Source organism: Corythoichthys intestinalis, chromosome 7 (assembly GCF_030265065.1).
Source record: "Corythoichthys intestinalis isolate RoL2023-P3 chromosome 7, ASM3026506v1, whole genome shotgun sequence".
NCBI lineage: Eukaryota > Metazoa > Chordata > Actinopteri > Syngnathiformes > Syngnathidae > Corythoichthys > Corythoichthys intestinalis.
Genome location: NC_080401.1, coordinates 18,077,197 through 18,365,554, shown reverse-complemented (window position 1 = coordinate 18,365,554; position 288,358 = coordinate 18,077,197). Strand labels below are relative to the sequence as shown.

Below are 288,358 nucleotides of genomic sequence, written 5' to 3'. Positions count from 1 at the left end.
CAGAGTTGATGCAAATGACCCCTACAGGACCCTTTAGGGTACGATTCTTTGGTGCAGATATGTTGTATGTCTGCCAATTTATGACTGTTCAGAATTTGTGGCGAGACGAAATGGCGACGGTCATTTCACTTTCCTGTTTGAACCCCTCCGCTTTAACGAAACCTCAATATTTTTCATCAGGCACCTGAACACATGTCTTAAGGCTCCCTTGAAAGAGGTTTGAGGTCAATAGATTTTTTTCCTTTGGAGGGGGAGTCTGTCTCATAAAAAATGGCATTTCCTGTTCCCACTAGGGGGCGCCAGGCCTAATGGGTAATATTTCAATGCAGTCGTGTTCAGGCTGAGATACCTCACATACATGCCAGATGAAAAAGATTTAACGTTGTATGAGGGAGTTATTAGTCATTTTCTGAATTTGGTGTTTTGCCAAAAAATGGCCGACTTTGGCACCCCACCCAGGTCAGGCCCGTGAATGAAAACTCACAGTTTTGAGAACCCAAGATCTCAAACGTTTCAGTAACATTCTCACCAATATTGAGGAGGATCCAACTAACACTCTAGGCACCAAGGTCTCAAATGTTCACCCTGTTAATCGATAAAAATTTCACATTCCATCCAAAACACCCGATTTCCTGTTGGGTTTGGACTATGGGTACAGGGGACTTTTTGGAGCAGTTTAGCACAATGTATGGACTCCCCAAATTTCATTGCTCTAAGTTGAAAAAACCTAAACGGAAAGGCCTTTTTTTAATAATTCAAGGGGGCGCTGAGCCATTTTGTTACATTTTTTCGCAACTTTTCAAAATATTCGAAATTTACTGGAAGCCGCACGTATGTTCTAAATTTTGGTGAGTTTTCAAGCATGTTCAGGCCTCCAAATTGTCCATTTTCAATTGCCGAGGAGAAGAAATAATAATAAGAATCCTTTGCATTCCAATAGGGCTCTCGCACACTTTGTGCTCGGGCCCTAATTAAACATAGCAAAACACAAAAATTATTAATTGAAATTGGAATAATAATTCTCGTAATGATGTAACGAATCGGGTTCTACTGTGGTGGACGTTTTTTGCTGTACCTGAACGCACTACGTGGCTGACGTGGCAGAGAGAGGGAGCGGTGCGGTTGAGAGTTTACGTTCACTTTCAATGTTTTCTTGAGAACACCGTTAAATGCAAATTGTGTTGCACAAGTTCTGAAATAAATCGCGCGAAAGTGCCGTGGTTCGCGGGGACGGGCCTCCTCGCTCCCGGCGCGGCCGCCGATCGGAGCGGACTGGGGCTTCTTCCCCACAGGTTTTCAGGCAGGCTCCCCACTGCTCCCTCACCTTCATTGCGCCTTTCGTTGCTGGGAGGACCCTCCAGGTAAGCGTCACCTTTTTCCCTTCACCACCTGCACTAACCTTCTTGGAACTTTTGTTGATTTCTCTCACAAGAAAATCCGAAGTACACCCGTATGCGGCGCTGACATGTCATCGTATTTCGAGCATGTCGTCGGATGTAGAAACAAATGGCGAGTCAAATTTTACGTCGGATATCGAAAAGATCATGTGTCAAAGCAATCGTATGTCGAGGTACAACTTTATAACAAATAAAAGACTGTTGACAGGCCCTGTATTTTCATAATGTGTGTAATGTATGAAATGATTTTCTGAAACGTTTTTAAAACTCATGGATTTATTATAAAACGGCTGTAAATAACTCACAGCAGAGGACGCCTATCAAAGGTGGACTATGAGCCTGTGAACTAATGCGCTGCCTTTAACGAAGACAAAAGAAAGAAGAAAAGATCTCACTTGCTCTTTTCGAGTTGTACATGCGAAAAAATTCACTGCGTGGATATCCAAGAAACCGCCTTTGGCTGCTGCTTCCCGTCTTGTTTTCAACGAGTGGCAGCGTCTCAACACAAAATGGATATTGCGATATGAAGGATTTGCAAGGAAACCAAAATAAGCACGAATAATCAGCCACTCACATTAAAAGTCAGCGGTGAAAACTTTGTCCTGTTTGTAAATCTGACTTGAAGTCAGTGCCTCACTCGTCATGAACTTCACCTCACATCACTGAAATCGATGATAAATTACAGCAGAGACTTCTGACACATTTACGGTCATTCTGATTCATTTGTTGTTAAGCACTTGTGCAACGTGAACTGATGCGCCTTTAAGAGAAATGCTGCCGATTCATTTCTGATATGAATATTATGATGAAATCCTCATGATTATCAGTCACATTTGGACCTTTTCTTCATTTAAAAAAGATACAGTAATTGAAACCTTTTTCCCTCCAAAATTTAGAACAGATCCAAGATTTGCAGTCGAAGTTCTACACCCTATTTTGTATCTTGCTCAAATCAATTGGGTGCCTCTGTCTCATGCGAGTGCTGCTTGGCAGAGGTTAGCAATGTTACCTAATGCCAATGACATCCCCTAATGTCAGTCCAGCTCTTCTTATTGTACTGTTTTGTGCTTCCATTCCCTGCAAAACCATGGTGCTTTGCTCTTGTATTCATGTAAAAAGCCATTTTACCACTGTTTGGAGTACTCTTCATGTGGGGATCCTACAATATGTCATGTATGAAAGTTCTCTGCCTTCAACTAAATGTAGAGTACTGAACATGTTAAAAATTTCATACAGTTTTGCCAAAGACTACATTAGGTAGTATTTGATGAACGTTAGAACAGGTGGTAGCAGACAGATTATGTAAGAAAGAAAACTGCCAAATTTGATGAGAGTTAGCCTTTTTGGGTGGTTACTATTAAATATATTACATAATGGACTGATTTATGAAGCATTCTTCTGTGTCAAACAATTCTGTTTCATATTTGGCAGCAAACATGTGACATGTACTTCCTCAAATATGAGCGGTAAAACAGTCTTCTCTCCAAACCAACCAACTTTGAAGTACCAGGAAAACCCTAATATAAACGCTTTACACTAGAATGAAACTTTTAACAGTGCGCCGCTTTTTTCCCCCCACTTTTTTTCTTGTCAAGCTGTTACTATTTCTTGGTTGCCAAGAAACAGATGTCCACTATCCACCCCCAAAAAATAGAAGCAGAGAGAAACAACACACAGCACATGAATTTTAGACTATGCATGTTAATTTATACATTTATTAACTGTTTTTATGAAACAGAGATTCTTCGGTCCACTTCAGGGTTGAGAGTTGGTCGGAAAAGGCCTGAACACAGTTCCGGCAAGAAATTCGACACCAGAACAGTGCTTTGATATATGATGAAGAAACATGATGGTAACTGTCAAAACCCATGCTAAAAACAACCTGCCTGGCTGCCACACAGGTATCTACAAGAGAAAAACAATTTACTAACATCAGATTTACATACACAAGTGTTAACAACAAGCATAATAAAGTGCTTGTGTAGCGTCATCCATTTCCACCGATATTTATCATTTAATTATTCCACGGACAGCACGGAGTTCTCACAGAGTGTGTCTGATGTGTGGTGTCGATGTGTGCATGCGCTCAGCTAACCACCCTCCCTGGCCGGGACTCCAGTTGCCGGTTCAATTGGCTGACATACTGACATGTGATCCGTATGGATAGTTAGCTCTGATTGGTAAAAATGCACACGTTTTCTGGGACGTAAAAAGAACAAGCTTGTTGAATTAATGATTTTTTTTTTTTTTTTTTTTTTTTTTTTTAAAGCTTTATGTGGTCCTTAAATGTAATTAAAAAATTTGAACATTTAAAAAATAAATGTATATACAATATATATATGTTCTCTAATTCATTTATTTTGTATCAAAATTGATACATTAAGCATTGTATGCAGTTTTCTTGGTAAAACAAATATAACTAAAGTGAGATTGAACACAATAAAGTGAGATTGAACACAGTAATGTTTTAAACATTTTTTCTCCACTGGAATGAGGTCCAGAAATGCTTGCCTCAAATGTGATAAATTTGGCAGTATAGTTTTTGTGCACTTTGCCCTTATTTTTGTTCATGTGAGGCTACTTATTTCCCTATAATATATTTAAAAAAGTCAATGTTTGTGTTATAATAATAATAATACATTTTATTTGTAGAGTGCTTTTAGCAATGCTCAAAGACGCTTTACAGTAGGAACAGAAACAGCAAACAACGTGAACAGAACGAAACAAAGAAAATAATTATTATAATTATAAGTTAAAAGCTAGTTTAAAAAGGTGAGTTTTTAACAGTTTTTTGAATGTGGGAAGGTCTGAACAGGAACTAATGGGTTTTGGGAGTGAGTTCCAAAGGGAGGGGGCAGCAGCGGAGAAGGCTCTGTCCCCCCTAGTTCGGTGTGTTCTTTGTTTGGGCGGTGTGAGGATGTTTCCATTAGAAGAGCGGAGGTGACGGGAAGGGGTGTGGGGACAGAGAAGGTCTGTGAGGTAGGGCGGGGCCAAGTTATTGAGTGCTTTGTAAGTGAGAAGGATGATTTTGAACTGAATTCTGTATGAAAAAGGAAGCCAGTGCAGTTTGTGGAGGACGGGGGGTAATGTGGTTCCTATAGGGGGTCCGGGTGAGAAGGCGTGCAGCGGAGTTTTGGATATATTGTAGTTTATTGTTATCTTCAAGATATTTTCAAAATGTATTCCATTTTACTAGGCGTAATGTTTTAATGTTGTCAATTGTACTTATTTTGTTCGTGTATGTTACTCTTAAATACAATTTTGAATGGAATTCAGTTTCTCATGTATGCCTTATTACATGTAAGCTTAATGCAATAGCCTAATGCATGTGTAAAACCTTTATTTATTTTATATTGTTTTCCCATTTCTGTGGTTTTAGGAGGTTTGAAGGTCAAGGTCACTTCCTGTTCATATAAAAAAAACCTGTTAATTTGGGGACATTTCAGGGTCACTTCCTGTTGATTTTGGGAAATTTCAGGGTCACTTCCTGTTGATTTTGGGAAATTTCTGGGTCACTACCAATGTTCCCTCTAATTTTTCTAATTTTTTTTAAAGCTTCTTGAGCACACTGCGGACCACGGTGAGCAACATCAGATGTGTACCCTTGGGCCACACATTAGTATCACGCATGTTCAAAACCCTGGATCATAGCAAGTTACATGGCTTATTAAAAGAATTGAAACTGCAGCAGCAATTTTCATTAGTTTTCATTACTTTTAATATAATTGATTTGGCCCACATAAAAAGAAAATGACAAAAATCTCCTTGTTCATGAGATATTTACCATGTTATATGTGAGGGTCCTGCTTTAACCATAGGAAGAATCCTGCTTTGGCCTGGGTAAGGTCCAGTTTTGGCATAGATGAGTTAATAAATAAATAAATAAATAAATAAATAAATAAATAAATAAATAAATAAATATATATATATATTAGGGCTGTCAAAATTATCGCGTTAACTGGCGTTAATTAATTTTTTTAATTAATCACGTTAAAATATTTGACGCAATTAACGCACTTGCCCAGCTCAGACATATTTAAATGTCACTAGAGTGAAAGGCCCACCTGTTAATTGTGTTTTGCGGAGTTTTGCTGCCCTCTGCTGGCGTTTGGGTGCGACTGATTTTATAGTGTAAGTAATTATTGCCATCAACAATGGCGGGCTACTAGTTTATTTTTTGATTGAAAATTTACCAAATTTTATTAAAACGAAAACATTAAGAGGGGTTTTAATATAAAATTTCTATAACTGATTTAGAACTGATTTATTGTTATAATAAACAAATACAGTCCTTATGTACCGCATGTTGAAAATATATATCCATCTTGCGTCTTATCTTTCCATTCCAACAATAATTTAGAGAAAAATATGGCATATTATATAGATGGTTTGAATTGCGATTAATTACGATTAATTAATTTTTAAGCTGTAATTAACTCGATTAAAAATTTTAATCGTTTGACAGCCCTAATATATATATATATATATATATATATAATATATATATATATATATATATATATATATATATATAATATATATATATATATATATATTAGGGCTGTCAAAATTATCGCGTTAACGCGCGGTAATTAATTTTTTTAATTAATCACGTTAAAATATTTGACGCAATTAACGCACATGTCCCGCTGAGACAGTATTCTGCCTTTTGGTAAGTTTTACAGCAAGGTTTTTTGTGCTGTCTAACAGCGAACTCTTGTGGTCACTTTGCAACATGGTTTATTGCTTTCTTGTAATGTTATGCTTATATGATCCTTGGACAAGATTTGTCCGTAAGTATGGTTGTTGTAAAGAATGTACATATTATGTTCGTAAGCGAAATGTTATATTTTTTGTATGAGACGCTTTTTGTTTATGTTTAGTGAACCTATATAGCGTGCTAAGCTAACGTTTTTGCTAATGCAATGCTTGTGTACTTTTTTTTGTAGTTTCACTACGGTCTAAAGAGGACAGTGGTTTGAGGCCATTTTATTAATAAATCAGATGAAAAAGGAAGAAGTCTGATTATTAAGGCGTCGTTCACAAGCTGTCTAGCTTTGGAAAAAGTAGACGCTTCGGAGTGAGGACAGCATAGACAGATTTAAATGACAGTAGAGTGAAATGCCCACTACAGTCCTTATGTACCGTATGTTGAATGTATATATCCATGTTGTGTCTTATCTTTCCATTCCAACAAATAATTTTACAGAATATATATATAATTTACAGAAAAATATGGCATATTTTATAGATGGTTTGAATTGCGATTAATTGCGATTAATTATGATTAATTAATTTTTAAGCTGTAATTAACTCGATTAAAAATTTTAATCGTTTGACAGCCCTAATATATATATATATATATATATATATATATATATATATATATATATATATATATATATACATATACATATACAGGGGTGCACATAATTGTTTTTGCCTAGGTTCTCAGAGGAGGACCTGGAGATGTGACTTGGTCCTCATTGAGCTTGAGAGCCGACCCGCCTGATGCTATAAATTTATGACAAGCTTTACTTAGAGCCAATTAACTTTAATTATATTAACAATTAATGCTTGATTAACATCAACTGGCACAACAAAATTGCCATTACTTTGAAGTGAAATGTAAAGAAATAAATGTTAGGTCCTCTTCCCCTTCCTTCTGAGACATGCCCACCTCCAGCAGGTGTGCATGTTTTTTAGTTGATTACAGGTCAGACCAGTGGAGCGGCCACACCTGAGGGCAATGAACATCAGCTAGCTTTAAAAGCCAAGCAGACGCTCCACCTCGTCGCCCGATCAACTCGTCTGTTTCCTACGTCAGTTGTATCTCGCATTCCTATATGATATCTTTGCTCACTGGCTTACGACTTCCTTGCTCTCGTCCCAGGTCCTGTTTTCTGCGCGCCCCTCGTCGGATTCCACGCCTGCCTTCCTTCCGAGCCTCCTCGTCTTACGCCAGCTCATCTACCACGAGCCAAGTCATCCACCCCGGCCACATTCTCGTGATCGCCAATAAACGATTAGTCCTCTCACCCCTGTGTGTCTGCTTTGGGATCCCCTCTTGCTCACGCAACCTTAACAGTTTTGATCGGGCCATAATGGATCTCACAGACAAACCCGCCGACTCGCCCACGTCGCTCCGAGACCACCACCAAGCCATAGAATTCCTCTTCAATAAGGTAACGGACCTTTCCCATTCACTCCAAGCCATACAAGAGCAGCTCACACCACTTCCACAAGCCCGCTTAGCCCAGTCAGCCCCACGTCACGCCGCTACCCCTCCGTGCCACGTAGCCGCAAGTCACCCGGCGTCATCGGCTACGGGCCGAGAGCCTCACGTCCCCGCACCGGCACCTTACGACGGCAACCTCGACGCTTGTCGCGCCTTTCTGGTGCAATGTAGCCTAGTTTTTGAGCAACAGCCACACACATATCATGAAGACAGAACAAAAATCGCCTACCTCATTGGCTGTTTGCGGGGGCCCGCGCTCCATTGGGCATCCTCAGTATGGGAGAGTGATTCCTCCGTATGTGCTACGTACTCCCGTTTCACGGAGGAAATGAGGAAAATCTTCGACCACCCAGTCCGTGGAAAAGAAGCAGCCAAGCGGCTCATGTCTATTTGCCAGGGGACTCGGAGCGTCGCAGAGTTCGCGATAGAATTCCGGACGTTAGCGGCTGAAAGCCGCTTTAACGACGAGGCGCTGCAGGAGGTGTTCATCCGCGCTCTTAATGAGCGCCTTAAAGACGAATTAGCCACCCGCGATGAACAATCTTCCTTGGACAGTCATAAAACTTTCTATAAATATTGACAATCGTTTACGTGAACGTCAGAGACAGCATAGTGAACAGCTAGCCACCGTGCCTCCTCGCTCCACTGTCTTCCAGCGGCCCGCTCCACGTCCACTTCCTCTCCAGTCCACTGAGGTTGCACCCGCGATACCTCCCCCTGCTGTCGGCGCCGAGCAACTGCAATTGGAGCGCACCAGGTTGTCTCAGGAAGAGCGCACACGCAGGTATGACGCACGTTTGTGTATTTATTGTGGGAAAAGTGGCCATTTTCTACGCAACTGCCCAGTACGTCCAGGCTCATCAGCAGAGGCGCTACTGGTAAGCCATATGTCACACAACTCCTCAGGTCGGCTCCAGCTCACAGCTACCCTCTCTTTGAGGGGCCTGTCGCGCTCAATAACTGCCCTAGTTGATTGCGGTTCAGACGAGAACTTTATTGATCACGAGCTCGTGGCACAACTAGGGCTGACGACACACCCGCTTCCTGTGCCGTTGAGGACCACTGCACTTGACGGGCAGCTCCTCTTCAGTGTGGACCGGAGAACTGAGCCCATCCAGCTGCGTCTGTCAGGCAACCACCAAGAGGTGAGCACCTTTCTCGTCTTCGTGAGCCCTCGCACACCCTTGGTCCTTGGTTTACCATGGCTCAAGACACACAATCCCTCCATTGACTGGACCCACCCCAAAGTAACTGCTTGGAGTCCTTTTTGCCACAGTAACTGTCTCAGGTCTGCTCTGGTGCCGTCCTGCTCTCCCCAGAGCCTGGAGCGACCCGACATGTCCGCTGTCCCAGAATGCTATCATGACCTCTGGCAGGTGTTTAGTAAGGAGCATGCCATTGCGCTCCCTCCTCATCGTCCTTACGACTGCGCCATTGACCTCCTTCCTGGAGCTACCCTGCCCAGGGGTCGGTTGTTCAACATCTCAACACCAGAGAGGGAGGCAATGGAAAAGTACATCACCGAATCCCTGGCCACTGGCACCATCCGTCCCTCTTCCTCTCCTGTCGGAGCAGGCTTCTTCTTCGTGGGCAAGAAGGACGGCGGCCTGCGGCCCTGTATTGACTATCGAGCCCTGAATGACATCACGATCAAGAATAAGTACCCCCTTCCACTCATGGACTCCGCGTTCACCCCCCTCCACAGCGCCACTATTTTCACTAAGCTCGATTTGCGCAACGCTTACCACCTCGTCCGAATCAGGGAGGGGGATGAGTGGAAGACTGCGTTTAATACGCCCCTGGGGCATTACGAATATTTAGTAATGCCTTTTGGTCTCACAAACGCCCCTGCAGTCTTTCAGAACCTGGTTAACGATGTCCTACGAGACTTCATCGACCGATCCGTGGTGGTGTACCTGGACGACATACTGGTATTCTCACGCACCCCCTCCGAACACGAAGTTCATGTCCGACAGGTCCTCCAACGTCTCCTCGAAAACAAACTTTTCGTGAAAGCCGAGAAATGTGAGTTTCACGTCAATGAAACCACGTTTCTCGGCTACATCGTTGGCGACGGTAAATTGCGCATGGACCCGGCAAAGGTTAAGGCAGTCCTGGAATGGTCTCGTCCCTCTGACAGAAAGCAGCTCCAGCGCTTCCTTGGGTTCGCCAACTATTACCGGAGGTTCATCCGAAATTACAGCAGGATTGCAGCTCCCCTCACAGCTCTCACCTCCACCACGACACAATTCCGTTGGTCTGATGCTGCCGGCTCCGCCTTCAATGACCTCAAGACCCGTTTCACTTCGGCACCTATACTGGCCCCTCCGAACCCGTCGCTTCAATTCATTGTGGAGGTTGACGCTTCAGAGACCGGTGTGGGTGCAGTGCTGTCCCAACGGCGGCCTGCCGATGGTAAGGTGCACCCATGTGCTTTCTACTCCCGCAAACTGTCTCCAGCAGAGCGTAATTACAGCATCGGAGACAGAGAACTCTTGGCAGTCAAGCTGGCTTTGGAGGAATGGCGCCACCATCTGGAGGGAACGTCGCAGCCCTTCCTCGTGTTGACCGATCACAAGAACCTAGAGTACCTCAAGTCAGCCAAGAGACTCAACCCACGGCAGGCAAGGTGGGCCATGTTTTTCTCCCGCTTCAACTTCACTCTTTCTTACATCCCAGGTTCAAAAAACACAAAGTCAGACGCCCTCTCACGTCAGTTCCAAGCTAGTGCATCAAAGGAAGAGCCCGCACCCATCCTCCCACAGACCTGCTTCCTTGCCTCAATGGAGTGGGAGATCGAGGGAAAGGTGAAGGCAGCACACGGTGAGCACCCGGACCCCCGTGAGGGCCCTCAATCTAACCTTTTTGTTCCAGAGTCCCTACGTTCCCAGGTGCTGGAGTGGGCGCATTCGTCCCGCCTCTTCTGCCACCCCGGCATCAGAAGGACACTCGCCGTGCTGCGCCAGCGGTTTTGGTGGCCGTCCATGTCAGAAGACGCAAGGTCATTTGTCCTCGCCTGTACCGTTTGCGCTCGTAGCAAGACTTCCACCAAGCCCAGCTCTGGTCTCCTCCGCCCCTTACACATTCCCAGCCGTCCTTGGTCACACATTGCTCTAGATTTCGTCACCGGTCTCCCTCCTTCCAGAGGTAACACAGTCATTCTCACCGTGGTTGATAGATTCTCCAAAGCAGCCCATTTCATTCCCCTTCGCAAGCTTCCCTCAGCCAAAGAAACTTCAGATTTGCTCACTAACCATGCATTCCGCTTACACGGCATCCCAGCGGACATAGTCTCTGACCGAGGACCGCAATTCACCTCTCAGGTCTGGAAGGCTTTTTGCTCTGCACTGGGTATCGGAGTGAGTCTGTCTTCGTGGTACCACCCTCAAACAAATGGGCAATGCGAGCGCACGAACCAGCAGCTCGAAGCGGCCCTCTGGTGTACCACACAGGCCCGTCCTAACACCTGGAGTGACCAGCTGCCGTGGATAGAATACGCGCACAACTCCCTGCCAAACGCCTCCTCCGGTATGTCCCCATTCCTTTGCTCCTTAGGCTACCAACCCCCATTGTTCCCCTCACAGGAAAGTGACATCGCCGTCCCGTCTGTCCAAGGCCACATCGACCGTTGCTCCAGGGTCTGGGAACAAGCGCGCTCCGCACTCCTCCGCGCCTCCGACAGGTCCCGTGCCCAGGCTGACCGTCATCGCTCACCCGCTCCGGTTTACGCCGTCGGCCAAAAGGTTTGGCTCTCTTCAAAGTCCTTGCCTTTAAAAACAGTCTGTGAAGCTCTCCCCCCGGTTCGTTGGGCCCTTCGAGATCTCGAAAATAGTGAACCCCACCGCCGTGCGTCTCCGGCTCCCTGCGCATTACAGAGTCCATCCCACGTTCCATGTCTCCCTTGTCAAACTGGTTTCCACTAGTCCCTTGGCCCCCCCGTTCCGCCCCCTCCGCAGCCTCTGTCGGTTGATGGGGGTCCGGCCTACCGGGTGGAGCGGCTTCTGGATGTCCGCCGCCGTGGGCTCCAGTACCTTGTGGACTGGGAGGGCTATGGCCCGGAGGAGCGCTCCTGGGTCCCTGCCCGGTGGGTGCTGTCGCGGGCGCTCATCCGGGACTTCCACCACGCCCATCCTGGGCGTCTCTGTAGGGCGCCTGGTGTCGCCCGTAGGGGGGGGGGGTCCTGTTAGGTCCTCTTCCCCTTCCTACTGAGACATGCCCACCTCCAGCAGGTGTGCATGTTTTTTAGTTGATTACAGGTCAGACGAGTGGAGCGGCCACACCTGAGGGCAATGAACATCAGCCAGCTTTAAAAGCCAAGCAGACGCTCCACCTCGTCGCCCGATCAACTCGTCTGTTTCCTACGTCAGTTGTATCTCTCATTCCTATATGATATCTTTGCTCACTGGCTTACGACTTCCTTGCTCTCGTCCCAGGTCCTGTTTTCTGCGCGCCCCTCGTCGGATTCCACGCCTGCCTTCCTTCCGAGCCTCCTCGTCTTACGCCAGCTCATCTACCACGAGCCAAGTCATCCACCCCGGCCACATTCTCGTGATCGCCAATAAACGATTAGTCCTCTCACCCCTGTGTGTCTGCTTTGGGATCCCCTCTTGCTCACGCAACCTTAACAATAAAAAGCACCAATTCAAAATAAAGGGCATTATGCGGCTCCCACATTAACTCCAAGCCTTTTTAAAAGTGGGATGTCCTCCTCATAAGACCTCATTGAACGTGCATGTTTAGCTTTGTAAAATGCGAGCAAAAACACGTTTGTCAGTGTATGTCGCTGTTCATTACCTTTATTCTGCCCTATTCCGCCACTTGTCCATAGGGCGAGTGGGGTCCTGTTTGACATCGATAGTTTGCTTAATTGCCACATGCTGTTTTTTTCGTGCTTTTCAAAGTTTGGATGGCTGAAATTCTTTGACCCTACATAAAATGCGCTGCTCTTATCGGCGACATTGGGATTCTCACGGCACATTTTGTACCGCATTTCCGTGCAACCATCATTTGCTTCTAGCCATGGCACCTCCTGTAGCCACTTTTCAGCAAAAGTCCTTTTTTTCGGTAGCTCCGGTGACGTCTCTGTCATCTGTCTGTCTTTTGACGGGGGTGGGGGAACACGGAAGTAATTACTCAGTGTGGCCTGCCTCTTCGACATTTTGAGAAGTTATTTTCTCGTGTCCGCCGCAAATACAGTGGTCAGCCATCGGTACGCAAAAGCATATGGAAGCCGTTGAGGGCCAGCGCGTTTGTCTACGTCCAGTACGCATGCGCGCATGCGGACCACTTATGTGCACCCCTGTATACAGTATAACAAAGTCACATATTAAAAACTGTTCAGACAACAAGGATAATTAAGATTCCTATTCTCAGTGTTTGAGCAGCTACACTACAAAAACACACCTCCTTAAAACTAGTTAAATTCCCTTGTTTTCAGTGTAAATGTACTAAAAATAAATGAAATTATCAGCCAAATTTTACTGAGTTAGATATCCCGAAATAAGTCTATTTTCAGCTAGCTATTTTTCTTAACAGACTTATTTTGAGCAAAAAGTTAGAATATATAATCTAAAAATAAGATTGTTTGTCAGAAATTCAAGAATATGTTTTGTTCAAAACATTATTTGAAGGAAAACTTTCAACGGCAAGGATGGACTTGTACAGAAAGTGAAAATATCATTTAGTGATAAAAGATTGAATTACAAAGGGCAACGCACTAGTAAGCCTTCTGTTGTAGAGCGTCCTGTACAAAAGCTTATTCTTGTGTTGGAATGTTCAAAAGCTTACTGAATTGTGGTTATTTCATTGTTGAAAATTATTCATTTGTTTGTTGTTACTAGTATGCATAATTTTGGTGGGAGTGTAAACAACCAAAACCTAATTTCTGCCTCCCGAACGTATTTTATTTTGTAATTCACCATAACCTCCTGTTACGCTTTTATTTTGGTGTAAATCCTGTTCCGTGTGTTTTGCAATGTTTGTAACTTGAACGCGGGCCAAAAGGAGTGGGCGGCAAACTGTGAGAATTTTGATCTAGTCTAGCGGCCCCTCTGGAAGAAGCAAAGCTCTAACGGTGATCCTGGTGATCCTTTTATTTTCTCAGGTGATCGATTGGTCTAATTAACTACATTATATCAGTTCTAAAATTTGATATTATTTAATGCTGTAGCGCTTGCAAAGATTGGCAGCGGAATGTTGCTTCAGTAAATTAGCACAGGAGTCTAGTTCTCTTTTCACTACCAATGGGAGCGTCACGTTGCGTTGTCGTATCGAACACACCAATAGGAGGGTCGCACTGCCGTATCGAAAGCAACAATAGGAGTGCCCTATTGTTAACCCTAACCGCGGCACTGACAGTAGTAGTAGTGACGCTACAATACGTTTATGTTGAATTTTATTTTGTGCGCTGCATAGACTTTCTTGTGCGCTGAGCATATTCAGGAAGTGCGCGATTGCGCACGTGCCCAGCCGAGAGGTAATCTGTTGATATCAGGTCACTTCCTGTTGATTTGGGGACATTTCAGGGTCACTTCCTGTTGATATCAGGTCACTTCCTTTTGATATTTTGACGTTCGTGGTCGTCAATGGCATCGACTTATATGTGCATCTATGGAATCCAAGTGCATTGACAATAGAATCGACATACATGGCTGTCAATGGCATGGATGTACATGGCTGTCAATAGCATGGACTTATATGGGCACCAGTTGAAGGTCAATGGGCTGTAATGGTAAGTTTTTGGTCAAAATCACAACCGCACAGGTTTTTCTGCCATTGAAAATGAATGGGAAATTTGGAGGTACATGGCTGTCAATGGCATCAACTTACTTGGACGCCATTTGAATGTCAATAGGCTGTAATGGTAAGTGGTCAAAAATCACAACCAACTGTTTTCTTGCCATTGAAAATGAGGCTGCAATTTTGGCCATTAGAAATGAATGAAACAACGTACATACTAGTCCTTCTAAAAAATAATTGGCATATTGTGATAAAGTTCATTATTTTCTGTAATGTACTGATAAACATTAGACTTTCATATATTTTCGATTCATTACACACAACTGAAGTAGTTCAAGCCTTTTATTGTTTTAATATTGATGATTTTGGCAAAAAAGTCAAGAAAAAACAAAAATCCCTATCTCAAAAAATTTGCATATTTCATCCGACCAATACAAAAAAGTATTTTTCGATACAAAAAAAAAGTCAACCTTCAATTAAATATATCAGCTATGCACTCAATACTTGGTCGGGAATCTTTTTGAGAAATGACTGCTTCAATGCGGCGTGGCATGGAGGCAATCAGCCTATGGCACTGTTGAGGTGTTATGGAGGCCCAGGATGCTTCGATAACGGGCTTTAGCTCAGCCACAGTGTTGGGTCTGGTGTCTCTCAACTTCCTCTTCACAATATCCCACAGATTCTCTATTGGGTTCAGGTCAGGAAAGTTAGCAGGCCAATTGAGCATAGTAATGCCATGGTCAGTAAACCATGCCAGGTCGTGCTGAAAAATGAAATCTTCATCTCCATAAAGCTTTTCAGCAGATGGACTCATGAAGTGCTCCAAAATCTCCTGATAGCTAGCTGCATTGACCCTGCCCTTGATAAAACACAGTAGACCAACACCAGCAGCTGACATGGCACCGCAGACCATCACTGACTGTGGGTACTTGACACTGGACTTCAGGCATTTTGGCATTTCCTTCTCCCAGTCTTCCTCCAAACTCTGGCACCTTGATTTCCGAATGACATGCAAAATTTGCTTTCATCTGAAAAAAGTACTTTGGACCACTGAACAACAGTCCAGTGCTGCGTCTCTGTAGCCCAGGTCAGGCGCTTCTGCCATTGTTACAGGTTCAAAAGTGACTTGACCTGGGGAATGCGGCACCTGTAGCCCATTTCCAGGTTTCTGCAGGTCCCCCAAGGTCTGGAATCGGCCCTTCTCCAAAATCTTTCTCAGGATGCGGTCACCTCTTCTGGTCGTACAGCGTTTCCTGCCACACTTTTTCCTTCCCACAGACTTCCCACTGAGGTGCCTTGATACAGCACTCTGGGAACACCCTATTCACTCAGAAATGTCTTTCTATGTCTTAGCCTTTTGCTTGAGAGTGTCAATGATGGCCTTTTGGACAGCAGTCAGGTCGGCAGTCTTGCCCATGATTGCGGTTCTGAGTAATGAACCAGGCTGGGAGTTTTTAAATGCCTCAGGAATCTTTCGCAGGGGTTTTGAGTTAATTCGTTGATTCAGATGATTAGGTTAGTAGCTTCTTTAGAGTAGCTTTTCATGATATGCTAATTTTTTTTAGATTTTTCGTTTTTCTTGACTTTTTTGCCAAAATCATCAGTATTAAAACAATAAAAGCTTTGAAGTACTTCAGTTGTGTGTAATGAATCTAAAATATATGAAAGTCTAATGTTTATCAGTACATTACAGAAAATAATTAACTTTATCATAATATGCTAATTTTTTTAGAAGGACTAGTACATGGCCGTCAATGGCATCTAATTCGAAATGAATGGGAATGTTTTTGACGAATTTGGGAGAACCATAGGTTTTTGGAAAATTCGGTGTTAAACATTAATGCCCGTTATTTTTTGATGTCTAAATAATGTGATTTGCTCAAAAATTGTAGGACTAGACACATTTTGAAACCTTTACGCACAAACGGAAAGTTTTTTGGGGGGGTCATCAAAAAAATTCCCTGCGTCGTGCGAGACTTCTGGTTATTTAGATATTTGATCTGTCAAACCGTTTGGGCTGTGCGGCGTGATGAAAAAAGACGTGGAGAATAAGATGTTGAAAGAAAGAAGAATAAAGTTGAGGAATTCTATTAGATGGGCACTTTGCCTTGCAAAGCTCCCATCAATGATGGAATACTGTAAGTGAATGAAACCAGTTTAAGCTTTAATTCACGTGTGTTTCTTGACGGTAATGGCATTCAAACAGGGTAGTATCATTGCGTGTTAGGTTTGAGGAAATGATGGTTGCAATGAGCCGGAAAATTGTATAAGCTAGCTTTAATGGATTGGTACAGCACTCAGCTCAATGGTGTGCCGTAACTCTCTTCAAATGGACACTTTGCAGGGTGCTACCCATGAATTGATCTTTCTTAAGTAACAAATTATAACTGTGATCAAAAGGAACCTACTTACTAGAGCGGAAAAACATGACGTGACAGAGCACGTGTGATGACACGTTACATGGATGACAACCTGAAAAAAAAAAGAATTATCGAACACATACAGGGGTGAACAAGATGATGAGAAACTGATGGGTGACACAATACGCAGCTGATTGGTAGACACAAAAGGAGCAGGAAAAAACAGGTGACATGACTTGGTAATCACAAGGATGAGACACACTGAGGAACCAACCCTTTGTGGTGTATTACACAAAAGTAGGATAAAGACATCCAGGATAACTTCAAAGATGCAGCTTAACTCATCCTGACTGGTGCTTGCGTGAATGAACTGGTTCTGTGTTTGCCAAGCTAGGATGAAGAAACACAGTTTAATCATGCCAGGTGAGAACGGTTAGGACAAATGTGTGGGCACACCAATCTCAACAAGTCTACAAAATCTATTACTGAATTACCGATGGAACAATGGACAATGCATGCTCGTATTCATTACATTCATGGCATAGCAACTGTCAATAAACAAGGATGCGGGGCTGATGACTTTTCCACGGGTCCAATAGGTGTTTTTGCTATAATGTGGTTCATAGAGGTGCTGTTATGCCAGGTCAAGAATAATTGAGACACATCTAATCAAATCTCTGACAACAATTCCACAATCTTTATTTGTCTACAACAAAATGCTAGGATAAAACCAAATTAATGATTTGAAAGATTGTTGAAGTTAAAAGCAAAGTTGAAATATAATAACATTTTTCTCCTATTTCATTATCATGTAGGATGTGTTTATTTTTTGTTTTTTAAATATTTATATTGTCTCATACCTATTTGATTAGGGTCACATTATAACATACCTTTTTGAATCCATGGAAAGCATTCCAAATAAACTCACTGGCTACTTTTATTGCTCAAATATTAACTTTTAATATGTCATTTGGGCAATAAAATATGAATGAATATATGTAATACTAAACCTAAAACGACAAATGAAATGACTGTAGTTATAATACTTGGATGATGTTAAACGTGTAGAAAAAACTTCTGTCCGTCCATCCATCCGTCCGTCCGTCCGTCCATCCATTCATCCATCCGTCATCTACCGCTTAATCCGGGTTTGGGTCGTGGGAGCGGCAGCAGCTTTAGTTGGGAAGCCCAGACTTTCGTCTTCCCCAGCCCTTCAACCAGCTCCTCCAGCGGGATCCCAAGGCGTTCCCTGGCCAGCCTCTCCAGCCTGTCCTGGATCGTCTCCGGGGCCTCCGGCTGGTGGGACATGCCCGGAACACCTCTCCAGGGAGGCGTCCAATAGGCATCCGAACTAGATACCCAAGTCACCTCAACTGGATCCTCTCAACACGGAGGAGTAGCGGCTTGACACCGAGTCCCTCCTGGATGACGGAGCTTCTCACCCTATCACTAAGGGAGAGCCCGGACACCCTGCGGAGGAAACTCATTTCAGCCAGTTGTAGCCGTGATCTTGTTCTTTCAGTCAAGACCCACAGCTCATGATAATAGGTGAGAGTAGTAACGTAGATCGACTGGTAGATCGAGAGTTTCACCTTTTGGCTCAGCTCCTTCTTCACCACTACGGACAGGTGCAGAGTCCGCATCACTGCAGACACTGTACCGATCCGCCTGTCCATCTCCCGCTCCCTCCTACTCTCACTCGTGACCCAGACCCCAAGATACTCGAACACATCCACTTTTTTCCTTTATTCCACCTTTTTCATCCTAACTGCTTCACACTCGACTGCGAACCGCTCCGGTGAGAGTTGGAGGTCACAGCTTGATGAAGCCAACACCACCACCACATCATCTGCAAAAAGCAGGATTCCAATGCTGAGGCCACCAAATCGGACACACTCAACGCTTCGGCTGCGCCTAGAAATTCTGTCCATAAAACAGAATGGGAGACAAAAGGCAACCTTGGCATAGTCCAACCCTAACTGGGAACGGATTCGACTTCCTGTTGGCAATGCGAACCAAACTCTGACACCGGTCGTACAAGGACCGAACAGCGCTTCCCAAGAAAAAAAATGGGAATTCTAAATTAAACAAATTAATTTCTGAAAGTACCGACATTGTGTACGATATTTTTCTGAGCGATAAGATCTTCCTGTCGATTGCGGACCAGGTGAGGAGGCTGACTTTTGCTGACGTACAAGCTGACAAAAGTGCCTCTCAGCGGTCTAGACCACGAACGGCGGGGCAGGGATAAAGAGTGTCAGACAGGACCTAATCGTGTTACCAAAGAATTGTACTAAACCACAACTAATGCACGTATGTATATAATTTTAATTAATTCTTTTTTTATATACTGTTTCTCCAATATTCTCCCTCTGGCCTTGCAGGTGTCCCAGAAAAGACATGCAGGTGCTGCTATATATTTTAGGAGACAAGGATGCTCAGGATTAAGCAACCTGTCACAACAGTCCTGCGGAAGAGCACAGTGTGCTGCACAGTGTCACTGTGATCTGGAGTCGTAACAACGTGGCTGCTGGCCATGCTCTGCTAAACCAGACAGTTACATAACACACACAAACACACACGTTGAAAACTATTGCAAGTTTGTCATCCCAACACAAATTCAATACAAAAATATGAATCAGAGGGATTTGAATGAGGTCGCATATCCACGCGTGCCAACAAAGATAACAGAGGCATAGACTTCATAATGTATTGACAGGACACGGGGCGCGGGGCCGATTGATAGAGGGCCTATCTCCGTCAAAGCTGACCGAGTGGAAACACAGACATAGAACTTTTTACGTTCAAAATTCTTGTGAATAAATGCTTAAATCCCTGAATTCTTTATACTAGATATGGATGTAAAACACTCTCGATTCTTGGTTAAAAGCAAAAAAAAATGGGCAGGTAGCTTTTATTTTACGTAAATATGTCGAATGTGCTGCTAGTCTTTAAGCCACTGTGGTGCTGCCACATCACCACAAAAATATTTTTATGTTGAAAATTCTTGTGACTAAATGCTTAAATACCTGAATTCTTTATAGATATGGACGTAAAACAGTCTTGGATCTTGGTTAAAAGCAAAAAAAAAAAAAAAAAAAAAACGGGCAGTTAGCCACTGTGGCGCCGCGTTATCGCCACAAAGAGCTTTTTACGTTGAAAATTCTTGTGAATAAATGGCTAAATACCTGAATTCTTTATAGATATGGACGTAAAACAGTCTTGATTCTTGGTTAAAAGCGAAAAACCGGACAGTTAGCATTTATTTTACGTAAATATTGCGCATTATAATGCCAATGCTGAAGCAGCTAATTTCTACCATTGATTTTTTTTTTTTCACAATGTTTCAAAATGCATGCATAATACAAAAAATATAATAATTACCTTGAATCCTCAAACAAATCACTCCAGAGACAATCCTTACTGTTTGTATGCGGTACAGCTTTCGTACTTTTTCAACTTAAATCCGGCGTTGGATCACTGCGTGTGTTTGAGAACAACTCCTCTTGATGCTGGATGTGGGCAGGCCCCCTACACGAAGGCGTGGTGCAGTGTCTGAGGGAGTGACCCGTCAATATAATTATGAAGTCTATGACAGAGGAAACTCAAAAATGAAATGCAATAACAATGATTTATTTCAAAAAATATATTTTAAAAGTTTAATATTACAATGACTAACCCTATTACAATTTTAGTTTACAACCTTCTTCTCCACAAAAAAGCATACACAGTGAGTACCAATTGCATCAAACTGCAGTTCCTCCAGTTCATGTTGTGAAAGAAAGAAACATTCTTGATGTGTGCTGATGTTTTAGATTTTGACCAAACAGAAATTTCCTATAAAGTATAAATATTTACCGATAATCATCGTCTCATTTTAGTCACAATTTCAAATTACTTGTTGGGAAATCTAGGCTTTTTTGATTGAACCCCCCCAAAAATACAGTACAGTACAGTACTTGCAGAAAGCACAATTTATTCTGTCATAAGAATGGCAACATGGGACAATTCAGTTGTTGTGACTATATATTGACATGCCTGGACAGAAGCATTTTTTTTTTTAATGGATAATTATCCTGTAGTACCACTGACTATTGCTTATGGCATGCACTCCTACTACAACACCCTTGTTACACCAAGTCAACCATAAACCGAACTACAATGCCATAGCCAGTGTGGTTATTAACGGCTTTAAAGTATAATGTTGTTATTTTTGTTTTCGTAGTGAGTAATCTACTGAATTACTCCTCCCATCTTTGCAACGCCGTTACCGTTACTGAGGACGTAAAGGGGGGCGTTCCTACAATTTGGTTGAATGAAGTGCCAGATGTCTGATTTTGTCACAGGTGCCTTGCAAAGACACAAAGAGCGGGAGGGGGAGGAGGGCAAGGGATGGTGACGCCGTTGCAAACACGATGATGATTGGCAAGGTGGCCCGAAATGTTAGTCCGTGGGTACAATTAATTGAAAATAATGTACTGTTTTTCTGGTGGATGTGCATTATCATCACCAAGTTGGCGTTGTCCTTGTAGACGCTACAAGATAATACAGTGGTACCTCGACATACGATCGCTTCGACACACGATCTTTTTGACATCCGATATTAAATTTGACTCGCCGTTTGTTTCGACATCCGACGACAGGCTCGAAATACGGCGATTTATGACAGCGTCGCAGTTTGTTTTCCCGCAAGATGGAAGCAAGGCGGATTTTCTTGTGAGAGAAATCAACATGGGTTCCAAGAATGTTAGTGCAGGTGGCAAAAAAAGGAAAAAGGTGAGGGTTACCATAGAAATAATACATAAAATGAGCATGGTGGGTGGGTCCGTGAACTGACTTGACAATACTGCCATAGAATGTCTAGAATCTCGACGGTCCTCCTCCGACCTCTGTTCGCGAGTCTTTATAAGTTAAGGTTACAATTATTATTGTGGTAACATCGCCAAAAAGGCCCCAGCTTCATCAGGTTTTTACTCATTTATTCCAGAACTTGTGCAACAAAATATGCCCGCAGCAGCTGGACAAAGTGAAAGCAGAAGTCCTCCCTCCCTCATTCTGTCGTCAGCCACGTGGTGTGTTCAGGTACACCACGCAAAACACATTCACCACATTAGAACCCCATTCATTACATTATTAAAGTTTTTATGATTATTTCTATTATTATATTATTATTCTGATTTTTTTCATTATCTGTGTTTCATTTGTTTAGCCCTGCGTAATTGCTTTTTGCAGTGGTACCAGCAGCATTTATTAGGAATTTAGAGTAGGTTTTCAGGCTGTGGAACAAATTAATGGGATTATAATGTATTCTTATTGGAAAATCCTGCTCGACATACGACCATTTCGACTTACAAGCAAGGTCCTGGAACAAATTAACTTCATATGTAGAGGTACCACTGAAATATAAATACCGTAATTTTAAGACTATAAGCCACTACTTTTTTCCTTCATTTTGAATCGTGCGTTTTATAGTCCAGTGCAGCTTATATACTGATTTATTTTGGTTAATAGGCAACACATCCCTCATTGCAGGCATTGCAGCACTACAGATGTAAATAGCAATCAAAAGTCATGTTCTGTGCTGATTATATCTGTAGTAACTGTTCCAGTTTTTTCATTCATTGCTTGTTATGGTATTCAGTAACAGTTTATTTGACAGCGGCGTCATAAGACTGTCATAAGACCATCATAAGTATGACATGACACTATCATGGGCATTGCTGAAAGCTTATGACAGATGTCATTAAGTGTCATCGGCAAATTATGTTACTAACTCCATTTATGTTCAGGTCGGATCTTTTACATCTATTCAAAAGTGAGATAATTTTCTGGATGGCACAAAATGACATCTGTCTTAAGCATTCATTAATGCTCACGGCAGTGTCATGTCGAAAGTATGGTGGTCTTATGAGTCTTATAGTGCCACTGTCAAATAAAGTGTTACCAAATACCATAACTAGCAATTAATGAAACAACTGGAACAGTAACTGAAGAAATAATTAGCACAGAACATGAATTTTGATTGTTATTTACATCTGTAGCGCTGCAATCTGTAGCGCTGCAATGCATGCCAGGACGCATGTTGGACAACAACGTTGACAGCAGGTGGGAGCAGAGGTTGACTGTCTCTCCTAAGGGAGCAGTGATGGCCAAACGAAGCTTCTTGAAGCAATGAAGCTTTAATCCAATTGGTTCAAAGCTTCATTTGGTCTTATAACAGTCATATGATGCCGCTGTTATATAAAGAGTTACCGGTGAACATCTTTTGGTGTAAACATCCCGTGATACAGTGAGGACAGATGTGGCTTATAGTCCGATGCGGCTTCTCCATGAACAAATGCTGTCTTCGTGTCACATTTGGTGAGTGGCAGCTTATAGTCAGGTGCACTTTATAGTTTGAAAGGTATATACAGTGCCTTGCAAAAGTATTCGGCCCCCTTGAATCTTGCAACCTTTCGCCACATTTCAGGCTTCAAACATAAAGATATGAAATGTAATTTTTTTCAATTCAATTCAATTCAATTCAATTTTATTTGTATAGCCCACAATCACAACAGAGGTCTCAAAGGGCTTTACAGAGGCAATATGATGCACAATTAGAAATGAAGCAACAAAGATTAATAGATACAGTTCAAGTCCTGGGTATCCCCTATCCTAAGACCCTCCATGCCGGCAAGGAAAAACTCCAAAAACTCCAGAGTCAATTGGGAGAAAAATGAGAAACCTTGGGGAGTACCACAGTCAGGAGAGATCCACTCCCAGGACGGATAGACAGGAACCCCAGAACGGCTAATGGGAATTAGCAAGCGAAATTGTAGTCCGTAAAAATACAGTGGAGTAAAGGAGCAAAAAGAGGTCCCTCTGGTCAGATGAGACGGGGGTAGCAGCGAGGACGTCAATCCAGCCAGGGGTCCGGATAGTCAGGAGGCTGCAGCTGAAAAATAGCCCCTCCCCAGAGGGGAGGGGGGAAAGGGGACACCGGGTGACTAGTGATGAAGAGACTAGACAACTAGATATTAACATTGGAAAATAGAAATAAAGTAAGACAAGTGGTAGGTAGAGTAAGAAAAGGAGATAGAACTCAGCGGCTGTACTGCCCCCAGCATTATAGCTTCTAGTGCAGCTTAAACTAAACTGTGAGTCTACCCCGACTTCAACTAGCCTAACCATAAGCTTTGTCGAATAGGAACGTTTTTAATCTAATCTTAAATGTGCAGACTGTCTCGGCTTCTTTAATACTAGCTGGAAGCTGATTCCATAAAACAGGGGCTTGGTGGCTAAAGGCTCTAGCTCCGACAGTACTTTTATAAACCGTGGGAACTACCAGTAGACCTGCATTCTGAGATCGGAGTGTTCTGTTGGGGCGGTATGGAACGAGAGCATCGGTGAGATAAGATGGCCCCAACCCATTAATGGTCTTAAATGTAAGAAGGAGTATTTTAAATTTAATTCTAAACTCGACTGGAAGCCAGTGAAGTGCCTGGAGCACAGGGGTGATGTGCTCTCTTCTATTGGTTCCTGTTAAAAGTCTTGCTGCTGCGTTTTGGACTAGCTGAAGACCTTTTAGAGAGTTTTTAGGACAAGCTGCAAGTAGGGAGTTACAGTAATCCAATCTCGATGTAACGAACGCGTGAATTAATTTTTCTGCATCACTTTTAGATAAAATATTTCTAATTTTGGCAATGTTGCGCAGGTGAAAGAAAGCCGTTCTACAGGTTTGTTTAATGTGTGCTTTAAACGATAAGTCAGGGTCAAATAAAACTCCTAGGTTTTTAACTGTGGAGCTGGAGGCTACACTTACATTGTCCAGAGTGACTATCTGGGCAGATAAAGAGTCTCTAACACTTTTCGGGCCTATTATAAGGACTTCTGTCTTTTCAGGGTTAAGTAGAAGATAGTTAGTGCTCATCCAGGTATTTATATCTCGGACGCAGGCGTTTAGTTTTTCTACTTGCCTGACCTGCTCAGGTTTAATTGATAAATACAGTTGTGTGTCGTCAGCGTAACAGTGAAAGTTAATGCTATGTTTTCTGATGATATTACCTAGAGGAAGCATATACAGCGTAAACAAGATGGGCCCGAGGACAGATCCTTGCGGCACACCATAACTAACTCTAGAGTACGATGATGATTGCTGGTTTACATTGACAAACTGGTACCTATTAGATAAATATGATTTAAACCAGCATAGGGCTGCTCCTCTAATGCCTATGTCACATTCTAATCTCTGCAATAAGATATTATGGTCGATTGTGTCAAAGGCTGCGCTCAGGTCCAGCAGAACCAGGATCGAGACTAATCCAACGTCAGCGGCAAGTAACAAGTCATTAGTTACTTTAACTAATGCGGTTTCAGTGCTATGATGAGCTCGAAAGCCAGACTGGAACTGTTCAAATAAACTATTGTCCTGTAGGTGCTGACAGAGCTGTTTAATTACCACTCTTTCAAGGACTTTGGAGAGAAATGGTAAGTTAGAAATAGGTCTATAATTGGCCAAAATATCAGGATCAAGAGTAGGTTTTTTCAAGAGCGGTTTAGTAACTGCATATTTAAAGGACTGCGGCACGTAGCCAGTAACTAATGAGGTATTTATTATATTTAAGATAGTGTCAATAGTTAGAGGCAGGGTCTCTTTAAAAAGTTTGGTTGGGATTGGGTCGAGGAGGCACGTTGATGGTTTGGAGGACATTATAATTGAAATTAAATCAATTTGGTCTACAGTGGTAAAGTTATTTAATATTTTAGAGGGTTTTATAGGAGATTCCGAATTCTTTGTCTGCACTTTATCAGACCTAATAACTGGAAGTGATTCATTAATTTTATTTCTAATAGTTGCGATTTTGTTGTTAAAAAATTTTAGGAAGTCATCACAGCTAAGGGTGGTTGGGATATAAGGTTCTATTGAGGTGTGACTGTTTGTCAGCCTTGCTACAGTGCTGAACAGAAACCTAGGATTATTTTTGTTTTCCTCTATTAAGGATGAGTAATATCTGGTTTTAGCCGTACGCAAGGCCTGCTTATATGTCACTAAGCTGCGTTTCCAGGCAGAGAGGGTGTGCTCTGTGTTGGAACGGCGCCAAAGTCTTTCTAATTTACGCGTCGATTGTTTAAGAGAGCGTGTTTCAGCATTATACCAGGGAGAGGCTCGTCTTGGCTTGACAGACTTTAATTTGGAGGGAGCGACGACATCGAGGGTGGTACGAAACGTAAACAGAACACGATCAACAAACTCGTCATTAACAGCAAGGCCGGGCATCATTCCTTCATAATTAGATGTCATGGAGGCAAATATAGGCTGAATTATCTGTTTATACTCTGAAACAGAGTGATCACCTAATGTCCTTTTCATCTGAGTTCTGGTCACTAGTGGCGGATTATCTTGAAGCACAAACTGAAAGGTAATTAGAAAATGATCAGACAGTACGGGGTTGTGGGGATGGACACTAAGATCACTAATCTCTGTACCGTATGTTAAAATCAAGTCCAGTGTGTGCTTGTGACTATGAGTTGGTTTATTTACATTTTGAATGAAGCCAGTCCCATCTAGTAGGTCATTAAAGGCCTTACCAAGGGAGTCACCTTCATCGTCAACATGTATATTAAAATCCCCTACAATTATAATTCTATCCCAGCTTAGCAAAGTACTAGATAAAAAGTCAGAGAAATCTAACAAAAACTGTGAGTAGGGACCAGGGGGACGGTAAACCACTATGAAAAGAATTGGTTTTTGGTTCTTCCAGTTAGTGTCTATAATTGATAGTGCTAGACTTTCAAAGGATTTATAAATGTGATTAGCTTTACTTTTTGGGCTCATACCTAAACAAGAGTGTGATATTACTGCCACCCCCCCTCCACGGCCCGTGCTTCTAGCTGTGTGAAAATTCACGTGACTTGGGGGTGTGGATTCATTAAGTCTAACAAAGTCATCCTGCTGAAGCCAAGTTTCAGTCAGGGCCAAAATATGAATATTATAATCCCCAATTAAGTCATTAACTAACAGAGATTTGGGCGAGATTGACCTGATGTTTAATAATCCGCATTTTTTTTGTAAAAAATTAACAACAAGTGGGACACAATCGTAAAGTGGAACAACATTTATTGGATAATTTAAACTTTTTTAACAAATAAAAAACTGAAAAGTGGGTCGTGCAATATTATTCAGCCCCTTTACTTTCAGTGCAGCAACTCACTCCAGAAGTTCAGTGAGGATCTCTGAATGATCCAATGTTTTTCTAAATGACCGATGATGATAAATAGAATCCACCTATGTGTAATCAAGTCTCCGTATAAATGCACCTGCTCTGTGATAGTCTCAGGGTTCTGTTTAAAGTGCAGAGAGCATTATGAAAACCAAGGAACACACCAGGCAGGTCCGAGATACTGTTGTGGAGAAGCTTAAAGCCGGATTTGGATACAAAAAGATTTCCCAAGCTTTAAACATCTCAAGGAGCACTGTGCAAGCCATCATATTGAAATGGAAGGAGCATCAGACCACTGCAAATCTACCAAGACCCGGCCGTCCTTCCAAACTTTCTTCTCAAACAAGGAGAAAACTGATCAGAGATGCAGCCAAGAGGCCCATGATCACTCTGGATGAACTGCAGAGATCTACAGCTGAGGTGGGAGAGTCTGTCCATAGGACAACAATCAGTCGTACACTGCACAAATCTGGCCTTTATGGAAGAGTGGCAAGAAGAAAGCCATTTCTCAAAGATATCCATAAAAAAGTCTCGTTTAAAGTTTGCCACAAGCCACCTGGGAGACACACCAAGCATGTGGAAGAAGGTGCTGTGGTCAGATGAAACCAAAATTGAACTTTTTGGCCACAATGCAAAACGATATGTTTGGCGTAAAAGCAACACACCATCCCCACTGTCAAACATGGTGGTGGCAGCATCATGGTTTGGGCCTGCTTTTCTTCAGCAGGGACAGGGAAGATGGTTAAAATTGACGGGAAGATGGATGCAGCCAAATACAGGAACATTCTGGAAGAAAACCTGTTGGTATCTGCACAAGACCTGAGACTGGGACGGAGATTTATCTTCCAACAGGACAATGATCCAAAACATAAAGCCAAATCTACAATGGAATGGTTCAAAAATAAACGTATCCAGGTGTTAGAATGGCCAAGTCAAAGTTCAGACCTGAATCCAATCGAGAATCTGTGGAAAGAGCTGAAGACTGCTGTTCACAAACACTCTCCATCCAACCTCACTGAGCTCGAGCTGTTTTGCAAGGAAGAATGGGTAAGAATGTCAGTCTCTCGATGTGCAAAACTGATGGAAACATACCCCAAGCGACTTGCAGCTGTAATTGGAGCAAAAGGTGGCGCTGCAAAGTATTAACGCAAGGGGGCCGAATAATATTGCACGCCCCACTTTTCAGTTTTTTATTTGTTAAAAAAGTTTAAATTATCCAATAAATTTTGTTCCACTTCACGATTGTGTCCCACTTGTTGTTGATTCTTGACAAAAAATAAAAATTTTATATCTTTATGTTTGAAGCCTGAAATGTGGCGAAAGGTTGCAAGGTTCAAGGGGGCCGAATACTTTTGCAAGGCACTGTAAATGTCGGAAAACACAGACAAGGCTGAAAAAGCAGTTTCTGCTCTTGCACCCCTTTTTAAAATAAACTGCTTTATTTTAAGCCAAAATAACTGTTGTGTTTAATAGAACAATATTTCTATATGCTGCCATAGCAGGTTCATGGCACAATAAGTCCCCGAACTATTTTTAATTGGTCCGTTTTACCCTGGAAACCCCCGTTTACAGACGTCACGCAACCGCTTTTGTTTCAACTTGGCCATAAAAGGAATGTAATCATATTTATTATTCGAAATGTCTGTCATTTTTAGCTTACAATCATTAATTGATGTCTAATATTTTGTTGGAAAAAAAAAAATGACTTAAAAAAAATTATATATATTTTAAACTTTTAAACAAATTACGTCACAATAAAAAAAATAGCCTCTGTAAAAAAAGTCACGGATATCTACCTTATAAGTAACTATCACTTAATTGTATTTTTTTAATCACTGTTGCACTTTCTATGAAGAATTTAGGGATTTAAGCATTTATTCACAAGAATTTTCACTGGAAAAGCTCTGTTTACAAATGGCGGCCGCCTCATTGACAAACAGACTAGCATTGTACTTTGACATATTTACGTAAAATAAATGTTAACTGCACTTTTTCTTTTAACCAAGAATCGACACAGTTTTACGTCCATATCTACGAAGAATTCAGGGATTTAAGCATTTACTCACAAGCATTTTCAACGAAAATAGCTCTTTGTCTGTGATTCCACTCAGTCAGCTTTGACGGCCACGCCAACAATGGAAGCCCCTAATAATCGGCTCCGTGCCCCGTGTCCCATCAATATCATTATGAAGTCTATGATGGGACCCATATATTTGAACATGTATGGTTCTCATCACAAAAAAATCTGCAACTGAACTGACAGCTGCTGCTAAGCATCCATATTATTAGAATTATAAAAATTCTAAGACAACTTGTTTGCTAACAAAGAAAGTTGGAATGGCTTATTATTTATTTGTGCGTGAACAAACCGTTTCCTTGATTTTGAGACTCATACAAAGCTCAGTGTTTTCACACGTGTTGGACTGCAGAGAATTCTTACGATGAGCTCTCATTGATTTGTTCACCTCCCGCTAAGTCAACACACGTGTGATAAAGAAAAAAACACTTCCCTGCACACCCTGTCTGTCTTCGCAGCATCTTGCACAAAGGTTCTGAATATAAAAAGAAATACCGTGGGGCAAATGTAATGTGTAAAAATACAGTGGATCCGGTCGATTTTCAAACTAATATGCAATCGTAACCTACTTTTTGAGTCCATCAGATCTCTTGAGTGGTAGATCGGGCACAGTTCACTTCTCTGCTATAATAATAACCAACACGACCCCGTATTCAATACAAAACGCTCCTACCACAACAAAACAAGTAGGAACTAATATTCACATAGGAACTAAAGTTATACAACATAAAATATACAACATAAATGAATACTACATCACATTTGTAAAATATAAACACATAATAAAATAAATAATGCCCCATTTAAATAAAATACATTGAAATGAGCTAAAACACCTGTAATTAAATAATAAGAATAATACACACATCCTGCTTACACAAGTAAATTTATTAATTTCTGTGTGGTGCTTTAACTTGAGAAAATCCCCCAATAAAGCTTTTGAAAACCGTTCATAAGAAAAAAAAATGTTTCATTGAGGCATTTCATTTGTAAAATACATGTTAAAATCTTTGTCATTGGGATAGCTTCTCTCTTTAGCACAGGACTTCTTTTTTCTTCTGTCTTTCAGAAAGAAGACCAATACGCGGGGTCTGAAAGGCAAATTGTTGTTGGATTATCTTTAAATATCCACTACTTTTTGAGCAGAATTCTAGCTTTGTATAGGCTAATGTTCCTATTGTCGAAAGCACAAAAGTGTGTAATGAACAACTAGCATATTTATATTTTGCATTTTGTTTTTTTACTGTACCGAAAATGAACCGAACCGTGACCTCAAAACCGAGGTACGTACCGAACCGAGATTTTTGGGTACCGTTACACCCCTATTTGTTATGTACCCTTTGTTGGCAATACCGGAGGCCAAACGTTTTCTGTAACTCTTCAGAAGCTTTCCACACACTGTTGCTGGTATTTTGGCCCATTCCTTCATGCAGATCTCCTCTAGAGCAGTGATGTCTTGGGGCTGTCGTTGGGCAATACGGACTTTCAACTCCCTCCACAGATTTTCTATGGGGTTGAGATCTGGAGACTGGCTAGGCCACTCCAGGACCTTGAAATGCTTCTTACGAAGCCACTTCTTTGTTGCCCTGGCTGTGTGTTTGGAATCACTGTCATGCTGAAAGACCCACCCACGTCTCATCTTCAATGCCCTTGCTGATGGAAGGAGATTTTCACTCAAAATCTCTCGATACATGGCCCCATTCATTCTTTCCTTTACACAGATCAGTCGTCGTGGTCCCTTTGCAGAAAAACAGCTCCAAAGGATGATGTTTCCACCCCAATGTTTCACAGTGGGTATGGTGTTCTTTGGATGCAATTCAGTATTCTTTCTCCTCCAAACACGAGAAACTGTGTTTCTATCAAAAAGTTCTATTTTGGTTTCATCTGACCATAACACATTCTTCCAGTCCTCTTCTGGATCATCCAAATGCTCTCTAGCGAACCGCAGACAGGCCTGGACGTGTACTGGCTTCAGCAGGGGGACACGTCTGGCAGTGCAGGATTTGAGTCCCTGGCGGCGCATTGTGTTACTGATAGTAGCCTTTGTCACTGTGGTCCCATTCACTAGGTCCTCCCGTGTGTTTCTGGGATTTTTGCTCACCGTTTTTGACGCCACGGGGTGAGATCTTGCATGGAGCCCCAGATCGAGGGAGATTATCAGTGGTCTTGTATGTCTTCCATTTTCAAATAATTGCTCCCACGGTTGATTTTTTTTTTACACCAAGCGTTTTACCTATTGCAGATTCAGTCTTCCCAGCCTGTTGCAGGTCTACAATTATGTCTCTGGTGTCCTTTGACGGCTCTTTGGTCTTGGCCATAGGGGAGTTTGGAGTGTGACTGACTGAGATTGGGGACAGGTGTCTTGTCTACCGATAATGAGTTACAACAGGTGCCATTAATACAGGTAATGAGTGGAGCTTCGTTAGACCTCGTTAGAAGTTAGACCTCTTTGACAGCCAGAAATTTTGCTTGTTTGTAGGTGACCAAATACTTATTTTCCCACTCTAATTTGGAAATAAATTCTTTAAAAATCAAACAATGTGATTTTCTGTTTTTTTTCCCTACATTCTGTCTCTCATGGTTGAGGTTTACCCATGTTGACAATTACAGGCCTCTCTAATCTTTTCAAGTAGGATAACTTGCACATTTGGTGGTTGACTAAATACTTATTTGCCCCACTGTATAACGCATCCCCTAGAGCGGGGGTCAGCAACCCGCGGCTCTAGAGCGGCATGCGTCTCTTTGGCGCTGCCTTTGTAACTCCCTGGAGGTTTATCAAAAAATGTTTCAAATTGGAAAAGGGTGTATGTGGGGGGAGGTATTTTGTTTTAATATGGTTTCTGTCGTAGACCAAACATGACACAAATATTCTTCTAATTCATTAATATTGTGATTAAGTTAAACTTGAAGCGGCATCGTACAACAGAGTTGTCACATGGTACGTCAATCTCCATAGGATGCACTGCATGGAAAATTTACATTTAATCATTAAGCCTCATTATATGTTTTTAGCCAGTCATTAGTCATTTTGATAGTAGGTTAAAATAGCTCATATAGATACATACAGCATGTGTTGCCTTCATTATAAAGCTTAAATAAGGCTTTTACTGTTTTGCGGCTCCAGACATATTTGTTTTTTTTGCTCCAATATAGCTCTTTCAACATTTTGGGTTGTCGACCCCTGCCTAGAGGAATGAAAGTGTAATGTGTTCGACATTTGTAAGAATGGAACATGTAAGCCGGCAAATCATGGGTGTACCTCATGATAACAGGACAGTGTGGCCTATAACAGTACTGTAATTGAGGCTTTTCCTGTCATTGTGACCACTCTTTCTTTTTACTTGTCTAATTTTTCAGTCATTTTGAGGATCAGTGGCTCATTTTCATGAGGCAAGAAAGAATAAAAAGTGCCACGTTTCTATTTAAACCAAGAGGTAGAAAATTACACTTGTCTCCATTTTCAGCGGCCCCATTTTTAAAGTCATTACTCAAACACAGTGCTTATAATTAGACTTTCTTCTCAGCGCGACAGGAGAAAAAGTGTTCATGAATACTATAAATACCCACATAGACAGGTGTATGGTATGAATTCTTTATTATAAACGTCACGAGACCTTTTGCATCTACCGCACGCACGGGAGATTTCTGAATGAGATAGTTAAGCTCAGAAAAGGGCGATATGTCCTTTGCGTCCACAGACGCATGCATACACGTTCGTTGCATGTGACTGCCAAGACTCAAGGTCTGTTTTTACAGTAACTAATGTTTTATATTATAATTAGCTGAATGTAATAAATAAACTCCAGTTTCCCTTGCCTGGACACAGGTTACCGGGGCCTGTCCCCATGGGGCCTGGCCGGACACAGCCCGAAAAGGCATGGTGGGTTCCCCTTCCCATGGGCTCACGACCTGTGGGAGGGGCCAAAGGGGTCGGGTGCGTAGTGAGTTGGGCGGCAAACAAAGGCGGGGGCCTTGGCGGTCCGAACCCCAGCTGCAGAAGCTAACTCTTGGGACATGGAATGTCATCTCTCTGGCAGGGAAGGAGCCTGAGCTGGTGTGTGAGGCAGAGAAGTTCCGACTATAGTCGGACTCTCCTCCCCACACAGCTTGGGTTCTGGTACCAATCCTCTCGAGAGGGGTTGGACTGTCTTCCACTTTGGAGTTGCCCATTGTGAGAGACGCCGAGCAGGTGTGGGCATACTTATTGCTCCCCGGTTTGGCCCCTGTATGTTCGGGTTTACCCCGGTAGACGAGAGGGTAGCCTCCCAACACCTTCGGGTGGGGGGACGGGTTCTGACTGTTGTTTGCGCTTATGCACCGAACAGCAGCTCAGAGTACCCACCCATTTTGGAGTCCTTGGAGTGTGTGCTGGAGAGCGCCCCCTCTGGGGACTCCCTCTTTCTCCTGGAGGAGTTCAACACACGTGGGCAATGATAGTGAGACCTGGAGGGGCGTGATTGGGAGGAACGGCCCCCCCGATCAGAACCCGAGTGGTTTTCTGTTATTGGACTTCTGTGCTCGTCACGGTTCGTCCATAAGGAACACCATGTTCAAACATAGTGGTGTCCTTATGTGCACTTGGCACTTGGATGATCGACTTTGTAATCATGTCATCGGACTTGCGGCCGCATGTTTTGGACACTCGGGTGAAGAGAGGGGCAGAGCTGTCAACCGATCACTACCTGGTGGTGTGTTGGCTTCGATGGCGGGGGAAGATGCTGACCAGGCCTGGCAGGCCCAAACGTATTGTGAGGGTCTGCTGGGAACGGCTGGCAGAATCCCCTGTCAGAAAGAGTTTCAACACCCACCTCCGGCAGAACTTCTCCCTTGTCCTGGGAGAGGTGGGGGACATTGAGTCCGAGTGGGCCATGTTCCGCACATCCATTGTTGAGGCGGCCGATCGGCGCTGTGGCCGTAAGGTGGTTGGTGCCTGTCGTGGCGGCATCCCCGAACCCGCTGGTGGACACCAGCGGTAAGGGATGCCGTCAAGAGGAAGAAGGAGGCCTATCGGGCCTTTTTGGCCTGTGGGACTGCGGAGGCAGCTGACGGGTACCGGCTGGCCAAGCGGACTGTGGCTTCGGCGGTCGCCGAGGCAAAAACTCGGACATGGGAGGAGTTCGGCGAGGCCATGGAAACTTACTTTACTTCCGGATGAGTTCGAGGAAATTCTGGTCCATTATCCGGCGTCTGAGGAGAGCAAAACAGTGCACCATTAACAATGTGTATAGTGAGGATGGTGGCTGCTGACCTCGACTTGGGACGTCGTGAGTCGGTGGGGAGAATACTTCGAAGCCCTCCTCAATTCCACCGACTCGCCTTCCTTTGAGGAAGCAGAGTCTGGGGACTCAGAAGTGGGCTCTTCGATCTCTGGGGTTGAAGTCACTGAGGTTGTTGGAAAGATCCTCGGTGGCAAGGCAAGATGAGATCCGCCAGGAGTTCCTAAAGGCTCTGGATGTTTTAGGGCTGTCGTGGCTGACACGTCTCTACAACATCGCATGGACATCGGGGACAGTGCCTCTGGATTGGCAGACCGGGGTGGTGGTCCCCCTTTTTAAGAAGGGGGACCGGAGGGTGTGTTCCAATTATAGAGGGATCACACTCCTCAGCCTCCCTGGTAAAGCCTATTCAGGGGTGCTGGAGAGGAGAGTCCGTCGAGAAGTCGAATCTCGGATTCAAGAGGAGAAGTGTGGTTTTCATCCTGGCCGTGGACCAGTGGACCAGCTCTGCACCCTCAGCAGGGTCCTTGAGGGTGCATGGGAGTTCGCCCAACCAGTCAACATTTGTTTTGTGGATCTGGAGAAGGCGTTCGACCGTGTGCCTCGGGGAGTCCTGTGCGGGGTGCTCCGGGAGTACGGGGTACTGACCCCCTTGGTAAGGGCTGTTCGGTCCCAGTACGACCGGTGTCAGAGTTTGGTCCGCATTGCTGGCAAGTAAGTCGAATTCGTTCCCAGTGAGGGTTGGACTCCACCAAGGCTGCCCTTTGTCACCGATTCTGTTCATAATTTTTATGGACAGAATTTCAAGGCACAGCCGAAGCGTTGAGGGGGTCCGGTTTGGTGACTTCAGCATTGAATCTCTGCTTTTTGCAGATGATGTAGTGCTGTTGGCTTCATCAAGCCATGACCTCCAACTCTCACTGGAGCGGTTTGCAGCTGAGTGTGAAGTGGTTGGGATGAAGATCAGCACCTCCAAATGGTCCTCAGTCGGAAAAGGGTGGAGTGCCGCTCCGGGTCGGGGATGAGATCCTGCCCCAAGTGAAGGAGTTCAAGTATCTTGGGGTCTTGTTCACGAGTGACGGTAGGAGGGAGCGGGAGATCGACAGGCGAATTGGTGCAGCGTCTGCAGTAATGCAGACTCTGCACCGGTCCGTAGTGGTTAAGAAGGAGCTGAGCCAAAAGGCAAAGCTCTCGATTTACCAGTCGATCTAAGTTCCTACCCTCACCTATGGTCACAAGCTGCTGGTCGTGACCGAAAGAACAAGATCCCGGATACAAGCGGCCGAAATGAGTGTCCTCCGCAGGTTGTCTGGGCTCTCCCTTAGAGATAGGGTGAGAAGCTCCGTCATCCGGGGAGGGACTCGGCGTCGAGCCGCTACTCCTCCGCGTAGAGAGGAGCCAGCTGATGTGGCTCGGGCATCTGGTTCGGATGCCTCCTGGACGCCTCCCTGGAGAGGTGTTCCAGGCATGTCCCACAGGCGGGAGGCCCCGGGGACAACCCAGGACACGCTGGAGAGACAATGTCTCTCGGCTGGCCTGGGAACGCCTTGGGATCCCGCTGGAGGAGCTGGTTGAAGTGGCAGGGGAGAGGGAAGTCTGGGCTTCCCTGTTAAAGCTGCTGCCCCCGTGACCCGACCCCGGAACAAGCGGAAGATGATGGATGGATGGATGGATGGATGGATGGATGGATGGATGGATGGATGGATGGATGGATGGATGGATGGATGGATGGATGGATGGATGGATGGATGGATGGATGGATGGATGGATGGATAGCTAAATCTAGTGAGCAAAATATACCTTTATTGTCAATGATCTGACAACATTATGCACAATTAAAGCTTTCAATACTATGAGTTATTAAAGGAAACCATCAGCAATTGAGTTCCTGCTTGTGTGTCATCACTTATCTTTTATACAAAATGAATGGGGAAGTCTTGTCTAATGTGAAAGCACAGTTTTTTGTTTTAAAAATTAAAATTATAGAGATATGAACCTGCTTAGCTATATATGGGGGAAAACACAGACAAGGCTGAAAAGCAGTTTCTGCTCTTGCACCCCTCTTTAAAACAAACTGCTGTATTTTAGGCCAAAAGAACTGTTGTGTTTGATAGAACAATATGTCTATATGCTTCCATAGCAGTTTCTTCGCGCATTAAGCCCCGAACTATTTTCAGTTTGTCCGTTTTACCCTGGAGACCCCTGTTTACAGATACAGCACAACCACTTTTGTTTCAACCCAGCCATAAAAAGGTAATTAATTATATTTATTATTCGAAATGTCTATCATTTTTAGGTTAAAATCATTAATTGATGTCTAATATTTAGTTTTTAAAAGATTAAAAGTTATTTACTCACATATTTTAAACTTTTAAACAAATTACGTCACAATGAAAAAATAGTGTCTGTAAATAGGTCACGGATATCTACCTCACTACTATCGCTTAATTGTATTTTTGTTGTTGTTGTTGTTGGTATCATATTTTCCCTGATATTTTAGATGATAAATAATCGATCCAAACAAAAAAAACAAATCTTTTAATTTAAAAGGGTAAATATTTGAAAAAGAAAATCTCGACCACTCCTTGTTGCCTGTGAATTCTGCATCGCGATCCTTGTTATATTACCGTGTTTCACTCATAAAATCCCCACAAAGTACAGCTGTGGCCATTCCCAGCTGTGTCTTGACACTTGATGAGCATGCTACACGGAGTTTTTGGATCGAAACAAGGCAAGTACACGATAACATCTCGTTAAAATTAGGGTGTCTTTAATTATGCTCTCTCAAGCTCCCACCTCGAGTTACCGGAAAGCCACAAAAAGACATGTATTGCCGTCGAATTATGGACACAGCTGGCTAACTGCCTAGCATGCTGTCTATTATCTTTTCGACCCTTGTTGCCGTTTGGAATGCTTATGGGATGATATCGATGTATTAGATACATTAGATGCTTAAATCATAAAGCCTAGGTCCTAGGCTTCAAGGCTAAATAGAATAAATAGATAGGTTATGTACTCTTATTATTTGTTCCCTTTATGCATATGGAGCCTTTTATTCTCAGTATTCATATTTAATGTTGTGTTAATTTAGGTAGATATGTTCATACCAAGGCCGTAGGTTTGCATAGGGACGGTAGGGACATAGCACTACCCACTTTTCAGGATGCTAAAATTGTTTAAATTTAATATTTATTCTACACATTTTTACAGCATTGGAAAACGTTGAGAATATTTGTGTCATATTTGTCCTGCTACAGAAACCATATCAAAACAAAAAATATATTTCCCTCAACCATTTTTTCCATTTTCAAACATTTTTGAAAATGCTCCAGGGAGCCACTAGGGCAGCGCTAAAAAGCCGCATGCGGCTCTCATAACACGGGTTGCCGACCCCCGTTTTAGTGCATGCATACTGATTATCAAAGACTTGAGTACACAAAGGGGGGTCATCCCGAAGTGTTAGTTATTTATTATGTACCAGGATGGGTGTCCAAAACCTTTTTTTTTTAAATGAGAAAATTTCAAAGGTCTCAAAAATGTCTATTTTTCACTGACCTGAATTGACCTACTTTTAACGTTTCAAAAAAATGCCCTCCTGTTAAAAAATTTTTGTCCCCCAGAAAATAGAGATTTTAAGCTTTCCAATGTTGTATCACGCACACATATAGGACAATTTTGAACATTTTGTCAAATTAGGGGTCTCAGAGTGGAACTTCAAGTCACCGGAGTGTTTTCCGCCATATGTATATATTTGGAGGGGGGCTAGGGTTTGCACACTTGAGAACAACAACAGAGAGAGGAAACATCTGTAGAGCAGCTCACTGCACATACCGGAATGTATGTATATGAATCTTACTCAAATATCTTTATTTGTATTGACTCTAGCTCAGTAGGTCTCAAACTGGTTTCGGTCCAACCCCAGGGGTGCGGTGAATAAATCTATGGGATTCATCGAATTCGTTAGGCATCTCTACTGTATACAGTGCCTTGCAAAAGTATTCGGCCCCCTTGAACCTTGCAACCTTTCGCCACATTTCAGGCTTCAAACATAAAGATAAGAAATTTAATTTTTTGTCAAGAATCAACAACAAGTGGGACACAATCGTGAAGTGGAACAACATTTATTGGATAATTTAAACTTTTTTAACAAATAAAAAACTGAAAAGTGGGGCGTGCAATATTATTTGGCCCCCTTGCGTTAATACTTTGTAGCGCCACCTTTTGCTCCAATTACAGCTGCAAGTCGCTTGGGGTATGTTTCTATCAGTTTTGCACATCAAGAGACTGACATTCTTGCCCATTCTTCCTTGCAAAACAGCTCGCGCTCAGTGAGGTTGGATGGAGAGTGTTTGTGAACAGCAGTCTTCAGCTCTTTCCACAGATTCTCGATTGGATTCAGGTCTGGACTTTGACTTGGCCATTCTAACACCTGGATACGTTTATTTTTGAACCATTCCATTGTAGATTTGGCTTTATGTTTTGGATCATTGTCCTGTTGGAAGATAAATCTCCGTCCCAGTCTCAGGTCTTGTGCAGATACCAACAGGTTTTCTTCCAGAATGTTCCTGTATTTGACTGCATCCATCTTCCCGTCAATTTTAACCATCTTCCCTGTCCCTGCTGAAGAAAAGCAGGCCCAAACCATGACCGGCCGGGTCTTGGTAGATTTGCAGTGGTCCGATGCTCCTTCCATTTCAATATGATGGCTTGCACAGTGCTCCTTGAGATGTTTAAAGCTTGGGAAATCTTTTTGTATCCAAATCCGGCTTTAAACTTCTCCACAACAGTATCTCGGACCTGCCTGGTGTGTTCCTTGGTTTTCATAATGCTCTCTGCACTTTAAACAGAACCCTGAGACTATCACAGAGCAGGTGCATTTATACGGAGACTTGATTACACACCGGTGGATTCTATTTATCATCATCGGTCATTTAGGACAACATTGGATCATTCAGAGATCCTCACTGAACTTCTGGAGTGAGTTTGCTGCACTGAAAGTAAAGGGGCCGAATAATATTGCACGCCCCACTTTTCAGTTTTTTATTTGTTAAAAAAGTTTAAATTATCCAATAAATGTTGTTCCACTTCACGATTGTGTCCCACTTGTTGTTGATTCTTGACAAAAAAAATTAAATTTCATATCTTTATGTTTGAAGCCTGAAATGTGGCGAAAGGTTGCAAGATTCAAGGGGGCCGAATACTTTTGCAAGGCACTGTACAGTGGAGCAAATAAGTATTTAGTCAACCACCAATTGTGCAAGTTATCCTACTTGAAAAGATTAGATAGGTCAGTAATTGTCAACATGGGTAAACCTAAACCACGAGAGACAGAATATGGGAAAAAAAACAGAAAATCACATTGTTTGATTTTTAAAGATTTTACTTTCAAATTAGAGTGGAAAATAAGTATTTGGTCACCTACAAACAAGCAAGATTTCTGGCTGTCAAAGAGGTCGAACTTCGTCTAACGAGGTTCCACTCGTTACCTGTATTAATGGCTCCTGTTCTAACTAATTATCGGTAAAAAAAGACACCTGTCCACAAACTCAGTCAGTCACACTCCAAACTCCACTATGGCCAAGACCAAAGAGCTGTCGAAGGACACCAGAGACAAAATTATAGACCTGTACCAGGCTGGGAAGACTGAATCTGCAATAGGTAAAACCTTCGGTGTAAAGAAATCAACTGTTGGAGCATTTATTAGAAAATGGAAGACATACAAGACCACTTATAATCTCCCTCGATCTGGGGCTCCATGCGAGATCTCACCCCGTGGCGTCAAAATGATAACAAGAACGGTGAGCAAAAATCCCAGAACCACACAGGAGGACCTAGTGAATGATTTACAGAGAGCGGGGAGCAAGCACAGTAACACAATGCGCCGCCAGGGACTCAAACCCTGCACTGCCAGACGTGTCCCCCTGCTAAAGAAAGTACATGTCCAGGCCCGTCTGCGGTTCGCTAGAGAGCATTTGGATGATCCAGAAGAGGACTGGGAGAATGTGTTATGGTCTGATGAAACCAAAATAGAAATTTTTGGTAGAAACACAGGTTCTCATGTTTGGAGGAGAAAGAATACTGAATTGCATCCGAAGAACACCGTACCCACTGTGAAGCATGGGGGTGGAAACATCATGCTTTGGGCTGTTTTTTTCTGCAGAGGGACCAGGACGACTGGTGTAAAGGAAAGAATGAATGGGCCCATGTATCGAGAGATTTTGAGTGAAAATCTCCTTCCATCAGCAAGGGCATTAAAGATAAGACGTGGCTGGGTCTTTCAGCATGACAATGATTCCAAACACACAGCCAGGGCAACAAAGGAGTGGCTTCGTAAGAAGCATTTCAAGGTCCTGGAGTGGCCTAGCCAGTCTCCAGATCTCAACCCCATAGAAAATCTGTGGAGGGAGTTGAAAGTCCGTATTGCCCAACGACAGCCCCAAAACATCACTGCTCTAGAGGAGATCTGCATGGCGAAATGGGCCAAAATACCAGCAACAGTGTGTGAAAAGTTTGTGAAGAGTTACAGAAAACATTTGGCCTCCGTTATTGCCAACAAAGGGTACATAACAAAGTATGGAGATGAACTTTTGGTATTGACCAAATACTTATTTTCCACCATGATTTACAAATAAATTCTTTAAAAATCTAGCAATGTGATTTTCTGTTTTTTTTTTCCCACATTCTGTCTTTCAAGGTTGAGGTTTACCCATGTTGACAATTACAGGCCTCGCTAATATTTTCAAGTGGGAGAAATTGCACAATTAGTGGTTGACTAAATACTTGTTTGCCCCACTGTATCCGTCAAGATAAAAACATCAAACATAAAATTTTGACCAGTTTAAAAGCTTTCCGCCAAAATGAGAAGAAATTTGAACATGAATTCACTTACAGTAAATTACAAATTTACTGAACACTGTAATTTGCCCAGAAGTTTGAATCTTAGAATGGATTATTGGCCAACATACGCTCTATGTGCCCTGCAGTTGCCTGAAGATCAGTTCAGGGGTAACCCCACCAACATAACCATGAACCTGTTGAGGACGAGCGCTGGAGAACATGGCTGCATGATGCGGTAACAGATAACAGAAAATCTCATGAGCAATGTTCAGTGCTGTTCCCATCACAACGTGTTAACCTGATTTTCTAAAGAGCACTGAAGGTAAACATGTTTAGTCTAAGTCACAGGAAAGGCATCAGTAGACAGGTTAAGTTAGGATCAGATGATGCATCTACAGAATTAAAATCGCGACGCCCCACTTTTCAAGCCCCGATTATGTCAACATCTCAACTCAACACCTCAACTATACTGCTTTAGCACCGAAATGAATTCTGTTTTAAATTCAGTTTGCAGACATTTATAACGTGTAAATCTCAGATCCAACCCGGCGCTGTGAGGACAAAAAGTGAAAGTACAGCCGATGCACGTGTCCTGGTCAGAGACACCTGAGCCTCACTGGCACACGTGCCTCATGGCCGCTCATTTCAGCCATCATTTTTCCATCATCTAGATGAATGTCACGCCAAATGTAGGTCAGCGCACACACACCTAATGCCTTTCATAAGACGCTGCATTTTATTAGGGCTACAAAAAAAAAAAGTAGATGGACCCTCTATAGAGCCTTTTCTTCACTCTTACGCAGGACACACGATGAAACTTAATAGGATACCGTTGGCTAAGAAAGAACATCTCAAACTGCTGTACTTTAATGTTGACGCTCATTTTTATTCCAACCAAAATGAAAAATGCATTTCTCTTTTTGTGTTTTAGATGCAGAGAAATATTGTAACTCACACAATTTGGACTAATTTGTTGTGCATTTTGATACCACTGAGCTATACGTAATGTAAAACAAAAATATATTATTATTATTGTGCAAACGCATAACAAAGATACAACATTGAAACACAGCTCCACAATTCCTCAACATCTTCACCCCTGTGTGAAGTTTTACTTTTTCCATCTTTAAAGTTTGTGTGCCATGTCCAGAATTTATTGCGGCTTTCACATGCCTAGATGATTAAGTTGCAAAAATACATGTTTTAAGAGGCACGTAGGTTTATGCCATTTTTCTAATATTTTGAACTGTTAAATGCATAAGCTAGGAAATTTTTTTTTAATCAGTTTATCTGATTAAATATAGACTGAACATGATTTGCAAATCATTGTATGCCGTTTATATTTATATTTAACCCAATGGCCAAACTTCATTCGAACTGGGTTTCAGTAATTATCTTAAATAAATCTCAGAGGTCACTTTACAGCAAAGGTCTTGGAGAGAAGGTCAAAAAGATAATTGCCAATGGTTTATCTTAACATACAGTATATTTAAATAATCTTGTCATTCTATCTTCATCTCGTAATTAATACACCAGCCAAATCAAATAAATTCAATACAACTCAAAAATCCTTTGGTATTTAATATAATTATCTAGTAAAAACACAACTAAACAGACGTATAATCAGACCCGGCTGCAGAAAGAAATTACATGGGGGAGGAATTACTTTTTTTTTTGGGCACACTTCTAAAACATAAATTTAGCCTGAACAGTGGCGTTATTACTAGAGGTGTGCAAAATTTCCGATTCTTAGATTATTCGCGATTCGGCCTTGAAGGATTCGAGAACGATTCACCAACATCCAAATTCCTATTATTGAAATATGCCAAGTAAAGCGGAAGTACAACACACTCAGCGCACCGAGCGGTCTTCGGGACGCAATGAGTAACGAAGCGAGAGTAGCTAAACATCATGCTTCTCATTACCCGGCCCCTCGGGTAATGCCAATGCTCAACTCACGGCTCTAGCTCAACTCATGCCACGAGATAAAAAAAACAACAACAACATACCTGACTGCTGCCGAAAAGCTGCTACAAAGTACATCCACATAATGTTACGATAGATATCATTTATATAGGACTAGATGCAATATATATTCGGTAGCGTTTGCAGCACATCTACAAAAAGCTAGATGCGGGCGTTAGTAAACAGCAGTACACTTCCCTGCAAGGCTGTTGTAGCGAACCTTCCAAGCGAACCTAATTAACTTTTTATCTAAAATACTCCTAAATCGGTAAAATATTGACCTGAATCTATCTTTAAAATAGTTTTAAAGCATTCACATGTCGAAAGTAGATAAAAGGGAAATTATGGAATAACGGGAGCAATTTTAACAACTTTAACGGTTGATTCACAACATTAAATTAATTGAATGTAGTTTAAAGCTGCTGATACAGAATGGGGACAGGAGTTTTTTATTTACTGTTATTTTTGTGTATTTGTTTACTGCTACATGTTAACTTGATACTGAAATAGTAGTTTGGTTTAGCCTGAGAGTATTTTTGAACAATTTTGGAACTAATGTACAAAACATTAAAAAAAAAAAAATAATAATAATAATAATTAATTTAAAAAAATGAAAATAAAAAAAGCAGGGGGGTGGATCAATAATCGTTTTATAATCGAATCGGAGCCTCTGAATCGTAATCGTAATCGAATCGTTAGATGCCCAAAGATTCCCAGCTCTAGTTATTACCCGTACGTTACTACATCAGTGCATTGAAATATTTTCTGTCACTGAAGTCACAAGAGCACGTCTGCCTCACATTTCTGAGATCAAGGGTTCAATCCCGGGCTTCGGCCTTCCTGTGTGGAGTTTGCATCTTCTCCCCGTGCCTGCGTGGGTTTTCTCCGGGAACTCCGGTTTCCTCCCACATCCCAAAAACATGCATGGTAGGCTGATTGAACACTTCAAATTGACCGTAGGTATGAGTGTGTGCGTGAATGGTTGTATGTCTCCTTGTGCCCTGCGATTGGCTGGCAACCAGTTCAGGGTGTACCCTGCCTACTGCCCGTAGTTAGCTGGGATAGGCTCCAGCACCTCCGCGACCCTCATGAGGAAAAGCGGCATGGAAAATGAAGTCACAAGTGGTAGTTCATCGTAAAATCTATAAGACAAACGAAAACATACCTGTCAACCCGAGGCCGTTTGCAATCTTACAAATAGTGACGTATGCCCTTACAAATTGGTGACTAATCTTACAACGTTGCATATAGCGTGCAATATGAAACAAAAATAAAACTCCATTTTTTAAAATAATATGAATTTATTAGTAATATTGTAACATATAACCTGGTGCAATCAAAAAATCAGCTACATCATGATTACTAAAATTTAACAGTGACTTTTGTTATAACTGTACGTAGCACTTTTGACAATTTCTATCATGCCTTGATGGCTGAACTTCAGCTCGCAACTGAGTTTGACTTGAAGGTAGTTCGGTAGTGTGTCCAATTATAAATTAAAAAGGTCAATTGATAAAATTAACTTACCGATGCAATCTTAGAGTCATGGAACATTTCTTTTGCTAATTCTGAGAAGTGATCAGCAATAGTTGCAGGTAAATTGTGTTCGGCAACACATTGGCAGAATGAAATCTCCGCTTTTGTCACTTTTCATTCTGCAGACTTCTTTATTTATTTTCATCTTAATTAATTAGCTACGAATTACATCTCCGAAATAGTAATTGAGTTAGTAACTCAGCTACCTGGAGGTAAGAGTAATTAGTTAATTGGCAAAGAAACTGGTGTTACCTTTCATGTTTTTTTTTTTTTCGATTTAAAAAAATAAAACATAATAACCTTTGCTATGTTTGGAAATCGTTTAATGTTGTGTATCAACTGTTAAAGTTGTTAAAATTGCTACCGTTTTTGCATTAGTTCCCTTCTGTCTACTTTGACATGTTAAAGTTTCAAAACTGTTTCATCATTTAAAGATAGATACAAGTCAAGATTTTGCCGATTTAGGAGTATTTTAGATAAAAAGTTACTTCGCTAGGAAGGTTCACTACAACAGAGCCTTTCTGAGAAGTCCACTGGTTCAAAATGGCGGCTGTTTATTAACGCCGCCGTCTGTCATTTCGAATGTAGTTCTAAAAGCATTTGATATCTAGGCGTACATTGTAGGCTGTCTGCTACAGTCAGGAAAAATTGGAGCCACCTAGCCTAGCATCACGTTTGCTACAGCGTCACAACACTCTTCTCTCTCAGTGTGTTTGACTTTTCTTGCGTCATTCAACCAACGTAGTAACGCACATTGTCAAGTTGCCGAAACGGTGACAAAATCCGAACGGAGAAAAAAAACAAAACGTAATGTACGAAAAACGTACAGATCTTGAATGTACGGCGTACACATTTAAAAATCAGTGCTCACTTGTACAAGTTATGCCGAAACCGTACAACTTGATAGATATGCGAAAAACAATGGTGCAGTTCTGTGTGCATTTATTGAACTAAAGTGCTTCAGCGTAAACATAAAATATGCACTGGTATACATGAGCACCCAATGGCCAGCTACTCAGCCCGCACCCCTTATCTGTGATTGGCTAGAAATTGCCTTCATTTGCAGCTCAGATTGGTTGAATTGAATGACGACAGATCAAGAAAGGATGAATAGAGGAATAGAGTTCGTCCTCTCCATGTGTCTGTGTTTTTGTGGAAGATTGAAAAAAAAAAAAAATATATATATATATATATATATATATATATATATATAAACCCATTGGCAGTGTATCAAATACTTGTTCTCCCCACTGTATATATATACAGTACAGTCTACCGTATTTTTCGGACTCTAAGTCGCGCCTGAGTATAAGTCGCACCAGCCATAAAATGCCCAATGAAGAGGAAAAAAACATATATAAGTCTCACTGGAGTGTTAGTCGCATTTTGGAGGGAAATTTACTTGATAAAATACAACACATAAAACAGATATGTCATCTTGAAAGTCAATTTAAAATAAAAATACGATAGAGAACAACAAGCTGAATAAGTGTACAGTATGATAATGTTACATGATGCGTGAACAACGAAATGCAAACGTGGCCGGTATGTTAACGTAATATAGTTATTAAGAGTTATTCATATAACTATAGCAAAAAGAACATGCTAACAATTTTATCAAACCATCAGTGTCACTCCAAAACACCAAAAATAACATGTAAAATGGTATAATAATGTATTAATAATTTCACACATAAGTCGCTTCAGAGTATAAGTCGCACCTACAGCCAAACTATGAAAAAAAACCAACTGCGATTTATTGTCCGAAAAATACGGTAATCGAGCTAGGGTGGGCACAGCAGTCTCTCAGGGCGGGCCCGGCCCCCCAATGCCCGCCCATGCCGTCGGGTCTGCGTATGATTGTTGTCAGTTGACCAGTTTTAGAGGTACGGTACACCTTCCTCCTCGCCTATATTGAACTGCTTAACCTTTGTCCTCAGTGATAAAATTGAGCTCATTACATAATACAAATAAGGTTGCTTAAAAGTTGGTGGGGACAATTTGAGCATCCTGAAAAATTGGTAGTGTTATTTCTTTTTACAGTACCTATGCAAACATACGCCCTTGCTTAACTCACATTCTGTTTGTTTGGTCATTACTACAAAGCCTGTTTTTGACCAATTCATAATAGAAGCGACCGATAGGTTTTGATTCGTAGCCTTTTTCTTTTGGCAGGAGGCAGGTATGGGACTGTGTTTATGTCCAGACCCCGGTTTACCATTTAGTCACCTTTGCTTTACAGAGTGTAACATTAAACTTGACTCTAACAAATTCTATTGATATATGAGATCATTAAAGTGGGAAATTATTACATTTTCCCCCAACATTTTGTATGGTAAAAGGAAGAAAACCAGTCTCTGTAGTAACACAGACCTGCAATACTCATTAAAAAGTGTTTTTGTCGTTATTTTGCGAAAGTGAGTGTTGACAAAAATGCACTTAGGTTCATACAGGAGGTCTTAATGCACAAATCCGATTTTTTAAGGTTTTTTCAACTCGAGTGAGGCATTCATTTGACAGTGGCATAAAAGTGGACCATCTCGAATCCAATCTATGTCACTTTGGTATGTGGTTAAAATCCGATCTTGGCAACATTTTTCCAGAATGTGGCTACGATCTGAACTGTCAAGTCTCCCAAATCGGAATTTATGCAGCGATTACGTCAGCAAAGAGCAAGAGGCACAGAGTATGGCACAGATGGAGCTGTACGTTAGCGTTAGCGCCTATCTTGGACTTGGCTTTTAGGGAAGAGGCGGGCTTGACAACAGTCATTAAAAAAATTAAATTGGGCCGAGGGTGGGAATAAGCCTGATAATGCTCAGTTTTCTTTCTGTGCGCCCAGGGGTCAGCAACTCAAAATGTTGAAAAAGCCATACTGGTAGCAAAAAACAAAAATGTCTGGAGCCACACAAAATTGAAAGCCTTATAATGAAGGCCAAACATTCTGTATGTATCGCTTGTATATTAGCTAAATTAGCCTAGTATCAAAACTGACTAGGTTTGCTACAAATACATAATGAGCCTTCATGATTACCGTAATTTCCACTCTATAAAGCGCACCTGAACGCCTCACTATAAGATGACAGTGCACCTTATAATCCGATATGCCGTATATAAATGGATCAATATTGGTTCCTCATTGAAAATGACATTCCATTTAGCTCAGCTCCATCTTGTGGATGAATAACACAACGCCAACCACTACTACTTCTACTACTACTACTGCGCCTTATAATGCAATGCCCCTTATTCAGGAAAACTGTTTTAAAATACGCCATTCATTGAAGGTGTGCCTTATACTCCGATGCACCTTATTGTGCGGAAAATACGGTAAATGTGTATTTTCCCTGCAGTTTAACTTCATTACAACATTAACGAAATGGAAGAACGTTTGTCTTCCTACAGAAACCATATTAAAATGAAAAATAGATTTCCCTGCCCCATCTTTTGCCATTTTCAAACATTATTGAAAATGCTCTAGGCAGCCATTAGGGCAGCCCTAAAGAGCCGAATATGGGTCTAGAACTGCGGGTTGCTGACCCCCATTTGCACCAAATGAGCAGTATTGTATTTCAATATTGCTTACGTGGCCGAGAGTGGGGGGGAAACTGACCGTATGCGTGTGCGTTATGCACACACAGTGCGTGCATGCGTTCTATAAATCCATATAAACTTGGAATATGAAACTAAACTGGGATTATTTTTGTGTCCTCTTTTTGGAAATCAAAATATGATTGCCCTAGAATGACATAGAACCAGCATGTGTAATCATTTGTTTTGATGCTTTTGCGCATGTAGGCCAGTTCTCTCAGCGCATGTTGGACTGCGAGTTAGTGCGCATGCGTACTACATTTACGGGCTCAGTGGAAAAAGGCAGTCTGAACGGGCACACCCAAAAAACGGATACGAAGAAAAATCGGATTTGTGCATTAAGATCTGCTGTATGGACCTAGCCTTAGATTCAAGATCTCAGTCCAAACATGTACTCACCCATTGATAAAATCAATCAGTCCACATCTCGCCCACTTCTGCAATCCTCCATCCTCACTTGTTGTGGCCTAAATCCCCCCACCCCCCCAACTCGGCAGCTGAGCACCACACGTGAGCTGCGAGTCACACTGCCCTGTAGGATTTTTTTTTTCAACAACAAGTCAATGTGAAAGAGACTGACGAATGAGGAAAATCACTTCGTGAGAGTGAAAAGCTTTTCAACCTTCACATATGAGTTTGCATTGTTGTCAAAGCTGTGTCAGTAAAGTCATCAGTATATAGCAAATCAAAAGAATAGAATGGTGACGTTACATGGTCACGTTTTCGATCAGGTTTTTTCATGTCTTGCATGAAAACATTGTGTTCTCTAGGTATTGCAATCATTAAGAAACATTCATCGAATGTGCCTGCTGTCGTTAAAAAATGGGTCATGAGCAAAGTGGAGAAATGAAAAATCAGGGTCACCGAATTTGCCTAGAGGAAAAGTCTTGCCTTTTTCATTCACCCGGCAGGAGGTCTCAAGTTCTCGCTTACTTTGTTCTTGTGCTTCTTGGGGAGAACACTAACTAAAATTATTACTCTTCTGCATTATTTGGAGATGGATCATAATGAAAGGTACCGTATATTCTAGAGATTCTATTGATCCTTGGAGCCCTATTTCTTAATTATTTTGTCTCAGGGCTGATTAATTTAATAAATTAATTGCGGACTTATTGTTGCCTGTAGTTACTGAGTTAGCCAGTACAGGGAATGTGCTTTTCATGTTTCTGGGTGGATGAGATGTTTACGGAGCAAGCGTTAGGGAGCATAGTTCATTTTGAACTTAATTAGAGAGATGGTGAATATGGGGAATTAGAGAGATGGTGAATATGGGGGGGGGTTTAGAAAATCACATTGTTTGATTTTTAAAGAATTTATTTCCAAATTAGAGTGGAGAAAAAAAGTATTTGGTCACCGGCAAACAAGCAAGATTTCTGGCTGTCAAAGAGGTCTAACTTCTTCTAACGAGGTTCCACTCGTTACCTGTATTAATGGCTCCTGTTCTAACTAATTATCGGTAAAAAAAGACACCTGTCCACAAACTCAGTCAGTCACACTCCAAACTCCACTATGGCCAAGACCAAAGAGTTGTCGAAGGTCACTAGAGACAAAATTGTAGACCTGCAACAGGCTGGGAAGACTGAATCTGCAATAAGTAAAACACTTGGTGTAAAGAAATTAACCGTGGGAGCAATTATTAGAAAATGGAAGACATACAAGACCACTGATAATCTCCCTCGATCTGGGGCTCCATGCAAGCTCTCACCCTGTGGCGTCAAAATGATAACAAGAACGGTGAGCAAAAATCCCACAACCACATGGAGGGACCTAGTGAATGACCTACAGGGAGCTGGAACCACAGTAACAAAGGCTACTATCAGTAACACAATGCGCCGCCAGGGACTCAAATCCTGCACTGCCAGACATGTCCCCCTGCTGAAGCCAGTACATGTCCAGGCCTGTCTGCAGTTCGCTAGAAAGCATTTGGGTGATTCAGAAGAGGACTGGGAGAATGTGTTATGGTCAGATGAAACAAAAATAATACATTTTGGTAGAAACACAGGTCCTCGTGTTTGGAAGAGAAGGAATACTGAATTGCATCCGAAGAACACCATACCCACTGTGAAGCATGGGAGTGGAAACATAATGCTTTGGGGCTGTTTTTCTGCAAAGGGACCATGACGACTGATGTGTGTAAAGGAAATAATGAATGGGGCCATGTATCGAGAGATTTTGAGTGAAAATCTCCTTCCATCAGCAAGGGCATTGGAGATGAGACGTGGCTGGGTCTTTCAGCATGACAATGATCCCAAACACACAGCCAGGGCAACAAAGCAGAGGCTTCTTAAGAAGCATTTCAAGATCCTGGAGTGGCCTGGATGTTGACATGTTGACAATTACAGGCCTCACTATTATTTTCAAGTGGGAGAACTTGCACAATTAGTGGTTGACTAAATACTTATTTGCCCCACTGTATAAGCCGCATGATTCAAAATGAGGGAAAAAGTTCAAAGATTACTGTATATACAATGTACAGCCAAAACACTGCACATGACCCGAGGAAGGTTTTGCTTCATACTATCTCTCATTATGTATCACTTGGTACAAAAAATACATTTTGGCCATACATTTTCTTACCTTATATGAAACGGCCATGACATCGCCTCGAGGCGTCATTCGGAAACAAAGTTTCCACATTCGCTTGCAGCAAGCCCCTTCACGTGGTTGTGTATTTTTTCTGGAGCATGCAGGGTTCTTTGACGCACGCCCAGTGCCCAAGTTTGAATGTGATACAGAAATGAAGGGGAGTACACAATGGTTCTGTTTGAACAAATGGATGCCTTAACCTCATGTCTGTTTATAAAAAACTGTATATCTGTAGGTAGTCTAGAGTAGAAGAGAGCATGTCCACACCCAACTTATGGTACAGTGCCTTGCAAAAGTATTCGGCCCCCTTGAATCTTGCAACCTTTCGCCACATTTCAGGCTTCAAACATAAAGATATGAAATTTAATTTTTTTGTCAAGAATCAACAACAAGTGGGACACAATCGTGAAGTGGAACAACATTTATTGGATAATTTAAACTTTTTTAACAAATAAAAAACTGAAAAGTGGGGCGTGCAATATTATTCGGCCCCTTTACTTTCAGTGCAGCAAACTCACTCCAGAAGTTCAGTGAGGATCTCTGAATGATCCAATGTTGTCCTAAATGACCGATGATGATAAATAGAATCCAAATGTGTGTAATCAAGTCTCCGTATAAATGCACCTGCTCTGTGGTAGTCTCAGGGTTCTGTTTAAAGTGCAGAGAGCATTATGAAAACCAAGGAACACACCAGGCAGGTCCGAGATACTGTTGTGGAGAAGTTTAAAGCTGGATTTGGATACAAAAAGATTTCCCAAGCTTTAAACATCTCAAGGAGCACTGTGCAAGCCATCATATTGAAATGGAAGGAGCATCAGACCACTGCAAATCTACCAAGACCCGGCCGTCCTTCCAAACTTTCTTCTCAAACAAGGAGAAAACTGATCAGAGATGCAGCCAAGAGGCCCATGATCACTCTGGATGAACTGCAGAGATCTACAGCATATGTTTGGCGTAAAAGCAACACAGCTCATCACCCTGAACACACCATCCCCACTGTCAAACATGGTGGTGGCAGTATCATGGTTTGGGCCTGCTTTTCTTCAGCAGGGACAGGGAAGATGGTTAAAATTGACGGGAAGATGGATGCAGCCAAATACAGGAACATTCTGGAAGAAAACCTGTTGGTATCTGCACAAGACCTGAGACTGGGACGGAGATTTATCTTCCAACAGGACAATGATCCAAAACATAAAGCCAAATCTACAATGGAATGGTTAAAAAATAAACGTATCCAGGTGTTAGAATGGCCAAGTCAAAGTCCAGACCTGAATCCAATCGAGAATCTGTGGAAAGAGCTGAAGACTGCTGTTCACAAACACTCTCCATCCAACCTCACTGAGCTCGAGCTGTTTTGCAAGGAAGAATGGGCAAGAATGTCAGTCTCTCGATGTGCAAAACTGATAGAAACATACCCCAAGCGACTTGCAGCTGTAATTGGAGCAAAAGGTGGCGCTACAAAGTATTAACGCAAGGGGGCCGAATAATATTGCACGCCCCACTTTTCAGTTTTTTATTTGTTAAAAAAGTTTAAATTATCCAATAAATTTTGTTCCACTTCACGGTTGTGTCCCACTTGTTGTTGATTCTTGACAAAAAATTAAAATTTTATATCTTTATGTTTGAAGCCTGAAATGTGGCGAAAGGTTGCAAGGTTCAAGGGGGCCGAATACTTTTGCAAGGCACTGTATGTTCTCTCAACATGACCACTGGAAAGAAGGGTGGACCCCACAGCCCCACAACTGGGGATCACCCTGCTGTACAGCCCCATGACACTGCTGGCTGCCTCCTACAGTGTCCTTCTGCAGTTCGTACCCCATATGTCAAAACAAATTTGTCTTCCCAGACACTTTTTCATGCCTTGGCTAATGGCAAACATCAAAGGGAACACTACGATGGAGCCAACATTAGTGTCATACAAATATAATGGTCAAGCACAACAAAAGATTAATGTGCCACAGCAGGCTTTTGTAAAATCCCTTCTTCTTACCTTACAACTTCACACATTGAGTCTTGTAATTGCAAATCATGCAATTATTTCCATACAATCTGTTAGGTCCACGAATGCGGAAAACAAGATAGGACCCAAGATCAGACAACAACCGAGGGGAAGCAAAAAACAAACAGACACGCGATCGTGGAGGAGAGGGAATAACAAAAGGGGTCCGTGACAATAGGTCAACGGGGATCAATAATGCAAAACTAAGCGGTGGGCAGAGAGCCAAAATGACAACAAAAATATACTCTATACCTGCGCAAGGTAGACTATCACAAAACATAGGCAACTGACGAACAAGATAGCAAAAACAATGCGACTCAAAAGTAGTATGTGTCGAATGGCAACCAGCAAGCTAATATCTCTGCATCGTTGTCTTGGATCACCGGCGTTTATACACTACTGTTGATTAGCTGGAATTAGCTGCATTTGCAATGTCAGGAACGCCCCCTCTGTAACAAAACAAAATCTAACCAGCAGCAGATTGTGACATAATCCATTTGTCTTGCAATATGGTTCTTAATAAATAGCACCATTAAAGCACCACCATCTGTCATCCTGCAACTCCTGTTGTCTACCGCCGGGCTAGCACAAGCGCTAGCATTGCCATCCTCCATGACTTAGGCTACGTTCATACTACAAGTCTTAATGCACGAATCCCATTTTTTGTCATATCCGTTTTTTTGGCGTGCCCGTTCAGACTGCCTTTGTCCATTCGGACCGTTCAAGTATCACGCATGCGCACTAATTCGCAGTCCGACACGCGCTGAGCAAGACGACCCGCATGCGCAGAAGCATCAAAACAAATGACCACACATGCTGGCTGTCATCCGTGATTCCAGGGATATCATATTTTGCTTTTTAAAAAGAGGACACAAATAACAGACATAAATAATCCCCGTCTAGGCTTGTATTCAAAGTATATGGATCAATAGCATGCACGCGCTGTCCGTGCGTGTCACACACACATACGGGCAGTTTTCCCCGACTCTTGGCCGTGTAAGCAATGTTGAAACATTGCTCATATAAAGCAGAGAGAAAACCGATCATTCTCAGGCTTATCCTCAACCCATTTTAAATTTTTTTATGACTGTTGTCAAGTCCGACCCTTCCCCAAAAGCCGTTTTCAAGGCAAGCTAGGCGCTAATAACACACAGCTGCACCGCTACCGTGGTGCTTCTCTCGCTTTTTGATGACGTAATTGCTGCATGAATTCCGATTTGAGAGACTGGACAGTACAGACCGCCGCAACAGTCTGGAAAAATGTGGCCCAGATCGGATTTGAACCACGTACGAAAGTGACTCAGATCGGATTTGAAATGGTCCAGTTCTATGCGACTTGTCACGTTCAGACCGTCAAGTTAATGCCCCACTCGAGTCGGAAAAACACTAAAAAATCAGATTCGTGCATTAAGACCTGTAGTATGAACGTAGCCTTATGTAATTCTGTATATGAACTGTTTTGGCATTTTCTTTTTTGTACTTTGTCGTTTTTGTTTCACCTCTCTCCGTTTTTGGTAGCCCGATTTAACTCTGACCTACAGTTCATGTTCATAATCGTCTAATCAACATCAAGTTCATGTTCGTAATCGTCTAATCAACATCAAGTCTGTAGCACAACTTTAGCTTTTTTTTTTTTTTTTTTATGAGCAACTTATGATGGAATTTACAAACAAACAAACAAAAATCAAATAAAACAAGGAAACTTAAAACTTTATCTTGGTGGGTTGGAGGGCCAATACTCCAGGATTCGGCCCAATTGCACCTGTTACTGTCCGTACAAAACCGATCCAGGATAGTCACAAGAGGACTCAGAAGAATTGATAATACTGTATAACAAAGTTGGCAGATGTCTAGCCAATGCCTCGTTGTCCTACATGTAGTAGTACTACTGGTCGTCATGGAATGCTGTTTGCATTTGAAAGAGAGCAAGGCACCTGTCAATTCACCAAAATAAGATCTATACTATGAGATCTACTCATCTTTTGCTTTCCTCACATCTTTGTAAGATTTAAAACTTACTCATTACTAATAAGATATGGTCAAGTGTATTAATATCCTCTTTAATTTCAGCATTTTCTTGCTAAGCTCTCTTCGGCTCTTGAATTTGAAAGCGACACTAAAGACATTATATCAGGCAGGACCAGACAACCTGACTTTTATAACTACAGGAAAAACTTGAGATGGCATGAACTCAAGTCAAACGATGAAAGTTTTATCCAAGTCTCTTAAGGCTTTTTCACACTAATCCAAACCACGTGTAAAAGGCCTTGCAGCAGCATGCAGAGAGGACGCGGTAGCTAGGATAATCAAATTTAAAAATTAAGGCGTACCAGCAGGAAGTAAACAGTGGAGTTTTTAGTTTTTAGTGCTTATTTCATAAGAAGTAGGTGGTAACACTGCTCGGGGCCTCTGCCCTTCCTTCCTGAGAGCTAGCCCACCTTGGGCAGGTGTGCATGTTTTCATCTGATTACAGGTTGGACATCAGATGGGTGGAGCCAAAGGTGCAGGCAATCCTGATCAGTCACCTTTAAAAGCCTGTAGACCAGGGGTCTCCAACGTATTCCACAAAGGCCTGCTGTGAGTGCAGGATTTCATTCCAACCAAACAAGATGACGACACCTTTTCACCAATCTAGTGTTTTACAAGTGCAATCAGTTGATTTGAGTCAGGTTTGGCTTATTTTAGCAGAAGCCTCATTGGTTCAACTGTCTGTGCTGGATCAACTGGAACAAAAACCAGGACCCACAGCGGGCCTTGAGGACTGGGTTGGAAAACCCTGCTGTAGACACTCCACTTCGTCGCCTGAAAAACTAGCCTCGTTTTGCCGGCACATCGAAGCTTCAAGAGTCAGACCTTCCGGAGCCTCATCTACCTTCTGCATGACCTCATACAGAGAGCTGCCAGTGCCCTTGCTGCTGTCAAGCTGCCATCAGCCTAGTGCTCTGTCACCTGTTTGCTCACACCCTCCCCTTGCCTCACAGCAAACAGATGTTTTTCTCACCACCGCCTGCCTTGTCTGTGTCTGCTGAGGAATCCCCTCAGTTCCACGAACCCTAACAAATGCAAAAAAATTAATTTTTTTCATTGTGGCACAAGAAAGCCTTTTTTTCTCCTAATTTCAAGGCTTTTTCCACTATTAATATTTCTGTCTATTTTCTGCCAAAATGGTACTAAATCACACCACCAGCTCGTTTCCTATTGAAACTCTTTTTTTGACAATACAACGGCGCCGCACTCAAACATAACATGTTTCCATTTGTGAAACGTCCTTTTCGCAAACTTAAACTTGCCAAGCCACATCACCCAGAATGCCAAGAACACTCCTTCAATGAAAAGGATAGACCCACAATTTTTCTGAAAATAGCACTTAGGTCTTGTGATGGGTGTGGCACTTGGGTTTTTGAGAGCTTGTGATTTAAGCAACGCATATTTCTTCCATCCATCCATCCATCCATCCATCCATCCATCCATCCATCCATCCATCCATCCATCCATCCATCCATCCATCCATCCATCCATCCATCCATCCATCCATCATCTACCGCTTATTCCGGGGTCGGGTCGCGGAGGCAGCACCTTTAGCAGGAAAGCCTAGACTTCTCTCCCAGCCACTTCAGCCAGCTCCTCCAGCGGGATCCCAAGGCGTTCCGAGGCCAGCTGAAAGACATAGAGCCAGGACCCAGCATGTCCTGGGTTGTCCCTGGGGCCTCCCGCCGGTTAGACATGCCTGGAAAACCTCTCCAGGGAGACGTCCAGGAGGCATCCGTACCAGATGCCCAAGCCACCTCAACTGGCTCCTCCTCTCAGCGCGGCGGAGTAGTGGCTCGACACCGAGTCCCTCCCAGATGACCGAACTTCTCACCCTATCTCTAAGGGAGAGCCCAGACACCCTGCGGAGGAAACTGATTTTGTTCTTGTATCCGAGATCTTGTCCTTTCGATCACGACCCATAGCTCGTGACCATAGGTAAGGGTAGGAACGTAGATCGACTGGTAAATCGAGAGCTTTGCCTGTTGGCTCAGCTCCTTCTTCACCACTACGGACCGGTATAGTCTGCATCGCTGCAGACGCTGCACCGATCCACCTGTCGATCTCCCACTCCCTCCTACCCTAACTCGTGAACAATATCCCAAGATACAGTACTTGAACTCCTCCACTTTGGGCAGGAGCTCATCCCCGAGCCAGAGAGGGCACGCCACCTCTTTCTGACTGAGGACCGTGGTCTCAGATTTGGAGGTGCTGATCTTCATTCCAACCGCTTCACATTCAGCTGCGAACTGCTCCAGTGAAAGTTGGAGGTCACAACTTGATGAAGCCAACAGCATCACATCATCTGCAAAAAGCAGAAATGCAATGCTGAGGCAACCAAACCGGAACTTCTCAATTCTTCGGCTGCACCTAGAAATTCTGTCCATAAAAATTACGAATAGAATCAGTGACAAAGGGTTGGTGGAGTCCAACCCTCACTGGGAACGAATTCAATTTACTGCAGGCAATGTGGACATACAGGGACCGAACAGCCCTTACCAAGGGGCTCGGTACTCCGTAATCCCGGAGCACACCCTGCAGGACTCCCCGAGGCACATGGTCAAACGGTCTCCAAATCTGCAAAACACATTTAGATTGGTTGGGCGAACTCCCATGTACCCTCGAGGACCCTGCCAAGGCTGTAGAGCTGGTCCACTGTTCCACGGCCAGGACGAAAACCACACTGCTCCTCCTGAATCCGAGATTTAACTTCCTGACAGACCATCCTCTCCAGCACCCATGCATAAACTTTACTGGGTAGGCTGAGACGTGTGATCCCTCCATAATTGGAGAACACCCTCCGATCCCCCTTCTTAAAAAGAGGGACCACCACCCCGGTCTGCCAATCCAGAGGCACTGTCCCCGATGTCCACGCAATGTTATAGAAACATGTCAGCCACGACAGCCCCACAACATCCAGATCTCATCGACCTCGGGGCCCTACCATCGAGGAGCTTTCCAACCACCTAAGTGACTTCGACCCGAGAGATTGGAGAGTCCACCTCAGAGTCCCCACTGTCGGTGGAATTGAGGAGGTCTTCGAAGTACTGTATTCTCCCCACCGACTCACGACGTCCCGGGTAGTGGTCAGCAGTAACCCGTCTCCACTATACCCAGTGTTAATGGTGCACTGCTTTCCTCTCCTCAGACGTCGGATGGCGGATCAGAATTTCCTCGAAGCTGTCCGGAAGTCGTTTTCAATGGCCTCGCCGAACTCCTCCCATGTCAGAGTTTTTGCCTCGGTGACCGCCGAAGCTGCATTCCTCTTGGCCAGCCAGTAACTCTCAACTGTCTCCGGAATCCCACAGGCCAAAAAGGCCCGGTAGGCCTCCTTCTTGGGCTTGACAGCACCTCTTCCTGCTGGTGTAAACCAGAGAGTATGAGTGGCCGTACAAGACATTTTTCATTCTGGCCCTTTCACATACATATATGTATTCACTCTCACACATACTATATTCTCCTTTTACATTCATATGTATTTTTCTCTTACATTCATATATATTGTCCGCTCACATTCATATATTTTCACTCCCACATTCCTATATTTTAGGGGTGTCAAACGATTAAAATTTTTAATCGAGTTAATTACAGCTTAAAAATTAATTAATCGTAATTAATCGCAATTAATCGCAATTCAAACCATCGATAAAATATGCCATATTTTTCTGTAAATTATTGTTGGAATGGAAAGATAAGACACAAGGCGGATATATACATACAACATACTGTACATAAGTACTGTATTTGTTTATTGTAACAATAAATCCACAAATGGCATTATTAACATTCTTTCTGTTAAAGTGATCCACGGATAGAAAGACTTGTAGTTTTTAGAAGACAAATGTTATAGTTACAAGTTATAGTAATTTTATATTAAAAACCCTCTTCATGTTTTCGTTTTAATAAAATTTGTAAAATTTTCAATCAAAAGTAGAGTTAATATAATAATAATAAGAATAAAAATAACAATGATAAGAATATAGTGACCAAAGTTTGAGTAAGTTTTACGTGTATTTTGCATAGCTATTTTGATATGGAATGCCAGTTAATTTTGCATTGTTGTTTAACTGTGAGAATAGGGCCTCATTACTATAGACTGAAGTGCTTTTCTTTTTGTGAACATTATTTTTTTTTGAGAGAGATAGGAATATTTTTTTTGTTGTGCTTATGTTTGTTGTGAAGGAGAAGCTTATGCCAATAAACGGCGCGGTCCAAAGAACGCCTTTGTCCACTCGCCTTTATAAAATACATATCTCTGTACATATCTTACCCAAAATACAACAAGAGACACATAATTGCCACTAAAAGAAAGAAAACTTACCGAAATATGTGTGGAGCACAAATAGCAATTTGCATTGCATTGTGCATACAGCATAAACATCTCACAACTACTAATTCTCCCACGTTTAGAAGAAATAACATTAGTATCGAACGGCGATGCCCCCAAGCGGCCGGTGGCATTCTCTTCACTCTTAATGTCCATAAACGGCCTCATTGTAATCTGTTTAAGGCAATGTGCGAGCTGGTCATTCAGTGCATGCGTTAATTGCGTCAAATATTTTAACGTGATTAATTTAAAAAATTAATTAACGCCCGTTAACGCGATAATTTTGACAGCCCTAATATATTTTCAATCTCACTTTCATGTTTTTACTTTCGCATTCATACATTTTCACTCTCACTTTCATACATTTATACTTTCACATTCATACATTTTCACTCTCACTTTCATACATTTATACTTTCACATTCATACATTTTCACTCTCACATTCATAAATTTTTACTTTCACGTTCATTCATTTTCACTCTCATATTCATATATTTTCACTCTCATATTCATACATTTTTACTCTGACATTCGTACATTTTCACTCTGTGTGTGTATGTATGTAGAAAGAAAATATATGTAAATGAGAGAAGAATATATCGGTATAAGAGTGAATATACACTATATCTGTGCGAGGGGAGAATATATGTATGTGTGAGTACAGTATATGTATAATTTTGACACCACGGGGTTAGATCTTGCATGGAGCCCCAGATCGAGGGAGATTATCAGTGGTCTTGTATGTCTTCTATTTTCTAATAATTGCTCCCACAGTTGATTTCTTTACACCAAGTGTTTTACCTATTGCAGATTCAGTCTTTCCAGCCTGGTGCAGGTCTACAATTTTGTCTCTGGTGTCCTTCGACAGCTCTTTGGTCTTGGCCATAGTGGAGTTTGGAGTGTGACTGACTGAGATTGTGGACAGGTGTCTTTTATACCGATAATGAGTTAAAACGGGCGCCATTAATACAAATAACGAGTGGGGCCTCGTCAGACCTCGTTAGAAGAAGTTAGACCTCTTTGACAGCCAGAAATGATGCTTGTTTGGAGGTGACCAAATACTTATTTTCCACTCTAATTTGGAAATAAATTCTTTAAAAATCAAACAATGTGATTTTCTGTTTTTTTTCCACATTCTGTCTCTCATGGTTGAGGTTTACCCATGTTGACAATTACAGGCCTCTCTAATCTTTTCAAGTAGGAGAACTTGCACAATTCGTGGTTGACTAAATACTTATTTGCCCCACTGTATAGACCCTACTCACCTACGTCACAAAATGACGTGTCGCTGTATCCGGCCACCATATTGTCCGTCATTTTTTAGCTCTATTCTCAATGGTTTCAATTAGTCGTGCAATTTATAGAGCAATTCATGGAAGCCCCAGTGTTATCTGACGCTGTAAACTCATTGGATGCGTTGCATAAAAGGCGTTATGTGGAAAAGCTTCAGTTTATCCATTCGCCAGATCCATATTTGATGCCTAAATCGATGTTTTTCGACCCGCTGTCTTCGCCCGTCTCTGCCTGACATCTGCTACCCTGATATTTACAACTATCTTGTCCACACAAAATCAGCCTATTCTCACGAAAGTTTGAAAAACTTTAAGAGCTTGGAGGCTTATAAATACTTCGTTGCTGGTTGGGTGAAACAGGTCCTCGTCCACGAAAATTCGGCAGGAATCTATCTTGTGCTCGGGAAGGTGAGTTACGAAATTTTCAATTCAAAATCTTTTGTTCTTGCTAACATCCACTGTCAAGTCTAATGTATTTCATGTCATTTGTCAATGGAGCTAGGGCTTTTAATGTTTATATGGTTTAGCGATAGCACTCTCACTACATACATATATAATATGTAATAAATATGACGTGCGATAGCACTACTCCAGATTGTCCCTAGTTGAATTTATTTTTTGGCTTTTGACCTCAATAGTGAAATTGTAAATTCATTGTATGACAACTGTCTTATTATCCCCTTATAATTATATATTTTCAGGTAGTTCATTCACAACGTCTGAGTGTATGTTGTCGGCGATTAGTCTAGCAATGATCTTAATTGTGGTTGTCAGCCCAAAACCCTCTAAATATATATTTAATGCATCTTACCAGATATAAAATGACTACTACATAATCTGTGGTAATCGTTTGGAGCCCAGTTTTCTCGTCGAATTGCAGCAGCCCATCTCGCTCTCCTCTCCGGGTCTCTCGGCATCAGGTAGAACTTCAAGTCTCTCCGTCTATCTTCTCTGTTATTGCAACCGACCGCCACACACGCCTTCACCATTTTGATTATTAATGTTAACGAGCAGAAAAACACGCCATAATAGGAGGAATTTACGTAGCGGTAATGCATCAACAGTGACGAGTTGACGGACAATATGGCGCGGGGACGTGGTTGTGATGTCATGTGAGCAGGGTCTATATGCATGTGAGAGGAGAATGTGTGGACCTGAGAGGAGAATATATGCACGAGAGAGGAGAATGTATGAATGTGAGAGTGAAAATGTATGAGTGTGAGAGTGAATCTACAGTATATCTATGTGAGAGGAGAATATATGTGTGTGAGAGTGAATATATATGTATGTGAGAGGAGCATGTATGTGTGTAAGAGGCCAGAATGAAAAATGTCTTGTACGACTCCTCATAAGCGGGTATGGGGATTGCAGCCATGACAGGCACCAACCACCTTACGATAACAGCTCCGACCAAAACGCAGATTTCTTTCTTTCTTTTAATTTCGGTATCTCCACACATGCACTGTTTATACTTGTAGAGTGAGTCATGTAGTACATAATATAAAACACTCATGGAATCCTGTTAGATGTTAACTAAGGGAATTACTCAACACAAGAAAGCCTGAGTGATGATTCAAGCCTCAGACCTCATGAATTTTTTCCCTTGCCAGATGGGGCTCATCATCAATTATTAATTTTTAATTATTCGTAATTTATTCATGTATTTGTAATTATACTTTTTATTACCTTTTTTTAAAATTATTGTTCAACTTTTCCCTCTTATTTATTTGATAAATTGTTATTATGATAATATTACATAATATCTTGATGCCAATTGTTTGCGGATAGAGACTTTCAACAAGGCTCCTGTGTTTGAGTGTTTCTGTTCCTGCTGAAGATCTTGATCATCCAATATTATTTACACTTTGATCACACTGCTAAAATATGACCACATTTCAACATGGAACTCTTGTGACTTTCCATTTGTTAGTCACTGGGAAATATTTGGAGAGCTGACATGGAAAACACTGTTCTCTATTGGTGTCTTACCACCACACTGATAAGGTAACGTCATCTCAGAGCTTTTAATTAGATTCTCGCACTAAGTCGTGCAACATGGCAGGCTCAGTAGAAATTTCACAGTTCTTCCTCTGTACAAAATACCTACAGGTGTGGAGAAAACATCCATTTATCAGCAGAGATCAGAGTAAACAGATCCTTCTGATGACGTAACTTTTAGAACACGGTGTTAAAACACTGCCCGTACTCTAAATCTGTGCTTCACCCTTCTGTACTGTCCTATACTGTGAACCTGACCTTTAATATGAACATTGCTGCACCAGCCTTTGATTATATTGCATATTACTCAAAAGTATATTGATTTTTCTAGGGGAAAGAGTGTATTTTAACCTGTTTTGTTACAACTGTGTTAAATTTGGGTTTAGGTTATTCTAACCCTGACCCCAATTCTGTGCTTGTTCAAATCCAAATGCTCATTTGAAAGTGAACGAAATGATTACGAACGCTGCTTTTATGATTGTTGTGGTATACTCAAAGTCTCAAGTACTGGTATCTGTAGGCTATGAAACCTGGCTTCTTGTGAAAATAAGCTCGGAGCCAGTGTTGTTTTTGGCAGCCATTTTAATTTTCGTCTTAGTCTTATGGACAAAAATACTTATTAGTCAGTCATATTTTAGTCATTTCAAAATGCGTTCGTCTTCTTCTAATTTTAGTCAACGAAAACTTAGACAAATTTAGTTTAGTTTTAGTAGACAATTCTCAAAATGTTTGGTCCATAAACTTCAAAGTTTTAGTCTTTGAATCAGTCAATAAATTAAAGGTTTCCAACAATTTCAAATGAATACGACAGACGAGCACATAACTAGAGTCTACGAGGACATCATTATTTTTATGATAATAATACACACTCAGCAGAAAAACAGCACGTTTTTTGCAATTAATTAAACTCACCTGGACGCCACAAATTGTATATAAAATGTTTTCCAAGAGTTTAAGAAGACACCGAGTCACCGCGATAAATGCTAATGCGAACGCTATGCTAACACTACAAGTAAAGCCTGAGTTATGCTCCTGCGTTGCAGTGACAGCGAAGTGACTACAGCGTCAATGAGCATCCGATAGTTCTGCGGTGAGTGAACGTGTTGCTCTGTAATTCACCGCCAAGCCACTAGAGGGGTGTGGCATTATGTTTGCACGGTTTCGGGGCATGCTTGCTGACTTCCTCTAGTCTACTTTAACAGAGAAAAAAAAAAAAAAAACAACGCAAGAACGCATGGATGTGGCTCTTGAGCTCATCAACATTGAATAAATGTTGATCATACAAATGTTGAGGCACAGGCGACGCAGAAGACGGTTTCGAGGCGGAATGTCCGACTTTTGATGCTGCACAGAGAGTTCTAGCCTCGGGTGGAAACCAGCAAGCTGTGGCGGCTAGCTTCAAACTGGCGTCGAGCACTGCGTCCAGCATTTTGTCAAGCATTTGTTTGCCGTACACTACAACCAGCCAGTGGGAAGCCATAGCAGATTTCTGGTGGCTATGGAACTTCCCAAACTGTGTTGGAAGCCTTGATGTTAACTTTATTATTAAAGCACCGAGGCACTCTCAATCAGTGATGATGTATTGAGTGTGAGCTGTCTGTTGTTGAAAATTAAAACATCAAAGCAATGCTTTTGACACCAAACCTGTGCTTTATTCATCATATACTTGAAGTGTGACACGTAAATAAGTCACAGAGTCACAGCAAACATATGCAAAACAATAAATGATGAAGTGCACAAACCAAAATGCGACAAAAAGTGATAAAAAGCTGGCAGTCTTTTGCCGACTGGGTCACCGGTTCGTGTGGCCGTTCGATTCTGAACAAACACATACTTGTCTTGGTGGTTTTTCCATTTTTTTTTTGTTCAATCGCTGGCTGATCTCCAGCCTCGTATTTTCAGCAATCTCCTCCTACGAATTGCTTGCCATTTGGCAATCTTCATAATGTCTTGACGAGACATTGTAGAAGTTGTCGTACTTGCTCTTCGTTGGCTTGGTCCATTTTTGCATGAAGCAAGATAATGTTTGACAATGGCGGTAATTTCACTCTGAACCGTAAACAACAGTCTGAGCGGACCAATCACAGTCCATTTGCGCCATGTCACACACGTTGACAAGACGCAAAGTCAGAAAATTGAGAAGGAGCAAGAGAGGCTACGGTGGAGGGTCGTAAATTGGGTATTCCTTGACGGCGCAGGTCTGACGTAGAAGCATATCTTGGCCGGTAGTGTGTGATGATAACTCACCACAGACCTTTAAAGGCTAAAGCAACATGGCATAGCCAAGAGAAGAAAACAAAACTTACCATGCAGCACCTGACAAATGTTTCAAAAAAAGGAGCCTGGAATAGGCACACGCTTAAGCCTGTTTGTGGGGCGGGGAGGGGGGGGTGCAGCACCTCACATAAGTGACACGACCAAACACCGCGAAATTTGTTTTAACTACACATACAATAGGAAAATATCACACATTCATGACAGAACCTACTGTATGGTGAATTTTCGTCTCGTCCTCTTGTCGTCAGGCAACAACTGGCATCCATCTCGTAATGTTTTGTCTCCAAAGACACATTTTCAGAGCGTCATTGTGACATCATCGTCATGAAAAAATTGTTCGTTAACAAAATATTTTTGTTATCGTCATCGTTAACGAAAACAACACTACAACACTGCTAGTAGCTTAGACCAGTGACAACCAAAAGCCATTTATCTAAAATACAGTCAAGTAATATTACTTTCCCAAGATTGTGACATGTGACTTTTGTGGTCCTGCTGGCAGCACCAAGAGAATAGTTAGAAGCAACCCAGAGAAAAATGAGGTATCCATTTTTCCCTTTTTACCCTTTTAAAACATGATCACACTGATGGGCAGTTTACATGATGACTCTGCGACACGAAGACGGAAGGCAAAGACAAAAAAAACCTTGGAATCCTGCCTCCAAAGTGGAAGAATTCAATTGCGGGGACTTGAGGGGGGCTTGCTCCGCATGCATATCAAAAGCTCCCGCCGTGCAGTACCGCGCCGATAACATCAACACTCGTACACGTCACATTGGGCGTGCGCAGCGGTGCTACAAAACATTAAAAACAGCAAATATGGCGGAACGTCGGCTTTAATTTACTGTTTTTAATAATATTTTTAATTTAAATATGTTGAACCTTTTTAAACAAAAGAAAATGCCATTGCTTGTAGTGGGCGTGCATGTTGTCTTCTGGGCTGAGGAGGTCAAAGTGCATCATTTGCTGTTGCCCTGTAAATCTGCACTGCCCCCTGGGACCTGGCATGAATACTACATCGTTTTTATGCAGAATTGCGACATTACTTGAATGGAGACGGAGCCATAGAAATGCAAACATGAAATTTTTCGTCTTCTCGGAGAGTCACCATGTAAACGGCCCCTGAGACCCCTAAAAATTCAATGAAGCGTTTTCAAAAAGTGCTGGTATGATGCCCACCCGTTTGCCAACACCTCGACCCCAGTGCTGAAAGCTGGCAATAGTAGTGGACAGATTATGCGGACGAGTTCCCAGTGAATGTTTATGCGCTCACAGCGTATTCATCTGACCTCTTGTCCTCCCCCAATGCATTCTTCCTCTTTTCAAACATGAATGCCTTTCTGTGTACCTCATCTCGCTCATTACGCCATTCCTTTTGTAGGTTTAAATTGTGGCCTCCTGGGATTGAAAAAAAAAAATGAATGCAAATTGTATTTCTACATATAGTCAAAAATATGTCCAAAACCTGTTTCAAATCACCTAACACATCATTCTAATACTTTAGTTGTGAGGATCATACTTGACTTTGACTCAGAGTTTGGATGCCAGGTCTTCTTCTGATAAATAGCAGCCTCACCGATCCCATGAGCAGGAGGTCCCATGCTGTTTAAAACCATTTGCTGCTGTCGTGTCAAATCTATTTATACTACATGAGCTGATCAGTCCTGTATGGAGATTAGTTTAAAAGCAGGAAAGGTGAAAGCGCCTTATTTGTCGAGCAAAATTAGGTCTCTACAGCCATCCTTGAGGAGTAGTGGTAAAATCCTCCTTATGGTTTTTCCATTTTTGAAGAATATATGAAAACATGCAAAGTCCACATAGGCTAGGTTGAGACTGCAGGTCTTAATGCACAAATCCGATTTTTTCGTGTTTTCCCAACTCGAGTGACGCATTGAGTTGACGGTCTAAACGGGACAAGTCGCATAGAAGTGGATCATTTCAAATCCGGTCTGGGTCACTTTCGTATGTGGTTTAAATCCGATCTGGGCCACATTTTTCCAGAATGTGGCGGCGGTATGAACTGTCAAGTCTCCCAAATCGGGATTCATACAGCAATTACGTCAGAAAAGAGCGAGACAAGGCAGTTTATATCAAGAGCCAAACATATTTAAAGTAATCACAAAAATATCTCTTTATTGCGGTCAATCATAGAACATCCTATTATAGCAATAAATCATCAACAACTTAAACTTGATTGTGAGCATTCATTGGTAAAAGCAAATATTTAATAAACCTTTAATGATTATCGTAACAAGCGGCAGGCAGGACGGCAGTGTTAGCTGTGCATTAGCGTTAGCGCCTAGCTTGAACTTAACTTTTATGCAGGAGATGGGCTTGACCACAGTCATAAAAAAAATAATAATAATAAAATGAAGAAAAGGATACGCCTGATAATGCTCGGTTTTCTTTCTGTGCACGAAATACGCAATATTTCAGCATTGCCTACATGACTGAGTCAGGGCAAACTGACACATACATATAAGGCAGTGCATGCATGCGTTCTATCAGTCCATACAAACTTCGAATATAAGACTAAATGGGGATTATTAATGTCTGTTATTTGAGTCCTCTTTTTGGAAATCAAAATATGATCACCTTGGAATGACGTACAGCCAGCATGTGTAGTCATTTGTTTGGATGCTTCTGCGCATGTGGGTTAGTTTGCTCAGCGCGTGTCAGACTGCGAATTAGTGCGCATGCGTAATACTTGAACAAACTGAATGGGAAAAGGCTGTCTGAACGGGCACACCAAAAAAAAAAAAAGATATAACAAATAATCGGAATTGTGCATTAAGACCTGTAGTATTAACCTAGCCTTAGAAATCATTAATTACAGTAAATGCCTCCCATGTTGGATTCGAAACAGAGAACTTTGTTAGACTATGCAGTACTAACCACTCCACCACAAAATAAAATATTTACCAAACATTACTAAAAAGAAATTAAATAAATAAATAAATAAATAAATAAAAGGACAGACATCTGGTTCCAATCAGTTTCACCTTATACTGTACATCACTTACATCCACTGAAGGCAATACATAATCTTTACATAAGTGATAAAATGTTACTAATAATTGATGAGATCGAAGTTACGTAATTTTCGAACTGTAAGCCGCTACTTTTTTCCTTCATTTTGAATCCTGCAGCTTATAGACCAGTGCGGCTTATTTGTTGATTTATTCGGGTTAATAGGTCACACTTTATTTGACAGGCGGGTATTACCAGGGGTGAAAGTGGCTAGAATTTCTTGCCGGAACTCCCCGACGTGAAGGTTGCCACGGAGTCATAACTTTTTAAAATTTATTTATTCTTTCATTTATTTTTTTTATTTTTTTTGGGGGGGGTGGGGGGACTGTCAAACCTCTTAAACTACTGAAATGCAAAGAAAACTGTTTTAGCACCGTTATTTCTATAACACATACAAAAACTGATTTTCATTCAAAATTGTATTTTTTCAATGATTTGCAAAATAAAAGTTAACAAAAACAGCAATAACCCCAACCTCCATCTCTTAATTTTTATTTTCCCTCATTTTCTCAAATACTAAATGCCAAATCTAAATTTTAACTACTTAAGAACATAGGATGTATATTTAAATTGAAGTTAATGTAAACATTAACTTTTTTTTTTTTTTTTTAATAATAAAGACATAAGTAACATACATTCAGAAAAATAAGTACAAATGACTTATATTATGCAGAATGAAATGGAATATATTTTGAAGATCGCACAAACATTGACCTTTTTAAATCATAAGGAAATGAATAAGTAGCCTAACATAAATGAACAAATATAAGTCCAAAGTGAACGTTGACAGCTAAGATGTGCATAACCTCCGCATCAGAGCAAGTAAAACTAAATATGATAAATAAGCCTCCTCAACTCTTTCGTTGCTCTTAAAAATTTGATCCATTTTATGTTGCATTGCCCTTATATTTTCGCATCAATTAAACAACGTTTTTTTTTTTTTTTTTTTTGCTGTTACAGAAAACATGCACATTTGAACCAATCAGACCTAACTATCTCTGCTGGTCACATGTCAGTATGTCAGCTAATTGAACGTATAAATGGGTCCAGGCGTTCTGCTTTGCTGCGTGTATTCGCACATTGACGTGACTCATCATTGTCAGACTCAGATAACTGCACCAGCTGGGGAAACTTCCCTGCCGTCCGTGGAAAAAAATTAATAATAAATACTGGTGGAAATGGATTACGCTACACAAGCACTTTATTATGCTTGTTGTTAACACTTGTGTATGTATATCTGATGTTGATAGATTGTTTTCTTCTTGGAGATGAAATGCAGGTGTGGCAGCCTAGCATTTTTTTACATAATCTTTTGACAGTTGCCGTCATTTTTTCTGAGTCAAAGCACCTTGTACCGGAACAGCATTCCGGCGCTGAATCTTATACATTCTGCATTCTGGCCCTGAATCTTATACCGGAACTGCGTTCCTGACCGTTCTGGCTCACTTTCACCCCTGGGTATTACTGAATGCTTATGACAGATGTCATTAAGTGTCATCCAGCAAAAATATGTCACTAACTTCATTTACGTCCAGCTCGGATATTTTACATCCATTCAAAAGTGAGATCATTTGCCGGATGCTCATTACAGTGTCATGTCATAATTATGTTTGTTTAATGAAAGTCTTATGGCGCCATTGTCAAATAAAGTGTTACCAAATACCATAACTAGCAATTAATGAAAAAACTGGATCAGTAACTGAAGAAATTGTTAGCACAGAACATGAATTTTGATTTATTTTTTTTATTTTATTTTTTTTAACCTGTCCTTTTCAGCTGCTTGACACGGAGAATGGAAGTCTAAGTGCCAGGAGAGTCTGAACAGTTTTATTGTTTCACAATGAGAGTTTGACATACTCCCTTTGTGATCGTTAAACATACCTCATTTATTATGACAAAACAGAGAACAGGAAGGGGTTATGGAGGAACAGAAGAAAAGAAACACAAGAGAAGAAAGAGAAGAAACACAAACAACAACAAGAAATACATTGAACACCTAACTACACTAACTACCAATATGTTGGTGCTATCGTCAGCTAAATGTTTTTCCGGTTGACACCATGAATTTAGATTGTTATTTACATCTGTAGTGCTGCAATGCATGCTAGGAGGCAAGTTGACAACAACAGTGTTGACAGCAGGTGGGAGCAGAGGTTGACTGTCTCCCCCAAGGGAACAGTGATGGCCAACTAAGCTTCTTGAAGCAATGAAGCTTTGCAGCCAATTGGTTCAAAGCTTCATGGTGGTTCATTTGGTCTAATGACAGTCGTATGATGCCGCTGTCAAATAAAGTGCTACTGGCAAATATCTTTTGGTGTAAACATCCCATAATACAGCGAGGACAGCTGCGGCTTATAGTCCAGTGTGGCTTATCTATGAACAAATGTCGTTTTCGTGTCAAATTTGGTGGTTGGCGGCTTATAGTCAGGTGCGCCTTATAGTGCGAAAATGAAGGTAGTCTGAGATGGTTTCTCTTGAACTGTGAGCAAATAACGAATATTACCATTTCACGGTCTTACAGCATTGTAATTAGAATAAGAAATTAAAAATATATTGTTTTAAATGTTTGGGTCCATTTATTTTCCATTAAACATGCTTTGAGGTAGCTAAATTAGTCATCAAATTAATACAATATTTTCAAAATAAAATCAAAAGAATGGGTGGGGACCATGTCAGTTTCCATGCAATGATTAGTGAAGATACCCGCAGCTCATACCACTGATGTTAACTTTCAGCCATTATGAAGCAATTCCTTTATGAACATGCCTTGAAACCAGAAAATGTTCTAAGCCTCGTCATGTCAAGCATAAAAAAAAGATCTAATGTGGTATCTGCTGAGATGGTAGAAACAATGTGATCTATTTTACTATCAGCAGCTAGAAATTTTGCAGCATAATTTTAGTGAGAGGACTTTGATTTCACAATGTTCCTGAGCTAAATATAGTGAATATTTATCTTCAGGCGTTTGAATTTATGAAAGGAAAGTGCTGAGCAGATTATACCATATCACCACCCTGAATGTTATATATTAATGGTTCAAGGAAATGTGGTTCTTTAACACCATAAAACAAAGAAAGATAAAAAAGAATTACAAATGTACTGTAAATGTTGCTTCAAAGTTGTTCATCAAAACAGTCAAGTTCCAATAATGATTTCAGCTCGAATCATCAAATTACTATGAAACTGCAAGGGTAAAAAAACCAAACAGTGGTGAAGTAATTGAAAACTGCTCTGAAAAGCAATGATGTATTCAGCAGTCTATTTGAAAAGATAATAAACATCTACATTCGTGTGCCTCTCATTCTTTATTTTAACTTGGCTGCACTCCAAGACCTTGAGACGCAATACCCCAGCAAACACAGTTCATAAGGGGGAAAAAAAAAACAAAAATCACCTCCACTCATTCTTCTTTGTCAAGACATCTCCAGAATACTCTTCCTGGTACAGAGTCGCCTTGTGTGCGATTTTTTTTGCCTCATTGTTTTGTGTGTACTGGGTTATTTTAAGCATTGAGGCTAAATTTGTCCTAATCTTATTTCTCTGACCCAGGCAAGAGAGTGATAAAGCCATTGTTTGCACACATCTCCACTTAAGAGCACCGCAGTGTTTCAACAATACTAATAAAATAGAGCTTTCTGTACGGGCTATTTTCCTGTAATACGGTAGTTACAGTAGATTTGTGTTTATTTATCTGTTTGGAAACAGATGACTGGAACAGCTTCAAACACAAGATAATGAGTGTGATGATACCTTTACAAAAAAAAAAAAAAGGTTGAATATGTGTTTGACAGGTTAGTTCTTTGTCGTAACAATGCTTGTTGTCCACAAATGGATATCATTTGAAAGACTTGATTTCTTCTTTTAATTGTGTCTGTTTTAAGCAACAAAACTTACACCATTATACAGTATACCAGTGGTTCTTAACCAGGGGTGAAAGTGGCTAGAATTTCTTGCCGGAACGCCCCGACGTGAAGGTCGCTACGGAACCAAAAATTTTATTTTATTTTCTTTTATTTTTTTGTTTTTTTTTTTTGTTTTTTTGGGGGGGGGGCAAACCTCTTAAACTACTGAAATGCAAAGAAAACTGTTTTAGCACAGTTATTTGTAAAACACATACAAAAACTGATTTTCATTCAAAATTGTATTTTTTCAATGATTTGCAAAATAAAAGTTACCAAAAACAGCTATAACCCAACCTTCATCTCCTAATTTTTATTTTCCCATATTTCCTCACATACTAAACGCCAAATCTCAATTTTAACTACTAAAGAACATAGGATATATATTATCATTTAAGTTAATGTAAACACTTTAAAAAAAAAAAAAAAAGATAAGGAATAAAGATATTAGTAACATACATTCAGAAAAATGAGTACAAATGACTTATATTATGCAGAGTGAAATGAAACATAGTTTGAACATTGACTTTTTAAATCATGAGGAAATGAATAAGTAGCCTAAAATAAATGGACAAATATAAGTCCAAAGGGCACATTGACAGCTAAGATGTTCTGAACCTCCCCATCAGAGCAAATAAAACTAAATATGATACATAAGCCTCCTCAACTCTTTTGTTGCTCTTAAAGATTTGATCCATTTTATGTTGCATTGCCCTTTTTTGTCGCATCAATTCAACGACTTTTTTTTTTTTTTTTTTGCTGTTCCAGAAAACATGCACATTTGAACCAATCAGAGCTAACTATCTCTGCTGATCACATGTCAGTATGTAAGCCAATTGGACGGATAAATGAGTACAGCTCCATGCCGTCCGTGGAATAAAATAAATTATAAATATTGGTGGAAACGGATTACGCTACACAAGCACTTTATCATGCTTGCTGTTAACACTTGTGTATGCAAATCTAATGTTGGTAGATTGTTTTCTTCTTGGCATGTGTGGCAACTTAGCATTTTTTTTTTAATATAGCGTTTTGACAGTTGCCGTCATATTTTCGGAATCAAAGCACAGTGTACCGGAACAGCATTCCGGCCCTGAATCTTATACCGGAACTGCGTTCATGACCGTTCTGGCCCACTTTCACCCGTTCTTAACCTTGCTAAAGGTACCTGTTGAGAGAAATGGTGGATGAAATGTTTTGTATTCATAAATGTGTCCTCAGTTGATATTGAAATAATGTTTCTATTGCTTGTTATTATTGACATATTATCTTTTCGCCACAAGATGGCAGGATGGGACTTAATTGTCTAAAGTGCTACTTTTATTACTTCTTTGTGTTTGACTTTGAGTACTTTGATTTTGGGGATTGCCTGTGAAGACAGCAATGAGAGAGGATGTATCCGCATGTCAGTGGAAATTAAACACCCCAAGTTTTGGCTAAAAGACAACTTATTCTCCGTCAATTCCTCCTACGAATGCAACGGTGAGCTGCAACCACCTCAACAGGTTATGGGCCCAGGAGTCATTCGAAGGTAAAGTCAGTTTCCACTGTGTAGAAGGTCGCGAAGGACAGCATGCTCACGGACTGCTGATTAGCGGAAAAAGCTAACAAGCAATATGGATCCACGAGGAACAAGTAGGTTACCTCGACTGGCATTTGACGGCGATGAAGCTAAAAATGAACTCTGGGAAACTAAAATGTTGGGACATTTTCATCTGATCGGGCTAAAGAACACAGTGCTGGTAGGACCAAACACTGAAGCCGAGAGAGAAAATGATGAAATGAAAAATGCGGACGCCTATGCAGAAATGATACAACTTCTTGATGATAAAACCCTCTCGTTAATAATGAGAGATGCGCCAAATGACGGAAGAAAAGCTCTGAAAATATTAAGAGAATACTATGCTGGGAAGGGAAAACCCAGGATTATAAATTTGTACACCATGCTAACATCTCTTCAAAAGGGAAACGAAGAAAGCACAGTGAACTACATAATAAGAGCTGAGACCGCCATCACAGCATTGCGAAATGCAGGTTAACAATGGGAGATGGTCTACTTATCGCAATGGTCTTGAAGGGGCTGCCAGAAAGTTACAAGCCATTTACAATTCATGTGGCGCATACCGATGAGAACATGACATTTGCAGAATTCAAAACCAAACTCCGAAGTTTTGAAGAACCGGAAAAATTAAATGCAGCAGAATCAAGCGACAGAGTGATGAAGACTCAAGCAAGAGCTTCAAAGCAAACCACAAAAGCAAACGCTTGTGACCGGATCAAAGACGACACAGAGTTGGTGTGCTTCAAATGTGGGATCAAAGGCCACCGTGCAAGATCATGTCGACAAAAGACATGGTGTAGTCGGTGCAAAACGGACACGCACAAAGACACCACTTGCAGACGCAAGGAAAAACCGTACGGAGCGAGAAAAATTGCTGAAGATGGAGATCCTGACTTCGCGTTCAAGGTGAGAGATGAACAGCCCGACACCAGGCGGCAGGATACACACAGCATCCGGGAATGAGGCCTGATGGTGGACACAGGAGCGACATCTCATATCAGCACTGACGTGACCAAGTTCAAAAGCTTCCAGGAAACGTTCAAACCAGAGAACCACAGCGTTGAGTTGGCAGATGGTACCAGGTGCAGTGGAGTCGCACTAAAAAGAGAGGCAGAGTGCTACCTGATTGACAACAGAGGACAGCAGCGCAAAGCAACACTCAGAAACGCACTCTTCATACCATCGTACCCACAAGACATTTTTTCGGTAAAAGCAGCAACATCGAGTGGAGTCACGGTACTTTTCAAAGAAGGTGAAGACGCACTGATAACCAAAGACGGTACGAAATTCAATATTCATGTATATGGCAAGCTGTACTTTTTGCATACAAATAGTGAGTCAGACAAGTACAATGCATGTTATGATATTCACACATGGCACCAAATATTAGGCCACTGTAATTATGAGGATGTGCTCAAATTACAGAAAGTAGTTGATGGAATGCAGATTAAGGGAAAAGAAACAAGACCTGAACAAATGGGTGAGACATGCATACAAGGAAAATTTATCCAGACTCGAAATAGAGACCCAGATACTCGAGCAGATACATCCTTAAAATTGGTACACTCAGATCTTGCGGGTCCTATAACTCAAGAATCGATTGATTGTTACAAATATGTGCAGTTATTCACAGATGATTACTCTGGTGCAATTTTCACATATTTCCTGAAAAAGAAAAGTGACACTATTCTAGCAACAGAAACATTTCTCGCAGATATAGCTCCTTATGAGAAAGTAAGGTGCATCCGATCTGATAACGGGACTGAATATACTTGCAATGAGTTCCAAACATTGTTGAGATATTTGAAATGTGTAGGTGCATGCTAGTCGAAAGTGGGCTACCAAAATACCTATGGCACTATGCAGTACAAACCGCAGCAATGGTACGCAACAGATGTTATAATAGACGTACAGGGCAAACTCCTTACCAGATGTTGACAAACAAGAAACCAAATATTTCCAGAATGCAAAAATTTGGGTCTGTTTCTTACACATACAAACAAGACAAGGGAAAATTGGATTCTAAGTGTGGCCAAGGACAGTTTGTTGGCTATGACAAAAACAGTCCAGCATATCTACAATACTATACAGGCACAAAGAAAGTACAAAAACATAGGCTGGTAAAGTTTGTGAACAAGGAAGTCATAGAAAAACAGACACAGACATGTGACATGGATCAAGATGAAGAATACAACATGATGGGGTTGCCAAGGGCTGATCGAGCAAGTGTAGAGGTGAAAACCAGAACTGAAGATCCTGTAGAACCAAGTGCACATAGTGAGAGTCCAAAGGAAGTGACACAATGTGAACTTGAGAGTAGAAGGTATCCCTCAAGAGAGAGGAGAAAACCGAGTCATTTAGAAGACTTCATAACAGAAGTCTGAGATAGTGATGGAGTTCATACCACTGTAGACTACTGCAACAGGATGGTAATTGGTATACCTCAAACATATGAGGAAGCCATGAGTTCAAATAACTCAAAAGATTGGTCAAAAGCCATGGATGAAGAAATTCAGTCACTAAACGAAAATAAAACATTTACCTTGACAACACTGCCAAAAGGCAAGAAAACAGTGGGGGGTAAATGGATTTACACACTCAAAAAGGATGAAGATGGGAGAGATAAAGGTACTTCCAAAAAGAGCCTTAGTTTCAAAAGAGACGACAATGCAAAACTTGGTATTCAGGCATATAGTGATGCTGACTGGGCAGCTGATACTAGCGACAGGCGCAGTACTTCAGGATACTGTGTTTTCTTGAGCAAGAAGAGTTCTCCAATTTCTTGGAAAACAAAGAAACAACCTACAGTCGCACTATTTACCTGTGAAGCTGAATATATGGCACTGGCTTCAACCATACAAGAATGCCTATATTTAGAGCAACTACTAGGTAGCATTGATCTTTATCAGTACACTCCAACAACTGTACACGAAGACAACCCGGGGACAATCGCTCATGCCAAAAATCCTGTTAACAGACAGAGATGCAAGCACGTAGACATAGAATATCATTTAATTAGATCTACTGTAAATCAGGGAAGAGTCACATTGACATATTGTCCAACGGATGACATGATAGCTGATATCATGACAAAACCTGTAACAAAGTTAAAATTGAAGAAGTTTGACAGTGTTATTTTTGGAATTTGAAATGTAAAATTTCATTTGGTTGTTAAAAAGGCATCAACATGAGAACAAGTGGGGTATTGAGAGAAATGGTGGATGAAATGTTTTGTTTTCATAAATGTGTCCTCAGTTGATGTTGAAATAATGTTCCTATTGCTTGTTATTATTGACATATTATCTTTTCGCCACAAGATGGCAGGATGGGACTTAATTGTCTAAAGTGCTACTTTTATTACTTCTTTGTGTTTTACTTTGATTACTTTGATTTGGGGGATTGCCTGTGAAGACAGCAATGAGAGAGGATGTATCCGCATGTCAGTGGAAATTGAACACGCCAAGTTTTGGCTAAAAGACAACTTACTCTCCGTCAATTCCTCCTACGAATGCAACGTTGAGCTGCAACCACCTCAACAGTACCGAACCCCACCAGCCTGGTGGCCGAAAACTGTCATTGCATGAAATTGACTTTCCTCTACATATAAAAGTTGTAAAGCAATAAAACTACAAAAAAAAAAAAAAATGAATGAAATGAACAAAAAATATATTTTTATAATGGGTTGAAATTATTTTTCGAACAGATCATGTGACTAGCACCTTAGACGGTCATTTAGTTTGCATATAATTTTCACACAAAAAAATTAGGGGAGGGCAATTTTATTTTTCAATTGATTTTTTTCTTTGATTGAAAATATTTTTTTTGGTATTGAATGATTTGGACACAAATGTGCTACCCATAATATGGCCCAAACACACAAAGGATTGCTTCAATCAAATGAAACTTTTTCATTAAAAATTAAGTGTTCAAATGCAAATTTTTCAGTCTCAATTATTTTTTCACATTCAAAAACATTTTCTAAGATTAAAAATTTTATTTTTTTGATTGAAGTGATTTTTCTTTTTGAAAATATATATTTTTTGAAGTAACTTATTTTTTGATAATAATAATAAAATAAAAAAAAAACGTTCTAGCCAAAATGTGGCCCAAACACAAATCAACGTTACTTCAATCAAAAAAGTAGGTTCAATCCCCCCCAAAATTCAAAGAAAAATAGCTTTCACATGCATTTTTTTGACTTTCAAATTTATTTTTGCTCTTAAACACATTTGTTTTTGATCGAAGCCACTTTTTTTAAATTGAAAATATATATTTTGATTGAAGCAACTTTTTTTTGATTGAATAATAAAGACACAAATCTACCTCCATATGGCTCTGCCCAGGGGATTTTTTAACTGGGGTAACTACATTGGCACAACACCAGCGGGCGTACCATATTCAATGCTTGACGATCTTGGCGAAAAATATTGCCTAAGCAGCCTGATTTAGAATTCCAGTCAAGAATGATGGGAAACAAAAAACGCTCATTGTCAACTTATTATTATAAATATTCTTGTAAGTTAATTTTATTGCTGACATTTCGGGGTCATCAACATGTTGTGCCCCCCCTGCCCCAAAAGTCAAACTCCGCCTATGTCCACGAGGTTCACAGGTGCATTCACCGAACCCTTCGGAGTTTCATAATAAAGACATTTTTTTACGAATTCGAAACCTAGAAAGCTAACATCTAAGTGAATTCCTGTTCAAAATTCTTCCAGATTCCAAATTCACTACAAATAATTTTGCCTTTTGCTGTCGATGTTCACGTTCGTAAATTAAACTAATTTTATTTTACACCGTTCCTTTTTTGTTTTCATGTCTACATTCTCAGTTTATTGTTGCATTCTTGCATCACATACTGTTTTCATGGCGTAAAATTACGCTTTTTTAAAAAAATTATCTTCGTAGTTCACTGTTTTACTTCATTGTACTAAGTGCCCTTCGACCTTCCACTGAGCAAACCACTTTCTCCTCCCATTAGATAGAGGGCTTGAATTTGAAAGAAACGGTATAAAGCCTGTAAATTGAGGGCAAACCAGTCCAAAACCTGGTCTAAAACGCCACTTTGCCTAGATTTAGTCAGCGCACAAAATAGGACTCTGAATTTCTTAACCTTCACCGAACAACTAAGGCTTACTCTCCAAACCCCTGGGGTTCTATCGATCCCTAGTTAACCCCTGAAGTATACGCTGTTAATACATAAATTTAATGCAGTGGAGAAATGTGATTCTTTAGGCAAGGCAAGGGAAATTTATTTGTATAGCACTGTTCAACACAATATACTGTAATCAATAAGCTTCACACACAGTACATTAAAATCAACAGGAAACAATTAAAACAGAAGCAATCAATGAAGAAATATATGCAGGTAGTCCCCTGTTTACGACGTTCTCGACGCCGGAGTCGCGTCTGCCATTTTGTCTCCATTTAAAAAAAAAAAAAAAATTTTTTTTAGTCGCATAAACAGTACGTTATTGTACCTAACAGTATGGTTTTTTACTTCATTAATATGATGTGTTCTGTCCTCACTAAACGTGAAGTTGTTCAGCATTACAGACAGCAAACAAGGCAATTGTGCTTATTGAACCTTTTTACTTCCTTCAATTTTGACAATTTGTAACGTTGTAACACACATACACTGTATGTACACTTATGTTCAAAACGACACACATTTTAACAAAAAAACCATTGACACAAGACAATTGGTGTTGATACGTCCGTCTAATCCGATCAATATGTAAATTTAGTGGATTAAATTAGCCTAATTTGCCAAACCAAAGTGTGCTAGCTTAAATGCTACAAATACTAACATATTTACAAGTCTCATAGCAAACCGATCACACGTAACTCCACAAACTGTAGCTGTAACACGCATATGTACACTTATGTTCAAAACGACACATATTTTAACAATAAAACACTTGACACAAGACAATTGGTGTTCATACGTCCGTCTAATCTGATCAATATGTACATTTAGTAGATTATTAGCCTAATTTGCCTAACCAAAGTCCGCTATCTTAAATGCTACAAATACGTATTTACAACTCTCACAGCAAACAAATCACATATAACTCCACAAACTGTAGCTGTAAACCTAATTACAAATGCATACACTAACATCCATTAGCTGAAACAACATACAGCCTTATGTGGGCCAAACCAGAGCGCAGCTATCCTTTATCCATATCAGGTGTCTGAGTCTGCTTCTCAGTCATACAAGGCGACAGTCCAGCCAGACCCAACGCTAACACCAGAGAGCAATTATAAAAGCATTTACACAATGAAATAACTCTGGGAAAGTTTAATATAAAAAAAAAAAAACCTTGGGTTTTGGAGACACACAGAGGAGAAGATTCAAAAGGATCACATTTTTGTTGCCTTTGTGTGCATAAATAAAAGTGTCCTTCGTAATGAATTCTTAGTTGGCAGAAATGAAACCGCAAGTTTTCTTAATGTTTAAATAGTCTACATATTTTTATGATCATTATAAAAGCATTTACACAACCAAATAACGCCGGGAAAGTTTAATATAAAAAAACAAAAAAACAAAAAAAAAACATGCGGTTTTACAGACACACAGAGGAGAAGATTCAAAAGGATCACATTTGTGTTGCCTTTGTGTGCATGAATAAAAGTGTCTTTCGTAACGAATTCTCAGTTGGCAGAAAAAAAAAACGCAAGTTTTCTTAATGTTTAAATAGTCTACATATTTTTCTGATCATTATAAAAGCATTTACACAACGAAATAATGCTGGGAAAGTTTAAAAAAAAAAAACAAAAAAAAAACATGCGGGCCAGGGCGTTCATATGCGTGCACAAGCAAATGCACAATACAGAGAGCCTGCTCTGGGTTTTTATCCCATTTTTTGAAAAATAATTTATTAGTCCGGCGCGGCGGCCTGACCCGAATGTGAATGCTTATCATTTTGGGCCCGGGTCGAGTCGGGCCCAAAATGTTAATCGGGTTCAGGCACAAGATCTAACCTCTAAGATAGGACATAACAAAACAATGGCTGAAGCGGAGAAAGAGGGAGCGAGAAAGATTATTGATGCCCCTAAGACATTGAAAGCAGACATCTGGAGACATTTTGGCTTCTACAAGGTTAGTGGGAAACTTGACCAGAGTTATGCGGTGTGTAAAAAATGAAACATGAGAATAATAATACAAATGGGGAAACCAAATCCGTTGCATCACCGGATTTGCACAGGGAAGATTTTTGAACGTACTTATATATCTTAAAATGCGCTGAATCGATTCGGCTTGTTGCCCGCATCGAATCGAATCGTCCATGCCCCGCATCGGGATGCATCGCCGCATCGATTATCGATCACTAATGAATATATATACATTATAATAAAATAATGTAAGAAAGATACTGCATATGAAGATATCTTAGAGATATCTTAGAAAAATTGAATGTTTTGCTGCTTATCTTATGTTTAAAGGTGGGCCTATTTTACAGTGTATCACAAAAGTGAGTACACTCCTCGCATTTCTGCAGATATTTAAGTATAAAGCCCGCCCGTCTCAGCAGACCATAGGACATGGTTCCAGTAATCCATGTGCTTTGTTGACATGTCGCCAGCAAACTGTTTGCGGGCTTTCTTGTGTACCGTCTTCAGAAGAGGCTTCCTCCTGGGGTGACAGCCATGCACATCAATTTGATGTAGAGTACGGCATATGGTTTGAGCACTAACAGGCTGACCCCCAACCACTTCAATCTTTGCAGCAATGCTGACAGCACATCTGTAACGAGTCACATGACATTTTGGAGGGAAAATGACAAGCAGTACTCAATTTGGACATTTAAGGATGTACGTAGTTTCAAAGGGGTATACTCACTTTCGTTGCCAGAGGTTTAGATATTAATGGCTATATTTTGAGTTATTTTTAGGGGAAAATAAATTAACTCTATTTTATAAGCTGCACACAGACTACTTTTCATTGTGTCAAAGTGTAATTTTGTCGGTGTTATCCCATGAAAAGATATACTTAAATATCTGCAGAAATGCGAGGGGTGTACTCACTTTTGTGATACACTATATATCTATTCATAATACGCGCTACATACACAGAATAGTTTTGTTTCATTATTGCACTGTTTAGTTTTTTTTTTTTTTTTTATAAGTAGGTTCCAGTTAGGAGCGAAATTTTTGATTCTAGGCTTATTGCTTTTAGCATAATCTGAAATAGAGTGGAGACAAACAAAACTCAAACAAACAAACAAAAAATAAATATTGAACGTACATTTTTGAATTTTCTAAAGCATCCTCACAGTAAATAGTGCACAAAGATACAAAAAAGCAAATCTTATTATAACATTCGGACTTGGGTGAGGACATGTTATGCAACTCTTAATGAGGCTTTGTTTTGGACTTTGTAGAGCATGACTAATGCCTCTGTAAGAACTGCGTGTGTCTGTTTATGTGCCAGCACGTGTGTAACTTTAATTTAGAAACTACATGTGCAGTAAAAATAGCTGTAGTGCTGGGACAAAATTTATTCAAGCTTGTAAATAGGAGCCGATTGTTTCGTGTTTTTGTTAGTGCTTCTGCTCACTGGTGGAAATGAGAGAGGTGACTCTGGGAGACAAATTTAAGTAGGGGAGGAAGCCAGAGAGAAGACGGAGAACCAAAATAGTTCCCCATCGCTCCCTCACTGTCATATTACCAAGAAGCTGTGGTCTAATGAAATAACAGGTCAGTGTGCTGCTGTCCCTTCACAACAAGGTCAGGCTGAACTCATAAAAACTATAATGAAGACCCATAAGATCTAGTTTTCAACATATCTGCTGCTCCTCTACACCATTATAGATGAACATTCTAAACTCATCTGGCTTCCCATTAGTTCTCATTAAAGAAAAAAAAAAAAAAGAAAAAAAAAAAGAGGTAATTCAAAACAATAAATAAATACCCTTTGAAAGTAAAACAATCGCCTGACACATCCCTTTCACTCAGACTGGACTTTACAAAACAATCTTGAAGCTCACGTGCTGGGAAACATTTTCTGATGAAAACGAAATTGCTTGAAAATATACCGACCCATTTTCAAACCTCTTTATTTTACCTGACCTTGAAGAAAGGAAACATTGAACAATCACAAGTGGACAGGCTGGCAGTGTTGGGAATGTTCATTTTGTACATGAACTACAGTGGGGCAAATAAATATTTAGTCAACCACTAATTGTGCAAGTTCTCCCACTTGAAAATATTAGAGAGGCCTGTAATTGTCAACATGGGTAAACCTCAACCATGAGAGAAAGAATGTGGAAAAAAAAACTGAAAATCACATTGTTTGATTTTTAAAGAATTTATTTGCAAATGATGGTCGATACCAAAAGTTCATCTCAATACTTTTTTATGTACCCTTTGTTGGCAATACCGGAGGCCAAACGTTTTCTGTAACTCTTCACAAGCTTTTCACACACTGTTGCTGGTATTTTTGCCCATTCCTCCACGCAGATCTCCTCTAGAGCAGTGATGTTTTGTGGCTGTCGTTGGGCAACATGGAGTTTCAACTCCCTCCACAGATTTTCTATGGGGTTGAGATCTGGAGACTGGCTAGGCCACTCCAGGACCTTGAAATGCTTCTTACGAAGCCACTCCTTTGTTGCCCTGGCTGTGTGTTTGGGATCATTGTCATGCTGAAAGACCCAGCCACGTCTCATCTTCAATGCCCTTGCTGATGGAAGGAGATTTTCACTCAAAATCTCTCGATACATGGCCCCATTCATTCTTTCCTTTACATAGACCAGTCGCCCTGGTCCCTTTGTAGAAAAACAGCCCCAAATGATGTTTCCACTAGGGTTGGGAATCTGTGGCATGAAGCCGATTCGATATGTATCTAGATACACAGGTTACGATTCGATTAAAAAAACGATACATTTTTAAGGCCGACCGATTCAATGCGATTCAATACAGTGTAAGAACGATACGTTTGATAGAGTGAAAACGATACGATAGTAAATATTTGTTGTGTGTGTTTGTACAGTATTTTAAACATATAAAAAGACCACATTTCTAATATAGCAAAATTAAAACAACAAAATTTCATACCAATTTTATGTTTTATTTTTTTTTATGCAAAAAAAAAAATAAGGCTTACTATATGACCTTCATTTTGTTGGATGGGATTGATAATAAAATAAAACTCCAGTGACGGACAACAATAAAGTGCAGTAATTCAATTACTGTATTTCCTGGTGTTTTAACACAAGAGGTAAGTAATTTAAGTGCAAACTTTCAAGGTAAACATCTTACAAACAAAATATATTAATTATATGCAGCAGCTCTAGAAAAAAAAAAGAATTAAACCTGCTAGTGTTATCATAAATAAATAATAAATTATGCTTTATGACCGCTATAATTGGGGGAATAAAAACATGGCATTTTAGACAGACAGGTCAATAATCATTACTTTAACCTATTACACAGCAAATTCATTCACTTATGCCTGTGCTTCCTCATTTTTTATTCCTCATCACTGTCCATATCTTTTTTGAAGGGCAGATTTTTCTTGAGGAAGATCAATTAATCCACATGTTCATTTTTAAGTAAGGTGCGTTTCGTGGAAACAATATGCCGCCCTTTCCACCATTGTAGTGGGTTATTTTTCAGGGTTAAAAACTCACGATCTCCGTACCGCTCCACACTTCACACAAGCTCTGTCCCATGCGAACAGATCTGGCTGCCTTCATCACTTCAAAGTCCGACTTTTGTTTTCCTGGGTGCGTTGAAAATCAATCGCTGCACGTCGCTGGCGTCGGTGATCACACTTTCCATTGTTTTAGCATGTTGCTTCGTTGCCACTACTAGTTTCATTTTGGGCTGTGAAGAAAATGCTACGGAGCGTGCGTTGCAGTGGTTTCGTTAGCTCTCGCGTTATTATGACACGCCCGTGACGATCGGGTAATGACGGCGACTAGTAGCGGTTCTGCCGAAATGCATGGGAAGTTGAGGCAACCACGACTGTGAGTAGTGCTTGTCCATATTATATCATGCGTGCGGTCTCGATCTAAGTGCGCTGTGTTGTGAATGACACAAGCGCAGCATGTGAAGTAAAAGCTAAATGATTATATTACACAATGCATTGAACTAGGCATTAGAAGATGACTCTTGTGCTCGTGATAGCCGAATTCTATCTCTCCTATCGGTTCATTGAATATTTAATGGCTAATTACTGTCGAATGGTAACTTTAATATTGATACATCTGTATCTCTCACCTCAGAAATGATCACTTTCAAGCTTAGTTTCCACCCCCATGCTTCACAGTGGGCATGGTGTTCTTCGGATGCAATTCAGTATTCTTTCTCCTCCAAACACTAGAACCTGTGTTTCTACCAAAAAGTTCTATTTGGTTTCATCTGACCATAACACATTCTCCCAGTCCTCTTCTGGATCATCGTTACTTAGCCTTTGTTACTGTGGTCCCAGCTCTCTGTAGGTCATTCACTAGGTCCCCCCGTGTGGTTCTGGGATTTTTGCTCACCGTTGTTGTTTCATTTTGACACCACAGTTGATTTCTTAGCCTGGTGCAGGTCTACAATTTGGTCTCTGGTATCCTTCGACAGCTCCTTGGTCTTGGCCATAGTGGAGTTTGGAGTGTGACTGACTGAGACTGTGGACAGGTGTCTTTTATACCGATAATGAGTTAAGTTAATAGTTCATAATTTAAAAATTTGAACTAAAGTTCATGGTTAAAAAAAATAACCTTTGAAGTTCTGTTCTTTCTTCTCCCCAATAATGGCTGCAAGTTATTACTGATGGAGTCGATATAGAACCGCAGACAGCAATTCTTTTATCCACTTTAACACTAAAGCGTGTGTCAGATTCATTTTCATATTCAATTTCAAATCCTTGCTCGTAAAGAAAGAAAGCCCACAAGCAGTTTGCTGAAGACATGTCAACAAAGCATATGCATAACTGAAACCATGTCCTATAGAGTCTACCCACGTACCACGTGTTCGCGTAGGGTTCCGCCCACTTGTCCGTCAAAACATAGTGTTAACCTATTACGGCTACGTACATTTCTCCTATTTACGGCGTGTTTTTCTGCTCCTTAACATTAATAATCAAAATGGTGAAGGCGTGTGTGGCTGTTGGTTGCACTAACAGAGAAGATGGAAGGAGAGACTTGAAATTTTACCGTATTCCGAGGGATTCAAATAGAAGAGCGAAATGGACGGCTGCAATTCGACGTGAAAATTGGACACCAAAAAATCACCACAGACTATGTAGTAGTCATTTTATATCCGGTAAGATGCATTTAATATATATTTAGAGGGTTTTGGCCTGACAACCACAATTAAGATCATTGCTAGGCTAATCGCCGACAACATACGACGTAGTACGACATAGTTTCAAATTCAAGATGTTTGTGACTTCCCTATCTTCCACCATCGTTATTTTTTGAATAATATTTAGCTGGTACCAAGTAAAAGAAACTGGCCTCGTCTACGGGGCTGACAAATAACCACAATTAAGATCATTGCTAGGCTAATCGCCGACAACATACGACGTAGTACGACATAGTTTCAAATTCAAGATGTTTGTGACTTCCCTTTCTTCCACCATCGATATTTTTTGAATAATATTTAGCTGGTACCAAGTGAGGGAAACTGGCCTCGTCTACGGGGCTGACAAATAACCACAATTAAGATCATTGCTAGGCTAATCGCCGACAACATACACGTATGTATGTAGTGCGTGCTATCGCTAAACCATATAAACATTAAAAGCCTTAACTCCATTGACAAACGACATGAAATACATTAGACTTGACAGTGGATGTTAGCAATAACAAAAGAATTCGAATTGAAAATTTCGTAACTCACCTTTCCAAGCACAAGATAGATTCCTGCCAAACGAGGACCTGTTTCACCCAACCAGCAACGAAGTATTTATAAGCGTCCAAGCTCTTGAAGTTTTTCGTGAGAATAGGCTGATTTTGTGTGGACAAGATCATTTTAAATATCAGCGTAGGAGATGTCAGGCAGACAGGGCGAAGACAGTGGGTCGAAAAACATCGATTTGGGCATCAAATATGGATCTGGCGACTGTATAGAACGAAGCTTTTCCTCATAACGCCTTTTATGCAACAGATCCAGTGAGTTTGCGGCATCAGAAAGCACCGGGTCTTCCATGAAATGCATTTTAAATTGCGCCATCAATTGAAATCAATGCAAATACAGAGTCAAAATGACGGACAAGTGGGCGGAACCCTACAGTGAACACGTGGTGCGTGGGTAGACTCTATAGTCTGATGAGACGGGCGGGCTTTCTTTTGTACCGTCTTCAGAAGAGGCTTCCTCTTGGGGGGACAGCCATGCACACCAATTTGATGTAGAGTCCGGCGTATGGTCTGAGCACTAACAGGCTGACCCCCCACCTCTTCAATCTCTGCAGCAACGCTGGCAGCACTCCTGTAAGGTGTCACATGACATTTTGGAAGGAAAATGACAAGCAGTACTCAATTTGGACGTTTAGGGATGTACGTAGTTTCGAAGGGGTGTACTCACTTTTGTTGCCAGGGCTTTAGATATTAATGACTATATTTAGAGTTATTTTGAGGGGAAAATAAATTAACTCTGTTATATAAGCTGCACACAGACTACTTTTCATTGTGTCAAAGTGTCATTTTGTCAGTGTTGTCACATGAAAAGGTATACTTAAATATCTGCAGAAATGCGATGGGACTTGGGGACAAAATATGTTATACATGGTGTTATCTTTAATATATTACCACAGGTAGGTACAGTTGTGGTCAAAAGTTTAAATACACTTGTGAAGAAGATATTGTCATGGCTCTCTTGTGTTTCCAGTTATTTCTATAACTCTGATTTTTCTCTGATAGAGTGATTGGAACAGATACTTCTTTGTCACAAAAAACATTCATGAAGTTTGGTTCTTTTATGACTTTATTATGGGTGAACAGAAAAAAGTGATCAAATCTGCTGGGTCAAAAATATACATACAGCAGCGCTAATATTTGGTAACATGTCCCTTGGCCATTTTCACTTCAATTAGGCGCTTTTGGTAGCCATCCACAACCTTCTGGCAAGCTTCTGGTTGAATCTTTGACCACTACTCTTGACAAAATTGGTGCAGTTCAGTTAAATTTGATGGCTTTCTGACATGGACTTGTTTCTTCAGCATTGTCCACAAGTTCTCAATGGGGTTTAAGTAAGGACTTTGGGAAGGCCATTCGAAAACCTTAATTCTAGCCTGATTTAGCCATTCCATTACCACTTTTGATGTGTGTTTGGGGTCATTGTCCTGTTGGAACATCCAACTGCGCCCAAGTCCCAATCTTCGGGCTGATGACATTAGGTTATCTTGAAGAATTTAAAGGTAATCCTCCTTCTTCATTATCCCATTTACTCTCTGTAAAGCAAAACAGCCCCACAGCCTAATACTACCACCACCGTGCTTGACGGTAGGCATGGTGTACTTGGGGTTAAAGGCCTCACCTTTTCTCCTCCAAACATATTGCTGGGCATTGTGGTCAAACGGCTTGATTTTTGTTTCGTCTGACCACATAACTTTCCTCCAGAAGGTCTTATCTTTGTCCATGTGATCAGCAGCAAACTTCAATCGAGCCTTAAGGTGCCGCTTTTGGAGCAAGGGCTTCCTTCTTGCACGGCAGCCTCTCAGTCCATGGAGATGCAAAACACGCTTGACTGTGGACACTGACACCTGTGTTCCAGCAGCTTCTAATTCTTAGCAGATCTGCTTTTTGGTGATTCTCGGTTGAATCTTCACCCTCCTGACCAATTTTCTCTCAGCAGCAGGTGATAGCTTGCGTTTTCTTCCTGATCGTGGCAGTGACAAAACAATGCCATGCACTTTATACTTACAAACAATTGTTTGCACTGTTGCTCTTGGGACCTGCAGCTGCTTTGAAATGGCTCCAAGTGACTTTCCTGACTTGTTCAAGTCAATGATTCGCTTTTTCAGATCCATGCTGAATGTATGTGTTGCTGTATGTATATTTTTGACCCAGCAGATTTGATCACTTTTTCTGTTAACCCATAATAAAGTCATAAAAGAGCCAAACTTCATGAATGTTTTTTGTGACAAAGAAGTATCCGTTCCAATCACTCTATCGGAGAAAAATCAGAGTTGTAGTAATAACTGGAAACTCAAGAGACCCATGACATTATGTTCTTCACAAGTGTATGTAAACTTTTGACCACAACTGTAAATCAAGGAAATCTAGACATTCTCTGGCAAAACAGTATTCTTATTGTGAAAAAAGAAAAACCTGGGGTGTACTCACTTTTGTTGCCAGGGGTTTAGATATTAATGACTATATTTTGAGTTATTTTGAGGGGAAAATAAATTAACTGTATTATATAAGCTGCACACAGACTAGTTTTCAATGTGTCAAAGTGTAATTTTGTCAATGTTGTCCCATGAAAAGATATACTTAATTATCTGCTGAAATGCAAGGGTGTACTCACTTTTGTTGCCAGGGGTTTAGATATTAATGACTATATTTTGAGTTATTTTGAGGGGAAAATAAATTAACTGTATTATATAAGCTGCACACAGACTACTTTTCAATGTGTCAAAGTGTAATTTTGTCAATGTTGTCCCATGAAAAGATATACTTAATTATCTGCAGAAATGCAAGGGTGTACTCCCTTTTGTGATACACTGTATGTACTTATGTTGTTCATGGACGCACACAAAGGAAAGTTCTCCTCACACACATCCTACCATGTGGCTGTTCTCAACTCAACTGCACACCGCTCTCTCACTGTTAACGTCTTTCCCGTGCCATTAAGCGTTTTTAATGCTGTATTCATGTTGCGCATGTATTTCTATGACGTAACTTGTTTATTTAGCACCGTTCAATAATATTGATAATAATATATTATTCGCCGACATAAAGCCTTCGGCAGTTTGGGTTGCCAGGTTGGATAGTTTTCCGTTATTAAGGTTGTTTTTTATGATGTGTTTATAACCTATGGCTTATCTGCAGTTTTGTCGGAAAGGCATGAACAAGGTTATGAATGCCGCTCACAACTGCTAAACTAAGCGCGTTCAAAGTTATCTTCATGAGACCAAAATACCAAAATTTGAACGGGTTCGTGAACGATCGTTCATTGAACACCTTTCATACACACCACGATAGAATAAGATAGGATTTTACTTATGGTGACAATAATGTTTCACTTTACAGATTTAAAAAGTTATTTAAAAAATCAGTTATGTTTGTATGAAGTGTGTTGAAAAGAAGTAAACATTTTTCAAATTGACAATCACATACCTTTACAAAGAACTGTACTTGGCTGAAAAGTGGAAATCAGAACATTATGCACTAAAAATGAAGGTTCAAATTATTCCTTTTCACCAAAACCAACAAAAGAATGCCTTCGCCAGAACATTTTGGAATGTCCCTGACCAAAATCCAATTTATTTGTGGGGTGATGAGATAGGGTTTGTTCACAATCTGACACAGAAGAAACAATTTCGCAAGGAAGAGTGGGCAAATATTGACTTTCGATTACTCAATGAGTCATACCCAAATTGTCTACTCTATACAGTGATATATTGTCAATATTTCCTGTTTGTTTCTCACCCTTAAATTATATACTTTTTATGTTGTTGTTTTTCCATGATTTCAGTTTGATTCCGTCACTGTATACTCTAAAAACTTTACATACACCATGCAGTTGTTTTCTGTCACAATTGCAACTTACATTAACTGTAGCTAGTTAGCTATGCCTACACACGAAAAATATATCTTCTCATTGGATAGTCAGCTGATATCGCCACAAAGATAAGAGAATAAGAATGAAATTGATTGTCCCAGATAAAGTGATATTGACCTACATTGTATTGTCACACATTAATATATTTAAGGAATTACTTCATTTTTAGTCAAGGAACAATCCTTTCCACTTGAAGTGACCCCAATTCAGATGACATTGCAAATGTAGTGCATAATAGTTGTTGACACCAGAAAAATAATGTGACAGAATTGTCTGTAATTTAATAAACTTTTCCGTTATTCAACAATGGTTTGGTGCGGAGCGTCTCTCTTAGCTAATGTAACCTGAGCATTCATGTAAATAAATAAATAAATGTAAAGAATATTTGCCTTTTTGGGACTTATAAACAAATGGAGCCAAATACGAACATTACAAAATAAGGAGTGCAATTAAATTAATCTGAAGAGGGGGAAAAAAAGGCCTCAATACAAACAAAAGCTGGAATTCCAAAAGTCATATGGATGATAACATACTGACAAAGAGGAAAAGTGTAAAGATTGTGAGACATTTCACTTACTGCAAAAATGTTTTTCTATGTATTGCGGATTTAAAAACATTTTATTAATCTTAAACCATATTGAACTTAAAACAATATTGTTCAACATTAATCATTGCAAATCCTTGTGTGTGCGTGTGTGTGACATAAAACTGTCTGGTGGCAAACTAGAAGTGACCTAAAGATGAGAAGCAACTGTTTGTTATGACACTCATATACTGTGTATACATCTACATATATACATATATATACATATACACCCACCCACACCCACACCCACACACACACACACACATATATTTATATATATATATATATATATATATATATATATATATATATATATATATATATATATATACAGTGCCTTGCAAAAGTATTCGGCCCTCTTGAACCTTGCAACCTTTCGCCAAATTTCAGGCTTCAAACATAAAGATATAAAATTTTAATTTTTTGTCAAGAATCAACAACAAGTGGGACACAATCGTGAAGTGGAACAAAATTTATTGGATAATTTAAACTTTTTTAACAAATAAAAAACTGAAAAGTGGGGCGTGCAATATTATTCAGCCCCCTTGCGTTAATACTTTGTAGCGCCACCTTTTGCTCAAATTACAGCTGCAAGTCGCTTGGGGTATGTTTCTATCAGTTTTGCACATCGAGAGACTGACATTCTTGCCCATTCTTCCTTGCAAAACAGCTCGAGCTCAGTGAGGTTGGATGGAGAGTGTTTGTGAACAGCAGTCTTCAGCTCTTTCCACAGATTCTCGATTGGATTCAGGTCTGGACTTTGACTTGGCCATTCTAACACCTGGATACGTTTATTTTTTAACCACTCCATTGTAGATTTGGCTTTATGTTTTGGATCATTGTCCTGTTGGAAGATAAATCTCCGTCCCAGTCTCAGGTCTTGTGCAGATACCAACAGGTTTTCTTCCAGAATGTTCCTGTATTTGGCTGCATCCATCTTCCCGTCAATTTTAACCATCTTCCCTGTCCCTGCTGAAGAAAAGCAGGCCCAAACCATGATGCTGCCACCACCATGTTTGACAGTGGGGATGGTGTGTTCAGGGTGATGAGCTGTGTTGCTTTTACGCTAAACATATCGTTTTGCATTGTGGCCAAAAAGTTCAATTTTGGTTTCATCTGACCAGAGCACCTTCTTCCACATGTTTGGTGTGTCTCAAAGGTGGCTTGTGGCAAACTTTAAACGAGACTTTTTATGGATATCTTTGAGAAATGGCTTTCTTCTTGCCACTCTTCCATAAAGGCCAGATTTGTGCAGTGTACGACTGATTGTTGTCCTATGGACAGACTCTCCCACCTCAGCTGTAGATCTCTGCAGTTCATCCAGAGCAGGGGTCTCAAACTCAATTTACCTGGGGGCCGCTGGAGGCAGAGTCTGGGTGAGGGTGGGCTGCATAAGGGATTCCACAAAAAACAAGTTAAAAAAAGTCCTCAAATGTCATTAACAGTTTTAATGATTTCTTCTGAACATGAAGTGTCCTGAACGTGAATGGAACATTGAGTGAAAATCATGAACGGTTCTTCTGAACATGGCTTCTGTTGCCTACTCCTTGCTGCCAGAGACTTGACAGCGCTTCTTCTCACAAATCTGAACCACATTTGGCTTGAGAGAGGAAGCAGTTGAGACCCTCAGTATGGCTTGAAGATGATCATCACTAAGTCTGGACCTGTACTTGGACTTATTGAAGTTCAAGGTGGAGAAGAACTTTTCACACAAATATGTGCTGCCAAAAAGGCACATGGTCCACTTGAACATTCGGGAAAGCTCAGGGAAGTTGGGGGGCAATTCCCTCAAAAATTGCCCATGCTTGTCTGCTTTTCCACTCATCTCCCTGAACTTGGCTTTGAGGTCAGAGTTGCATTGCAGGTCAATGAGCTCCATTTGAAGCATAGGTGGGGCATCTTGCACATCAAAGGTAAAGGGGTTCGCAAAAATATGAAAAGTGGCTCTGTGCGTCTTGAAGTCTGCAAATCTGTGATCCAATTCCTTCTGTAGCTTCAAAATAGCATCAACATATTTCTCACCACTGAATGGTGTGCCTGCATCCACAAGTGCCTTGCATGCTGGGAAATGGCAAAGGTTTGTATGAGAGAGCTGGGCTTTCCATAACACAAGTTTTGTGGAGAATGCTCTCACGTTGTCATAGGCAGCGCTGACGAGCTGCCCCTGGCCTTGTAACTTCTTGTTCAGTACATTCAGCTCATGTGTGATGTCAACAAGAAAAGCTAAGTCCATGAGCCATTTGTGATCACTCAATCTCAGGAACAGCCTTCCCATCCTTCTCCATGAAGGCTTTTACTTCTTCTCTCAACTCGAAAAATCTTTTCAAGACATTTCCCCTACTGAGCCAACGTACCTCGGTGAAATAGAGCACATCTTCACTCCATTTCCTCTAAAAAAAGCACGGAACCTCCTGTGCTTTAAGCCCCTGGATCTGATTTGGTTGACGCAATTCACAACAACAGACATCACATTGTCACACCTCAGGCATTTGCTGCAAAGGGCCTGCTGATGGATAATGCAGTGCAGAGCAATGGCCTCCTCTACACCCTCCTCTTCCAGTTTTCTTTGAACAAGTGCCACCAGTCCATTTTTCCTCCGTCATTGATGGCGCGCCGTCAGTTGTTATTCCAACAAACTTCTTCCATGACAAACCGGCATTCTCAATGGCATCACACAGCTGACGAAATATCTCGATAGCGGTGGTCTGGCCATGCATTGGAATTACTGTGAGCAGCTCCTCTGTCACTTCAAAATTGCTATCAACACCACGGACATAAATTGTGAGCTGAGCAGTGTCTGTTATGTCTGTGCTCTCGTCAAGAGCGACTGAGTATGCATCAAAACATTTTGCTTTCTCACACAGTTGATGATAAATGTCACTTGACAGGTCAGAAATGCGCTCTGCCACAGTGTTGGCAGAAAGGCTCATGTTGCTAAACTGACTTTTCTTTTCCGGACAGACAATACTTGCAGCCTGTAATATGCACTTTTTAATAAACTCGCCTTCTGTGAATGGTTTCCCTGCCTTAGCAATCATCTCACTAACCATGTAGCTAGCTTCGACTGCTGCAATATTCTCTTTGGTTGCTTTCTTGAAGAAATCTTGTTGCCTCAGTAGACATGCTTTAAGACTGGCAACCCGCTTGGCGCTCTCATCCCCCTGGTATTTTGCACATTCCTCAGCATGTTTAGTTGAATAATGGCGTTTAACGTTGTATTCTTTGTGCACTGCAACTTTCTCTGTGCAAATAAGACATGTGGGGATGCCCCTGTGCTCAACAAAGAAATACTGCATCTCCCACTTTTCTTGAAATTGTCTGTGCTCGTCACCAACCTTTCTCTTCACTGCAGGCTTTGATAAAGACATGACTGGGGTATGACAAAATCTAATTGATTCCGCTCAGTGGCGCTCTTGTTTCACGTTTCAAACAAGTATTTAGCTAGCTAATTGCGCACAGAGAACGTCTTAACGCAAAAACGTAATTTCCGCTTTGTGACGGAGCGCGCCTTCACTGGGAGCGCGCTCTGCCGCGCTCTCGAGCCAGAGCGAGAGGCGCCGGTCGGGAGCTCACTGAGCTCCGGTAGCTGAATGTCATGGCAGCTACAGGTGCTCTGTCACACGCTTCTATCTGTAACAGCAGCATAGACGATAAACAGCCCGCTAACAGTCGCCGTTCTTTTTGCGCTCGATCATGACATTTGTGGTAGAAAGTACGATAGATGGCAAGCGCAAAGGCGACTGCTGTCTGGCTGTTCATCACACGCCGTGCTGTTGTTGCAAGCGTGAAGTGCACGAAGCTGGTGTAGCTTATCCTAGCCCCGACAAGGTACGGCGCGCGGGAGCTGGCTGATTGGCCCCTCGGAGGTCCACTTTCTCCGCGGGCCACACTAATATTATACTTTCATATTAAGGTGCGGGCCACAAAATATTGTACTGCGGGCCGCACTTGGCCCCCGGGCCGCGAGTCTGAGACCCCTGATCCAGAGTGATCATGGGCCTCTTGGCTGCATCTCTGATCAGTTTTCTCCTTGTTTGAGAAGAAAGTTTGGAAGGACGGCCGGGTCTTGGTAGATTTGCAGTGGTCTGACGCGCCTTCCATTTCAATATGATGGCTTGCACAGTGCTCCTTGAGATGTTTAAAGCTTGGGAAATCTTTTTGTATCCAAATCCAGCTTTAAACTTCTCCACAACAGTATCTCGGACCTGCCTGGTGTGTTCCTTGGTTTTCATAATGCTCTCTGCACTTTAAACAGAACCCTGAGACTATCACAGAGCAGGTGCATTTATACGGAGACTTGGTTACACACAGGTGGATTCTATTTATCATCATCGGTCATTTAGGACAACATTGGATCATTCAGAGATCCTCACTGAACTTCTTGAGTGAGTTTGCTGCACTGAAAGTAAAGGGGCCGAATAATATTGCACGCCCCACTTTTCAGTTTTTTATTTGTTAAAAAAGTTCAAATTATCCAATAAATGTTGTTCCACTTCACGATTGTGTCCCACTTGTTGATTCTTGACAAAAAAATTAAATTTCATATCTTTATGTTTGAAGCCTGAAATGTAGCGAAAGGTTGCAAGATTCAAGGGGGCCGAATACTTTTGCAAGGCACTGTATATATATACATATAGTGGGGAGAACAAGTATTTGATACACAGTCAATGGGAAAACCCATTGGCAGTGTATCAAATACTTGTTCTCCCCACTATATATATATATATATATATATATATATATATATATATATATATATATACACACACACACACATATATACATATACATATATATATATACATATATATATATATATATACACACACATATATACATATACATATATATACACACACATATATATATGTATACATACATATATTGATGCCGTTTGGCACCATTCACAGCACATTCTTTGTGAATGACAGACATCCGGTTTAGGGTAAGAAACAATTTTCAGGGGTGATATGGTTGTGTGCTTTGCAATGTTTGTCAAATCAAGTCCAACACCCACTGTGTTTTAAAAACTGGTTAACATTTTAAAATCTCTAAATATGCATAAACCCTATCAGAAGTAGATGCACAAAGGTGAGGAAAATGTTAAACTTGAAAATTTAATTTCGCAGCAAAACCCTTTGGAAATACAATATATTTATCAGCCATTCTTTCCTAGAAAGCATGTGCCCACACACACCTTTCAACTAAGTGGTGACAGCAGCATATTGATGAGAGAGCAAGAAGCAGGTCATTTTAAAGAGTGGCGGGATGCGTCAGCGATGGAGGACGAGGAAAGTGAATGTAGGTCATCAATTCAGAAATGTATGTCAGTGTGATGAAGGTAAGGATGGTAACCTTGCAAACAGGACACAGGAAATTTATAAAGCACGAGCCAAACGGAAGATAAAAAAAAAAGATTTTAAAAATTCAAAATTTAAACAGACTTCCCAGTCTTTGAAATACAGGAACAATAATATTTTACTTGTTCATCCACGCAAAGCCTGCGTGATTGCGGAGTCATAGACTTCATGATATATTGACAGGACACGGGATGCTGGGCCGATTAATTCGGGGCCTATTTTTAAGAAAACTTATAGTTCATATATTTTCAAAACCAAAGTTTCTACCGACCTAAAACCAAAATAGGCACCTACCTTAGACATATTTGAGTCTCCATGAGCAGCAGAATAAAAAAATACAAAGTCATTCACTGATAAAATCCTGATGTTATTTTTTTTTACATAAGTATAACAAAACATAAAATGGCTTTATAATTCTAAGATTTTAAGCTAGATGCACAAAAATCACCCAATGCAGATATAATCACCTATATTTTCAGGATCAATAGCAATATTTATCATATAAGTTTTAGCCCAAAAGAGCAACTTGAATTTTTTTTTTTTTAATAATTAATAAAGTTTTCAACAGCTAATAAATCACTCAATTTTCACATCAGAAACTTAATACTTGAGGAAAACATGCAGAATCAATGACAAATATTATATACTTTAGATAATTAATAAATTCTATATACAATCACAACTTATTATACAATAGAATAGCCCTTTATGATCGTTATACAGTTGTAGAATGATATTGAGGAGCATCTCCCTTTACATTGGAGGCTAAATCAAAATCTCAAAAGTGACTTGCAACTATAAAATCTAAATAAACATAAATATAAAATGTGTTTGAGCTAGTTCTATGCTCAGGCAGTGCAAATAATCAAAGTGAAGTAGCAGCAGTTTCACAGGGAAGGCATTGAATATTGCACGGAAGTAAGTATTGCACATAGAATATGTGCGAATAGAAGTGAAGTAGCAGCAGTTTCACAGTGAAGGCGTTTAATATTGCACGTGAGTAAATATTGCACATAGAATATTGCATGTAAATAAATATTGGACATTGGGTGATGTGGTGTTGCCAGGATACACATAATTTCTTTCTATGGTTTGTGTTTTCCGGTCAGCTTTCTTGACTTGTACAAGTCCCTCTTCCTCGCCTTCTCCTTTCTGCCCTCCTCGATTCTGCTCTTATTCCTACCGGTTGGCCACTCCAAGGCATTGTTCGCTTCGAAAGTCACATCCTTGGAGAAGTTCGCACCAAAACAGTTGAAGAGGGACCGCCAGGAACTCCAGCAGGTACCTGAAGCCTAACTCTGCGCTCCTTCTTGTGCTTCCTGCTCAGCAGGGAGTCCCACAATGACATTCCGAAAAACGCCTTGTGGGCCATGGGGAGAGATGGCTGCTTGAGGACCGCCCGCCTCGTCTCCAGCTCTCCCTTGTCCTCTGGAACATCTCCAGGATGTCGTCCTTGTCCCTCCTTGCCCGTGGTCATGGCAAGGAGCTTCAGCCCGGCGAACGTGTTGGGGTTGACGACCACCATGATGAGCCCGACGCTCTGCTTCTCGATCGAAAAGCGCGGCAGCACCTTCTGGGTCAACTTGTAGCTGGCCTTGACAGACTTGTAGTCCTCCCACCTGGCCAGCACCTTCAGGCTCGAGAATCAGGCTGTCCCCACCCTCTCAGGCTCCTAAAAAAACATGTTTGTTTGAGACTGATAGGTGTTTTTAATGATCTTTTTTATAAACTGAATAATGCTGGCCACTTACTAATGTGCTGCTTGATAGGTCACTGTGGCAGCCTCCTTAGTGCAACAAAGAGCTTTTTCCGCTGAAAATTCTTGTGAAGAAATGCTTAAATCCCCGAATTCTTTACAGAAATGGACGTAAAACTGCCTCGTTTCTTGGTTAAAAACAAACAAACAAACAAAAAAAAGGGTAGTTAGTATATATTTTACGTAAATATGTCGAATGTGCTGTTAATTAAGTCACTGTGACGGCCCCCTTAGTACAACAAAGAGCTACTTCCGCTCAAAATTCTTGTGAATAAATGCTTAAACCCCTTAATTCTTTACATATATGGACGTAAAACAGTCTCGATTCTTGGTTAAAAGCATAAAAACCAGGCAGTTTGCATTTACTTTACATAAATATGTTGAAGAATGATGCTAGTCTGTTAGCTCTTTGTTGTGATCAGGGGGCTGCCACAGTGGTTTTTTCTGTTGAAAATTCTTCTGAATAAATGCATACATCCCTGAATTTTTTATAGATATGGACATAAAACAGTCTCGGTTTTTGGTTAAAAGCAAAAAAAAAAAAAAAAAAAGGGCAGTTTGCATTTACTTTACGTAAATATGTCGAAGAATGATGCAGGTCTGTTAGCTGCTCGTTGTGATAAGACGGCTGCCACAGTGGCTTTTTCCGTTGAAAATTCTTTTGAATAAATACATAAATCCCTGAATTCTCTATAGATATGGAAGTAAGAGTCTTGATTCTTGGTTAAAAGCAAAAATAAACAAATGAAAAAATTAGGCAGTTTGCATTTACTTTACGTAAATATGTCGAAGAATGATGCTAGTCTGTTAGCTGTTCCTTGTGATAAGGGGGCTGCCACAGTGGCTTTTTTCCGTTGAAAATTCTTTTGAATAAATGCATAAATCCCTCAATTCTTTATAGATATGGACGTAAAACAGTCTCGATTCTTGGTTAAAAGCAACAAAAAAAAAAAAAAAAAAAAAAACGGGCAGTTTGCATTTACTTTACAGAAATATGTTGAAGAATGATGCTAGTCAGTTAATTTCTCCCATTGATTTTTTTCTCAACTTTTCAAAATGCATGCATGGTACAAAAAATATAACCATTACCTTGAATCCTCGAACAAATCATTCCTGAAATAATCCTCCCAGTTTGTATGAGGTACAGCTTTCGTACTTTTTCAATCCTAAATCAGGTGTTGGATCACTGCATGTGTTGACTCACGACCGACTGCGGACAACTGAAGCGGACTGTCCGGCGGCCCCCTATTTAAAGCCGTTGCGCGATTAAGGTGGAATCTGAGCTGTCAACCATTATTAAGTCTATGGCTAAGTGTCCACAACATCAAGCTGTACCCTGTTTAGGCAAGCCACTTTAAGGCCTTTTCATAGTAGCGCAGGGGTCGGCAACCCAAAATATTGAAAGAGCCATATTGGATCCCCCCAAAAAAATAAAAATGTCTGGAGCAGCAAAAAATTAAAAGCCATTTGATATCTAAGCCTTGTAATGAAGGCACCATATGCTGTATGTATCTATACTGGAGGGTCTTAAGGATAGGGGATACCCAGGACTTGAACTGTATCTATTCATCTTTGTTGCTTCATTTCTAATTGTGTATCATATTGCCTCTGTAAAGCCCTTTGAGACCTCTGTTGTGATTGAGGGCTATACAAATTGAATTGAATTGAATATTAGCTATATAAGCTCACTATCAAAATGACTAATCTGGCTACACATACATAATGGGCCTTCATGATTAAATGTTTATTTTCCCCGCAGTGCAACCTATAGCGAATGACGCACCACATGACAAGTCTGTTGGACGACGCCACTTCATTTAGCTTAGCAAGAAGAAGTACGAGAGTCATTTTTTGAGTGTCCCAGAGCTCGCGAAACTTTAAAAAAAAAAGCTCATTTATCAAGGTTTCGTTGGCCGTGGTTTGTGTGTATCCGTCTGCCGAAACAGCCTGATAGCACAGATATAAGTACACCTGCCTCTCTACTATTGGATGCGTAGTTGACGTCAGCGTGGCAGCGCTCTGAAAATAGAGCAAGGCTCTATTTTGGGCCCCGCCTCTCGGCGCAAATTCATTCAAACGGCCGCCCACTTCTCACTTTCGCCGAGAAGTCCCCTCCCACATACACAATTAATGGGTTACAGCTGAACCCTTCACACTAGGCTGCCGCTTGTTTGAAACAGCCTTTAGCATCTAGAGCAGGGGTGCCCGAGTCCGGTCCTCGAGAGCCCCTATCCAGCTTGTTTTCCATGTCTCCCTTCTTGAACACACCTGAATCAAATGATCACCTCTTCAGCAAGCTCTGCAGGAGCCTGATAATGATCCTGATTATTTGAATCAGGTGTGTTGGAAGAGGGAGAAATGGAAAACAAGCTGGATAGGGGCTCTCGAGGACTGGACTTGAGCACCCCTGATCTAGAAAGAGTGCAAAGTATGATGCACGTCCACAGCCTGTACCGTTTTTTATCTACTAGATGGCAGCAGCTGTTGCATCCACCCAGGGCTGCGTTCTGCATTCTTATGGGCTAAACCAAATGACGGTCTAACGGAGGGATGTTGTTCTATTACCCCAAACTTTGAATTGTTAAAACATGCAAATTTAACGGCACCTTTCAAACAAATTACAGGTGGTCTCCGGGTTAAGACGTACTCAATTTACGCGATTTCGACTTTATGACGCGGGAGTCGCGTCCGCCATTTTATCTCCAGTCGTTTTTTTTTCTAGTCGCATAAACAGTACCTTATTTTACCTCACAGTATCTTATTTTTTACTTAACTTTATTAACATGACGTGTTCTGTCCTCACTAAACATGAAGTTGTTCAGCTTGACAGACAGCAAACAAGGAAATTGTGGAATTTGAAGCCTTTTACTTTCTTCACTTTTGACAATTTGTAAAGCTGTAACACACATACTGTATGTACACTTATGTTCAAAACGACACGCAGTTTAATAATAAAACACGACACAAATCAATCGGTGTTCAAATGTCCATCTAATCTGACCAATATGTAACTTCAGTAGATTAAATCAGCCTATATTGCCTGACAAAAGTTGGCTATCTTAAATGCTATGAATGCTAACGTACTTACAACTCTCATAGCAAATGACTTACACGTAACTCTACAAACTATAACTGTAAACATAATTACAAATGCATATACAAACATATATTGACTGAAACAGCTTACAGCCTTATGTGGGCCAAACCAGAGCTCAGCTATCCTTCGTCAATGTCAGACACCTGAGTCTGCTTCTTAGTCATACAAGGCGACAGTCCAGCCAGACCAAACGCTGCAACCAGAGGGCCGTGTATCCTCCATCATTAAACAAAATACAATACTTTTGGACTTTTTGGATAGTTATTTTGAGATTAAAGGGTTAATTCCATTATGTCATTATGAAATTATGTTGCCAGTGTAGGAACGGAACTCGTTCTTAATGCGGGGACTACCTGTATATCAAAATGTGTATATATGTGTGAGAAAGAAAACATAAATTCAATAAAATAACACTGGAAAAGTGCACGTTGCACACTGTGCCCCAGCCTCCTACTGACGCCTGGTCTTCCTGATGCAAAGGCTGCTTTTGACCGCATGTTCAAGCTTAATCATGCACAGTACTGTATATCAGGTATGATTGTTAAAAAAAAAAGTTTTAAAAATAACCAAATAAATAAAGTAACAGTTAAAAGATTTTTTTTTTTTTTTTAATAAAAAAAAGGTAAAAAACAATTACCTAGAACAGTAGTCGGCAACCTTTAACACTCAGAGTCATTTTGACCTAATTTCCTCAGATAATTCTTTGCGCCTGTGAATGAAAAGACTTGTGGGTACACCTTCTGAGGGCAACCGTGACTTTACACAGTTTGTGAATTCATGAGCTGAGTGAGTGTTCTGTTAACAAACACACAACTAGGAGTGGGAACCTCTTGGTACCTCGTGATACATTACGATTTGTGATACAAAGCTCATGATGAGAATATGGCGATACAACGATTATCGATACATTTGTAGAATATCCTAGAATGATTTTCTGACCAACAACTAATAAGAAATACAAGCTTCTGCTGTGAATTGGAATGAGTTAACCACTAGTAGACGTCCAATCCATTTGAAATGGGAGGGTGGCAGCGAATGAACAGCGAATGTCTATGGCCGTCAGTGGCAGCCAATGTCAGGCAATGAGGGCCATTTAAGGTCATTTACCTGTTGATATTCAGTTACTTCCTGTTGATTTTGGGGCATTTTATGGGTCACTTTCTGTTGATTTTGAGTTACAGAACAGGAAGTGACCTGGGAATTACCCAAATGAATAGGCAGTGACTCAAACTCAACAGGAAATGACCTATAAATGCCCTAAAATGAACCGCAAATGCCCTGAAAACCCACAGTCTAAATGGATTGGGCGTCGTGCACCGTCAATGCAGCCTTAGAGTTACCTCAGACACTGTTATGGTGGAAGATTTTGGTAGCAACTTGTTGGTTCCTTTTTATTTATTTATTTTTTTAGATATTGACACGTTTTTAAAACGATATCTCGATTCTTGGCAGGAGCATATCGATAACCTTTTGGGATACAAAGTATCACGATATATCACCATTTCGATATTTTGTCACATCCCTACACACAACACAGTGAGCCAGAATTCATTTACTCTACCTTCAAAAGAGAGGTTAAACTTTTTTGTTAAATCTTGCAAGCACCAGAATAAATTTCAATCAAATGGTCAATCAAGCCACATCAGAGGGTTCAAACAATGGCATGCGGCTCCGGAGCCGCAGGTTACCGACCCCTAACCTAAACGCATATCTGACGTCAAACACTGACTCCATTGAATACTAGTGTGACTCATTTTTTAAATAGAAGGTCATTGGTAAAATGTAACATTTACGCAGAAGACAGAACATGAACTGTAGTATTAGTGCAATGCTTCGTGCATGTCAGAACACATTTATATTAAAGATATTCATGCACATTCCCAGGAAGCTTTTCAAATGACATACACGGACCTCAAGCGTCCACCTTTAAATGTGAGCAGCGTGTGTCCCAAATTCCTCACGTGTACGAGCAAGGTCAAATAACAGAGACCCCCACTGGGTACTACAGCCTAACTATTCAGTGGCCGCAACCAATTTAGATGGAAGATGGAAGAAAAAAGGGGGTTGGAGAGGAGGCAGAGGATTTATTTCTCCATTAACTAACACAAACAAACAACAACTTCAAGTACGACACTTTGGTATAGTCATTGCCTTATCTAAACATTTTCATACTATGAAAAGAATTTAATTTGTGACAGCTGTATACTTTCATTAGAAAAAGCTAGGTCAGATAAAAAAAAAAAGAAACCGTTACTTGCTACGGGCAATTTTTTTTTTACTCACCTGTCTCTTTCTTCTCCATTATGTATTTCACTACATCATTTATCATTACATTTGTTATTTTGCCTTGTAAAAGGAGTACTTGGCCACAACAAATAAAACAGTGACCTACTGTATTGTGCAACAGTTTTCCATGCACCTCAGTAAGGTAAAAGGTTCTACACCACGAACATGGTTACATAAAAATAATAAAATGGGGTTCCAACAAGTGATTAGTTTTAAGCAATTTAAAAATTATATACTGCTGCAACGATTAATCGATTAATTTGAGTACTTCGTTTAGAAAAAAGCTTCGAGTCAAATTTTGTTGCTTTGAAGATTTGCTTGATTAGAGTGACGTTTTAATGGTTTATTTTGTAAGTGTTGAATTTAGTTTTATTTATTTGGGTGGATACGCTGCCCTCCAGTGGTAACAGTAAATATGATATAACACGTCTAATGGCTGAATCCAGCTGCTCCGTGTTAAGACCAACATAAGGTATGTTTTTGTTTGAGCTAATATGTTTGTTTATGCATTCGGTATTTAGTTAGAAGTATATTTAGCAGTTTTATGTGGGAATATGTGTTTGAGGGATTTGTTCACAGTAGTGTTGTTTTTGGTAGCCCTTTTAATTTTTGTTTTAGTCAGTCTTTTGGACGATAATACTTATTAGTCTTAGTTATATTTGAGTAACTTCAAAATGTGTTTGTCTAGTTTTTGTTGACGGACACTCGAGACTAATTCAGTCTAGTTATAGTTGACGTTGACTGTATATAAAATAAGTTGTTTAAGAGGACACTTGTCATTAGCATTAGCCTAATGCTAACACGAAAGTGAATGCTATGCTAACTGTAGGAGTTACATTTAGTGAGTGATGATCACTCAGCACAGACATTTAAAGGCTAAAGCAACATTGCATATGGCAAAGATAAGAAAACAAATCTTACTATGTGTGCAAGCCTGGAGACTGGAGAGCAGCAGCACATCACATGAGTGACGCAACCAGACACTGCAATGACGCAGGCTAACTACACATAAAATGTCACGCATTGGGAACATGTGACAGAAACTATTGTGCATTTTCGTTTTGTTGTCGTCTTGCCAGACGAAAACTGGCAATAGTCTCTTGTTTTAGTCTCCTAAACATTTTCGTTATAGTCATCGTTGACAAAAACAACACTCGTTCAGAGCATTGAGAAAAAAAAACCGTTAGCATCTTATAGCATTTAAGCTAGCGCACATTTGCTTTGCAAGTTGACCAAGTTTTTTTGTTGAATATAGATCCTCATTTATTTATTTATTTATTTTTATATAGTTTGAGGCTAAACTCAGGTATTTTATTTTTAAATGCATTTACAGTATTGCCCTAGTAAAATAAAAAGTCGATTCTTCTTAGTTTGAAGAAAGACTCAGGAATTTTTATATTTTGTATTTGCATTTAATGCTCTTTTGAAAGTCTAATCTTAGCAAGCCAAAAGCATAAACACTTATTTGTTTTACATATTCTAAAATCTATTCTGCAATGCATTAAATGTTCGTTAGTCGATTACTCGATTATTCGAACTGATTGGTAGATTAATCGATTACCTGCAGCCTTAAAATGATAAATTAATAGTTTTTTGAGTGTTTTCTCTTTTAAAATGTGATTAGATTTTGTGTTTGTGGTTTCTTGGTCTGTCTCTCATGTATGCATCCCAATGATCACACAAAGATCAACAAACATCCCCTAAATCAAAAAGATGCTTCTTGTCAGTCTAATGAGTTTGAGAACAGCACATACAGTAAATGAGAGCCATTGGTTATTTGACTTTTGTGTGCCAAGTGCAAATGCTTCATCAGCACCGCTCTAGCAGTGGCACAAAGCGCGGACACTAGCCATTTGGGCCAAGGAATGAGGACACGCACATACACACCCAAGTGTGTGCACATGCACACGGAGGAAGTATTTATTCTCCTAGCCGAGAATAGAAGCAGGCTGTGTTGAGTGGTACCCCCCCTGGCAATCTGTGATGGACTGTTTTTTTATTGTTATATCAAGCAGTTATTACAAAAACTCAAACAAATCTTAAATGTTTGACTGTATTCAGTAAAGTTGAAGCCACAGGTTTACATACACTACACAACTTTCCCCCTTTTTGCTAAATTGTGATTACTAAAATAGTTTAATAGCCAGAATAGAATTTTTTTTTGTGACAAATTTTCATTCGACTATTTTTTATTGTTTTTCACAGAGTCAGCCATTGAAAATACATTGCACCTGTTCAAGAGGCTTTAGCGGCCTACTACACTGAATTTTATTGAACTTTTTCTGTGCGATTGTGTGTTGTTTGAATAAATTGGAGCACTTTGAGATATTTTTGAATGTAAAGTGCATTTATAAATAAAATTCATTTTTATTATTATTATTATTACTTTTAATAAGTTTTTGTTACCATTACCTTTCAATCAGATGGCTTGGGGCAAAAGCCATGCTATGACTCCACAATTTCCTCACAATATTCGGCAGGAATTTTGGCCCATTCCATCTGTCAAAACTGAAACAAATGTGCAGGCTTTTTGCGAAGACAACATGCTATTTATTGCCACACTTGTATTTCACAGTTGGGATGGTGTTCTCAGATTCTCCCCCTATTACCTTCAAATGTAATAATGTTGATTGTAGTCAAACAGTTCCATTTTAGTCTCATAAGACCAGAGGACAATTTTGCAGCTGTAAACCATGAAATGTATTTTTTATGTTTCTTTTAGAGTAATGGTTTATCTTCCTAGCAGATTGGTCATGCAGCCCACACCTGACCCGCTTCAGCCAGCATCTTCACAAGGTGTTTTGTATTTGTTGTTGAGTTGAAACCTACATTTCGGATCAAAATATGTTCATCTCTGGGAAACAAAACCCTTCTCCCTAGAACTATGATGGCTGGACATTCCCATAGTTTTTATTTGTGTATACAGTAATGCTTTGAAGAGATGAAAGTGGCAACTCCAAGCATCTGGAAATTTCACCCAAGTATAAACCAGACTTGTATGTTTCCATAATCTGCTCACTAATTGATTTCTTTTTACTTTCTCCTGATGTTATATAAAACAGTGTTTCAGGTGGAGCTTTATATAAATCCACAAGTGTGTCTCTGTAAAAAAACAAACAAAACAATTGTACAAAATGGTCCTTTAACCATGTCTTTATATTCATTAATACTAGATACAGGTAGTCCCCGGGTTACGACGGACTAGACTAGCACGATTTCGACTTCATGACGCCAGAGTCTTGTCTGCCATTTGGTCTGTTTTTTTTTTTTTTTCCCTCAGTCCCATACACAGTACCTTATTGTATCTCATAGTCACTTTTTTTTTTTAACTTAATTTTATTAATATGATGTGTTGTGTCCTCACTAAATGTAAAGTTGTTCAGCTTTACAGACAGCGAACAAGCCAATTGTGCTTTTTGATGCTTTTTACTTCCGTCACCTTTGACAATTTGTAAAGCTGTCACACACATATGTACACTTATGTTCAAAACAACACACATTTAACACACAATAAAGCACGACGCATAACAATTGGTGTTCAAGCATCCATCTAGTCTGATCAATATGTAAATTAGGTAGATTAGCCTAATTTACCCAATTTACCCGAATATTAACGTATTTACAATTCTCATAGTAAATCACTCCTCAAACTGTAGCTGTGAACCTATTTACAAATGCATACCAAAACACATATATTAGCTTAAACAACTTACAGCCTTATGTGGGCCAAACAAGAGTGCAGCTATTCTTTTTCCATAGACGTCTGAGTCTGCTTCTCAGTCATACAAGGCGACAGTCCATCCAGACCCAACGATGCCTCCTCGATCATTAAACAAAATACAATACTTTTGGACTTTTTGGGTGGTTATTTTGTAGGGGTACTTAAAGGGTTAATTCCGACTAAAGCGAACATTCAGATTAAGTCGCTAGCGTAGGAACGGAACTCGTTCGTAATCCGGGGAGTACCTGTAGATGGTTACTCATTTTACACAGTTACAGGATATTTTGTATGCTCAATCAAATTTTAAACAATCCACATGCAAAATTGTAAAACTTGAAGTTTATATGAGTAAATCTACTTGTTTTGAGGCCAAATTTAAAAAAAAAAGTGGAAAAGAATGCTTGAATAAATATATTTTTGAATTCCAAATAAGTAAGGAGTACCCTCCGAGATGGAAAATAATTTACCGTATTTTTCAGACTATAAGTCGTAGTTTTTTTCATAATTTGGCTGGGGGTGCGACTTATGTGTGAAATTACTAACACATTATTATATCATTTCATATTTTATTTTGGTGTTTTGGAGTGACACTGATGGATTGGTAAACTTCTTAGCATCTTCTTTATGCTATAGTAATTTGAATAACTCTTAATAGCTATGTGACGTTAACATACCGGCTACGTTCGCATTTCGTTGTTCATGCATCATGTAACATTATCATACTGTACACTTTTCAGCATGTTGTTCTCTATTGTATTTTTATTTTAAATTGCCTTTCAAGATGACATACCTGTTCTGTGTGTTGGATTTTATCAAGTAAATTTCACCCAAAAATGCGACTTATACTCCGGTGCGACTTATAGTCCAAAAAATACGGTAACTACGCCTGGTAGTCACAACAAAAACCCTTTGAATCTTTTTTTTTTTTTTTTGTGTTAAACTGATTTCGAATCCTTTGAATCCTCATTCAAATTGTACATTGTAATCGATTTTGAGGCAATTGCTGTCAAATTGCTTAAAGAATATAAACTAGTTACTGCTTAATATAAATTAGTTCTTCCTATGAATAACACGAACCCTCCCACCAAGTTTGACAATTGTGCGGTCTCTGCATAAACCCGGAAAGATTGTGGACTGTACATTATGTGATCATATTTGTTTTTGCTAAAGAAGGTCAGATTATTTCCATAGACATTTTAGCGGACAAATTTTTGCGGTTTAGATTTTTCATGACCAACATCTCCTGTACAGATCTGCAGTGTCCGAAAATCTGATTTATGCAGCAGAATTGAGTGGATGTGGTGAATTTAGGTCATCTCATAATCATTAAAGGTGAAGTCAGACTTTGTTTTGATTGGCCGTCTCCATTTGCATCATGTTTCAGAGCAGTGTGAATAAATTCCATCCACGAATTTGCAGGACGTCTAGTCACTGTGACCTCATAAATCTGACGCAAAAGATCTTCTACGTGTGGAGTGACATCAGCACATCCTGTCTAAAGCGTTTAACCCTTCCTAAGAGATGCATTAACAAAGCCTGGGTGGCTCTTAATCACAGCTGAAGATGTTGTGCAGCTGCCCTGTTGCATGTGCTGTAGCACACTGACCTACTTCTGCTGCCACTGCTATTTGACCTCACACTACAGCAAAAAATAATGAGAATGTATAATTGGAATGACCAGGCTAAGGGCTTTTTTCCTCCTGATTTCTGAACACCACAATACTATACATTAGATAGGAGGTAAATTATAACCCAAAGAGTTAGATTATATACTGTCAGACCTATTAAAAACAAATAATAAAAATCCAAGGACCTCCACCCTCAGTCATAGCATATTATATCAAAATACTGAATATCTGGATCAGGGATGTGCCGATTTGCTTACCCAAATTAAATTAATTGCATTTTTGTAATTTTTATCAATACTTTATTTCCCTACTTTTCCTCCCACTCAGGTCACTGGTGTGCTGGAGCCCATCCTCGCTGACTTTGGGTGAGAAGCAGGATAAACTATGAGATGGTTTCTATTAAATCACATGACAATCTAACACACACACATGCACAGCCCCACCCCCCACACACAGAATATCATTAATCGTCTTCAGTTAACCTAGTGTGCATGTTTTTGAGAGAAAAACAATTTAAGAAGGAGGCGAACAAAATGTTATTCATAAAAAATGCTGTCTTTTATAAACCGCGCACAACAACATTTGACAGGTAAATGATATTTGTTCATATTCAAACGTCATTGGACTACAAGATGGTGGTATCTACATTGCATCATGAGATTATTACAACAGAAGACATACAGCTCATTAGCCTGTTAAAATGCACAAATAAGCCACAGTGGACCATAAGACTCAGTGTTCAAACCAGGGGTAAAAAGTGGCAGATAAAGGGGTAGGGATAAAATACATAATTGGATACAAAATAATACAGATTGACCAATATGGTTTTTTCAGAACCGATAAAGATTATTAGAGCCAATATTCATTTGCAGTAATAGCGTAAAAGCGCTTTTTTTTTTTTAAACGCCAAACATCCAGAGGCGACGGCTGTATATAACCCCTTTTGTATTGTTTATTGTGCATTTTCAACTGTGGTCGAATACTTGGGGCGAGTTTATGTGATTGTTTTACATGACGTGCGGACGCTAACTGATACATGCTAATCGTTTATTATCATTGTATCAGCAGCTACTTGAAAGCGCAAATTTGAATTGCTGTTATTGAAGATGAGATTCATTTAATTTAATTTTATTTTAGTTTCATTTTGCAAATGTTGATGTCATTAGCACCTGAATAAAGTCAGCAAACCACACGGACATTTGACATCGTCATTTTGGAGCTTAGTTTGCTCGCTGTCTAGCTAGGACTTAGCTCCGATGTCTAGGCGAGCACAGTACAATGACGTATAATACATGTATTTGGATATTATTGTTTAAAATTTAGTGGGTGTTTAGGGGTATTTAAAGGGTTCATTACATTTTACGCGGAAATCCGGGTTAAATCGCCAGCGCAGGAACGGAACACGTTCGTAAACCAGGGACTACCTGTAGTGTGAAGCGCTTTGAGGGCCTTAAAAAGGTGGAAAGGCGCAATACAAATGTGCCTCCATTTACCATTACATTTAACCAATCTGAGGACGGGGTGAATACTTGTGCAGGATACAGGAGAGCGAGGCATGGCTGCATCTGAGCCGAAATAATCTATTTAAAACTGGTTGTAGTGTAAAGTGCTTTGAGCGCCTTGAAAGGTGGAAAAGTGCTATATAAGTATACCACCATTTACCATTCATATTGGCCGGTCGGATTAAAAAAAAGAGTCAGATACCGATGTAGGTGAAATTTCCAAATATCGGTGCCGATAATCAGTCTCTCTCTACAAAATACATAATGATGGTGGAGAAAAAAAACCTAGACTCAGAAAGACAAAAATCTAAATTAATCACAAAGTTAATTGATTTGAAGATTGAACTCACGCTAGAAATATGATCGTCAAACACTATCCAGGCCAAAATTTGAATCTAGATCATGTTTATTTCTTTTTAGAAGCCTATTTTAAACAAAAGCGTCGAATGATGTCTTCACTGTTTGTCTTAATTTAGCGAGAAACCTAAGATGAAGTTCAATAATCCATCATCATGTTCTTCTTCACATTCTCTAGGTGAATTATCTTTTAAACATTCCACTGAGATGTTGAAATACTAGCAGAGCCAAGATTGTCATCTCAGGCAGGAGCAACGTTGTCAGTAACGTGCGCTGAAATCTGATTATTTCAGTAACGAGCAATCTAACGCGTTCATTTTTTACTATTTTGTGATTGCCTCATAATGTATGTAGAATGAAGAATACTGTAGTCATGTACGAAGAGCATTTTGAATAGGAAATGTTGCTCTTGAGTTTGGGAGTAATATCAAATGCCACGTTTTCCCATTGGATGACAAAAAAAAAAAAAAAAAAAAAAAAAAAAAAAAACATTATCAAAATGCCGTGAGACGCTGCGAGTCTTCGGCCATAACGACTTAGCCTACCTACCTCGTCAGGACACAAACAATCAATGAAAGAGACAGGAGTGATACAACAAACGGCTGCATTTGCTCACTGGAAATATAGCCATTACTTCACATTTTTGTCCAGTAAAGATGACAAAAATATCTACATACATTACAAACTTTGCGCTGGCTCAAAAACACTGTGGACCGCTAAAAACTCCACATCAAATTCAAGGAACCACTTGGAATTACAGCACAGCTCTATTCAACTCGAAGCAAAGCCTATAGGTAACGAGAGCACTTCTACAGTTTGTAACCAGCCTTTACATACATTTTTAACCCTAACCCAAGTTACAGTTTGAAACTATTGCATTGAATGAGGTGTGAACAAACTTTTGGCCTGTACCGTATAGGTTTAAAGAAATTCTAAATATCCATCTTGCCTCCTCAGGTGTAGTTTTGGCTCAGCAAAGCAAAGAATCGTCTCTAAGGTGCTAGTGACATGATCTGTTCGAAAAATAATTTGGACCCATTATAAAATACTTTGAAGAATTCTTGTTCATTTCGTTCATTTTTGTTGTTTGTTTATTTGCTTTATAACTTTTATATACAACATTTTAATGCCCAGGTCTTTATTTTAAAGGGGAAGTTCAGAATTTATGACATTAGGTGTTGAGAAAAGCAATAAAAAAAAATAAATAAATAAATTTAAAAAAAAAAAAAAAAAAAAAGGTGAAAAGTAACCGATAAATTACTTTTAAAGTAACTTAGTTACTTTGATAATAAAGTAATCAGTAAAGTAACTAGATTAATATTTTGAGGCATAATCAGTAATCAGTAATTAAATTACATTTTCAAGTAATCCGTGACAACACTGGGTAGGAGCCAACAAAATTGGCCGCAGTCGTACCAGACATAGATCACTTGATGCTAATACGTGTATGTTACAGTGTATAACAAAAGTGAGTACACCCCTCTCATTTCTGTAGGTATTTAAGTACAGTGGTACCTCTACATACGAAGTTAATCCGTTCCAGGAGCTTGTTTGTAAGTCGAAATGGTTGTATGTCGAGCAGGATTTTCCCATAGGAATACATTATAATTCCATTAATTCGTTTCACAGCCCAAAAACCTGCACTAAATCCTTAAAAAATACTGCTGGTACTATTACAAATGGCAATTACATATAGCAAAACAAATAAATAATAAATAAAAATCGGATTAATAATATAATAATAATAATAATTCCTTTAATAGTGTAACGAAACGGGTTCTAATAAGGCGGACGTTTTTTTCTGTACCTGAAGGCACCGCGGCGCTGACGTGACAAAGAGGGAGGGGAGCGGGTGAAAGTTTACTTTCGCTTTCAATGCTTTCTTGAGAACATCGTCAATTGCGGCAGACAGCAGGCGTTTTGTGTTGAATAATTTGTGAAAGAAATGCTGAAAACGTGGCGAAGCTGGCGATTTCTCTGGAGATGTTACCACAATAAGAATTGTCAGCTTAACTTATAAAGACTGGCGAACTATGGTCGGAGGAGGACCGTGGAGATGTATTGTTGAGCCATGTCACGGATGCCCACCCTACGCTCATATTTTTCTGTCATTTGCATCTTTATTTAGAAGGTAAGCGTCAACTTTTTCCTTGTTTCACCACCTGTACCAACCTTTTCTGAAACCTGTGTTGATTTGTCACACAAGAAAATCTGCCGTCCATTCGTCTGCGGTGCTGCCATTGTCGTCGTATTTCGAGCATGTCGTCGGATGTAGAAACAAATGGCGAGTCAAATTTTACGTCGGATGTCGAAAAGTTCGTGTGTCGAAGCGATCGTATGTAGAGGTACCACTGTATATCTTTTCATGGGACAACACTGACAAAATGACACTTTGACCCAATGAAAAGTAGTCTGTGTGCAGCTTATATAATAGAGTTGATTTATTTTCCCCACAAAATAACTCAAAATATAGGCATTAATATCTAAACCCCTGGCAAAAAAAGTGAGTACACCCCTTGGAAACTACGTACATCCCTAAATGTCCAAATTGAGTACTGCTTGCCATCTTCCCTCCAAAATACGCCGTACTCTACATCAAATTGGTGTGCATGGCTGTCATCCCAGGAGGAAGCCTCTTCACGGAGGCTTCCTCCTGTGGTTAGGGCGTATGGTCAGAGCACTAACAGGCTGACCCCCCACCTCTTCAATCTCTGCAGCAATGCTGACAGCACTCCTGTAACGAGTCACATGGGATTTTGGATGGAAAATGACAAGCAGTACTCAATTTGGACACTTAGGGATGTACGTAATTTCTATGGGGTGTTCTCACTTTTGTTGCCTGGGGTTTGGATATTAATGGCTATATTTTGAGTTATTTTTAAGGGAAAATAAATTAACTGTAATATATAAGCTGGACACAGACTACTTTTCATTGTGTCAAAGTGTCATTTTGTCAGTGTTGTCCCATGAAAAGATATAAATATCTGCAGAAAAGCGAGGGGTGTACCCACTTTTGTGATACACTGTACATGGCATGGTAACAGTAACCCTGTTTAAAGTTATAGACTATAACAGACGCTGGAATTTAATGCTCTATCTCGGCAATTTCTTTTGTATTGCAACGGGATGGACTGCATATGTCAAACTTTTGAAGAACTGGTTGATGTTCTCTTCACCCTATAGACCCGACCCACGTGACGTCACAACTCCGCTCTCCTGAATGGTACCGCCCACTTGTCCGTCAAAACATAGTGTTAACCTGTTACGGCTACGTACATTTCTCCTATTTACGGCGTGTTTTTCTGCTCCTTAACATTAATAATCAAAATGGTGAAGGCGTGTGTGGCTGTTGGTTGCACTAACAGAGAAGATGGAAGGAGAGACTTGAAGTTTTACCGTATTCCGAGGGATCCAAAGAGGAGAGCGAAATGGACGGCTGCAATTCGACGTGAAAACTGGGCACCAAAAAATCACCACAGACTATGTAGTAGTCATTTTATATCCGGTAAGATGCATTTAAGATATACTTAGAGGGTTTTGGGCTGACAAATAACCACAATTAAGATCATTGCGAGGCTAATCGCCGACAACATACGACGTAGTACGACATAGTTTCAAATTCAAGATGTTTGTGACTTCCCTTTCTTCCACCATCGTTATTTTTTGAATAATATTTAGCTGGTACCAAGTGAAAGAAACTGGCCTCGTCTACGGGGCTGACAAATAACCACAATTAAGATCATTGCGAGGCTAATCGCCGACAACATACGACGTAGTACAACATAGTTTCAAATTCAAGATGTTTGTGACTTCCCTTTCTTCCACCATCGTTATGTTTTGAATAATATTTAGCTGGTACCAAGTGAAAGAAACTGGCCTCGTCTACGGGGCTGACAAATAACCAAAATTAAGATCATTGCTAGGCTAATCGCCGACAACATACACGTATGTATGTAGTGAGAGTGCTATCGCTAAACCATATAAACATTAAAAGCCTTAACTCCATTGACAAACGACATGAAATACATTAGACTTGACAGTGGATGTTAGCAATAACAAAAGATTTTGAATTGAAAATTTCGTAACTCACCTTTCCAAGCACAAGATAGATTCCTGCCCGAATTTTCGTGGACGAGGACCTGTTTCACCCAACCAGCAACGAAGTATTTATAAGCCTCCAAGCTCTTGAAGTTTTTCAAATTTTCGTGAGAATAGGCTGATTTTGTGTGGACAAGATAATTGTAAATATCAGCGTAGCAGATGTCAGGCAGACAGGGCGAAGACAGTGGGTCGAAAAACATCGATTTGGGCATCATATATGGATCTGGTGACTGTATAGAATGAAGCTTTTCCACATAACACCTTTTATGCAACACATCCAGTGAGTTTACGGCATCAGAAAGCACCGGGTCTTCCATGAAATGCATTTTAAATTCCTCGATCAATTGAAAACAATGCTAATACAGAGACAAAATGACGGACAAGTGGGCGGAACCACACAGCGAGCACGTGGTTTTGTGACGTCGGTGGGTAGGGTATACTGGACTGTCTCAGGAAATTAGAATACACAATATTCTAATTTTTTGAGACAGTCCTGTGTATATATACAGGACTGTCTATATAGGACTGCAGTTCTAATTTCCTCAGGAAATTAGAATATTGTGTATTCTAATTTCCTGAGACAGTCCTGTATATATACACAGGACTGTCTCAAAAAATTAGAATATTGTGTATTCTAATTTCCTGAGACAGTCCAGTATACTGGAAGTTGTATTATAATAATATATGCCACATATTAAGGAACACATTTTACTTGCCATGAAGGAATTTTATTTTCATAGGCTTTGCTGAATCAGTCGCCTTAACATTTCTTTTTAATTTCATTTTTGTCCCTTTTAAAGTGGTTGGGCTGAGCTGAGTGGGAGGGCAGTGCCATTTATCGACCTACAGAACTGCCACTGATGGGAATACATGGCGGGCTGCTTTAAAGTGATCCTCTAACTTAAATACATGTAGGCTCTAATAAACCACAATTGTTCTCTTGTACTAAAATATGTTGTTAGAAACACATAAATTGTTAAATCAATGGCAATATTTTATAATATTTAGTCCATATTTTGACCGTGAGTTGGCGCCATGGTTTGCGGGGTCGCAGTGATGACGTCATTGGTATCTTTCATGTTCAACAATTGCTTATTGCTGCTTAAACTTGCGAAGTAAAATGCCACGATGTGCTGCTTTTGGATGCAATTTCCAGTCAAATGGAAACAAGGGGAGTGAAGTGAGTGGTCAAGGTGAAATTATTATTTTTAGTGAATAAATGTGCATACAGTGCCTTGCAAAAGTATTCGGCCCCCTTGAACCTTGCAACCTTTCGCCACATTTCAGGCTTCAAACATAAAGATATAAATTTTTTTTGTCAAGAATCAACAACAAGTGGGACACAATCGTGAAGTGGAACAAAATTTATTGGATAATTTAAACTTTTTTAACAAATAAAAAACTGAAAAGTGGGGCGTGCAATATTATTCGGTCCCCTTGCGTTAATACTTTGTAGCGCCACCTTTTGCTCCAATTACAGCTGCAAGTCGCTTGGGGTATGTTTCTATCAGTTTTGCACATCGAGAGACTGACATTCTTGCCCATTCTTCCTTGCAGAACAGCTCGAGCTCAGTGAGGTTGGATGGAGAGTGTTTGTGAACAGCAGTCTTCAGCTCTTTCCACAGATTCTCGATTGGATTCAGGTCTGGACTTTGACTTGGCCATTCTAACACCTGGATACGTTTATTTTTTAACCATTCCATTGTAGATTTGGCTTTACGTTTTGGATCATTGTCCTGTTGGAAGATAAATCTCCGTCCCAGTCTCAGGTCTTGTGCAGATACCAACAGGTTTTCTTCCAGAATGTTCCTGTATTTGGCTGCATCCATCTTCCCGTCAATTTTAACCATCTTCCCTGTCCCTGCTGAAGAAAAGCAGGCCCAAACCATGATGCTGCCACCACCATGTTTGACAGTGGGGATGGTGTGTTCAGGGTGATGAGCTGTGTTGCTTTTACGCCAAACATATCGTTTTGCATTGTGGCCAAAAAGTTCAATTTTGGTTTCATCTGACCAGAGCACCTTCTTCCACATGTTTGGTGTGTCTCCCAGGTGGCTTGTGGCAAACTTTAAACGAGACTTTTTATGGATATCTTTGAGAAATGGCTTTCTTCTTGCCACTCTTCCATAAAGGCCAGATTTGTGCAGTGTACGACTGATTGTTGTCCTATGGACAGACTCTCCCACTTCAGCTGTAGATCTCTGCAGTTCATCCAGAGTGATCATGGGCCTCTTGGCTGCATCTCTGATCAGTTTTCTCCTTGTTTGAGAAGAAAGTTTGGAAGGACGGCTGGGTCTTGGTAGATTTGCAGTGGTCTGATGCTCCTTCCATTTCAATATGATGGCTTGCACAGTGCTCCTTGAGATGTTTAAAGCTTGGGAAATCTTTTTGTATCCAAATCCAGCTTCAAACTTCTCCACAACAGTATCTCGGACCTGCCTGGTGTGTTCCTTGGTTTTCATAATGCTCTCTGCACTTTAAACAGAACCCTGAGACTATCACAGAGCAGGTGCATTTATACAGAGACTTGATTTCACACAGGTGGATTCTATTTATCATCATCGGTCATTTAGGACAACATTGGATCATTCAGAGATCCTCACTGAACTTCTGGAGTGAGTTTGCTGCACTGAAAGTAAAGGGGCTGAATAATATTGCACGCCCCACTTTTCAGTTTTTTATTTGTTAAAAAAGTTTAAATTACCCAATAAATGTTGTTCCACTTCACGATTGTGTCCCACTTGTTGTTGATTCTTGACAAAAAAATTAAATTTCATATCTTTATGTTTGAAGCCTGAAATGTGGCGAAAGGTTGCAAGATTCAAGGGGGCCGAATACTTTTGCAAGGCACTGTAAGGGGAAGCTTCTCCCCCTTTTTGGTCTCTGTATGCACGTATCCTAACCACCACGCGTTACAACTAGCGCCCTAACATTTTTCCTGCATCCTCAGTCAAGTAACGGATCCGTCTATTTTCTGGATCTGACGGTCCCACCGCGTCTGCAATTTTGGTTTCGGATCTGTCCATTTTTTTGATTCGTCGGTCCCACAGCGGCTTTTTGGATCAGTCTATTTTGTGTAATTGACGGCTGTGACATTGCCATGGGATCGGTCTAATTCCTGGATCTTCGAGTGAGTAAAAAACGCGGATTTGGATTACTATTGCGATCTTTTTTGTTCACTATTCTTCGTGGGAGTTTTCCCCAAATCATACTAAACAATTAAAGCACTATGGCACGCTACAGTGACAACAGTGACGCTGACGTGGCCCTTACAACAATGTTGGGAGCTCGTCAGGGAACGCGTGTTTGTGTACTGCTGAGCTCCCGAGTGAAGAGTGGTCAAGGTGGAAATATTACTTTTTGTGAATAAATGTGCATAAGTGGAAGCTTCTCCCCTTTTTGGTACTTTTATACACGTATATAACCACGCGTTCCAATGTACAAGACATGGATTACACTAGGTGTGCTCTTTGGCCTGTACTGTAAGCACACGACAGCTCTGGATGCTAACAATCTACATAATTATATTGGGATAAGTTTGAAAGCGCTATATGCTTACCTTGAATATCTGCTAATAAAACCGGACAGCATACACTCTCGCTCCTAACCGGACTTCCCAACAGGACTCTCTCGCATCACCAGTTTTGCCCAACTTTTGCCTTATCAGGTATTTGCTGCACGCATTTTTCCCTGAAGCTCGTCTTGTGAACGACCGACAGTGCTGTCCTGCTCTTCACTTTTCAGATCTGGTTCAAATAGGAAGGGTAGAACTGACGACATGTTGGGAAAGCTAACGAGTGACACGCTGGAATTTCGGCAACGGGACCAGTGACGTCACACACTGCGACGTAATAAGAATGGCGACCTATCACTTAAAATAATTTTACAAACTTTATTAAAACAAAAACATTAAGAGGGCTTTTAATATCAAATTATTATAACTCATACTAACATTTATCTTTTAAGAATTACTTGTCTTAAAAACAGAGGATCCCTTTAAGAATGGAACAGAGTGAATGTGGTATGCTGGCCATGCTTTGCCATTGTGTAGTCAAGGTTTGAAAAAAAAAAAACACATGCTCATTCATGTTTGTTAACCGCAATATCGTGACATCACCGTCACTCCTCAGTGGGTCAAAAAACAAACACATGAATCAAGAGTTATTTGACTTTGCTTTGATTTGTAATTCATTTTTTGCAACGTAGAGGGGCTTGATTAACTGATATAAAAACACAAATCTTGATTGGGACTAGGCCTGAACGATATTGGAAAAAACTATTGTTGCGATTTTTTTTAGGTGTGCAATATATTGCGATAGTAAAAAAAAAAAAAAAAAAAAAAAAAAATTTTTAAAGAAATATTCACTAGATGACTTGAATAGCTGTTTGGAAATACTTTGCATGACACACCGTGTCCACAGTGTATTCATATAATACCGTTTCATTTGTGAATGATTAAGATTGCTGTATTATTATGAAGGGATCCAGGAAGCCATGTCTGCACAAAATAGATAATTTCTTGAACACAATATTTGACACTTCAACAGCAGCAAATACATTAAATGAAAAATAAAAGAGCAGGTGCATTCGTCCCCTGAGTTTTTGACAAAATATAACAATAAATAACAACTTCGGTAAAATAACAACAAATTTATTTATTAAATATGACAAATAAGAGTTGTTCACAAACTATAACAATAAATAAGAACCTCAGTAAAACAATAAAGTTGTCAACATATTTGAACTTAAATATTAAATCTGTCAAATAAAAGTGCAAGTGCATTAGTCCCCTGAGTTGTTTACACAAAATATAACAATATAGAACTGCAAAACTGCAACAAAGTTGTAAAAATATTTAAAAAATATTAAGTATCAAAACTTTATGTGCAGCTGTACTATAGTTATTTGAAAAATACGATTTACAGTTAATTTAAATATAAAAGAAACAGAAACTCAATTGAACTTGTAAATAATTGAACTGAATAACAGCAAATAACTGATGAATAACAGAACCATTTTAACTCCCAAATTTATGTATTTGTCTGCATATCGTCCACCTTCCTTGCTCAGCAATTCTCAACTGGGTCTCATAGGTTTTTGGCCAAGACTACTAGTTTATCCACCATTGCAGGCTTGAGACAACAACGTTGGCACGTAACAATGTTCCCACCTGTACTAAAAAGCCTCTGATGGGAAGCTCGTAGCAGGAATGCATAGATACCTGCGTTTTAAATGGTCCCACATGTTCGACGGATGACTTCTTGTTGAGGCAACCATGGCGAGGCACTGTCAACAGGGCTGTTTTTTGTTCCTTATATTCTTGTCGATAGCCAAAATACTTCCAAAACTCCTTTTGGAGACGGTCTTCCCTATTCAACGTGCTGCTTGATTGCTTGCTTTCACTTTGAAAACGGCCCCTCCTCCCTCCACTCCGCTCTAGCAGGGGAGGGGGAGGAGCCGATGACTGCGAGCTGGAGAGAATGAGAGACTGCACTCTCTTTCTCGCTCCTTGCTCAAAACAAACGTTTGTGGATTTAAAAAAATTAAATGAAAAAACTATCGCACATCCTTGCGATGGGACTATTGCGCATGCGCACATCGCGATGGCGATGTTTAAACGATATATCGTTCAGGCCTAATTGGGACCCAGTAGACGGGCATAATCTGTCAAAAATGCTAAAATAAAAATAGCCAGAAATACTACAAAGCCATAACTGGATTGTAAATGTAAACTCTCCCTGTGGATTTTGAAATAGGGCAACTATGACATTTAATTCCAGCAAGTTGGAGTTACAGATTATGTGGGTCAGTTTCCCTAGTGTTCACAGTTTGCATTTTCCAAGAAAGCATTACGAGCCCATATTTTATCAATAAAAGGATGTAATATGTCCTGGTGCAGCACTTGAGACAGTCTGGTCATACATCCTACTGTCTGGTTTGTGTTGAGCAATAACTTCCCTGTGGTTTTCGATATGCATATCAAGGTCATCTATTCTGCACACTGTACAGTATTATGCCTCCTATGATTTTGTGGTCGCACCATGATAATGTTCAACTATTTCAAGCTCATATAACACATAAAAAACAGCTTCCGAAATACAAATTTGGAGATAGACCAACTACAACAAACTTGTGTTCAAATGCAGAGGTGTCATGAAATGAGTCCATTTAAAGTACTTGATACATTTAAAGGGAACCTCGGATTTAAAGACTTACAGGCTCTAATAAGCCACAAATGTTCTCTTTCACCAAAATATGTTATTAGAAACACATAAAATACTGCCATTGATTTAAAAATCTGTAATATTTAGTACGTTTTGACCTACGGAGGGCATCATGTTTTATGCGCGCACTGTCACTAAACGAACACTACCGAGCTACTCCAATTCCTTCTACGCGGTGAGACGTCCAACACATGCGCACATTGATTGATTGATGATCGTGGCGAGTACTAACTATTTGTGTTTTTATTTAATCTTTTATTACCTTTTCATTGCCTCAAAATACTTTTCGCATGTGTTTCCCTCTAATACTTTTGAGCATTGTGTTTTTTGTGGTAGCTTTAAAGCAGATTGTTGATCTGTTGACCAAAATTAGTCACGTAGCATATTTAAACCACCCTAATTTGATTTTACTACGTTTAGTATGTTCTGTCTGTACGCATCTAAACAAAAGCTGAACGCGCTCGATATTACAGTGGTACCTCTATATACGAAGTTAATTTGCTCCAAGAACTTTTTTTTAAGTCGAAATGGTCGTATGTCGAGCGGAATTTTCCCATATGAACACATTATAACTCCACTGATTCGTTCCACATCCCGAAAACCTACACCAAATCTGTTAAAAATGCCAGGTGTTTTGCATGTTACGTGTTTTAGATCCCCCTGGTGGCGAGTTGCAATTTGTTGTTTTTCTGATCAAGCATATTTTGGCCATCTAAAGAAAGCTAAGAGTACCTACGTTCTCATAGAAAGAAAATAAAAAGGCAACGCATTGATGAAGAAAAAGTTTTGGTCTAATTAATTCGGGACAGGCATCAAAATTGTTCTAACTGGACTATCTGCAGTGGAATCCATCCTTCTAGTCACAAAAGCCCAGCGCTATTTTACAAAATCCTTAATAAATACTGCTGTTACTATTGCAAAAAGCAATTATAAAGAGCAAAACAATTACATTTTAAATAAAAATCAGAATAATAATATAATAATATGGTGTAATAATAATACCTGTAATCATGTAACAAATCGGGTTTCAATGTGGCGAGTGCATTTTGCGTGGTGTACCTGAACGCACTGCGGAGCTGACAGCAGAGAGAGTGCAGTTGACTTTCTCTTTTCACGTCCTGTTTTTGCTATCATTTGGCGTGTTGTGTTGCACAAGTTCTGAAATAAATGATCCAAAATCACACGAAGTTGGCGATCTCTTTGGCGATGGTACCAGAATAATAATTGCCACCTTAACTTATAAAGACTGGCGAACAGAGGTCGTCGGAGTATTGTCAAGCAGTTCAGATGCGTACCCAATGGTAAGCCTCACCTTTTTTTCACCACCTGCTTTAACATTCTTGAAACCCATGATGATTTCTCTCACAAGAAAATCCGCCGTGCTTCAGTCTTACGGGAAAACAATGAAATTGCGACGCTGTGATGATTCGTCGAATTTCGCTCATTTCGTCAGATGTAGAAACGAATGGCGTGTCAAGTTTTACGTAAAGATTGTGTGTCGAAGCGATCGTATGTCGAGGTAGCACTGTACTTTGGGTGTCAAATTCGCCTCTTGTAGGACGTTTTGCAGGTGCAGCACATTTTGGCAGAACACTTTTTTTCTACTGTCGTCTAATCCCATTTTTCCTGTTCATTTTGCTGCTCGTTTTGTGAAATGTCTAAAGTGCTGTCATTCTCAATTATGTTCCTCTCGGGTTCAAATTGAAAGTTTTGAACAGATGACAAGTTTTTGTCGCTAGAGCAGTACTTCTCAAATGGTGGGGCGCGCCCCCCCAGGGGGGCGCAGAGCGATGCCAGGGGGGGCGCGAGTGACCTCGGGGAACATGCTTTTATTTTTTGTATTTTTTTTGCGGTACTAGAATAAAGTGTACTTGCACATCCACTCCGTGGGTGCAGTGGCGCTCTCATTTTCAAAGTGCGTGCAGTATTTTTGAAGTAAGCAAGAGCACACGGAAGAGACTCATGCAGAGCTGGACTCACGCAGAGACCCACTGTCTTCTTCGGTTCTCACGTGTCCGGCCGAGAAGTGCCGTTTTCGGCTTGGGATCGTCACGACCACCGCCCTCACCTACGGTTCTACCTCGGCCGCCGAGAATGCGCTTTTTTCGGGCCGTTTGCCTTTGACTTTTAATATAGTGGGAAATGAGGAAAGACCACTGTTTACTGAGTCTAAAAATGATTATAGCGGAGAAGCCAAATCAGTTAAGACGCCACTTAAAGACATTCGACCTCAATCTCATTGATAAGCCGCTTGATTGTTTTTCAGCGAAAATGTGCCGAATATTGCCAATTGTCACAATCGTCCCGCTTTGTCAGTGTTATATCAGTAAACCAGTGAGCACTGTGGTGAATCAGCGAAAATAAAAACTTTCCTTCTGTCCAAAGACTTTTTCCCCCCCCTTCTATTCAGTTTTGTTTTTCGGTCAAATTTTTTGGCACGTTGTCCTGAAGAGTAAATGTTTCTAATCAATTTGAATTTGTTATTATTTACTGATTTTATTACATTTTATTTTTCAGTATCAAATGGTCAAAAATGTACCTTGAGTGTATTTTTACAGTTTGGATGTGACTTTTTTTTTATTTTTTATGTTTTTTTTTAACTTCAGGCAAATTGATGCGCGTTAAGTCTTTTCTGTTACAAGCAACACAATGTTTAAAAAAGTTATACTTTATTATAAGTTGATCTATGTTACTTTTTTTCTTTAATAGAAAAAAAAGGACACAATGTTAGGCTGAGGCGTACTTATAATAGTAATATAGACGAATGATACTATTTACAGTGGCGGCAGAGAGTTGGGGGGGGGCGCGAAACATTTACGTCTTCCTTGGGGGGGCGTAACAGAAAATAATTGAGAAGCACTGCGCTAGAGTCATACTCTGGAAGCTTGGCAGCGTAACCATGTGATGTCACCGCCCTACGATGTCAACAACAATGGCGACCTACAAGTTAAAAATGTGTGAACAATGTAAATATATTACATTTTATCAATAGTTTCTTAGTGTATATTCCTTGTGATTACCTTGGTAAACCTTATGAGAGGCTCAGTGAGATTGGCGTAAACCACTCTTGAACCCTAAACTATGAACCAAAAGGAGCTGCGGACATTTTACTGAAGTAGCTTCATCCAAATCGAACTCCCTACTGAGTCCTAAAGAAAAGCTTGTCATTGATGATCCAGCTATTCAACACAACACAAAAAGCAACATAAAAAAAGGCTGCTTTGAAGGCCCGCAAGCAATCAGACAATTTTGACACATAATGGCAAAACTGTGCTACAGCCATGATGGCAATAATCAGATATAACTGATGGCAAATGCAATTTCCTGTCATTGTCCCTCAAGAACTCAAGTTTATAGATCATTTGAAATGTCATCACATAAGATCCAAGATCCTGACAGTTGTTTCCTAAGGGAGTTGAAAAAGTAGGTCATTTCTTGTTTGTGACAGAAGGCAGTTTTTTTTAAATGAGAAACAAAGGATCCTCACATTGTTTGGTTCCATCTCATTGAATACATGACATTAAGAGTCGCAATTACGTGCCCTTTGCACAAAACATAAGATGGCAACAGAAACACAGTGGATATCTTAAGAAAAGGTGACTACACGAAAACACATCAACCTTCAAAATCATTCTGACTGATAGACACCATTGCTGAAAGCGAATTCATACAAACTTTTTAAGGGTTCATCTGCTGTGGAACAATTGAATACTGTATTGAATATGGAGTGTTCACAGCTCACAATATCCAATTATTAAAGATGTAGTTTGTTCAAAAGATTAAGTAGGACCATGCAAAAGCTTAAAGGTATGTTAAGAAGTTCAAATTAAATGTTGTTGAGTGTAAAATCTCAAAAAAAAAAAAAAAAAAAAAAAAAAAATGTATGGCATGTATGGGAATACTTGGGCTACAGAAAATTTACAAACGGCCGTGGCTTAGAGGTGGACGGCCAACCGACATGTAAAACATGCTTCCAGAGGGTGGTTGCCGAGGAAGCAATACCTAGGCTCTAATATGATTTCGCATTTATACAAAATTACAGGTTAGTAAACACTAGAGGTTAGAATCTTGGGGCACCTAACAATTCGATTACAATTCAGAGGCTACGATTCAATTATAAATCCATTTTTGATGAACCATAACCCTAACCCAGATATCTTAAATTAACACATTTTAGAGCTGTAATTGCAATACAGAGATACTGTTGAACCGTGATATTTTGGCTTAGTGTTATCATACTGTCAGAATATCATACCAACACATGCTTAGTTGTAGTATTTAATAGCACCTTTAATTTAAGCAAACCAAGGATGACATTTGATAGCCCAAAAAACAACAACAAAACTGTGATAAAAAAAATAAAAAAAATAAGACTATGATAAATCATTTCACGTCAACTATACAGTAACCTGTTTGGGGGGGGTGGGGGGGTGGGGGCTGACTGTAAATGGTCATGTTTCAGTACCATTGACGGCGTGAGGCGTCCAATCCATTTTGACTGGCTGGGTCCCAGTCATGGCAGCCAATGAGTTATTAGGGGAAAAGAATGTGAGGGCAGAGGCAGCACTGTCTAGTCAATATTTTATTTCGTGGTGACTCTTGCTTACTATTGTTTTTTTATTTTTATTTTATTTTTTATCAAACCAGCAGAAAAAAAAAGGACGAATTGGGGAAAATAATATTCTTTAAAATTTGAAAACGACTATATTGATGTAGAAGGGTAGATTCAGCCTTATTCTGTGAGAGTTATATTGTGGGAATTGCAGTTTAAAAAAAAAAAAATCATAAGTAAAATATATTTAAAGAAACACTCTTAAGGACTAGAAAACATTTTGATGTGACCTTGCATTATGATTAAAATTATTATTATGTATTTTGACATTAGCCAGTGATCACAGACAACGATATCATTTTATCAAGTTTGCAAGACAATGACTTGAAAATGCCAAGAATGGTTTGACATACAGAGGGATTAAAATCAAATAACAAACCATACGCATGGCAATGAGATGACATTTTTTAAACTATTTTATGCATTAAGTTGAATTCCATGCAGTTTCTTTTGAAGGTTTTTGTGACGATCATAATGCAGAACCTTAACCAGTCACGACCTCAAACACTTACAGCAATAATGAATATTAACAAGCTCAGACATTTGAATCCAAGTGATATTTTAAAAGTGGGTCAGTAGGTTTATGGGTCATGTTACACAAAATATGTTCATTAAAGTCTATTTCTTTGTAAAACAATGGCATTGTTGAGTATATCAAATATGAGTGAATCAAAAACAGCAGTGCATATATGGTAAAGGAATAATGGTCGTCAAGGAAAATAGTAATAAGTACAGGCATGAAAAATGGGTCAGGGGTTAAAAAGGTGAGTAGGGTGTGGAGGAAATATGTTCCGGCGTTCTGCCAAAATGTCCTCCGTTGGCGAAACATGAGGCGAATTTGAACATTTTAATTTTTCACATAAGGCTTAATATTTGAGTCAGCAGGGATTTAATTAGTTGAAGGAGTTGATTTCAACCACCATTGACTCGCGCTATCTTAGCCACTCCGGAGCCCTGAAACTAACAATTAACATGCAAACTGCACAGAATTTGTTCAAATCAACTCCAAGGACTAATTAAACCCCGTCTAAGTCAAAGATTAAGCCTAATGTAAAAAATTCGGAACTTCCCCTTTAAAATAAAGACCATTGAATATGGCCATTAAAATATTGTCTATAAAAGTTTTAGAGCAATAAAACAAACAACAAAAACGAATAAAATGAACAAAAATCGTTCAAAGTATTTCATAATGGGTCCAAATTATTTTTTGAACAGATCATGTGACTATGGCACCTTAGAGACAGCCGTTTGCTTTTCTTAGCCAAAACTACAGCTGAGGAGGCAAGATGGATATTTAGAATTTCTTTAAACCTAAGCTTTCAAAACCTTCTACAACAACTGAGCTTGAACCGAGGATTGAGCACGAGCAGTAGCAAAAAGTCCTGGCTGTCTTGTTACCTGTTGTGCTGTAATTCCAAGTGGTGCTTGAATTCGATGCTTTTAAGGGTCGACAGTCTTTTTCAGCCAGCACAAAGTTCGCAGCGAAATGAGATATTTTTGTCATCTTTACTGGACAAAAATGTGAAGTAATGGCTGTGTTTCCAGTGTACAAATGCAACCGTTTGTAGTATATCTCCTGCCTATTTCATTGCATCCTGGCGAGGTAGCAAGGCTATGTTGTTTTGGCCGCAAACTCCCAGCGCTTACGGCTCACGCATCATGATAATACACGTGACCCGTTTTTTTCCCATCCCCGATTAGAAAATGTGACATGTGATGTCACTCCCATGACTACAGTATTCTTCATTCTGCATACATTATGGGGCAATAATAAAATAGTAACGCACAGGCATCAAGGAAAGTAACTTTAATCAGATTACCGATTTAGAAAAATGAACGCGTTAGATTGCTCTCTACTGAAAATAATCAGATTACAGTTACGCATTACTCACATAACGCATTACTGATAACACTGCTTTTATATTACCGTTAAATACACAAGCTTGACGCTAACTTAACGGGAGCTATTGTTTCACCGGAGATTTGGCTAGCTCCGGCAGTATCCAATGCAAGCTGCAACGAACGGCAGTAAATTTGTCATACCGCAAAATATGAAAACGATTGAAACCATTACTCACCAAATTCAATATGCTGGCAAATGCATTCATCTAAAAAAAATTGGGAGGGAGACCTCCCCTCGTCCAGCGAACGTGAATTTGTGCTTAGGATAAGATCATCGGTCGCAATTAGCGATCTTTGACGCTCCCCTGAAGTTTAAATGCGGGGGGCATTCAAACTTGTTTCTATCTCAGCGGCTGTGATTAACCTCAATGAAGTTGTATTGAATTTGAAAGGAAAATGTGTGTTTTGTTTTTGGCGAACATTTTCATGAAGCTAAACTGTTGAAGCTACTCACACGTGGAAAAATACGACTGTACAACATTTTAAATGTATTCATTTGGTATATTTCAGTTACCACAATTTGAGAGCTCAATAAATTGAAGAGAAGTTCGCCTTGTGTTTGGAGTGTTTGTTTTTGGGTTTGCTGGAATAGCGTCACTGACACAAGCAGCATCAAACAGGGGAAGGGGTAAGCGCTCCCGCGCCAAGCCACTTCTGGCTGCATTTTTGACACATGAAAAATAACGAATACGTACTACTGTATGACGGAAAATTTTAGTGGTTCTGTAACCGCGACGTTTTCATAGCATGGTTTTCATAGCATAAACCGTGAAGGTAACCGGCACATGCCTACACCTGGCCCCCCCATCCCCGTTAAAAATTTTCTCCTCGGGTCTACACGATTCACGTAGGTCATCCTTTTTTACTTCAAAACGGCGAATTTCGCCGAAAGGTGAGAGATTTTCATGCCTGTAAGTATGTAGGTGGATACTCACGATGCCCATGGTATGAATCTCGGGGTTTGGCCCACGGCTCACTCTAGTTGATTGGCTGTGGGTTGGAACCCCCGTGCCCCTCAGCAGTCCCCTTTGGCTCCCACCTTTATCTCCCTTCTCCTAGAACCCATTCCTGTTTTTACAAGATGGGGTGGGTCGCTGGTTTTCAGCCTGTTATGCTTTTGGTTGGGTAGGGTGTTACGGGGCAGACTGTGGTAGTGGGGGGTTGCCAGGCTGTCGGCTGACGTTGCTTGGAAGGCTATGTGCCCCTCTTGAGGTTTGGCCTTGCCTTGGTGGAGCTGCCAGACCACTTGGGGCTCTTGGCATTGATGCTGTCCTCTTGACAGTGTTAATTCGCTACAATATCGTTGTAGACAAGGCTGTAGGAAATACATCAACTCAACACATTTAGGCCCCTTTCAGACGTATATCCCGGTACATTCCCGTGTAATGCGACGCGGAATTTACTCGTGTCATGGCTTTCACACATGGAGAGCTGTACCGAGAATAGACCGGGGTACACCTTCACAGACTTGTACCATGATGGAGACACAGCGTTCTCTGTGCTGGGAGGGCTGCTAGCGCGATTTTATAAACCGGACATTATGTAATTTTTGGTCGGCATCGGCAACAAAATAAACCACACATTTCCAAAGATAGACTATCTTCCTCACCTCTACGATGCAGAAGCAATTTAACGTTTTCAGTTTCATTTTGCTATTTCCTGTTTGGCATGTTGATAATTGCGACGTTTAGCTTTTTGTCTTATTGCAAAAAGAGAGGAAATGACGATCGACCCGCCATGATATTTACGTCATCAGCCTTCGTGCCATGACCCGGGAATGAAGATCCTGTTTTTACATGTTCCGCATCCCGGGTATGTCTCGGACATTATACGACGATGCACCCAGATAATTGTCCGCGTAATCTCAGTGTCAGTCGACCCGGGAAATTTCTTTGTGTTAAAGGGGCTTTAATGTTTCTGATTCTAAAGACAGTGTTGTTCATCTTACTGAAAAAAGATAAGTAGTTACAGTTACAGATGACTTATCAGCAAGCTCTGCTGTAGCCTGATAATGATCCTGATTATTTGATTCATGTGTGTTAAAGGAGGGAGATATGGAAAACAAGCTGAATAGCGACTCTCGAGGACTGGACTTGCAGCCCCCTAAATTAAAGGCTCATCACATCAGTAGTCTTGGCTACAGTCATTAATACACAACACAGACGAACACCACCGGTTACAAGAGGATTGAACTTACCTTCATAAAAGAATGTGACTCCTATATATTGATATGGTAGTCACACTGTATTCCATGTTATTCTGCTATGGTGTTTTTTCTTCCAATTAGGTCATAATCTCGTTTTTATGAACCACACAATGTCCGGCTACATTTCCATTAAATAAAAAACAACAAAAAACGGAAGCACACGGGCATTGATTCCCCATTTTGCATGAACATGAAGTTGAAGAGGATAAAGAGTCAGGTGTCATCGGGTTTTATTTTTGTAAAGTGCAATAAAGACCTCATAACTGAGATATAAGAAACTAAAATAAACAATATTGATCAGCTTAAGGTTAAATTCAAATGAAACACATTGATTTTAACAATCCTCTATTTAAGAATTTTTGATAGTGTGACAATCGTAATAGAGAACCTTCAGCACCCACCTCCAACACAACAATATTGAGTGCTGACATTCATTTGATCAGTGTCAGCTCAAAAGTGGGTCATCGTTTTATTTGGTTATGTTTCCCGAAAATACAGATCATTAAAGACATTTTATTCTCAATCTAATACTGGCATAAAGCAATGAAAAATGTACTAAATATGACTAAAACTAACAGATTTGATTTGAAGCAAAGTTATACATACTACAGTAACAGTGGTGCAAGTTTGCAAAAAAACAAAAAACAAAAAAAGCAACACTCTCGGTAACCCTTTGACCAGCAAGGGGCAGAGTCTGCTATAACAAAGACAATGGTTTTTTTGTGAGCTATGTGGGAGAAAGTCTTACATTATTTTAAGCAACATTGCATTTCCAGGGCCTGTCATTAATCATCTGGAATGGGGCTATTACAGTTCCCGTGGTAGATATAAATAGGTCCATCACAACGATAATACAACTGAAAGACATCTCTGTAGCCATGGTCCCTCCACCAGGTACACAACTGCCGGTTCCAACCACAGGCCAGGGAGTAAAACAGTTCTGGGTGTTCCATGCTGATCATGGTGAAAAAGTCCTGGTCTCCGAGGTGGCCCTTGACGCTGTACTTATCAGCTAGCTTGGTCACATTTCTTGTATCCAGCAGTTGGTTGTAGAGAGCTGAGGCCCTCATCGCGGCGAGGTCTAGCAGCATCACACCGCTGTTGAAGCCAGGGAGACCCTCGGGCGGAGGGTCACCCACTCTGGTTTCAGGGTTTTCCTTGCGGTATTGCCAGAATGTGTGTCTGTGCATGAAGAGGAGATGTCAGCTAACAAACTGTCAAAACTGATTGCGCAACAACACTACCCGTGAAAGAAGAGTACAGTTTTAAGTAGATCTACTGTATATGACAAATATGTCAGGTCAGTGTTATGCATTACACTGTACTAAACAAACTAACCCAACCAAACTGGGCTCACCTGAACGCTTGATGGAATAGGGCTTTTGCTTAACTGTCCCAGTTTGCAGGTCTGTGTGAAGTACCTTTGTTTACTGAATACCAGCAACCTGCTGCGTTTGTTTTGTCCATGTGCCAAGTTCAATAAACCAGATTACCTCCGTTATCAACAGGGGAACAGCTGTGACACATTTGATCAAAATATGACTCGATCATTTTTTTGACGGCCTTATGTATGTACTGTAAGCACCACATCCATAGAATTGAGCAGCAACTCTGCTCTCATACATATTTGCTGAGCTACCAGCCAAGTGGGCAAAAAACAGGAAGCAAGCAGGTCCAGAAGTGCTCGGGGCCCATGCTAGCTCAGCAACTTTAGTGCCAACAACCAGCTGCAGGAACAGTGGATGTTTTGTAGCACTTCAAAATATCATCTTACTCCAAAGGCAGGTTTTGTTCAACGTAACCAGAAAGTCATCGTAGAGTAGAATATTGACCGATGAATGGTAGAGACAAAATTACAAAGTTGGGTAAGTGTAAAGGACTGAAAATAGATTAACTGAAACGTTATACAATAGTACCTTGGCATACAAATTTAATCAGCTCCAGAACCTGGTTTGTATGTTGAAATGGTCATTTGTCGAGATGGAGTTCCCCAAAAGAATACATTATAATTAGGGTTGGGCATCGAACATCGATGGGACCAGGTTCTTACACTCCGGTTCTCCCGAAACCGTTCGAGTTTGGCGACCGTACTGCGGATAAAATTCCCAGGGCGGAGCAAGCCACAGCAAACAGACAGCTGAGTGGACCAATCAGTGATAGGCAGACGTGACTTTAGTAAAGCGACAAGAAACTAGCGCGGCGCGAGCGGAGAAGTTTATTTAACATGGCTAGCGCGAGACACACTGTTGTCAATGACTTGCGTCGATGTGTTTTTGGTCATTTAAAACTGATTTTACCGCGGATTGGAACATATTCTCGGCTCTCTCGTTCCCCATATGTGTTGTTTTGGAGACGACTTCCGACGCGCAAGAGTGACGTTGCTCGTTAAGAACACGTCAAGCAAATAATTGAAAATGATTGCACGGATGATTTCATTCGGCTTGAGAGGGTCCCAGATTATTGATTGAAAAATACAGGGAGAACAGTCTGGCCGTGCCAGACAAAAAGATATTAGCCTAACCAGTAACACTTTATTTGACAGCGGCATCATAAGACTGTCATAAGACCAAAAAAACCACCATGACGTTTTGAACCAACTGGCTGCATAGCTTAATTATTTCAAGAGGCTTCATTTGGCCATTTCTTCTCCCTTGGGGGAGACAGTCAACCTCTGCTGCCATCTGCTGTAAACAATGGTGTCGTACAACATGCCTCCTAGCATGCATTGCAGCGCGACAGATGTAAAGAACAATCAAAATTCATGTTCTGTGCTAATTATTTTTTCAGTTACTATTCCAGTTGTTACATTAATTGCTAGCTCTGATATTCGGTAACACTTTATTTTACAATGGCGCTATAAAACTGTCATAAGACCATCATAATTATGACATGACAATGCCATGAGCATGAATGAATGCCAATGACTGATGTCATTTTGTGCCATCCGGCAAATTATCTCACTTTTGAATAGATGTAAAAGATCCGAGGGAGCTGAACATAAGTGGAGTGTTGGTGACATAATTTGCCAAATGATACTTAGTGACATCTTTCAGAAGCATTCATTAATGCTCATTATAATGTTATGTCATAATTATGAGTCTTATGGCAGTTTTATGACACCACTGTCCAATAAAATGTTACCTATTAACCCAAATAAATCAACAAATAAGCTGTCCTGGACTATAAGCCGCAAGATTCAAAATGAGGTAAGAAAGTAGCGTCTTATAGTCCGAAAATAACAGTATTTAAAAAAACTTAACTTAATAGTTTACAAGCAACTCCTCTATACGTATGCCTGCCCTTTGCTGCAGGATGAAGCATGTGAAACCGTATCTAAGGGTGACGAATGATGCTTGTTATACAAGAGTCACTCACAAAGTGCGCTCCATGAAATCAAGTGGGGAAAGCATTTAGTTTGAGTCATGCATTGATGCTATATATGACCTACATCTAACAGCTGTAGCTCATCCTGCATTCAAGTCCCTGCAGAGTAGTTTTAGACTGCCTGTACGTGCCCTGCAACACATTCACAGTAAGCTAAGTTCATATTTGTAAATACAGTGTATCACAAAAGTGAGTAGACCCCTCGCATTTCTGCAGATATTTAAGTATATCTTTTACACATGACAAGACAAGGTACACAAGAAAGCCCGCCCGTCTCATCAAACCATAGGACAGTGTTCCAGTAATCCATGTGCTTTGTTGACATGTCTTCAGCAAACTGTTTGCGGGCTTTCTTGCGTACCGTCTTTAGAAGAGGCTTCCTCCTGGGGTGACAGCCATGCACACCGATTTGATGTAGAGTGCGGCGTATGGTCTGAGCACTAACAGGCTGACCCCCCCCCACCTCTTCAATCTCTGCAGCAATGCTGACAGCACTCCTGTAACGGGTCACATGACATTTTGGAGGGAAAAAGACAAGCAGTACTCAATTTGGACATTTAGGGATGTATGTAGTTTCTAAGGAGTGTACTCACTTTTGTTGCCATGGGTCTAGATATTAATGGCTATATTTTGAGTTATTTTGACGGGAAAATAAATTAGCTCTATAATATAAGCATCACACAGACTACTTTTCATTGTGTCAAAATGTCATTTTGTCAGTGTTGTCCCATGAAAAGATATACTTAAATATCTGCAGAAATGCGAGGGGTTTAATCACTTTTGTGATACACTGTATATTTTATTTGTCTGAATGGTTTCAAGACAAATAACTGGTCGCCTTATTTTTTTTCCCACAGAAAATAGTTGGTGCACACAAGGCCCTTGACCATATGGCCTGTGCTGCTACTCATAAAGAAAGAAAAAATGCATTCTCCACTTGGTTCAACACAAGAGCTAGGCTGCTCCTTACACAATTTAACCAAAGGCAGTTTGGTTCTCAGAGGCGCAACACATACTGTATTTGTTGAATGTCACAGTAGAAGCAAATTGTGGCTTAGACAACAATTTGCTTTGCACATTATTTTTTTTCCATCCCAAGAGCTTCACATAAGTGTTTCTTTTTATTTACTTTAAAGCACTTCCAAGTCATTTTCCAATGTTTGTCACTGTTTTTTGCATAGCATGGGTCAAAATGGGAGGGTGCCCTGGTTGAAGTGTGTTATCTACAGTGGGGCAAATAAGTATTTAGTCAACCACTAATTGTGCAAGTTCTCCCACTTGAAAATATTAGAGAGGCCTGTAATTGTCAACATGGGTAAACCTCAACCATGAGAGACAGAATGTGGAACCCCCCCCCCCCCCCCCCCCCCCCCAGAAAATCACATTGTTTGATTTTTAAAGAATTTATTTGCAAATAATGGTGAAAAAAAGTATTTGGTCTATACCAAAAGTTCATCTCAATACTATGTTATGTACCCTTTGTTGGCAATAACGGAGGCCAAACGTTTTCTGTAACTCTTCACAAGGTTTTCACAAACTGTTGCTGGTATTTTGGCCCATTCCTTCATGCAGATCTTCTCTAGAGCAGTGATGTTTTGGGGCTGTTGTTGGGCAACTCGGACTTTCAACTCCCTCCTCACCCCGTGGCGTCAAAATGATAACAAGAATGGAGAGCAAAAATCCCAGAACCACACGGGGGGACCTAGTGAATGACCTACAGAGAGCTGGGACCACAGTAACAAAGGCTACTATCCGTAACACAATGCGCCACCAGGGAGTCAAATCCTGCGCTGCCAGACATGTAACCCTACTGGAGAAAGTACACGTCCAGGCCCGTCTGCGGTTCGCTAGAGAACATTTGGATGATCCAGAAGAGGACCGGGAGAATGTGTTATGGTCAGATGAAACCAAAATAGAACTTTTTGGTAAAAACACAGGTTCTCTTGTTTGGAGGAAAAAGAATACTGAATTGCACCATACCCACTGTGAAGCATGGGGGTGGAAACATCATGCTTTGGGGCTGTTTTTCTGCAAAGGGACCAGGACGACTGATCTGTGTAAAGGAAAGAATGAGTGGGGCCATGTATCGAGAGATTTTGAGTGAAAATCTCCTTCCATCAGCAAGGGCAATGAAGATGAGACGTGGCTAGGTCTTTCAGTCTGTGTCCCAAACACACAGCCAGGGCAACAAAGGAGTGGCTTCGTAAGAAGCATTTCAAGGTCCTGGAGTGGCCTAGCCAGTCTCCAGGTCTCAACCCCATAGAAAACCTGCGGAGGGAGTCGAAAGTCCGTGTTGCCCAACGACAGCCCCAAAACATCACTGCTCTAGAGCTGAGGAGATCTGCATGGAGGAATGGGCCAAAATACCAGCAACAGTGTGTGAAAAGCTTGTGAAGAGTTACAGAAAATGTCTGGCCTCTGTTATTGCCAACAAAGGGTACATAACAAAGTATTGAAGTGAACTTTTGGTATTGACCAAATACTTATTTTCCACCATGATTTGCCAATAAATTCTTTAAAAATAAAACAATGTGATTTTCTTTTTTTTTCTGCATTCTGTCTCTCATGGTTGAGGTTTAACCATGTTGACAATTACAGGCCTCTCTAATATTTTCAAGTGGGAGAACTTGCACAGTTAGTGGTTGACTAAATACTTATTTGCCCCACTGTATGTAGGTTTTTGATTGCAATTGCTTTTAGAAGTGAATTTAATCCGCATATGGCAGGTTTTGAAATTTGGTCAGACCGTGCATTATTCTACAGTGGACTTGCCCTCTTCGTTTTCCTTCCATGCACACTAAAATCTGTAGCGCCGAAGGGCAAGCTCCTCTTGAATTGCTCTCTTCCTGGTTCTAAACCAAGCCGGACAAAGCATACAGTATTAAAGTAATTCTTGAAACCTATATGATGTGCATTGGCTGTTGTTAGTTAATAGTACTTTTGTGACACAAACAGTTGTTGTCTTTGTCACTTCTTTTGTTCCCGTGACCGCCACCCCCTGCCTCTGTTAGGTGGAGGCAATTTGCGTGGCGGCCAAAGTCGGCCTTCTTGCCTGGTCCTCGATCACCTTTTTTACTTTACTATCTCCTGTGTGTCACCTCCGGACATCTGGAGTACGAGGATGACCTCCAGCCTTGACGCACCGTGCAAGTGTGTTGTTGTCAAGTGAGCAAATGTTTTACTTAAGTCGGAATATTTGAGCATTTTCGAATCAGGAAGCTTATCTGCTGACTGAAATTTTTTGTCTTTAATTGTGAAACAGCGAAGCTTGGTATCACTGAGAACGTAGTCAGTCTCGACGATCAGGTCAAAGTTACCACAAGCATTGCAGACTTCCACGAGCTTCCCACCACCACAGCTAGTTCCCTGACTGCCAATCAGAGCCAATCAAGAGTTGACATTTAAACATTAAATATTGAAATTGGATGTAGTCAGCTGCATATGCATAATGAGAATTGAGATTTCACAGAAAGACAGAAAAAGGACCAGCTAAAATGGCTAGGAAAATTATATAGCATCAAAGGTTATGATAAACAATGTAGTGTCACTTGAATTCTTGTCTCCTTATTGACCCGTCAGATGAGGGTGTGTGTGAGGGGGAGTAGACGACTTGAGATATGGGCATTTTGAGAGAAAAACTTGGTCGCGTAACAATTTAAACTCTCAAGGAACCACCGGGTGTGTACAGTCAGTACAAACTGACTATTATGTGAACCTAATTATTATTTAAACTTATTACTTAAAATATAGTCAGTACAGCCTTATAGTCAATACCGTTCTGCTCAATTGACCACATTTTATGGAAAATTTGCACATGGCCTCCTTTAGTTCTGCACTGTGCTGTGTTTATAACTTGTATCCATGACACTTATGTAAATGGGCCTTGTCTCTTGGGTTTTAAAACACACCAAATTCAGCTGGAGCGAAAAAGACATGAAGCTTATTTATTTTCCCTTTAAATACTGTAATATTGAACTTCTTAGTGGCAGGATGTGAACTGAATGGAGAGAGGAAGCATTGTCCTGAAAAATACTCTGTCCATTAGCTTCCAATAGAAGTGGGAGCTCAATGTTCAAAACAGGAAGGTTCTCCCGAGGAGAGGATGCACACGGGAGTACAGACTCAATGCACGTAATGGCTGCGTGCTAACCACAATGACCTAAATCAGTATACACTACCGTTCAAAAGTTTAAGGTCATCCTGAAAATTATGTATTTATCATGGAAAGTCAAAAATTTCAGCTGCTCCTCCCATGAATTGGATTGGCTTGATGGCTTGATTGGCTTGCGTACCATACGGTCAAGCTGCTCCCATAAACAGTTCAATGGGGTTCAGATCTGGCAACTCCATTACATACAGAATACCAGCTGCCTGCCCTCTAAGTAGTTCTTAAATCATTTGTAAGTGTGCTTTGGGTCATTGTCCTGTTGTAGGATGAAATTGGCTCCAATCAAGCACTGTCCTCAGAGGGTATGGGATGGCATTGCAAAATGGAGCTCTCGTTTGGTCTGTCTATTTATTAGGGCTGCAACTAACAATTATTTTCATAATTGATTAATCGGACGATTAATTAAACAATCAATTAATGTCACTTTTTTCAATTACCTTCACAATTTACCTTCAAGTTGTTTAAGGCATGTTGTAAGTAACAATGAAGGAAAAAATGGATGACTATTTCCTTCAAAAATAATATTTTATTTACAGCTTCCTGACTTAACTGTAGTCTACAACTCTATTGACTATCAAATTCGTTGGCACCTAATTTCAGAGATTCCCCTACATATAAAAGATTGTGGCACGCTGCCACACCAAAATAAAAGCCGCCACGCCTTGCAAATGAGATTTTTTTTCTAAGGCCGCCTAATGTAAAGGGTTCAGCCTAGTATAAAGGGTTCAGCAGCAAAAAATGGGAGAACGGGTGAGATAGCGAGAGAGAGCGGTTGCATGTCGCGACAGCCCGCTCTTATGTTGTTATTGTTTTTCTTTATTATTGTTGCCACAATAATCTGGGTAAGCCAATACCAACTCCTCTCCTTCTTCCTCCCATCCGGGGCATTACAATATTTTGGATCGTACTTTTCGGCAAAAGTGAGCAGTGGATGGCGGTCTTGGACGGAACAGCAAGTCTGAATGAATTTGCGCCGAGAGGCGGGGCCCAAAATAGAACCTTGCACTATTTTCAAAGCGCCGCCGCGCTAATGTCAACAACGCATCCAATAGCAGAGGGGCAGGTGTACTTATATCTGTGCTATCAGGCTGTTTCGACAGACGGATATACTGTACGCACTCATGGCTGATGAAACCTTGATAAATGCGTTTTTTTCCCCCAGGTTTTGCAAGCTCTGGGACACTCGAAAAATGACTCTCGTACCTCTCCTTGTTAAGCTAAATGGTACCTCGATGTGCGTTTGTGTGGAAATGTAGGTCATGAAATACAAAAAGAACTATTCAAATTCTCACCGAAACTTATACAACTCTTTACATGGCTATTAGAATTTTCCCCTACTCCTTGAAATGGGTCCGTTAACAGAAGGACTATTATTGTTGTGGTATTGTAGTACCTATTAGGGCCAAATAAAAGGAAACAAAGGACTACGAGATGTAAGTCATACTATTGCTGCGAGAAAAAAAGTCGTATTATTACATAGGGTAATATAGCTGTAATCAGTTATGCATTTTATGTACAGTACATGTACCGTAGCTGAGAGCTAGGACATTAGCCTGGCTAATAAAATATTTCAAATAGATCTTTGTTATGGTTCTTCTTGGAAAAAAATGTGAAAAAAAAATCTCATTTGTCATGATATGACGCAATTTCGCCGTGGCACGACATGGTGAGGCTGTCTGACTCCGATGCAGCCCACCACCACAACTTCAAAAAATCCTAGGGGAAACCCTGAATTTATTAATCAACTCACTCGATTAGTTGTTGCAGCCGTATGAAGAAGCTAATTTAGAGAGTAAGATGTCTGAAAATTTGCAAAAATATGAATTGTTGTTTTCCAAAGTAAAAGCAGATTTTTGTTCATGTCCGACTTTAACTTAACAAAACACAGGTGATGAAGGTCCTAAATGATTAATCGGTTATCAAAATAGTTGTCGATTAATCTACTAATCGATTAATCGATTAATTGTTGCACATTTACTATCCATCCATCCATTCATGAGTGCCTAATGCCATCCGATAAGCATGGTGGATGCTCATTTGCTGCTCATTTTTATTGCCTCACGTTGTCGTTACTATTGGCTCTCCATTTCTTCAATATTATTCTAGACTGATATTGAACCTGTTTTCAGAACTATGCTAACTACCCATCCAAAGATCCGGGTGTAGCCTTGATTAAATCCAAATAAACGATTTATCAGAATCCAGACTTTTTGTCTATATTAAATGCGTTATGAAATAGGGTTATGCAATGCAGTTTGTACGACACTGCATGCTGGAGGAAGGCAAACAGAAAAGTAATATCCTCAGTGACGTGAACTACGTACTGTTGTCGACTCTTTAATTTCCTTCCAAAACTTTACTTGCAGGGGTACGGTTGTCCTTAGTAGACTCTGTTATCAAACACGGGCAATAGAGATCCTGACGTCGTACTTGCTTTCTGTGAGAGTGCTGTTATTCTGTGTAAAATGTATGGGGTCTAATCACAACAGGATGGTAGATGATTCAGCGGTCTGCTACAGATACACATCTGAGCCAAAAACATCATTTATAGATGTGAAGCGTTATCGTCAACACACATTTTCCCCTATTAAATACTCCTTGGAGCACGTTGAGACCAAAGTCAAACAGTCCATTGTTTCTTTACCAACGATGAGCCAAACTTGCAGGAAACAACCAGGATAAGCATTTGTTCCAGTAAGCAGCTGCAATACTAACTTCCCACCTGACCTCACTTCACATAAGTGTACCATGCTCCCTAGACACCAATACACACAAATGGTTGAGCTACAGAAAAAAACAAAGCAGAGGACCAAAGAGCTCGGAATTTATCATTGTATAAAAAAGCATGTGCAATTGGTCACATTTGCTCTTAAGCAGATGTTAAGCCAACCAGGAATGAGGTCTTGAAATGCTGATTACAACCTAAATCACATGTTCTTCCTCACGTTTGTCCATTTATTAATACAAAATTTACGACAACAACAACAAAAAATCTTAGTTTAACCAAATGCATTCTCGTCTTGATAACTGATCACTTTTGAAATATACACAAAATTGTACATACAGCATCAATAATCCAGCCAGCATGAGTAAAAAAAAAACATTTGTGGCAAGGGATTGCCAGTTAAGAGGCATGAGGAGATCGTTAATTTCCTACAAAAGGGAACAAAGTGACATGGGATACGTGAATCACAGCATGGCAACCAAGCCTTTGCTGATTAGAAGGTATCTCCGCGCCAATTTCTCACTAATCTCCCGAGAATAAAAGAGCAGACCATCATTACGCCAGCAGCACCGAAGCAAGATATTGAGTGGGCGCTCGTGAGCAAACACCTGAGGAATGACTAAAAATGAAATAAAAAAACAATTCTTATTCAGCAAATGCAAAGGTCATTACAGACAAATCGAAGCTTAAAAAATATCATCCCATCATATTCTGCTAGCTAGAAAACCTCCATCATGTTTTACTCAAACATGACTATACCTAAAAACATACCAAGTCTAAAAAAAAAAAAAAAATACAAGCATTTGATTCATTAGTCTATGGATAATCAGCACAAAAAGTGTTTCCAACTCTATAATAGAGTAAAATTTAAATTACATTTTTTACACACACTATAGGGTCTTTTAAAAGGCTGCAAGTAGCCAAGTAACACGATTTCAGAAAAGCAACTGTATGTCAAAATGTAAAGTCTACTTAGAATGACCACATTAACCTTTAGTACTTTAGTTCAATGAACCCAAAATTTTGAACATTGAATAGGTCCAGGACAAATTTGAGTACTGCCCCCTCTAAGCTGCGCTCGTGCGCAATCGTGCACGGCTTTCATATACTCAGCGCACAAGAAAACCTATGCAGCGCACGAAATAAAATTCAACAGAAACATATTGTACCATCAATAGGAATACTGCCTGTCAGCGCCGCAGCGATGTGGTAGCGCGACTCTCCTTTCGGTGCGTTCGATACGGTAACGCGATGCTCCTATTAGTGCGTTCGATAGGGTAACGCGACACTTCTATTGGTGCGCTTGATACGGTAACGCGACACTCCTATTGGTGTATTCGATACGGCAACGCGACGCTCCCATTGGTGGAAAAAAGTGAGCTTGACTCCTGTGCTGATTAACTGAAGCAACATTTCTCTGCCAAGCTTTGCAAGCGCTACAGTATTAATTATTATCCGTTATCTATAGATATCTATTTACACTGAAAACAAGGGAATTTAACTAGTTTTAAGGAGATATGTTTTCGCAGTGTAGCTGCTCAGAGACGGAGAATAGGAATCTTGAGTGTCTTTATTGTCTGAACAGTTCTAATGCTTGAGTTTGATATACTGTAATGCCATTGTGGTTGTTTATTATGTTTTATTTATTAACTTACACATGCCACAAGTGGACCTTACGCAGGCCAAAGCAGGACTCTTCCTATGTTTGATACATAACACATTTCATGAACAACGAGATTTTGGTCTTTTATATTTTAAGTAGGCCAAATCAATTAAATTAAAAGTAGACTAATGAAAAATGCTGCTTTAATTTCATTCTTTAAATAAGCAATGTAACTAGCTCTGATCCATGGTTCTGAACAGGTATGATACTGGTGTGTGGCCACCCTTTACACATCTCATGTTGCTCACCGTGGTCCGCAGTTTGCTCAGGGAGCTTGTGTGTCTGCTCAGACACATGAAAAATTAGAGGGAACATTGAATTTGAGTTATTTTTTATGTCGGAATTTTTAAATTTTTAAAAAAATTTTAAAACTTATTTCTTTTGAAAATTTCCATTTAAAAGGCCTAATTAGCATAAAATTGACCAAAAATGGTTGGAAATTTTTCATTTTTTTAAATAAGAGATTGACTACATATTTTTTTTCTGAAAAGGAAAACAATGAAGATAAATTACTAAAATGTGGACATGACAGATGACAAAATAAGGCTGCATAATGTGTTCAAAAAATATCAACATTGTGACAATGGATTGTGTACTATGTTTATCACAATGAATTGCAAATATACTATAATTTTTATATAATTAGGGAACGTAATTATTAAGATTGATGTTACTTTCACATGGCAAGGAATGAATAACAGTAATGCCTTTTTATTTTTTTCTCTTCACAGGTTTTTTGTATTAAATTTTATTTGTATGGCACTTTTGTTACATTTAAATGCAACATACAGAGCTTCACATAAAAATAAAAGTAAGTTTACTCATAGGTTCCTACGCATCTGCGAGACAGTTTTAATCTTCAAGAAAATGTTGATGTTTCATATGCAAACAATATATTCAAGTCATATTTTTGATAATTGCTCCTAACAGTAAATAAACTACTTGCCCAAAACATTTTTCGAAAAATACAGCTTGTGGTTTGCAACAAAGTTGAGCTGTGGACGAAAAGCTTGGATGCCTTCAGCAATATCGACTCGATAACTCAAAAACTGTGTACCATAAATTCCTGCCTTGATAAAATGGCATCTGTAACAGGTGGCGTGTCGTGGAACATGTGCTACCTGTACACAGGCTGCATCTCCCTTGCGATGCCAAGTACTGCTCCTGGTGGAAAGTGGTTAAATTCTTTAAAGAGGTCCCTGATGTTGGTCCTGTACTTCAGATCCAGGTCAAGCTGCACAATGCGCGTCAAATCTGAAAGTAGGGAAAAAATAATCACACTGTCTACGACTCTTCAGCAGCTGTGTAAACACACAAGTAATTCATTCAGGAAATAAGAGCCAATGTGGAGGAGTTAAAGACGTTACATAAAGCTGTTATCAAAACGTAACGGTGGACCTGAATGAGGAAATTCCATACAAATGTACAAACAAATAAAAATATCAGGTAGGTATGCAAAAAACTCAAAGTGCACATTGGCTAGCATAGAGGTGCCGAATAATGAACACGGCAGATTGTTTGTGAAGAAAAGTGTATTCAGGAAACTAAAATTCCATAGTCATTGTTTCAACTTCCTCATTATTTTTTTAGTTGGCATGGCAATTAAAAACGGGAAATATTCAGTAGAGGTTCCATGGGCAGATGATGACAATTACTTTGTGGTTTTAGAGAAGAAAACATTTATCGTCCATTTGCGTAAAATGGACAAAACTTACAATATTTGAAACCGAGTAACAGTGTGCTTGCAAATTCACATGGCAAACATAAATTATGCCTCAAAAAATGGCTTCAATTATTAAAAAAGGTAGTCCAATAATTGGGAGATTTTGGGGAATAACCTCCTTCCCTTAGGAAGAGCATTGAAAATGGGTCGAGACTAGGTCTTCCAACTTGACAATGGCCTGAAGCAGACAGTCAGAATTACCAAGGAGTGGCTTCGTAAAAAGCATATCAAGGTTCTGGAGGGGCCTAGCCAGTCTCCAGACCCAAACCCAATGGAAAATCTTCGGAGGAAGTTCAAACTCCGTGTTTCTCAGTGACAGCCCAGAAACCTGATATATCTAGAGTACATCTGTGTGGAGCACTGGTGCAAAAATCCCTGCTGCAGTCTGTGCAAACCTGGTAAAGGATACAGCAAACTTTTGACCTCTGTAATTGTAATCAAAAGCCACTGTACCAAATATTAACATTGATTTTCTCGGGTGTTCAAATACTTATTTGTAGCAGTATAATAAAAAATGTTTTTTTTTTTTTTAATCAAACACTGTGATTTCGGGAGATTTCTTTTAGATTGTCTTTTACAGTGGACAAGCACCTACCATGAAAATTTCAAACCCGCCTATAATTTCTAAGTGAGAGAACTTTGCAGGGTGTTCAAATACTTATTTTCCTCGCTGTATATTGCCATGTTATTTTTTTCCAATATCATTCAGGCCTAATTTATATACCGTATTTTTCGGACTATAAGTCGCAATTTTTTTTTCATAGTTTGGCTGGGGGTGCGACATACTCAGGAGCGTCTTATGTGTGAAATTATTAGAGCTAAAACGGATCTCGAGCAACTCGAGTAACTCGAGTTTAAAAACTGATCCGAGTAATTTTATTCACCTCGAGGAATCGTTTAATTTTGCCAGCTCTAAGCATCCCATTTAGCCCGAAATACTTATAATGCGGGACATCGCGCTGATGTCACGTGCGTAGAGGAAGAAGCAATTAAAAAACACAAAAAACTTACTGCAGCCGACAGCCGCTACTAACAATGCCGACGTTGCTAAAAACTACGCTCTCATGATGCTAAGGTGGTAGCAGTTAGCGTCTGATGCGTCTCATAGATATCACGTTTGTAGAACTAGATGCGAAATGACAGGCTCGTTAGTCTGACAGACGCGTTAGTAAACAGCCGCCATCTTAAAACAGTAGACTTTCGGCGCTAATAAATAAGATTAATGACTGTCACTCGGTCACGTAACGTTAGCCCTGAGGAAGGCTAGGTTTCTATTAATTATGACCACTGTCGATGTGTGGCTAACATGTCTTACATACAGGCTTTATTTAATCTGTGAAAACATAGCGCTGATAGAGATGGTATAAAATAAAAATGTAATAATGCTAACTGTCAATTTTAGCTCAGTAGTCATTGCTGGATAAAACAAGTAGCACTGGTCCCTAATGTGCTCCATTACAGTAGGTATCATATACAGGGTGACCCAAAAAAAAAAGTTTACACTGCCATAATACAACTTAAATGCCATGTTTATTCATCTTTGAATTAGAATTTAATCACAAATTATACATTATTGTAAAGAACGTACAGTACACTCTATTTTTCAATCTGTCCTCCCTTAAGTGTCGCAACAGCCTCCAGGCGCCTACGGAACGCTTGACAGGTCTTCTTTATGTAGGATGCTGTCATCTTTTCCCAAGATCTAACAATGGACCTCTCCAAGGCTGCCACAGAAGTTTGTGGCTTCTTACAGGCACTGTCCTCCACAGTTGCCCATATGCTATAATCCAGGGGATTGAGATATGGACTCTGGGGTGGCCACATATCACCTTGTCAATCAACTTTTTGGTCCGCACAGATCGGCACTTCCAGACCCAGGTTTTTGTGAGGCTGTTCCAGTATCTTTCAGCTTCTTTTTAACTTTGTAGACTGCACATCTGGATATTCTCAGATTTGCTGCAATCTCAGTAGGTGTCAGACCGGCACGCAGCAATTCAGGTACAGCTAAAGTTTTCTTCATTTTCAGCAGAAGCACAGGAATTGTAGAGACGAGAGATTGCCAGCTGCATTGAGTGACCTTAAAGAATCACTTAAGCATGACAACCTATTTAGATATGTTTCAATGGCTTTTAAACAAGCAGTCAACTGAGTGTAAACTTTTTTTTGGGTCACCCTGTATATATTTTGAACACTGCAAAAACTCCTATCAGGACTTACAGTTTAGACTAAGGACTTACAGTTTAGACTAATGTAAAACTTAACTAGAACTTCAAAATAAGCTTGACACAAATGGAAATTTGTGACATGTTCAATTGAAACATGTGGGAAAAACCTAACTTTTAAGTGATGCGTGTTATCAAGCGTACATATATATATATATTTTATAAGATCTAAAAGTTTTTTTTCTTAATGAAAGAAGTGAATTAGCCTTTTTTTTTTTTTTTTTTTTTTTTTTTTTAAATTCTAGTCACATCTGAGATGCAATTGTTGGATGTTTTCAACATTGTACATCCAACATAAAGACATTGATTGACTGAAAATGGTTCAATATTGGATAAAATGTCTTGTTTTCTCACGTATATTTATAATTGCTCTTCACCAAAAAAAACTCGATTAATCGATAGAATTTTCAGTCGATTACTCGATTACTAAAATATTCGATAGCTGCAGCCCTAGATATCATTAGTACATTATGATATCATTTCACGTGTTATTTTGGTGTTTTGGAGTGACACTGATGGTTCTGTAAAATTGTTAGTATGTTCTTTATGCTATAGTTATCTGAATAACTCTTAATAGCTATGGCCATGTTCTGCCTTTGGCAATGTGTGTTCAATTGTATTATTGACTGTTATTTTGAAATGCATGCTTTTAGTTTGTGACGCTTTCACGCACACGTGGGGGCGCACTCGCACTTGTTTATGTGAAGAAGAACGCTCACACGCCAGATGAAGATGGACAGCTACGCAGCTGTGAGTGAGTGGCGCGAGTTAGCGAGAAACACGGCTGCCAACCTACGTTCATTGTTTATGCTTGTAAAATATCTCTGCAGAGGTAACACCTGTGCGTGTATCATCTTTTCTGTTGTTGTTGTGTGTTTTCCACGCGTGATTGGACACTTAGAGCCAGTTGTGTGGTTGTTTGAACGATGTGCTAATGCTAGCGAACGCATGTTAATCGTTTGTCATTGCTGTAATAGCGCCTCATTAATATTTATTTACGTTTATGCGAACCTGTTTGGTATCGAGGACGAAATTGATTCAGCAAGTTATACGGACGTCCAGCATCGTCACTTGGGAATTTAGCTCGCTGCATAGCCAGGACCGAGCGGTAGCGTCCTGGTGAGGACAGTATATTCGCATTTCGTTGTTCATGCACTGTACACTGTACACCTATTCAGCATGTTGTTCTCTATTGTATTTTTTATATTAAATTGCCTTTCAAGATGACATATCTGTTCTATGTGTTCGATTTTATCAAGTAAATTTCCCCCAAAAGAGCGACTTATACTCCGGTGCAACGTATATACAGTACATTTTTTCTCTTCGTTGGGCATTTTATGGCTGGTGCGACTTATACCCAGGTGCGACTTGTAGTCCGAAAAATACGGTATATTTTTTCTTTTTAAGGGCAATGCCAAAAGATGCAAAAATATATACGTTTTATACTGCGCAACACTCCTGCAAAAAGCGGAAAAGGAAATACTGTAAAAAATACAGTATTATGAAATGTTTGGAACTTTTGTTCGAATTTAAAAAAAAAAAAAAAAATTGGGACTCGGTATCAGCAGATTCTCAAAATCGGGTGCCCCAGACTTGGACGCAAAAATATGCGATCGGGACATCCCTAGTATGGTCACATTTTTACTGTACTACATCCCGCATTACAATAAGAGCATACAGAAAGATCCATTCAAAACAATTTTCTGGGTAGGGGTACCATTTTAACAGGGCTTCCAATCTCAGACCTCCAATTTTAGACATCCTTAAATTAATTTAAAATAAATAAATAAAATTAAAAAATAATGCTCTAATTAAAACTACCAAGACGTGCTGCTTAAGCAATGGACATTTTTGGTGAGGGAGGTGGATTTTGTTTGAAAGTAGTCTTTTTTTTGTTTTGGGGAAAAAAACAAAAAAAACAAACAAAAGACTGGTTTAGATATAGAAATATGACTGTATTCATTTGTTATTTTAAATTTTTGGGCTAGAAATATTGTATTTTGGTTTATATAATAATTTTGCTACTAATTATACGGTATACTTGTAATAAAATGTATTTCTTACATTAAGTTGAATGTTGTAGGAAAAGGTCTTTATACCGCCTGGAGGGAGGGCTCAAGATCTTACTTAATTATGTTCCTCTTCTCAGCGAGGACACGAACTAAAATTGTTACTCCTCGGACAACTTGAGAATGAAATTTAGAAGGTAGTATATTCTAGGGATGTACACGCGTCAATCTTCAGAGCCTGATATAATTTTTTTTTTTTTTTTTTGTCTCAGAGCTGAGTATTTACATTAATTGTTTATAGAACTATTGTTGCCTGTAGATTCTGAGTTACCTAGTAGAAGGCATGCACGCTCTTCTGGTATGCAGACGTATTGCCTATTGCATAGGTGTCAAACCCATTCCAGTAAGGGCCAAGTGGGTGCTGGATTTTGTTCCAACCGATACCGTGCAGAGAGTTTAACCAATGAACTTCCTACTGAAACAAGCAGCACCTGACAAAGTTTAACTGATTACACATGTAAAAGATCTGATTGGTGAAAAGGTGTCCTCTTCGTTGGTTGGAAAGCAAACCTGCACCCACTTGGCCCTTTCTGGATTTGGTTTGACACCTGTAGCCTATTGGTTGAGAGTTAGCCTATAGAAGGCATGCAAACTCTTTGGGTGTGCTTATTGTGTCTCTGGGCTGATGACACGTTTATGGAGCAAGTTGGGTGGTAGTTTACTTGAACTTGTCTAATAAAAGATATTTAAATTTAAGACATCATTTTCTGAAAGACATCTTGGGTCAAAAAAGTGATATGAATAAAATCGTAAGTTTGTGTATCGTTACAGCGCTATATTGGTTATCAACCATTATATTCACAGCAGGTTTTGAGAGAAACATGACAGGATACATTTCAGTGCGACTTCAGACCTACGCTTCAACAAACAAAGCAACATTGCTACTTCACTTTAGCTAATTTGTTGTCAAACACCGCTAGCTACTGTCTGGGTTTCTAGCCTGAGCTAGGGCAGCTTGTACTCCGATTTAAAAAAAACATCAACACCAAAAAATAAAATATCACTAGGCTCGATGTTTGAGATCCCTGCTCTAGGTCATTGCTCTGAAGAGGAACGCCCATAGACTATAGTGAGAACGTGTCATCAAAACCTTTCTAAAACACTTCAACTGTGGATGCAAGTGACCAAAAAAGGCCAATGCACAATGGAGCCACATATTTTCTACTCTTTCCAAACAAGGAAGCTAACTGCACATCAAAATGCCATTGTGTTCTATTTTAACATGGAGTGGGCTTTCACAATTGATTAGCTTTGTTGGCTTGCACGCGCACAGCTTAAATATTTTGAGTGGAACAGGAAGTGGGCTTGTAATTGTTACAATCATGTGATAAAGTTGCTTTGATGTTGACTTGACACAGGTTAAAATAGGGTTAAAATGTTTTTTTTTTCAAGCTTCACCTGGCATTACTAATGTTGTATGTATGTGCAAACAAAGCAAGAGAGTAAAATCTGCTCGTCTTATCCACCTCTGCCAACAGCCACAGTAACATAGCACTTAAGCACCCAAAATGCATTGTAACTTAGGTTTTGTTGTTTTCATGATTGGATATTTGGGATGATCAAACAAAAGATGAATAAATGAAAAATCGGATCTTTTGCCAGATGGAGCCGACTATTAACTATGTATTTACTGTATGGATAAAAAGGCAGACTATGAAAGGATTTTCAGAAATAAGATACATGGCAAGTCTTTGCTTTTCTTGCATTATACTGCTTGCTGCAGGAACGTTGATGAGTTGATTGGACAAATAATGTTATTATAAAAACTGAGAGAACGCTAAAGGCTCTGGTCACAGGAGATAGCACTATGTAGCAACACCTAAGCTCAGCTACAAAACAAAAGGCCCACTGTTATCTAAGCACGCTTTTATTTTTTCAGAAAGAATGTGGGTCAATCTCATTAGGCCTTAATATCCCCCCTGATGTGAGCACTTAAAGCGTATTTACTGGGGGTCATTGTTTTCTGTTTTTGCCAATACTGAATGGAAACAATTTTACAGAAACACAAGAGCACATGAAATAATTTTCTTACTTTTCACCAAGGACACTTATCACACATTGTGCAAATATTACATTTAAAAGGATTTGGTCAAACCTCAGTTTTTGTCTTCACAGGGTAATTCAAATGGCATTTTATGCTACTATTATTATTACTACATCTTTTTCGAAATCTTGGAATTCATGCACGAAGACTTTTGGGCTACGTTCATACTACAGGCACAATAAGTGTCCTTGGTGAAAAGTATGAAAATTATTTCATGTGCTCTTGTGTTTCTATAAAATTGTTTCCATTTGTAGTATGAACGTTCATACTACAGGTCTTAATGCACGAATCCGATTTTTTTCGTGTTTTTCCGGCTCGAGTGAGGCATTAACTTGACGGTCTGAACGTGACAAGTCGCATAGAACTGGACCATTTCAAATCCGATCTGGCTCACTTTCGTATGTGGTTCAAATCCGATCTGGGCCACATTTTTCCAGACTGTCGCGGCGGTCTGTACTGTCCAGTCTCTCAAATCGGAATTCATGCAGCAATTACGTCATCAAAAAGCGAGAGAGACGCTACGGCAGCGGTGCAGCTGTGCGTCATTAGCGCCTAGCTTGCATTGAACACGGCTTTTGGGGAAGGGCCAGGCTTGACAACAGTCATAAAAAAATAAAAATGAGTCGAGGATAAGCCTAAGAATGATCGGTTTTCTGTCTGCTCCATATAAGCAATATTTCAACATTGCTTACACGGCCCAGAGTCGGGGCAAACTGCCCGTATGTGTGTGTGACATGCACGGACAGTGCGTGCATGCTATCGATCCATATACTTTGAATATAACCCTAAACTGGGATTATTTATGTCTGTTATTTGCGTCCTCTTTTTAAAAAGCAAAATATGATATCCCTGGAATGACAGATGACAGCCAGCATGTGTGGTCATTTGTTTTGATGCTTCTGCGCATGCGGGTCATCCTGCTCAGCGCGTGTCGGACTGCGAATTAGTGCGCATGCGTAATACTTGAATGGTCTCAATGGACAAAGGCAGTCTGAACGGGCACGCCGAAAAAACAGATATGACAAAAAAATCGGATTTGTGCATTAAAACCTGTAGTATGAACCTAGCCTTAGACGATCTGTGTGAGTGCTGCTTAAGTCCTTGCTTCTATTTTATATATTACATTACATATTATATTTGTGTTGAAAAAAATGGATATAAGGGAACAATATCGCCATGGCTTGCAGAGAGCTTGCGCAGCATCAGATTAACTCAGGGGATGGGTAAAACAAACAAACAAACAAACAGGAAAAAAAAGACTTAAATACTAAGGATGTCACCGAAATCGGAAATGGGGCTGATCACGCTAACCAGTGATTAACCCTTTTCAGAGGATCAGAATCGGGTGAAAAGGATTGGGTTTTTAATAATAATTTAAAAAAAAAATATATATATATACACACACACGTATACAAACTGTATATACAGTCATGGACGAAATTATTGGCACCCCTGGAATTTTTCCAGAAAATACAGCATTTCTCACAGAAATTAATGCAATTACTAATGTTTTCGATGTGAATGTGCCTATTTCTTGGATGTGCATTGGAAAAACACAAAAAAGCTGAAAAGAAAAGCCTAAATGTACACAATTTTACACAGAATGACAAAAAATGGCCTGGACAAAATTGTTGGCACCCTCAACACAATATTTGGTTGCGCATCCTTTAGAAGAAATAACAAAGCAATCGCTTCCTGTAACAATCCACAAGTTTTGTGCACCGCTCAGATGGAATTCTGGACCACTATTCTTTTGCGAACTGTCCCAGGTCTCTCTGATTTGAAGGGTGCCTTCTTGCAACAGCAATTTTGAGATCTCGCCATTGTGTTCAATATGGTTTAGATCTAGACTCATCGATGCCCACCTCAGAATTCTCCAGTGCTTTGTCTCCTAATATTTATTGGTGATATACGAGGTATGTTTTGGGTTACTGTCCTGTTGGAACACCCATGACCTCTGACGCAGACCCAGTTTTCTGACACTACACCCTGCACTACACCGGCCCAAAACATTTTGATAGTCTCCGTATTTCATGACTCCTTGCACACTGTCAAAGCACCCAGTGCCAGAGGTAGCAAAACAGCCCCAAAACATTATTGGACCTCCACCATGTTTGACTATAGGCACTGTGTTATTTTCTTTGTAGGCCTCATTCTTCTTTCTGGAAGATGCCAACCATTTTGTCCAGGCCAGGTTAGCCGCCGAAGTTTCCTCTGCATTTCCGCTACTCCCTACGAGAGCGTGCAGTCTTAAACAACAAGAACAACAACAACCGTGGCAACTGGGGATTCTGCTACTTTTGACCAGACAACCTTGGACACAAATTGACGATTGATGGTAACGTCATGACTAAGTGTATTATCTAGTTATATTTTATATTAGTTTTACTTCCCTTCTCTGAGAGAAGTTTTTTTTTCTTCATATGAGCTGTACATGTTAGAAATAATATTACTGGTGTAAAAAGATTTGAAATACTTGGTCTCATTTCTTTATTTAAAAAAAAATAAAATAAAAAAACTAGCATTTGAACAGTCTTTATACTCAAAGTACAAGCCAAACCTGGTCTTATTCTTTAGATAAGAAAAAAAAAGCATTTGAACACTTAATCACAATGCAAGCCAAGGTCTTAAAAATAGCTCGTTTTTATAACCCAGAAATCAAGTCTCACACTGATAGATGAAGTTGTTCACCAGGTTAACATGTAATTCAAAGAAGGCAACTATACTGACGAAAAAGAGGCTTAATTCCAGGAATGTTAATGACTGATGGTGTAACAGTTGTGTTAACTTCTGTCCAGGCAGCATAGGTTCAATTTCGTCTTGGTGTGAATTAAATATGAGTGTTTAAGGTTGCCTGTACTCTCTGTGATTGAATGGTGACCAATCCAAGGTCTCCAGCTGCGACCTTACACTGGACGAGCATTTTCTTAGATAAATGGATGGACTGATTTGTTACAACATTCTCTATATTTCATCCTCACAATTATGTTTAACATTTCTGTTTCACTGTCACTTTCAGAAGCCAGAAAATCTACGCGGCCATGCCTTGTTAATTGCCTGCTGTGAAATGATCAACGCCCTGCTGTTAAGATAAGTTCATCATGCTTTATATTTGTTTAATTACCAGGATTTTCTTTGGAATGAGTCATGTTTCTACCTAATTTAATATAATCTAATTATGCTATTTCCATGACCTCCGCAGTGTGACCACTAATAGAATGTTGTTGGGGACCAACTCACATGACTTGCACTTGGGTCCAAAACAGTTTGATTGTTTTTGATACCAGAGTAACACTTTTAAAAGTGCCCATTGATAAGATTTTAAACAACTATTTTAACTTCTATAGTAGGTGAGTGATGTACGCGGACGGATGTCTCAAAAGACTAAATTATCATAAGATTTAACAAGCCGTTGCCTTTTGATATCTCCAGACGGGGTGAATGGAGCAATTAAAAGGTTTACTTGGAACCTAATTATGAATCATGAAAAACTTTCATTGTGTAGATTAAACTCATGGCAGTTGAACAGAGCCTTTAGACATACATTATCTTCATCCGACATTTTTTAGGATTTTTTCCGGATTTGTCAGTTAGTACAATTTCTTAGTTTCTCCGAAATCCACGCATATTTGAGACGAACTCCATTGGAAAAAACTGACAATGCGACTTTTTGGGGGTTTGCGATATATTGGGATATTAAACCTAGAATTATTTTCATCAGATGGCTTGAAAAGCTCTGTTTGGGAAGACTTTGGTTGACTCACTATGACCATATTGTATTCATTAGAGATGTCCCACTCCGATCATGTGATCAGAAATCGGGCCGATCGCGCAATTTTTTAGAGGATCATAATCTGGTGAAAATGTTTTTCTGTTTCATGCCCGTACAGCTTCTCATCATCCCTCCTGCTAAGCAGTACGACCAAACTATTTTTGGTCACCCGTGCAGCTAGCGCATGGTACTTAAAGTTAACGGTGAATGACAGGTTCGTAGCTTTGATCGGGCTAGAAACGCCTTGGTAGTTCTAGGACAGGGGTCAGCAACCCAAAATGTTGAAAGAGCAATATTGGACCAAAAAAAACAAATATGTCTGGAGCCGCAAAATATCAAAAGCCTTAAATAAGCCTAATAATGAAGGCAATACATGCTGTATGTATCTGTATTAGCTATATTAGACTACTATCAAAATGACTAAGTCGGCTAAAAATAATGAGCCTTCAAGGTTTAATGTTTATTTTCCATGCAGTGCATCCAACGCACCATGTGACTACTCTGTTGTATGATGCCTCCTCAAGTTTAACTTCATTACAATATTAATGACTTGTTTCATTGCTTTTATGAAATTATAGAAATTCAATAAAGAAATCTGATTTTTGATGTCATTTGTGCTTGACAGTGATGTTTCGTTATTCTCGCTATATGATTGACCGAAGATTCGAAATACTCTCCAATAAAATGCCTGTTTAAAAATGGTCCGGTTGTTCTTGAATGTGTTCGCTTAAAAGTGCCTATTTAAAAATGCCTATGTAAAGCGATTGATTATATCACACACAGAGAGTATTATTAACAAATGTTATATAAAAGAGCAAACGCACAAATCTGTCTCTCTCGAATGTGGGCCTTTCGGTACTTGGGACATTTTGAGGAGAGAGTCCTGATACTGCATTCTACTGACTTTAAGTAGTGGAAATTTTCCTCATATAAATTGTCCATGGTTACAAAATAATTGAACCCAAAAGTGTTATTGTGACCATGTTTCATTTTTAAACATGCATTTTATGGGAGAGCATTTCAACTCTTGGGCCAATCATATAGCGAGTATAACGGAACGTCAGTTGCGTCACTGGCAAGTGCAGTCAAGAGTGTGTCGCGGGCTATGACGCAAATCTTCGCGGAGAGAAATATTGAAATTTAATATTTATTCTACACATTTTTACAGCTTTGAAAAACGTTAAGAATGTGTCATTTTTTTCCTCCAACAGAAACCACATCAACACAAAAAGTATTAAAAGAGAGGCTGTTCTCAGAACCAAGCATCAAAGCAACAAAAACAAAAAACAAAAAAAAAACTTTTTTCCAGTATCGGATCGGTACTCTGTATCGGCAGATTCTCAAATTAGGTGACTCGGACCCTGACTCGGGTGCAAAAATATGCGATCGGGACATCCCTAGTATTCATATAATACAGTTTAATCCAGGCTAAGGGGGTTCAAATATGAGTGATGAAGATTGGTGTATATAAAGGGATCCAGGAAGCCATGTCCCTGCACAATTGCTGCTTTTATGAAGAAAAACAAAAGTTTACATTAAAAAAAAAAAACACCACAAATTGCACTTCCTGCGATGCGACTATTACACATGCGCATATTGCGATGGCGACGTTCAAACGATATATTATGCAGGCCTAATGCATACGATTTCAAAATCAGTTCCTCTACCGTTGAATAAACAATGTTTTCAAATAGACACAAGGACTGACTGATGTATAGTAACATACGTATTTCCTTAGGCATTCAAGGTGTCATCCACAAGGGTCCCACAATACACTTGTCTCTGTGTGGACATCAATTTTCCTTTGTGTCACACTTCCATGTCCATGTGTTTTATGTCCACTGTGACGACAAACACTACGCCATGAAGGATATCTTTTTATGAGCACTCTTGCTTTTTAAAGGGGAATGCTTAGAAAACTAACAATATCCAATAGTAGGAACATGCTTTAACCATAAAAAGCTCCAAACATCTTTATATTACATTTTTCAATGACACACACACGCGAGTGAATATAGAGTAGATAGAGTGCTCGACTTACTTTCTGGCAAGATATGATGCATGGCTACAGACAGGAAGAAGATGGCATCACTGTAATAAGCCCAGGAACCAGCGCTGAAGTGTTTTTGCAAGGCTTCCACAATTGGGAAAAGCTTGTGAGTGAAAGTTTCCACGTCATGGAACAACACCTGTGTGGGCAGTAGTAACACAGTGCAACCAGTTACAGAGTAAAAACCATTCAGTAAACTGTACACATTGAGAATCGAGAATTTAAGGATAGGGATGGTCATCAATTAAAGTCATCTACTGTGTGTAATTGGGTAATTGGGGCTTTGCAGGTTTAAAAAAAAAAAAAAAAAGTGGCGTAAAGTGCAACAATGTTTCCCTTGCAATAAGATGGTATTTTTATATATTCTCAACAAATTGGTTGATTGATTGATGCAGCCAGTGTCCTTGCTTTTGCTTGTTCTCAACACAATCTCTGATCATTTCCAATACCCAGCGCGCCCAACTAATGTATGTTATTTAGCGAACACTGCCCCCTTGTGTAATGTCTACAATCAACTCCTAAGGTCTTGAAAACTAAACTCAACACATCAAAAGAAAATACGGATTGTGTTGTTTTAATAGCTAGAACGAAATATTATAAATACTGGGGGAAAAAAAGACTAATAACATACTTACAATTTTTAGTTTTAATAATAGAATCTTACTTAAATACTATCATGTTGGTAGTTGTAGTTCTGGAGTAGTTTGTACAAATAAATTAATGGGAAAAAATAGATAATTAAAATCACATGGCCCAATCTACGACGCACATTGTAGTTCGCCTGAATACATTTACACCAACTGGTTCAAATCCAATTTTACGGCAGGTGGATGGAACCAATGGGTCGATTCGATATGTTAAACAGGTTTAAGCAGATGTAAAGGTTTTATTTGACCATTTTTCCTAAGCCGATGTCACACATTTACGTTTGTCTCAAAAACTATTTTTTCCTGAGACAAAAGAAACCCAATCACATAAAAAAAACAAAAAAAAAAAAAAAAAAAACACGTATGCCAAACTGCAAACAGGTCACTCATTTGGAAGTATCCATGAAAGAGGGGGAAAAACAAATAATTCAACACATTAAAGATCAACCAAAAAAAAACTCAAACATCTTATTTGTGTTTTGGGGGGAGTCTGAAATTGATTATTGACATCTCCATTCATTTCAATATAGGAATATTTTGCAATACGAATGATTTGAGTTACCAGAATTAAACTCAAACATCAATGCTTCAATCTTATTGAATAAAATTGAAGGCAAAACCCACGCTGGAGATCACTGCATGCCTACCTCATACTTGAACGTTGCATTTGTGAGGAATTCCTGAAGCATCTTCTCTCCCAGTTCTTTACTGGCTGGATCACTCACAAAATGAAACACCAAGACCTCTCCTTCCAGGAACTGTGCATACTTGACCATAGATAACATGGCCACTCTGAACTTGTCTTGGAGGCTACGGTTTTTGTCCACTTTTGTGAACATCATGAGAATATTGTAGCGTTGGTCCTGAGTCTCGTCGCCACGTGTTTTGGATTGAAAAGCATTGCTCTCTCCTGTTTCTTTTTCCTCGGATCCATCAAGCTGGGAGAACCTGGTATCTAAAGTCAGATCTGCATTGTTTCTGTTGGCATTGTGGTTTGCCTGAGACAGCTTGATCCTCCTGGTAGTGCTTGAGAAGTTCTGATTCTCTGAGCCAAAGTAGTAGAATGCCACCACAGCCAGGGCAGCGGCCAGGAGTAGCACAAACTGAAGGGATCTTAACGTACTGACCCTGGCCATGATTATGCATGCTAGTCTGACGATCCGCATCGCTGCAGTCTCATGTCAGAAAAATAGAAGTAAAACCGTTCCCAAGTTTTTGTCACTCTGGTTCAGGGGAAATTCTATTCAGTTCCTGAAAAATCAAAGTGGAAATTTTAGTACATTAGTAACATAATTAATGAAATCAACAAACTGATATCAACAGTGACAGTCACTTGAATGTCAAGTTACAGATAAGAGTGGGTGAGGGTTTGAAGGCAATTTGAGCAAAAGTCTTGAAAAATTCTATAATCCATGGGTAGCAGGTCAGAGATGCTTATACTTAATTGTCGCAGTAGCGTACCGCTTAATGCTATTTTTAGACCGTGATGTCGCCATCGTAACACGGAAGTGGGACATGATAGACAGGCCCTCGCACACAAACCATATAATTTCTGCTTGTTTTCTCCGGATATCTTTCAAAAAATAGAACATGCCGATCAAACACTGCTGCTACGGAACTTGTAGAAACGACTTTAAACATTACGACATATGAAGGATGTTTTCTTCATACCTTTCCCGAAACCCCAAAATGTGAAAAATGGATCAACTTGCGCGGACGTCAGAAGAGAACAGTTTAACGCCAGCAAGGTGAAGCCATTCGCATTTCATATGCAGTAAACATTTTGTTAGGGGCCATGGTCCTTCAGAGGGCGAAGAGGTAAGCCATTTGGATATATTTACTTATTTTTTAGCGTGGCATTTTAAAATTGGATCTGACTGCCGCTTTTACCTTTTCTGTGAAAAAAAAAAAAAACAACTTTAGTAAGGGGGAAGTGTAAATAAATTATAAAATTAAGATTTGTTATCAATGAAAAAATTGAAAGTGTTCGTTGGCTGTCACCAAGCAGCATTTGCGATTGCTACACAAAAATAGCAATGTAAATTGCCCCCAAGAATGGTCAGAGACGTAAGACAACCAGAGGATATAATATAAAAGAAAGACAGGGCATATGGTGGTAAAGGATAGATTGTTGAAACAGGAGAATGTCATTGTCAGTGGCCTAAGGCAGTGCACACTAGAAAAAGATGTCGACAATAAAGCCAACTATGGATCAGGTCGGCTCGTCTTTTTCAGACCTCGACACTCAAGCAGTCTCTTTAACTGAACATTTGTATGTTCTTCAACATCTTTACCAGTGAATTTGGCACCAGGGACATCATTTTCGGAAAGAATTGGTAGGTTTAGCTCAGTAAATATCTCGTTCGTACACTATTTCTATTCATTTACCATTAGGGACAAACGGGAAGTTGACGCACCTAGCCACAATTGCTAACGTCATGAATATTAATGAGCAAAAGTGACGTGTTGCTTATGGTATGCCATTCATAAAGAACAGGGCTATACAGTGATATACTGTAAATAGACTTCACATAGAAGCAAGATTACTAGTATATTCATGCTAAGTATATACACAGTGAGGAGCAGAGGTATTTGCACCCCTTGTGATTCTGCAAGTTTGCCCACTTAAAAAATAGCTATGGGTCTGAAATTTCAATCATAGATGCATTTCCACTTATAGAGACATAATCTTACAAAAAAAAAAAAAAAAAAAAGCCAAAACTCACATTGTATGATTTTTCAGTTATCTATTTGTAATAGACTGAAGTTCATAAGTATTTTGCAATTACAGAGGTCAGACGCTGTTCTTCACCAGGTTTTCACATATGGAAAACGGGATTTTGGCCCCTTCCTCCACACAAATCTTCTCTAGATCTGTCAGGTTTTGGGGCTGTCATTTCAGCTCCATCCAAAGATTTTCTACTGGATTGAGGTCTGGAGACTGGCTAGACCACTGCAGAACTCTCTATATGCTTTTTACACAGTTAATCCTTGGTCAGCTTGGCTGTGAGCTTCGGATCATAGTCATGTTGGAAGATCCAGCCACAACTCATCTTCAAGTCTCTGACTGAGGGATGGAGGTTGTGGCTCAAAATCTGACGATATATTTCACCATTCATCCTCTGCTTAATACAGTACAGTAATCCTTTCCCCTTTGTCAAAAATTAGCCCCGGATCATGAGGTTTCCACCCCCATCTTCTTTTTCCTCCACATAAGACGTGTAAAGTTTGCACCAAAAAGTTGTATTTTGGTCTCATCTGACCACATGACTTTTTCCCATGACCCTACTGCATCATTCAGATGGTCCCTGGCAAACTTTAGACGGGCCTTCACATATACTGGCTTCAACAAGGGAATCTTCTGAGCAATGCATGATTTTAAAACATTGCACCGTAATGTTCTACTAACAGTAGCCTTTGAAACTGTGCGTCCAGCTCTGTTCAGGTCACTGACCAGCTCCTGTCGTGTAGTTCTAGGCTGAGCCCTCGCTTTTCTCATCATGAGTGATGCCTCAAGAGAGATTTCACATTGAGCCCCAGTCCGAGGTAGATCAGTTATGTTTAGCCTTTTCCCTTTTCTAACAATTGCTGCAACTGTTGATTTATTCTCACAAAGCTACTTTCCAAATGTCCCATAGCCTTTTCCAGATTTGTGAAGCTCAACAATGTTTTCTCTGCTGTCTTTCGAAAGCTCTCTGGTAGCAGTTGGATATGATTGACAGTGGGGTGCACAGATAACAATAATGAGCTAAAACAGGTGGTGGGTGGGTGGTTACTCATGGGGTAAAGGTGGACTTTTTTTTAAAGATAGACTGACAATTCTTTGACTGTCATAATTATTGCTGATTCTCAGGGGTACAAATACTTATGAAATCCAGTAGATTAACAAGACAAGCTATTTTCATCATTCTATTGTGAGTTTATCACTGGTAGACGTCCAATCCATCCCTCCCACTTCAAATGGACTGGATATCTATGGCGGCCAATGACAACCAATGAGTTTCATATGGGGACATTTGAAGTCACTTGCCGTTGAGGGAGATTTGTGTTATTTATCGTAATCTCTGATTTTTTAAAAAATGTTTTACAAGTTTGACCTGTTGAGAAATTGCTGACTGCTAATTGCTGACTGTGTACTGCAAGTCCCACCTGTGGTTATGTGGGCAATTCCCCGTGATGTGCAGAGTATAACCTAAATAATTGTAAATTGATGTCATAACATCCATACCATGGATATTATCTGAAATTGAGGCTTGTATGTCCCACACCATGGCAAGTGGGCATTTGGGTGTTGTTTTCAGCACCATTTTCTGCGTATGTTCCGGGACCTATGCCTGTCTCGTCATTCCTGCGCTGTCATATTGACTCTGCATTCCAGCACCTTATGATTTACAAATTAAGCACTAGTCACTTCTTGCTGATTTTGGGGCATTTATGGGTCACTTCTTGTTAAAACGCCCCAAAATCAGAAAGAATGGGTGTGAATACGCTGGTTTCAAATGAACAAAGGTTTATCCACCCCTCCCAGTCTAAATAGATTGGGCGTCTAGCGCCGTTAATGGCAACCGTAGAGTTAACAGAGACATCATTATTGTGGAAGATTTTGGTAGCAACTTTTGGTTCCTTTTTTTTTTGTTTTCTAACAAGCAGGAGCATAACGATAACATTTTGGTATACTAAGTATCACGATCAGTGTTGTTAATCTTACTGAAAAAAAGTAATTAATTATAGTTACAAATTACTTCTCCCAAAAAGTAATTGCGTTAGTAACTCAATTACCTCAATGTAAGAGTAATTAGTTACTTGGCAAAGTAATTGGTGATAATTACTTTTTTTTTTTCCTCAAAAAAAAAAAAAAAAAAAAAAAAAAAAAAACATTGGCCACACTATGTGAAGTTTTTTGTGAAGGTTTTTGGTACAATTGGCCCGAGCCCAATTCTTTACCCTAATTTACTCTTTACCGTGGATCAACTGTTAAAAGTTGTTAGAATTGCTCCCATTATTGCATTAGTTCCCTTCTCTCTACTTTCGACATATGAAAGTTTTAAAACTGTTTCATCATTTAAAGATAGATTCAAGTCAAGATTTTGCCGATTTAGAAGTATTTTTTTATAAAAAGTTACTGAGGTTCGCTAGGAAGGTTCTCTACAACAGAGCCGTCCTAAAAAGTCTACTGCTTCAAGATGGCGGCTGTCTACTAACGCATTTAGTGCCATGTCTGTCATTTTGCATCTAGGTATATCTATATACAGTACATGTGATATCTACCATGTCTACCATATCTACAATAACATGCGGGCGTAGTTTGTAGGGTATCGGCTACAACATGTATTATTGGAGCTACCTAGCATCGCGTCTGCTCGGCGTCACAACTTTCTTGCCTCTCCCCACTCCTGCTCTGCTCTGTCGTCTCGGTGAGTCCGTCTCCCTCAGACTTTTCGACCAGTATAGTAACGCATGCCTTTCCGTCCTCAGTAACGGTAACGGCGTTGCCAAGATGAGAAAAGTAATTAATTAGATTACCCACTACTGAAAAAAATAACGCCGTTAGTAACGCCGTTATATTGTAACGCCGTTATTAACAACACTGATCACGATACATCACCATTTCGATATTTTGTCACACTCCTAGTGCAAATACTTCTGCTCCTCACTGTATACTTTAATCTATAGGGTTCCTTTCGTATTGTGATTGATGCAACAGTGTGACTGGTCTTGGTAAGAGAGGCAAAAAAAGGATAAGATAAGAGGCTTTTAAGGAGACTTGTCTGATCTGATTTAAGTAGTCAGATCGTAAGGCAAGGCAAGGCAAGGCAAGGCAAATTTATTTATATAGCACAATTCAACACAAGGCAATTCAAAGCTATAAATCTGTTCTATTTTCCTCAGAAAAATCATCCAATTAGAGACGTAAAATGGGAAGATAGTGTTTGGATATGAATATGGCACATAAAGCGATAAAAATGAGAGATGGCAGCTAAATGATACTGTTGTATGCACTACAGAGACAAGAGGTTGAATGTCTGTACGTATTCACTTACATATTGAAACGTGGATTCTCTCTGCAGGTTCATCTTGATAACCTTTCCCCCCCAAAAGCCACACTCTGAAAACGTTACATTGGTTCTGTTAAACATATATAGTACAGTTGTGCATTTCGCATACTAGAACACTACAGTGAAATGAAAAATACGATGCAAGAATATTATAACAACGTTAAGGGAGCTGTTTACAAACTTGCTTCAAGAACCACGACCAATCAATCAATGAATCATTAAACACATTTTCGTAACCAGGTGAAAACAACACGTTGACACAGCGATCTCGTTCTTTTTCAAGGGTGACCTGGTCATAACTTCAGCATCGTACGCTACGTACCGTTGCCAAACTAAACGAAAGCAAAACTATAACACATGCAACTATAGATAATTGTGAGGTATATGTATATACCTTGTTGTCGAAAGCCATCCAGCTCATTTACCGACGCCAGGTAGCGGCTACGACATTTTAGAATGGTATATTTTGCAATAGCCGCAAGCTAGCAGGGTTAGTTGCAACCATGAGCACGCCCATTCCTCTCCGCCCATTTGGCGTAATGTTGCATTGAAGTTTATTGGAAAAATATAAATCCGTTTAGCAACGAACGACTTGAACCATCTTTTATCATAGTATATTATAGTTTTTATTATTTCAAATTTAATTTTTGACTTTTTTTTTTTTTTTAAAGTTAAAAGCATCCATTATTTTATTTGTGTGTGACGCAAAAAGCAAAACGCAGTTAACTGTAAAAATACTTTGGCAATAAAAGAAACTGAAGGATTGCATAATTTATGCAGAGTAGCAATTGTATAATTTTTGGGTTAAGACAGCATTCTAATTACATCTACAGTAATTTGATTCAAGAGGAATGTTACTGCCTAAATTCCGATTTTTAAAAGTATACCTGAATGTAACATGCTTCCTTCAAGTTTACGTTTTCTGCATTCACAGTCAGCGCATCATTTTTTCAGTTGTGACAAATGATAGATTGGCAAATCCTTTTAAAAAATTTTGCATCTGATTAACGCTTGTTTAAAAGCTACCTAATTTTAGTGTTTAGTGATTAATTTAAGAGTCTCCGAGATGAATTCTAGCACGCACGTCATTCAGGTGACAAACGTCTCCCCGAGCACAACCTCGGAACAAATGAGGACTCTCTTCGGCTTTCTGGGAAACATAGAAGAGCTCAAACTCTTTCCGCCTGAGTGAGTGATTTTGGATATGCTTTCCTGTCTCGCTGGTTCTTCCTGGAGGAAATCGCGTAGGCCTCGGTGGGAGCTAATGCTAATGGTAGCACCTATGCGGAGCAGTTGATAACCACATCAGCATCACTACTTTACATCTTGATGTCCACTATATGTGTGATCTTAGTTTTTAATCTTCTGAGACTCTAGCTGATGCCATTTATAGACTGGAAAATTAGATACAATCGATACATACAATAGATCAGTCGAAAACTGACTCTTAACATAGGAATGCTGAATTTTGACACTAGAATTTTGTCTGGTGTGTTTTTAATCATTCCCCAATGAGGATGTTTGTGTGATCTATGTGTTTATGTATGAATAGGTCATGTGTGGCAGTTGAATCCCCTAAAGGATGAGTAGAAGTGTCTTTGCTTGTGTTGGAAAATGTCTTTTATCTCTAGCCTTTTCATCAACAATTGAACCGAGTCTCTTGCTAAAATGGGACATAGAGTAAAGGACTAGTTGATGTTGTAAAATGAGGACATTTTATTTTTATTCCCGTCTGGCAAAACTTTTTTTATTGCCCTATTTTATTCTTCCTACCCCACCCAATAAGGACACATTGCTCAGACTGTATTAGGCATGTGCCGGTATGATATTCCTAAGGTGTGATAACCTTAAGCCAAAATATCACGGTTTCACGGGATCACTGTATTACAATTACAGCTCTGTGGCCTATACTACGAAGCCAGTTTTCTGGCTTAGCAGGGTAACTTCGAGAGTAACTTCATCACGTGCGACCTAAGTTCGCAGCTAAGCGAGACTACGAAAGGTGGATATGTTGGAACCAAGAAGTGTTGCCATGGCAACACACGCCACACGCCAAACCTGGTCGTCTCAGAGTTAGATCTTGCTTAACCCCAGAATTCTAATTAACCACGCTATAATTAAACAGCACTCCTCCGCGGACGTGTCCTCCTGACAATGACAGCGTACCTGGACGACCCATACGACATTGGCGCGCGGATTGTGAGGGGCTCTCTTCGGAGTGCACGGGTTTTTGGAGACCGCCAGAATCCGCTGGCGTGCCCGGAAGATGTTCTCCATGAAAGATTTTCAGCTGAGGGAATTCTTTACCTGTGCCAACTGATCGAGGCGGACGTCACTATAATGTAACCCGCCGAAGTCAGGCCCTCACAAACGGGCAGATTGTGTGCCTCTCCATGCGCTCTTTCGCCAGGGACAATATATGCATTCCAATGGTGATGCTGAATATCTGCGTAAGAACACTGTATGCCGTGCGATTCGAAGTGGGGTATGGAAACGCTTCAAATTGATCGTTGAAATTGCTGAATGTAAACGAATGCGGAGCTTTGCTCTCATATACAAGAAATATATTTAACGAACTTTTCCAGCGTTATTTCGTTGTGTAAATGAGTTAATAATAACGGGTCGGGCTCGGGCCTGCAAATAAAGTTAATTGATCGGGCTCGGGTCGGGCTTGATTTTTTTAGGCCCAAACTAAGGAAAAAAAAAAAAAAAAAAGACATACGTATTCATACAGTCAATGGGACTAAACATACAATTATCCTGCTTCATGTGATGATGTGCGATAAATTATTTCTTACTGTTAACGTACCAAATCTTATTTTATTGTCCTGACAGCAGGCTTTGTTTCTTTGCATGGACATAAGTAAACTGGCATATTGACGCATTCACAAATCACACGATCTGTAAATTCGCTGTCAACAGACCCGTTGCGTTCTACTCGCTGAAACGGTGTTCGATTTCGCGGTGAGGGTGGATTTTAATTCCTCATAACTCCGTATGATCATCACGCATTCCTCCTCCGTGAAGTAAGGTGCCCGTGCCATCGTCACAAGTAGTGTTTGACTCTGGTCTCCGCCCCCTTTTATGTGAACGCGCAGTAACTCTGACTGGGTTGACACAGGTTCGACTAATCAACCTCATAATCAGCGTCGTAGCACCGATTGACCACAAACTAGACAACCAGGTTTTGTCAACTCCGGTTACCCGCTGGTAAACTGGATTACTTCTGGGGAGGTTGAACTCCGTTCGTAGTATAGGCCACTGATATGTCTTACTTTGAGATATCTGGGTAATAAAAAACACACACAAAAAAACTACCATATAACAGGATTTTTATTTTTCAAAACCTATTAGCTTATCGGAACATAAGTATAATGTTAGGTTCAAATAAAAAAAATTAAAAAATTCTAAATAAAATTAAAATAAATGCAGTCCTTTAGTTCAATGTTTTTCAACCAGTGTGCCGTGGCACACTAGATCGTCAGGTGTGCCGCGAAAAATGATCCAATGTCGCCTTTATATAACTGTGCAGATGAGCGAGGTATTGCTTGTGTCAAGAACTGCTCGGATTTCTCACCATCAGCAACTTTTGCTGTCTGCGCCAATGTGGAACTTAGCACGTCTAGTGCACATCATTTGGTTAGACTCGTTATGTGTCGATGTACTCGAAAATGTCATTTCTAGTTTATCCAAATGTGACAACCATCAGTCTTCCAACCTGTGTTTTATTCCAACACATTGTTGAGGAAAGCAAGGTGTCTAATGGCTAGAAATCCGGGCAATTCTTGAACGCGACACAAGAAGCTATCCAACAGTGCCATGGTGCCAAGCAAGTTTAAACGTCACCTTCAAACGAAACACCCGTCGCTTCAAAACAAGTAGATGGACTATTTTGTTCGCTTTCGTGAAAACACAGAGAAACTGGCAACTTTTTTGTGGAAAAACTACCAAGGTAAATCAGAAAGCCCTCAAAGCCAGTTACCTTGTTGCTGAACTTGTTGTTAAATCCAAAAAGTACCACACTGTGACAGAGACATTAATACTACCTGTCTGCAAAGCCATTGTCTGCGAGATGCTCGGTCCTGATGCGGTTAAAGACATTGCTCAAGTCCCCCTGTCTGATAATTCTAAGCTTTTTCAAGCCTAACTGCTATAAAAAAATAATAAATAAAAACAAAGAAAGACAGAAAGAGATAGTTGTTGAAGGTTAAGGATAGTGACTTTTTGTTCATCTGAACAGGCTCAAGTTTCACAATGAGTAAGTAAGCATACTGAGAAATTATTTTAGAATTAAATATACAGTACAGAAAATAATTTTGGAACATATTTGGTTTGTTGTGTGCCGCAAGATTTTTTTGCAATGTAAAAATGTGCCGTGACTCAAAAAAGGTTGAAAAACACTGCTTTAGGTGAGCCTAAACCCACAGCCACAGCTCAACCTTATGACCAGCCGAACAAAAATCATTTAATTATTTTCCATAAAAAGCAAATGTGTATGACTCGTATCATGTTTACATTATACACACACACACACTTTTTCAACACAAAAAATTGCCAGAGGAAAAAAACACCACGTTGAACCATCGCTAGACACACTAAACACGCTGGAGTTGACTCTAAAAAGCAGGTGGGAAACATTCATAAAAGTGTTTACGAATATGGTGCTACCTTGACATGCGATCGCTTAGACACACGATCTTTTCGACGTCCGACGTAAAATTTTATTCGCCATTTGTTTCTACATCCGACGACATGCTCGAAATACGATGACATGACAGCACCGCAGACGGGTGCACGTCGGATTTTCTTGAGACAGAAATCAACACAGGTTCCAAGAAGGTTAGTGCAGGTGGCGAAGGGGAAAAAGGTGACGCTAACCTGGAGGGTCCTCCCATCGGCATAACCCCGAGGCGCAATGAAGGTGAGGGCCAGCTCTCAGAAGCCGGCCGCAGTGGGGAGCCAGCCTGAAAGCCGCTGGGGAAGAAGCCGCGTTACTTCTAACCGCTGGAGAGCCAGCCCAGAAACCGCCGGGGAAGAAGCCCCAGTCTCCGCTGATCGGCTGCGAGGGGGGCTCCGTCGCGGCGGCACTTTCGCGCGATTTATTTCAGAACTTGTGCAACACAACACGCCTACTGTCCACTGCAGTTGATGGTTTTCTCAAGAAAACATTAAAAGTGAAAGTAAACTCTCAACCGCTCCGCTCCCTCTCTCTAACACGTCAGACACATGGTGCGTTCAAGTACAGCAAACGTCCGCCACATTAGAATCTGATTCTTACATTATTACAGGAATTATTATCATTTTATTATTCCAGTTTTTATAAATAATGTATGTGTTTTGCTGTATGTAATTGCCATTTCTAATAGTACCAGCAGTATTTATTAAGGATTTAGTGTAGGTTTTCGGGCTGTGGAACGAATTAATGGAGTTATAATGTATTCTTATAGGAAAATCATGCTTGACATGCGACCATTTCGACTTACAAACAAGGTCCTGGAACGAATTAACTATGTAGAGGCACAACTGTATTTAATTGTGTATAAATGCGAAATCATATTGGTGGAATTTCCTCCTTGGCAGCAACCCTCCGCAAAAATGTTTTACATCTTGGTTGGCCCTCCTCTTCTCATACGCAGCCATCTGTAACTTTTCTGTAGCCAAAGTGTTCCCATACCAGCGATTTTGTTTTTATCGATGGGGGAAAAAGTTCAGGAGTTTCCCCTCCTCCAGCCAGCGTGTAGCACAGTTGACTCATTGACACTGAGCAACAACTGGTGGGGGAGGGTTGAGCCTTACAGCTGCAAGCGAGGGATTTTTCCATGCATTTTTGGGACATAAAAAATAGGGGTGCAACGGTTCAGTTAGCACACGGTTCGAACCCCGGTTTTGGGATTACGGGTTCGGTTTCGGTTTGCGTTTTGCTTTTTTTTTGTTTTTTTAACTGCCTTTATTTTGCTTTTTAAAAAATGAAATAAACACTTAAAATGTAAACATTTTCGACTGTTAAAATGCCTCTTAGCTCTTTGGCTAGTGTAGTGACTGACTACTGAAATACACAGTAGTAAAAAAGTTACTTGGCAAAGTAACTGGTGATTGCTTTCATGTTTTTTTTTTCCATTAAAAAAAAAACAAAACAAAAAACATAGTAACCTTTGCTATGTTTGGAGGTCATTTAATGTTGTGAATCATCCGTTAAAGTTGATAAAATTGTTCCCGATTTTGCATTAGTTCCCTTCTGTCTACTTTTGACATGTGAAAATTTTAAAACTGTTTCATCCTTTAAAGATAGACTCAAGTCAAGATTTTGCCGATTTAGGAGTATTTTAGATAAAAAGTTGCTTAGGTTCGCTCGTAAGGTTTACTACAACAGAGCCTTTCTGAGAAGTTTACTGCTCTAAAATGGCGGCTGTTTACTAACGCTACCGAGTCTGTCATTTCGCATGTAGTTCTAGATGCCTGAGACATCTAGGCGTAGATTGTATGTTGTCGGCTAAGTCAGGTAATATTGGAGCCACCTAGCCTAGCATCGCGTTTGCTACAGCATCTCAACAAACTCTTTCCTCTCCGAGTCTCTGACTTTTCTCGCGTCAATCAAGCAACGCATTGTCTCGTTGCAGAAACGGTGACCAGATCCGAACGGATGAAAAAAAAAAACGTAATGCAAGAAAAACGTGCAGATTTTGAACGTAATGTACGGCATACACATTCAAAAACGAGTGCTCACTTGTACAAATTACGACGAGACCGTACAATTTGACAGGTATGGATTATAGTGGACCGTCACAGTTAGGTAGTAGCACTCTGTAGCACGGGACATCCAACTTCCAACTATCAGTGGTCAGGGCGAAACTATGTGCTTTAGCGAAATCTTTGATGGCTTTGCGTGCCATTTCATAAATGTCGGGGATTACGTTGTTGGAGAAATATGTCCGCGAGGGAACAATGTAACGCAGGTCAAGTGTTGCAAATACATTAACGAAGCCCGCCGTGTGTTTTCACTGGTGTCATCATCGGGGTTGTCCTACCCTGAGAAAGTGATATCTGTGGGTGATGCTGGCTGAGGTGCCGGAGTCATGTTATAAAAAGTGTTGCCATTAGCATGGGGAACAAGCGCTCAGCAATGCTTGCAATTTTTTCTTCTTCAATATTTTCTCTCCCTCCGCATTGTAATCCACCTGGAAACCAAAATATTGCCACACCGCAGATTTGAAAGAAGCCGGTGCTTCCTCCTCGGTCTCTCCACTTGCCATAGTTATTTGTTTTAATTCTTGTTTCACTTTCACTTCGCTCGAGTTCGGAATACATAAATTGCAAAACCGAAAAGGCGCGGTTCATAAAGGCTTATTGAACCGTGCAGGGCGAACCGAACGGTTCGACTTTGACCCGCAAACCGTTGCACCGCTAGCTAACACCTTAGGGACGGTATGACAGAATTTTTTTGTGGTTTTGAAACCTTGACATTTTCATACCACGGTATACCTTGAAACCAGTAATCGGCACATGCCTAGTTTAGAGACTTTGTCCTAGAGGTGATTGACTGTCTTCATTGAAGAAGCGGTCTTATTGGGTTGTCGCTGTTTGTATGTTTTGCACAACATATGTGTGTTTTCTTTCAGTGACTCTCCCTTGCCTGTGACTTCACGTGTGTGTTTTGTAAAGTTCCTTGAGTCTGAGTCAGTGGGAGTCTCCCAGCACTTGACCAACACTGTCTTCGTGGACCGGGCCTTGATTGTGGTGCCGTTCGCAGAAGGTTGGTGTCCATTTCCTGTCTCTGAAACATACAGTATGTGACACATTGCTTATGCATTTGATGACGTTAAAAGAGCGTCATCATGTGCTCCACCTTTGTTAATTGTCTGACAAACCAAGAGTTCTGATGGAATAAGGTATTTGATAAAGTGAAAATTTGAATTTGTGTCCATTTGTGTCTTGAAATTTAGCTGTAAACTGTTATTTGTGTTGTGGTTTTCATAGTGGACAAGTCAATTGCAGAGAGCCCCTTCCTTGCTGGCTGAAAGTGGTCCTTTGCTGCCCTCAGAAAAAAATGGCACCAGGCTTACAAGCCCCTCATGTCTCCCTTTTTTTTCTCTCTCTTAACTATTTTTCATCTATTTAAGGAATATTTTCTTAGATTTGTTCACACAAATGCATCCATTTTTTAAAAGAGCTTACTGGGACACTTATTATCTGCAAATAAAATGAGATGGAACAACCCGACAACCGACCAATATATACCCACATGTTCAGAATTTGTAGATATGAAACATACACATAACAAATACAGTAATTGTATTTTAAAAAATGCACTAATTAACCAGAAGACCAAGAAGTCGTTTTACCTTTTCATCTTTTCATCTCCACACAAATCTCTGAAGGGGTTGAGTGCATCTCCCATTTTAACAGTGGTGTTTCTTTTGTTGTTGTGTTTTACAGTTGTTTTTCCTGGTGCAGCCAGCCCTATATACCAGGCCCTGCTGCAAATGCCACCAACCGTTTTGTCCTCTGCAGCCTTATCCTGTTTCTCAAGTGTCAGTTCTGTTGTTGCTGTGCACGTGTGTGTGTGTGTGAGTGTATGTGCGCGTCTGTTTTACAACACGAAAATGTCTGATGAACATGAAAATACTGTACTGTTTTCAGATTGCACAGCCATGGATTCATCTTCATAGAAGTTTCCCCATTTTGAATTGACCTTTTTTCCAGCTTTGGGCACATTTTATTATGTATTGGTTTGTTTGTTTTTTTCTTAGACTGTGGCTTTTGCTGATAATGCCCTATAGGTATTTAATTATACATACTGGTTTTGGTTTAGAGTTGTTGAAAAAACTTATAATGTTACATCAAAGTAGGTTATGCTCCTACGGTACACTTTTTCCTCTATAATAGTGGCCAGAGCCTACTTAATGTGCATCATCTAATGTAATATTAATGCACCGTTTTGAATATATGCATTAAAGTCATGGTGCAACTCTGCAAGCTCTGTCAGGTTCACTATCCATTAGTTTTATTTAAGATACAATTGTTCAATTATTGATCATTAGTCAAATATTAATACATTTCTTGTACAGTAAATGGCTTTGTGCATGGGCCCAGAATGGACTCATCCACTATACACTGTTTGCAATAGAAATGTCATTTAGAAATTAGAACTTGGAAATCAACCAGCTTCATGAAACTGACTTTGTTTTTGCTGCAATTATGGTTACACATTACAATATGTATGTAGCGGGTACACAGAAAGTGTATCCGTTGTAGCACGTGGAAACCTCCCCGCCGATTCCTTCATGTAAGGTCGCTAACGGCTGCGCCGTTGGCTCGAGCTTTATTGGCGCAGTGGTTACCGAGCTTGCCTGCCGACTAGAATTGTCGCGGCGCGCGGGTTCTCGTCCCAGCCTAGTCAGAGGTGGGAGCGGAACGCGGGGCGGCACAGAACAGACTCGGGTTACAAATGGGGGCTCGTCCGGGATCGGCAGCGAAGGTTTCGGGGGGAGAGTGTAGCGGGTACACAGAAAGTGTATCCGTTGTAGCACGTGGAAACCTCCCCGCCGATTCCTTCATGTAAGGTCGCTAACGGCTGCGCCGTTGGCTCGAGCTTTATTGGCGCAGTGGTTACCGAGCTTGCCTGCCGACTAGAATTGTCGCGGCGCGCGGGTTCTCGTCCCAGCCTAGTCAGAGGTGGGAGCGGAACGCGGGGCGGCACAGAACAGACTCGGGTTACAAAGTGTAACATAGTTAAAAATACATCAGTATTTTCAAACAAATGTTATATTAATAGTTGGAGAAATAAAAGTTTATAAGGTTTACATCCATTAACCACCAAGTTATGTGTTAACTATATATTATGAGAAAAAAATATATTCTGTAAAATTATTTCATGTTTGTAATTTATTTTTTCATTTAAACAGTTTTTGAGAAGTTTTGCACAATTATATGTAAAAAGAGATGTATATTTAGTTTTTAAAAATGTTAATTGCATGACAGTTTGGGAGTAAGGACTTCCGGGGTTGCGTGAGAGCGAGCGAAGGGAGAGAGAGGAAGAACGTTCTAGAAGGCTGGGTGGAAAGACGTCCGGTAACGGCAGAGTGTCAGAGCTGAGACAATTGTGGACTTTTTTGATTGACTTTTGGCGAAAGTGCTCAAAAAGAGGACTTTGAGGACGTCAATCGTCATTGTTTGGATGTTTTTGAGTGGTCTACTCAAGCGGGACGAGTGGAGCTGGTCGCTAAAAAAGAGGCTAACAGTCGCTCGTCGCTAACACAGAGGCTAACGGCCGCGCGTCGCTAACCGAGAAGCTAGCGACGCCCGTCACTAACAAAGAGACTCGTGGTGAGCCCCAACACTTGGCTAAACGTCTAGCGACCTGCTAAACAAGTGAGCGAAGCGTTTGTGGACGAACCAACTGGGAGAAGGGACACTCGACGCCGAAGCCGACGAGGAGGACGACGCCGACCCGCCGACGGAGAGGGATTCTACGGGCATCGTGAGAGAGTGCAGCATCGCCTGTTCAACGAACATTTGCCTTTCTGAGTGTTTGGAGAAAACGGGATTCATTAAGGTACCCTCAGTTTTTTTTGGCCTTCGGGTGAAGGAGCCATTTTGTTTAAGGCTACTACGCACGCAAGCAGCGAATCTGGCCAGCCACGTAAGACAAATTTAGTTAATTTTTGCCGGTTTTAGACTTATTAATTTGGGCCCATAGCTTAGCTTGTGTGTGTGGACAATTTGTGTTGAAACTTATTTTTTTTTGGAGAACAAATTTTATTTAACAACTGCCTATATTTTTCATTAAATGTATATAGTTCATACATAACTGGTGTGTTTAATAAGCCATTTGATAAAAGGTTTATGAGTGGGGCATTTCAATTTTAAACTGAAATAGTGAGAAACTAGGGAAAAGAAATCGAACACTGATAATTTAATAGAAAATATTTATTTTCAAAAATTCACAGTGAATGCCTATATAACAGATAGTAAGAAAGATAGTTGAATTGTGATTTTGCTAAAAAGGAAAGAACTCAGGTTAGCCACCTCTCATAATAGTTTGTCACACTAGAGAGGCGCTACATAAAAATGGAGGCACCGCTGGGATAATTTGTATTTTTTGTGCATTCTGTGAAAATTTGTAAGTAAATTGTGTAAATTAGTCAGTGATTCATTTAAACCCAAAATGGAAACTCAAGTGCAGTTAGTACAAAAATTAAAAGATTGGTGCCAAAGTGAGTCTTTAGAGCAGGCTCATGCGGTCTTGGTGCTCATGTTTGAAGATGTGAACACAGAAGCCATTGAAGAAACAATGGAAACGGTGAAGAGTCTTGGACGTGTGCGTGTTCGAGCTAGAACGTCAAGCCTACAACAGAAACAATTTCTAGCTTTGTGTGAATGCAAAGAAACTGTCGAACGTAAATCGGTCCCAGTTGATGTTTACCCCATTGATGGTGGAGGACCTTGGACTGTGCTCACAGCTGATCATTTTCCAGTAACTAGTGAAACACACCGGAAAATGACCGAACAAGAGCAAGCAGATAGCAATCCCACAACAAACGCGCATGCACCATCACCCAACACCGAGGATGCGGCTAAGTCTACAGCAGCCATTCTACAAGCAGTGAGTGAGTTGCTCGGCAAAACTAAACCTTCAAATGATTTAGGAAGCTATCGCCGTCTACGAACATTTTCAGGATTGTTGCCCACTCCGGCTGGAGAGGAACAATTTGAACACTGGTTAAGTCAGGCACGACTACTTGTGGAAGAGTGCGAATGCTCTGGCAAAGAAAAGAGGCGAAGATTGATGGAAAGTTTGCGAGGACCAGCCCTTGATATTGTTCAGGCAGCACGCACTGGTGATCCTGAAGTAAGTCCAGAAGACTGTTTAGAAGCACTTGAGCATGCTTTTGGGACAGCAGAATCAGGAGAAGAGCTGTATTTTGCCTTTCGTTTGTTGCAGCAGCAGCCAGCGGAGAAACTCTCAGACTTCCTCAGACGTCTAGAACAGTCGTTAAATAAGGTTGTCCAAAGAGGTGGTCTTTTGGCTAATTGTGCTGACAAAGTAAGGTTAGAACAGTTGTTGCGGGGTGCAGTTGCCTCAGATATGATGCTGGTTAATCTTCGACTAAGAGAAAGAAAAGCTAAACCCCCATCGTTTCTCCAATTGCTAAAGGAGATTCGCACAGAAGAAGAATATGAAGCTTCAAGAAGAAAACATTTTCCTGTGGTACAAAGTTCATATGTACAACAAGCTGTTGATGTAAAAACAACTGAAATACAACAATTAAAATCTGAGATAAAGGAATTGAAAGCTTTAGTAGCTGCAGTAGTCTCAAACCCGACTCCCGAAGCCACAAATGCTCCAAAGAGTCCCGTTAATGCAAAAGACAGTGATAGTAACGCTGATCGAGAAGTTGCTGCTTTGAAGAAAGAGTTAAAACGCTTGCAACAAAAAGTCAGCAATAAAGTGTTGGAACCTCAAGTGGCTGTCTCATCAGTGAAAATGTCCCAACCAGCTAGCACCTATCCACAACGCCAGCAACAAAGTTCGGAGGAGCGATTTTGCTATAAATGCGGAGAAGGTGGACACTTTGCTGCCAAGTGCCCAAATTCGGAAAACAAAGCTAAAGTGATAAAGAAGCTCATTCAAGCGCTGAATTTGTCAAAAAACCGTCAAGCATGCAATCAGGCCAAAACAACTCAGGTGAACTGTTCAGTCACACAAAGTGCAATTGATGTGCCAAAAATATCTGGAATTCCTGAGGGGTTGGTTGGACCACCTAGCTTGGTGACATTGAAAGTAAATGGGCACGAAGGTACTGCTTTGATGGATAGTGGTTCCCAGGTGACAATAATATTTGAGTCCTGGTACCAGCAACATTTGGCTGATGTTCCCATTTCTCCAGTTGAAGGACTAGATTTATGGGGATTAAGTCTGACAGATGTTAGCTACCCGTACCGTGGATATGTTGTAGTCGACTTTGAATATCCAGCTGAGGTGTTTGGGACAAGTCAAATAGTCACTGTCTTAGCCCTCATATGTCCCAGTCCAAGAGTGGAAGGACAAGCCTCAATAATTGTTGGCACCAACACAAGCCACGTCAGACGTTTGGCCTACCAGTTTAAAGACAATGCTAATGTCATGAGTGCACTAGGGCTTCGTGTTTCTGTCGGCACAAATAAAAGTACGCCGTCAAGTGTTGAGCTACCAGCTCAAGAAGGCGACGAAGCTGGGCGTGTTCGATGGATGGGACCAGGTCCTTTGTTGCTGTCACCAGATAAAGCGATGCAAATTGTGTGCAAAGTTGACCTAAAGCACCCAGTTGAGCAAGAAATCCTGATGATGGACACGGCACCAGTAACCACATTACCTGCTGACGTGTTTATTCATCCAATGATTGTGCCCAGTGAAGCATTAGAAATCAACAGTTTCCGAATACTGGTAAAAAATGAATCAACAAGAGACATTTCTCTTCCAGTGGGAACAGTAATTGGGAGTATGTTTCACATTGACTCAGTGGAGAACATTCCACCCAAAGAGGAGACTCCCTCAGAGTTTGATGCAAGCCAAATCAACTTTGGGGATTCCACAATATCTGAACAGTGGAAGAACAGACTACGACGAAAGCTTGCCCAGAAGTCTCATGTCTTCTCAGTACAGGAGTGGGATGTGGGATTGGCAAAAGGGACCGAGCACAGCATCCGATTAACAGATTCCAGGCCTTTTCGGCAACGATCTCGTCGATTAGCACCAGCAGACATTGAAGATGTAAGAAAGCATTTGCAAGAACTGCTAAAAGCTGGCATCATCAAAGAGTCTCGCAGCCCCTATGCTTCTCCAATAGTCGTTGTCAGGAAAAAGAATGGGACTGTGAGAATGTGCATTGATTACAGATTATTGAACAGTCGTACAATACCTGATCAATATACGACGCCATGCATTGAAGATGCTTTGAACGCTCTGACAGGAAGTCAGTGGTTCTCCGTGCTTGATCTGCGCTCAGGGTATTACCAGATTCCTATGTCAGAAGAGGACAAAGAAAAAACGGCGTTCATTTGCCCGTTAGGATTTTTCCAGTTTGAACGAATGCCTCAAGGCATCACAGGAGCTCCAGCAACATTTCAGAGGTTAATGGAGAAAGCTGTGGGAGACATGAACCTTTTGCAAGTTCTAGTGTACCTTGACGACCTAATTGTTTTCGGTAGAACACTTGAAGAGCATGAAGAAAGGCTGCTCAAGGTCCTAGACAGACTTGGAGAGGTTGGGTTAAAACTTTCAGTCGATAAGTGTCAAATCTGTCTCCCGAGAGTTAAATATCTGGGGCATATAGTGTCAGCCGATGGTGTCACCCCTGACCCAGAAAAGATAGAAGCGGTAACCACCTGGCCCATGCCAACAAATCTGAAGACGCTGCAATCTTTTCTAGGTTTTTGTGGCTACTACAGAAGATTCATCCAACGTTATGCAGAAATAGTCAGGCCACTGACTGAACTCACCAAAGGCTATGCACCTACTCAGAAGAGTAAGAAGAAAGCCCCCGATCCAAACAAAGACTATCTGAAAGAGTCAGAGCCTTTTGGAGAAAGGTGGAACAAGTCTTGCACTGACGCATTCCACAAAATCATACATTGCCTAACCCATGCACCTGTATTGGCTTTCGCAAATCCACAAAAGACTTACATTCTGCATGTGGACGCAAGCTTGAAGGGACTCGGGGCAGTACTTTACCAAGAATACCCGGAAGGTCTGCGCCCGGTTGCTTTCGCAAGCAGAAAGTTAAGCGTATCTGAACGAAACTACGCTATTCATCAGTTGGAGTTTTTGTCCCTCAAGTGGGCCGTTGTAGACAAATTCCATGACTATTTGTATGGAGCAAGATTCACGGTACGTACTGATAACAACCCTCTAACGTACGTACTATCAACTGCCAAGCTCAATGCGGTGGGGCACCGTTGGCTCGCTGCCTTGTCCACATATGAGTTTGATGTCCAGTATAGACCAGGCCGACAGAACATTGACGCTGACCTGCTGTCAAGAAACCAAGTCAATTCTGAAGATGACGATTGGGTGACGATACCACAGTCTGGGGTCAAGACTCTTTGTCATCCTGCCTGCAATTCAGAACCCACCTATACTACACCAGTGTATGTCGCTCAGTTAGGTGCATCGTCCAAGTGCATTCCAGACCTGTATGCACATCCCACACAAATTCAGTTGAATTCCCTTGAACAGATGTCAAAGCAAAGTCTGACAAGAGCTCAAGAGGAAGACGAAGCCATCAGAGAAGCTGTAAAGGCCATAAAGCATGGACACTGGCCTGATGCACCCACAAATTCTGAAATAGTTAGACTTCAAAGAGAAGCAGGAAAACTTTCGTTAAAAGATGGATTGTTGTACCGCCTAAGCAAAAAACCTTCTGGAGAAGAGGTCAGTCAACTGGTTCTTCCTAAAATTTTCCGCAAGAATGTTATGCAAGCCATGCATGATGATCTTGGGCACCTTGGACAAGAAAAAACTGTTGATCTGCTCCGGAGTAGATTTTTTTGGCCCAAGATGTCATCGGAAGTGGAAGAGTATATCCGAAATTGTGGCGAATGTGTCACACACAAGACATCTGCACAAAGATCAGCTCCGTTGCAACAGATCATAAGCCATGGACCCATGGATTTGGTGTGCATGGATTTCCTATCAATGGAACCAGACTCAAAGGGGATCAGTAACGTCCTAGTAGTCACTGACCATTTCACCAGATACGCACAGGCATTTCCGACTAAAAGCCAAAAGGCACAAGTTGTGGCAAAGACACTTGTGGAAAAGTATTTTGTGCACTATGGACTTCCTGCAAGAATCCATTCTGATCAAGGTAGAGACTTCGAAAGTCGTCTGATAAAAGAAATGTTGAACCTGATGGGTATTCGAAAATCAAGAACCACGCCATATCATCCTCAAGGTGACCCACAGCCAGAGAGGTTCAACAGAACTCTGATCTCCATGCTTGGTACGCTTGGTCGAGAGAAAAAACGTAGCTGGAGTCAGCATGTGCCCTATCTCGTCCACGCATACAACAGCACAAAATGTGATTCAACGGGGTACTCGCCTTATCACCTAATGTTTGGTAGGGAAGCGAGACTACCCGTTGATCTCTGTTTTGGTACGTCCCCTGATGGCATAGAGAGCACATGCCACAGTCGCTACGTCGCAAAGCTAAAGGAAGACTTGAAGCAAGCATACAAGTTGGCCTCAGATGCTGCAGACAAAAGAGACCAGAGAAACAAAAAACTGTATGACCGGAGAGTAACTTTTCAGTCCATAGAGATGGGCGACAGAGTTCTACTCCGAAATTTGGGCCTGAGAGGAAAACACAAGTTAGAGAGCAAGTGGAATCCTGAACCCTATGTTGTAATAGGAAGGATGCCAAATCTGCCTGTGTTCAAAATCAAACGCGAGGATGGACGGCCAGGGACAAAGACAATCCACAGGGATCATCTTCTGCCTATTGGACAGTTTGTTAGAATGCCATCTGAGTGCCAGGCTGAAGAGCCACCTGCCAGGCCCAAGACCAGATCAAAAAGCTCCAGAAATCATCAGGGAGTTCCAAGTCTAGAGACAAGAGAGCTACAAGAAACCTCAGATTCATCGTCTGATATGGAGTATTTCATTATTCCCCAAACTGCCAAGTCACCTACAGCACACAGAGTGAGGAAAGCTGCTAGATCAGAGAATACAGAGAATGACATTGAATTCGACCATGATCCTATCTTTGAATCCCAACATGACCAAAACTCGGAGTCAGATTTGGATTTAAGTGAAGAGGAGCATCTTGAAGAGGAATCTGTGGAAGAGGATGGATTGGATCCAGAAAGTATAACCCATGAATCTCAAGACAAGATAGATGAGGAAAGTGATGAGAATTCCGAAGAGGAAAATGAAGTGGAGTTGGAGTCAGATGAAGAAGTTCCCAAGAATGAAGATTCAGAAGGCAGTCTTGCACCCAAGACTCGTTCTGAGCCTGATTCTAAAAGACTCCGTAAACCTACTCTTAGACTTACATATGACGAGCTCGGTAAACCTAGTGAAAAGCCTTTGACTATAGTTCACCGTGGTATTGTCATTAAGATCGGTAAACATTAAATTGTTTCCCAAACCAGTACCCAAATTTAGTGTCTGGTGAGGACACAGACATTTTAAAAGGGGGAGGGTGTAACATAGTTAAAAATACATCAGTATTTTCAAACAAATGTTATATTAATAGTTGGAGAAATAAAAGTTTATAAGGTTTACATCCATTAACCACCAAGTTATGTGTTAACTATATATTATGAGAAAAAAATATATTCTGTAAAATTATTTCATGTTTGTAATTTATTTTTTCATTTAAACAGTTTTTGAGAAGTTTTGCACAATTATATGTAAAAAGAGATGTATATTTAGTTTTTAAAAATGTTAATTGCATGACAGTTTGGGAGTAAGGACTTCCGGGGTTGCGTGAGAGCGAGCGAAGGGAGAGAGAGGAAGAACGTTCTAGAAGGCTGGGTGGAAAGACGTCCGGTAACGGCAGAGTGTCAGAGCTGAGACAATTGTGGACTTTTTTGATTGACTTTTGGCGAAAGTGCTCAAAAAGAGGACTTTGAGGACGTCAATCGTCATTGTTTGGATGTTTTTGAGTGGTCTACTCAAGCGGGACGAGTGGAGCTGGTCGCTAAAAAAGAGGCTAACAGTCGCTCGTCGCTAACACAGAGGCTAACGGCCGCGCGTCGCTAACCGAGAAGCTAGCGACGCCCGTCACTAACAAAGAGACTCGTGGTGAGCCCCAACACTTGGCTAAACGTCTAGCGACCTGCTAAACAAGTGAGCGAAGCGTTTGTGGACGAACCAACTGGGAGAAGGGACACTCGACGCCGAAGCCGACGAGGAGGACGACGCCGACCCGCCGACGGAGAGGGATTCTACGGGCATCGTGAGAGAGTGCAGCATCGCCTGTTCAACGAACATTTGCCTTTCTGAGTGTTTGGAGAAAACGGGATTCATTAAGGTACCCTCAGTTTTTTTTGGCCTTCGGGTGAAGGAGCCATTTTGTTTAAGGCTACTACGCACGCAAGCAGCGAATCTGGCCAGCCACGTAAGACAAATTTAGTTAATTTTTGCCGGTTTTAGACTTATTAATTTGGGCCCATAGCTTAGCTTGTGTGTGTGGACAATTTGTGTTGAAACTTATTTTTTTTTGGAGAACAAATTTTATTTAACAACTGCCTATATTTTTCATTAAATGTATATAGTTCATACATAACTGGTGTGTTTAATAAGCCATTTGATAAAAGGTTTATGAGTGGGGCATTTCAATTTTAAACTGAAATAGTGAGAAACTAGGGAAAAGAAATCGAACACTGATAATTTAATAGAAAATATTTATTTTCAAAAATTCACAGTGAATGCCTATATAACAGATAGTAAGAAAGATAGTTGAATTGTGATTTTGCTAAAAAGGAAAGAACTCAGGTTAGCCACCTCTCATAATAGTTTGTCACACTAGAGAGGCGCTACATGTATAGAATGCCATTATTGGCGAAAATAGAGCAAAAATATTTGCCTGAATGCTTGGTACTCACTGAATCTGGATGAACAAGCATCACCGGCTGCTATTTGAGGAAACGGGGGTATTTATTTATTTTACAACCAGCCCAAAAGCCCAGAAAAGGTAATATAAACAAGCCTTTTCTGTGTGTGTATTGGTAAGTGCTGTTGAAATGTTCCCCTGTCTACACCCAAATCACAAACTTTGTTTTCTGTATCTCAATGTTTCTGTGTGCTTTATAGCGAAGCAGCCGGCGCGAGTCGCTTGTTCATAAAACATCTAATGAAAGTTGAGAGCACATCCCACGGGACAACTGGCTGTGCTTGCTTACGTTTGGTTCATGACTTAAAAAACAAGTACAGGTGATAAAATCTTGGTAGTGTTGAACACAGTGTGTATTGTGTCTATTCAACTCTTAGCTGCTAATCCTACAATCATACTGACAAAAAAAATCAAGTCATGAATTAAGATTTACAGACAAGACAACCTGTGATTTTGAACTGTGGTGGCTTGTCTGCAAGTCTTGTCTTGTGGAAATTGTGCTCGTTTAAAGATTTGATTGTGCTGAAGCCATCTCTTCCTTCTCCAGGAGTCATTCCCGATGAATCTAAAGCCATGTCGCTGCTAGCGCCAGCCAACGCCGTGGCGGGAATGATGCCAGGGGCAGGCCTTCTTCCAACACCTAATCCTCTGGCTTCGGCGAGTTCCTGCAAATACATCCAGACAGCTGCGGCCTATGTGTGAAACGATTAAATATGTGTCATGTTTTAGATGGGAGGAACACCGTTTGGTGGGCTCGGAGCTCCCAACCTGGAGCAGATGGCTGCGATGGGAATAGCAGGACCGAACGTGAGCCCCCAGGTGAAAAAGCAATTGTCATCCAGTTGCAAACAACCCAATATAAATTTTCTTGGCACAATGTTGTCTCTTTTAGGCGCTTTCTGCAGACTTCCTCAAGCTCATGCAATCCATGGATCCAAAGTAAGAACCGACATTATCATGTAGGCCTTATTTATTTCAAGTTAAACAAATCTTTGTCTTTGCAGGTTAAATCCACTTGCAGCTGGGCTGAATCTAAATCCCGGCTTGAAGAATGACGGTGCCAACAAAGAAATCGAAGAGGCCATGAAGCGAGTCAGAGAGGCTCAATCCCTCATTTCTGCCGCCATCGAACCAGGAAGTGAGTTTCCACGTCATAGGACTTGTGTATGGGTTGATGAAAAAAAAATATCAGATTGTATTTAACAGTCTAAATTGTATGAATAATGTTTTTTTTTGTTTGTTTGGAAGGTAAGAAAGATGACAAACGCAAACGTTCTCGATCTCGCTCCCGATCACGGCGCAGGCGGTCCAGATCTCGCTCAAGACACAGGTAACAACATTTTTCTTTTCCTCTGTGCTAAATTTAGAGGTAGACCATTCTGGGAGAGAAGCTCTCAGAAATTGTGATCGTATACAAAGGCAAGTGCAACGGAGAAAAGGGTCATAAATGATAAATGGTAGACTTTGGTAGAATAGTTGACGATTACAAAAAACAACAACAATTGACTTGTCACATCCTTGACTTTACCACAGCTTCTTAGCAGATTTTCAGTGTATCTGGCTTTATCCGTAATCTATGACTCACAAAGTCGTCGAATTTGCAGCGAAATTCTTGTCATTCAAATGTGTTTCGACCTGCTACGTTTACATAGACAAATTTATTCGGAATAAAAGCCTGATTGGTGTAAAAAATCTTTGATGTACACACCCCATTTGAAGTATTGTAACCCGATCAAGATTCTATTCTGAACGAAAGGGGAGTGATTCATGTCGATTTATAATCCGATCTATGCGCATGAAAACAAACTGTCTTTACAGAGTATATCTGTGACGTCAGTATACACGGTTCTGTTTTTTCGGGCCCAAGACTGAAGTGGTCTGTATCGAGCATGCTTCTGGAGATATTGGAAGATCTTAAGATTGTTGAGAGACCTGTCACTAGAAAATCAGCAAAGGTATGCGTAATAACGCTCATATTTAAAGTAGAAAAGGATAGAGTAATGTTTTGTTAGTCGCCATGGCTTTTACTATTACTGCTACTACAGAGTGACCCCCCCCCAAAAACGGGAACTGTTTAACAAATCCAATAAACCCCGAATGTAATGGAAGAAAAAAAATGTATTTATAGTATTCGAAACCTTAAAACATGCCATTTAAGAAACAATTACGGAATTTTCATTTAGAAATTATGTCCTTTGAACAATGACCTTGAGCAAGTAAACAATGTACTCAGATGAGGAATCTCAACAGTGGATTTCTAGAATGCATTCGTACAGGAGGACGTCATTTAAAGAAGGTCATTTTTTAAAAAAAAAATTGAAATTCCATCATTCGGATCCAAACACTGATCCTTAAAGAAATTTTGTCCGTGTAAACATAGCCACTGACCGAATGAAAGAATTGTCGATGCTTTCTGGTAGGCGCTCCCAGAGCAGATCTCGGCGGAGGTCCCATTCGAGGAACAGGAGGAGGTCCAAGAGCCCACGAAGGAGGAGGTCCCACTCTCGTGACAGAAGTCGACGCAGCAGATCGAGGTTGGCATTGTAAATTATACAGCTTGTAAAATGTCCTTCCATTCATTTTCTATAGCACTTAATTAGGGTTACATGCGAGTTGGAGTTGCAACTGACCTTGGGCAAGGGTTTCACCCTTGGCTGATCAGCAGCCAATCAAAGGGTTTAATTAATCTAACACCCTTCAATGATTTGGAGCAGTGTTGTTTTTGGCAGCCTTTTTAATTTTCGTCTTAGTCTTTTGGACGATAGTACTTATTAGTCTGTCATATTTTAGTAATCTCAAAATGTGTTTGTCTTCGTCTAGTTTTTGTTGAAAAAAAAAAAAAACTCAAGACCGATTTCGTCGAGTTTTAGTCAACGTTTACTAAGAATGATTTTGTCTGTAAAATAAAAAAAAAAAAAAAAAAAAAAAAGGATTCCAATTAAAAATAAGGTTTCCAACTATTTCCAGTTAACATTGACAGATGAGCACATATTGTAGCAGCTACAAGGACAACGCCAACACACCCAGCAGGAAAAAAGTACATTATTTTCAAATAGTAATTCCCACCTGGACACCATCCCGAGAGTTTAAGAAGACGCTCGCCGTTAGCAAGAACAACGAACAAAAGGGGGATGATTTATATTGATTGATAATCCGATCCGCGCACATGAAAACCATTTATTCCAAAATTTCAGAAGTCTTTACCAAGAATGTCTGTCTGTGGCGCCAGTATACACGCTTCTGATATTTCCGGAAGCTAGTGGAAGTGGAAGACAGGGCGGGCGCAAGACTAAACTGGTCTGTAATTCAAACGAACCCGCTGCCTAATGCTAACGCGAATTCTATGCTAACGAGTTACGATCACTCAGCAGAGTCAGCACAGACCTTTAAAGGCTAAAGCAACATTGCATATTCTCTCTGCCCAAGAAAACAAATCTTACCGTGCAAGCCTGCATGGAGACTGGCGAGGACACAGTGAGGGAAGGAGTGGGGGGCACAGCATGTCACGAGTGACACAACTAGACACTACTATGCAGGCTAACTACACAAAAATGTCACATTGTGAACACGTGACGGAAACTGTTGCACATTTTCGTCTTGTTTTCGTCTCGTCAGACGAAAACTGACATTCGGCTCATTATATTTTAGTTTCCGAAAACACATTTTTAGCTCGTTATCGTCTTATCGTCATGAAAAAAAGTGTTCGTTGACAAAATATTTTCGTTATCGTTGACAAAAACAACACTGATTTGGAGTCCACGACGAAAATAACGCTCATGATGTTGACTTATGTGCATACAGAGACAGGAAGGAGGAAAAGTCCAAGAAAAGGTCAAAGACTCCACCCAAGAGTTACAGCAGTGTGAGGAGATCTCGCAGTGTCAACCGGTAAGGACAGCAATGCATCAAATGGTTACAAGTAGTGCTGGGCCAGTGGGCAATATATCGTACACCTCGAGTTGATCAATATTCTAATAAAGTTTTGTCAAAAAAAATCCATATTGCCTAGCATTAGATTCAATGCTGTCCGTTTCAAGAAACAATGGAGTGCTGTTCATCAATAAACTATTAGTGTATAGATGTTAAGGGTGTCAACAATAATCGATGCGGCGATGCATCCCGATGCGGGGCAGGGACGATTCGATTCGATGCGGGCAACACGCTGAATCGATTCAGCGCATTTTAAAATATATAAGTACGTTCAAAAATCTTCCCTGCGCAATTCCGGTGATGCAATGGATTTGGTTTCCCCATTTGTATTGTTATTCTCAGGTTTACCTGTAGAGAGAGCTACTTTACATTCAAAGCAAGCCCATAGAGGTTAGATCGGGCCTAAAAAATTCCAGCCCAACCCGACACGGCCCGCTGGTATTGAAGCCCGACCGGCCAGATCAATTAACTATAGATTTGCATGCCCGAGCCGAGTGATGCGGAAAAAAAAACGCAGCAGCAGCAATTTATTTTCATTTCTTCAAGTTTTTTACCGTTTAAATAGTCTACATATTTTTATAAGAGTTAGAAAAGCATTTACGCAACGAAATAACGCTGGGAAAGTTTAATATAAAAAAAACACGGTTTTGCAGACACACAGAGGAGAAGATTCGAAAGGATCACATTTGCCTTTGTGTGCATAAATAAAAGTGTCTTTCCTAACAAATTCTCAGTTGGCAGACAAAAAACGCAAGTTTACTCAATATTTAAATAGTCTACATATTTTTAAGAGATTTATAAAAGCATTTACACAACAAAATAACGCTGGGAAAGTTTAATATTTAAAAAAAAAAAAAAAAAAACACGTTTTACAGACACACAGAGGAGAAGATTCGAAAGGATCACATTTGCCTTTGTGTGCATAAAAGTGTCTTTCGTAACGAATTCTCAGTTGGCAGAAAAAATAACGCAAGTTTACTCAATATTTAAATAGTCTACATATTTTTATGAGATTTATAAAAGCATTTACACAACGAAATAACGCTGGGAAAGTTTAATTAAAAAAAAACAAAAAACACTGTTTTACAGACACACAGAAGATTCAAAAGGATCACATTTGCCTTTGTGTGCATAAATAAAAGTGTCTTTCGTAACGAATTCTCAGTTGGCAGGAAAAAAATGCAGGTTTACTCAATATTTAAATAGTCTACATATTTTATGAGAATTATAAAAGCATTCACACAACGAAATAACGGGAGGAGAAGAAGAAAAAGAGGGCTGCGCCACAGCCCTCTGCGCATTTTATTAAATTTATTTTTTAAAAAAATGTATTAGTCCGGCGCGGCGGCCCAACCCGACCCACCGAAACGTGAATGCTTAACATTTCGGGTCGGGTCGGGTCGGGTTCGGGCACAAGCTCTAACCTCTATGCAGGGGGGATGAGGAACCCAAATCCGCTTCCTCACCGGAGTAACGTCACAGACAAGCGCTGTTGTAATCGAGAGAGCAGAGAGATAGGACATAACATAACAATGGCTGAAACGGAGAAAGAGGGAGCGAGAAAGATTATAGATATAAGATAGGCTAGGCCTACATTTTACTTTTGTTCTACATTGCAATTTAGTTGATGTTTTGTTTGCAACTGAACTGATCCCTGGATTGATATTGCGATAAAGATGCTGCTGCACTACAATATTTTCTTTGTCGTTTTCTTTAATATTTACTTGAATATTTTTATTGATGGGTCGTTGTGACTAAAATACAGTGACTGTTATTACTGATTTTGCACAGGAGTTCAGATGTTGCACTGTGTGAAAGGCTGCTACTGTGTGTACAAAAAAAAAAAAAAAGAGAAAGCCCTGGTCTCATTCAAAGCACTAACTAAATGCTGTGATCTGATTTTTTTTTTAAAATATATATGAAAGTATACTATTTTCATTTGACTTCAACCAGGAGTGACACAAGAGCCAATAAAAAGTTGTTTAATGTCTGTCCGCTTGTGTTGGCTCATGATTCACGAAAAATATGCTTTGCATTAGAATTTTAATGCATTCCAGGCTTTAATGCATCGCAATGCATTGCCGAATCAAATCGTGGCCCTCCGAATCGTAATCGAATCAAATCGTGAGGGCAGTATCGATGCACACCTCTAATAGATGTCCTGTTTTCTTTCGATTTTTATCATCATTTGTTCTTTCAGGAGGCACAGGCGAAGCTGCAGTGTATCCAGATCCCCAAAGAAGCACTTGACTCGGTCTCCATCGCCCAGACGGTGAGCAGAAAGAAAAAGCACATGCTAATTAATTTCTAATCTTCCTGCGGCAGTTAAAACAATATCTTTGTTGTGTGTGTGTGTGAGTGAAGGCATAAGAAGGAGAAGAAAAAGGACAAGGATCGTGAAAAGGAGCGCGATCGAGAGCGGCGGGAGCGAAGGGACCAAAGCAGAGACCAGAGAGAGCGCTCGTCCAGTAAAAAGAGCAAAGACAAGGAGCGAGACCGTGAACACAAGTCAGACGGTGATAAAGGCGACGTCAAGGTTTGTTACGCCGGCTAACTGTTTTGATTACAGCAGCCAACAGAACCGTGTGGCTTGAACCCACTTTGTCTTCAGGTGACACGGGATTACGACGAAGAGGAGCAAGGTTACGACAGTGAAAAGGAAGTGGAGGAAGATGACGAGGAGGAGGAGAGGAAGAGCGACTCGGACAGCGCCTCGTCGCCAAAATGTCTAAACAAGACTAGGGGGGGCCTGGGGTACACCCTCAAAAAGTCCAGAGTGAACGGAGACGATCACTATCAGCGAGACATGGAAATGAGTGACTAAGATCTCCAAATACAAAAATGTGAAATGAAGGCAACAAAACTGCCTGATTAAAGTACAATATGTGGCATCACCCTGGAGTTATACTGCATTCGTCTCATCTCCAATGCCAGACGTAAGACGTGTGCGTGCATCGGCCACAGGATGGGAACAGAACACCCAAATTGCTTACAAACCTTAAAACGTATATAAAACACATCATGTTGCATGCAAACATTGTTCCATAAATTCCTTCCATGGTGACAAAAATGAAGTTTGCAATGCTCTTTCATCCTCTTTATTAAACGTGCCAAAAACACGATACCTAAAGTTCCTTTCTGCCACCAGCTCGCCTGCTGTTCCGCTTTTTCACTCTCTTCTCTCGACCTCAAATGACTGCATTCATATTTACAGGCTTGCATCCACATGACATCATTTAGGAGGATTTAATGTAATAATAATTTAAACAACACTAAACTTTTCAACCATTATAAAATATTTTCATAACATTTGTGATGTTTCGACTGAAAATTAGTTGAATGACACCTTTTTATATCTTGAGGGGGTCTTTATCGCTTTCACTGGCATTAATTAACTTTGAGGAGGGTGGCAGGAACCCTGCATACAAAAAAAACTACAAATGTGCTTTACAGCATTTGCCACTTCCCCCTTTCCCCATTCATTATAAAGCTTGAAGTCGATGCGAAGGCTTTTGCGCGAGTTCTACAAAGATGGCAGAGCAACAAAAAGTTTTGTCTGAGGAGGAGAACAAAAAGGGTGCCTACCTGGATAAACAGAATAACATTGGCCCAGCTTTCGTTGGCTGGCGTGACGGGGGTTAGCCACACTAAGCCACACGATTACTAACCATCATATCCTATTGTGTAGTCACAATCGCTTTCACTGGCACTAATTAACTTTCAGGAGGGTGGCAGGAACCCTGCATACAAAAAAAAATTCAAAATGTGCTTTACAGCATACGCCACTTCCCCCTTTCCCCATTCATTATAAAGACTGAAGTCGATGCAGAAGGCTTTTGCGCGAGTTCTACAAAGATGGCAGAGCAACAAAAAGTTTTGTCTGAGGAGGAGAACAAAAAGGGTGCCTACCTGGATAAACAGAATAACATTGGCCCGGCTTTCATTGGCTGGCGTGACTGGGGTTAGCTACACTAAGCCACACGACTGCTAACCGTCATATCCTATTGTGTAGTCACAACTACATTCATTACCTTATTACTAGGGATGGGAATTGACAGGATTTTTACGATTCCAATTCCATTATCGATATTGATTAATGATTCGATTCTTTATCAATTCTCTTATTGATTCTAATTTGGGGAAAAAGAAGAACAAACGTTTTGATTGGCATTGAGTTTGTTTTATCAGAAGTCACAACCTTAAAAACTCACAACAAGGTCAAAAGAGGCCCAAGGCCTCAATATTAACCGTGGCAATAAGTGGAAAATGCACAAGAATGTAACATTTTACTGAAACATTTTTCTAATAGAAATAAAAAATATTGGTATATACTGGCATATACAGTAGGTCGTTGGTCTGCCGTTAGCAATATGTGTTAAAACTTGCAGGGGTCCCCAAACTTTTTCCAGTGAGGGCCGCATAACTTTTCCCTTCTCTGATGAGGGGCAGGGGTCAGTTTGTAACAGAAAAAGTGTGACGATCGCAGGAGTGCCTAAATGTAAAAAAATATTGTTTTTCAGAATGCCACAATCAAATAACCCTTTCTGGATATTTCACGGAACAAAAGTAAATAAAATAAAAATAATAATATAACAATAATTAATAAAAATAACACTATTAATCAAATAGATAGCACCAAATAACCCTCTCTGAGTTCTTCACAGAAAAAGGCCAGAAAATAATTAACACTATTGAGAAAAAAAAAAAAATTCAAAATGCTCTCTGGTATTGTTCAGGGGGCCGGACCAAATGTCGGGGCGGGCCGTATTGGGCCCGCGGGCCGTAGTTTGGGGACCACTGTTAAAGTATTTACCAGTATATTGAAATGCATGCCTTTTAGTTTTTATGGTGCTTTCACGCTCAAGTGGGGGCGCCCTTGCGCTTCCTCACGCGAAGAACGCGCTCACGTGAAGAAGAAATGCCGCATCCAAGCGAGTTAGTGAGAGAGGGAAGCACTGTTGCAACCCTACGTTCTTTGTTAATGTTAATATCTACAGAGGCAACGCCTGTATGTATCATCTTTTGTGTTGTTGTTGTGTGTTTCCACTCGCCATCGGACACTTAAATCCAGTTGTGTAGTGGTTTGAACGATGTGCTAATGCTAGCGAACGCATGCTAACTGCTTTGTTATTACTGAATTAGCCGCTAATCATCGCTGATTTACGTTGATGCAAACCTGTTTGTTATTGGGGACGAAATTGATTTGTTTCATTTCTATTTTTAGTTTCACTCTTCAAGTGATGGTTGAATAAAGTCAGCAAATTATACCAACGTCTTCTGTATCGTAATTTCGGAGTTTAGCTAGTTGTATAGCTGTCTCTGTGAGGACAGTGCAGTCTATTCCCTCCCGATGCAGTTATCTCCACCTTGCAATGATTGTAAGTCGTCTTGTTGTAATTTTTCCTCGTGAAGTGAAGACACACTTTCGAGCGTTTGAACCTACGTGCTGTCATTGTTATGTTTACAGCTGCAATGCTCGTGCTAAACCATCGTAACCTTTCATTTTCACCCTCTTTCCTGTTGAAGAGTAGCCAAACTTTGGAGCGGGTGGTTCTTGGCGCCATGCTAGTTTGATGTGTTTGGACAACAAGACAGTCACGACGCAATATGCGTCTTCAGGACTCGTTAAAGGGATCGTTAAGGCTTTTTCATTGTGATGTCGAGGCCTCGAAACACTTGGAACCGGTTCCGAATTGGAATCGGATTTCGATTCCCATCCCTACTTATTACTATTCATCCTTCACACAGCCTCTGGAATCAGAAATGTTGTTTAATCCATCTGCAGGCGATCGGGAGATTGATTTTGATTGATTGATGATTTTAAGACACTGTCCGGATTTGTTCTTGTCCTCATGGGAAACGCAGTATTCCTTAAGGCAAACACTTTTCCTTAACGCTTTTGTCCAACAACGACTCTAAAATCAACTAAAACTGAAAAGTTACCAAGTGTTGCTTTAAATTAATATACCACCCACTCCAAGTGCTTCATCTATGGTTCCTGTCTTTTCTTAATTCTTATAATTCATAGAAAGAGGATTTGTTTAGGAGCAATGATGCATCGGATAAGCAATGCAAATGTGGGCTGTGCAACTTTGATAATGATTGCGAATTTGATCCCTCAGAGAAAAGCAAACGGATTGGAGCTGTGACGAATGCTTAGTATCTCCAGGGTCGACTGTAAACTAAATGGAGAAGTGAGGATAAAGGTCTATAAAATGTGTAAAACTAGTCATGACTCATGACATATAGAGTGCTAGCCAAAAGTATTGGCTAGAATTCTGTCAGATAATGTTCAATTTGTCCCAGAAAATTAATGCAATTACAAATGCTTTGGTAGTAATATCTTCATTTATTTTGCTTGCACTGAAAAAACAAAGATAATGGGGAAAAAATGAAATCATTTTACACAAAACTCCAAAAATGGACTGGACAAAAGTATTGACACCCTTTGAAAAATCATGAGATGCTTCTCTAATTTGTGTAATTAACAGCACCTGTTACTTACCTGTCGCACATAACAGGTGGTGGCAATAACGAAATCACAATAGCAGTCAGTTAAAATGGATTAAAGTTGACTCAACCTCTGTCCTGTGTCCTTGTGTGTACCACATTGAGCATGGAGAAAATAAAGTAGGCCAAAAAACTGCCCATACTTCCTCACAATTTTGCTTCTCAAGTCCTCAGACAATCTCAAGGCTACAAGTCCATCTCCAAAGACCTTAATGTTCCTGTGTCTACCGTGTGCAGTGTCATCAATAAGTGTAATGTGGCTAACCTCCCTGGATGTGGATGGAAAAGAAAAACTGACGAGAGATTTTAAGATAGTTGGTTGTGCGGATGGTGGACAAAGAACCTTGAGTAACATCCAAACAAGTTCAAGCTGTCCTGCAGTCCCACGGTACAACAGGTTCAACCCGTACAATCTGTCGGAGTCTGAATGAAAGGGACTCTTAGGTAGGATACCCAGGAAGACCCCACTTCTGGCCCAGAGACAAAAAAAAGCCAGACAGGAGTTTGCCAAAACTTACCTGAGAAAGCCAAAAACATTTTGGAAGACTGTTCTCTGGTCAGATGAGATAAGAGTTTTTTATTTTTTTTATTTTTTTATTTTTTGGGAAAGGCACCAACATAGTTTACAGAAAAAAAAACAAGGCCTTCAAAGAAAAAAACACGGTCCCCACAGTGAAACTTGGCGGAGGTTCCCTGATGTTTTCGGGTTGCTTTGCTACCTCTGGCACTGGACTGCTTGACCAAGTGCATGGCATGATGAAGTCTGAAGACTACCAACAAATTTTGCAGCATAATGTAGGGCCTAGTGTGAGAAAGCTGGGTCTATCTCAAAGGTCTCGGGTCTTCCAGCAGGACAAAGACCCAAAACACACTTGAAAAAGCACTAGAAAATGGTTTGAGAGAAAGCACTGGGGACTTCTAAAGTGGCCAGCAATGAGTCCAGACCTGAATCCCTTAGAAAACCTGTGGAGAGATCTGAAAATGGCAGTTTGGAGAAGGCACCCTTCAAATCTCAGAGACCTGGAGCAGTTGGCCAAAGAAGAATGGTCTAAAATTCCAGCAGATCATTGTAAGAAACTCATTGATTGATACTGGAGGAGGTTGTTCGCAGTTATTTTGTCTGAAGGTTGTGCTGCCAAGTATTAGGCTAAGGGTGTCAATACTTTTGTCCAGCCCATTTTTGGAGTTTATGATAGATTTTTTCCCCCCATTCTATTTTATGTTTTTTCATTGCAAGCAAAATAACTGAAGATATTACTACCCAAGCATTTGTAATTGCAATCTCTTCCTGGGAGAAATTGAGCATTATCTGACAGAACTGCAGGGGTGCCAATACATTTGGCCACAAGTGAATCCACCCCAGTGTGTATTTTGTGTCCTATCGCCCTGCAAAATGTCAGTTTTCAAACAAATACTCATCCGAAATATCAGGATAAGGTTTGACATTTGTACCCACAACCCCCACCCCGCTATTGCTGACATCCAGTTACATTGACATTTTCAGTCCTTTAAGCGTACATTAAATTGTGATATTTTCCAAAGAAAATAAAATTGGAGCAAAACTATCACCATCTGGTCACATTTCTCAACAGAACAGTCCAGAGAATTGAGCCATGTTTCTTCAAAAACATTTATATACAAAAATAGCAACTTCCACCATGTTACAATCCAGTATACTGTATTGTTAGATTAAGTCATGTAACACAACATGGGAATAAAATGCACAATTCTTGTTGAGTTGAACATGAGTACACATAGGAACAGTGAGAGCACACATGTACAGACTGTGCAGAAGAAAGGCTTTTGTGTCTAAACAAAAACAAAATCCTTCATTTCGCACAACACCTACTCATTATACAATCCCAGTTTCAAAATGTATAAAGTTGACAAAAACCGACTTTAAGGTACCATAAAAACCTGCAGCATTTATACCATTGCCTCAGAATAAGAACTTTTCAAATGCCACATTTGAAAATTGAGAGTTGTGCATTTAGGAACTGAAAGCAAAAAGCAGCAATTGTTACAAGTGCTGAAAGATAGTGAATTCTATTAAAACTGATTAGTCAACAAAACTCCCAAATAGTACAGGGTGTTTCCCAAAAATTGACATTATTTCAAATATCCCAGGCGAATAAAATTTAAATATGTTTCACAATGAAACTAAAAAGATTCAAAATTCTAACTTGACAAAACTTTACAAAAGTTCAATATTTGTCCATTTTGACAAATCTCCCTTTTGCCTCTTTGTAATTTTTGTGCTGTCAAACTCCTTTCGTGTTGGTGCTTAATGAATTTCCTTAAAAAATATACACCATATACACATGTAAAAACTGTGCTTGTTTACGCAGTCTAACATTTTTTTTGTTTCAACTGAATGTCATTTTCACCCTGAAAATCATTGTAAAACATTGAACCAACATTAAACCAACATTAGTTTTACAAATCGCGTTGAAATCTGACATCCTGTGGGCAAAAATTTAGGTTTTAAAAAAAATTTTTTTTTTTTTTTTACTAAGACAATGAAATGATGTCAAATTTTGGGAGGAATCCTGTCCAGCGAATTATTTTTCATGAGTGTGAATGCATCTGTGGAATTGCCTAAATGTTTAACATGTACAAAAACGGCCAACTGTTAGAAAGATAAGATGTATCAACTTACGTACAACTCTGCATCATATCTAGTTTTAGGTAAGTAGGTCAGAACCACCTTAAACCTATAATCAGTGTTTCACAAGAGCTTGCTTAGCACACACCCTTTACAAACTTATACACGCAACACTTCTTTCCACCAAGCAGTCCCGTTTGGCTTATGTTTTCATCGTCAAAGATAGGTAATTGGGATGGAATGGCGATAGGCATTGTACCACTCTTTGCCACTGTGGTATAATACCACTAAAGGCAATGCATGGCCCTGCTTGGTTGAATAAAGAGGACACAAAATGTGCTTTTTTTCCTGCCCTAAGACAAAGGTTTTCTTCAACATTTCAGGAAGACGAAAGCATTAAACACCAAACAGTTGTTTAACAAAAAAAAAAAAAAAAAAAAAAAAAAGCCAACAACAATTGTGTTGTTGTTTTTTGTGTTGGAATGGAGTCAAACTGTCCCACTTGGTGGAAACATGGCTTCAAATACTGTCATCATCATCCAAGCTGCTTTGTTTTTTGTTTTAGCTGACTTGTCCTATTTATCCATTTGAGCTAAGGGGGCAGTTGATGTTTTTGTAGTGTTATATTACCTCGTAAACATCTACTCTTTTGAAGTGAGGGTTAAAGGTCCGGGAAGCGGGTCGGGTCCTCTTTGTATTCGCCGGGGATGGTAAAAATGCTTTCGTCGAAGCTGTCGTGGCGAAATTCATGGAAAGTCACAGTGGCTGTGATGGTAGGAAAGACTGGGATGTCTGAAAGAAGAGGAACATTTACATTGTCATTTCAATTTATTCCAAAGAGGAAAAAGAAAACAAACGTTATTTGTTGTGTTATTTCTCTGAGGAAAATCATTATTTGTATTGTAGCTTATGTTGTTTTTTTGTATTAGCAAGGTGTTTTTCTTACCGAGTTTGACAGGAAATCCAGGAGGGAGCTTCATCTGCACAAACTCCCTGAGTTTATTAAAGTGCTTGAAGGGTGCAATTACCTCCAGAACATTCAACAACCTGAAGGCAAAACAAACGCTGTGTCAGATTTGCAACTGACCCACTTGCATGAAAGTAAACTTCATCAGGTGCATTTATAAAATACTTTCTCATTTCAAACATATTTCCTGGTTATATATACACCAGACATATTTACATACGCGGAGTTTAAGGGTGGGCCGGGGGTGGCCGAAAAGTGTCATTGCATGTAACTGGCTTTCCTTCATATGATTTTAAAATTAAGAGTTTACCGGTAAAATATTTATAAAAGTTGTAAAGCAATAAAACAAACAGATCATGTGACTAGCACCTTAGATGGTCATTTGCTTTGCTTAGCCAAAACCACCCAAGGACCGAAGAGGCAAGATGGAAAAATGTAATTTTTTCAAACCTAAGCTTTCAAAAGCGACAACTACTGAGCAAGAACCAAGTTTTGAAAATGTGGACCATGAAACGCCACAGAGCACCGCCAAAATGGTGAGCGGAGTTTAAATTTTCCTCACTAAAGACACTAATTGTACAACAGAGCCACCGCCGGTCTCTTGCGAATGTAGTCACCCCTGTAAAAAATTGTATCCCCTGGGCGCGGAAGTGCATACACACACACATTAGTTATGAGTTATGTCGACTAAAACAATTAATTTAAGCCAGAAAAGAACCACAGTTATATATTTTGGCCATCGATGTTTATTAAACTGGAGAAACTCCATACAGGACTTGAATTACAGGTAATAACAGCTATAGGTCATCCTACGAGTAAAACAGTAAAACATTGTCTTTTTTGTACATTCAGTACGTATGTTATACGACAGAAAAAAAAAGTTTCTTTTTTGATGGATTTTTAAAACCTCGTAGTTAACTAGTACTGCGGAAAGACGGAAATCAAGCAAATCAGTGCAGCGACTCCCGCGACCAGGGGATACAATTTTTGACGGGGGTAACTGCATTAGCACGAGACCAGCGACCGCACCATATTCAGTGGATGACGATCTTGGCGAAAAGTACAGCTGTCCTAAGCAGCCTGATTTAGAATTCCCCTAAAAAATTACGGGAAACAAAAAAACTCTCATTTTCAACTTACTGTTATAAATATTCTCCTAAGTTAATTTTATTGCTGACACTGCGTTTCGGGGTTACCAACATGTTGTGCTCCCTCTGCCCCAAAGTCAAACTCTACCTATATATTTACCGTAATTTTCAGGTTATAAAGCCCACCTGATTATAAACCGTGGCCAGAAAACACATAAGCTGCACTGGACTATAAACCGCAAGGCTTCAAAATGGTTGGAAAATAGTAATAGGTTACAGTCCGAAAAATACGGAAATCAACACTTCGATGTTTAAGTGACATGTTATTTTGAGGGAGTTGATGGTGGGGGGAGTACACTTACGAGTCGATGCTCAGGGGGAAGTCTTGACTCATGGCTATGGTAGCCTTGAAGTTTTTCTTACTTTCTTTGCAGAGCAGCTCTCTGCCCAGATGAGGTGCTCTAACGGAAAACGAACAACAACACGCAAGCCACACCATTAGTCTCATGCTAACGACACAGACAATCTTTACACTCTGAAACAATCATTTCTTCAGTCATTTGCTACAGTTTTATAAATTATATAGACTAGAAGTCTTACAGGGTTCATTACAATGAAAGCAAGACTATCTCAGTAAGTGAGTCGAGCTGCAGTCCATTATGTGCGTCTTCATTTATGGCTTACTGGATCTCTTCTAAATTTGCAGGCGTAGCCAGTAAAGTGACAGTATGACTAATGACATTTCTATTTTTTCCTAAAAGCTTTAAAGTGGTTGCCTGTGTCTGGAGAGACACCTACTTTCCATTGTCAGCAGTGATGTACTCCTCCCAGGATATGGTGCTGGCTGAAGGGGGAGTTAAAGATTGTCTCCTCATGGGCTGTGCGGATGGACACAAAGACCAAAAAATTCAGTTAATTATCAGACAACTGCTGCATTGTCTAAATGTCTATTGATGTGATTTCAATTCTCAACATGTCGCGTGCAAACAAGAATTTAGCTTTATTGTATGCTTGAACATGTTTTATTTGTTTGTATACAAATGCCCCATCATAGACTTCATAATTCCTATTGACCTAACACTTCGTCATTCTATGCGTCACGCCTTATCATATGGAGCCGAGCTTCATTTACTAATAGCCGAGGACTGCACACACTCATATCGGTTTTAAGCTTGGATTTTTGAAGAACTACGAAAGCTGTACCGCATACAAACAGGAAGGATGGTCTCAGGAGTGATTTGTTCGAGAATTCAAAGTAAATATTATATTTTTTGTACCATGCATAAATTTTGAAACATTGCGAAAAAAATCAATGGGAGAATTGGAACCGCTACGGCATTGGCGTCATTGTTCGACATACTGTATACACGTAAAAGAGATGCGTAACTGCCCGTATTTTTGCTCTTTTAACAAAGAATCGATACCGTTTTAGTTCCATATCTATAAAGAATTCAGTGATTTAAGCATTTATTCAAAAGAATTTTGAACAGAAAAAAGCCACTGCGGCAGCCACCATCATAATAAAGAGCTAACTGATTAGCATCATTCTTCGACAGATTTAAGTAAAGAAAATTCAAACTGCCCTTTTTTTGCTTTCAACCAAGAATCGAGACTGTTTCACATCCATATCTATAAAGAATTCAGTGATTTAAGCATTTATTCACAAGAATTTCAACGTAAAAAACTCTTTGCTGTGGACTTGTGGTAATGCGGCGCCACAGTGAATTTAAAGACGAGCCGAACATTCGCCATATTTACGTAAAATAAACACTACCTACACGGTTTCTTTAGCTTTTAACCAAGAATCGAGACTGTTTTACGTCCGTATCTATGTAAAAAGGCTATCTCATACGCATTTTATATTTATTTATTTAGACTTTATACTTGCAAGTCACTTTTGAGATTTTAACTTAACATGCACTGCAAAGGGAAATGCTCAAAGGCATAGTCCAATATTAATTTATCTGCAATATTCTATGTGCAATACTTACTCACCTGCAATATTCAAAGCCTTAACCGTCAAACTGCCGCTACTTCACTTGGATTATTTGCACTGCCTGAACATAGGGCTATCTCATATGCATTGTATATTTCTTTATTTAGATTTTATACTTGCAAGTCACTTTTGAGATTTTAACTTATCATGCACTGCAAAGGGAAATGCGCCACAATTTAATTGTACAGCTGTATAAAGACAATAAAGGACTATTTGTATTCTATAAAAAGTTGTGGTTGTATATAGAATTTATTAGTAATCTATATATTATAATTATATAAGGTATATATAAGGTCGTCTGGAACGGGTCTTCTGCATGTTCCAAGAACAAGAACCAAGCAGGGTGAGGCAGCATTTAGTTACTATGCTCCTCACCTCTGGAACAAGTTACCCGAACGTCTGAAGTATGCTCAAACTGTTAGCTCCTTTAAATCAGGGCTAAAAACGCTTTTGTTTAGCACTGCATATCCATAACTGTCTATATATTTCAATCTACCTGCCTTCTATTCCTCTTGTGCTTATCTCTATTGCTGATTTCAATGATTATTAGTAGTAGTAGTTTTTGCTTTATTTTTATTTTTGTTTCATTTTTATTTATTTATTTTTAATCTGTGATTAAATGCAATCTTTTGTCTTGGTTTTTACGTTGTGTTGATTTAAATGTGATTTTTATGGTCTTCATGTGATGTAAAACACTTTGAATTGCCTTGTGTTGAATTGTGCTATATAAATAAATTTGCCTTGCCTTGCCTATAATTCATTCTGCATGCTTTCCTCAAGTATTAAGTTTCTGATGTGAAAATTGAGTGATTAGCTGTTGAAAACATGTAGTAAATAAAAGAAAAAAAGGTTGGTACTTTGGGCAAAAAGGTATGTGTTAAATATTGCTATTGATCCTAAAAATATAGGTAATTATCTCTGCATTTGGTAATTTTTGTGCATCTAGTGTAAAATCTGAGAATTTTATAGCCATTTTCAGTTTTGTTATACTTATATAAAAAATAATTACTCATGACTTTATTAGGGAACGACTTCGAATTTTTTGATGCCGCTGCTCATGGAGACTCATATATGGCTAAGGTAGGTGCCGGTTTTGGTTTTAGGTCGGTAGCAGCTTTGGTTTTGAAAATATTTGAATTTGAAGTTTTTGAAAATTGTCCCCCTACGAATCAGCCCCGTTTCCCATGTCATGTCAAGAGGTTATGAAGTCTATGGCCCCATCAAGAGGGAAATTAAGAAAGTGTTTTGTCTTGTCATTTCATGTATTTGCAGAGTCCTCATTGTATAAATCAACAATGTATTAATATAACAACACCATTTTCCCCACCTGAATTGTGCTTCTTGAGATGCTTTTGCTCTTATGACAAAGAAGCCAAATTACATAGTGAATGAGTGATGAATGAATTTACCTCTATTGAATTAAACAATCCTTCACCACTAGATGGTAGCATTGAGCGTAAATGCAAAGCATCGTAGGTGTGACCATAGTGGTTCTAATGGTTGTTTTGTTTGAGATGCATGCCCTGCTTTTTAAGGTTGGACCGGTTGGGCTACAGTGATGAGAGACACACCTTTCCCACGGACAAACGTACCACTCCTAGTATGGAGGCTTCTATGACTGTGCCATAAAAAAATTTCAAACAAGAACTGTTACTGCAACTATAAAAAACATCTTGTATTCAATACTGACCGGTGATAGAACTGCTGAATAGTGTCGATTTTGGTGTTGTTACCAAATAATTTACATAAGTGGAATCCAGGACGGTCATTATGTGGGAAGTTTTGCCAATTTATTGAGAAATACTTCTACGATTTGGCTCAAATTAAAGGTGTTTTTCTCCAAATTTTCAAATGAATATATCACATAGACGTGTTCAAAAAACTGCTTTTTCTGACACACAAAATTTCTCCAGCACCCATCAGTCAAGTTTCTAAACTTTCTCATAATCGGGAAAACTGTTTCTAGTAGGGATGCTCCAATCCGATCACGTGATCAGAAATCAGATGAAAAGGATCGGGTTTTTAATTTAAAAAATATATTTATGTTTTTCTGCTACACGCTCGTACAGCACCATAACCTCTCACCCTCCCTCCTGCTAAGCAGGGCAGCTGTTTTTTTGGTACTTAAAGTTAGCGATGATTGAGATGTTTGTAACTTTGATCTTGCTAGAGAAGCTTAGTAGCTTTATAATCAAAGGCCCAAATCTGTCAATCATCGTTTAGCTTGTGAACACTAGTGTGTTGTGTCAACTCATTGTGTAAGTGAGAGGCTGTTCTCCGCAGCTTGAGCGTCAAAGCGTGAGTGAATTTGAGAGGACTCACTCAATAAAGAGTTTAATAATATCATTAATAATAACATTTTCGTGCAACATATCACTTTTAAATGCAAATGTCTGTATCTGGGTGATTTGAAGCTGGAAAACTGGAAAGCCAATGATAAAAAAAACTTGAAAATTTTACTAGCAGCCATTAAGAAACTTATTACGAGGAGATGGCTTAAAAAAGAATCACCTACTATGGAAGAATGGATAGATATTGTACATGAAATTTATATCATGGTGATGCAATCATTTTCACTCAAACTTGAGATTTATACATTTTATTTGATATGGTCCAAATGGACAGAGTATGTGAAACCAATTAGAATGGACTTCAATTGACGCTCAAAAGAGAAAGTACCTAAAAATGTTGGGTGAGAAAACAATACCTGATGTGCTCCCAAATGTTGTAAGTTCTTGTGCGTTTTTTTTTGTTTTCCTTAAAAAAAATGTATGGAATTAAGAAATGGACTATACTCACTCATCACTGTAAGTAGAATGTATATTATTTGTGAGATGTTAAAATATTAATTAAAAAATAAATACATAAATAAAGCATTTAATAAAGACAAGCATTTTCTACATTATTCTTGTTTAAAAAATAATTCATATTATGAAGGCGGCATGGTGGGACAGTAACATGTTTGGAATTTTTTTTTTTTTTTTTTTGGGGAACAAAAACTTTTTTTCAGAATCGGATCAGGACTCAGTATCGGAAAATTCTCAAAATCAGGTGACTCTCACTCGGGTGCAAAAATATACGACCGGACATCCCTAGTTTCTAGTTAAACAATACCCTAAAAACAGTATAAATTCCACAAAGTGTTGTTAAAAGTTGTGGTTTCCTGCTAATGCCGTGACTCACCTCAAAGTTTTGATCAACGAGGTTTCCTCCTTTGCTCAGACTCTCCATGATGGCTTTATTTCTCAAGATGTCCTCTTCGCTCAGATGCTCTCGCCTTTTCTTGGACTCCAGTACCAGCCCATTCACAACGTAAAAGTCAGCCAGGAAATTTCCAACACGCTCCTGCAGATGGAAAAATGATTTAATCAATGGGAATGAAGTACTATTTTATTATCAAACATCCGATTTCCCCCTAGAACTACAAATGAAACACCCATTGTGACAATTTCAAATATCCCACGTCTAATCTCCATATTTCCATCAATGATGTTGACAGCTCAGACCAACCGTCTTGTCTTCTCTGAAGAGCCAACCGCTTTGTGCTCTGGAGAAGGTGATGGACTTGGTGGAGAGTGTGGCTGAGTACACGTCACTGCTCATCAGAATGTCCACTTCCTCCTCTGTCTCCATCTCAGACTCCTGTGGATGTGAACCGCGAGAGTCAACAAAATCCTGTAGACTCTGCGGATTCTGTATCTCGTAATGAAGCTCATTCCATTGTATGCAGAGTGATAAGTGTTTATACTATGCAGTTTTGAATCATTCATTTCTTGCAATAATAATGGGGGTGGGGGGCACAAGAATGTGGATAACAAGCAAGCAACTTTAAAATGAAATTATACTCTAGGCCCGTTTACAAATTTCTTATGGTTTGTATTTATGGTTGGTTCAACGATCATATTGCCTGAAATTCTAAAAATGCAATATTAATGAACATTGAAAAATATTAGGTTTCAGTGCCTTACAAACCTCATGGTGTATCCGCTGATACACTTTCTGCTCATTGTCCAGCACCACAAAAGACTCTGAAGGCACAGCATTCCCATTGAAGATGAAACTAAGGTCCCCCCGTTGACACTTCATATCCGTGAAATCTATCAAGGTAGTGTCCAGTCTATAAACATGCAAACAATAACAGTGAGTCAAACAACTATTTAAAACTAACAACTAATAAACTATTTCTGGTAGTTCTACAAGACTTACCAACTAAAACACTAAAAATAAAACCGTGTTTAATCTTTAGGGTGTGTCTTCACCAGTAGGGATGGGAATCGAAATCTGATTCCAATTCGGAACCGGTTCCGAGTGTTTCGAGGCCTCGACATCACAACGAAAAAGCCTTAACGATCCCTTTAACGATTCCTAAAGACGCGTATTGCGTCGTGACGTGTCTTGTTGTCCAGATGCATCAAACTAGCATGGCGCCAAGAACTACTCGCTCCAAAGTTGGACTACACTTCACCAGGAAAGAGTGTGATAATGAAAGGTTACGACGGGTAAGCACGAGCATTGCAGCCATAAACATAACAATGACAGCACGTAGGTTCGAACGCTCGAAAGTGTGTCTTCACTTCACGAGGAAAAATTACAACAAAGCAACTTGCAGTCATTGCAAGGTGGAGATAACTGCATCGGGAGGGAATAGACTGCACTGTCCTCACCGAGACAGCTATACAGCTATCTAAACACCGAAATGACGATACAGAAGACGTTGGGAAATTTGCTGACTTTATTCAACCATCACTTGAAGAGTGAAACTAAAAATAGAAATGAAACAAATCAATTTCGTCCCCAATAACAAACAGGTTTGCATCAACGTAAATCAGCGATGATTAGCTGCTAATAACAGTATGGTTAGCATTCGTTCGCTAGCATTAGCACATCGTTCAAACCACTACACAACTGGATTTAAGTGTCCGATCGCGAGTGGAAACACAACAACAACAACACGTTGCCTCTGTAGATATTAACATTAACAAAGAACGTAGGCTCATAGAAGCGTTTCCCTCTCTCACTTCGCTCGTTCACTCGCTTGGATGCGGCATTTCTTCGGGTGCCCAAACCGCGGCCCGCAGCCCAAATATGGCCCGCCTCCACATTTGATCCGGCCATTTTGAATTTTTTTTTTTTTCTCAATCGTGTTATTTATTTCCTGGCCTTTTTCCTTGAAGAATTCAGAGAGGGTTATTTGGTTATTATCTATTTAATTAATAGTGTTTTTATTATTAATTATTATTATTATCATTATCATTATTATTATTATTATTATAAAGAATCCAGAAAGGGTTATTTGATTGTGGCTTTCTGAAAAACAATAATTTTTTACATTTATGCACTTCTGCAATCGTCACACTTTTTCTGTTACAAACTGACCCCGGCCCCTCATCAGAGAAGGGAAAAGTTATGTGGCCCTCACAGGAAAACGTTTGGGGACCCCTGCTTTAACACATATTGCCAAAGGCAGAACAAAAACCTATCTGCCAATATATACCAATATTTTTTATTTCTATTAGATAAATGTTTCAGTAAAATGTTACACATTCTTGTGTATTTGCCACTTATTGCCACAGTTAACATTGAGGCTTTGGGCCTCTTTTGATCTCGTTGTGAGTTTGTAAGGTTGTGAGTTCTGATTAAACAAACTCGATGCCAATCAAAACGTTTGTTGTTCTTTTCCCCCAAATTAGAATCGATAAGAGAATCGATAAAGAATCGAATCGTTAAGCAATATAATGGATCGATAATGGAATCGGAATCGTTAAAATCCTATCAATTCCCATCCCTATTCACCAGTGTATGAAACATACAGGAAAGGTTTCACAGAATATATCCAACCATACTATACCCATACAACACAAAATTTCAGACATTAAAATGCTCTGTGACAAACGTGTGTAAAGATGCCTCTTTATGGATTTTTTAAAACACGTCTCTGTTGGAAGCTAAATGTTGTACACTATGCAAAGACAATAAAGGATTTTCTATTTGTATTTCTTCTACTGCTCTGGTGTACACTGGCTGACATGACTTGCCTGATGTTGAGCCCCTGTTTGTAGATCTTACAAGCATCAGAAGGTAGAATTCGGGAGAGCAGGGGCACTGCAACATGAAAGATGAACAGATGAAAGATGTGTAAAACAACACAACTTATAGTGGGAAGAATACATTTAGAAGGCAAATAAGGACAGCCATTTACTGCAAATACTTACCGGTAGTCCTTCTAAAAAAATAGCATATTGTGATAAAATTCATTAGTTTCTGTAATGTACTGATAAACATTAGACTTTCAAATACTTTAGATTCATTACACACAACTGAAGTAGTTTAAGCCTTTTATTGTTTTAATATTGTCGATTTGGGCAAAAAAGTCAAGAAAAACCAAAAATCCCTATCTAAAAAAATTTGCATATTTAATCTGACCAATACAAAAAAGGTGTTTTTTTTAATACAAAAAAAGTCAACCTTCAATTAATTATATCAGCTATGCACTCAATACTTGGTTGGGAATCCTTTTGCAGAAATGACTGCTTCAATGCGGCGTGGCATGGAGGCAATACGCCTGTGGCACTGCTGAGGTGTTACGGAGGTCCAGGATGCTTCAATAGTGGCCTTAAGCTCATCCACAGAGTTGGGTCTGGTGTCTCTCAACTTCCTCTTCACAATATCCCACAGATTCTCTACGGGGTTCAGGTCAGGAGAGTTGACAGGCCAATTGAGCACAGTAATGCCATGGTCAGTAAACCATTTACCAGTGGTTTTGGCACTGTGAGCAGGTGCCAGGTCGTGCTGAAAAATGAAATCTTCATCTCCATAAAGCTTTTCAGCAGATGGAAGCATTAAGTGCTCCAAAATCTTCTGATAGCCAGCTGCATTATGCCCTGCCCTTGATAAAACACAGTAGACCAACACCAGCAGCTGACATGGCACCCCAGCCCATCACTGACTGTGGGTACTTGACACTGGACTTCAGGCATTTCCTTCTCCCCAGTCTTCCTCCAAACTCTGGCACCTTGATTTCCAAATGACATGCAAAATTTGCTTTTATCTGAAAAAAGTACTTTGGACTACTGAGCAACAGTCCAGTGCTGCTTCTCTGTTGCCCAGGTCAAGCGCTTCTGCCGCTGTTTCAGGTTCAAAAGTGGCTTGACCTGGAGAATGCTGCACCTGCTGTATCCCATTTCCAGCACGCCCCTTTGCACGGTGGCTCTGGATGTTTTCACTCCAGACTCCGTCCACTGTTTCTACAGGTCCCCTAAGGCCTGGAATCGGCCCTTCTCCTCAATCTTTCTCAGGGTGCGGTCACCTCTTCTGGTTGTGCAGCGTTTCCTGCCACACGTTTTCCTTCTCACAGACTTCCCACTGAGGTGCCTTGATACAACACTCTGGGAAGAGCCTATTCGCTCAGAAATTTCTTTCTGTCTTTTAGCCTCTTGCTTGAGGGTGTCAATGATGGCCTTCTGGGCAGCAGTCAGGTCAGCAGTCTTGCCCATGATTGCGGTTTTGAGTAATGAACCAGGCTGGGAGTTTTTAAAAGCCTCAGAAATCTTTCGCAGGGGTTTTGAGTTCATTCATTTATTCAGATGATTAGGTTAGTAGCTTCTTTAGAGTACCTTTTCATGATATGCTAATTCTTTTAGATATGGATTTTTGGTTTTTCTTGACTTTTTTGCCAAAATCATCAATATTAAAACAATAAAAGGCTTGAACTACTTCAGCTGTGTGTAATGAATCTAAAATATATGAATTTCTAATGTTTATCAGTACATTAAATAAAATAATTAACTTTATCACAATATGGTAATTTTTTGAAAAGGACCAGTATAACGAATATACCAGCAATAGTAGCTAACCGAGAGTAGTAAAATGTTTGATTGTTTGGCACCCTTAGCACAAAACATCAAAATTTTGATGCATCGCATTACTTTTGCCTTTGGTGCTGTGATGCATATTTCTGTGCATTTGGGCTAATAAGCAAAAGAAATCCAACTCTAAATCCCAGGACAACTTGGATGTGGGTGATCTTGACTCACCCCAACTTTGAAAGTCCCAGTGAAGCTCCAAGTAAAAGTCTCCAAGCTAAAAAGAAGAACATGTCAAACTGAGCTGATTGGAAAAGCAATATGCATAGACAATATCAATAACATTAAACTTGATGCAAGCCTTATACTTGGGATACTAAACGGTCCTACATTTCACATATGATGTTAAAAGTCTGGGTGTCATCCTTGACAGCACGCTCTCCTTCCGGTCACATATCAACAGCATCACCAGATCCTCCTTCTTCCACCTTCGCAATATTTCTTGTCTACTCCCTTCCCTCACACGCCATACCGCTTCCACCCTGGTCTGTAGTCTATTAAACTCCCGGCTCGATTACTGTAACTCACTGCTCTTTGGTCTCCCAAACAATTCCCTCCAAAAACTGCAGCTCCTCCAGAACTCAGCAGCACGCCTCATCAGTCGGACCCCCGCCACACACGCACCACCCCCATCCTCCGTCAACTTCATTGGCTTCTAGTCAAACAAAGAATCAATTACAAGATTCTTATCATTACCTTCAAAGCGCTCCATGGCTTGGCCCCTCCCTACCATTGTAATCTACTCTGTTTAAACAATCCACCCCGTCCACTTTGCTCCTCCATTATCCTTCACCTTTCCGTCCCCGTGTCCGTCTCTCCACCTTTGGTTCCAGCTTTTAGTAACCGTGCCCCCAGCTTTGGAACTCCCTACCCTCTGATCTTCGCAGTATATCTACCCTTTCACTCTTCAAATCCAGACTCAAAACACACCTGCCCACTCTTTCCTACCACCACAATCCCTAGCTCTGTGACATCTTTACTTCTCTTTATCATGCTTTTAATCTTTTTATGATTGTTTTGTTGGTATTGTGATTCCATCTGTCTTGTGAAGCGTCTTTATGTGGCTTGAAAAGCACTCTAGAAATAAAATGTATTATTATTAGTAGTATTATTATTAAAACTGTGGGAGGGAACACAATTTCAAAGAAACACATACATCTGAACCAGAAATTTGATGGCCTGAAAGGATCAAAATGGACTGAGCGTCAAGGGTCGTCATCTGATCCATGAAATACCGAGGAGCAACAAGTCTGTATCATTAAGTTTAAAAATATATAAGAAAAATAAAGGTGAAGCAACGTTCGGCAGAGTATGATGATGGAATATAAACCAGAGGAAATAAAAATGTTGAGTCTACACTTAGTTAAGCACAGAGAATTGAAGTACAGTATCATATTTGCCCATCTGCACCATGTCCCTCTAGGGGGTGCACTATTACACATCTGACCTGGAAATAAGATGAATACGCTTGTCATTTGACCGCTTATAACCTCATTCTACAAAGATACAAGCGTGAGGACAAAATTTCCTCGTGCAGACAGATTGGCCTGCATGCATAATGAATGAAAAACAATTCATGCTAACAGCGACAGCAATCACAGATATATCAGTTAAACTGCTTGAACTGGTTGTAGCTTGCATGGCATGTAGGCCACATATTGGTTGATTTAAGTAATTAGTCCATGTAAAAGAAGATGAGAACAAGTGAATAAGTAATACGTACCTCTTTCAGTGCATTTAACAACTTTGGTCTTTTGTCCTCTACACTCTCTCTGGACTGCTGCTTCAGCTTCCTCAGCAGTGCAGTTACTGAAATAAGTCAGGGAAAACAAAAACAATTTAATAAATGGAACCATAAGCCACTTACATCATGAATCCTGCATCCCAAATCCACACATTTGCCTTAATCTCATGGAGCACTAAAAGTGGGAATTCCTAGTTACAGAACAGAGAGAGCAAGTGAGAACATCTATTACATTTATTCAAGAAGAAAAGCAGCATGGTTCCAAAGTTCTGGGTGCCCATGTAAAGCAATTCCTCATCGTGAATTAAGAAAATTCCTGACACACGTATTTGTTCCCACCTTTCACATGAGAAACAAATTACTTTGGTTGTTTACTAAATAGCTAATGTAAGAATCAGAGGTGGGTAGTAACACATTACATTTACCGTAATTTTTGGACTATAAGGCTCACCTGACTATTAAGCTGCCACTAACCAAATTTTCCAAGAAAACGGCATTTGTTAAATGATAAACAGCATTGGAGTATAAGCCGCAGCTGTCCTCACTGTATTATGCGATATTTACTCCAAAAGATATTAACCGGTAACACATTATTTGACAGCGGCATCATGAGACTATCGTAAGACCAAATGAACCACCATGAAGCTTTGACCCAATTGGCTGCAAAGCTTCAAGAAGCTTCATTTGGCCATTAATGCTCCCTAGGGGGAGACAGTCAACCTCTTCTGCCACCTGCTATCAAAACTGTTGTCATCCAACATGCCTCCTAGCATGCATTGCAGCGCTACAGATGTAAATAACAATCAAAATTCATGTTCTGTGCTAATTATTTCTTCAGTCACTGTTCCAGTTGTCTCATTAATTGCTAGTTATGGTATCTGGTAACACTTTATTTGACAGTGGCGCCGTCATAAGACAATCATAATTATGACATGACACGGTCATGAGCATTAATGAATGCTTATATCAGATGTATTTTAGTGTCATCCAGCACATTATCTCACTTTTGAATGGATGTAAAAAGGAGTTAGTGACATAAATTGCCGGATGACACTGAATGACATCTGTCATAAGCATTCAGTAATTCCCATGATACTGTGATAATTATGACGGTCTTATGACACTGCCAAATAAAGTTTTAAACCAAATAAATCAACAAATGATAAATAAATAAATGAGCCGCACTGAAATATACACCGCAGGATTAAAAATGAGGGGGAAAAGTAGCGGCTTACAGTCCAAAAAATACGGTACTCGGTTACATTTACTTGAGTAACTTTTTGAGAAAATTTTACTACTTAGAGTAGTTTTATCACACAATACTTTTTTACTTTTACTTGAGTAGATCTGTGAAGAAACACTACTCTTACTTCTCTACTTTGGGTTACATTAGAGTCGTTACATTTTTCCTCTTAATTCTACATACTGACTTTATTATTGCCAGAGATGCTGACAGTGGCAGTCTCAGTTTCACCAATAAGACGTCGCAACAATAACCACATGACTCCATTATACCAATCAGAGGTCAAAACGTTTTTTCTCCATTAGAGGGCATTCATGCTCTTTGAACAGGTGATGTTTCATAGTGTTGTTCTGGTATGAATTCGATGATTTTTGTTTCATCTTTTTGGCCTGTTATTGTCATGCAATAGGTTATAGTACAGTATAATAATAACAGTTCATACAGATGAAGCTGTGCTGAGAAAAAACACACCATTACAGTGGTATCTCTAACACACAAAGTTAATTCATTCCAGGACCTTGTAAGTCGAAATTGTTGTACTGTATATTGAGCAGGATTTTCCCATAAGAATACATTAAAATTGCATTAATTCGTTCCGCACCCTGAAAACCTAAACTAAATCCTTAAAAAATACTGCTGGTACCATTAAAAATGTCAATTACACATAGCAAAAATCGGAATAATAATATAATAATAATTCCTTTACTAATGTAACGAATCGGGTTCAAATGTGGCGGATGTGTTTTGCGTGCTGTTCCTGAACGCACCGCGTGGCTGACGTCACAGAGAGATAAGTGCGTGCGGTAGAGATTTTACTTTCACTTTTAATGTCCTGTTGTTTTTGGCATATACTGCGTGGGACAGTAGGCGTGATGTGCTGCACAAGTTCTGAAATGATTAAAAACCTGATGAAGCTGGTGACATCCTTGCCTATGTTACAACAATAATAAATGGCACCTTAACTTATAAGAACCGGCAAACGGAGGTCAGAGGAGGACCGTTGAGATCGTAGACGTTCTACAGCCGTATTGTCGAGCCAGTTCACGGACGCGCACACCACGCTCATATTTTTCTATCGTTTCCATCTTCATTTCAATGGTAAGTATCACCTTTTTCCTTTTTTCGCCACCTGCACGTTCCAAGTTTCTTGAAACCCATGTTGCTTTCTCTTACAAGAAAATCCACTGTGTGTCCGTCTTGCGGTAAAACAAAGGAACAGCAGCGCTCTCATAAATCATCGTATTTCGAGCATGTCTTCGGAGGTAGAAACAAATGGCGAGTCAAATTTTACGTCGGATGTCGAAAAGATCGTGTGTCGAAATACCACCGCATTTAAAATAAATCAGACACTTAGCGGTTACTCATAATGTTAATCATTAATTGAGTACTCTTTTCAACAAATACTTTTTTACTTGTACTTGAGTTAATTTTTGAATAACTACTTTTACTTGAGTGATATTATGTAGACGTAACGCTACTCTTACTAGAGTAAAAATTTTGGCAACTCTACTAGGAGTGGGAACCTCTTCGTACCTCACGATACGATACGATTTGCAATACAAAGCTCACGATAACGATGATCGATATAGCGATACAATGATTTTCAATACATTGGTCAGGAAATCATTCTAGGATATTCTACAAAAATCTAATAAATAGAAAAACAAGCTTCTGCTGTGAATTGTAATGAGTTTATCACTAGTAGACGTCCAATCCATTTGAACTGGATTGAACATGAATGAACATTCGTTTATTCGCTGCCACCCTCCCCACTTCATAAGGATTGAACGTCTATGGCCGTCAGTAGCAGCCAATGCCAGGCAATGAGTAATTTTGGGTCATTTAAGGTCATTTACCTGTTGATTTTCAGTTAATTCCTGTTGATTTTGGGGTATTTTATGGGTCACGTGCTGTTTATTTTGTGTTAGAGAACAGGAAATGACCAGGGTAACACCCAAATAAATAGGCAGTGACTCAAACTCAACCTATAAATGCCCTAAAATGAAAAGCTAGTGACTTGTAAATGCCCTGAAAATCGGACCGAATGACTGAATGCTCTGGTTTTGAATGAACGAACGTTCCCAGTCTAAATAGATTGGGTGTCGAGCACAGTCAATGGCAGCCTTTTTTTTTTTAATTGACACCTTTTTAAAACGATATCTCGATTCTTGACAGGAGCATATCGATAACATTTTGGGATACAAAGTATCACAATATATCACCATTACGATATTTTGTCACACCCCTAAACTCTACCCACCTCTGCTAAGAATTTACCCTACACAGGCAACACAAAATTAGTACAGGCCTCACTATCTGTAGGTTGGCATACAGACACAGGATGAGGGTGCCTTTATGACTCACATGCTTAATGAGCATATACAAGTCATGCTGAGGCTCCCCTGATCGTCTCACTACATTTCAGCAGGACAAGGTTAGATGTATCTGCTCACAGACCACCCAGTCGTCGGATAACACTAAAGAACTAGTCCACAGGCCACATCAACGTTCACTCAAACTCGCTCTCCTGACACTAATTCACTGGGATGCTGATTAGTACACTTTCCTGGCATTCATTAGGAGATATTTCACTTCCACAAGCTAATGAGAAGGGAATTAAGACCCATGTGGGTGAGCTTTCCAACACCAACTAAGGCCTTCTTGGCAGTCCTCCCAGAGCCAGAGAACGGTCAATATTGACACAGGCATCACGTGGCACTCAACTGAGAAGCTGGATACAATTGATAGACAACCCTAAATGTTTGGAATTCTAAAATGGTCAATTCCCAGGGTGATCATATACAGGGATGTTAACCTATAGCTCCAGATTAACCTTTCTGTTAATTCAGTAAATCTCCTTTTAAAGGATTGTCTGAAGAAAAGTGTCAGTTTATGTACAGAATTTGGCAGAAAAGTGGTACATCCGGAATACCCTTCCATGTGAAACCAAAATATTGAATAGTATTTGCAAAGATTATTTAATTTCACACCGCACAAATGCGTCTGTTTACCACATAGTGTGTACATGCTCTAAACGTTTGTTTTCCATTGTTTCTAAGCTTCTGGAGCTGATTTGATGGCCTTTTCCGGTAACCCCGCACCATATCTAGTCATAGATTTCATATTATTAGCCGTATTGACGGCTCAGATCGGTCATGCACTGCGCCTCGCCTTCAAGTAGGGGGCCGCCCACATCAAGAGGAGCTATTCACAAATACATGCACGCAGCGTCTAACGCCGGATTTCTGTTGAAAAAGTATGAAAGCTGTACCGCATACAAACAGGAAGGATTCTGTCAGGAGTGATTTGTTCGAGGATTCAAGGTAGTTATTATATTTTTCGTACCATGCATGCATTTTGAAACGTGAAAAAAATCAATGGGAGAAATTAGCCGCGACTGCATTGGCATCATAGTTCGCAATTTTACGTAAATAAATGCTAACTGCACGTTTTTTTGCTTTTAACCAAGAATCAAGACTGTTTTACGCCTATATCTATAAAGAATTCGGGGATTTAGGCATTTATTCACAAGAATTTTCCCCGGAAAAGCTCTGTTTACATAAGGCGGCCGCTAGCTACATTCAGTAACAGACTAGCATTGTACTTTGACATATTTACGGAAAATAAATTGTAACTGCACGTTTTTTTGCTTTTAACCAATAATCGAGACTGTTTTACGTCCATATCTGTAAAGAATTCAGGGATTTAAGGATTTATTTTCAAGAATTTTCAATGAAAAAAGGTCTTTGTCTGCGATTCCAATCGGTCAACTTTGACGGCCTTGCCAACAATGCAGGCCCCCTGTTTATCGGCCCCGCGCCCCGTCAATACATTATGAAGTCTATGGTCTAGTCTTTCACAGTAAATTGAAACATATCTATGGTTAAATAAAATTCAATTAAATTAACGTAGCAGGTTTCAAACACGTTTTCTTTGTTCGTCCAGCTTCTGTGCCTCCTCTGAATTGCCGTGGCATACATAAGAGAAAAAATTTAATTCAGCTGCCAGTTTGCGGACAAATCTATCGAATGCCAAATACCACAGTACTACTAATTAGTGTCTGTCACAAACGAGTAGAAGCCTCTTCTCACGACTAAACAGCATGTCTGCCTTGAACGTGCTCAAACTTGGAAATAAGGCAAGCCAGGGCACAAATTGACAAACATCCATAACTAAACTCAAGACAACACTTACTACGAGATATACTTTCGTTCCGTTTTAGTCTGAATCCACACAAGAAAAAAATCAGCTGACACATGGGTGAGATTGGTAAAAATGTAGGTCACAAACAATGGTTAAAATAACTTCATATAATAAGAGCTTTCATAAAACATTTTATGCTAAGAATAGCCTGAGATTACAGTTTGAATGCAGCCTGCTACTAGCAGGTCAGCATGACGTGGTGTTTACAACGTGCGGCAGGCCCAGACAAACATTTTTTCCCCTGAGCGATTCAGCCTTGGAAGCAGAATTTTGTCTCAATACTGCTGCAACTTTGCACCTTTTCAATTTGATATCCCGGTGGTCGGAAAGTGGAGATCAGTTGTGACACGGCGTGCCAACACAGCCTATTTTCTGAGATGAAAGGTGTCAGGAAACTAACTGTAAGACACCTCATCCTTAGAAAACCCCTAAATGTAAAAATGTGTGAAACAAGTGCACTCACAGTAAAGATTTTTGCCACGGCCAAACAATGCCTGATAGTAGCAGAAAATGCCAATATGCAGACAATGTGATCAACTAAACACCCAATATGTCACATTTATTCAGGATGGACATGTGATTATATTGCCTTGTTCAATTAAAGTTTTTGTTCAATAATCCATAATTTGTTTCTATAGCAGTGTTTTTCAACCTTTTCTGAGTAACGACACGTTTTTACATTGGAAAAAATCTGCGGCACACCACAAAGCAAAAATGTTCCATAATTACTTTCTGTACAGTATTGTATATTTAATTATGAAATAATTTCTCAGTATTTATACATTCTCAGTGTGAAACTTGAGCCTGTTTAGACAAACACAAAGCCTATATACTGGCAGGAATCTTCTTCAACAGCTCTCAGTCTCTCTCCGTTTTTATTTTTCATAACAGTTAGGCTTGAAAAGCTAAGAATTATCAGACAGGGGGACTTTAGCAATATCATCAACCGTATCAGGGGCGAGCATTCGCTGACAATGGCTTTGCAGGCAGATAGTATTAATGTCTCTACCACAGTGTGGGACTTTTTGGATTTAGCAACAAGTTCAGCAGCAAGGCCACCTTGCTGTCCTTGACAATGTGTTGGAATAAAACGGGGAAGATTGACAGTCCTCACATACTGTGGGGCAAATAAGTATTTAGTCAACCACCAATTGTGCAAGTTCTCCTACTTGAAAAGATTAGAGAGGCCTGTAATTGTCAACATGGGTAAACCTCAGCCATGAGAGACAGAATGTGGAGAAAAAAAAAAAAAAAAAAAAAAACAGAAAATCACATTGTTTGATTTTTATTTCCAAATTAGAGTGGAAAATAAGTACTTGGTCACCTACAAACAAACAAGCAAGATTTCTGCCTGTCAAAGAGGTCTAACTTCTTCTAACGAGGTCTCACGAGGCTCCACTCGTTACCTGTATTAATGGCATCTGTTTTAACTCATTATCGGTATAAAAGACACCTGTCCACAACCTCAGTAAGTCACACTCCAAACTCCACTATGGCCAAGACCAACGAGCTGTCGAAGGACACCAGAGACAAAATTGTAGACCTGCACCAGGCTGGGAAGACTGAATCTGCAATAGGTGAAACGCTTGGTGTAAAGAAATCTACTGTGGGAGCAATTATTAGAAAATGGAAGACATACAAGACTAGGGATGGGAATTGATAGGATTTTTACGATTCAGATTCCATTATCGATATTGCTTAATGATTCGATTCTTTATCGATTCTCTTATCGATTCTAATTTGGGGAAAAAGAAGAACAAACGTTTTGATTGGCATCGAGTTTGTTTAATCAGAAGTCACAACCTTACAAACTCACAACGAGATCAAAAGAGGCCCAAAGCCTCAATGTTAACTGTGGCAATAAGTGGCAAATACACAAGAATGTGTAACATTTTACTGAAACATTTATCTAATAGAAATAAAAAATATTGGTATATATCGGCAGATAGGTTGTTGTTCTGCCTTTGGCAATATGTGTTAAAGCAGGGGTCCCCAAACTTTTTCCTGTGAGGGCCACATAACTTTTCCCTTCTCTGATGAGGGGCCGGGGTCAGTTTGTAACAGAAAAAGTGTGACGATTGCAGAAGTGCATAAATGTAAAAAATTATTGTTTTTCAGAAAGCCACAATCAAATAACCCTTTCTGGATTCTTTATAATAATAATAATAATAATTAATAATAAAAACACTATTAATTAAATAGATAATAACCAAATAACCCTCTCTGAATTCTTCAAGGAAAAGGCCAGGAAATAAATAACACGATTGAGAAAAAAAAAAAAAAAAAATTCAAAATGGCCGGACCAAATGTGGAGGCGGGCCGTATTTGGGCCGCGGGCCGCAGTTTGAGGACTACTGGGTTAACGTGTATTATTTTACCATTACATTGAATTGCATGCCTTTTAGTTTTTGTGGCGCTTACACGCTCAAGTGGGGGCGCCCTTGCGCTTCCTTACGCGAAGAAGAACGCACTCACGTGAAGAAGAGCGCGCTTACACCCAAAGAAGAAATGCCGCATCCAAGTGAGTGAGCGAGTTAGTGAGAGAGGGAAACACTTGTACGAGCCTACGTTTTTTGTTAATGTTAATATCTACAGAGGCAACGCCTGTATGTATCATCTTTTGTGTTGTTGTTGTTGTGTTTCCACTCGCGATCGGACACTTAAATCCAGTTGTGTAGTGGTTTGAACGATGTGCTAATGCTAGCGAATGAATGCTAACCATTTGTTATTACTGTTATTAGCAGCTAATCATCGCTGATTTACGTGATGCAAACCTGTTTGTTATTGGGGACGAAATTGATTTGTTTAATTTCTATTCTTAATTTAGTGATGGTTGAATAAAGTCAGCAAATTATACCTACGTCTTCTGCATCGCCATTTGGGAGTTTAGCTAGCTGTATAGCCAGGACTGAGCCTTAGCCTCTCTGTGAGGACAGCGCAGTTGTATTCCCTCCCGATGCAGTTATCTCCACCTTGCAATGACTGCAAGTCGCTTTGTTGTAATTTTTCCTCGTGAAGTGAAGACACACTTTCGAGCGTTTGAACCTACGTGCTGTCATTGTTATGTTTATGGCTGCAATGCTCGTGCTTACCCGTCGTAACCTTTCATTTTCACACTCTTTCCTGGTGAAGTGTAGTCAAACTTTGGAGCGAGTGGTTCTTGGCGCCATGCTAGTTTGATGCGTCTGGACAACAACACACGTTACGAAGCAATACGCGTCTTTAGGAATCGTTAAAGGGATCGTTAAGGCTTTTTCATTGCGATGTCGAGGCCTCGAAACACTCGGAACTGCTTCCGAATTGGAATCGGATTTCGATTCCCATCCCTATACAAGACCACTGATAATCTCCCTCGATCTGGGGCTCCATGCAAGATCTCAACCCGTGGCATCAAAATGATAACAAGAACAGTGAGCAAAAATCCCAGAACCACACGGGGGGACCTAGTGATTGACCTAGAGAGCTGGGACCACAGTAACAAAGGCTACTATCAGTAACACAATGCGCCGCCAGGGACTCAAATCCTGCACTGCCAGACGTGTCCCCCTGCTGAAGCCAGTACACGTCCAGGCCCGTCTGCAGTTCGCTAGAGAGCATTTGGATGATCCAGAAGAGGACTGGGAGAATGTGTTATGGTCAGATGAAACCAAAATAGAACTTTTTGGTAGAAACACAGGTTCTCGTGTTTGGAGGAGAAAGAATACTGTATTGCATCCGAAGAACACCATACACATACATCATGCTTTGGGGCTGTTTTTTTGCAAAGGAACTAGGACGACTGATCTGTGTAAAGGAAAGAATGAATGGGGCCATGTATCGAGAGATTTTGAGTGAAAATCTCCTTCCATCAGCAAGGGCATTGACGATGAGACGTGGCTGGGTCTTTCAGCATGACAATGATCCTAAACACACAGCCAGGGCAACAAAGGAGTGGCTTCGTAAGAAGCATTTCAAGGTCCTGGAGTGGCCTAGCCAGTATCCAGATCTCAACTCCATAGAAAATCTGTGGAGGGAGTTGAAAGTCGGTGTTGCCCAACGACAGCCCCAAAACATCACTGCTCTAGAGGAGTTCTGCATGGAGGAATGGGCCAAAAGATCAGCAACAGTGTGTGAAAAGCTTGTGAAGAGTTACAGAAAATGTTTGGCCTCAGTTATTGCCAACAAAGTGTACATAAAAAAGTATTGAGATGAACTTTTGGTTTTGACCAAATACTTATTTTCCACCATGATTTGCAAATAAATTCTTTAAAAATCAAACAATGTTATTTTCTGTTTTTTTCCCACATTTTGTCTCTCATGGTTGAGGTTTACCCATGTTGACAAATACAGGCCTCTCTAATATTTTCAAATGGGAGAACTTGCACAATTAGCGGTTAACTAAATACTTATTTGCCCCACTGTATGGATAAAATGGAAAGGACACGTTCGTGTATATCGACACTTGACGTGTCTAATCAAATGATGTACAGTAGACGTGCCTGGGTCCACATTGTAGCGGAGAGCAAGGTGGCTGATGGCTAGAAATCCGAGCAGTTCTTGAGCGCGACACGAGCAATACCTCACTCATATACATACGACCGAGAACTTTCTTCCTACGGAAACCCTGCCCGACAATGCAACGGTTGAAAAACACTGCATTTATTCTTCAAGGAATTGTGAACCAGAGGATACCTCAACTGACCAATAAATGCCAGTGAATGGGCATTTATTTCATATTTGAACAAAATTGATTAGTAAAGAAGGAGGATAGGGGTAGGTTTCCAATTTAATGACTTCACATAACAGAGCTTAATATGGTATGTATGGGAAATAAAGGAGTAAAACAGACTAATTCAGTACATAGTACAGCACGTGCAACTGACTAATATTAAATTACTGAAGGCAAATAAAACATTTCCTTTGCTAAGAATAAAGCTTCAGAGTGATCACATTAAAATACATTGCCCACAAAAGTTTTGCTTCAATTGATAGCTCAGTTTATTACCAATAATGAGACTATTCAACTGACGGACTGAGGTGTGGGTGGTTGTTAGAGGGTAACATGGGGGCTCGGACCTAATCAGCCAATGAGGAGAAAGAAAAACAAGCAACATATTTCTTTTCATTTCCACACCAAAGGCTGGAGACATTGAGGAATGTCATGCTCAAGGCAGGCAGGGCGGCGTCTCATGGCCTCTTTGGCCGGCAGCAGAAAATATGTAGGAGTGCTTTTATGGACTTGCATCTGTTGATCTCAACTGTTTTCACCGGGCAAAACTTAAATTAAATGTGAACAGATTGATGTAAAAAAAATTTTAAAAAACATCCACATCTTTCAGCACAGTGTCGTGCATTGCAGTCCGATACTTACTCATCTGTCTATCTCCATAACTAATAGCCTCTGCAAGGGGACTCCATCCCTGAGCATTCTTCACCTTCACTGATGCGTTGTGGGCCAGCAACAGATGGGCACATTCTGCATGAGGAAATGAATCAGTGCATAAGTACACAGTGCAACACAACCCACACCATAACACTCAAACATGTGCAGGCTGAAAAGGAAATTTCAGTCTTTTACAGGCTGAATTAGGTTTATCATTGGTTACTTGACTTTATGAAAAGGAATTAAGCCTGATTGTGAATCATGAGAAATGGTTAAAAAAGAACCAGGTAAATGTTCTGTAGTGGCCGGGTCAAAGCCCAGACCTCAATCCAATAGAGAATTTGTGGCTGGACTTGAAAAGACTGAGCAGTTTTGCGAAGAATAATGGAGGAAATTTGATTTAAAGGGGGTGAATAATTATGCAAACAATTATTTTCATGTATATATTTTTGTTTCATTGACATTAGAAATCTGTTTGCACTTCGACATTTTTTTTTTTTTTAACAACAAATCTTTATGTTAAAGGAAACCTCGGACTTAAAGACTTGTAGGCTCTAATGGGCCACAAATTGTTCTCTTTTACAAAGATATGTTGTTAGAAAAACAAAATATTGCCATTGATTTAAAAATCTATCATATTTAGTACATGTTTTCACCTACGAAGGGCGCCATGTTTTAAGCGCGCAATGGACGCTCGGGGTGATGACGTAGATCGTCACTATCACTCGACGAATACTCCCGGGTTACTGCAATTCCTTCTACGCGGCGAGACGTCGAACACATGTGCTAATCGGTTAAAAGCGGCGAGTACTTACTATTTGTGTTTTCATTGAGTCATTTATTACCTTATCATTGCCTCGAAATACATTTTGTATGTGTTTCCCTCTCATACTTTTAAGCATTGGGTTTTCTTTCTAGCTTTAAAGCAGATTGTTGATCTGTTGACCACATTAGTCACGTAGCATATTTAAACCACCCTTATTTGATATTACTACGTTTAAGTATTTTCTTAACGCATTTTTAGTATGTTCTGTCTGTATGCATCTAAACAAACAAGCTGAAACCACACGGTAGTACGTTGGGTGTCAAATTAGCCTCTTGTACCACATTTCGCCGGTGTAGCACATTTTGGCAGAACACTTTTTTTCCTACTCTCGTCTCGTCTCTTCCCGTCTTTCCTGTTCATTTTGCTTTTGCTCCTTGTTTTCTGAAACATTGCTGTCATGCTCATTGATGTTCCTCTCGGGTTCAAATTGAAAGGAGCGAACAGATTATGTGTTTATGTAGTTAGAGTCAAACTGGAAGCCCAGCAGCGTAACCATGTGACGACACCACCCTGCAACGTAAACAACAATGGTGACCTACTAGTTGAACTAACTTTACAAATTGTATAAAAATGAAAACATCAAGAGGGGTTTCAATATCAAATTATTTAACTCATAATAAGGTTTATCTTTTAAGAATACAAGTCTTTCTATCTGTGGACAATTTTAAAAATGCCAAATTGTTTTGACCATGATTGATTTATAAATGCAATGAAAGGGGAAAACATCCAAGAGGTGAATACTAATGCTAGGTACTGTATGGCCCTTCAGTCTGTGAAGGGCCAATGGAAAAACAAATGACGGTGAAAAAAAGCAAGCATGTTTTACAGCTGATGACAGTTTTGTTATTATGACCACACATTAAAAGATTGGTGGTATTTGGATTGCTCATTGTCAGAACACAAAGCAACAAAGTGCAATCATCTGTGAAACTCATAATGGGGTCTTCACTTGATGGGGCAAAACTCGCAAAATCTTAAACGCTACATTGCCAGCTTTCGCAATGATCACGGAAAAAGATAGAGACAACACACATGTGGTTGTGCATGAAGTGCTCCTGCATCAGCATCTATACAACTGCTGTTATGCACCACTGTCCAAAACTAGACTTGGGAATTCTAATGATGACACCATTAAAAGCAGGATTGTACAGTGATAAGTACCACATCAACTGTCTATGTTTTATGGATGAGTAAAAAAGGTCAGGAGCTCATGCAATTTTTATGGTGACGAGGGATTACATTTTGATATACAAAACGGAAAAAATTTTGATGTGGAAACCAGTGAGAATGTTGGGTTGCAAAATGACAACCATAATACAGGCACATAAACATGGCTCCTTATATTGACACTAGAAAGGATAATATGACAAAATTGACCATACAATTCTAGCACTGTACTGACAGCAGGAAGAGCACAGACGCAAGCTACGCAGTCACTTGTGCATAGCTTGCGTGATGTGTGGTAGTTGAGGACGGTTTAAAACCATGAGTGGTTTGTTTGAGGACCATTTGCAGTGCAGTGTTCTCGAATAGTTACAAGAGCACATGACATGATACAATTTAGACAGTTTTTGACTACAACCTATAAGCAGTGTCGTGTTGGGTTTCTTGAAGTTTAAATGATACATCAATTCTGTGTAATTGAGTCTCAATAAATAAGTTTTAAAATCAACTCATTAACGTCCCTAAATAAAGGCTTAAAAATGCTTGGTACTTGATCATTCTCCGGTAAATCTATTTGAAATCTAATTTGATCTACGTTCACAGGCTCCAAAAGTCTTACTCCGCCCATCGATCAATTCGGGTGGTCTCTAGTTAATGGAATTAGGAAGCACTGCAGTGTTGCCAGCAAATCAGACTGCAGCTGCCACGAGGGTTTAATGCAGCAAGTAAAACATCAAACATCTGTGCCCTGTGCTGTGGTAAACATCTGTATTTGAGCTCGGGGATGAAGCAGCTGATAACAGCAGTTTACTGCTCAGAAAACACACGTGCACTCTGACGTAAATCTTATATTCCCAGAAGCTTTTCACCTACATATGCTATCTGATGATTGTGTAATGAAAACATTTGGTAGACACATATTACGTAACCCCTGTGAGCCTTTTTTCATCGCCCTAAGCTGCAGAACTGCTAGTTTTCATTGACAGAGCTGACGTGCAGAACTTTGAATATGAGTATGTGGGTCAGCACACTCAGAACAGTGTTTCAATATCATTCTTTGCTCATAATTTAATAATGCAAGTAATGCAGTTTTACCTTTACTAGGAACTATGTTGCTGGTACATCAGCAACCCACATTTGGATCCCATTTCCTATGCTGGTATTAATTGTAAGCAAAGCGTGGAATCTTTCTAATTTAAAATGCCCAACATGATTTCCCAGGAGCCAAGACCACAGATTATTACATGTTCCATCCGTGGCAAAGAAATGCTAAGAGATTAAATTAGCTGCATGCTGAGAGCCTGGCTCTGTAGGGTTTGTTCTAGTTAAGCCGCAAGCAAAGTAATGATCCCACATTTTACATGTCTCACAATTCCCATTACTGGTTTTCTGCAGGTTCAACACAGCAGTTAAAAAAACAAACAAAAAAAAAAACAAATTTGATCCACCCAACCTACAAAAAATGTATATACAGTGGACACTGATGATATGAGCACCTCCTTACTAGTATCGAGAGAAAATGAGTCTCATTATGCGAGCAAATTTTCACGATACGAGTGAAATACAGAAAAGCCTCTCTCTCGCCTCGGCACCCGCCTGGTGGCATGCGAGCTTGCTTTCGTTTTTGTCTCAAATACAGGTAATTCATTCTCATGTAGGTAATTGTCCTAATTTAAAAACATACTTATTTATGGTAATAAGTATCAGAAACATGCCTGACAATTTTTTTTATTATTACCTATGGCAAGGAACAGTCTCGGTTAAGTACGGTAGGTTTAATATATACAATATGAGCATGAATTTGCTGAGGAAGTTCCCCGGAGATTTTGGTGTACATACACACACACATATACCAGTATATGGCGGAAAACACTAAGGTGACTTGAAGTTCCACTCTGAGACCCCCAATTTGGCCAACTTTCAAACTTGTCCGATATGCAAGTGTGATACATTTTGAGAAAGCTTAAAATCTCAATTTTTGGGAGGGAGAAAAATTTTGAACAGGAGGGCATTTGAAAAAAAAAAATAAATTTAAACAGCGAAACGAAATGAAGGAGCAGAATTAAAGACGCCCTGACTTCAAAGCGATATTATCGCGTACTTACCTTGTTTAGATCCAAAAACTCCATGCAGCATGTATCGCTGAGTGTCAAGACACAGTCGTGAATGGCCACAGCTGGCTTTTTGGGGGATTTTATGGGTGAAACATGGTAATACAACAAGGGACGTGATGCAGAAATCACAGACATCAAGGAGTGGTAGAGATTTTCTTTTTCATATATTTATCCTTTTAAACGTTTTTTCTTTTTCAATTTTTCTTTGTTTGGATCGATTATTTATCATCTAACATATCGGAGAAAATGTGACAGTAACAAAAAAAAAAATACAGTTAAGCGATAGTTATGAGGTAGATATCTGTGACTTTTTTTACAGAAACCCATTTTTTTCATTGTGACGTAATTTGTTTAAAAGTTTAAAATATGCGAGTGAATAATTTTTTTAAGTCGTTTTTTTAAACGAAATTAATGATCCTGAGCTAAAAATGACAGACATTTTGAATTATAAATATAAATAATTACCTTCGTTTTATGGCTGGGTTGAAACAAAAGCGGTTGCGCGACGTCTGTAAACGGGGGTTTCCAGGGTAAAACGGACAAATTAAATATAGTTCGGGGGCTTTTAGATCTGCTATGGCAGCATATGGACATATTGTTCTATCAAACACAACAGTTGTTTTGGCCTAAAATACAGCATTACTTTTAAAGAGGAGTGCAAGAGCAGAAACTGCTTTTTTAGTCTTGTATGGTTTTCCGCCATATATACTAATATACTGGGAACGTTAAAAAAAATGGATTTAGAGATATATCGCGATATTAGGTCATGCAATTCTTGTATTGATTTAAATTCCGTCTGTATCAATCTTTACCTCTGTAATACACCAGGCGCGTCAGCGTCAACGCACCTCTGACGTTCGCCCCCAATTTCCACAGGATGCGTTTTACGAGCAGATCGTCTGTGGAGCGGCTTGATCGGTTCACGCAAGGATTGCAAGATCGCGCGAGAGTAGTTGCGGGTATTTATTGATAAGAATACAACAACCATTTGCCTTTCAGACCCCGTGTGTTGGCGAGTTTTCTTTCTGAAAGAAAGACGAAAAAAGAAGTCCTGTGCTAAAGAGAAAAACAATTGCAATTACAAAGAATTTAAGATGTATTGTATAAATGAAATGCTTCTATGAATCATTTTTTTTCTTATATGAGGTTTTAAAAAGCTTTATTGATTAATTCTCTCTAATTAAAGCGCCACGCAGAAATTGATCACATTAATTACATCTTATTTAGAAAATTGACAGGAACCACTGGATTTTAGCACAACTGACTTCCGGTCTGCCCGGTCCTAGCTCGTTTAATTGACGCAGGAGGGTTGCTTCTCGCAACAAATAATCAACTCTGCCGTTTGTTTCTGGTGCGATGTGTTGAACTGCTTCCGGGACACGTCTGAAACACAGCCGCTCTGCAAATGGTGTGCACTCGCTGCTTGACTTTAACGATTGTGTTTCACTGTGATGACGCGGCGGTAACGCTGGCGCGACGCAGAGTGACACACCTGGTGTACTCCAGCCTTTACATGTGTGTTTTTGGTGAAAATAACCAAAATAAAATAAATAAAATTCATTGGCTGCACTTCTACTCCCGTCCAGTAGTTGGCAGAACCCAGCATCAGTGCCTTACAGTCTCCTGAAGTGACAACATGAGACTAATCCGAGTAGAGATTTGTGTATGTCGCCCTGCAGTGGTTGCTTGGATTAGTCCTCTTATAAGTCTGAAATTTGGGATCATTTTGGATTTGACTGCAAAAACGGAGGCATGCAGTATTTAGAATCCTTATATATGGATATAAAGCAGGTTTGCAAAAAAAAAAAAAAAAAAAAAAAAAAGAGGAAAATGCTATAATGAAAGACATATGTTGTTCACACATAAAACAAAACATTTTTACTTCAGTGTTGGATGAGATTTCAGGAATAAATGGATATAAATGTACTTATGTCCATTTTGATTTGTTTTTTTCTAAGGAGATATACAAATATTGCAATAATCGTCTTCAAGTGTAGTAACGGAATTACTCGGGATCGAATCGAATTGTGACCTGTGAATCGTGATACGAATCGTATCGCCTGATATGTGGCAAAACACACCCCTATTTCTTTTTTTTTTTTAATCTTACATGCAAAATAGTATTAGTTGTTATGGAGCATCTTATCATTTTATTGTTTTTTTTTTTTAAACTTCTTTTGGCTAATAAGATAACAGAATGTAGCCATTAAGCTTATTGGACATCTTCACTTATTGCGTGCTCTTGTTCATTCATTTTGAATATTTATCCCATGGGTTTTAGGTGTAGTACAGTACTTAATAAAGATACACAGGGAGCTGCACAGACAAACAAAATCATTCCAGCACCAACAAGACAGCCACACCCAAATTACTGTATGATGTCATGCTGTAGCCCTCCGTTTGTCTAATGTGTGCATCCCTGGAGGACATGCTAGCAGCTCGGGCAAGAGAGTGACAATCTCATTAATGCAATCAATTCCACAGTGTTCAATCCTACTCTGTTGCTTGAATTCTGTTCGGGCTGTAGTGGAAAAGTGTAATCAATTGCAAACCGTGCTCCATTGGTGGAACAAACGTGAAGTCCAAAATGCTTGATTTTTTCCCCCGCTGTAAAAAAGGGAGGATGCATTTTTCAACAGTGCCTTCCATGGCCTACTTGCACAATCAAAAGGGCAGTGAATTAATATTTTATACTCTGGCTTTCAGTCCAACATCAGCAAGTCAATTGAATTTAGAAAACCTGTCAATTTTATACTGGACGCTTCATAGATCATAATATATTAATTTTGTACATCAAACTTAATAGTATTCTGGCAAGGGGAGTTAACATAAACATACAACTAAACTCTACAGTTCTGTCGTCTACGGAGAAAAAAAAGAAGCCATTTTACAGGATTGTTCAGTGCATGAATATCTTTCAGTACAACTTGAACACTTCCAGAAAATATAAATTTAACAGACTCACCTTTGTGCCCCATCATGACAGCCAGATGCAACGGTGTGTTCCCTGGAAAACCAGAAGGCAAAATGTATTGCGTTTTGTAAACACGTGATATGACAACAAGTGAAAAACACAAATACTAATTTACCAGAGTATAACATAATGTCTTGTTCATTCCCATAATTAGTAGAAGTACTGAAGTACTCCACAGTGTATTTAAGATTCAGGAAATGGTTTGTTAAATGATACTCGTAACTAAACACTGAAGTGTAAAGAGTTCATCCTACAAATGCTTTCTTGAAAATAAGCATTAGCAAAACCTTGGAGGAAAAACCAAACAGCACTGTCTAAAGCTTTTCTTTTCTGATTAGCAGGCGAACACATTCACAGTAGGTACGTTCTCTTATGCAGGAACCCTAGTGTGGGTGAAAATAAAAGTAGAGGAACTTGTCCTTCCAGTAATATGATGATAAGAGGGTAAATGTTTTGTGCAAACCGATGAACACAGACATCACCTAGGGCACTTTAAGTGTTTAGACATTGTAAACACCTCTTGATCACTCATTTCATCAAAAGGGTTTGGGCTAGACATCTTAAGACTAAGGAATTTTGTGCTTCCACTTGTGGCAACAGTTTGAGAATAGTTCGAGCAAGTGCACAAAACAAAGGTCCATAAAGGTTACCTCTCTTTGGCTAGATTCGACACACATTTTTAAAAAATCCGACAATGTACTTGTTCAAATTGAATGCTTGTGGACAGAGAAGCACAAAATGACAAAGTAATGTCACATTCCCAATTCGTTGAAATTCTCATGTTTAGCTTCTTTGGTACGCTTTCTTGAAAACTGGAAAAAAATAACAAAATGGACATTTGATCATACCAATGCTCTTGCTTATTATAGATATACTGTATGTACGCTCAGCACTGTACCGTGTTATGTTCCAGGCATCCGTCAATGTTCTATAGCACTTGGCCTCTTTAGGGTTGTGTGTAACTGGAGCCTATCCCAGCAGACTTTAGCTGAGAAGCAAAACACACCATACAATGGCCACCAGTCCATAAATGGCATATTTCTCCTCAATATTTCATCAACAGGATAATCATTACTGGGGGGTTTGACTCTACTGGTAAGAGCGTCTCGCGTACTACAGAAAAAAAAATGCCACGATGATAGATACATTTAACACATGAACGCCACGGTCTTGATGGTTGGCCCTAGGTCTTTGAACAGTGTGGCAGCAACAGCGGAGGATGTTTCAAGTCCACCACATTTATGCTGCCTGCACTAGATCATCAGCCACTCAAATTTCTGTCCGTTAACTCATTAGCAAGTTGCAAGCTCTGCTTACAGGCTGAAACGAGTACGTCACATGACTAGACATGTGCTGACTACCGGTTTCAAGGTATACCGTGGTATGAAAACGTCACGGTTTCCAAACCGCAAAAATTTCCGTCATTCCGTCCCTAAGGTATAAGCTCTTTTATGTCCCAAAAATGCAGGGAGAAATCCCTCGCTTGCAGCTGCAAGGCTCAATCAACACTCCCCCACTAGTTGTTGTTTAGTGTCAGTGTTTCAGCTGTGCTAGACGATGGCTGGAGAATGTAAAACTCCTGAACTTTTTGCCCCATCGAAGAAAACAAAATCGCTGTTATGGGAATACTTCAGCTACAGAAAAGGAGTGCCAACCGACATATAAAACATGTTTGCAGAGGGTGGCTGCCGAGGAGGCAATACCTCCAATATGATTTCGCATTTATACAAAACTAAAGCTTAGTAAAACTGTCATGAACGTTTCCCAACAGGTACGACAATTAACTCCAGCGTGTTTAGTGTGTCTAGCGGTGGTAAAACATGTGGTGCTTTTTTTCTCCCTGGCAACTGTCTGTCTTGAGAAAGAGAGTGTGTGTATAATATAAACATGATACGAGTCATACGCACATGCTTTTTATGGAAAATAAATCAATTATTTTTGTTCTGATGGTAATAATGTTGAGCTGAGGGTTTAGGCTTCTGTTCAATTAATTAAAAAAAAAAAAAAACAGATTACTCAAAGTAACACATTTTAGAGCTATAATTGCAATACTGTGATACCGTGAAACCGTGATATTTTGGCTTAAGTTTATCATACCGTCAGAATCTCATACTGGCACATGCCAGCTGGCACATACACGACTGTATTCACGCAACTGGCCCAACCATCCTGCCTGCATTCCCCACAGTGGAAACAAAACCCCAATAAAAGTGTTGACCTGAAGGCAAGGCAACCAAGGCAAAATGAACAGAAATGTACTGTACTGTTGGTGAAAATATGGCTTCGGGTGGTAAAAACTTGGCAATTTTAACAGGAATACAGGTTTCTGTTAGGGGCCTGACAGTGATTACATGTATTTGTTTCATTGAGTTTGTCCCATATACATATTTTACTTACACTGAATCTGCTGTGTTTATGGGTCCTAAAGACAAAATATGAGAGCATTTTAGCTCCTTTTAGATCAGTTTCAGGGGGTCAATCAGAGCAGATAGCGAGAGAGTATGTAGTCTTTGACTGAACGTGCCTGAGGCAGGTTTGAATTGAATTTTCAGGCAAGCCTCTTCACAATTTTTTTTCTTTTAAAAACTGTTTACTGTGCAGGATGAACTGTGGCAGAGTCTTACTGGAGCAGAGTAGGGCCAGCTATCGCCACACAGTTCCCACATCCCTGGCAGCACCACTGTCCAAAATGTCTCAGAAAAATTAAGAATACAGATTCAAGAAGAATTCAGCAGGAGAATTGAATTTCTCTATTACCTTGACTAGAACTGATTGAACTAAGAAGATGTAGAGTGTTAAGTAAATGTAAAGGCCTTGTGTTAAGTGAGGGAGGGACGTGTGAGGTTTCAGCTCGATTGCAGTGGAATCTGAGCCTCACTAGCTGGCACACATGTCCAAAAGAGAAAAAAAAAAAAAACAAAGCTGGAGCTCGAGAGAGACATACAGCTGACCGCCGCTTGTACTGCAGTCTGAACTGTGACATGAGGACAGGCCACATTCCAGTACAGACAAGGGCGTGTTTGGTCGGAAATCCTGTTTTTATCTGAACAGACTTTGCCCTGCCAAATTGGTGCTGTCATGTGGAATTTCCACAAGTCTGCAGGGCTCAAGCACGAACCTGATTAGATTTATATTATACGGAGGGGTGTTTCTACAGAATCTGTTTCTAGTTACTGTCATTATTCAGTGAAACCTTCAAAAGGCGAAGGTTATATTTGGTTCTATATGTCTGTGATCAAGATAATCCCTTTATTCATTCTTGAGTTATTATCAAAATTGCAGGATAAAAAAGATGTGATTACATTTTGGGGAAATCAGGTCAGAGGTAACAGAGGTCAGAAAACGAATTTCACGATAACTTCAAAACAGATTAGACTAACTCAAATTAAGTTGGGTTAACGAGTACTGTTTGCCACTAGCGTTGGTTGCCAGTCAGTCGCATGACAAATATAGGCTTTTGGAAATTTACATTAAAAAATATTGACTTTTTAAGAGACTTCAATAAAGACAACTTGACTTTTTTAGACGTGGGATCAAGGTGGAGTATCATGAGAAAACCCACACAAGAAAATAAGTAACCCAGATAGCAGACCGACATTGAATAAACATTGATTTTCCATCAAAATCACCAGTATTTCAAGTGACGTTGAAACTACGTTGTTCTATGGTATGTCAGGCGATGGTTGGGTTAACATTGTTTTATAGTTGATGAACTAATGTTGACAAATAGTTGATTTATGATTGACCAGGAAGTATGATTGAAAAGTCGTTAAATTAAGGATGAGCGGGCGTTGCGGTCTAAAACAGCACTGATTCAGCGTTGTTCCAATATTATTAAGAATCGAATGGACATTTAGGTTTTGTAAGGATTTCAACGTTTAAACAACATTAATTGAGGATGCAAAAGTGACCTTGATTCAACGATATAAGATCGACAGCGGAATGTTGATCCAACATCTTTTCAACGTTGGTCTGCAATCTGGGAAAATACTGTATGCTGCTTCTGTAATTAAAATAATATTTGTGAGCTTTGCTGTTTCTACATAAAAATAAACTAAAGATTCACCATTATTTCAATTAGGAGGTTAGGTTCCCCTACTTATATTTATTGTTACAAAGATGAAATTCTAATAATACTTTATTTGAAGATTCTAATGATTTAAAACCAACTACTTTGTTGGGCAATTTATGAATTGAAACGACACAGTGGGTAGGTTTCTTTTATTTATGTTTTTTTAATGTAATAATGTCAATGTTCATGATCAAAAGTAACTTCGACTTGTCTTTTTTTTCATTAGGTACGTTTCGTTTCTTGTGTATTTGTAAATTAAGCAGTGGTTTACTTTTAAAGTGCATTTGTCTGAGAAGTATGAGACTAAAAAGTGAGGATGCCTTACTTAAACACGTTGAACCTAAACTGTTTTGGGACGTTCCCCTCATGTCGATTGTGTCAATCGGCTCACACTCACCATGAATGTCTTTCTGGGATATGTTTTGGGTCCGTATAAGCGACGAAAGGTGTCGCACATCTCCTTGAAACACACATTCGTGTACCGGAAAGTCTTGTCCATTTCGGATAATGGGGTTTTTGTTGTTGTCGTCAACAACATCGGCTGAAGACGGCGTGTTGTTAGCATTGGCGTGTTGGTTCGGTTTCTGCTGTTGCTGCTGCGTGGACTTGACTAACTTGTGATTGCTGAAGATACGACTCGCCCTACTCTTACTGTTTGCTTTGGAGGAGGTGAACATCCCAGTTGCTGCCTCTTCTTCGGGTTCCAGCAGGTCATCGTCCTGACCGGCTCTGTGGTCCTTGCGCAGAGAGCGGATCTTCTCTCCGGTCATATTTTTCAAATAGCAGACGGAGGAGTTGAGGGTGACGAAGACCCTCCGGGCCAACTGATGCGGTTCGCCAGCTGGAAGTCTTCAAGCAAACAATTTGAAGAAAATAACATGAAAGACCATTTAAATGTGGGCTTTGCTTCACGAACAAAAAGCCACTAAGTCCTTTTAAGTGGTTGGTCCGTAAAAAAGAAAAAGAAAAAAGAAGCTCGTTATCCTCCCATCGCTGCTGTCAGCACAACATGAGCGCCTCTCGTTGACTTCGGCTGGTGTCTTCCGCCTCGAGGTATCGCGAGAGTTCACACAGTAATTGTTACTAGCGCTGGCAACCACCAAAACAAAGTGGCAAATAAAACGTGATTCGACTGAAGGTGAATTTTATTAATTTGTTCATTTGTGTGCCTTTTTTTTTTTTTTTTTTTTTTTTTTTTTTACATCATGTACATTTCATTTGTGGAGTTAATTAGTAACACCATAATACATACATAAATTGCTAGATGTTTGGAGAGGGAGTCAGCGGTGTGAGTTACCGGCGGCCATCTTGCCTCAGAAAAGGACACCCCCCCCCCCCCCCCCTACACACACTAAAATATTAACTCACTGAATTCTTGAGGGATTTAGAAACGCTTTGGTTTATAACAAACCGTAAAAAAATGGCAATTATTCAGGCTTGATCTGTAAAAGATTATTTTTAAGTATACAGTGTTGCATCTGTGACGTTTATATATACATATAAAACTGTGTGGAAATAATTGAAAACTGAGCAAGTACATGCTCCTTTGACTAAAATGTTAGATTTAGTGAACAGGCCCGACGCAAAATGGCCGAAGAGTGACAACGCTAGTCTCCATTAGCTCAAAAAAAAAAAAAAAAAAAAAAAATCATCAGACATTGTGTACATTGAATAAAAGTTATATGTGGGATTAATAAAAAATTATAACCTCCTACATCCTCGTCACAATTCGTTTCACGTGGTGAGTTTTGCGAAACACTTCCGCCACCTGCGGTTAAACAATGGAGTTGCAGGGCCATATTGAATGATAAGAAATCCAGCATATAACTGTTCCTCTACTAGCAAAGCCAGGTAAAAAAAACACACAACAAATACATTAGAATCTTACAATGTTTGTTGTGTGTTGGTACTGGTCTTGCTGATACAAACACCGAAAAATGCTGGATTTCAAAGCAATTCAAGGCTCTGTCGTAAATCACCTTTTTTAAAACCGGTTTTTAAAAGTCATTTAAAGGATTTTAAAATAAATACATTACATGATGAAATCGCATGTTTTCTGGGTCCAATTTAAATTTGATTTCTATGATTCAAAAGACGGGATGCGTTACATCAGCGATGAGTGTTTCCGGTTTGGAGTGCGACACGGTGCAAGGTCACGTGGTTTATACGCCCCAGATTATCCACCAACCGAAGCTTCACGTTCGAAAATACCGGATACTGATTGGCTGAGATAAATATGGGTGAACCGGTGTACATAAAAGGGATTTTCCTCCTGTGTAGCGCCGTAATTGTGCTGTCATTTCCAGTTGACGGAATTCTAGTCGGCAGAAGTGTAACGCGCATCTATGGATAAGCACATTCCGGGTGACCGAAGTGATGTGTTTGCCGGCTTCGCCACGACATTCAAGTCGTTCGCAACCGACGCCATCCACGTCGGCCAGGAGCCGGAGCAGTGGAACTCCAGGGCCGTAGTGCCGCCGATATCGCTTTCGACCACGTTCAAACAGAGCCAACCCGGAAAGCACGCTGTAAGCACTGCCATACCCATGCTGTGTGAATTCCATCTAGGTTACTACTAATCATAGTAAATGCCATTTTTGCAATTGTCCTCTTTTCTAATTAGACCAGCTTGTCTTGTGTGAAATATAACGAAATCAATTAGGTGACACTTAAATTATGGTGTTCTTCTCACGTGTGTAACATACAGGATAGTGCAATGCGTTGTTGTTTAATTTCAGACTACGACTGACTGTTTTCAAATTGAGGGACTGTTGTGATCTAGACTACGACTGACTGTTTTCAAATTGAGGGACTGTTGTGATCTCATTTGCCTTCCTTTGTTATGTCGTTATGGCCACCTGAATAATGAGGTGATGAAAATGTAGCCTTACACACGTGAAACTTTTAACTTCCGAATTCAACCCCACTTTTGCTGGTTTACTGACCTTTGACATCGTTTGGTCGATTCTGGTATGCTTGACCCCACAGGCGTGCCCCTGTTTACACGGGGCACACATCCTATAGACATTGTCAGAATGCCTATTATACAGCTTGTGAGATGACTGCTAAACTCTTGGTTGTTGAGTCTTTTTGCATGAATCAAATTAAACTTGTTTGCTTTGCTTCTGCACACCTGGCCCTGTTCACAGGACTGTTTAAATTTTGCTTCAAGGCAATCCATGCGCCTTTTTGAGCAAACATTAACTGCTCAGTTATGTAGGGTGTTGTTCATCTGTTTACAATGGGAGGTATTTTTTCAATATAAAGACGGGTGATGCTCATGAAGCTAAGCAAACCATGTCTTTGCTTTTTTTTTTTTTTTTTTTTTTTTTTGGTGTATACGGTACTCACGAAAACCTGAAACGTTCATTTTTAGATGAAAGATAGTTATGTCTATTGTGTGGCACAGCTCACGATTTGTTACCAAAATAGACATTTGTATGTTTAACTGATTCTTGAGTAGTAAATTCATTGCTGAAATTAGAAAAAATGTCAAGGGTTCAAAACCACATAAATTTCCCGACATACCGTCCCAAAGGTATTGGCTAATTTTTACGTCCCAAAAATGCATTGAGAAATCCCTCACTTGCAGCTGTAACTCAAGCTGACTCACCCCCCCCCCCTTACACACTCACACACACACACACACACACACACACACACACACACACACACACCGGTTGTTGCTCAGTGTCAGTGAGTCAGCTGTGCAACACGATGGTTGGAGGAGGTGAAACTCCTGAATATTTCCCCCCATTGAAGAAAACGATCTCGCTGATTTGGGAATGCTTCGTCTACAGAAAAGCGGCTTAGAGGAGGAGGGCCAACCGACATGTAAAACATGTTTGTGGAGGGAGCTGCCGAGGAGGCAATACCTCCAATATGATTTCACATTTATACAAAATTAAAGGTTAGTAAACACTGTCATAAACGTTTCCCACCAGCTACAAGAGTTAACTCCAGCGTGTTTAGTTTGTCTAGCTGTGGTAAAACGTGGCGTTTTTTTCCTCTCTGGCAAGAGTCTGTGTTGAGAAAGAGAGTGGGTGAATAATGTAAATATGATACGAGTGACATACACACGCTTTTTATGAAAAATATTTTTGTTCATCCTGTTCAATGGAAAAAGTTTTTAACCCAGATATCTCAAAGTAACACATTTTAGAGCTGTAATTGCAATACCATGAAAGTGATATTTTGGCTTAAGGTTATCATACCGTCAGAATATCATTCTGGCACATGCCTAGCTGAAATGCGTTCATGAAAAGCTTGGATGTTTTCACCTCAATACAGCATCCTAAATATTCAATCAATTTCTTAAAAAGAAATATAAATGTGTTTAAGACTATATAATTTAACAGATAATGATAAACGATAATGGTTTCTTACTTTGTATAAGATAATATTTCAGGAAAATCTAGAGTCCAAGCATGCAGCTTTCATTACTGTTGCACTATAACCATGGTCCTGTCATAATCATATTCAGTGTTTTTAATTTATTTATTTTAAAAATAGTTATTCATACTCATAATGAACCACAAAAGATATTTACAAGGTAAGATTGTTTGCCTTTTTTGATATTGTTAATAGTTGTTAATTTTACATATACAGTGGGGAGAACAAGTATTTGATACACTGCCGATTTTGCTGGTTTTCCCACTTGCAAGCCATGTAGAGGTCTGTAATTTGTATCATAAGTTCTCTTCAACTGTGAGGGACGGAATCTAATACAAAAATCCAGAAAATCACATTGTATAATTTTTAAATAATAAATTTGTATTTAACTGCATGAAATAAGTATTTGATACATTACCAACTAGTAAATATTTCGGCTCTTTGTTCTTTTTTAAGAACCCCTCCTCTTCTCCACTCATTACCGGAAGTAACTGCACCTGTTTGAACTTGTTACCTGTATAAAAGACACCTGTTCACATGCTCAAACAAACTCCAACCTCTCCACAATGACCAAGACCAAAGAGCTGTGTAAGTACATCATGGATAAAATAATAGATCTGCACAAGGCTGGGATGGGCTACAGGAAAATAAGCAAGCAGCTTGGTGAGAAGGTAACAACTGTTGGAGCGATTATTACAAAATGGAAGAAGTTCAAGTTGACGGTCAATCTGCCTCGTTCTGGGGCTCCATGCAAGATCTCACCTCGTGGGGCATTACTGATCATGAGGAAGGTGAGGGATCAGCCCAGAACTACATGGCAGGACCTGGTCAATGACCTGAAGAGCGCTGGAACCACAGTCTCGAAGAAAACCATCGGAAACACATTACGCCGTCATGGATTGAAATCCTACAGCGCACGCAAGGTCCCGCTGCTGAAGCCAGTGCATGTCCAAACACGTCTAAAGTTTGCCACTGACCATCTGGATGATCCAGAGGAGCAATGGTAGAAGGTCATGTGGTCGGATGAGACCAAAATTGAACTTTTTGGTCTAAACTCGGCTCATCGTGTTTGGAGGAAAAAGAAGGATGAGTTCAACATCAAGAACACCATCCCAACCGTGAAACATGAAGGGGGAAACATTTTTTGGGGCTGCTTCTCTGCCAAGGGGTACATGACGACTGCACCGTATTGAGGGGAGGATGGATGGGGCTATGTATCGCCAGATCTTGGCTGACAACCTCCTTCTTTCAGTGAGAGCCCTGAAGATGGGTCGTGGCTGGGTCTTCCAGCATGACAACGACCCAAAGCGAACAGCCAAGGCAACTAAAGAGTGGCTTCGTAAGAAGCATCTTAAGGTCCTGGAGTAGCCTAGCCAGTCACCAGATCTGAACCCGATAGAAAATCTATGGAGGGAGCTGAAAGTACGTGTTGCCCGGCAGCAGCCCCGAAACCTGAAGGCTCTGGAGAAGATCTGCATGGAGGAGTGGGCCAAAATCCCTGCTGCAGTGTGTGCAAACCTTGTCAAGGACTACAGGAAACGTTTGGTATCTGTAATAGCAAACAAAGGTTTCTGTACCAAATATTAAGTTCGATTTTTGTGATGTATCAAATACTTATTTCATGCAATTAAATGCAAATTTATTATTTAAAAATCATACACCGTGATTTTCTGTTTTTTTTTTTTTTTTTTTTTTTTTTTTTTTTGTATTACATTCCGTCCCTCACAGTTGAAGAGAACTTATGATACAAATTACAGACCTCTAAATGCTTTGCAAGTGGGAAAACCAGCAAAATCGGCAGTGCATCAAATACTTGTTCTCCCCACTGTACCTACTTCCCCACCATAGGTGATCGTTACTATAATGTGTAATTTTACATGTTCTTAGACATTAATCAATCAGATATTTTACTCTTGATAAAAGATTAGGGAACTCAAACTGTTGATGGAAAAAAAAAAAAAAAAGTACTGGACTTATCATTGCATTCTGCTATTTTAAGGTAGCTTTGGTAACTGTTATTCATTACTGTAATGCATAGATTTCATGGGAATCACTAAGTCGTATAGACCCTACCCACGTGACGTCACAACTCCGCTCTCCTGAATGGTACCGCCCACTTGTCCGTCAAAACATAGTGTTAACCTGTTACGGCTACGTACATTTCTCCTATTTACGGCGTGTTTTTCTGCTCCTTAACATTAATAATCAAAATGGTGAAGGCGTGTGTGGTTGTTGGTTGCACTAACAGAGAAGATGGAAGGAGAGACTTGAAGTTTTACTGTATTCCGAGGGATCCAAAGAGGAGAGCGAAATAGACGGCTGCAATTCGACGTGAAAACTGGGCACCAAAAAATCACCACAGACTATGTAGTAGTCATTTTATATCCAGTAAGATGCATTTAAGATATACTTAGAGGGTTTTGGGCTGACAAATAACCACAATTAAGATCATTGCGAGGCTAATCGCCGACAACATACGACGTAGTACGACATAGTTTCAAATTCAAGATGTTTGTGACTTCCCTTTCTTCCACCATCGTTATTTTTTGAATAATATTTAGCTGGTACCAAGTGAAAGAAACTAGCCTCGTCTACGGAGCTGACAAATAACCACAATTAAGATCATTGCGAGGCTAATCGCCGACAACATACGACGTAGTACGACATAGTTTCAAATTCAAGATGTTTGTGACTTCCCTTTCTTCCACCATCGTTATTTTTTGAATAATATTTAGCTGGTACCAAGTGAAAGAAACTGGCCTCGTCTACGGGGCTGACAAATAACCACAATTAAGATCATTGCTAGGCTAATCGCCGACAACATACACGTATGTATGTAGTGAGAGTGCTATCACTAAACCATATAAACATTAAAAGCCTTAACTCCATTGACAAACGACATGAAATAAATTAGACTTGACAGTGGATGTTAGCAATAACAAAAGATTTTGAATTGAAAATTTCGTAACTCACCTTTCCAAGCACAAGATAGTTTCCTGCCGAACGAGGACCTGTTTCACCCAACCAGCAACGAAGTATTTATAAGCCTCCAAGCTCTTGAAGTTTTTCAAATTTTCGTGGGAATAGGCTGATTTTGTGTGGACAAGATAATTGTAAATATCAGCGTAGCAGATGTCAGGCAGACAGGGCGAAGACAGTGGGTCGAAAAACATCGATTTGGGCATCAAATATGGATCTGGCGACTGTATAGAACGAAGCTTTTCCACATAACGCCTTTTATGCAACACATCCAGTGAGTTTACGGCATCAGAAAGCACCGGGTCTTCCATGAAATGCATTTTAAATTCCTCGATCAATTGAAAACAATGCTAATACAGAGACAAAATGATGGACAAGTGGGCGGAACCACACAGCGAGCACGTGGTTTTGTGACGTCGGTGGGTAGGGTATATACTGGTTCTCAAACTGGGGTCCTTGGAAATTAGGGTGTCCTTCATGTCCCACAGCTTTGGGGTTGGCCAAATAATTTTCAGTAAATTAGTTTCCAAAAATGCACATTCCTATGAGGACCACTGAGCCAATAAACAGTGGCGCCCCCAGGGGGTGGCCAGGGGTGGCCACGGCCACCCCTATAAATTTGTTGGCCACCCCACTGGCCACCCCACTTGCCAGTAAAACGTAGATTGTTGTAGCATCAGTTATGCATTTCATCCCAAATGCAAATCTGCCAGCACCTGCTTTTCCCCAGTAATTATTTTGTTTTGTTAAATGTACACCTTATGCCTAATATATACATAACACAATAAAACAAAATTGTTGTGGAACACAAAATGTTGACTGGACAGTTATGGACTATGCACATTAAATCATTTGTAGCATAAAATATTACACAATACAACAAAGTATATCAGTAGCCGTGTCCTTAAGTCTTTCTGAAAGTTTTCCCCTGACCTTTTTACTGCAATAATATAATGAAAACCTGAAATTATGGCTGTTAGTTTTGGTGTGCCACCCCAAAATTTTAAGTGGCCCCATCTGGCCACCCCTCTGAAAAATTTCTGGAGGCGCCACTGCCAATAAAACAAACATGCATCCATTATCTACCACTTATCCCCACGAAGGTCGCGGGCATGCTAGAGCCTATCCCTCCAGACTGTGGCCAGCCCATAGCAGAGCACATATAGACAAACAGCGTTTGGCACTTGTTGCACCTACGGACAATTTAAAGTGCTCAAAGTACCCGGACAGGCATGGACAGAGCATGCAAACTCCAAACATGAAGCCTGGAGCCTGAGACTCTGAACTCTTGAGCTTAGAGTCACAACTGTGAGGCAGGCATGCTACACAGTCATCCACCCTGTCGCCTTCGCAATCTTGAAGTATGGCAATAAATGAGCCTGCCCTTTGTGATGCGATTGACCAGACTCGTAAATTGGGACCCATTGTAAATCCCTTGCGTGATTAGAACATATTTTCTTAAATGCAGAATTATGCAACTTCCTTTACAATCATATGGGTAGAACCAAAACAATGAGTTGCATAATCCAGTTAAATGGTGAAGTAATAAAAATGTGCCTCACTCAAATGTTGCAACACATGTTGTTTTTCCATTGTTAACAAAGAGATGTTTTTATGCCATTAAAAATGTTGTTTGTCTGTTTTTAATTAGGAGTAGTGGTGCAGCATGGCCAATTGGTCATAGTCCTTAAAGAGAAAATCCACTGAGCTCTTTGAACTCTAAAATCTTGTGGAAAAACTAATTCAGGAATGGTGTTGATAGTTAAATTGAAGGGATGCATTGTTTTGAGAACCTTTGGCCATACTGGTGCAGCGGAAACTGCTTTATCTTTATCCGCTGATGAACTGAGTTCAAATGCATGCTTCGTTTGAACCGGTTTTAATGCTTGATTCTTTTTTTTTTTCTTTTTTGTAACTCAGGGCTATGAATACAGCCGCAGTGGAAACCCAACACGAGAATGCCTTGAAAAGGCCGTAGCAGCGCTGGATGGAGCAAAGTACAGTAAGTGGTACAATATATTTAAAAAAAATAAAAATCTTTTCCTTTTCATCCGATTCCGATCCTGTAAAAAATGGTGTAATCGGCCCTATTTCCAATCATGTGATCGGATTGGGACATCCCTAATGTGTACATACAAACATTGACATTCAATACCAATGTCTACTCAAGTTTATTTCTATTGTCCTAAATGACCAAAATACCCCAAAGGCTTGCAAAGACAGTTGACATTAAAATGTTGAAGCAATCATTTAAAGTAAACAAATAAGTAAAAACAGAAATAAGAATCTAATAATAAAAACTAAATAGCAATTTAATTATTGCAATCAATATTCTCTGATCTAAATCCCCCAACAAATAATTAAGAAAAAAACCCTTTAGGGATAATAATTTATGATTAATGAATAATAAAGAGCCAGGTACTGTTCCCTGTGGGACACGGCAAGCCACGTTACTCTTAGCTCAGATTGCCATAAATTACATGGCACACCCTCTCTGAGAGATCCGATTTAAACCATGAGCTTGCCAAGCCTATAATCCCAGTATTTAAAATTGATAAAATGTCCATTGCTTATAAAAATTTTTTTTTTAAATTGTCACTTTTGCAAGAGCCCATTCGGGTGATCTAGCCTGAACACCGGTTGAAAAAGTTCAGATTGCTCGAAATCATGTTCATGAGGTTATAAATTGTTTTGGTCCATTTTTTTTTGAGAATTCTTTTTTTTTAATAAACTTGTATTCGACGCTGAATTATATGTAGCATTTAGTATCTACTTATTTATAAGACTCTCTAGATCGAGGTTAAGTCTTTTGTGTAAGAGTCAAATATCAACTAGCTTAAAATCTGCGGGTACAGTGCCAGAGGAGAGTGATCAGTTTAATATATTTAAAATGGATGAAATTCTGTTATTTTCATTGTTGGAAACATCTGACTTGTATCCATTTTATATTGTAGTTGTTGTCATTGGGGAAAGGCAGAACTTAGTTTAGCCTTCAATTAACCTAGAACCCGCATGTGTATTGTTGCATTTGGGAGAATGCTCTAGTACTTTCCAGAAAGCCTTGCTAAACTCTGTAATGTTCAACAGCAGCTGTGTTTCCCGTACAGGTTCAATTGTATTCGTATGAATACTTAAAATTTGATCCACATTATTTTATTTTGCTCCAGGCCTTGCTGTGGCTTCAGGGCTGGCTGCCACATTGACCATCACTCACCTGTTGAAGGCCGGAGATGGAATTGTTTGCATGGATGATGTGTATGGAGGTGAATATTCACTCAGGCAAGACATTGTTTAATTTCTGACAGGTTGTTTACCTTTTATGAATTTACAAGGCACAAACCGCTACTTCCAAAAAGTGGCAGCTGAATTTGGGCTACAGATCACCTTGGTTGACTGTACCAAACTAGAGCTACTCAAGGCAGCCCTAAAGCCCAACACTAAAGTAAGTAATACTTAAGTCTCTCTACACCCCTACACTATTTAACTGGCTGGTGTATTGTTGAATACAAGAATGTTACATGACTCTACAATATCTGTTCTGTTTTTTCTTGTCACTGTTAGCCTTGAGGCTATTTGCAACATTAGATTAAAATTTTTTTGTAGCATGCTTCGGCATCAACTACAGAATAATTTTGTCGGTACTGCTTGTGCAGATGATTTGGATCGAGACGCCCACTAACCCCACTATGAAGGTTGTCGACATTAAGGCATGCTCCGACTTGGTGCATGATCACAACAAAGACATTGTGGTCGTGGTGGACAATACATTCATGTCTGCCTACTTCCAGGTATGAAACACACATGCAGTTGATTCAGTTTATGTTAAGAGTCAGTCTGCAATTGTTTCTTACACTTACTCTGTTTCTTCAGCGTCCTTTGGCTTTGGGAGCCGATATTTGCATGTACTCAGCCACCAAATACATGAACGGTAGGTGAAGTTTATCTACTTCCTATTTTACTACTCATAGAAGTGACATTTATCATTCTTATCACCTCTACATGAATGGAAGGTTTGGTGCTTGTGCTCTCACCTCAAACAAAGTTATTAATGGATAATTTTTTTTTTTTTAATACTGCATGTTTTTATTTATAATCAGTGAACAAAATACACCACTGTATTGTTTTGAATGAAGTCAAATTACAGCAGTGTGTTACTGGCAACAGTGGAAATATCTTAAGGCAAATTTTTACAACTATGCCTGACATGACTCGATTACCTTCTTATAAACATTTGCTGTAGACTGAAGAAAATATGCAGGATACATATGTATAGGCATAGATTAAATACTCTTCCACTTCCTGTATATCCACGTATTGTAACATACCGTATTGGCCCGAATATAAGACGATGTTTTTTGCACTGAAATAAGATTGAAAAAGAGGAGGTCGTCTTATAACTGCGGCCTAAAAAAAAAAAAAAAAAAAAAAAAAAAAAAACTGCGGCCTAGACATATACCCATTCACGACGCTGGATGGCGCCAGTCATCAATGAATCGAATGCTGAACGCGACTCGGGCGGCCAAAGCGAACCCCTGACACGAAGAAGAAAGTGGTAAGAAGGAAAAGAGAAGAAAATACCGGTAATAGAAGAGATAACCAAAAATGGAGAAACTTCGCGACACTTTGGAGAAAAGTGGGTCGAAGATTGGCCAGATTAACAGGTGTTCGGCCATTCCTTACTACGCGGCGAAACGTCCTACACAATGCTCAGGGCGCTTGCGTATGCATTCACACGCATGCGCACATCGGTTGGAAGCGGTGAGTACTCACTATTTTTGTTTTTATTTAGTTATTTAGAACCTTTTCACAGCCTCAAAGATACTTTTTGCATGTATTACCCTCTCATACTTTTAACCATTGTGTTTTTTTGTGTTAGCTTTGAAGCAGTTGACCACATTAGTCACGTAGCGTATTTAAACCGTCCTTATTTGATATAACTACATTTAAGTATTTTCTGCAGGCATTTCTTTAGTACGTTATTCCTGTATGCATCTAAACAAAACAAGTTTAGAGCGCACGGTAGTAATTTAGGTGTCAAATTCGACTAATGTAGGACGTTTCGCCGATGTAGCATATTTTGGCAGAACACCGGCAGCTGAGGAGACGTTACGTTATGACGCAAACTTCAAGTTGATGGTGATAAATGAGGCGGTGTCTTCAAACAACTGCAAAGCGGCTGTGAAATATGGTGTCACAGAGTGTAATGTACGGAGATGGAGAGCTCAAAAAGATCGCCTAAAAAATGCTCACAGTCAGAGAAAAGCTTTCCGTGGTCGTTTCTGTATAAAAATTAATTTGGTGTTCAAAAAGTCTTTTTTCAAACTTGAGTCTTGAAAAAGAGGGGGTCGTCTTATAATCGGGGTCGTCTTATATTCGGGCCAATACGGTAATTGTTAAAACGTTTAAGGGTGTCCATAATGGTCCTTAAGGGCCGCTGTGGGTGCTGGTTTTTGTTCCTACCAATTGAGCACAGACCGTTAAACCAATAAAGTTTCTTCTAAAACAGGCTGCAATCAACTGAGTACACTTGTAAGACACCAGATTGGTGAAAAGGTGTTGTCTTGTTATGTTGGAATGAAACCCAGTACCCGCTGCGGCCCTATGTGGAATAGTTTGGACACCCCTGTTCTAAATGGTAAAATATGTGCCTTGGCAAGAAAAAAAAAAAAAAAAAAGTCTGTACTCTGTTTTGTTATTTAATTACCATAGGTATGTTGCCACTTGTGCTCCTGCATTTATCAATATTAATGCTACCTACCTGAGTAGGAATCATACCAGGGTCACCCGCATGAGTGGTTAAAGTCTTAGACAATTTGGCCTGGTGGTGCCTGTGTTCCGAGTTATTTTATTTTGACAGTCCTTCAACTGACATTTGGTGGAAAAATTTACATTTAAAATTTTTTTAAATTGTCTCTCTTCCTTTGCCCAGGAGGCACCCTCCCACCAAGTGTAATGCCCATGCATGCCATAGTTGCCTAATAGGGCCAGAAATCCATAGTCTGGCTTGTAATGGTCACTTTTGAGGGCCCAAAGCACTGAGCATTGCGTGCTTATGCAATGTGACAGCCCTGTACTGGGGTGGTGACGTATGGTGTTCCACTTTTTCATATCCCCACATTTGCTTAGGTGTGCCTTTTTTCCAGAAATGCCTTTCTTCAGGCTCCTGATGTGCTAGTGTAGCTTTTTTTTTTTTCTTTAACGGGTTTCAAGAGAAACTCTAGTGGTGTCGATTTTTTTTGTTTGTTTTATACTATAGACTATGCAGGGGGTTTAAAAATGACCTCTGTACTTATGATAATAGCATATACTATGTCCTTCACCCCACATGCATCCGCCACTGTCAAATATTTGCTAGCTGTATTGAATGAATTGATTCAGATTGTTTTATTGGTGTTGTTTTGTATAATTGGCAGGTCACAGTGATGTAGTTATGGGGCTGATGTCAGTCAACAAAGAGAAACTTTATGATCGACTGAAGTTTCTACAAAATGGTGAGCGAAAATAACATTTTTGCCATATGTTTAAACATCTGTGGCTGTTTATAAACGCTGCCCAGCAGAGGTGGGTTATGACGCATTATTTACTCAGTTACATTTACTTGAGTAACTTTTTGAGTAAAATGTACATCTTAGAGTAGTTTTACCATGCAATACTTTTTACTTTTACTTGAATAGATTTATGAAGAAGAAACACTGCTCTTACTCAACTACTTTGGCCTACACTAATCATTACATTTTTCGTCTTTATTCTACATAATTACTTTATTTTTGCTAGAGATGCCAACAGTGGGCGTCTCAGTTTCACCAACGAGTCGTTACAACAATTACCACATGACTCCATTATAACCTATCAGAGGTAACAATGTTTGCTCTCCACTGGAGGGCATTCATGCTCTTCGGACAGGTGCCGTTTCATAGTGTCATGGTTTGAATTCAATGATTTTTGTGTCATATTTTTGGCTTGTTATTATACAGTATAATAACAATAGTTCATATAGATGAAGTGATGTGCTGAGAAAAAAAACCATTTATTTTTTTTTTAAAATTGGACATTGTAAGCGTTTACTCACAATGTTACTCATGACGTGAGTATACTTTTTTACTTGAGTAATATTATTTAGAAGTAACGCTACTCCTACTTGAATAAAGTTTTTGGATACTCTGCCCACCTCTGCTGCCCAGTACCTGTGGCTGTCATGCCTTTGAATGATGTGTCGAACACCTAAAACAGCTTCTCTCCTTAATTTTTGCCATTATGAAAGGTTAAATTGCAGAGAAAAAATTTACAAAATGATCATGTTCATGACAATAACAATTGTTTTCTTTGAAGTTTATGATTATGAAGAACCTGGCAAACATCAACATGCATAACATGACTTAGTGAAACATTTGTGAAAAGCTGTCCTATTTTTTTCTTCCGCAAAAGTCAAGGTCCAAAGGTTAAAAAATAATATGCCAGGAGAGTGCTATGAAATCAAAACCCAAAACCTGGTATTCATTTACTTTTGTAGTTGATTCACATTAGCAGTTTGAATGCGGCTGTGTCGTGAGAACACAGCAGGAAACATCTGTCAGACATCTAACATAAAGGGATTTAAGCTACTAGGAAAAAATATGGTGCAACACAAGATGCTTTGTAAATGGGTCATTAAAAGTTTGTTCCTGTGTGTCTTTTCATTTCAGCACTAGGTTGCGTACCATCTCCTTTTGACTGCTACCTGGTCAACCGTGGACTGAAGACGTTGCATCTGCGCATGGAGTGCCACTTTAAGAACGCCATGGCCGCGGCAAAGTTTTTAGAGGCAGATTCTAGAGTGGAGCGTGTCATCTACCCAGGTTGAGTTACGCAGCGATGCACTGTATAGTACATAAAGATGTAACAGCCATCCATCAATCCATATTCTATCCAGCGTGTCTCCATTAGGGTGAGCTGCATTCAAGATCAGCTGACTTTGAGCCTCCACATTAGGCTGGTCACATGTCAATTTCAAGGCACATTGAGAAAAGTAATCTTTCACACTAACGTTCACGCCTACAGAAAGGACAATTTCCTACAGAATGGACAATTTAGAGCTTTCAAGTAGGCATGTGCCTTTCTGAGATTCTGACAGTATGATAACCTTAAGCCAAAATATCACGGTTTCACGGTATCAAGGTATTGTAATTACTGCTCTAAAATGTGTTACTTTGGGATATCTGGGTTTTAAAAAATCCATTAAACAGGATTTTAATTTTTTACAAAACATATTAGCAAATTGGAACATAAGTATAATGTTTAGTTAAAATAAAATAACAAAAAGTAACTGAAATATTTCAAATAAATTAAAAACAATGCAGTCCTTTAGGTGTGCCAAACCCACAGCCACAGCTGAACATTATTACCATCAGAACAAAAATAATTGAAATATTTTCCATAAAAAGCACTTTTGTATGATCCGTATCATGTTTTTATTATACACACACTCTCTTCCTCAACACATAGAGAGTGCCAATGAGGAAAAAAAAGCCACGTTTTACCACCGCTAGACACACTAAAAACTCAGGAGTTACCTCTCATAGCTGGTGGGAAGCGTTCATGACTGTTTTTACGAACCTCTAATTTTGTATATATACAAAATCATATTGGAGTTGCCTCCTCGGCAGCCACCATCCGCAAACATGTTAGACATGTTGGTTGGCTTAGAGGAAATAACTCGAAGTATTCCCATACGAGCGATTTCGTTTTCTTCATTGGGGGGGAAAGGAGTTTCACCTACTCTAGCCATCGTGCAGCACAGCTGACTCATTGACACTGAGCAACAACCAGTCAGCGTGCTTATGATTTAGAATTATTCTTTTGCAATCTTCTGCATGAATAATGCACTAATTTTACCATTTCATTAATCACCATTAATTTAATTTGGATTGTGAATTTGTCTCCCTCTGTCTTAATAACTAGACATTCAATATCACTATCTTCACTCATATGTAATAAAATATTTTACTGTATATGAAAAAGGTGGCTTTTTCAACTTGTTTAATGACACACTTTCAAGTGAGACCTTAAATGCTGCAGATGCAAAAATTCCCGTATAACAAATGTGGACATACAACCATGTGACAAATTACCCTGTTGTCCACTTAATTGACATGTCCTCCATTTTTTGTCATAGGTCTGCCCTCTCACCCACAGTATGAAGTTGTGAAAAGGCAATGCACCGGTTGTCCTGGAATGATCACCTTCTACATTAAAGGGAAACTTGAACACGCCTCCACCTTTCTCGAAAGTCTCAAAGTAATTAGCTGGAACAATCCCCCCCCCCCCCCAATAGGCATTTCAGACTATCACAATAAACACACACATTTGTTTGCTATATCTGTAGTGTCATGTTGACTTTAAAACACTGATCTATTTTTGTGTTTAAATGCAGTTGTTTGCTGTGGCAGAGAGTCTCGGTGGTTATGAAAGTTTAGCAGAGCATCCGTAAGTATTAATATTTATTGTTTTTAATATTTGTTCAAGACTCCGCCTGGCCCCTCCTTTGGGGCATTAGAATATTTTTCCAGTGCTTCTGTGGTTTTTCTTTAGGTACTCCAGCTTCCTGCCACACTCTTAAAACCTGCACATTTGGTAGACTAAATTGTCGAAACTGTTCTAATTGTGTATTTTAGTTGTCCTTTGCCCTGTTGTCCTGCAACACCAGTGCTACGCCAGATGGATTTATGGAATGATGTTTATCAGTAGGGGCCGTAAAAACATGCAGTTGCTGTAATGACAGGCAAATCGCCACGAGAGGGAAGCAGAGAATAAGAGTTTCAGGGCGCTGTCAGATACATACTGTATTTTTATAAAATATACTTTTTTTTTCATTAAACAAACAAAAATATATATATATCACTCATATATAATCATTTTGCTTAATATGTGTACCGATTGAACATACAATTTACCACATTTTTTTGTGTTTCGATCTTGAAAAGTGGCAAGGTGTCACTGTTGTTTTTGCAACACAAGCTGCCATACATGTTCAAGAAACTCACCATCTTTTTTTCCAACGCAGGGCAATTATGACTCATTCGTCTGTGCCTGAGAAGGAAAGGAACATCTTGGGTATTAGTGACACTCTGATTCGGCTCTCTGTGGGGCTGGAGGATGAGGCAGACATAATTGCTGATCTGGATCAAGCGCTTGCTGCTGCTGGTGTAAGTTTCATGGGCACTCTTTTATAAAAGACCGTTCTTTGGCTCTACCTTCAAAACCATACATTTTGGAAAACGTTTTTCAGTAATGAGGCTTTGCGTTGCCATCAAATAACTTACTGTAATTTTTACTTTAAAGTGATGAATCAATCCGATTTCTGAATGCCAATTTGGCAATTGTTTTAGGGTTGTTATTGCCAGGGGATAAATACTTTGCCCCCATAAAGGTTCACATTGGGTGGAACTTGTGAATTTATTAAAATTGTAAATGTCACACCAAGGCAACCCTTTACTTTGATTTACTGTTTTATTTCCTTCCATTTGTCTCCTGACAGCAATGCATTGTGCAGCAGGTGTAACGCTATAGAGCAGATAATACAATTGCTTACGGTAAAATTATTATTGTTTTGTCACATTTGGACAAATATATGTTGCCGAGAATTTGTGTGGTCCATTAAAAATGTGCATATGCCAGGATGCCTTCTATTATTATCATACAGTAGAGGGCTATTTGACAGCAACAGTTATATACGCATAAGAGATGAGGCTCGTTATATTCAGTGTACCGTATATATATTTGCTATGAAGGGTTGCAAGGCTTTTTTTCCCCCACGAACCATCTTGACGCTGGGTCTTGAGGTGCAGTAATGATTAATCATTGTCAATAGATCCATGTATTTTTATCCAAGCTTGTTAGTAACTAAAAACTCTTAACGCTTGCACTTTTAAATACCAAAGAAAGTAAAAAGTTTTATTTAAAAACGTCCTTTAAAAGTGATGGTTATGCACTGTAACTGTAATGGAAATAAGTATGATATACCATTTTGGTTTTTATTCACTTGACCAACTCACTTGGTTACAGTGTCTGTTAAAATGAAGATAAATATCGGCTAGGGGGAAAATGTGATTGTTACTTTGTTGGCGGCTCTAATCTATCAACGTTGCCCATAATATTAGCATCAGTCAGAAACCAGACTTTTTTGTGTGCACACTAGTCTCTGTAGTGGAGCCTTTTGGTGATTTTTTTCCCCCCCTTTTATCCTCAAAAAAACTTTTGGGGGAAAAAAAACTATTTTTATTTTTTTTGTATGCACGCAATCCATTTGAGGATGCATTTGCAGTTTTGTGTATTTTAGCTTTAGTGATATTTTTTTGCTGCAGAAAGACATCAAAGTCTTTGCAAGGCCAGCAGATGGCTCCTCCACAAGAGTCTTCCCAGAAACCTCTTCTCAGGTTCTGTGCTCACTTTGATGATACTTTCCCCCTCTTAACTGTTGTGTCCCATTGCGTTTTCATTCCATCTCTCATTTGTTTTGGAGTACAGTGGATCCTCAAAAGCCCAACACAATTGGTTTCAGGACAATCTCCCTCTGATATCAGGTTGAAAATCATTTCAAGGACAGACCAATTATAAACACACAGATAATGTTGTCAATGATTTAAATGCAAATGAAGTAAACAACTGTCAATATTAGATAAGTGTGTAACTCATCATTGTATCAAAGAATCACTTACACCAAAGAAGGCACTCTAGTTTTTAGTATACATCAGGGTTCACCCAATCTGGACCGCGATGACATCTATCCTGTCCTGTTTTCCACATCTCTCTCCCCTAATACACCTGAATCAAATGATTATGTCATCAGCAACCTCTCCAGAAGCCTGATAATGATCCTGATTTTTTGATTCAGGTGTGTTGAAAGAGGGAGACATGGAAAACACGACAGGAAAAGTGGCTCCGAGGTCCGGATTTAGTGAACCCTGCTATATATTATACATATTTAGATGGGTTAATTTTGGGTTGCTTCATTTTTTAGTTGTTGCAAAAAACAAAGCTTTTGAAAATGCTATAAAGCTAAAGAAAAAGCATCATAAGCCTGTTTGTTAACCATTGCATTGATGTCTCAAAGCTGACATGCCACTTGTTTTACAGAAAATGTTGGTAATTTTTGAAGCGTTACCGCCTTTAGGGCATTCCAATTTTGAAGTTCAACTGTACTCAAAATAACCACCTTCACATCAAACCATCCATATGGGCATATGCAACATTTTCTGTGAATTACAACATTTCTTGTAAGTCATTTAAAGTTTTAAAGTACAGTTTAGTTACTCAGCAGTAACTGCATTCAAACTGCATTAATTGTCCTCAAGTGAGCTGACTCTTTTATCACCATTTCCCAGTCGCTGCCACACTGCCAGGAAGTAAAGCACTTTTTTCCCAAAATTGCCCTTCTGACGTTCTAATCTGCCAAACTTCTATGTCATGCTCCTGCTTTCCCCGGCACTCTGAATATCTGCGGATTCCGCCCTGGACCATTTGATGCACATGTCAATTGGATTGGCACATATCTGTGCTTTCTGAGAAGGCACCTGCGATAAATTGAATCAGACGGGAGCTCAGATTGAAGAAGTCGAGCATATACTCTGTTTAGTCACAGACTTGGCTGTTGGTTTATGACTTGGAGCTCTCAATTTGTGGCGGGTGCCATACATAATATAAACGTGGAGTGTCTGCTGTTTCAGTGAGTGCCTGTCACTGTGGTGGCCGACTGTTAATCTACATTTGACACAGAAAACACCTTGGCCCCCTGCCTTAGCCCATCAAGCTAAGGGGGAAAAGAGGCATATCACGGTTCATACTCATTTTTGTGTGTGTGGAGAACACATCATCCTATTACCAGCATCTTATTAAAATGTCTGCCAATTGCTTTGTGGATGTGTTTTATTAATGAGTGTTGACTTCAATCCTTCTTTGTTGTCCTTTTTATAGAATCCAATGAAGAACTGAAGTGTCCTCACAGCAGGGCTTGTTCTTTGGGATGAAGAACAATTAAACAAAGGTTGTGTGCCAAGATGCTCAGTTAACCAGACACAAACAGAAAAATCCACGCATTGTTCTAATAACAAACAATGCATTTTGTAATTTCGTTGTGCTTTTCATGCAACTTTGGAACAAAAGGAATATTATTTATCTGAGTTTACTTGGTTTTGTGTGTGTTGTGGAATGCTTCAAAAAAGCTGAATGATATAAAATTTTACCACATCAAGGTTCATTAATGTGTTGAACACATTATTCTGGATCTGCAGACGTACATGTATCATTCAATTCCATTTCTTTAATTACATTTCTTTATCCCACTCTGAATGTAATACTGACCGCACGCGTGCTATGCTAATTATGGTACGAGTAGCACAAATCTCCGTCTCAAATGTTAAGCACTTCATTGCAAATTTTTTTTATAAAACATGTTCATACCAAAATGACTATCTGTATATTCATTTTGAAACATACTGAATGTGCAAGAATGACATGATTTGTTTTTATTTGGTATGTTATATGAATAAGGAATGAATTGTGTATTTTTTTTTGTTCTAATACATGATTCATACAATAATGTGATGTCTTATTTCTACACCCATAACGCTATATTTAAAGAGAAAAAAAATCTATAAAATCATACACAAAATCCAGTTTTTTCAATGTGCTCGACACGCTATAGCAAATAACGTAGAGCATGTTCAGAACCTTAATTAGCAATGCTAATGAATAGTGCGTAAAAAAAGATACTACGCAACAGTAACATGTTGCTCGGCACACAACTATGGATATGCACATTAGCCGCCGACAATACAACACGTGGTGCCCTTGTTGGTTTATCAATATTCTAATTGACTATTCAAGCTGGTGATGAGCTTCTATGGCAATGACACAACTGCTATTTGCCCTTTGACGAGCCATTGTACCATCAACATACATCAGGTTATTATGAAGAAGTCTTACTTAAGTTCCCTTATCACCCAGTCACATAATTTCGGGAAAGAGTCATTGAAGAGAAAATGTTTTGAAAATTGGTTTGCCCAAGTAAGCACTGTATACAATGAATGTTCTGTTATTTCTAGAAAAATACCAGAAGTGAATGGGTGTTCAGCATAACAGAAAAATTACATACAGTAAATGAATTACAGTGATGACCATCTCCTAGTATTTTAAGAAACATGAAGTCATTGTGGCTGGTCATATTAATATTTTCCTGACAAAATGACTTATTTAGTGAACTATAGATAGTGATTGGCAGACGTTACATATTCTACCTATTACTTACTAAGAGGTATCTATGACATTACAAAAACATTGAATGACTGTCAACTGTTAAATTGCCCATGAGTGTGAGTGATCTGAATTGTTACCTTTCTGATGGTGACACCCCTCATCATCAATTACATCGATTTCAAGAAAGCTTTCGACAGCATTCACTGAGAATCACTGTGGCAGATCCTCCAACTATACGTTATACCATCCAAGTACGTCAGCATCTTTAAATCCCTGTACCACAACTCCACCTGTCGAGTGAGAAACACCAACACCACAACTAATGACTTTGTTATCGTGACTGGGGTAAGACAGGGCTGCATCCAGTCACCCTTACTGTTCATCATTGTCACAGACTTTGTGATGAGGAAGTCTGTCGTCTGGCCAAACCTCGGCATCCAGTGGAGAGGGGACAGACTGGCACATTTGGACTTTGCAGAAGACTTGGCTCTATTTTGCCATACCCATGCCGCACTCCAAACATTGACCAACAATCTACATTAGCAAGGGGGAAAAGTGGACCAACATATAAGCCAAGAGAAGAACAAGGCCATGACTATCGCAAAGGACAAAAACCTTCCACCAATCACCATGGGAAAAAGACATTGAATATGTAGAAAACTTCACATATCTTGAAAGGAACATCTCAAACACCAGAGACTCAGAAAAAGATGTTCAGATCAGAATTGGAAAAAACGCTGGAGTCTTACAACGCCTCTATCAGTATGTCCACAAAGCTGCACCTCTTTATGTCAGTGGTCATACCTACGGTGACCAATGCTTGTGAGACGTGGATGAAGAAAGCCAGAATCACCACCCAACTGGATGTCTTCCACAGACTGTGCCTCAGATACATCCTGAGGATCCGTTGGAGAGACCACATCCCCAATGAATGATGTCTGACATAGTCTCAGACAGGAGACGGAGAATGGCTGGACAAATACTCCGACTGCCAACAGGAAGACCGGCAAGAGTGACAATGGACTGGATGCCACAAGGAGGGAGGAGGAAGATAGGACTGCCAAAGAAGACCTCAGAGAGATGGAAGTCTGCTGGCATGGAGCAAGGATGCCCGCCAGTGCCCGGAACAAATGGAGATGACTCATCGCCCAATGTTCCAGGAGGAATTGGATGAATTCAGTCAAAGTTAGTAAGAAGGTGACCGGCAGTGTGTTTTGTTATTGCTTCATAATATATGAAGAATGAAGACTTGAAGTCATGTATAGAGAGCATTTTGATTAGAGAATGCTAGAAAGGTTCCCATCTTTTCATTACGGATTGGTTTCCATGGTAAAGCGCTCACCGTTACTTCCTGTTTTGGTCTCGAGTCACACGTGCTTAAGTATTTTAGGACTGAGAAAGGCGTGACGAATGTGGGGTGCACATTCGAGCAGATTGCAGCCACCTGTTGAGATGTGCGAGGGAATGTTGATCTGTTTGCGTCCATGAATTTATGTATTTTTCCTTCATTCTGGAGGCTTCCAGTTATAGGTTTAAGTAGCGACATGCACGGCCGTTTCATAGCTTTGCCGCTGCAGTGGCAGGTAGTCATTGTTCCAAGTCAGAAAGGATTGTTTACACGATATTCGTGTTGCACATTTATGCCGTGAGGTGACGTGTTCGTTTAGCATCTTTGGGATGTGTTGTAAGTTCGATTGAGTGTAAAGTGCTTAGTTGCCGCTACGTTTTGTGTACGGCGTACTTCCTGGTTGTGTGCGCGCATTTGCACCTGCACCCACCTTTGTGTTTTTGCACTGTTAATCGCACAATTCATTTGTGTGTTGTTGATTATTGTGCAGTCAATTTGCATTGTTTTAAATTGGCACTGGGATGCTGTTAACCCTAAACCCTAACCTGAAGTTCAGAATTTTTTACATTAGGCTTAATCTTTGAGTTAACTGGGGTTTAATTGGTCGGTGGAGTTGATTTCAACAAATTCCATGGAGTTAGTGATTTGTTAGTTTCAGGGATCCTGAATGGATAAAGTAGCGCGACTCAATGGTGGTTAATCAACTCCATCGACTAATTAAACCCCCGCTAACTCGAAGATTAAGCCTTACGTGTAAAATTCTGATCTTCCTCTTTAAATTCAATTATTGGAAAGTCAATTACATGTGATGACATTTTTCTGCTGATATTATGTTGAGGCAGCAAAGGGAGAAAAATTGGTAAAAAGTAACCGATAAATTACTTTTAAAGTAACTTAGTTACTTTGATAATAAAGTCATCAGTAAAGTAACTAGATTGCTTTTTTTTTTTTTTTTAGGTGTAATCAGTAATTACTTTTTCAAGTAATCTGTGGCAACACTGGTGACAGGTGCAACCAAGTGACTAATGAGGTGCAACTATGTGACTATTGAGGATGAGCAGTATAGAAAATTGATGGAAGGCTTCTTTTATAATGTATTTTACAGTGCAAAATGAGTATTAAAATATGCGTTAAAATACTCTCACCATGTTCATACATAACACTAATAATGCGATCTAGGATGTTTAAATGCTCTATTGAACGTTGGAATTTCCTTTCAAAAGATATTGAAGACTATTTTCAGCACATTTTTATATTTTCTGTTAATTCTTGATAGTTTTTGAAGCAATGAATTTGCAAGCCTAAACTGGTCTCTCTGTTGTGGTTTACCACTATCGACGGGCCAAAAGCAACCCAAGGTACTCTATAAAGGTGAATAGTCAAATTGTGGAGCCATTTTTGTGTTCGTTACACTGTGATACACTGTGTACATGTGCTAGAACTGATTAAAAAAACGAAATGTGGAGCCAAAATATTGACTTGTAATGATGGACAAATACAGTGGGGAGAACAAGTATTTGATACACTGCCGATTTTGCTGGTTTTACCACTTGCAAAGCATGTAGAGGTCTGTAATTTGTATCATTAGTTCTCAACTGTGAGGGACGGAATCTAATACAAAAAAAACAGAAAATCCCGGTGTATGATTCTTAAATAATAAATTTGCATTTAATTGCATGAAATAAGTATTTAATACATCACAAAAATCGAACTTAATATTTGGTACAGAAACCTTTCTTTGCTATTACAGATACCAAACGTTTCCTGTAGTCCTTGACAAGTTTTGCACACACTGCAGCAGGGATTTTGGCCCACTCCTCCATGCAGATCTTCTCCAGAGCCTTCAGGTTTTGGAGCTGCTGTCGGGCAACACGGACTTTCAGCTCCCTCCATAGATTTTCTATCGGGTTCAGATCTGGTGACTGGCTAGGCCACTCCAGGACCTTAACATGCTTCTTACGGAGCCACTCTTTAGTTGCTTTGGCTGTGTGCTTTGGGTCGTTGTCATGCTGGAAGACCCAGCCACGACCCATCTTCAGGGATCTCACTGAAGGAAGGAGGTTGTCAGCCAAGATCTGGCGATACATAGCCCCATCCATCCTCCCCTCAATACAGTGCAGTCGTCCTGTACCCTTGGCAGAGAATCAGCCCCAAAAAATGATGTTTCCTCCTCCATGTTTCACGGTTGGGATGGTGTTCTTGGGGTTGTACTCATCCTTCTTTTTCCTCCAAACACGACGAGCCGAGTTTAGACCAAAAAGTTCAATTTTGGTCTCATCTGACCACATGACCTTCTCCCATTGCTCCTCTGGATCATCCAGATGGTCAGGGGCAAACCTGAGACGTGTCTGGACATGCACTGGCTTCAGCAGTGGGACCTTGCGTGCGCTGTAGGATTTTAATCCATGACGGCGTAATGTGTTTCCGATGTTTATCTTCGAGACTGTGGTTCCAGCTCTCTTCCGGTCATTGACCAGGTCCTGCCGTGTAGTTCTGGGCTGATCCCTCACCTTCCTCATGATCAGTGATGCCCCACGAGGTGAGATCTTGCATGGAGCCCCAGAACGAGGCAGATTGACCGTCAACTCGAACTTCTTCCATTTTCTAATAATCTCTCCAATAGTTGTTACCTTCTCACCAAACTGCTTGCTTATTTTTTTGTAGCCCATCCCAGCCTTGTGCAGGTCTATTATTTTATCCCTGATGTCCTTACACAGCTCTTTGGTCTTGGCCATTGTGGAGAGGTTGGAGTTTGTTTGTTTGAGCATGTGAACAGGTGTCTTTTATACAGGTAAAAAGTTCAAACAGGTGCAGTTACTTCCGGTAATGAGTGGAGAACAGGAGGGGTTCTTAAAAAAGAACTGAGAGCTGAAATATTTACTAGTTGGTAATGTATCAAATACTTATTTCATGCAGTTAAATACAAATTTATTATTTAAAAATTATACAATGTGATTTTCTGGATTTTTGTATAAGATTCCGTCCCTCATAGTTGAAGAGAACTTATGATACAAATTACAGACCTCTACATAGCTTGCAAGTGGGAAAACCAGCAAAATCGGCAGTGTATCAAATACTTGTTCTCCTCACTGTAGCTTCATGTTCTCTCCACCATCCACAGCTTTGGAGGCAAGCTGGCCAGCCGACTGCCCTAAACACAAACGGCATGCTTAACGAGTGAGATAAGTGGTGTAATGTTTGAATTATTTTATTTTTTAAATGTTGTCACACATTTAAGACACCTGGAAACTACATTTGAGGTGCAAATGTGCATGTTTCCTGTGGTGAGGCAGCCCAAACATTATCTGTTGAAACTCATGACCTTTATAGTTTAATGTTGCGCTGGGAGCATTAGATGACACTGTAGATCAGAACTGACAATAAAAAAAAACATCCTAAAGATTCATAAAGACCACATTTTGGTGAAATTAACCCTTGTTAGACATCCAGTGACTTGGTCTCCATGGCGACTGGCGTGAAACTTCACAGTCTACTGGTTGTCTAGGTGAATGAGAGATTTCTGAACCTATTGCCTCTTGTTCAAATGGTACTATTTGTCTTCAGGGGGATAATCAGGGAGCGACAATGTGATGTGTATGCAATGAGGATTTTATTGTCCATGTAAAATTACAGTTGGTACACAAAGCATTCATAAAAGACTGCTTTGTCGTCGTTTGTGTGCCTATCTTCATCCAATACCACTTAGGACTTATATCACCAGATAACAGCATGTCATAATTTCCGTGCAAGTCTATGTTTGCTCTCACTGAAACAAATCGGCAATAATAAGAAGGTGGGGGGCTCTTTAATATTCCTAACGTTAATGTTATGTGTCCAGTCCATGTCAGATGAAACACCTGTTTTGTCTATGACCGTATTTCACAACAACGACTATGCTGCGTGGCTTCCACAGAACGTGAGGTTGAGTTTTCTAGCACCCTTTGATATTCTAAATGTAAGCCATGTAATGTCCGACACAAGTGAATAAGTTTTTGGCTGCAAGACTTTAAAACAAATGCTCACGTTGGAGCACACATCACAATCACATTATGAACAAAGTTTATGGCTCGACTAATTTCTCCTGAGACTACGGTTGCTCGGAACATGCGTACCATTTTTGTACAGTATGTCTGACCTGGTTGACTTTAATGCCTTTGACAATTATACATGTGCAAGAACCATAATTACTGATGTGAAAGCTTTTCAACTCGGGCCTGATTTTCCTCGAAAAGAAAAAGAACATAATTAACCCTGTATTGATTGTGGGAAAACATCAATTTCCCTGCTTTTCCCAGAATAACTGTGATTCAGGTGGCCGGGGTCAATGAGGAAATTGTAATTTATACAGTATATCCTGTATACTTTCCAATATGTAACACAGTCCTTATCAACTGTATTTTGGGTTAAGTAAACACTAACCTGGCCAGAAACGTATAAACCTCAGCACAATCTGATGGGATTCATTACAACATACGAGTCTAACTGTATTGAATTGCCTTTACAAACAACCATAACGCTACGATTTTTCTTTTGCCTGTGAGGAGCACATTTATAGACACTAAAAGATAAACTAAATGAGCTGTCTATAGGTGAAAATATGATTATAAAACTTCAAGAGGATGTAAAATCAGTCTGAGCCATGACACAAACGCGGGCGATAGCCAATAAAACCATTTGGAATACCCTGAAGAATAAACAGCTCAGTGTGTACTAATGCATTTCTAAGCAACAGATAATGACTGGTTATCTCAAAGAAAACAACAGCAGTTGAAAGACCAGATGAAATTTGCAAAAACAATCCTCAAAAAAATATTTATGAAAGCTTTATGAATTGACGGATAAGAAATAACTCTCTAAAGCACATCCCAGGAATAAAGGATGTGCTTATGATCCCCAACATAGGAAGTCATCTGTGGAAATCATCTTATGACTTGTGCTTGCGTTGCTTCTTCCGGGACAGGCTCATCAATCTTCATTGATCCACGACATGAAGGCAGCAGCAAAAATGAAGTTGGAAGTCAACAGAAACATTACGCCTGCCAATTTGAATCAAAATGATGAGAGTATTCATCATGCAGCAAGACAATGATATTAAACAGTGCCAAATTAACAAAGGATTTCATCAGGGGCAATATATGGAAGGATTTAGTCTGCACGAGTCAATCTTGACACGTTAATCATAATAAAAATATTTTACCTACTACGAAATAGCGAAGAACTAAACAAACGAAAAAATATTACAAAACAAAAATGCGAAGGTTTTGATGCTGTCAGCAAGTCACAGAACTGAATTAAATATATTTTTTCCTATAAATTATCTTTTGACATAAACCAGGGTTCACTAAATCCGGACCTCGGTGCCACTTTTCCTGTCGTGTTTTCCATGTCTCCCTCCTCCAACACACCTGAATCATAATAATCAGGATCATTATCAAGCTTCTGGAGAGGTTGCTGATGACATAATCATTTGATTCAGGTGTGTTAGGGGAGAGAGACATGGAAAACACGACAGGAAAAGTGGCACCGAGGTCCCGATTTAGTGAACCCTGATATAAACCATAAAAGTTTACAGTCTACAGCAACATTATATCAGTAATTGTCTAGACTGTGAGACTGATATAGAGCTGCAACTATTTATCAATTAACTTTAGTAAAACCACTTTCAATTTTGCTGCTTCGATGATTTGTTTAATTAGAATGGCATTGTAATGTTTTTTTTTGAAGGTGTTGCATTTAGTTTTATTGGTTTGGAAGGATACGCTGCCCTCTGGGGGAAACAGTGAATATGACATAACTCGTCTAGGCTAAATCCAGCAGCTCCCTGTTCAGGCTTACATAAGGCTTTAAGTTTTTGTTTGAGCTTATATGTTTGTTTTTGCATTTGTAATTTAGTTTAGAGGCATATCTAGAGTTTTTTGTGAGAATATGTGTTTGAAAGATTTGTTAAGAGAATTGTAAAAAAACAAAAACAAAAAACAACAACAAAGTTAGCATTTTATTGCATTTAAGCTAGCAGACGTTTGCTCTGCCAATTTATTACGACCTACTAAGATTACATTTCAATTTGACTAATTACACAATTAAACTCCAATTTTTGTTATTTATTTTTTGTTCTTTTGTTTTACTTAAATCTTCATTTTAATACGATATGATGCTAAGCTCAGGTATTTTAATTTATTTACAAATTACAGTGGTATGAAAAAGTATCTGAACCTTTTGGAATTTCTCACATTCCTGCATAAAATCACCATCAAATATGATCTGATCTTTGTCAAAATCACCCAAATGTAAAAACAGTGTCTGCTTGAACTAAAACCAACCAAACATTTATAGGTTTTCAACTTTTCATATCTTAATGAGGATATTATGCAAACAATGACAGGAGGGGGAAAAATAAGTAAGTGAACCATCACATTTAATATTTTGTGGCCGTCCCTTTGGCAGCAATAACTTCAACCAGACGCTTCCTGTAGCTGCAGATCAGTCTGGCACATCGATCAGGAATAACCTTGGCCCATTCTTCTCTACAAAACTGCTGTAGTTCAGTCACATTCCTGGGATGTCTGGCATAAATTGCTGTGTTTAGGTCATGCCACAGCATCTCAATGGGGTTCATTCTGGACTTTGACTTGGCCACTCCAAATTGTATATTTTTTTCTTCTGAAACTATTCTGAGGTTATTTACTTCTGTGTTTTGGATCATTGTCTTGTTGCAGCATCCATCCTCTTTTTAGCTTCAACTGTCTGACAGGCGGAATCAGGTTTTCCTGCAAAACATCCTGAAAAACTTTTGAATTCATTCTTCCATTAATGATTGCAAGTTGTCCAGGCCCAGAGGCAGCAAAACAGCCCCAAATCATAATGCCCCCTTCATCATGCTTGACTGGAGGGATGCTTGTCACGGCCAGACTGTTCTCCTGGTATTTTTTAAACACCGGGAGAACAGTCTGGGACCCAATTCCTAATTGGCCTCTCGACCCCGGATAAAAGATCAGATTTGTTTATTTGCGTGACGTATTCTTAACGGGTAACGTCACTCTTGCGCATCGGAAGTCGTCTCCAAAACAACACAGATGGCGAGCGGGAGAGCCGCGAATATGTTCCAATCCGCGGTAAATTCATTTTTAAATGACCAAAAACACATCAAGTCGCTAAAACCAACAGTTTGTCTCGTGCTAGCCATGTTGAATAAAACTCTCCGTTCTCTGCGCTCCTCGTATGTTTATTTCCTCATGCTAGAGTTTCTTGTTGCTTTACCAACGTCACGTTTGCCCGTCGCTGATTGGTCAACTCCGCTGTCTGTTTGCTGTGGCTTGCTCTGCCATGGAAAATTGATCCGCGGAACGGTCGCCAGACTCTATCGCTGGAACAGTGGTGAGTGGAGTCCCAGACAAGGGATGAAGTGTTGACGTTGGTGAGCTGTTCATATTTTCCTCCACACATGACATTGTGTGTTACTCCCTAAAAATTCAACTTTGGTTTCATCAGTCCACAAAATATTTTTCCAAAACTTCTGTGGAGTGTCCAAGTGCCTTTTTTGCGAACATAGTTGAAATGGAACTGGATTACCACTGTAATTCATCTTTAATTGCATTTTTTTTTTTTTGCTCTTGTTAAATGAAAGTGCAATTCTGTATCGTTTAAAGAAACAGTCGGGAATTTTTATTTTTTTATTCGCATTTAATGCTCTTTTGAAAGTGCAATCTTGGCACCAATGGATGTGCATGTCAACATAAATATTAATGCTAGCATGCACAATTGTTTCGTTGTTTTACATCTCCTAAAATTATTCTGCAACTTCAATTACTCAATTAATCGAACTAATTAATCCATAGATTAATCGATTACTTAAATAATCGATAGCTGCAGCCCTACACTGATACAATAATTTTTGAAAGTAGTACCAGTGTGCTATTGGGATTTACGGTAAATAAAGCGGACCATCCATAAACAAGCCCAAAATAGTCAACCTTATGACAGAAAGGGAAAAAAATACCTGGCAAACATATAATGTGTTTGCTCAAATCCTTAATACATGTTCATCGCTTCCATGTAGGGTCTTTTATAAGTCGCGTGTTATCAAGTGAGGGTCAATAAACTTCCATGTTTGATTTAACACTTGGTTAGAATCTCTTGTGTGACATTGTAGGACAACCCTTCAACTGCAAACAAACATGGGAGTGAGCCAAGCAGAAAATTACATCTTGTTCCTCATTATTACGCTCCCATCTATGCATTTTTTTTTCTCAAGTCATCAATACACCACATGCTCACACTGCCTTCCAGGAATAAAATTGAGCGCTAGGTGTCAATTTAGAGGAGAAAATAAAGTGACTCCTGCAAAATGTGGAATTATTATGGAGGAGATGGATCCCTGAGCACATTGAGCTGGAGGGGATGTGTTCCCAGCATGTGACCCTGTGGAGGGGAGTTGCGGCATTAATTATTCACACACTGTGCTGGCGACTTGTATGTGTACAACTGTCAATATCTTGCTTGGACAGGCCATCATTATGATTAGGGGACCCTTTTTGACTGTATGACAAAATCCTGTGCATTTAATCTGGACTGGTCAGCAGTCAATCAAACGAATATAGACTGATATTAAGGGTGAGTTGAGTACTACACTACCAATGTGCTCTTAAAACATTCAAGTCACAACTGTGTGGAAAATTTACCTACTATTATTCCTAGAAGCAATTTACACCCCATGTGCACTTGTTTAGGCCTGTCAATATATTTGTTTTTCTCATGACCATCAGGGCACATGGGAATTTAGAAAGTCATTTGATAATCTTAGCACCATGCAATACCTTCTGGGTGTTAATAATTCAGAAATGATGTCCGGTACTGTTATGTTCTCCTTTTTTTTTTTTTTTTGCCACATTATTAAATAAGGGATTACACAGAAAATGCCTCCGAACAACATTTTGGTCCCTTGGAAGTATGAACTCACTAAAAATATTCTTCTACATGATAAAACCTCTTTTTTAATAATAGGGGATTTTTCATGATGCTCAAAGGGTTTTAAGAAAATCCTTGAGGATTGACACTGATTCAGTTGAGTGATTTTTTTTTTTTTTTCTTTTTACAAGGAGAATATACGATCAAAAAAGATACGGATGTGGTTAAAATTACTTTACAACATGAAATCCTAATGGAGCAGAAACCTCACTTCTGCTCAAACCGTTAACATACATAGTTATATAAGTAACATTTGTTTTATTGATAACATTGAGTGATTTCACATAAAGCTGTCATGGAAACATGTTGCAGCAGTTGCTAACTCGACACCATGGACAATTTATGTCTGTCCTGTGTCATACTTAATTGGCATCTCTATGAAATGTAGACCTTGACGAAATGGCATCTCATCTTTCCGAATGACTTGAGTGATTGCTGTGACTTGACAGAATAAGGAGTAATCATATAAAAAGAAATCATCACTGTCGGGCTGATTCCCCATATCTGGAAAAATCACTATTTTTCAGGATTAGAAAACAGAAAACATCTTACATGAGTTACCAAACACAACATCATTCTAGTTGACATTATACTGTACAGTATATTGCTATCATATGGTATTTTAGACAAATCACCTACTGACTTATTATGCTGTTATTGAGTGACAGCCAATCACGACTTCAGCGTCACAATAAGGTTTAATATTTCAGAAAAGCTCATGACTGGGGTTACATCATCTCCTAAACTCATTTTCAAAGTAAATAACACATTTATATTATTATTATTATTATTATTATTTATATAATGGTAAATATTACACATCACTCAAATTTATCTTGGAGGATAACCGATCCTTAATCAAGTGATGTACCAAGCTTTAAGTCAGCATAATTAAAGCAGTTATATTGCAGTGAGCATCAAAAAATACGGCATGAATCTTCAGCCTATTTTAATTGCTGTTCTTATACAGTGGTCTTTCCTGAAGATGGGAAAATGTAGATTTAAGAGTCAGGAGCTACACAATATATTGCAAGTGCAATACAACATCTGTGTCAGCAGAATCAAAACATGATCAATAACATGAGACGAACGTGCTGCCACGGACATCTTAATCAGCTAATATGTCAAATTGTTGAGTTGTAAGCACACTGAAGTGTCCTTTAGCTTCCTTAAAATGTTTGTGTTGAGACAGTAGATGTAATCTGATTTTAGACAAGCCTCACTGTTGAACCAAAAATGTTTTGGCAATTTGTTAAGAAATTAACCAAGTCTCACAGTCGTTAATTTGGTTTCCTTTTTCAAGCAGGTGGCTGCTTCATAGCACTGTCAAAGTAATGTATTTTCTCAGAAGCTTCAACCATTTTAAAGTACTCCAAGGAAATCATTTGTAACTAAGCAACAATGCCACCAACAAATAGAATAACACTCAGTAAAGTGCAGGCCATCAGACTGAACATTTGGGATCAAAACGTGTTTCATAATTCATTGCTTGATAATTCTGGTCCAAAGCAGAGTTGGGTAGTAACGCGTCACATTTACTCTGTTACATTTACTTGAGTAAATTTTGGAGAAAAATGTACAGTACTTCTTAGAATAGTTTTTCTACGCCATACTTTTTTCTTTTACTTGATTAGATTTGTGAAGAACAGTACTCTTACACTGCTAGGCTACACTTGAGTCGTTATAATTTTTTCTCTTTTTCTACATATTGACTTATTTTTGCCAGAGATGCCGGCAGGGGCTGTCTCAGTTCACCAATGAGACGTCGCAACAATAACCACATGACTCCATTATACCAATTTAGAGGTAAAAATGTTTTTTTTTCTTCACTAGAGGGCACTCATGCGCTTTGGACAAGTGACTTTTCATAGTGTTGTTTTGGTCTGAATTCAATGATTTTTATGTCATCTTTTTGGCCTAATATGGTCATGTGATAGGTTATAGTACAATATAATAATAGCAGTTCATAACGACATTACAAGCACTTACTCACAATGTTACTCATTACTTGAGTATTCTTTTCAACGAATACTTTTTTTTAACTTTTACTTGAGTACATTTTGAGATGACTACTTTTACTTGAGTAATATTATTCCATCTGTATCTATTATTCGTATTACTCTTATTTGAGCAAAATTTTTGGCTGCTTTAGCCACCTCTGGTCCAAAGTTGCATTTATACTGGTTCTTACGTAATTTTAGGTTGCTCCATCCAAATCTGACCATAGTTTATTTTTCTGTAAATTCTAGATTCACAGATGAGAACTTTTTTCTCTCATCAAAAGTTCAATTTTTGTAAAATGCAAAGTTAGTGCAAAGCCATATTTTTAACAAAGTTGGGTATATAGCCGACTTGTTAAAAGTTGCCCTAAATAAACAAATTACTGTGGTAGAATTAGGCATATGTCCGTATGAGATTTTGACGGTATGATAACCTTAAGCAAAAATACTGCGGTTTCACGGTATTGCAATTATAGCTCTGAAATGTGTTATTTTGAGATGTATGGTTTAAAAGAAAAAACTTCTTTCCATTGAACAGGAATTGTATTGGGGTGGCGTGGCTCAGTGGTAGAGTAGTTGTCCCCCAGAACCAGAGGTTGTGGGTTCGATTCTCCGCCCTGATGAACTTGTCTAAGTGTCCTTGAGCAAGATACTGAACCCCACATTGCTCCTGGTGCTGCGTCACCAGTAGGTAGATGGCGAGATAGTGTAAAGCGCTTTGAGCCCCTTGAAAGGTGGAAAAGCGCTATATAAGTATAACACCATAACCATATTTGTCACAACATATTTGCTAATTGGAATATCAACATGAATACAATGTTAAAACAAATATATAAAAACGAGAACCCTTGGTAATATAGAACTGGACTCAAACAACATATGATCAAATTGATTTTATGTAAAACACATACCAATTCTACTATTTATATTAATTAGTTGAATATTAAATGAAAGCGAGAGTAAGAGACAGAGCGTGTGTGTATGACTCGCATCATTATTTACACATTATACACACACACACACACACCCTCTCACAACACAGAAAGTCACCAGAGAGAAGAAACACCCCAGGCTGTATTGTGAAAATGGTATTTTGAACAGATGTTTACAATGGCGGAAGACTTTACAAAAGAAGGCTAATTGTAGAGAGAAAACTAGTTAGCCGTCTTGGCATGCTTACTAGCCATGTTATCTGCTTCTTGGCATGCTTACTAGCCACGTTATCTGCTTCATTAACAAGCTTAGGTTATTGTATTTGTTTTACCATCGCTAGACACACTGAACACGCTGGAGTGAACTCTCGTAGCTGGTGAGACACTTTCATGACAGCGTTTACTTACCTTAACTTTTGTGTAAAGTGACAGATGAATGTCACGTAAATGTTTAATCATGTTAGAGGTCTTGCTTCGCCTGGCAACCACGCTCCGCAAGCATGTCGGCTGTCCTTCCTCCTCTAAGCTGCCCCCGTCTGTTTCTTTTTGGTAGCTGAAGAACTCCCATACCAGCGACTTTGTCTTTTTTGAGGGGGGAAAAAAGCTCTGGTGTAGTGTCATCGACAGACACAAGACAGAGCAACAACCGGAGGGGGAAGGGTGAGTGCTGTCGCTCCAAACCACAGTTTTCTCGCTGCAATTTTGGGTGGTTTTGAAACCGTGACATTTTCATGCCACGGTAAACTTTGCAACCGGTAACCGGCACATGCCTAAGTAAATGATACCTCTTATGACATGTAGTCTGTGAATCAGTCAACAGTATAAATTAATGTTGATACAATTCAGAAAAATGTGCAGCGTGTAACTATGCAAACCTGAAAAGTTACAGTGTATCATAAAAGTGAGTACACCCCTCACATTTCTGCAGACATTTAAGTATATCTTTTCATGGGACATCACTGACAAAATGACACTCTGACACAATGAAAAGTAGTCTGTGTGCAGCTTATATAATAGAGTTTATTTATTTTCCCCTCAAAATAACTCAAACTATATCAATTATTATCTAAATCCCTGGCAACAAAAGTGAGTACACCCCATAGAAACTATGTACATCCCTAAATATCCAAATTGAGTACTGCTTGTCATTTTCCCTCCAAAATGTCACGTGACTCGAAGTGCTGTCAGCATTGCTGCAGAGATTGAGCAGGTGGGGTGGGGGGTGGGGGGGTCAGCCTGTTAGTGTTCAGACCATACGCCGCACTCTACATCAAATTGGTGTGCATGGCTGTCACCCCAGGAAGACTCTTCTGAAGACGGTACACAAGAAAGTTCGCCTGTCTCATCAGGCCATAGGACATGGTTCCAGTAATCCATGTGCTTTGTTGACATGTCTTCACCAAACTGTTTGTGGGCTTTCATGAAAATGACAAGCAGTACTCAATTTAGGCATTTAGGGATGTACGTAGTTTCTAAGGAGTGTACTCACTTTTGTTGCCAGGGATTCAGATATTAATGGCTATATTTTGAGTTATTTTGAGGGATTTTTTTTTTTACTCTATCATATAAGCTGCACACAAACTGTTTTTCATTGTGTCAAAGTGTCATTTTGTCAGTGTTGTCCCATGAAAAGATATACTTAAATATCTGCAGAAATGCGAGGGGTGTACTCACCTTTGTGATACACTATAAACTGGTATAAAAAAAAAAAATATATGTGGAATCTGTATGAAATACCATTAATATATGAAAATTCGAAAAGCGTATTGCATGAAAATGAAGCATACAGCAAAAAAACCGATGACAGATTTCAAATCAGATGAACGATAAACGATGTTTGAAAAGTTGTTGACTAAAGTGTTGGTCTTGCTTGACAAACGTCAAACACGCTTTAGATTTAAATTTTCAAAGATGTGTTTCACAAGTGATGTATAACTACTAAATTTTGTCCGTTTTGTTAGTGGCTTATTAGTATTTAGAAAGACAACAGCTACCGCATGACAAAGATTAAGAATGTTATTTATTTTATACTAAGAGGCTTGCTGTGTGTGATTAAACTGCTATTAGCTTGACTATTATGGAAAAACATTTGACATAATGCATTCTGCACATTAACCTGTTGACTCGGCACCATTCTAAATGCACGAAGTGCTCTTTAGCGTGGCACGATGATGTACACGAGCCGCTTTACAAAGATGGAAGTCACACTCCATTATTGCTGAATTTGCATTCCTGACACCAGCTGCCAACACCAATTTACTATGCTATTAGTAAGAGCACTGTATATTCTGCTGGATAATGAATCTGAAATCTGCATCACAGGAATTTTGATACAATGACTTTCTTAATACTGTACGTGAATTTGGAATAAATGGCCTAGTTTGTGCTCTCGGGGGGAAAAATGTCAATTATATGATGACGTATTGATCAAGGTAAATTAAGTCAAATTGTGCAGTAAAAAAAAAAAATCCTTTCCAATTGAATTTTCTCTCATGTTTGTGTTTGTCATCACTCCGTAGTCACAATAGTCGATACAGACTGACTAATGTTAATTGTTAGTTTCAATCAAATATATGTTTTTATATGAAAATGCTCCAAACCCAGCAGAGTAATGATGTGTCAGCGATAGCATTCAAATTGCAGCCAGTAGAACACAGACCATAGATCTTAAGTAATCCTTAAGATCAGCTGCAGAATTCTTCTTCTGGAACCAAAAGGTTCATCCATTTGTTTAAAGGGAACCTTGGACTTAAAGACTTGTAGGATGTAATAAGCCACAATTGTTTTCTTTTACTAAATTTATGATTAGAAACACATAAAATATTGCCATTGATTTCAAAATCATTAATATTTAGTACATGTTTTGACCTACAGAGGGCCATGTTTTTAGCACACATTGGATGCTCGGAGTCATGCCGTAGTTTGTCACTGTCACCCGACGAATACTACTGAGTTACTGGCAATTTATTGAGTCTTTCATTACCTTTTCATTGCCTCAAAATACTTTTCGCATGTGTTTCCCTCTTGGTAGCTTTAAAGCAGATTGTTGATCTGTTCACCACATTAGTCACGTAGCATATTTAAACCACCCTTATTTGATATTGTTATGATTAGGGAATTTTCTTAAGGCACCTTTACTATGTTCTGTGTGTATGCATCTAAAATAAACAAGCTGAAAGCGTACGGTAGTACTCCGGGTGTGAAATACGCCTCTTGTAGACATTTCGCTGGTGTAGCACATTTTGGCGGAACACCATTTTTTTCCCCCTTTTCTCGTCTCGTCTCATCCCATCTTTTCTGTTCATTTTGCTTTTGCTGCTCGTTTTGTGAAATATCGACAGTGCTGTCATGCTCATTAAAGTTCCTCTCAGGTTGAAATTGAAAGGGTTGAACAGATGACATGTTTATGTCGCTAAAATCATACTCTGGAGCCCGGCAGCACAACCGTGTGACCCCCCACCCTGCGACATCAACAACAATGTTGACTTACTAGTTAAACTAATTTTACAAATTGTATAAAAACGAAAACATCAAGAGGGGTTTCAATATCAAATTATTTTTAACTCATATTAAAGTTTATCTTTTAAGAACGACAAGTCTTTCTAACCGTGGATCCCTTCAATAGACAATGTTCAACATTAGAAAATATCATTTAAATTGTATTCCAAACTTGCTAAAACAATTTTGTGTTCTGTAATAATGGTACTGATAGAAAATCAATAATTTGGAGTTGCACTTCTTTTTAGTTGTAGTAATGGTACATATGTTGTTTTGATTTTTTTTTGCTAATTGTTGTAGTGTATCTCAATGTGTTTTGACAACATTATCCCCATACATCTCCTATGTGTTAAAATTAAAAAATAAGGGGGATAAACCCACCCTCAACACAGACTTCATTCTTATTACTAGAATGTGGTCGCAGCTGTTTGCTGTGGTCTTTGGCCTGATTGGCTAGGCCTGTAGGAGTCTAACCTCTTATATCACTCACTCAGCACATTTGTTTTTTTGCACTGTACATGCTGTACGTGCCCAGAGAACACCACAGGAGAGGAGCGATTGGATGAAAAGGTTTACAACTGTATTAACCGATTTTGTATAGGGTAATATCAGATTAACTGAGTGACGCCAATCTTCCGAAGATGAAGGTGTCAGAAATGGTCTCACAGGTGGTGCTGTGGCCAAAGAGGCTGTGAATGGATAATAGTCTGAAACAGCTGCCATCAGGAAGTCATTAGTTCCATATCTGTGTTGTGGCCAGAAGCCAGACTGAAACTTTCATTTTTTATTTTTTATTTTTTATTTATTTATTTATTTTTAAGTGATTAAGGGAAAGATGAGTTTGGATTTGTGGTGCCATTACTTGTTTCAGACTTTTTTTTTTTTAAAGAGAAATAACCTTAATAAAATAAATAACCACCTTACTGACCAGCCGAGGGTGCACCTGGCCTGTCACTTGAAGCCAACTGGGATTGGCTCCAGCTCACCCGTGACCTAAATGAGGACAAGCTGTTTAGAGATGGATGGAATGAAAACAAAACATGATCATGCATCACTGTGAACGGAATCATCAGCTGTGCATGATCAAGCACCTGTAGGTTTGTTTTTGGCCCCAAGACAAAACAAATCATTGCAAGTCTGCAATCGATTTGAAATGAAGGACTATGATATTTGTCTTCATGGAGCCAATTTTCATCTCTGAGGAGGCCCGGAGGCTCTTGATAGCACTACGCTTCTAAACAGCTCACAAGATTCGTATGCTACTCCTTGCTGCAGTACACAGCACTATGCTAAAATGGACCAATGATAACGCTTCCCTTTATACAAATGGGAGTGAGACAGCACAACCACACTGCTGCTGAGCCTTCTGACGCTGTCGCTCCTGTTCAGGTAACCTTTGATGTGCACGGAACAAGAACCCACCGAAGGCAATCTTATAAGCATTAGGTAGGGATGTGGTTATTTCTGAAAACCCTCATATTTAGAGACAAACGTAGTCAGAGTATGACTAGAAGAACATCACATGGCAGAAAGTCAAATAATTTCATTGGAAAATGCTCTGCAGCTCCCCACTGATTTTTCTTTAAAAAGAATGAAGCCTATTTGTATCACTCAACTCAAAGCAACAGTATTTTGTACAAATATATGTGGGAATACATTCACATGCATTCTGACAATTATCCATTATCTGTCAAACAGTACAATATTGTGATTGATAATAAATGAAAAATATGTAAAATAATAATAGATAAAATAAACCTAGTGTTTTTTTTTTATATAAATGACAATGTAGTGTGATTTTTATATATAAGTACATGCATAAATTCATAAATATAAAACAGCACGTCCAACTCGAAAATAATGTCTTATACAATGTGGCAAATAAGTATTTAGTCAACCACCAATTGTGCAAGTTCTCCTACTTGAAAAGATTAGAGAGGCCTGTAATTGTCAACGTGGGTAAACCTCAACCATGAGAGACAGAATGTGGGGAAAAAAACAAAAAATCACATTGTTTGATTTTTAAAGAATTTATTTCCAAATTAGAGTGGAAAATAAGTATTTGGTCACCTACAAACAAGCGAGATTTCTGGCTGTCAAAGAGGTCTAACTTCGTCTAACGAGGTCTAACTTCTTCTAACGAGGTCCACTCATTACCCGTATTAATGGCACCTGTTTTAACTCATTATCGGTATAAAAGACACCTGTCCACTACCTTAGTCAGTCACACTCCAAACTCCACTATGGCCAAGACCATGGAGCAGTCAAAGGACACCTGAGACAAAATTGTAGACTTGCACCAGGCTAGGGAGACTGAATCTGCAATAGGTAAAACGATTGTTGAAAAGAAATCAACTGTGGGAGCAATTATTAGAAAATGGAAGATATACAAGACCACTGATAATCTCCCTCGATCTGGGGCACCATGCAAGATCTCACCCCGTGGCGTCAGAATGATAACAAGAACAGTGAGCAAAAATCCAAGAACCACACGGGGGGGGGGGGCTAGTAACAAAGGCTACTATCAGTAACACAATGCACCGCCAGGGACTCAAATCCTGCACTGCCAGACGTGTCCCCCTGCTGAAGCCAGTACACGTCCAGGCCCGTCTGCGGTTCGCTAGAGAGTATTTGGATGATCCAGAAGAGGACTGGGAGAATGTGTCATGGTCAGATGAAACCAAAATAGAACTTTTTGGTAGTAACACAGGTTCTCGTTTTTGGAGGAGAAAGAATACTGAATTGCATCTGAAGAACACCATACCCAATGTGAAGCATGGGGGTGGAAACATCATGCTTTGGGGCTGTTTTTCTGCAAAGGGACCAGGACGACTGATCTGTGTTAAGGGAAGAATGAATGGGGCCATGTATGGAGGGATTATGAGTGAAAATCTCCTTCTATCAGCAAGGGCATTGAAGATGAGACGTGGCTGGGTCTTTCAGCATGACAATGATCCCAAACAAAAAAAAAAAACAAGTGGCTTTGTAAAAAGCATTTCAAGGTCCTGGAGTGGCCAGTCTCCAGATGTCAACCCCATAGAAAATCTGTGGAGGGAGTTGAAAGACAGCCCCAAAACATCACTGCTCTAGAGGAGATCTGCATGGAGGAATGGGCCAAAATACCAGCAACAGTGTGTGAAAAGCTTGTGAAAAGTCACAGAAAACGTTTTGCCTCCGTTATTTGCCAACAAAGGGTACATAACAAAGTATTGAAATGAACTTTTGGTATTGACCAAATACTTATTTTCCACCATGATTTGCAAATAAATTCCTTAAAAATAAAACAATTTGATTTTTTTTTTCTTTTTTTTCCCCACATTCTGTCTCTCGTGGTTGAGGTTTACCCATGTTGACAATTACAGGCCTCTCTAATATGTTCAAGTGGGAGAACTTGCACAATTCGTGGTTGACTAAATACTTATTTGCCCCACTGTAACATATACTTGTATGGTACTTTACAAGAATATGCAGCTAATCGCATTCCCCCGCCTCTCCTGCTTTTTGACGATCAGCTGACGGAACAATGACTATACGAAATCCCACTCCTCTCATTGGTAGTGGTATTTTTGCTTGCTTTGATAACAACGGAAGACAGCGTAAGAGTGTGGGAGACCTGACTTAAATTGTTTGGTAAAAATTGGTTTCAATTGCTCTTTAAGTATCCTTAGGTAGAGGGTTCACTTACTTATTTTCCCCCCTCCTGTCATTGTTTGCACAATATCCTCATTAAGATATTAAAAACTATAAATGTTTGGGCGCTTTTAGTTAAAGCTGACACTGTTTTTACATTTGTGTGATTTTGACAAAGATCAGATCATATTTGATGGGGATTTTATGCAGAAATGTGAGAAATTCGAAAAGGTTCAGATACTTTTTCATACCACTTAATGTAACTAATTAATTCAGTTTTATTCAATTTACTTTTATATTATTAATATATATATTTTTTAAATCACCTTTGACACACAAATAAATAATTGAAGGGTGATGGTTTCTTTTTTAGGGAGTTGGCATCCCTAGCTTCAACCATAATCAATGATCATGCCTAGCTTTCTAATTGTGCACTACAATGTTGACAGAATGACCGAACGGTGACATGGAACAACAGAATAGAAAGTCCGTGGATAGCATGCTAGCAGACTGTAAAAATCTTCCGCTCATTCAGGTTGTGACTTGTTTGGAAATTGATTTAGTGTAGTGAGGGCAGCAGAGAAAGGAAAACTAATTATGATCTACTTTTATTATTGTCTTTTCTGTCTTTTTATGGATTTGTGTCAAAAATGATCTGCTATACTTGTTGTATTTAATAGCACCTTTAAATATCCACACCATCATTATGTACAGGAGTGACAGGATATACACTGTAAGTTATACAGTATGCTTTTTCCCGTGGCTCTTTTGTGGCTTACTGCAACCATCTGTTGTCAGGCTTGGGGACATGGATATCAATGGCTTTATTAACTCAACCCTGGAGCCAGTGGTTAAATATTCAAGTTCCTCAAGCTTAATTTGTTTAAACAAGTGCATGAACTCCTCAGCAGTGCAGCAGGTCCATCTGGCCAGCAGGCAGGTAACGTCTGGGAAAGAGCACTAATCACCACAACATTCACACAGCTTACAGTCACCCTGATTATGATTATGCACAGCTTGACTGCTAATGTGTAGTTAGCCCCAGCAAAAAATACGAGCGTAAAATACACAGACACACATTCTCGGCTCACTTAAACACCCAAGTAGACAACAACTAACTACATGCAGGTGCAGTTACTATATTAGAACATTGTAAATATTTTTGTCAGTCATTTCATAAAATAAAACTCTACATTTTATAGAATACTGTATCTTTTAAGACATTTTTATTAGCCTTCATGTTGTCACTAATCTGCTGAATAAAGATCTCTGATGCATTAAACTTTCTTTCAGGTGTTTCAGATAGTTTCCTATGATTTTGCATTTCATTTCACACGACTGCAGATGTACTACATCATTATAAACTATTATTCTTAAAAACCTGATACTAAAAGTATTGATCTGGAATTGTCCATTTTATGCATGAATTATGAATTATACCGTTGCTTGTGACGAAATATGTTTGTTTGTCATACTTTGTATCTTTGACCGGTGTTTACTTTTGGAAGCAATGGGTACTATGGCAGGGGTCCCCAAAATATTCCACATCGGGCCGAAATGGGTGCTGGATTTCTTTCCAACAAAACAGGACGACACCTTTGCACCAATCTGGTGTCTTACAAGTGTAATCAGTTGATTGTAGTCAGGTGCTGCTTGTTTTAGCAGAAACCTAATTGGTTAAACGGTCTGCCCTCAATCGGTAGGCACAAAAACTAGGACCCACAGCGGCCCTTGAGGACGGGTTTGGACACCCCTGAGGTATGGCCTGGCGCTATTCCTCGTCAATCTACTTTTTTCCTGCTCGTTTTTATAAGCCCAGGTATTACTTCACATCAAGGGCGTAGGTTTGCATAGGGACGGTAGGGACATAACATTACCAACTTTTCAGGATGTTAAAATTGTCCCGACCAACTTTTACGCAACCTTATTTGCATTATAAAATGACTTCAGTTATATAGGTAATTTAGATCGTCTTCCCATATGTTGTAAGGATAGAATTACCATTACGCTGCAATTATAAAGTGAATTATTTTCATTATGTTCCGACTTACATTTACCCCTTTCCCCCCGCCCCCCCAAACGCACGTTTTATTGCCTGATGAACCTAACCCACAGCCCCTACAGAGATACAACATGTCGACAACATGCCACCTCATCCGCCCCCTTCGAAGAGAAGGGATAATACAATTTTGTTTTTTGGCCAGAAGCAGCAGCAGCCACTGTAGGTCATGTAAAAACACGTCAATGTAGTGGAGGTGGGGAACAAATCACTAATTTTGCTACTGAAAGTCCGACCTACCTCAGAGTTAGCATAACATTAAACTGGTGATGTCATGAAGTGCGCCGAGCCTTCGAAGCGTGTGTCGAGTAATGAAGGGACTTTTCCGCGAAGCGCGTACCGAGGCTCGCTTCATTTAGGGGAGGTTCCGAAAATGATGACGTCCGAAGCCTCGCTGCCCAGCTGTACCACGGGATTGCTTCAGAGAGTGCTTTAGATTTTCCGCGCGGTTTGACAGCTTGCTTCCGTCTATCAACACCTCTGGCTGCATTAATATGTGGGTGTTAGAAGGAGTGTTGTGATCAGGTAAGAGTTTGGATAATTTGGAGGTGGTTTGGAGAGTGAATAGTTTATGTGAGTTGAGAGAAGGGTAAAGCAGTTGATACTAGTATAAAGCCAGCAAGAAAGAGGACTTTTTCTCTGTGGAAAAAAAATATTTTTAATAAAACAGAATGAAAATCCCCACCATCCTGTCACTACATCAATGTCCAAATTGCACAAGCATAATCAGTAACCTTTTTCATGTTACGCGAACACGTTTACTGTTCTCTCTGATTATGTGTAACGGGTGCACGCAAGTCCGTTGTGTCGAAACCTCCCTTTCCTCATGTGGGTGCGCTGGCTGGCAAAGGGGGTAGCCCGGGCTTCTGGCTTGGTGGTAAGAGCATTCGCCTGCTGTGCTGGATGCGTTGCATGACTGGGTTCGACTTCTGTCCTGGGTAAGGCTACGGATAGCGTCGCACAGCCCGGATCCATGCAACACCGGCTACATTCGCACATTAACAGAAAAAGTAACATTGCACAACCTGCCACATTATGATAAAGCCATTTATAAAATTATTTTCATACATACACATACTACATTAAAAATATATACATTTATTGTAGGTTTTAGTTCATGAGTGACGTATGACTGTGACTGTATGTCGCCATGTGGCCACTCCTCTTGCTGGACTCAAAAGTTCATACGTTTATATGTTGTATAATTTGTTGTACGTTGATTTTTGGGGAGCTGCTTTGCACCGCAGACCTCCAGGAGACATCATATCAGATATTTTTATGACTCTGAGGTACTGTTTATGTCTATGTGGGCGTTTTTGTTTCATATGTATAGGTCCTATTTTTTTTTTTTTTTTTATTCAGGGGGGTACTGCCCCCCCCACACAAGGTCACTCAGTTTATGAGTTTGATCCCATTGCTGAAGATGTATGCCAAATTTAACTTCTGTGAATGGAAAAAAATGAAAAGAAAGTTGAAGAAAAAATATCTACTTATGTGATAATCTATTTACATTAAGGATTTGGTCAGACAATATTTTGCTAAATATTACCTTCCCAACAGACATACACACAAAAATTAACAAATCACTCATGTGGTTGGGAGACAAATGACTGTGATTATACACTTAGCCAGTAAATGGTTCTGTGGACACATGAAGCTCCGAGAAATGAACCCTTTCTCAAACCAATTGGCTCAAGTGGCGCAATGCCTCATGAGGCTTCATCTCACCATCATGACATTAAACTGTGTGAATTTGGTTAACCTGAAAAACTCGAGTAGGAAAATGCTTATAGAGAAGTGTCCTCCTGTATGTTGATGTAAATTAAATTATGAGACATGTGGTGAACCGAGGTTTACCCCCTTCTCCCAAATTTTCATTTTTATTTTATTTATGAGGTTTTAAAGCAGCCTAAAGGAGATTTCATTGTTGAGTTTAATACATGTTTTTGGATAGTTATTTGAAGTTTTATTGTGTATTTAGGTGTACTTAAAGGGTTAATTCCTATTTATGCAGAAATTCGGGTTTCGTTGCCAGTGTAGGAACCGACTTCGTTCGTAACCCGAGGACTACCTGTATACAAGTGTTATTAGCTGCGTGTAAACGTAGCCATCGTAACCCTTCACAAGTTGGGAAACCACAAGAGGTCATTTTAAAGAAGCTGGTATTTCACAGGTTGCTTTATCAAGCTTGTTAACAGAATGAGTGAAAGCAAAATGCGTGCTAAAAACAAAATGCACCATCTACCTGGACAATGACAGCACTGGAAGAATTGTCAAGCTTTATAGTAGGTGGACTGAAGTTGGAGTCGTTGCATGAAGGAACACTACACAGAGACAAAAGAAAGATGTTGGCTTTTTATGTCACATCACTTTCAAAAATGTTTGACAAATACTTATTTCATCATATTCAAATGCTACGAAATGCACCACTATTTGGACAGTGTCCATGAATTTCTTGGATCTAGCTGTTAATGTACAGTCATGTAAAAAATTAGGACATCCTATGAAAGTGTTTTCTAACATATTTGGTTGTATAAATATTTAATATCAATTTTAACAATCTTAAGAGATTGAAGTAATAGAACTAAACAATTAAAGATGAAAAAAGTTTTTTTTTTTTTTATAACTTTCTGTAAAATGTAATTTTTAAATAAATGAAATTTCTGTTGAGGAATAAAATGGGAAACCCCCACATTCAATCCGACCTAAAATGGCTAAAACCACACAAAGGGGTATCATATTAGGTGCACAAGATTAGTACATCATTACCCAGTGTATTGAAGGAGACTAGCCTTATTTAAACCTCACATTTAGTTTGGTGTGCCCCTGACTGCTATAGTGAGAGAAAACACCATGGTGAGATCAAAGGAGCTGTCTAAGGCCTCCAGAATGAAGATATTAGATGCTTATGAGTCTGGTAAAGGATTTCAAAAGCTCTCAAAAGAATATTGAGATCTCTGAATGGAAAATCAGCCATTCCACTGTCTGGAAAAGTGTCTATAAGTGGAGGACATTCAAAACAACTGCCAACATGCCCGGGTCTGGCCGTCCAAGCAAGTTCACCTCGAGAGCAGAAAACAAGATGCTAAAAGATCTCCATAACCCCTAAATTGTCATCACGGGACCTATAGCAGGCTATTGCTACTGTAGATGTGAAAGTGCATGCCTCTACAATCAGAAAGATACTTCAAAAAGTTTAACCTTCATGGGAGGTGTGCAAGGAGGAAACCTTTGTTCTCCAAGAACATGAAGGCCAGACTGACGTTTGCCAGAGTAAATGTAGACAAAGACTAGGACTTCTGGAATAATGTTCTTTGAACATATGAATCTAAAATTGAATTATTTGGAAACCAGAACAGAGGACATGTTTGGTGTAAACCCAAAACAGCATTCCATGAAAAGAACCTCTTACTAACTGTGAAGCACGGAGTTGGAAGTGTCATGGTTTGGGGATGCTTTGCTACAGTGGGACCTGGCCAGCTCACCATCATAGAATCCACTATGAATTCTATCGTGTATCAGCGTGTGCTTGAGGAACATGTGAGATCTTCTGTAAAAAAAAAAAAAAAAAAAAAAATTAAAGCTGAAGCGAAACTGGACCCTGCAACATGACAATGACCCAAAACGTACGGGTAAATCCACTTAGGACTGGCTGAAAAGGAAGAAACGGAGAGTCCTGGAATGGCCGAGTCAAAGGCCAGATCTTAATCCCATTGAGATGCTGTGGGGTGACTTGAAACGGGCTGTACATGCAAGAAACCCCTCAAACATTTAACGGCTGAAAATATTCTGCGTTGAGGAGTGGGCAAACTTTCTTCATACCGATGTCAAAGACTAGGTAGATGGCCACAAAAAGGGTCTCACTGAAGTTATTTCAGCCAAAGGGGTAACACAAGCTATTAGGCTGTAGGGTGTCCTAACTTTTTCCTCAGTTAAAAAATGCATTTTTGTTGATATATTTGGATTATCGAGTAAAACAATGTTAATTTTTGTAGTTTACCTGCTATTAAATCACTTTCTATTCCAGAGATAAAGAAAAACAAGATCAAATATTGATATGTGAACATTTCTTAATAAATAACAATATTTAATGGGGTGTCCTAATTTTTTCACATGATTGTATATGCCTTCACTGTAAAACAATTGATTAACTTCCAGTTTCAAATCAATTTAATTTACAAAATGAATTGGATGAGATTCTTTGGTAGATTGCCTGGTGTTTTTTTTTTTTTTGCCAAGCCTTCTCTCCAGTCATCTTCACTTGTTGCTTGGTTATTCTTGTCACTGCTTTTCAAGGATCGAATGTGAATCAAACCCGACAGTATTTCTTCTTGTATTCAGTCATGCAGTAGACATTCTGAGAGGTTCTCTTAGAACAGTCACAACACCAGCCATTTGAGAGGGTTCAATCTATAGAAGCCCCAAATCAAATCATGCATTCCTTTTTTCCTATCTGCTTCAGAAGGCACGAGCAAACTCAAGCAATTAGCGTCCATTTGTTGTAGTATTGGCTCATTGGAATTCAGTTCAGCCTCAGGTCAGGAGCATGAGACCTTTTATTCAGCCACTGAAAGCAAAATAGAGACGCTGATTCTGGGAAGTCTCAAGACCTATAGCTGTGTAATGAGGCAGGAAAAGACACTTTGGATTATTGGGGGTGAATCAGTGGAAGAAAATAATACCTCTGCTTTTGTCAACTACAGCAAAAATGCTAAAATGCAGTGTAAAAGGTGCAATTATACAGCTAATAATTTATTTATTTATTCTCCCTTTTGGATAGACTACATACATATGCCTGGTATCGATTTTGTGGTGTAGCTACAGTGACACGACGAGATGTGATGAAATTGCTGCAGCAGTGGTTTGCTAATGATGGAAGCCGATGGCCCGCTTGCGTCTTAGTGTAATTAGTTTATGATTTACGGAATCCTGTGACTCAATAACGCCTCATAATGGAAAATCCAGGGCTCAGATCAGCACCGCGGTCAACTTTGATGTGCCAAAGCAGTTTTGTTGCAACTTGAGTGCGCACACACGGGCCTTCATTGATTTACTGTGCCCACTTCCCCATTAAATCCCAGTGTAAAAACTGCCACGTGCCTCTCTTGTTCTTTGGCAGGCAGCTTTGTGTTCAAGGTCATTACAAGCGTCGCCAAGGCAAACAGTGTTGCTATGCAAGGCTCAAGTTCAACAAAGTGCAAACCCTGTCCATTAACAATCTAATTAGGACGGCCTTGGGTGAGGAATTACAACAACGATGCTGATTTTACTGCATTAAATAGGAACGCGCTCACTTGCACCCAGCATCGGCTCAAAATAAGGAATCCTTGTACGCGAACAATGATGCATTTAGAGTGCTTCTGGGAAAAAAAACAAGCTAAATTACAGGATTCTGTTTTGCAGAGGAGATCATTCTCCTGGAGGATTTCCATAGAAACAGTAGTTCAGCAAAATTAGCCAAAGTGACTGGTCACAGAGGACTGAAGCTGAACCTCAGCCCGGCTGTTTGCGGTCCATGACTTCTCGCTCTGCGTGGCCATTAGGCAGCAACTTGTCAATCGTGTCCTTCCTGGCATGCAGCCTTTTTTTTTTTTTTTTTTTTTTGATTCCCAGCGAAAGGTCGGGATCTATAAACACACAGACAAGGTTGTAAACTAGTTTGATGGCTTTACTGAGCCATCTGTTCCGACAGATCAAAATTCTTCCGTGACTGAGAGTGGAACACAGACGTTTGACATTTGTTTGGCTCATTTACACAAAATCTGAGCAAACTTCAGAGTGTCAGATTAAAGGATGAGTCACACCTCGATACTTACTTTAAAACATTTACTTGCGTTTATCAAAACGGGCTGTTTTTCTTAGTGTTAAATGAACTGAAAATTTCCAACATCCAAGATGCATTGCTAGTTAATATTATATATACTATTAATATATCTAGTGATAAGCACATTAGCCTCACAGATCTCAAGTACCAGGTTTGAATCTTTATACAGGCCATCCTGTGTGGAAAAAAATCATGGAGCATTACAGAATTGGAAGACATTTTGGATTCAAAATTTTGGAAAAATAAGCCTTTACTTCTCTGGTTTTCTGCATATTCAGTTCTAAGAAGTAAACTATCAAAGACTTGATTAGCTCAGTTTACACATTAATGGGAAGATTTTTATTAGACAATGTTTTTGATATATACTGTACGATATTTGGCCTGATCAGAGTTATAGGGTTGCATTCTGTAACAGGGTTGTACTGTATTTTCGCACCCTTTTTTTCAAAACCCGATAGTGCGCCTTAAAATCCGATGTGCCTTGTATATGGATCAATATTAGTTAATCATGACATGACATTCGCTTTAATGCAGCTTCATCTAGTGGATGCATAATACAACCCCAACAGCTACTACTGCACCTTATAATGCAGTTCGCCCTATATACAAGTTTCCTGAGCGAAATATGGGCGGTGCCATCTTGGAAAATGTCTGCTCCGAACTTCCAGTTTAGAAAGAACAACATGAATTGCGGCTGAAGTAAGCAGTGTGTTGACAAAGTTAAAATTGTAAAATCCAACCAGAGGAACCCACGGAATCTCCAAAAATGGATTCAGAGACTCCGAGACGTTCTGTGCCGTGTGTGAACTCTTATCACTTCGTTGATGATTCGTGGATAAAATTATAGCAACCTGTCAGCCTTTGTTGACGTGAGGTGTAGGTTGATACGCCGGCCAATTGGGTGACCAAAATGAGCTGACATTACAAATAATATTACATAATCTGTCAATAGCAGAAAGGCTGACACGGATTTTGTTGTTACAAGGAAATAGTACAAGGTATGTGCATATAAACAAAAAAATAGTATGTCATTCTTTTTTTTATTGCAAATATTGATCTCAATAAAACATTTGGGTAACATGATTTCACTTCTTGTTTCATTTAAAACTATTGGTGCATTACAAAAAAGGTCAATAAATCCCAATTTATTAAATTATTAGAAAAATAGCATACCAGAATGCGTATCTTAAAACTGCTGCAGTTAAAGAGCTTGTAGTTGGATCTCTGAATCGAGCTGATGGTCCGCCGCGAGGCAAGCAACCGTCTCCCAGCCGCCCCCGGGTAGAACACACGAAGTCTCGATATATGTTCATCAACGTACAATGAGCGTTGTTGTGAGGCACATCAACTTGGCATCCCTTGCCTAAAAGTGTTTTCCACCTGTAAACAAACGAACAAAAAACTTGTAACACTTGCATTTATGCATTCCCATAGCAAAAATTTGCTACTCCTATATTGCTTGATCCTGTCTCGTGAGACGAATTTGATCATCTCAAATTTATCTTATTCTCTGCTTGTTTGTTTCTGAGTTTGTGCTCCCAAGGGTACCCTTAGGAGCAATTGATGAGTCAAAATGAGCAAGGACATCATTGAGACAAAGGAGATTGATTTGAGAAAACCAGATTTGAGCAATATTTAAGAAGAGAAATTCTCTTAATTGAAAATGGATTTTCAGGCACTCAAAGCACTCTGACACTATATCCTCATCTACCTGCTGGTGACGCAGCATTGTGGGGTTCAGTGTCTTGCTCAAGAATACTTTGAATTTATCTGGTTGGGGAACGACTTCTATACCACTGAGCCACGCACGGGTACAAATGCAGTGTATTCACTGAGACGTGGCACATCCATGGAAAGCAACTTCGGAAAAAGCATGTAGCAGCAATGAAACAAATTTATTTTGGTTCATTTAATAATTTATATATTTCTTTGATACTTCAAAAAACATTTCCAAATCGCAGACATGTTGCCTGTGAGCCAGTAGTTTTAGCGAGACATCGTCAGCCAGCGTGTTGCCTGTTTTGATTACGTCTTCAAACAAGAGGACTACGGTTCTTCACACTATTTTGTGGTAATCTTTCGGTCTTCGAAACCAAAAACCGACAATGCATTTGTAGCGGCAGATAGTTTTCGGCGCCGAATTTTCGGTCACATCTCTAATTTTCACATTGAGCAAGATGAACCACATGAACCAGATGTTATTTAATTATTTGACCAATTATAATATTTTCTCAGATTTTGGCATGAGATGAATTCAGATGTGACTGGACATGTCAGAGCAGACACTACTCTTACAATGAAAGATTCTTGAAAACCCCAAATGAGCAATTGCAGACTGGAAGGAGATTAAATTGATAAATATTTGTGACTGGCACAATATAGGGTGGCTTGGCGAGATCAGTAAAAGAGGCAGCTTTGAGGCAAGTTTAAGAAATAAAATTCTTTGCTCATCCATATCTTTTATTGAGACATTACTGAGATCGTGACTCCAAATAAGGAGATAAAATTGAGACGCATTTGAGATCGACACAGGTACTCATAGTTGTCTCTTGGTGAGATCTTGAAAGGAGACAACTGAGACTTTCTTGAAAAATTGTGCCAGTAGAACTCTTCTCAAGATCTTCTCATGTAATGCTCACTATGAGACTTACTTCTCATGAAATAAATGTGAGAAAACTGAGAAAACCCCTCTGGTATCGATTATTGCTGATTCACTTCAAATGAGACATGAACAAGAGCTCATCTTCAATTTTGCTTTGCTATGGGCTGACATAATTGTGCCATCCAACATGTACTGATTAGTAACAGGCTAGCAGCAGATACAGTAGTTGAGGTAAATAATATTAAAATCATCATAATTACAATCATCATCAATATCAAAGGCAATGAGTTGTCGACAAATCCATAATGATGATTACCAGTAATTGCTATTCAATTTTGGCTTGAGCAGAACACAGCTTTAAATAAGTGGGCTGAATGAAATTAATATGTTATTTTAATTGGTTTTAATTGTCTCCTCTCTTTCTGAATATGCAGCTTTGGTAAGTGAATGACAATCATCAAATCAAGGATAAAAAAAGACAAGCTGATGCAGGATTTTGAACAATTCCTCAGCTCAAAGTAACAGAGTAGGAGGATGCAATCTTTTGTGATTGTGTTGTTTTTGTGTTTATTTAGAATTCAATAAAGGACCTTTCCGGGTTAAGATAATGAAAGGACAAGATCTAGAACAGACATTAATAGGAAAAAGACACCCTTATCAATTTCTTCTAATATATATTTTTTTTGTGGGGGAAAAAAAAACTTTTGCAAAAGACAAGAACAACCACAACACCTAATGGTTCTTTATTTGCAAGGGAACAGCCAGAGAAGAGGGACATTGGCGGAGGGGGGGGGGGGGGGGGGGATGTGCAAAAGACAAGAGCAACCACAACACCTTGTGGTTCTTTATTTGCAAAAAGCCAGAGAAGAGGGACAACAAAGAGCCATTACAAAAGACGGTGATAATAATAATAATAATAATATCAAATAACATCTGCAAGCAGTTTTCGTGTATGAGAGGGAACAGCTGGAGAAAAAGAACAATAATAATATCTGGCAAAAAAAAAAAAAAATCTGAGATTAATCAGTCATCAAAGATGACTCACCTATACATAATGCAACTACCAACCACAATCATCGTCATAACCATTATCATAATCATCATTACCATTAAATGTTACTCTCTCCTGCTCCCTGAGGTAGATTGAAAATAACACATTTCCTGCATAGAGCTCAGCTAATCTATTAAATCAGTGTCGACTCACCAACACTGAGTTATACAGCTGTTTTCGGTGGCCTGCCACTTCCTGTTTCCACCGTCACAAATATCAGATTAGGCTTCTACAATTGAATTTAGACAGACTGTTCCTTCACAGTATTCTCTGCTACTGTGCACATGTTTGTGGGGCAATATTAGATTTTTCTATAAATTTGATCATCATTTCAGTTTTTGTCAGGACTCAGTAGAAAAAAGAAATATTTCATACAAGAACCGTCATTGCTTGAACAGCACCAAATTGTGCCTGGGCCGCAGGGGGATTCTCCATGAGTGCATCATTAAGAAAAACCACATCATCTCATCCGCCTGCTGTAATTGTAGTTTGCGGTGGAGTGGAGAACTGCACTTTACTGGTGAACACGAGCAATCCTAATGTGCAATCTACAAAGTTAAATTGGATTTAGACCCACTTTTTGAAAGTAATGTAAGAGTGCTAAAAGTCTTTTTGATGCAAACCGTTTTTGTAATATGAAGTTGATGAGGGCTTGGTTGTGTAGCAGTGGAACTGATGTGTAGATGGAATGTGGATGGTACTCATTTTCAATGAAATGCAGATTAAAGACTTTCTTGTTGGTTTCACATTGTCATCATTGGGCATGCAGTCACTCCAGAGATTTAAAGTATGTGTATACTAAAACATACCAAAAACAAAAATCTGATTTTAGGATCAGTGTCATTTTTGAGATGTGTTATGTTTCTCTTTATGTGATCTGTGATTGACTGGCGGCCATTCAAAAGTGCACTCCACTCGGAGCCCTTCCGTCAACTGGAACAGGCTCCAGCTCATCCTGGACCCTGATGAGTGCAATAAAATAAAAATAAAAAGAATGGCAGTGTCATATTTCTCTTAAATGTCTCTCTTGTGAAGGAACGACCCGGAAGCCAGATTTAACTGTCAATGCTGTCGATACATCATTGCTGCACTCTGTTGGAATTATTTTATTTTTCTGTATTATATGGCTTCCAAGCACAAAGTGTGAAGTATGTAGTTACTGAAGGAATTCGCGCGGAAACAGCGACAGCCGAACGAAATGGGTGTTCCGCTGGCACCGCTCCCACAAGTCGGCCGGAAGGGCCAAAATTTTGCGCGTTCACTCCGGTATTAACCCTTTGTACTGAGTCCATGTTCCAAAAGTTTGAAGAAGGCTCACCAAAAACAGGTTGACAATTTATTCGTCGACAATGGTCAAGAAACAAGGCAAAAACAGACAACGGAGAGACCCTGCTGGATCCAGGGTCGGCAAAACAAGGCTACATAGAAATGTTCCCGAGCAACGACCGTGTTATCTAATGTTCAGTTCTTTTTGAAAGCTGCGCTGGAGTGGGCCGGGCCGAAGGCATGGCTGGGGGATCATCCCTCTGTGGCAGGTCAGGTTCGTGCGTCATCCTTCGTGGCTGAGACCTGGTTGCCACGGCGACCGACGCAGGTCCTGACGTCCAAGTCGCCCGCGCTATCATCTTGTTATCCTGGTTGGGCGAGGGCGTTCTCCAATGCTACTTGTTTTGGGACAGAGCGCCCTGCTCTTTGTCCTGGAGTGCCCGGGAGAACTGATTGCAAGAGTTGGTGCGTCAGTCTTGCTCGTGATGCGTTGGGCTTCTGTGATAAGATGGCGTTGTGTATCTTTTATGCCATTTATTCTGCTTCTTTTCTTTAAACTATGGTGTAAGTGCTATTTAGTTTATATTACGTGTGTTAGAGTAATGCAAACAGTTATATGGTGTGTGAAAGAAAGGTAACTATTCCCTTCATTTCTTATGTATTGTAGTTGGCTAGCTGGGGAGATGAAAAAAAAAAAAAAACATTACCTGACATCCTTCATGAACCATTAAGTCCCTGTGACTCAAAAGCAAACACACAAACACATAAAAAAACATGAATATATACAGTGCCTTGCAAATGTATTCGGCCCCCTTGAACCTTGCAACCTTTCGCCACATTTCAGGCTTCAAACATAAAGATATAAAATTTTAATTTTTTGTCAAGAATCAACAACAAGTGGGACACAATCGTGAAGTGGAACAAAATTTATTGGATAATTTAAACTTTTTTAACAAATAAAAAACTGAAAAGTGGGGCGTGCAATATTATTCGGCCCCCTTGCGTTAATACTTTGTAGCGCCACCTTTTGCTCCAATTACAGCTGCAAGTCGCTTGGGGTATGTTTCTATCAGTTTTGCACATCGAGAGACTGGCATTCTTGCCCATTCTTCCTTGCAAAACAGCTCGAGCTCAGTGAGGTTGGATGGAGAGTGTTTGTGAACAGCAGTCTTCAGCTCTTTCCACAGATTCTCGATTGGATTCAGGTCTGGACTTGACTTGGCCATTCTAACACCTGTATACGTTTATTTTTTAACCATTCCATTGTAGATTTGGCTTTATGTTTTGGATCATTGTCCTATTGGAAGATAAATCTCCGTCCCAGTCTCAGGTCTTGTGCAGATACCAACAGGTTTTCTCCCAGAATGTGCCTGTATTTGGCTACATCCATCTTCCCGTCAATTTTAACCAACTTCCCTGTCCCTGCTGAAGAAAAGCAGGCCCAAACCATGATGCTGCCAACACCATGTTTGACAGTGGGGATGGTGAGTTCAGGGTGATGAGCTGTGTTGCTTTTACGCCAAACATATCGTTTTGTATTGTGGCCAAAAAGTTCAATTTTGGTTTCATCCGACCAGAGCACCTTCTTCCACATGTTTGGTGTGTCTCCCAGGTGGCTTGTGGCAAACTTTAAACGAGACTTTTTATGGATATCTTTGAGAAATGGCTTTCTTCTTGCCACTCTTCCATAAAGGCCAGATTTGTGCAGTGTACGACTGATTGTTGTCCTATGGACAGACTCTCCCACTTCAGCTGTAGATCTCTGCAGTTCATCCAGAGTGATCATGGGCCTCTTGGCTGCATCTCTGATTAGTTTTCTCCTTGTTTGAGAAGAAAGTTTGGAAGGACGGCCGGGTCTTGGTAGATTTGCAGTGGTCTGATGCTCCTTCCATTTCAATATGATGGCTTGCACAGTGCTCCTTGAGATGTTTAAAGCTTGGGAAATCTTTTTGTATCCAAATCCGGCTTTAAACTTCTCCACAAGAGTACCTCGGACCTGCCTGGTGTGTTCCTTGGTTTTCATAATGCTCTCTGCACTTTAAACTGAACCCTGAGACTATCACAGAGCAGGTGCATTTATACGGAGACTTGATTACACACAGGTGGATTCTATTTATCATCACCGGTCATTTAGGACAACATTGGATCATTCAGAGATCCTCACTGAACTTCTGGAGTGAGTTTGCTGCACTGAAAGTAAAGGGGCCGAATAATATTGCACGCCCCACTTTTCAGTTTTTTATTTGTTAAAAAAGTTTAAATTATCCAATAAATGTTGTTCCACTTCACGATAGTGTCCCACTTGTTGTTGATTCTTGACAAAAAAATTAAATTTAATATCTTTATGTTTGAAGCCGGAAATGTGGCGAAAGGTTGCAAGATTCAAGGGGGCCGAATACTTTTGCAAGGCACTGTATACAGGGATAGCACAAAGTCAGCACAGAATTGACAGAATGCAGGTAGTCCCCGGGTTATGACATACTTACGGAGTCTTGTCTGCCATTGTGTCTCCAGTCGTTCATACTTTTTTTATAGACAAGTTTCCGAGGTACTTCCGCTTTACTTCCGCATTTCTGCTCGCGACTTCCATTTTACCCTTTCTCCATCCAAAACAACAGTGGAGCTGGAGTAACATTACTCATCAAAATCCCCCCAAAAAGCCAATTTGGAAATACCAGAACCAACTGCCATCATCACGACATGAGAGGACAACATGTTCATGAAGGCAGATGTGGAACCAAGCCCGTGCCACCACAAAGACCTGGTGTTTATGTAGCCATGTTGCCGCTGGTGTTATGGAAGGTATGTTCTTCCTATCCCTGCATTTTCATGTGTCCGTTGCTCAAAAAAATACTAAAGCTAAAATCTTGCGCATGAAACAACTTGTTGTCTTTGATATTGTTATTACGATGATGATTCTATTATGATGATGTTTAATATTATTTACTACTACTACTGTACTGCTGTGGCTGCAACACATGCTATCTGCTGCTAGCTTGTTGCTTATCAGTACGTGTAAGATGGCACGAGTTTGTAAACGCATAAATGCAAGAGTGACAAGTCTTTTGTTCGCTTGCTTACAGGTGGACAACTCTATTAGGCAAGAGAAGACCACTTGATGTGCCTCAAAACAACACTAACTGTACGTCGATGGACATATATCAAGACTACGTGCGTTCTACTTTGATGATGAAAGGCTCGACTTATGCTCCACCTTTGTTAATATTTTTCCAATAATTTTTATAAATTGAGATTTCTTGACCTGTTTTGCACGCACATGCACCAATCGTTTTAAATAAAACAACAAATGGAATCATGGTCTCCAAATGTTTTATTGCGATCAATATCTGCAATAAAAGAATGACATACTTTTTTTTGTTTATATGTACATACCTTGTAGTATTTCTTTGTAACTACAAAAGCCGTGTCAGCCCTTCTGCATATGGCAACTGTAATATTATTTGTAATTTCATCTCATTTTGGTTACTCAAGTGGCTGGCGTATTAATCTACACCTCACGTCAACAGTGGCTGACAGGTTGTTATAATTTTTTCCACGAATGATCAACGAACTGTTAAGAACAAACATACAATATTTTAGGTAGCTCCTTGGTTTAAAGCACATCCTTGACTTGTTCTCTGCAGCTGGTATTTCGATTTAAGGCATATAGCGAGGTAGATCCACACTGGCGCTTTGAAGCAGGACGCTGTTCAAAACTTTCCACCTCCAACCATAAATATAGACGCTTCTAGGAGTTCACGCACAGCACAGAAAGCCTCGCAGTCTCATCTACGTCATGCTGAATCCATTTTTTGAGATTCCATGGGTTCCTCTGGTTTGATTTTGCAGTTTTAACTTTGTCAACACACTGCTTACTTCAACCGCACTTCATGTTGTTCAGTCTGAAGCGGAAGTTCGGAGAAGAAATGATCAAAAACGGCACCAACCATGTTTCTCTTAGGAAACTTGTCTATAATGTTAACTTTTTTTTGTGATGCATGCTTTTATTTTTGCCCAGGAAGCGTAGAGCAGGTAATACTTCTGCATGAGAGTAAGCGCGCATGTACACTCGAAGCAGCTAGTTATAAACGCAAATTTGAATTGCTCTTATTCAAGCTGAAACTAATTTCGTTTCATTTTTATTTTAGTTTCATTCTGCAAGTGTTGATGTCATGAGCAGCTACATAAAGTCAGCAAACCACACGGGCGTCTGACATGGTCATTTCAGAGCTTAACTTGCTGTCTGGCTAGGATTTAGTTCCAACATCTTGGCAAGGACAGTTCAATTATGTATAATACATGATTTTGGATAGTTATTTTGAGATTTAGGGGAATTTAGGGGTACTTATAGGGTTAATTCTGATTTACGCAGAAATTCGGGATAGATCACCAGCGTAGAAATGGACCTCGTTCGTAACCCAGGGACTACCTGTAATTGAAATGTATTATTATTTTTACATTTTTAAAAAAATTATTATTTTTATATTTATTATTTTTTTATTAGTATTAAAAAAAGAAAATCTGAATTCTGAATGAAACAAAATGGAACATTTTGTGTTCCATTTTGTTTTACATCCATCAACGCTGTCCCT

The 288,358-nt window shown here is 39.8% G+C and overlaps 4 protein-coding genes across 8 annotated transcripts; 2 read left to right on the top strand and 2 right to left on the bottom strand.

The window, feature by feature from the left end:
• Positions 1-129,426: 129,426 nt before the first annotated feature.
• xxylt1 (xyloside xylosyltransferase 1) lies at positions 129,427-162,263 on the bottom strand. Of its 2 annotated transcripts, XM_057842155.1 has the most exons (6): positions 162,131-162,263; positions 161,722-161,786; positions 156,328-156,931; positions 155,025-155,172; positions 142,275-142,407; positions 129,427-130,395 (listed from the first exon to the last, which is right to left on the bottom strand). In XM_057842155.1, exons 3-6 carry the CDS (start codon positions 156,844-156,846, stop codon positions 129,999-130,001), a joined length of 1,197 nt encoding a protein of 398 aa, XP_057698138.1. In that variant the 5' UTR covers positions 156,847-156,931; positions 161,722-161,786; positions 162,131-162,263; the 3' UTR covers positions 129,427-129,998. The 2 variants fall into 2 exon arrangements, with proteins under 2 accessions (XP_057698138.1, XP_057698139.1); XM_057842156.1 differs by lacking the exon at positions 161,722-161,786 and having other exon boundaries at positions 162,131-162,232.
• A 365-nt stretch (positions 162,264-162,628) lies between these two features.
• Positions 162,629-189,529, top strand: LOC130918518 (serine/arginine-rich splicing factor 11-like). 3 transcript variants are annotated; one of them, XM_057840262.1, is made up of 12 exons: positions 162,629-162,924; positions 169,353-169,486; positions 180,880-180,989; positions 181,062-181,151; positions 181,225-181,271; positions 181,337-181,470; positions 181,581-181,662; positions 182,753-182,866; positions 184,134-184,220; positions 186,463-186,534; positions 186,627-186,798; positions 186,874-189,529. In XM_057840262.1, exons 1-12 carry the CDS (start codon positions 162,803-162,805, stop codon positions 187,084-187,086), a joined length of 1,377 nt encoding a protein of 458 aa, XP_057696245.1. In that variant the 5' UTR covers positions 162,629-162,802; the 3' UTR covers positions 187,087-189,529. The 3 variants fall into 3 exon arrangements, with proteins under 3 accessions (XP_057696245.1, XP_057696246.1, XP_057696247.1); XM_057840263.1 differs by adding an exon at positions 180,533-180,652 and having other exon boundaries at positions 162,629-169,486; XM_057840264.1 differs by lacking the exons at positions 162,629-162,924; positions 169,353-169,486 and adding an exon at positions 180,266-180,652.
• LOC130918517 (ankyrin repeat domain-containing protein 13C-like) lies at positions 186,938-230,051 on the bottom strand. The gene is made up of 13 exons (XM_057840260.1): positions 229,390-230,051; positions 224,912-224,953; positions 217,831-217,935; positions 207,014-207,099; positions 205,462-205,507; positions 203,464-203,530; positions 201,401-201,545; positions 200,939-201,070; positions 200,612-200,773; positions 196,231-196,310; positions 195,795-195,893; positions 194,324-194,424; positions 186,938-194,169 (listed from the first exon to the last, which is right to left on the bottom strand). The coding sequence occupies exons 1-13, from the start codon at positions 229,760-229,762 to the stop codon at positions 194,039-194,041; spliced, it is 1,569 nt and encodes a 522-aa protein (XP_057696243.1). The 5' UTR covers positions 229,763-230,051; the 3' UTR covers positions 186,938-194,038.
• A 1,186-nt stretch (positions 230,052-231,237) lies between these two features.
• Positions 231,238-249,926, top strand: LOC130918519 (cystathionine gamma-lyase). 2 transcript variants are annotated; one of them, XM_057840265.1, is made up of 13 exons: positions 231,238-231,520; positions 238,284-238,365; positions 239,531-239,626; positions 239,696-239,805; positions 240,017-240,151; positions 240,234-240,291; positions 242,777-242,854; positions 244,046-244,198; positions 245,515-245,636; positions 245,773-245,825; positions 246,403-246,544; positions 247,703-247,774; positions 249,312-249,926. In XM_057840265.1, the coding sequence occupies exons 1-13, from the start codon at positions 231,338-231,340 to the stop codon at positions 249,327-249,329; spliced, it is 1,302 nt and encodes a 433-aa protein (XP_057696248.1). In that variant the 5' UTR covers positions 231,238-231,337; the 3' UTR covers positions 249,330-249,926. The 2 variants fall into 2 exon arrangements, with proteins under 2 accessions (XP_057696248.1, XP_057696249.1); XM_057840266.1 differs by lacking the exon at positions 247,703-247,774 and having other exon boundaries at positions 231,241-231,520; positions 249,312-249,912.
• Positions 249,927-288,358: the final 38,432 nt, after the last annotated feature.

What these genes read in the sequence shown, in the direction of transcription:
- xxylt1 (XM_057842155.1), bottom strand. Translation starts at nt 156,846, where the DNA reads ATGCGGATCGTCAGACTAGCATGCATAATCATGGCCAGGGTCAGTACG. An exon ending in ATGCAACGTTCAAGTATGAG is followed by an intron (nt 155,173 to 156,327) that starts GTAGGCATGCAG and finishes CTGCCCACACAG; the next exon opens with GTGTTGTTCCATGACGTGGA. An exon ending in GCATCATATCTTGCCAGAAA is followed by an intron (nt 142,408 to 155,024) that starts GTAAGTCGAGCA and finishes CCCTACTTTCAG; the next exon opens with ATTTGACGCGCATTGTGCAG.
- LOC130918518 (XM_057840262.1), top strand. Translation starts at nt 162,803, where the DNA reads ATGAATTCTAGCACGCACGTCATTCAGGTGACAAACGTCTCCCCGAGC. An exon ending in TGTGGTGCCGTTCGCAGAAG is followed by an intron (nt 169,487 to 180,879) that starts GTTGGTGTCCAT and finishes TTCCTTCTCCAG; the next exon opens with GAGTCATTCCCGATGAATCT. An exon ending in ATGCAATCCATGGATCCAAA is followed by an intron (nt 181,272 to 181,336) that starts GTAAGAACCGAC and finishes TTGTCTTTGCAG; the next exon opens with GTTAAATCCACTTGCAGCTG.
- LOC130918517 (XM_057840260.1), bottom strand. Translation starts at nt 229,762, where the DNA reads ATGACCGGAGAGAAGATCCGCTCTCTGCGCAAGGACCACAGAGCCGGT. An exon ending in ATCAGCGGATACACCATGAG is followed by an intron (nt 201,071 to 201,400) that starts GTTTGTAAGGCA and finishes TCACATCCACAG; the next exon opens with GAGTCTGAGATGGAGACAGA. An exon ending in ATCACTGCTGACAATGGAAA is followed by an intron (nt 195,894 to 196,230) that starts GTAGGTGTCTCT and finishes GTTTTCCGTTAG; the next exon opens with AGCACCTCATCTGGGCAGAG.
- LOC130918519 (XM_057840265.1), top strand. Translation starts at nt 231,338, where the DNA reads ATGGATAAGCACATTCCGGGTGACCGAAGTGATGTGTTTGCCGGCTTC. An exon ending in GCCAACCCGGAAAGCACGCT is followed by an intron (nt 231,521 to 238,283) that starts GTAAGCACTGCC and finishes TTTGTAACTCAG; the next exon opens with GGCTATGAATACAGCCGCAG. An exon ending in AGCCACCAAATACATGAACG is followed by an intron (nt 240,292 to 242,776) that starts GTAGGTGAAGTT and finishes TATAATTGGCAG; the next exon opens with GTCACAGTGATGTAGTTATG.